Consider the following 280,403-nt stretch of genomic DNA (forward strand, 5'->3'; position numbering starts at 1 on the left):
ATAGTAATCAAAACTTTATTCACTTTAAAGCTAGATAACAGCCTGCTGTAGTGTCCTTGCTAATGTATATAGTTGTATTACAGGATGCATTCCTGGATTCATTCCTGAAACTACATTTATGAACAATTTTAGTTTTCAAATCCTAACCCATTATATACTCTGCCGTACAATGTTTAAATATGTGTCAGCAAAAAGTAAGTAGATGCCACCAGAAAGCAATAATTTCATGCAGTGCAAAAAAGCAACTTTTAAAGTACTGAGATGAGACTTATTTAACTTCATAGTTAGCTAACTTATTGGGGATGTCGGCTGCATGAATAGCAGGGTGCTGCACCTTCACATGCTGAATTCTTCCAGCCTGCTTGCAAATCTTGCAAGTAACATCTTATCGTGTCAGATAACATTCTGGTCCGGTCCCGTCTCGTTAACAGAAAAAAAGGCACAAAACTCATCATAGTTTTTATCATCACATATTGGTTTTAGCTTGTCAACGACTTGTGTTAGTATGGCTGTTGATGAATATCTTTTGTCATTGTCTTTGCTAATGAAATGAGCACTGACCCAGGCTTGGAGGCAAGATGAGAAGCTTAGTTAACTGGATGTGGCTTGGAAGTACAGCCACTGCTGTTTTGCATTGAGAGGAGCCAGTTGAAGTGGTTCGCTCCAAGCGTGCCTCCCATTGGGCCCAGAAGAGTTCATTGACAGTTAATTGACTTATACCCTGCACGCTGATGCCCAGTAATTTACTCACTGGGGTGAAAAATGATCCAGTCCTGTGTCTGGGGTTTGGATCCAGCTTTGGTCACTTTTAAAATGAAATCAAATGTCTCTTTGGAAAAATATCCTTGACCGAATTGTATATACATTTGTGATGGTATAATTGGCGTCTGCCAATAAGGTGGAATGAGTAAATGAGTGAAACGATATTTCAGTTCAGTGCGATGTAAAGTTGAAATTCTGCAGCTCCTCATGGGAGCAAAGTAGAAGCCTTCCAACAATCTCTTAGCTATATCCTGGAGGTCAGTAAGCACTTTAAGATGCAAACAGCTCAAAGACACACGGATGAAGCTCTAATTCTGGGGTCCCTCCGCTGTTATGAAGTCAAAGGCCGAGGTCGAGCAGATAAGCCTCCAGTCACCACCACATGAGCAGGGGAGACAACCCTGTGTAGATGTGTTTGATATAATCGTTGGCTGCATCTCCGAGAGCTTCCTGTCCTCAGGGTCAGGGCAAGGAGGATGGGCGCTTTAATCTGATTGGTGGCCATTCTGCTGAGTCGTTACGGCTGACAGAGGTCAGGGATTGGTTATGCAGTGACCTTGTTAAGTGGATTCTGCTGAGTATAGTCATTTTATGACTACCCAACCATGTAACCAATTTACAATGCTGAAAAGATGCTTTTAACACTATTAGAGGATAAGACAATACAAGAAATTGTAAATTGACTGAAAAATCTCTTCTGGACTAAATACCCTGGCAAACACCTAACTGTGCCTCAGAAAAACTGTAGTGGACATCTCACAAGTTAGTCCATTCATTATTAATCATTTGATATATTTATAAAATGAGAAATAAAGATTGTTCTTGACAACAATGATCTGTTTACTGTCTACACCATTCTTTCAGTTAGCTTCATGAAGCCGTCATCCTGGAATGGGTTTTCAGTGTCCCTTCAAGGAGTTCCCAAACGTGTTGAGTTGGGATAAGTTGGACCACAGAGTGAAGGCAGAGCAGCCAAGAAATGATCATGTCATGAGTGGTTTATACTTCTGTGTCAAACCAGACCTCAGGCAGACCTTAACATCGTAGCCTCACATGCACCTCCCCAGAAATGTAGCTATGCTTCATGGCGAGGCAGACTGCAAGAGCTGTGATTGGTCCAAACTGGTAGTGGTATATTTCTGATTTAGTATAGCAGGCTGCTTCTCCATCTCCACAGTTTTCGAAATGATTGTTTTATGTCAATAAAGATGGAACACATCGAAAGAAACGTGAACTGAAGGGGTTAGGAGATACAAACATTTGTATGACTCGTCTTCGGCGAAAATTTCGACAAAGGTTACAGTCGTCATTGTTGAATGTGAAGACACAAAAATGAACCCGACTGGGGAAAAAGAGTATACACAACACTACCAGCTAGTGTTTGTGTTTTTACAGAGCAAGTATAAATGGCTCATACCAACATAAGCTAGTCCTGCAAAAGAATAACCCGTGCTTCAGTTGGGTCTAGTTTCGGTGATTGTGGATGCCAGGCCATTTGATGCGGCACTCCATCTCTCCATTATTCTCCTTCTTGGTCTTATAGACTGGAGGTGTGTTTGGGGTCATTGCCTTGTTGAAAAAGTAATCATGGTCCCACTAAGCACAAACCAGATGGGTTGGCGTTTTGCTGAAGAATGCTATGGTCAGCCATGCCTTGAATTTTGAATACATCACCAGCGGTGTCACCACCAAAGTACCCCTACACCTTCACACCTCCTCCTCCTCCTCCTCCTCCTCTTCCTCCTCTTCCTCCTCCTCCATCCTTCATAATAGGAACCACACACGTAGAAACCATCCAGTCATCTTTTCCTCAAAATCTTAGACAAAAGCACAGATTTCCACTGTCCATTTCTTTTTGTTTCATGGTCCAAACAAGTCTCTTCTTCTGTAGTGGTGGCTTCCTCACAGCACATCTACCATGAAGGCCTGATTTACACGGTCTCCACTAAACAGCTGATGTTAAGATGTGTCTGCGGCTGGAACTCCATGAAGCATTTATGTGGGCCCTGATCTTAAGTGCTGTTAATTTGGGTCAGGGTTATCTGCGGGAATGGGAAGCGTGTGCCAAGTTGTCATGGAAGCAGAAGGTGGCTACCTTTTAAGAATCTGAAATATGAAACATATGCTGGTTTAAACAGAAAATGCATTACTTCATAGTTTTGATGAGTTCAGTATTTAACTTCAGTGTATGTGAAGGTTCTCAGTCATCCAGGTCATGATAATAAGAAAAGGCATTTAAAAATGGCATAATCTACAATGTAAAAAAACAGTAAAAATATAGAAAAATGTGTCGAAACTTTTGACTGGTGATATACACTGATCAGCCAGAACATTATGACTACAGACAGGAGAAATGAATAACAGTGACCATCTTGTGAGAATTCAAGATTTTGCGACCCCCTGCAGTACCTCCACAGGAAGACCTATGCTTTAAATGGACCACTTTGTATTTCAGACATATGTCTTACTGTGCTGTAATACCCAGTAAAGAGACGGACAGAAAAGTTTGTGAATACATTTTATTTTCTTTAAACTTGTGCATCAACTTCAAAGGGTAAACTGTGTGCACTGCATTTTGTTTTCACGACAAGTTCAAAATTAGTTAAGTGTTCTTTATTATTATTTTTTTTTATTTCATTTTATTATTTTTTTTACATACTCTTTTTCCTTTTTAAAACCATTTACACACAATTGCTCAGCACTGGATTCTAGCAGTCGGTCAGTTATCAGGGGTGTACAATGATAAGCATCATCAATAACCTTCCCTCCCTACCTGTGTGTACACTATATAGCATATTTGCTCTAACCAGTATTTATTGTTTCTCTTCTTCTGTGTGAAGTAAAAATATCTTTCTTTAAATATGATTCTTTTACATGATAAAAATAGTTAATTTTTCCCTCTTCCAAAACGTTATGATGCGTCTCCAGAATGCACTGTGTCTCTGTCGGAGAGCAGAATACTAAATGATGTGAATCTGCTCCATGGACGATGGGTGCATTGTGCACTCTCGGGTGTGTGTTGAGTGTTTTGTGTGTCCGTGTGTGTGTGTGTGTGTGTGTGTGTGTGCGCGTATTTGTGTCAGCTCTATCAGGTGTCTAGGAAAGCGTCCTGAACTACCAACCTAGAGTACCACCCCCTTTCCTCCAAGGATGACACTCCTCATTGTGTTTTTTCGTGTCGATAAAAATCATTACAAAATTTTTGATTATCTTCGTACAAAAACACTTTATCATAGAAATTGCATTTGCACAAGTAAATGTGGAGATTTGCTGCGAACGAAAGAAATGAAAAAAAGCCACAGAGAAGTACAAAGTGAGACTGAGACTTGACACTGAGCAAATGTAGAAAGGAAAAAAAAAACGCGTGTACCCTTACAGAGTTGAAGTGAGGTGCGTTCACTGCAGTAGTGAAAATCCAGTCCATCGAGTTATAAATAAAGAGTTCATAAATAAAACAATAAATACTTTGAATAAATAGTTTGTGTGTCGTGTGATTGCTGTGAATTTAGACTTGGAGAGTTGTGCCCCAGAGTTCCAAGAGTTCCGACTTCCGAGACGGTGAGCAGATGCCTCCATTGTTTTTCAATGTAAACATGGTGCCCGCCGTTCTCGTGGATGCACACCGCTCTGGGCTAATGCCATTGCTTAATGCTGTGTGGCCATGGCAACCACAGACACTACAGAGAAGGAAACAATACATTGGGGGTGGGGGGCTTTACAAGTACTGACTCGTCGTAATGACACCCATTCACCAGCAGAGAACAGACAGATCAAACTCAAAAGTCTGATAACGTGTTGGTAGGCTAATATTTATGAGACTAATTAGCAAAAATCTACTATAATATCATGACCGTCCTTTACTATTCCATTCCCCTGTTTTAAGCTACTGTCCGTTCTTGTTTAGCTCCGTTTCTGTGAAAGAGCTGACAGGGAGTCGCCCTCAGCTGCTGCGATAACTCAAAACAGAGAAGAGCGATGTCGCAGCCGCTGGATGTTTGAAAGCACCTGAATGGTGTGCACCTCCACAGAATCCTCGCTGACGACTGGATGACTGCTATCCGTGGATATCAGCTCGCGATATTGCCCCGGCTTCTGCATTCTGTGTTTGAATCCCGCCCCCCCGCCCCTACTGCAACCTCCCATCCATCCCCCACCCAACCCATATTAAAGGCTAAAAGTGTTAGTACTCTGAAACACAAACAGATAATGTCACTTATTGCCTGATGGATGATTTACAGTATATCCATTATTTTATTTCTTTACGTCAATCGGTATAATGTGACTAAGCAATTCCTCTCTTTACATAATCAGGACACCGAGCTCGACATTTTTTTTATTTCTTTTTCCGCATTTGGATACAATTTAGTCGAGAGCCCGTGGTCCTTCCGTTAACTCATGATCTCTTAGATGCTCGTTGCTGCTCGACCAGCCTCTTTTGAGCGTTGCGCTGAAAGGCTGAAGGAGCAGCAGCCAAAGATTAAGGGTCCAATTATTATTATTATTTTTTTTAATTTATTTACCGTCTAGGCTCTTCAGCTCCTGGGTTTCAAAAATCCTGGCACTTGTAGTTCGCTGCCTTGCCAAGGTGGTAAGAGTAATGAGGTAACTCGCTGAAATTTCACCCAGGTTCAAGTTATTTCCACAGGAAATATTGTTGAATCTCTTATCCCTAGCTAATTATAAAGAAACAAGAATGACACTTCATCAATATACTGCAAAGCAATTCTGCTCTATCTTCACAATAACCCAACTTCCAGCCATTACAACCCACTAACCGCCCCCCTCCCCTACCATTTTCCCGCACCGTTTTCCCCAGTGTCCTTGCACACTACCCCAGTACAGGAGAGAGGGTGAGAAAGTGTTTGGGATTTCCACTTTAGGCCATAGTCTCTTTCCCTGGCAGTCTTCGGTCGTTGAAGGTGTGCATGTTGATGACCTCCTCGGTTTTCACCATGACAGGGGGCTGGGGCTTGTGTTTGAGCCGGCGCTGGCACTTGAGGGAAACCCGCAGCTCCTCCACCATGGCACTGCAGAAGGACCTCTGCAGAGAAACAAGGGAAAAACAAGAATGGGTTTCAAGACACCGAGTCCAAACGTTACAGACAACAGAAGAAGATTGCTCTCGCTGTGGGCAGCTTCGTTTTGGTTGCATTCCTAGCCCACCTCTTCCCGTAGTTGACACAAGGGAAAATTATGAAAAGCGCTGTGCAACAAACGGAGGGATACAGGGAGGTGCACCTAAATACATAGGATTTCTTAACACACTCTCAGAATATATCTGCGGGGGACTTATGGCTGTAGCTGCTCATGCAAAGCATTATATGCATTCCCTTTGTGATGTATAGCAAGATTTTATCTGTTTCCAATGTGTACTCAGTTGTATGTTCTCAGTGTGATGCACAGAAACCACCGGATGGATGTATATGGTACATCCTCAATGCTCCAATAGTGCATCCTAAAATGTGTTTGGGATCGTCCTCCTCATCATCATTTGTCAGTCATGTTTTATTCACCCACTACATTGGTTTACGATACTACGTTCTAATGTCTGTGTCATAGTATATTCAAAAACTGTATCTGCAACTGGACTTGTACCTCTAGTAGGGCCTTGTTTTCATTTTTTTTTTTCTTTTGGACTAGATACCTACACAAAACCTACTTGTTCAGCATCAACATGCTAGCATTTGTCTTTGTAAGAGCTAGCTTCACTAGAGACCTGCACAATTTATTTTCAGCAAGTGGCAAATAACAATGACTGATACTCAAGGAGGCATAGAACTGCTACTCCTTACAAGTGCAGAAAGTTCCGATGTAAATTTGATTCCTAAGTAATGACAATGGTTGTTTTTACCATTACGTACAGGTACTGACAGCAGTGGTTATAGAGGTATTCGTATTGTAGCTTTGCAGGAATGCATTCTTCCATTGTATGGATTTGGATTATCCATTTAATAAATTGCAGCTAGCTCCGACTATTGGACAGAGAAGAGTGCAGATAGACAAAGAAGTGATGATGTCATTCACCTCCAGTTAGAGTGGGACAAGGACATTATACCAGCTGTGCCGTATATAGCTCTGATAATCAACGAATGGTAGAGAGCATCGTTCCTCTCTATTTTTCAGTGTGGGTCAGTTAGTGCTTTTCCTGTAAATACTCAGTCATCATTACGTCATGCTTAGGTAAAAATTACTTTCTGAGGGACTCTGTTTAGTGATGTTCTTGTGTATCAGTGGTTAGTTTGTATGTTTAAGATGCCTTCAGTGCTTATCAGTATGCTTTCCAGTGACACGAGGCTGAATGAGTTTCAGGAGGTTTGGCTCTGCTGCATGATTCTAAATGCTAAATGCTATTGCAACAACTTAGGTTTAAGTACACACATTATTTGATTTGTTAAACTGACTTATGATCCGAAAATGCAATGATTTTAACTCTTAAAAGTGATTACAATACTGAGGTTAGTGGTGGCTTGTTTTCATGGTTAATAGTGTGCCATGTAATACTGCAGTCAGCTGAGAATAAACCATGTGGTGAAGGTCAAGGAATGAGCGTGGACTTGATTTAAAAGTGAGGAGTGGTACGGCAGTGTTTTGTTGGCCCATCCCATCCCTCCACCCTGACCTCCTCTGTGTGTTAACTTGTTTTAGTTATGTTAGTGGTGATGTCACAAGTGAAAAAAAAACATGTTATTCTTCAGTGCTGATAACAGTGTCCTCCAGCCCAACTCTGTAACTCCATCAGAATATATATATTATATATTAAATATATCAATATTGACCTTTTATATGACATAGATCAGTACTGCCTAATGCAACTTTATACACACGATTACCAAACTCTGGCTGAATACCGGTGTATGATTAGAAATAGAGTTTTACTTGATATGAATTATATAAAAACATTATAAACGCAAAGATTCATGCACAACAAATAAATTCCACGAGCCCAAATATGTGGTTTATCAGAGGGTAACTCAGTCTCAGAATGTTTTTATGTGTGTGTGCAGGTACTGATGGTAGAAAGATGGAAATAGATACATGTTTCAGAAAAAAAAAATCATTACATGTATTTGAAAATGGTTAATTATTTCCTTTTAAGAAAATTATCTCTGGATTTTGCTTCATTTTTCTTATCCATGAAGTTCTCAGATCTCACAGAGGTTCTATGTGGTGGAGAAATACAAAAGCCAGCAGAGTTAATTTATTTTAGCTACGGTCACGAAAATGTTAACCACAATGTATTTGACATGAATATACGGGAATACATAAACACTACAGTGTACTGCAGCCCACTGACAGTGTATAAGTTATAATGTTGAGCTGAAACTTGTGGTAAGACTCATCTTCGCATCTTTGATCTAAACCCCAGTTTTGGGGTTTTGCCCTGTTCTCTGCCCAGACTCCTTTTGGGTCCAATAAAGCTCAATAAGGCTTGGAGAAGAAACTACACTGATTTACCATGTAAATACTGAAACCTGGCAAATCACATTACATGATGACTCTCAGACCACTAATACATCATGGGAAAATGAGAAAAACAGGCCTGAGATGCATCTGCACCCTGTCATTATTTTTAGAAAGGCCTTCCACAACAAGGCTAAAGCTTGAGTGTGCATGATAAGCCTACTATGTAATGGCACCACACAATCACAGAGATAAACAGTGTTTAGACAGGGACCTGCCCTGTGAGCGTACTGTTTAGTGAACAAACAGCTGTTGCATCCGCCTAATGTTATCTGGGCATTTCTTATAATGAAACACGCCGTGCATCGGGCAAAAAACGATCAGACGCCTCCTCCTCCTCACTGCAGTAAGGCAAAGAAAAAAGGCCCCCAGAGAGATAACCTTCAAACTAAAAGACATAGTCAGGCTCTTATGAATAAAATGATGGTCTAGCTGTAAGACAGAGAGACCAGCAGCATACATAAGTCACTAACTTTCTTTACTGAACTGAAGCTAGGCCTAAAGGGAGTTTTTAAAGATAACATCGAGATATTTATCAGGGTTCCAGTTTCTAAACACACACCAGCTGTGAGCCTAAAACCCATCTCTCCCTGACACCTTTATGACAAGAGAAGAAGAAAACATGTCATATCCGAGCCTCCCTTCCTGCACCATCACTTAAAAGCAACAGGTCATTGTTGAAGACGCCCTTTCTCCCTGAATAGCACTAACCACTGCTAGGGGCAGACCTAATCACTCCAGGCGTTCCAGAGCAGCTCCATACAGTAGCTGTGTTCATATTACCACGAGTTGAAGAATTGCACATCCAGCTGTGACAGTGTATCACTATATCATGGGAGTAGCCATGGTTTCCTTCCCTGCAAGTGCACCATAATTGGAAACTACGATGAGGGCTCTTGGACGACCAGAATGATTGGACTATGGAAGTATTCCAGGGAGACCACATGACACACAGGCATCATGTCCAGCAACCGCATCACACAACCAACCGAGACTTTAGTGTCTTCACCGTAGATGGAAACAGCTTTCTCTCAGTCCAATTGCACACCCAGATAAACCACTGTGGCCAATTTATGTTGCAGTTCAGACAAATGCGGAGAGCAGCTCTGTCCCAAAAGGGGGTCAAAATGATCAGATAAATGTCCAGTCCAAAAAAAAAAAAACACTCATGCCCCTCCTGTGTATTATTTCCATCGCTGTTCCCAGACACCTGGTGACACCGTATGATGTTGTGTCTTTGCCTGCCCAGCCTTTGTGGTCATTGTGACAGCTGAAGATAGCGGCAAGATGCTGTCCTCCTGCAGCCCGTCAGGAAACTCGAAGATGAACGGGTCCAGCTCCGTGCCCTGAGAGGGATCCCCCACAGCTCGCCCAGCTGCTGACATCTCCTTCATCAAAAGGGAGTTCCATGAAAGCGTCCGCTTATTGGCTCAATGCAGCAGCCCCTCCGCAGGCGGACGAGGCAGGTAGCCTGACGCAGATGCAGGCTTCGCAGCGGGGGGGTGGATGGATGGAGACAGTGGACAGATGCTGCTGCTGGATTTCTTCCTTCTTATTTTCTCAAGCCACTCTACATCACGAACAAGACACAGCCTAACCTCACACTTTTAACATGCCTTCTGTAATTATGTTGAGATTGGGAGTTCTTCAGCTTTGTTTTGAAATTAAACTTTGACCCTTTGTCCTTTTGTTTTTTTGCTTTGGTTCCTGCGTTCGTTTAGCATTTTTCAGTGGCTTCCATTTACTCATTTGGTCTCAGTTGTGATTACCTGCTCATCACTGCAGATATTATTACATTACATATATATATTTCATTTGTTATTAATTACATTTTGCTTCCCCGTCCTGCTTTATTATTATGTCCTGCATTTGGGAAATAGTTTTAAATGTGTGGGTCTGTTTTTTTTTACATAACGAATAAAATCGGTCCACCATTTTGGTGTGTGTGAAAAAATATTGCAATATATCGTCAATATATCGCATCGTATATTTCCTGATACAATATCAATTTTGAATTTCAATTTTAAAAGAAAAAGTCAGAGTTTTTGGGCCACACCTCCGCTGCACCTCCGCTCCACAAGGTGTCGCTGTAGCACCACCTCGCTGCATTGTGTTTCCTGCAGTGGTGAGCGAGGCAGTCGAAGAAGTGGACCAACAAGTAGCACAAACAGTGACTTGATCCACGTTTTCTGCACAAGTGCAATAAATTGGAAATTGGAATTAATATTCTTTTTGGACTCAATTTGTCCAATGAATTATCACTGTCATCTAATGTACCTATGCAACATGTATTTTAAGCTGCATTTATTTCTCAATGACTTATGTAGAATATGGCAATATGAAGGTGTGTTTAGGGTCATTGTCTTGTTGAAAAACTAATCATGGTCCCACTAGGCACAAACCAGGTGGGTTGGCGTATTGCTCTAGAATGTTGTGGTTGGCCATGACTTGAATTTTGAGTAAATTACAAACAGTGTCCCCGGCACCATCACACCTCCTCTTCCATGCTTCACAGTAGGAACCACACATGAAGAAAACATCTGCTCACCTTTTCTGTGTCTCAGAAAGACATGGTGAGTGGAACCAAAGATCTCAAATTTGGACTCATCAGACCATCCATTGTGTTTCTTGGCCCAAGGAATCCTCTTCTTCCTCAGTAGTGTCTTCTTTTGTGGCGGCATTTCTACCATGAAGACCTGATTCATGCAGTCCCTTGTGATGGATAGTTTTGAGATGTGTCTTAACGTATCCTCGCCAGCAGAGGTAACTTGTGGTCTTCCTTTCCTCATGAGAGGTTTATCACGGCATTGACAGTTTGAGGGACTCCACTTGTGGAAGTTCTGGAAGTTCTCCAGACTGACTGGCCTTCATGTCTTAAAGTAATCATGTACTGTTGTAATCTCTTTACTTGAGAAATCTTGGAAATACGGGACTATGCACTATGCACGAACATGAACCTAATAGGTTCTCCGCATGTGCATGACCGCTATCCCTGAGCACGGTGGGTTTTACAGGCCAGTGGAACATCATCACTTATTGATACACATTGTGTCTCATCAGACTGGAATTCTGTGCCACCACACGCCCAATTAAACTGCTGATCCTTCACATTCTGTCTTCCTTTCCTGTAAGTTGCTGTGGCACCAGGTCATAGCAGCTTGCTCCACGAGACGCTACCAAAGAAAGATGTAGGGGTGTGTTCTCCTAGGTGATTTTTATAAATTAAATGTTCAGTTGTAATCAGAAGCAATCATTATATTTACTATATTTAGCGAATGGGTGCGAGGACTTCTAGTGTGTTTTAATATCCATCAGAGGACAGCCTTAGCTTTGCTATTCATCCTCATCTTTGACCACCGACAGTGGCATTGAGGGATAAAGCTGGGAATCATTTTTTTGTACTTTATGTTCAGATAGTGCTTCAGAATTTCTGAGACATAATGCACTTTCAGTAAACAAATGGGAAAACATAATTGGCTGCTGTTCCCCAACATTTTAGGCTGGCATTTAACATTAAACTTACCCACAGAAAATTGACTGAATGCCACAGCTGCGTCTACAAAATTGCACCATGATGCAACTTGGAGTCAATCAACTGAAGAACTGAACTACTTTTCAGCTATTGATATATATGTATTTTTGTGGTTTCTACGTTAAACTGCAACCATGAACCAAACAAAAAATATGCATAAAAGCAAGAAACAAAAAAGAAAAAATATATTAATTTAAAAAAAAACACCATCTTTGATTAACTTTTTGATTTACTTTTTTGATAGGAGCGTTTAAGTGAATTAAAATGTAAGGGCTTATTCAAAAGGTCATAAAAAAAACAGCATTGCATTAGGCGTAGAGAAGTCTCTAATGTCCAAAGCTGAATTTGTGTTCTGGTTTATAGTATTTGAAGTGTTTAGTTTGAATATTTTGCACTTCATAACGGGTATAAAAAAGGTTAATTCAGAGCAGTTTTAGTGGCACTGACTGGGCAGTGAGGCTGATAACCTTGATTCATTTATGTTTGACTTGTATGTATTGAGTGATTCATTCACATTGGTCTCACTTTGGCAGTTTAGAATTAGTGGATATATATATATATATATATATATACCCCTGTGCCCAGTCTCATTGGATGTCTGTCCTGTGTGTGTGTCCCTCTGACAAAATGTCAGCTGGGACAAGCTCCCCCCTCCTCATCTAATTTAATGGATACACAAGTACAGTTAATGGATGGATGGACAGATGTTAAAAAGCAGTGTTTTGGTGCAGTTTGAGCAGAAGCTGAGTTAAGTTAGCATGAATTTTTGTATGTGAGCTTTGGCAATGTAAGCACAGTTATCACTGTTCATGTTCGGAGAGAGATCATTGTCAGGGGCCAAATGTTTCTCTGTGTTCAACATCTAGACTCAGGCTACTGTGTAGTGCACTCAGTTTATCAGAGCCTTCCCACTGAAAACAGCGAGGGGAGCTTAAACATTTTCTTTTCTCGCTTTCTGGCAGGTCACTGGGCACTGACAGGGCACAGTAGACAGGCTGGTTTTCTGCCCTGCCAGTGACTCAGAGCCATAAAAACAGACTCACATGTGTGTGTTGCGCTGTTTGGTCCCACCTACAGACGCCAGTGTAAAAACATAACGCACCTCGGCGTGTAATCCAGAAAGCAGAGTGTGGCAATGCAAACCAAGCAACCGACCAGCAAACAACATCCTCAACGGAAGGGGGTTTGAAATATTTTTAAATGAAACATAGTGCCATGCAAACCTTGTTTTCTTTCAGTGCCACTGCAGACTTAAAAACAGTTTCAAAAAAGTAGTTACACTTGAATAAAACTTCAAATCTGCTTCAGAATATCGTCTGCTGTGTTGCAAGCGCAGACCCTAAACCTGCTGTGCAAAGTTATTTACCTACTCTGCACCTGCCCTTCGCAGAGTTGTTGTGACACAGCAATGACCTGGAATAGTCCACACTTCTTGAAAAAAGAAGTTTGTGCTGCTGGAAGGAAGGTTGATACTTTATGGGTCTAATCTGTTCAGTCATCGATAACTAATGAAGGATTAGTTAGTACAAAGTAGGGGATAATGTGTGATTTGTATACAGATGTGTCAGGCTGCATCCTGCTGGGATGACTGCTGCTATCAAGGAGTGTCATTGCTTGGGGCGGGGGTGTCTGGTCTGGTTTAGGTGGTTGGTACATGTCTCCATCCACATCCACATGAATGAATGTCAGGTCCAAGTTCCAAGTTTCATAGGTCAAAGTCTCCCAGCAGAACATTGTACCCTAGGGGGTGCGGAGGTACTGCGAGGGGGTCGCAATATATTTGGTTGATTAGACATTTATATGTATTTTTAATTTTCCCCCACAAATTTAAATTTCTTAAAATGCACATTAACATGAATCCAACATATTTTAGTAAAGGGATAAATAGAGGCAAGAGACGTTATCGATACAGGAGCTGCCTCAATAACCACCGTTTCACACAGAGCTCCACACTAGCTGACACTAAGCCCCGCCCCTATCGCTGCTGAGCCAATCACAAACCAGTATATTACACACTGATTCTGTCACGTTCACCGTAATTGGCCGAGAGCCTATTCAAACCACGGATGAAATCCAGAAGTACTCTGAATACTAGCATGAGAGAAGCTAACAATGCTAATTAATTAGTCAATGCAAATGACCTGAATAAAATAATGATAATAATGTATGATTATAAATAGCACTAGGCTGAGTTTAATATAGAACACATACAGTAGGTAGGTTGTCTCTATTTGATCTCTCCAAACGTTGAAGACCCTTGTTCTACAGGCATCACATGAAGTTTGGTATATATATATATATATATATATATATATATATATATATATATATATATATATATATATATGATATTTTATCAAACCAAAATAGCTTTAGTTGTCACATGTAAACAGTATCTACACACATACAAATAGTTTGACTTGAAGTTGATGCAGCGCACGTAGGCAGCGGTTTAAAGGGGTTTACGTTGCCCGTTCAAGGCCTCCGCCTGCATGGACACAGTGGGAATCAAACTGAATCGGCTCCTCCAACCACTAATCCACAGCTCCCCCTCCGGCTATATTTAGCTTTAAGTTGACAGCGTTGTATATTTTGTATATTACAATCAATCGCCTTTTCTGCTGCATAATGCTAACACTGCTACACTTATACTACATGTGCTGCAAACACATGAGTGCCAACAAATGTGTGTGTTTTTTTTTTTTTGTATTCAGGTTTCACAGTGTAGAGGCTGCCTGTCTAAGCCTCTCTCAAACAGCCCTTTCATAGCTATTGATTTTTCTCCCCTGTAAAATTAAATGGCATGGCAGTGTTTTCAACAGTAACAGCCACATAGCTCCAGGCTTTGGGAAACAGTGGGCCTACTCTGCTCGCTCCCAGGGGACACATTGTGATCATGGCTGCCTGCTGGTGGCATGTTGAATTGATGGCGGCTGCTTAGGGTCATTGGATTACAGAGTTTTTATGACGCTTAACAATCAGCCACGGCTGTAACGCCACACAGCACAGTGGAAAAGCTCAGAGGAAGCCTGCCTGCTTTCAGAAGAATGGGTAGGTGGTAAATTCAATTCAATGCTGAGAGCAGACATCGAAAGCAAAAAGCTACATTCTGTCAGAGATCATTTAAGGAGTCCTGGTCATTCCAATGAATAATGGTCAATAAGGCTGTATATCAAGAACACATTTGAAGGGGGGATGTTATTGGTTTAATCTTGTTCTGTGTTGAATTTCTAGATGCACCTGTCTAAAAGTAATCAGAGGAGGGTTATTTATGTTCATCACGGTGAAGCAGCACAGTGGTTAGCACTGTCAATCTGTCTTTCCTGTTTTCTCTGGCTCCTCCCACATCCACAAAACATTCATATTAATATACATAATGTATTATTGAATGCTACCTGTATAGAATATATCCCTTTTTCCAAATGCCAGCTGCAGATGGGGGAAATCTCCACTGAAGGATAAAGCTGGTCTAACTAATGGTAAGCTATTAGAGACGTGCCGTTCACGGGTGAACCGGACCTTCTGACCAGCTCTTTCAGTTGTGAGCCGTACTTCTTTTTTGCTCGTTTTTGTTGTGATGCACATGCAAGCTCCTGCTTTTCTTTGAGATGGTGTTGGTGACAGAGATGGTAGAGTGGAGCAGCTAGCAGTGGCTGTAAGGTTTGTCTTCCTGGTCAGCTCAGTGGCATTTATTTAATTTCTCATGTGATAAATAAAGCATCAGTCGATCTTGAATCTATATTTTAGAAATAGACAGACTACCAAAACATATTCTCGTGGTGGGATGTCTGAGTCTAAGAATGATTCTAATCCAAATCGTACCCTATCACAGTACTTATTTCGAGGATAAAACGAGTTACCGCCAGACTGGCAACTTAAAAAAAGAAAAAGAAAAATGAGCCGGCCTCTTGATACATAACTCCCATCTCTATACTTAGCATGTTAATCATGAAATGCTTACATTTTTTTTTTAAATACATAAATAAAAAAGTAGTCTTTTCTTCAGTAACTCTTCTGTAAGCCCAACATGAAAAAGAACCTCACCTGTGACAGTGATCTAATGGACTTCATTTAGCTTGAATGGAGGAGGAACAGCTGTGAAGCCACGATGCAGATGGGATGGGGCACGGCTCTGCTGCGCTCGCTCGGTTTACTCAGCCTGACTGTCCTCCGTGGGCAGTAAATGATTAGCTGTTTTGAGTGTGGGCTCCTCTGAGTTGACATCCATATTGGGTACACTGCAGTCTGCACTGAGGAACTGTGTTCAGGTTGTCGTCCTTACGCTTTTCATTGAATGCTTAGTATGCATGTCCACATAGGCATATTTTGTTTTGCATGTTCAAGTGAACGATTCGACTGAGTGACTTAGGTAACGTTCACACTTCTGGCTCTTTCGAGAAGTGCTGATTTCGGCATCTGATATCTGTTTAAGCTTTAGACACATTTGTATTATTCAGCTCTGAATAATCTGATTCTTGTCATCAAAATTGTAAAATATGCGTGTGCAGAATTCTTTTGCAGAAGACTTTTTGTTGTGGTGAATTGCAAAATTTGTCACAGACATCAAATATAGAGATTTGTGCATATGCAGTGATAGTTGAATCAGTTATCTTAAGATGTGCTTTGTCACTTTTCAACTAACTAATAAAAATTGTGTTTAGTTTTCACATTACTTCTGTTTCTGCCTCAAAAGCAGCTCTGCTTCTGCTCTTCTCCTTTATGTGTCCGTGTGTGTGTGCATCCATATGCATGCAAGTGTGTATCAGTGCGTTGGGTTAATGAGATGGGTTTCTCACACAAAGTTGGTGGTCCCTGCACGCCAAGAGCCAGGTTAGTCTGCAGCAGCCTCAGCAGCAGGCAGGAAGAGAGGAAAAAGCAGCAGGAGGAGGAGCGGGAGGAGAAGGAGCGGGAGGAGGAAGTGGAGGAGAAGCTGAGGGAGGGGAGGGATAGGTCGGGGGGAAAAGGAGCAGGAGGCAGAGGAGGAGGAGGAGGAGGAGGAGGAGGAGGAGAGGAAGGAAGGGAACAACCATGGTAATTATGGAAATCTGACAGACTATCATGGAGATGACAAAGAAATGCTCCACTGAAAGCCTATGAGGCATGTGATTTAGTGCAAAATTATATGACCAAAATCAGTTTTCTGAAAGACTTAACCTCGGTGAAATTAGCAGACATACTTTTCTGAAGCCTATTTTTGGCAAAGTTTTATCTCCAGTGAGGCGAAAGTCCAACTGTTTCTCTACAGATAGCATAATGAAAACAGACTTACTGTCCACTAGACTATACGTGTAGTAGAAAAGGTCTTTGATTCTGCCAAATTGGCCACACTCAAGTTAATCCAGGCTGTGTCTATAGCAACTAGCTAACACGAAAGCTAGCGGGAGAAAACTGATACTGAAGTCCTTATTGCAGCAATTCGAAAGCTGCTTTTACAAATATTTAGTTAAAGTGTGACTAGCAGCTGAATAGACCCTTTTTAAATTGAGCATACCCTTTACATACATCGACCAGGCATAACATTACGACCACCTCCCTAATATTATGTAGGTCTCCCTTGTGCCACCAACACAGTTACAGACTTTTCAGAGAATGGACATTGGCTTTCTGGGGGTGTCCTGTGGTGTCTGGCAACAGGATGATGTTAGTGGGGATCTTTGACTCCTAAGGGTGGAGGGGAGGATCTAGGGACTCTGAAGGCCGGTTTTGTTCTGTTTTTCTGTGTGTGTCTGTGTCAGCTGCTCGCCGCTGGGGATGGCAGCTGACATCATTGCTATGGGGTGGGGGTGCCTGGTGCCTCATGTCTTAGTAGCATTCACATGAATACCAGGTCCAAAAGTTGAATTGTCACAAGATGGTGGTGTTATTTACCCCTCCTGTCGGTGGTCATAATGATGTGGCTGATTAGTGTATACTCACATACTAAAGTGTAATGTTCCACTTTAATTTGACTGAATGCCCTTTAGCCCAATTCTTAAAGTTAAGTCCAGTACATTCAATTGTTATGCACTTAACGTTCTTTTTTAGTCTGTTATTGTTTATCACCTACGTCCCAGTTCTTCAGGGAGGTGGCAAATATTTCATCCCGCACCTACAACAAATACTTCTTCAGGCAGATCTGAAGTTATTGAGTTTTTAGATTTCTTTCCCCCAGTTTTGACTTTCAGTTATAATGGAAACAAAATTAAAGTGTGTGGGATAAATCCAAACGAGTGGCCTACAGAGGTCTATCATTGCAAACTTAGCAAATGTTTATTAAGTATAGATATCTAACATTACCCTCATCTTGTGGGATTACAATCCCTTTAGCAAATGCAGGAATCTCAATAACACAAAGGTATATATATATATATATATATACAGTATATATGCACAGGTCTTTGACATGTCTATTTAACCTTTAAAAACACTATAAAAAGTCTGTTGTGTGAAAGGGCGTATGGATGATCCCATTATATCAGTGACTGTAGCTGCTATTCTTGCTCCTCTAATGTTTCAGAACACAAGTAATTATAAAATGCAAATTGCAGGGCGTGCACTGTCAAGCACGTGAAGCACAACAAAGAGAGATGCTTAGCACCACATTTTTCAAATTGACACTTTCAGCATCGTGGTGTGAGAACAGCCCCATGTTGTAAGAGCAGAAGGTGCTGTGAAAAGCTGGGAACAACGGAACTAAACACACTGTGCGGTGGGTTTTCACAGTGATGTGAAAAGAAGATGGTTCTCTCTCAAATTAAGCTGATAATAATTAACTCTGGAATGAGGGGTTCCACAAGCACTTTTTTTTAAAAAAAAAAAAATCAATATTTGGACTAAAAATAATCAAGCTAAGGTTAAAGTTAAACCCTCGTATTGGTTTTCAAGAGCTGAACATCTGATCTCACGAACTTCTATTACTATTTGAGTTTTTTTTCTGACCAAAATAAGAGAAAACCCTAAAATAAAATGTCAGAATTACTTACTTTTGTGTAAGGTTGGATTGGTGGAAACCAGCTCACTATAAATCCACCTGTTAATGATCTACATGGCAGGGGTCTTATCTGTATTAAAGTAATTTATGTCCACATATTGTCAGGAACAGATTCTCCGATGCTGCATGGTTGCATTGTAGGATTAGCTACACAATAAGCGTTTTAATTTCTGCGAGGCCAGATGGATTAGTAAAAATGTCCATACCTGCCAACATTCCCGTCTTTCCCGGCTCTCTTCCGTATATCAAGGCCATCTCCTTTGCATGGCTCTCCAGTTTTGTTGCTTCTTCTTTGATTGTAATTGTAAACTCAAACTTGCATGACCCTCAGAGATCACCATGCATGGATACGCACGACACTTACCAAACATGCCAGATCATCTATCTCAAGGATCTCATTTTAGTTCGGGGGCCACATACAGCCCAGTTTGAACTTGAGGGGGGATCAGTAACGTAGCAGCATAATAACCTATAGATATTGACAACTGTATTTGTTTCAGTTAGTTTTAGAGGAAAGACGAACATTATGAACAACCTCAACCTCAAATTTCAAACATTTGCTGTTTAGTTCTGGGCCTCGGTGTCATGTTTTGTCCATAACTCTGACTATATGACCCCTAGTGGACAAGATAGCAATAAATTTTATTGAAAAAAAAAAAGAAGGCTAATACATCCCGCTGGCCTGATTGGACCCTCTGCCGGACCAGTTTTGGCACCCCGGGCCATTTGTTTGACAACCCTGATTTATCTGTTAGATTCTGCTTTTCATTCTACTCATGCTTCAAACACTACAGACAATTTGAAACCCATCTGTCAGTGCCACCTGGTAGCCCCACAGTCTGATACAGTGGGTATGTCAGTTGAAGTAGCTGGCTAACGTAACTGTTGGCACGGTGGCGTTCAACCTATAGAGCCCAAACACATCTGCAAAATTTAGTCGGTCCATTCATATCTGCTGGTCACCAGGACAGAGCTCACATGCCTCTTGGAAACAAAAAAAGGGAGTCGACATATGGACTTTTCTTCAAAACTTTGCAGATAATGAAAATTTAAGTAAACAGGAGCTTCCAAAATGCAGATTTAACCAGTTACACCAATGCTACAGTGCTTTACCACTGAGGACGTCACTTGTAGACAAGTAGTTTTTGTTTGTTTTTTTTCAAGGTAGGTCTTGAGATTCTCAACATTGAGATCTGAGGCTACTTAAGGACCACCTTGGACACTTTTCCAGACAAAAATGTCTTAGAAGTACCGTATGCCGCTTCAAGGCCCAACTTTAAACACCAATATTTGTCCAATTATATTTTATTCTAGTTCACTAGTACTATATCGTCTAAATGGTAAATAAATAAAAGTGTTGTGTGCCATCTCATGCAAACCGTGTGCTCCACAGTGTCTAACACAGTGCATAATGTATGACAGTAGTGGCCTTCGTGCAGGAGTGCAGGCAGTTCATTGTCAATACGAAGCTTAAAGTGGGGTGGTATCCGTAATCTAAACTTGAACTTGAACCTGTGAAGACTTTGTTCTTTGCCTGTGAGATATGGAGGGATAGGTTTGCGTATGCATTAATGCCCTGGTGCAACAAGAGCACATACATCAAAATAATTTGGAAGAATACTCCAGGAGCACCATGTTATACATCCATGGACGACTAAGGGTATATTAAAGATCTGTATCAAGATCCCTGTAAGCCCACCAGCAAAAAACAACAAAACAAACAAAAAATAAAATGCTTTTTCGTGCAGATATCTGTATCTGTATATAGGAAGGAGGGAAAAAAGTGTAGCTGAACGATGACTGATCCACACAACATCACTCAGGCCAACTAGAGGCAGGACAAATCTATTGCTCTCCAGAGCCAGTGTTCCTGGCTCTGAGAAATTGCATTCGCTTTATTTGTCACGTCCACAAATTTGGAGGGGTTTGAGTTTCTCACAGAGCACCGGAGGGTGGGTATGTTTGTTTGTTTGTTTGACTGTCGAGTTCAAATAGCGGCCTTTCTCAGAAACTCCGCTTTTCGTTTTTGGCAATGAGGCCAAGGGGCACCTAACTGCCTCACCGTCAAGGGTACATTAAATCATGCAGGTCCTGCAGCAACATTCAGTGTATCCTGGTGGCAGTAGCGGCCGAGGCAAATACAATCCAATGGGATCAGTATCATTATTATCCACAATCAAAAGTGCTCACAAAGGTTATCGTGATCATATCATCCAAGCTGGAGCACCATCTAATGTTGTGTTTGACGAGGTGCATTATACCTGCTGATGCGGAGGAGCAGTAAAAACAGCCCTAGTGCCAAGGATGCATTACATTTATGCAACAACCTGCAACAACATAAAAGTAGATGGAACTCATGAGGATGTTAATTGATAATTATTGTTGTCTGTGGACAGTTTCGTAAAAATACTTTAATCGTGTTACACGCTTCATTAGCGCTTTGCCTTGGATGGTATCGCTGCAGCCTCTGCTTCGGGTTCATTCTTAATTTATTTTTTGTGCAGTCCATTACAATACCTTAGGCACATTTAAAAATGGGTTTCCTCGACGAGAGTAGAAAATAACTAGTACCTCCGGTGACTCTGGAGATCTTGCAAGTCTTCATTGTGTGAAACCAGTGACTCTAAGAAAACTATTTTGGACTTCTTAGCAAGAGGATATTTAGAGAAAATGAATATGACTTTTTCTTAAAGAAGAGCCATTCTGCAGTTTTGGTTATAGCACATCCACAAATTTTATAACCATCACCGACTCTATTCAGAACATCTTAACTGTTCTTGGGGGTTTTCAGGGGATTTTCTAATAATAAATGAATACCAGGACAATCAGTTCAACCAGAACTCTGAACTAAATCATACATGTTTTTGATCTTTTATGTAACAAACGTTATTGGCTGCTGTTGAATATTGCCTAAGTTTCTTTTGTAAATCACTGTTTTTCAGAACCAATATAGCAGAATTTTTTTTAACTCCTGCGAAGCAGCTTTCTCCACATGCTGATATTAAAACTGGTCATCCACTCACTACTGACTTGTTAATGAATTAGATTTTTGCTAGCTTCAGTGTGCACAGGCAAATGTTTGTACTTGTGGTAACAGCTAAATGGAAGCTGCTTTAGATTATATTTGTCTCTGGACAGATGTTCATGGTAATTTTTCATGCTGTCTGTTCACTGTTGATAGAGCCAGTAAACATTTAATTGATAAAGTAAGTGTTTTAAACATGGTTACCAGTATCTTTATATAGGTTTCAACCGATTTGGGCACAGGCTCAGCTTTTTATATGTATAATTGTGTGTATTTACGTGTGTGTGTGTGTGTGTTAATCTACTTGAGAGGACGCATGAAATTGCTCAACAAGTTAAAACACTGTACAATAAATACAATCAGTACCGGTGTTGCCAGATATGATGATTATTGTATTTATACAGTAGTTTCAGGGTCAATGCGATATAAAAGTGCAAATATACAATTTAAGTTTGCAGTAAGTTTTCAGTCAAAAGGTCAAGGCTCTGTATTTATTGTTATTGCAGTTCCATTCACTAGACTGGAGACCTGTCCAGGGTGCACCCCGCCTCTCGCCCAGTGACAGCTGGTATAGGCTCCAGCCTTCCCAGTAAAAGAATGAATGAGTATGATACTTCTTCCTTCAACATTTGTATTGATCAGTGTTGCCAGATGGGAAACAAAGTCTTTCAGGCCAAGTACCTACAGCTCAATACACTCCTTCAACAGCAATCATGAAAGCTCATTTAAAGGATTTGTGCAGCTTCTCTGGATTCCAAGTATTAAATCATTTTCATTTGCCTTCTGATTTTAAAACACATTATATCTGTATGTAACTAGAGATCCTACCTAACCAGAGATAATTCTGACTTAAAAGACAATAATCAAACTGCAAAATATGTGAAAAGTGAGAATAAGTGTCTCGGAGCGTGATATCTTTAGAATGTCTGACAGTTTCAGTTCAATTTCAGTATTGAAACACACTACAGAGCTTTTCTTCAAAACGCAAAATCTTTTTTTAACAAGATTTTGCCCCTTCCTGTAATTATTCTGTTATTCATTAGCTATTGATAACTACAATCTAAATGCAGTTTTAGTTTGTACGTTTTGTTGTCATATATAGATATGTGATATAATATACATTGTGATAATTGTTTTGCTGCATTTTGCCTTCATATGCATCTTCTTTTGATGGTAGTGGAAAGCAAATATGCAAAATTCCCATGTTGATGGTGGTTTCACCATTAATATTTCAACAAAATGAACCTGGGGTCATCTGATCTTCACATTTCTGTGCTTTTCTTATCAAAAATGTGTAAAACGGATAATAATCTCAATGTAACAAGGGGGTTATATATATATATAACCCCTTTTACAGATGCTCTGAGACTTTGAATTATACATTTATCAACATATTGTAGCGTACAATGTTGCTATACAGATTTATTTTTTTAAAAAAAAGCTATTTTGTCTGCAAATGCAAATATTTCTCTTCATTGTAATTACATTTCTAATATTACAAATATAATGTGTACTAAGTTATATACAGATTTATTATTTTCACAGTATACACAGATTTAAAATAATTTATTTAGAATAAAGCACTAGCAGTAAACCAGTTTAGATATGTTAGCTGGTCCGTTTCGTTATCTTGTGCCTTACAGTTTTTTGTCAGGTACCCTGACACCCCAGATGTTTATAATGAGTATTCGTATCATTGATGTTTTATGTACTTACTATATGTCAGCAGCTAATGGCATGATCTGATCTAGGATATAGGCTTTGAATGCATGTATGCACCAGATATGAAACGCAGAAAGGTGAGAGAAGCTATAAGCAGGTGGTGGTGGTGGTGGTGGAGGAGGAGGTTGTGGTGAGGTGTGTGTGAGTGATTGTGGCTGTTCACGATATGGGGTCATGCAGCAGAGCAAAACCTTGTGACTGTGTATCGTATTAATGCTAGCACTGCAAAACAAGTTTTATTACTCTGGTCTTAGTGTTCCCATTCTCTGTGGTTTTAGAAAAAAAATATATAAACAGTAGTTTTGGGAAGTTTTAGATCATGTCAGATTACAATTGGGGGGTGGGTGGGGGAGGGGGAGAAAATGTTTCTGGAGTTTGTTCTTGAGGTCATTTGAGATGGTGGTTAAAGTCTAGCTTGGATCCGTGGTGACAGCAGAATTCCTCACGTTTCTTATCTCGTTGACGCCATTGGGCCTAAGTGAATAAATGCAAAAAAACCAACCCTTATCTCACTGTATAGGATACAGCACTGTCATCATAGTGTGTGTTTGTGCAAACTGAAATGATTTACTAGAAACTATAAAATAAACTAATATAGTTAGCATATATTTTGTTTCATTTTTAGCATGACGTCTTTGCCACGACACTGACTTTCATGGCACTGGTGCCGCTATCGTTGTTGTTGAATGTCAGGGGGCGTGTCTTACCTTTTCAAGTTGTGCGTTCTGTTTGGACTTGTAGAGGAACTCGCCCACGGCCACGAACACGGACAGGACGAGTCCGGCAGCGAGGACGATGAAGATCCCGCCGATGTTCTGCACCCCGAGGGCGCTGGCCTCCTTGCTCTCCTCCTCGGGACAGCCGTTTCCCCGCCACCACTTCTCCTTCATCATGTGCAGCTTCCCTTCCTCCTGAAGCTGCAGGATGGCAATAGTGATCTTATCTCTGTATGGAGAGCCTGAAGGACCAAAAACACATGAGATCAGTATAAGGACGCACATCCTGCTTGTCCCATCCAGCTCTGCTGCATCTAGTGAAATCTTTCTCTCTTTCGGAGGCACTTCAATTCATTTCATTTATTTGGATCTGCATTAGCTTAGGCTAAGGCTATCATTTTTGTTCTTGGAGTCCACACTTCTCACTTTACTTTGAATGTAACTAAACTCTCTGTCCTTCCAGATGTCTTCCCTTCCCCCTTATCGTTTTGTTAACACCCGATTCGATAGGCGTAGCGTAAAAGTGAAGACTCATGACGGTAAGGATTTATTTCACAAGAAAGAAAACAAAAAGACAACAGGTGAGCCATGCTGAGCTGCTGCAGGGGAAAGGTCATTCCTCTCCTCAGGCCTCTTCAGTCTTCTCAGATGTGGCTGGTTAGGGTGATCAGGCACAGGCCAAACACACCTGTGCAGCCAGTGGAAATGCAGAGGTAGCCCTGCTGTTAGCCCCGCCCCTGATGTATTTCACCTGTGTCTAATTGCTCCACTTGTATTTAGCCTCTGTGTTTCCTTCCTCCTTTGCCAGTTTGCCTTTGTCCTCCATGAGAGAAACGTGCCAGCCTGTTTATTGGTTTTGATTTTGTCTTTTGGAAGTAAAGCCTTTCTAACCACCATCTGTGCCATGGGCTGTGCAACTGAGTCCTCCATTACCAGCTCCTTGTTTCAACTCTATATTTAGAACAAATAGTCAGTTTGGTGCAGAGGAAATCCTTTTTATTTTCATAGAGAATGTACAAAACCATTTTGGCTTCTTTAAGGCACAAGGTTGATTGGGGCTTTTGCTGACCTCAGAGCTTGGTTGTGGTGTCAGAAAATACTTGTTTGACTTTCCATTGCACTTTTGCAAACAACGTTTACATCAATACGTCTGAAAAACCACCTAATTAGAGCGTAAAAGTTTTTTAGCTTTAGGTATTTCAGAGGTTTTTAAAAAAGTGTTTCCATTACCTTGTTGTTGTTAGTGGGGTCCTATGGGTCCTATCCAGCAGAACATTGAACTGTCACAGGATGGTCACTGTTATTTACTTCTCCTTATATCAGTGGTCATAATGTTATGTCTGACTGGTGTATTTTAGGTAGACCAACACAAACCAGACATTAAGAATATGTTTTCACTTGCTTCTCTGTTCACAATAATGCAATGTAACATTTAAGCCATTTGGCTGATTCAGATTCTGAATTTTACCCACATTGATGATTTTGTGGTACTTGATATAAAATTGAAACTCTGACATGACCCTACAGATCCTTCGGTAGTACTTAAGGTTAACAACTTAACAATCTTTTGTTCATTTGTTCAATTAGTCTGTGGGCATTGCACACTTGTTCTATAATTCTTTTACTTTGAGTCATCCTTCCTGTAATGCAGCATGTAATTTTGAGATTTTGGTACGTTCCAGTATTAAATGCACATATTATTTTCTGTGAATTATTTATGCTCATGTATTACCCCCACGGGCACAACAACACTAAACTAATAGACCTAAAATACATCTGTGGGGCTCATATTCTCGCTCGGTCTACCTGCATAGCTGCCTAATTAAAAACCAGTTGCCATGGTTAATCCGTGCTAATATTTTCACTGAGAGCTGTTTGCCGTGCCATAAGGTAACATCCCCAAAGCGAGTCTTTAAAATGTTCGCTTCAAATCAGTTCCACCATCTCTTTTCAGTTTTCCCAGTGGGCCCTTGCACCTCTTCCTCAGCTTTACTTATTAAGAATGGCCCCACATTGAGATGTTTGGTTAAACCTAAAGGGTGAAACTTTGTAAAATCTAAAAAAAAAATAATAATGAAAAAAAAAAACCTTTTGCGGTGCAGCCTGTATGCAGCAATCAGCTTCTGAATACAGCTTGAGTTATTATGAATACACTAATAACACCTATTATCTTAAACACTCTCCCTGGAGCACAAAGGGGAAAGAAAACATATTTAGATTTGAAAACATTTTCACTAGCTTCACTGGAGGGAAAAAAACTGCTGTGATTTGTAGTTTGTATGCAGAGCTAGTTCAGTGAACTGCAACGGTGGAAAAAGCTCCCGTGGCAGCGCTGAGCCTTGAGGTGCAGCCCTCCATCTCGAGGTGGCGTGGCCGCAGTCAAAAGGCCACGTTCGCACCCTTGAACACCTCTTCTGTCCTTCATCATCTCCCCAAGGGCTTCTGGCATCTTTATCTTGAAGCAGGCGGCATGTTTCAAAAGCATCTATCTCCACGGTGACGGCAAAAGTGAATCAGATTCTGGCCCTTGTTGTTCACTGCTGTCCGGGGTAGATACCTTCCCCTCGGCTCTGGAGTGGAACAGCGAGCCGCCGCGTGTCAGATAAATCGCTTGCTACCACAATGATCCTTGAAAGCAGGCCAGACCCGCCTGATCAAAACAAATGGGACAACCTCGGCTGTGATATCGCGGGCAGGATGAACACGGGCACTGTGTCACACAGTCAAGTCCAGTGATGCGCTGTGCCAGCTTGTTTTTTGGCAAGTGGTGTAACCCAAATTCACATTCCCATGAAATGGGTGAAAAATCTGAAGCTTCCTGACCCACTGAGCTGAAAACAGAGCCACAGCTCCAAAGGGTTTCACAGTTTCACATTAGAGTTGTGAAATATACAGCACGTCATCGGATCCACCATTACCTGGATGAACAATTGTCCATTTCTCCAACCTGCCCATTGTTCCTCCTATACTCTTGAGCTGTCACATAAGCTATATGTTTTATTATTACAAGCCAGCCAGGCCGGTTTTGTAAAGCATCTTGAGACAGTTGGTATTGTTTTTTGCTGCAGTGTAAATGGAATTGAATTAAATGATTTTCAGAGAGCCAGATGGCGTTCTGAGTTTGGCCTTGGCAGTGAGGCTTCAAAACTCTATCGAGACCACAGACTCCGTTACAAGTGACAACTCAAGACCATCCAGTCACAATGCCCATGGATGACAGTGTCAAATGACGGTCATATGCTTTGTTCCGGAGCGAGAAATCTCCACAGCTGCTTGCCATATTGTGATTAAATGAGCTACACGAACATTCGTATGATTTATGGAAAAACTACTGATGTAGATACTTCTGCAGAAACCCTTGATGCATGCCCTCACCTCATCCCACCTGCTTCTTACATAACCAGAACTCGGCTGCTCCTGTAACCACATTACTCCTGTCCTACCTTTTGATAGTGTCGTAAAGAGAATCAATTTTCAGACTGCATTTAGTTTTAAATGCCAGAACCTTGATTGTTTACTCCTTGACATAGGACATTCTTAAACCTATAGAAATGGTAGTGAAAAAGTCTTGCAGTCTTGACTTGTGAAGTCAAAACAGTGTTTTCTGCAATAGAACCCAAGACAGTTATTATCGAATTTGGAGGCCAAGGGCCTTTTGCTGTCCTTCATGTTTTTTTTTTGTTTTTTGTTTTTTTTCTTGGTTGTTTTTCAATCGTTCCTAAAGCGTTATTGTGTGTGTGTGTGTGTGTCTGTCTGTGTCAGGCTGCATCCTGCTGGGGATGGCTGCTGCCATCAAGGAGTGTCATTTCTATAGGGTGGGGGTGTCTGGTCTGGTCTGGTCTGGTCTAGGTGGGTGCTACATGTCTAAATAACATCCACACCATTAAAGTTTCCCAGCAGAACACTGAATTGTCACAAGATGTTATTTACTTCCTCTATCAGTGGTCATAATGTTGTGGCTGAACGTCCATACATTATAAAAGTTAATTTCAGGATAATGGCTGCATAACTTCGAATCAATAGAACTATAATATAACTCCCAACTCAATACACATGAGAGCAAAACCTCATTGTGTCTGTTATGGGAAATATTCTCCCATTACACACACTCTGCTTCTAGATTTAGGACAATTGCCGCCGATTTCTTGAGTGACTAATAGTTTGATCGGTAAACAAGACAACTTGACCTTGAAAATATGCTGCCGTTTAAAACTCATGCATGTAAGTTCCTTTAGCTCTGAATTGGATTTTGTATATTTTTTTTAAATTGTTGATGGAAATTTAAATGAAAACGATTGTATTGTGCAAGTGTAAATATCAGGATTCTACATTCCTGTATTAATATACTGTTGGGATTTCTCCTGATTCTGGTTATCTGTATAGGTGGTGCAGCAGATGACCTCCGTTAATTCGTATAAGCTTAAAAACAGGGCCCTCTGTATGTGCCCATCAAAGGCGAGCCTAATCCTCCAATTCACTGAAGAGCGGAGAGCGAAATGACAGGCCAACGCTGAATGTGGAGTAAGACACATTGACGTTATCTGCCTGATCAAAGCGCTGTAATAGCTGACTGATCACTAATGCATTGTCTTTCAGCGAAAAGGACCAGAAATTCAAATGTAGCGTTAATGCCTAATCTGTACTTTTAGCCCGCTGAGTGCAATTCTGCTCTTTTTTTTTTTCATAATATTTGTTTTTGCATTACAAGTGTTCATAGAAATTTATATTCAAAAAATACTAATAAACTGCAGAAAAGGAATGATGTAGACATAGATTTGAGTTTCTTTTCACCTTAACATCATAATTCACGGAAAATATGTACGAAAAATCAATAGACAGGAGTAACAATTGCATACTCACTCATGCTTATTATAAACGCACAAGGAACATTGTGTAAGCATACATGTGCAGAAACACACCCCCACTCATGTACATGGTTCTGCACACATTAGTTTAATCTATTCCTTGTGGAGCGCTTCTGAGGCATTTTAATCTATTTTGGTTTCAAATGTTTAATTTGATTTAACAAGGGATTATGTCATACATTTACTTTGCTTGTCTAGTTTGTTCCATTTTTTCTTATATTTGAGGTTTCCCATTCTCTCCTGTTTCTTGTGATTATGGCTGGATACATTACACAACATAGATAAAGTAAATATTCCTCTCTTCTCTCCCTGTACATCTGTTCCCTATAAATATATACATAAATATAAGTAAAATACTTTCAAAAGTTTTGTATTTTTTTGTATATCAAAGTATTTACTTTACTAAATGCTTTATTTTCATTCACTGAGAGTTCTTTGTCTAATATCCTTTCTTTCTCTTTGACGCGTTGCAGAGAGTTCTCATGAGGAGCTGAAAGTATAGTTCATGGTGAGCTAGGGGCTGGGGCTGGGCAGGGCCAGGGGTAAGAGGCGGCGATCTTCTATCTCTACAAAAATATATTCAGGCTGCATTAAAACTAGGCTCTTTCCTGTTGATGAGATAAAACTAAAAAAAGGAAGGAAGGAAAGAAAGAAAGAAAAAATAGCCCTCTGGGCAATGTGAAGGACAGCAGCCTGCTGACAAGCTGCTCCAACATTTCCCTGCTTCCCCCGTTTGATTAATGCAGCCTAATGAAGCTAAATGACGATTGATAGTCATCAGGGGAAGAGACAAAGAGAAAAGGGAGGATGAGGAATAATGCACAGGCTCCTGAGACTACAGTTAGGACAGAGGGGGAGACGGTAGCTACACAAAACTGGCAGATTAAACGTGTAGTGTTAGTACACTTACAAGGAATTTGTCTGCATTTAACCCGTAGCCATGCAAAGTGCCCAGTGAACAGATTGTAGGGTTTCTTGAGGCACCTCAGACAGGGACGTAGCAGGGATCAAACTGGTGACCTAACTCCTCCAAAATGCTCCTATTACCGATTATCCGCAGTTTCCCCACACACAGCTGGAGAGCAAAAGCCTTTTTCAGATCTGATCGCAACTGGCCATCTTTAAGTCACACATGGGCTTAAAATGCGTCTCTGTGTGCAACCCAGCCCAGCTCTCCAGATCCAAACGCAATTTTTGCCGCCATATTGAGCAAATAGCTCTCTTATTTCAGCAAAACTCTGCTTACGCAAGACCACCCCTGTTGCATAGGCGACCTTTAATGGGACCCAGGAGGCGTCGTTTGTTCACACAGCTGAAAGAATGTGGTCATAAACAGCCCGGTCCGTCTTTAAATGGGGTCCGAGTGATTTTTAAACGTGTCCTTAAATGTGTCCCATTGGATTGATCAGGACGGATGTTAATAAAAAGTCTGTGCAGGACAATTAATAATTGTTGTAATCAACACAATTTTTCATGGATGGAATCTTGAACCCGGTATTGGTTCATAATCAATAATCCTTAGGTTAAATTCTCAGGGTTGTGTTGCGGGATTCTTTGTTTGGGCTGGTAAATGTCCTTATACCCGACCATAGCTCATCTCAAAAAGTATAATTCATAATAAGCATCATGAAGCAGCCACATTTTCTACTTTTAAGGTGAGCATTAAACTTTTGATAAATCTTAGTTATGGCTAACTCAGGACCAGCCTTTAACTTGGCTGCTGCTGCTTGGGGTCCCGACCCTACCAACGAAGAAAGTGTTCATGTATTACAGTGGCAAACTGCTCAGGGTCACTTCCCACCCTGCTTGTAATTCATCTAGCTGAACCATCTGTAATATAACCACTATCATCATTGACCATTTGTTGCTTTTTGCTCCGTGCTCTTGTTTATTTATTCAGTACCTTCAGGAACACACATTGTATACCCACTGAGCTTTATACCGGTTTTCTCCAGATGCTTTGACGAATTAAATTGATCGTGTGCGTGTTTGTCTACATGTGGTGGGCTGTTAACCTGCCCCAGGGTGTACCCACCTCTTGCACAGTGCCAGCTGGGACAGACTCCAGCCCCCCCCAGAGAGCCTCTCCCGGACAAGCAGTTATTGACAATGTATGGATGCTACAATGAGGTCCAAGTCTAAGAGTGGCAAAAGGCCCGAGCAATGAGTGCCGTGGCTCAGTCACTAATGCAGGCCGACACCCTTTCTAGGTTTAAGTCAATGAGATATATGCTAAATGACCTGGCTATATGGGAATATAGGCTACATGTCTTAAAGGGTAGGATTAGCAATTTAAATATCTTCACACTGCATGCGAATGTGTCACAAGGGAGTAATGATACTAACACTACTCCTTCCTCTAGTACTGGCAGGACACTGGCAATCTCTTTCTTTCCGTTCATTCTTCTCGCCTCAGTCTTTTAGTGACACCCGTAACATGAATACATTTATCTGCTGTTATATAAACATTCCCAGAAACCAAGTCATTTCATAACACGGCAAAGTATACTGTCTTATAGGCAAATGCACTCTCTCTCTCACACACACACACTGTTGCAAAACTTCAAATGCAGCACATCAGTCAGGAAATGCAATCACCCAAAGCAAATATAGCCTACCTCCACTGTTTTCACACACAGCTAAACAGTCACTCAAATTACTTTCTGTGGCTGACCAGCAGAGCATACACAAGCAGCAAACGACCTTGCCAACACTCACTGTCCCGGAGGACATTTTCCCCCCGACTCGTCTAGAGGATACAGCTGCTGTATATCACCTATCCTCGACGGAGGGAAGTGTTTGATGACAGATTCTGATAACTTTTGTCTTTAACAGAGACCATGTAGAATGGTTTTTTTTTTTTTTTTTTTTTTTAGACATAATGCTGCAAGGAAGAGCTGATACACAATATATATGGGCAAAGTGGCATGCTGACAATTTATTCCCTAGGGAAGTCCAACAAACCACTTTTGTTGTCAACAAATCCTATGAGGAGACCGAAACCAATAAGAGCTACAGAGAGGGCATAGAATTTAGAAAGTACTGAGAGTTGGACTTATTTATAGCTTATTTCTAATTTTGGTCTTTGGTGTTGGTCATTTTATTGTGTTTGTTCACCAAATGAGGGTTGGGGTCACTCAATCACTGAGCAGGACCAGATCTAATAACCAGATGATGGGATCCACAGACCTTCATTCATTTTTGTTCCAGACGTTATATTGTTTCAAAGCCCAGTTTATAGGAGGCAGATTCCCTGTAGGAACTATTTTACGACCCCCTCTTTGTGATGCAGTCTTTTGTCTGAGGTCATCATTCTAATTTGTCTCCCAGTTGAAATTTTTTGCAGGTACTTAACCAGAGGTTTTCGTCTCGCTGCGTTTGTAACGAGATTACGACAATCTACCGCTGAGCCTCGTAATCAAATGTTGCACCTCCGCACAATGTGTTACACGCCACAGCCTTTATTCATCGGCATGTTTGTGTAACACTATTCCTTCTGCCTGCTGGAGATAGCCCCAGGATTTCCCCCCTAAGTATTCCTCCACATGGAATACCCTCAGGGATGTGGTGTAGTGTAAATGTGCTGGTTTACGCAGGTTTTAATTTACAACAATACAGTTGAGTACAGTGTAATACATTTTCTTCATGGCCTATGTTCATGAGATCTCATAACATCAAGACAGGATCATATGTTTGTTTCATCCTGCTATTCTGGGGTTTCTGGATTTCTATGTTACGGCATAAGAACATATGTTTTACCTTGATAAAATGTGAGATATTTCTATCATACATACCCATCGGCGTGCCAACCCCATAGGCTTTGGAGTCAATGAGGCCCCCAATCTGTGTGAGGTTGCAGTTGCGCTGTGTGACGAACTCGATGGTGGTGGACTCCATGAGGAACGCGTAGTCCGACGTGAGCACCCGGTGAATGCCTTCCTCAACATTCTTCACCATCACCGAGTGCCGCCGACTGCTCATGAACTCCCACATCTTATCGTACGTGGAGATCTTGGTTTTCTGTGAGAAGACACAGAACAGAGTCGTGAGTTGAGCCCTGATTAGTATTACCTGGGGAAAGTTATAAATGAAGGTTATCAGCACAACTGGAAGCTCAAAGGTGCCGCGATCCCGTGGGACTTCCAGAAGCAGACCGACAAGTTGGTGATGGCTCACCAAGTGGACATCATATTAGTGGTGGACAAACAGCAGACGAGGGCTGTAGCGATGGATGTAGCAATCTCCAGTGAACGCAACATCATGAAGAAGGAACATGAGAAGCTCTAGAAAATACCAAGGGCTGAAAGAGGAACTCGATGAGAGCTTGGTGGTTATCCCCATATCCCTAGACTGGAAGAGTGGCTCAAACAGATTCCAGGCACAGCATATTAGATCTTTGTCCATAAGAGTACAGTACAAGGAACAGCTAAGATACTGCACAGGACCTTCAAGCCCCCAGGCCTATGGTAGAGGACCGGAGCTTGAAGAAGGAAAGAAAGACCACCTGTGAGGAGTGAGAGGGGTTTATTATTATTATTCATACTGCAAATATTGAAAAAAAAGCAAACAAAACAATATAAAGTGTCATCACTGTATTGGTCCCTGGTGACAATTCACAGGATATCAGTACATCATCTCCTCTTTATTGATGAGATGAGGACATGAATGCATCAATAAATAAACTCGAACACATCAAAATATGTTGCCGTGGACCTCATCCATCTCGTCATCCTTCAAGGTTTTGCTCCTCTGATGGTTTTAATGTTTTTTTTTTTCTCCAAGGCTATGTGTAGTGAGGTCTTCTTGAATTTGCAACTAAACTGCTGTCCAAACTTTCGTTTATAATCGTCAATATACCCTCGATAATTGATGAGCGAGAAATGGGAAGAAGAAGAAAGACGACAGCGGAAACTAAACCTCCACCTCAGAAAACCTCACTAAAAAATAATATAAAAAACACAAAGCACATGGGATGGCAATTCACACACGAACACTATCATCACAAGACTTCTGTGTTTAGAGGAAATATGGTAGTTTTCTGTGTAATTTCTCCTTGCCAGATTACAGACATGGCTGATTCACACAAGAGTGAGATCAGAGCCAAACTCCACAATTATTACAAGTTACATGAGATCCCCAGGGTATACTATTACTGTGCAAATAAAAAGGCTTAATTAAATAAATCTTTGGCACTTTTAGACACTGAACAATCTAAAATTGAATTATACACCAATCAGCTACAACATTATGACCATTGGTAAGAAAACAGAAAAACATTAATCATCTGGTGTCAAGGGAGGCCTACGCAACATTAGCAAGGTGGTCATAATGTTATGCCTGATCGGTGTAGCACATGTACTCACTGTGAAACCGATAATGAATCATTTTGAAGTTGTTGGCTGGAGATTAGTAGAAGATTTTTAATGTTCTTGGCGACAACAGGAAGACTGACTGAAATACTGACGAGGTACGCAGCTCTGTCAAGGCCCTCCGAACCATTTACTTTCAATGACTTCACAAATTTCACCATAGCGACACATAATGTGCTCCAGCAGAACATTTTGCAGCTCAAGCAGCACTTTATGCTCTCTGCCTGCCTCTGTCATTTTTTCCTCATGACAATATAACAAGCTGAAGCGGATGAGCAGGAGAGTTCTTTCACCATTCTTCAACAGTAATGCATATCCCTGATGTCCAAGTTTCTGCGATCACCACCTACAGGTAGAAGCAGCGGTGGCACTGTCAGTAGCTGTGCGCCTCACTTTCTACACCTGTAATTACTGAGAAAAATCTGAGAGCGCATTACTCTCCAGGGGAGCAGATTTGAAGGCATTTTTGAAGCCATTTGAAACCTAATTAAGTCACATCTTCAAGGTCCTGCCCGCCATTATTGTGTGTAATGACTTTTTGTGGCTGGTCGATATTTTAGATCAACTAGGTGATTTGCAGAGTGCCTATCAGAATCTTTTGGAGTCACCCTTGACAAATCAGGCGATTGAGCATGCAAGCTTCAGACTGCTGATAAGGTGAGAGCGGTGGCTGTGAATACACGGCGAGTCAGATAAGCGCCTACACTCTAAGACAGGCAGAACGCTGAGGTGGGCTACCCAGAGCCTGCACACGGGGATTCAGAGCTGATTTACACTTAAACCATCCAAGAGATCCTGGAGAGAGAAGAGAGAGAGAGAAAAAAAAACACAACTGGCATACAAAATAAACGGCTGCCAAACTGAAATGGCAAATAAGCGCAAAATAATCCATCTATAGCATTGCAGTATATGTCACTTTGCCAATTTTAGTTCAGGGAATCTCAGTCAGAAGATGGTAGAATGTTTTATAATGTCAGAAAAATGTTTGCAGATCTTTGCTGCAGACTTAACATAGTCACCGTTGAGGCAGATTTAAGTAACACAATTTCTACAAGACCTGAAAGGACCACCAGTTATGTCTCCTGAAACCCTCCAAACAAGCACTGCACAGTTTATATTCTGTGTTAGGGTTACGTGGCTACACAGACCCTAACGCCGTAGCCTGATACACAGCAAGAGCGGGTCTGCTCGGCAGTAGCATGTTTTGACTTAAGCATTTCTGGCTGTTTTTCCATCTACACTTGGGGTCCCCAAACGTTTTTCACTGTGGGTCATATCAACCTTCCATTCTGTGATGGGGGGCCGGGATCAGTCTATAACAGAAATTATATGGGCCAGGCTAGCATACATGAAACCCGCGGTGGGTCTCATAGTGTTGAGGAATGTTAAATTCTTTGAACACGGGCATTGTATCTTTGCAGGTGAAACACACTCAAGCCTCTAGAGACCACTAAATGAACTGCAGCTTTTTGCACTTCTGCATGGGCTCAACCAGTCAGACCCTGATCCTGGCAGTACACCTGCAGCTCGTTGAGAAGGCTAAGAAGGCTTTCACATCCAAGTCGCAAAAAGTTTCCAAGAGCAACAGAAAAAGTTGCTGGATGTCTCAATAGTCGCTTTTTTTGGAAGTATAAAAACAGTCACTAGAGGAGTCTGAATAGTTGCTAAATATAGCGACAAAGTCACTAAATTGGCTCCGTCACAAGCGTAGATATGTTAGTGTGAGGAAGATGAGGCGTGTTTATAAATAAAAATGTTAAAATATTAGATTTATAAGAATATGTATAATAATATTATATTATTGTATATTAAAATGCAATTAAAATGGCAACCTTTAAATATGGATATGTGAATTTTCTTAGAGGGATTGTTTGGGATCGTTAAGTGGGTCGCTCCATGGTTTGACCCGGGGCCGTAGTCTTGGGAACCCTGATCTACGCAATTTTTGAATTGATTGTTCTCACTGAAAGTTTCTACTTCCTGCTTCACTTTCAACAATGGCAACTGAAATAGAAATTACCCCTCTGGCAAAAAAGACACAGAGCCAACTTTAGGAAGCATTGTTTCCAGAGCGAGCCAGACTGACACAAATTTAAATGGCTCAGAAAGGCTTTGCACATAGGTTATGTGTGTTTCCTCTTTAATATTTCCGGCTGCTTCTCCATCTGCGCAATTTTCGAATTGATTGTTTTGGATCAATTTAGATGGAACACATTGAGGAAAGGTTAACTGAGGAGGTTTGGAGATACAAACATTTGTATGGCTCGTGATTGGGAAAACTTCAGCAAAAGTTTCAGTAGTTGAAAGTGAAGCAGGAAGTAGAGACAAAAATTAACCTGACTGGCAAAAAAAAAAAAAAAAAAAAAACCCACAGCACCAACTCCGTTTAGGTGACGTTGTTACAGAGCGAGCCAGACTGATGAGCAGACAAGTATAAATGGCTCATGGAGGGTAAGTGCGTAGGTTACACCATTTACCTCCCACAGAGGTATGAACCACTCTTAAAAGGCGACAGTGGCAAAGAAAAAAACTCCCTTTCAACAGAAAGAAACCTTGAGCAGCACCTAGTTCATATGGACGGGGGGGATCTGATTAAAGCCGGCCGGATAAAAGAGAGACTAGGCAGAGGAGGAGAAGGCAGCAGTTGAAGGAAAAAGACTTGGAAGTATATTTGACACATTAAATGTGAGATGATATGTATCTGGTAATTAGCTCTGGATGTAAATGAGTTTTAAATACAAGGTGCATCTATTAACTGTGGGTTTATTCACCAGATAGGCAGAAGACAATTTCCTCTTTGTTTTTAAGAATCATTTTATATCTGTTTCTAAAGCATGGAAAGGAATTTGTTTTGGTGACTGTCATCAAAGTAAAATCTGTATCCACTGATGTTGATCAGAAGGCCATTTTTTGAGTAGGAACAACATCTATTCTCTGAATAATATAACAACATTTAATAGTTGATGGCTTTCCTGCTTAAATCAAACGTATATTACATCAAGCCAAGTCGAAGCATATTTCTAAAGCACATTTAAAAACACCTCAGTTGAAAAACAGAGTTAAAATGGAGAAAAACAGTCAATAAAAACCGTTTGTGTGATAAAATCGAAGATATCCCGCTCAACTTGGACTGAAGGCCAGCGAGGAGGATGATCATTTAAAACGCCCCAAACTCTGGGCGGCTTTGATATTAAAAAAAGACTCTATTGTCCCTGTCTCTGAGCCTGCATCTACGGGATCACAGCGCTCTGTAGTAGTTCGGGCAGGTAAGATGGTGCCCTGCCATTAAGACTCTATAAAACTAGTAATAAAATCTGAAAATTGAAAATAGCAGTTTGCCGCTGGGTGTGGGTTATATTCCCGTGTCCGTTTTTTACCACTTATGTTTTAAACCATTTCATCATGAAATAGCCATCTCAATAAAGGCTTTTTTTGGATATATATTTTGTGCTAGAGTAGTGCCTTGGACTTTTCCTTTGAGTTTCACTATTCATGTCCCTTTTCTAACCTTCGTTATATGCATAAAAAAAACTTGAGCACCCTGGATCCTGTTTGTTTTTTTTTCTCCGAATCCTAAAATGGACTGGAAGCCAATGAAGGGATGTCAGTACCAGTGTCATGTGATGAAATGTGTTGAAAAGATGAGCTCCTGTACAGCCTGCAGGCAGCATATTGATGATTGGTCAAGCCTGATATACAGAGAGTTGAGGTAGTATAAATCAGAAGTAATAAAAGAGTGAATTGACCTTTCAAAATCATGTGGAGGGAGGTAGGACTTCACTTTACTCAGAAGTCTTAGTTTAACAAAAAGCATGTCTCGACGACTGAACTAATCTGCTTATCATTAGGCCGGAGCTGTTGGAGGCTCGAGGGCCGATGGCTGTGTCAAAACCATTGGGAGATTTATGCACATATAGGGGCATTGCTGTTTGTCTGCATTGGGAGATAAAATTGTAAGTCATCTACAAAACATGAATTTCAGTTGCTATCACTTTAATATGTCTTTGCAGTGATAGACATGAAATGCAATAAGAGAGATGTGGAGAATATGTGATTCACAGGTTATGTAACCGCAAGTGCCAAGACGTTTCTTTCATCTATTCTAAGTGAAGCACAATGCTGCGAAACTGGGAGTCGGACCTCGTGGTATTCTGGCCGTGCTACATGACTGACTGCGTGTGAAGCCTCAGACGTCTTGTCAGAGCCTCCGAAAGTTTGGCAAAACCTTTCACTTCCATCTGTCAGACAGTAGAAATGGGTTTTGTGTCAGAATGTCTATGGTTTGGGAATAAAAGATTCTATATATCATTGTTTTGTTTCTTAAGTTCTGAGAGGACACCACCAATATTATTTTAACTTGCCTCCAACCAGTACTGACGTATGTGACGCGTGCACTGAGGCGTTAGTTTCCAGTGCATGTTGTGTCTAGCTAGTCAAAGAAGACCCTGCAGCAACATGAAAAACAGACGACAAAGACGTTTTATTACTGAAATCACAATTATTACCTCATGTTTCATAAGGCCATGGGAGCGTATTAGTGATTGACGCAAAAACACGACAGCCCTGTAGCGCTTAATCTGTTAATAGAATTGAAGTAATAGTTCTTATTGTCTAAAACGACTGCTGCTACAAGAAGCAATGTGCACCGATCAGCCACAACATTATGACCACAGATCAAGAGACAGGTGACAAGGACAACTTTCTTCCGGGAAACTTTTGGGCCTGGCATTCATGGGGATGTTACTTAGACATGTAGCACCTAGACCAGACCAGGCACCCCCACCCCATAGCAATGACACTCCTTCGCAGGCACATATACCCATCAATGGTTTAGAAACAACTTAAAAAAATGTGAAGAACAGCACCGGGTGTTGACTTGGCCTGAAGTATCACAGAGGCCCCTCTCCTCAACCCACAGGACCCAAAGGGCCCCCACTAACATCAGGACCCCCTCAGAAGGCCCATGTCCATTCTCTGATGAGTAACAACTGTTTTGGAGGCACAAGGGAGACCTACACAGTATTGGTCATAGTTATGCCTGATTGGTGTATTTTTAGATTTTATGTTATTTTGATTTTCATATTCATAATAGTAAATGAACTACTATTAGGCGGTGTTTTGTAACTGTCTATATTCACAATGCAGATGTAACTGTGTCTTGATTTATGGATTTCTGAGTGTTTGTCTTCAGCATATGAAAGTGAATTCACACAACCTGGCTTAGATTTTATGCATACATACGTGTTTGGTGTGTGTGCGGGTGCGAGCGTGCGTATTGCACTGATTGCCATCAACAACGCACTCTCTGTTGGTCCTTGTCAAGAATCAGTACTCGCTGCTTGCCAAAGTGTTTTGCATATTTTTCAAAGGGCCCTAATCAAAAGAATCCCGAAAGCGGAGGGGACGGCGCACAGTTTTTGTCACTACAAACAGCCTGGTGTCTTTTTTTTTCTTTTTTTCTTTCTTTTTTTTTATGAAACGTTCTCTCACACCAGAATTTACTCGTACTGTTTATTGTACACTGTTGACACTAAACACAAGTGGCTGCGAAAGAAGGAGAAAACAAATTCAGCGCTCGCATTCATTTTTGTCGCATTGTCGGCTCAACCTGGAAGGGACTCGCGCTAACGGCAGCTGATCAACATTGCAGAGTGTAGCGCTGGAGGAGAAAGTGATTGTTTTGTTTGTCATTCTTTACCTACGACGGTGTCTATTGAATTTGAGACGGAATAAAACATTAAAAATCCTTGTGGGGACGTCAGGAAAAAAGACAGCTGGAGAAAACTGTTTTCAGACATGTTTCCCTTTTAATTCTAACTTTATGGGCAACTGTGGATATATGAGGACACATTCTATTAGACTAGAAAACAAAGTAGATATAATATGAATTATAATGTACACCGATCAGGCATAACATTATGACCACCTTCCTAATATTGTTTAGGTCTCCCTTGTGCCTCCAAAACAGTTGTGACTCATCACAGAATGGACATGGGTCTTCTGAGGGCGTCCTGTGGTGTCTGGTAACAGGATGTTGTTAGTGGTACATGACTGAATGTCAGGCCCGAAAGTTTTCCAGCAAAATATTGTCACACCCTGGTCAATGATACTAACGTCTCCTATCAGTAGTCATAATGTTATGCCTGATTGATGCATGATATGAATTATAATGTAATAATGTAATGAGAGTAGGTAAAAAATAACTGTGCATATACACTCAGATATATGCATCCACTGCACTACTACTGCACAGGATGACTGAATGTTGTGAAGGGGAGTTAAACAGAAACAATGAGTTGGTCGATATTTTTATGGTTTTGACAAGGACATAATAAGCTTTGTCCGGACAACACCCCTGACTTGTGTTTCCACTGAAGTATTGTTTACTGGAAATAATTAAATAAAAAGGAATAAATAAAAAAATCAAAAATAAAGGTTTAAATGACGGAAAGAACAGAAAATGTTGAAATGGGAATTTACAGTGGATTGTGACCACGCGCTAATGTTCTCTTCCTCCCCTCTCCTCCCCCATTCTCCTCTCTCCTCGAGCACATCATCTCAATAAGCTTTATCTGTTTGATTTAATCACCGCGCTGGAGGTGTTCCTCCCATCTGTCTTACGGCTAATGCAAAACAGTTCAGGCTTGTACAGCCTGGGGGACGTGGAGCTCTGTGCCATGCCGACGTAAAGGACTGCACAGACTCTGCCAGCCATCGACCCCGTTATGCACACAAGGTGAAAAACCGCTGCCTTTTATAAGATGTTATTTTATCAGCTAACAAGCAAGACGCATCAGCAGCAGCAGCAGTAACAGTGTATGTTTGCTCATTAAATTATTCAGTGTTATTGTTGCAACAGTCCATAGGGAATGTCCCAGCTTGGAAGACGAGTGAGACGCATCAGTGCTTCAGAGACTATCCCGCTCAGACATTAACATAATTAGGCCATTAGACATGTATTTTACAGCAGAAGACAATAATTGTCCAAACAGTAAGTATTTAGTCATTTTTCCATGAGCGATTTGGATGCATGCGCACGGCACCTGTGAGCACGCCGCACAGAGTCAAATGAAGCTGATGATAAGCCTGATCAAAACACATCCATCATCACAGCCATGTCTTTTAAGCACATTATACAGGGATGTGTGGACAGAATATATTTACCTTTGCAGAACTTTGGCTGCGGACGGAAAACCTTTACGTTAGCTGAGCAGGCAGCCGTCTGCAGCGGTATCCCAGACTGAGCGGGTCAAGGCTGAAATGTACTAATCTAAATGTTTTTGTTTGAAATCAGCATTAAAAAGTAATTAGTAAAGCCGGTCCAAATTTGGTCTGCCCGCTCCGACTCTTATTTTTACCAGCAACGTAAAATTAAAAACTGCCCTACCGGGCATGAAATATTCCAGTCTGGCAACGCCGCCCGGACAGGATGATGAATTGCATTTGATCTTAAATTGGATGCGTGTGCCAGGCACTGTGCAATTAGCATCAGGAAACACCCCAGTGAACCCATATACAGTACGTGCTGCAGACCTACAGTGTACCGGTGTACACCGATCAGGCATAACGTTATGACCACTGACCGAAGGAAAGCAAATTATAACATCGATCATCTCGTGATCATGCAATGTTCTGCTGGGAAAGTTTTAAACCCGGCATTCATGTGGATGTTACTTAGACATGTACCACCCATCTAGACATACCTACACCAGACCAGGCACCCCCACCCCATAGTAATGACATTCCTCCACGGACACACGCACACACAAACGCTTTAGGAACAACTCAAAAGAACATGAAGAACAGCACAAGGTGTTGACCTGGCCTCCAAACTGATCAAGTATCTGTGGGATGATGCACACACCTCAACCCCTCAGAAGGTCCATGTCCATTCTCTGATGTGTCACAACAGTTTTGGAGGCACAAAGGAGACTTACACAATATTAGGGAAGTGGTCATAATGTTATGTCTGATCAGTGTATGTGTGCAGAAACCACAAGCTGTTGCGATTGGACGGGTGTCGAGAAAATGGCACCTAAGGGAACCAAAAAGAAAACGTCCTTGCTTTCTGCAGAGGTAGAAACAAACAGCTAAACAAAAATGTGGTGCCACTGTCCAAAGGAGCACGAAGCATGACGCATTTTCATAGCAATTAGGAAAGAATGAAAAGCGTAACAATGTGCGGCAGGTAAACTATTACAGATACAGAAGGAGTCCGGAAGTCCATAGCAACAACATGGATCACCAGGCCTGACAACAGCGAGCCGCGTGTCTGGACATAAAAAGGCTGCACTTAAACACACCGCAAAAACTACAGCCTTGGCCAGCTGCAAAGCCATTTTGGATGTGAGAGAGCGGCTGACATGAAGAAATTCTGCCCGTGGCTAGAGAGGATAGCAGACAAAAGAGTTTCTGGTCATGACAGCAGTAGAACAAGCACCAGATCAATAGACACAGATGTCGTACCACAGCAGGACGGGACCTGAGGTGGAGGCTGAGTAAAGACACCCCCATGATCCCTCACCGAGCCGAAGACATAACAGAAGGGAGTAAGACGCAAGTTGAGACGATGGTGGCAGGTTAGATGTCCACCACGAACCACTGTCAAATATGATTAAATAAATCTGGTTCACCGTGCAAATTTACTCCCGTGAATCTCCTGTGAATCGGGTAATTCCATCACACAGAGAGCCCCTATCACTTTTTATTTATTTAACTATGTTGGAAAGTCACTCTTAATAATTTGCAATACTCTCCACTTCTGAGACTGACAGCATTAAGTACAAGTTACAAAAGGCATGGAGATTAAAAACAGAAAAGTTTGATTAAGATATAGGTAATAAGTTACAAACCCTTTAAGCTTAAACACAAGTGACACCTCTTTTGTTAGTTAACGATGTCATACATGGAGTAATTTGAGTATTTCAGAATTTAATAGCGTGTTAAACCTTAGACTTTATAAAAATTCCCTTACTGTGACATAGTTTGAGGTGTAGTTATTTGTTACATTTTATACATTTTATTTATTTTTTTCTATTTGCTCTATTTTTTCATTAGACATAATTTTTATTATATGGTATGTAACCCTGCTTGTCAAATAAAAATAATTAAAAAAACTGACACCTGTGCATCCAAACATGTGCGAAAAGCTGCGTCATTAATGTAAATGATAAACAGTCTCGTATGTATAAAGCACTTTTTCTACCTACGCAAAGCACCTTTGAGAGCCGGTATTGTCTTTTGCACGTACAGTATAACGAAGCAAGCAGCAAATGATGCGCTGCAGCAGTTGGACTAACACCGTCTGACCCGAGGCTGTAAATTATGGCTGCAGATGGAGCTCAGCATAGGTAGGATGATTAACAAGCACATATGCTGCTAATTTACACCAACTGTTGTTTTCATTGATTTGTATGGTGAAATTAGGGGGGGTGGAGGGGGGTGGAATCATCTCTCTAGCAGCTTTGTAATGAATTGGTGTGAGTACAAACTCACACATTTATTAGTCACTGTGGTATTAAACACGCACAAACTGTGGCCCTGTGTGCGTGAGCAGTACATGGGAACACATATGTGCATCTCGCACAGATTGATGAAAATAAGGTGTGGAGGAAAAAAAGGAAAAACTCAAATCTGTCCAAACAGAACTCCAACGCAGGGACTTTTTATTTTTTCTCCAAACTTGTCTGGATTAACACAACGTCCTTGATATGCAGCACATATTCTATATGATCCAACACTGAGAGGACTGCCAAGCAGAGACTCAGCACAGGCAGAACTCTTCTGAATGCTTCCAGGCAATTTCACTGGGAATAGTTACACCGGGATATGAGGCACTATCACCGTATTTCACAGCAAGAAGGTCCTGGGTTGGGACATGCTCTTGCTGTCCTGTACAGCTTTATGGGGAGTTGTAAATCTGAGTTCTTAATTACAACCCCCTGACATACACCTCCCTTGTAGGAGGGCCCCTTCTCAAAATCTACATTTAACACCTTCATTACATTTCATCGCTATTTTACAAATGCTTATGCATCTGGACTGTACGTCTGTACATGTACGCCTGCAGAGAGGGTGGTGAAGGCTGCTGACGAGATCACCGAGACTGCTATGTCTGCAGAGCATCTACCAGCGTAGAGTCCACAGGAGAGCTGCCTCCATCCCCAAGGATCCCACCTACCCACAAAACGGCCATTCACACTCCTACCCTCAGGTCGCTGTGGTCACCATGGATTGTTTTCACACTTAGAATAAACCCAAGGGATGCCAGCGGTTTGTCTGAGGATGCTGATTGGTCCAACCAGTGTGGTTCAGCTTCACTGGGGATTGCTTGAAGTTGGGGTTGTCACGCGATCGGGAAGTTTTCTGACGACCGAATGGTTTCTCGCCTGTAGTTGCCATGAAAAATTATAGTCGCCTTGTATAACCTGACTTGAATGAAAGACAAGACTGCCTGTCCCCCTGTGCAGTGTAACATTAAGCAGAAATACTGAAATCGTCCCTAAGATTAAATAACAATGAGTAAAAATAGTAAAACCACAGTGCCGTTCTGTTATGAGTCGTGCATTCACAATTTCTATTTAACCCATTAAGACCTATGTCACCTTCGGAAAAAGTATTGAAAAACCATATACATAAAACACATGTATATATTGCAGAGAAATTACACAATGTCATGTTAAAGGGTGATACAGTATACACATGTGTTGTGTAATTTGTTAAAAAAAGTAGTAAAGCATGAAAATGTATCAAGAAGTCCTGAAAATAGGAACAACCCGTTTCAGCTTTGTATTACGGTATTTCGAATTATTGACCTTTTAATGAGAAACAACACCACATCTTTTTTTCTCTATATTGTTTTTACACACCTAGAAGCTATTAAGCTCAGCCAAAGAGTGGTAATGTCAATTTTATCGGAAAGAAGGAAGAAGCATTTTAGATTTTCTCTTTTGAAAGCCTATTTCCAGGGGGGTATTATCTATTCCCCCTGGTGTTACTTCTCTATTAATGAGGTTTTAGAATTCTCCATTTTACTAGATGGTTTCATAGAGTTTTAAATGATGTTGTTTTTTTTATCCATGCATTTATGTGATGCATTTTATGTTTTTGTTTTTACAACTTATGATACTTTTTGTACCTTTTTTTATGCCTTTGTGTCTTTCAAGGGCCCTGTTTGTTCAGATTTTATTGTGTTGATATATATATGTATCACCAATGATCTGTCTCTTTTTGGCAGTCTGGTTGAACGATGTGGCTGGAAATCTCTTTACCCCACCCAACCCACAGTTACTGTATGTATGTGAATATATGTGATTGGTTGGCCGGATGTCACATGACCAAGCACACCTTGCAGGTACCCCACTTTCTCATATGTATATGTGAATTTACACCATTGGTTGTTTCAATTTATAATGACATTTTTCTTTTTCTTTTTTTAATTAAAATGATTTGCGTTGAGTTTCATTAGGGTGTGATGACCCTAATAAAGGCCACGAGCTGAAACAAGTCCGTCTAATGTCTAACGTTTCACACGTTTCTCCATGCACCGTGGTAGCATGAGGTGAAGTAGTGCCAACAATACAACTAATACAAATTATTTATGCATCACTTTAATGTTGAACAGACTGTAACAGTTGTTGATATTGCATATTAATAAGCTGAAACTGAGGTCACTTGTAACAGAGTAAAAAGTATGCCTGTGCTTATTAAACATGGCAACAACATTTAATGCCTGATATTATGTACATTTTTGCAGTGGTGGGCTGTGCATTTTCCACCTGAGACATCAATGCCCTCCAGCTTCATACAGCCAGCACCCCAGCAACAGTCTGATCAACACTTACTTTATACTGCAGGGTCTGCAGAACTGATTCTGAAGGCCTCCAGTCAGATTTCTTTGACCCTAGCAACAAATCATGGCTAAGAAGTGATTGGAAACAAGCTTTTATATGAAAATACATGTTTGGAGCCAGAGGGAAGAAGCTATGAACGGAAGTGAACAGACCTTTAGGAAATAAATGAGGAAATATAAGTTAACCATCTTGGAAGCCTTGACAAAGACGTATTGGTTTCCTGTAAATCCCTGGGTGATACAGAGCAGTGGAACTTGACATGTGAAAAAAAAAAAAGGACTGTAGTGAGTTTAATAATATCCAGCTGTAACTAACCTTGAAGAAGGTCATGGTGGAGCCGTCCTCTACCACTCCGTATTCTATCTTTGTCTGCTTGGCCAGATCGTCAGCGGAGTCGATGGGCGACTCCATCCTCTCCACGGTGAGGAAGGCCGCCAGGTTTGCCGTGTAGGAGGAGATGATGATGAGCGTGAAAAACCACCAGATACCTCCTACAATTCTGGTGGAGAGGGCTTTCGGCATAAGCTCAGATCCTGGACGAGAGGAGCAGAGGAGGGTGGTGAGGCCCGGTGCAGGATGGGCGCTGGAAAGGGGGCGGCACCCAGGCCTTGCTGACACGCTCAGACACAAAACGCACAGAGTGGACAGAGTGGGCAGCGTCGCAGTTTGACCTGGTGGTTGATATTCAGCCCTACACTTAGCCCTAATGTTTCCAATATATTTCCCCTATTTGTTCTTTTTAAACAGAAACAGGTCAGCCCAGTCAGAAGGTGGGGAACCATTGGTGTCAATTATTATAGTCAGTTTGATAAACAGGAGTTTAAAAAAATAAAATGGCAAACCTTTAACTGTTTTGTTTAGCTGGCTGCACTGAGCTACTTATCTCTGTATCTCTCTGTAAAAGTGTTTTAAAACTATTCACCAATGTCAAATTTTATAAGTTGATAAAAGCTAAACTCCATGTAAACTTCATCTACTTGATCTTGGAAGTAACTATTTAGCACATTATTATTATCTACATTCACATACGTTTTATTTTTTATTTGTTTGGTGTTAAGAGTTTTATGCAGAATCTATGCAGAGCATGAAGGTGCTAGATTGTAGTGGGCAGCGGTGGGAGGCAGGTTTGTTGTCTGGGTGAAAGAAGGTGGGCCCGGGTTATGTCAGGACTATTCTGCTCAAGAGGCTTAAGCATTTGAAAGCCGGGATTTTGCACATTCACTCAGAGGGAAAGCTGATAAAGAGTGTGAGAGATAGGAGGTTAAGAACTCTGTACTCCTCTCCCTTTGAGAGAGAGCCTCAATCTGCACTCTCACTTTTCATCAAACTTTCGTTCTTTCTCACGGTCCCTTGAGTGAGCTGTCGAGTAGAGAGGGAGCGTGCAGGGGAAGACATGACAGCCGACTGTTTCTTCCACGAGCCCACTGCTATTGATACAGCGAGAAGGGAGAAGGAACGGCAGGCTCGCCGTTTCATACGTAACTTATTTGAATGATTCTTTGGGGGCTTTCACGCCTACGTTTCCTTTCTGATTCAGGGATCAACTGATACAGTATTATTTAAAATGCTGCTTTTAACCCTGGTTTGGTTCATGTTCACAGGGCAGTCGAGACGTAGTTCTGACACGCCCTCATGCTTTCAAACTGTTTTGTGATTGGTCATAATTTTGCGGGACAGATTAGACATGGGGAAAAGGGGAAATGATCAAATCAAGAATCAAAAATGTGTCTGTAGTCAGGTGCTCTTTCAAGGACGCCTCAGGTGAATTACTGGTTATATCATTATAAAGTAGCTGTGTTCACACTGCAAAGAAACCTCTCCAGGAAGGGATCACCCTCTCTCTAACCAGGTTCAGCTCAGTCCACTAAGTGGAGTGTTTTCACACGGGCCCAAATCAGAAGACCTAAGGGATCAGTGTTGCCAGATATATGTTAATTATTGTATTTTTGCGATAGTTTCAGGGTCTAAACAATATCAAAGGTGGACTTACCATTAGTCAAATGCAGGCAATTGCCTGGTGCCCTGAGATTTACGCGGGCTCCCAAACGTCTCATGATCTACCATGCTCATTGTTCATCATTGTTTCAACTGCTTCCCCTTCCCTCCTCCTGCAATGGACTATTCCATGTTACTGAGCATGTGCAGACTTGATTCAGGAAGAACATAGCAAATCAAATGCTGGTGCAGTTTTGAGGGGTTTTGAGGAAAGTTAAATGGAGTTACCCCAATGGAGCGGAGAAGAGAAGAACGCAAAAGGGAAGGAAACAGTTTTAATCAAAACTACCAAAGTTGCAGTTTGAGAGTGGCTCAACTTAAGATGTTTTTTTTTTGTTTGTTTGTTTTTACTGTAGCTTTTTTTGCCCATGTTGTGTAAAAGATTGTGGCATCTTAGTGGACAATCTAAGGTCATTTTGCTTAGGGCCCCTGCAAAGCTAGAAATGCCCCTGTACAATATAAAGGGGCAAATATTTGGAAAACCTTTTTTTAAAACAACTGTTTATGGTCTAAGTGGCAAAAAAATCAGCACAGTAGAAGAAAATATGTGGTTTAATGAGGAAATGCAGAACCCACCCCCCTCCCCTTTGCATTGCAGTGGTATGAACCATCTCTCTCATTTACCCCTCCCTCCTCCATGAAGCACAAACACATTAGGTTTGGCTCTAACCATCTCCTGCAAGTTACTGATCAAAGATCTGTTTACTTTATTGCTGAACACATTGCAGTTATTAGCAACAACAACAGATAATTTTAAAGTGACAGTACAATATTTCTTGATTTCCCATCTGGCAACACTGAGAGGCCCAATACTCCCGGCTTCTGTGTGAAAGCACAAACCTGTTAAGTTCCCAAATGGTCCATTCTGGCCTACATGCTCCAACTAACTTATATGATAAATTATGACTATTTATGTAGAAATATAATGATATTTGAAAACTGGTGTTCTGCTCCAAGTGTTTTCTATCATGGTGTAAAATTCATATTCTTTCCCTGACACTTTTTTATTCATAGTTTTCAATATTATACTTGTTCGACAGTGTTAATTTCAAACCATTGATATTTACTCCTCTTTTGAAATCTTCATTCACTGGATGTTTGCCTCCACTCACAATGAAGCAAGAGAACAGCCAGGCTATTTATTTTTTTTTTGCCAAGCAGAGAGCAGGAGGCAATCCATGGTAGAGAAGCAAAGGCTGCAGCTGCATTGACTGCATTTGCCTTGCAAGATGATGCTGCTGGCGCATGTGTTTTAGTTGGTGAGTTATTTCAATTGCCAGGCTTTAAAGTGTCTCACAAGGTAATGTAATAATGCTGTGCGAACAGGGCAACTTAGGAAAGCTTTCTCTGTTTGAAAAGCTTACAGTGTCAGTATTGTGTGCACGGAGGAGTTTCCCTTTAAACACTAATCTTAGAAATGTCCTTCTAAAAGCTACTTGCAATTGAACTTTGTTCAGATTACTTTCTGTTATCTTTAAAAAAAAAAAAAAAAACAACTTTTAACTGTCTCCTACAAGCTTTCTATGTAGCCTCTCATTTGCTAGCAGTCCACTCAACCAAGGCATTGTTCAGCATAGCCATCAGCAACCCACTTTGCCCATTCATCAAACCACAAACAAGAAAAAAAAAAAAACAGCATAAAAAGAACCACATTTCAGTACTGTAATAAGGATTTACTCTGTTTGTTCTGTGTCGGCCCCACGGCCCCATTCCACCTCAGAAAACTGAACAGAAAACACCTGAACAACCCTCTCAGACAGGCGAGTCGAACCCAAACAGAGCCTGGTTGGGGCTGACTGTCATGTACCCAAGGTAACGTCATGACCAAACAGCACTTCCCACAGTTTTCTGGGGGACGGGCCAAGCCACCGGCAAGGGAGCCTCTCTGCAGTGTAAGACCAGCAGGGTACCATGCAGACACAGTGTGTTCATCCAGCCTCTTCCCAACAACCTTCTGGCCTTCAACCACATCTTCTCAACCGGTCTCCCCTTCAGATCTGTTAGGGTGGCTTTTCGAAGAACACCGCGCTGCACACTTGCAGCTAAAATGCATTACATTTTCATAAATTTCTACCCGCCTATCTCTATCCTCTGCATTTCTAAACATGTTTTATGCTTTACGCTTATGAAATATCTTGGGTGAGTTTTGTTGGGGCGAGGTTACAATCAAACCTGTTGTCATATTTTACTCTCAAATACTCTTAAATCATATTTGCATCTTATGAGTCAAATGAATGGGCATTAGTGGAAAATGATAGTAGCCAATGTGGGGGGATATTAGTAAGCATGCATTATAAGTTAGTCACAGCATGCAACCAGCCAACAAGAAATAAGTTATCAGCTCCTTAATCCTAGGTAAGGCCGACTTGTCCGTGGACTCACCTCTACTGGCGTCTAGTCGGGCAGATACCCTTGCTTTTAATTGTCCAGGTTTCAAAAATCTGTGCGTGCCTGTCAACCTCAAACCGCATAATAGAGGAGATTGAGGGGCATGCACAAAGATAAAGACATTAAAAACACAGGCCATACTGTAGGTAGGCAGTGCATTTACTGGGGAAGGTCATGGGATAAAAAAAAAAAAAAGCCTTTGAAAGTAAATGTTCACAAATGTTTTGTCTAAACACTTCAAACTAAAATTCTTTATCTTGAACGTTAGGGTTGGAATTTAAGCAATTGTTGGATGAGCCCTGCTCTAGAATCAGTATTCATTATTTTCATACTGGAATCTTTACGAATCCCAGTAGGTCTTGTAATTTTCAGTCAGAAAATGAATTTGCTTAATGATGTAAGTAAAAGTTCTATGCCGTCCAAGAATATGTGGTTAGCAATGAGACGCTTGCTAATTACACATTTCAAATGATTACACTTAACGACACTGTCAGCACAACAAATTCAATTCTTTTGTCTTCTATTTTACCGGTGTAGACCAACGGACCAAATTTAAAACCTGGACACATAAAACCAAATCATCTGCGTGGCTAGATAACATTAAAAGTAAAGGAGATCCCTCCACTCCTATTTTCTTCCATATTTTTTTTTCTTTCACCCTTCAAGCAGCTTTGACTGTACCTAGTTTCTTGTGTGCACCATTCCGTTGCTCAGATGCAAGACATACTTATTTGCATGCTTTCCAGGCCCTGCAATCGTGCCTGAATATTGTAAATATGCTGCATTGTCAATTGCTCTGAAAGAAAAAATGCTAATTCCAAAAATATGCAACATACCGTATTTCCCATTGTGCCATGCACCGAAAGTGACAACATTCCACTTTCTGTTAAATCTGCCTCTATTTTTTTTCCTTTTTCAGTGTAAGGATTCAACTAGTTGAGAAGATATGGCATCGGTTTGGCAGAAGGAAGCAAAACCAGTCAGGGATGTTAAGCTGCTGAGTTCACATTCTCATTCAATCTCACCCTATTGGATCCAACTCAGATATTCTGGGTGGGTACACTTACCTGTTCAGATGGCTTTGAATAGGTGGGGGGGAATGAGTCAGGAGGGGATGGATATGTATATAAGGGAGCATTTGGAAGGGAAGCATGCAAAAGCACCATCCTCATTCACCGATCAGTTCAGTCAAAATCCACTCAATCCATCCTGCTGGACTCTGTGAAGCGACTAGCTACATGCACAGAGGCCCCCATGCATGGTCACGGGCCTGGTTAAAGAGCAAGGTTGACCCCCAGCAAAAAAGTGGGACTTGTGCTTGAGAAAGAGGGGGGCAGGCAGAGGCGTCTACCTTGCTGCATGAGAGCTCCAACTCCGAACCAGAAACTATTTAGCAGGGTGAAATTGTTTTCCACTACATCCGAGTCAGGGTTGCAAGGGTGGGGGTTATACCACTCGTAGGGACTAAACCTGTGACAGTTAACAGAGAACACACACACACACACACACATATATATATATATGTTTACTGAAGTTGCATAAAGATACATGAGCATGCAATAAGAAAGACCAAGAGTGGTCATCCTACCTGGGGAGACAAGGGAGAGAAAACAAAGGTCAGTCATTCATGTTCAGAGACAGTTTCAATATCAGTATGCATTCCTACGCCTTCATGTACATACTTGCACGATTGTTAATTGGATTAGTAAATTAAAAGTTTATTACATTAATTACTTTAAGATTTTGATTGGTATGTCTTCACTGAATAGTCTATTAGTCAAAAATAGAGCTTAAAATGGCTGCTCATCTGAATTTCTCTTGTGTGTTTTTCAATTTTAATAACATACGGTGGTTGGGGATATGGTTTGAATTAACACCACTCATAATCCAAAAGTGGCTGCTCATGTGGGCGTGCTCATATCAAAGGCAATTCCCTCAGTAATTTAATCGATGGCTTCTGAAAATAACTCCATTGTCAGTCGAGAAAAGAACTAATAATCCTTATAATCTTGGAGGAGCATTAATATTCAGCAGATCAAACGGCTCATTCCCATCATGCCCACGCCGGCCCAGGCGCTCCCTCTCACTCAACGCGCTCCTCAAGCAGAGAGATTTCTCATTTATTCATGTTAAATAAAAGTGACATTACATTAGTAAAGGTTGATTGGTCTACAATTAAGCATCCTGACCTGATTTGATTTGTGCTGGAGTAGAGGGGAGAACCGGGGCCCTATCTTGACTCAAGCTGTTTAACACACACTAGGGTTTGACTAATCAAATTGCAGTGTATAATACGGACTTGTCTCAGTGTGGGCCTTTTCTACTGCGGCGGAAGTCAGAAGTAATAACTTCGAGTGGATGTAACATCTGCATGGAGGATGGTGCAGATGAAATTTGCACACCGCCACGTGTCAAGGTTTTAATCCATTGTCCTCTGGGTAAAAAACTCTAGTAGTGAACTTGGATACTGTAATGCAACACTCTATATGAAGACATATAGTTATATTGATAAAATGACAGGATCATAACTGTACCCTGTCATTGACTAATGGGCATTGCCATTATAATGTGGTTAGCGGTGGTGTCCCTTTTCACCCCTACAATAGTCGAAAGGATATTGTATAGTGTAGCTCAAGGACCTCTGAATGTCCTCCTGATTTCTGCTTCAGGAGAATCCTTGGACTTAAATCAATCTGTCCGCTCACTCAATTTGTCCCAGATTTGCTTGCTTGTCAATTTGCAATGCCAAATTGAGTTCAGCTGAACTGCGACCTTGCTGTGGTGTACGCAGCTATGCGTCCCAGTCTCTTGTGCAGAGGTCTCCGAGTGCGTTTCCTCCACAAGCTGTGTTACAAAAAGCCAATTACTGCCCAACGAGAACGCGGACGAGCGAAAGTTGTCACCAGTGCGGCGCCGTGTAGGTGGTGGCGGCTGCTACTGCTGCTCGACCACTGCTGGTTGGATCAGGGAACGCTAAACCAACGCTGTTTGCAGGAGACAACACGGCTTAACCCGTCTCTCACTACATCTCTGCTCGGCCTGTTTGCTGTCATTTTGATCCAATTACACTGCCCTTACATTATCTCAGGTCATCTGTGCTAGAGAGGGGGAAACTTCGAACAAGGTCAATGCAGAGATAAGCCGGACGAAAAAAAAAAAAAAAAGAATTTCCCAACAGCACAGAAACAATGAGGGGCTTTTATCTTTCTATAGGGGGGAAGGGTCATCCTGCAGAAAGCTCAAGTGATAATACGGCCGATAACGCCAATGTCAAGGGAGACAAATCAACAGTCAGCGCGGTTCCGTCACAGGATGATAGACTTTATGTGTCTGCGCCTGAGCTTTTGACCGATGTTGTTTTCGTGGCTCACAGTGTGTCATTAAAGATGGGTTTTAATTAAACTCAGAGCTTTCCAGTAACGTAACGCAGAGGAGAACTTGCTAGCTTGCTAACATGCTTAAAGATTGGCTTCTCACTGAAAGGCTGAGGACAGACATGATGTTTTGCACGCAAAGAAATTTTCTTACTTTGAGAACGAGAGCTAGAGAAGAGCTAGATTTCAGTACTTAAAAAGCAAGGCGGTGGATGTCTGCAAGCCGCAACATTTGCTTAAAGTGACAGATTTCACTCTCCTTCATGGTGCCAATGCGCGAGCTTTAGAGTTGTAATGTTCAGTCTGTTTTTATCAAATGCAGCAGAACCCAGCGGCGGCGCTGTTATTAGGAGAAACATACAAGCAATAACAACCGGTAACACTGACGTCTCTTAACTGGAGACATCAGGACAGCTGTGTACCCATGTGGAACAGGCCTACAGATGGAAAAGAAAAGCTGCTCTAACTCGAGCACCGCATACATCAGTCCTCACTCAGACAGTCAGTCACACAATACAGCACGAACGCAAGCATACATAGATAAAATGTGTAATGCGTACACACACACACACACACACACACACATATATATAGTATATACAGTATTTATATGCACAGTGAAAATAAGCTGTATCTCGACCTGGCCTTACAAAGTCTTAGTGAAATGAGTGGTGGTTTCCTATAGCGTAACTAACATACAAGTATAGGAGGTAAAATACATTTGCCCACCATAAAAGAATTAAGTAAAGGCTTTTTAAGGATGTGGGAGGAAACTTGTGTGGAACATTTGCAGGTTATGGGGTGAGCACCGTCACGGAATATAAAATGCCATAAAAACGGGTGAAGGTATCATTGAATGAACAGGGAATGTGATAATCGGTGCGCCAGCAGTAAAACCTAGATTAGTTCACTAGACTACTTGAAACAACAACATTTCTTCCAGAAATGTATTGATATCACAGAAGATTTTGTGAAGTGGAATGGATCGGTACGATGCTCAAGTCAATAAAAGATGCGGCAATTAAACTCCAAATATTGGATTATGCAAGAACTGCCAACGGCAAATGTTCAGTTTAATGTAATTTACTTTTTCTTAAAACCTGCCGTTTTCAGTGTGTACGCTGATGGTTTACTGGTTGTTCCTGTTGTTTCTTGTGGAAACTGAAAATTCTCATATAAGATCCATTGACCTATTGGCAGGCTCCATCTTAACTTCCACATTTGGTTTGTGTTGATGTCTGCCTAACATGAGTAATTCAAGTTAAGTAGTAATTCAACTTCATGATCGTCCTCGTTTTTTATCAAAGAAGTTGGTAGTTATTGTGTCGACAATAGCCCCAAGTCTATATCTGCCCTAGGAAATCCCTCCGTGTTAATTGCATTGTCCTATCCTGCCGGATTAGGACAATGCCTGGACCGATTTAAAAATGCTTTTTTTTCACTTATCCATCTCTGGGGAATACGATGAATGAGTAAATTTCACATCGGGGTGGCTTATCCCTTTAAATACCCTTTAGAGGCCAGCTATACACAATGGTTTGGAGCTCCTCCTCGAAAATAGCCGGGATTTATCCAAACCAAATATGCAAACTTAGGACTTGCGTACTTGTTAGAACAGTCTTGACAAATTCGATTAAAAAGTACAGCCTCTGGGTGATGGGAGAATGCAGGACGGTCATGCTGAAATTCAATGGGACACCACTGGACTGTTATTCTGGGGAAACCCGGTTGTACCAAGTCCACACAAGTTAGCTCCCGATGCACCCTTTTTCTTTAAACAGGCGAGGCAAGTACACATCCGGGTATCTGGACTATTCGGTCGAATGCATTCTTTCAGTTGAACCTGAGTAACGGGTGATGATGTTTCAGCATATGCTAGTTGGCCATAGTGCAAATTTTCAGCTCAAATGCAGGCGACATGAGGCAATGTCTCGGCAGGCCTTCAAGGCCAGTAGTTTTTTGATGTCGGTTTAAGACAAACAAGCTTTGAATGCTTTTCAGAACTCTGAGCTGAGAGAGAGCTGATGATGACCTAAAGATAATCTAACATAAAGATTTTTATGTGTGCTTTGATAATTGTTTTATGGTAGGAGGCTAAAGGCACAGATCTCAGAGTCAAATAACTCGGACCGTTAAAACTATCTGCATTGCTACTTAGCTGAAGCAGAGGAGAATGAGCATGTACACTACTATGATGGACTGACTTAACGCCTGACAATATAATATAAACACCTAATTCTTTCATGGTGGACGGAAATTATATCCACATGGTCTTGTCACAAATACATAATCTGCCTCATGTCCTTCATTTATGTCCTATAATCTACAGCAAAAAAAAAAAAAGACATGCAACTGTTGCTCAGCATGCGTTTGTGCATACAGGAGAAAAGAAGGAATAAAGTGAGGGGGAAATTTGTACACTTACCCAAACACTTACTTATCATGATATTAAATACAGATAGGTGCATATTCTGAGCCAACTTAGATGACAGTTGCTGCTTTTTATTCTCTTGTGTGATCATATTGCCAGTAACATCGGAAAAAAACACGCGTGCGTTAACGGTAAAACTCTCGGGTCACGGCCGCAACTGAGCCAACGTCTCCCAAAAGTTTTAGAGTTAACTTGAACTTTTGTGTCTCTTTTTACTTCACCCTGCTTCAAACGGCGCCACGAGCCCGAGCCACTGGATCAAGTGAGCGAGCCCTGAAATAACGCTGGCCTAGTTTCGCCACTGGAAGGATTTGTCTTCCAAACCAGTACAAAATGATGTGTTGTATCGTTTCACCCGAGCATTCCTGATGTGCCTCCAGACAAGCTGAGCAGATGAGCTAAGACAAGCCAGAGCTGCTCATATTCATTATGCAATGCATACACCGATCAGGCATAGCATTATGACCACCTTCCTTGTATTGTGTAGGTCTCCCTTGTCCCTTGCCTCCAAAAGAGTTGTGACTCAACTCTGTCATGTGGTTTCTGGCAACAGAAGGTTGTTAGGGGCCCTTGGGTCCTATGGGTTGAGTTGAGGGGCCTCTGTGGATCTTCCCACGGACACTTGATCAGTTTGGGATCTAGTGAATTTGGAGGCCAGGTCAGCACCATTTCACACTCCTGCTGGGGAGTGTAATTGCTATGTGGTGGGGGTGTCTGGTCCGGTCTAGCTGGCTGGCACTTATCTAAGTAACACACAAATGAATGCCAGGCCTAAAAGTTTCACAGCAGAACAGTGAATTGTCACAGGATGGTCGATGTTATTTCCTTCTCCTGAGAGTGGTCATAATGTTATGCCTGATCGGTGTATATGCATATTCAACACACTGCAGCAAGATTACCTTCCTGTAATGACAGTATCCCCTGCACTGCATCGTGGGCTACTATGCTGCAAATTAGTATGAAGCTCTTTTCTGTGCAGCCCTAAACTCCCCAAAACACGTGGGATTCAAGAAAAGATTCTCAGTCACCCAGGTGACTGGTCGGGGAATTTCTAAATCGAGGCTAAAACAAAGGCTCCTGCACTTATTTGAGATTTCTTGAAGACGTTTCACCACCAATCCAGTTTCCCTGTTTTTACTGATGATCATTAAGCCTTTCCAAGAAAAGAAGAAAATGGCAAAATTTCACCACGAGCACATTCCATTGAACCTGTACACAGTTCTCCATCCTCAGTTTGTGTGTCTTTGAACAAATGCACTGCCTTTTGGATTTGAATGACACTAATTACCTGCAGTGAGAGAACAGAAATTGTGGGTAAAAGCCCTTAAAATAGAAATTTGGTGCAGTCCTGCAGTTGAAACAAACATATTAGGTTTAATGGGCTATATAGATTCCTAGGTACGGTCACCTGAGAGATCTGTAAGGAGAAACATATACAAGCTTTATCCTTGGCAAACTAATGGATAGTAATTGCCAAACCACGAAGGTGGAGGGGGGGCCATACTCTGACTCTGACTTGTTTTTTTAAATTTGAAGCAAGGTGAAGGAAATAAGAGAAAAGACAACATGAACTCTGAGACATTGGGGACAGTGAGGGAAAGATGGGAGAGGGGCAGCAGCCGTTCACATCAAGCTTGACACAAACCACACTCACTTACGCACACATATCATTTGAGTGCCCAAGCTTTTTGCCACCGCTTTCCGTACACATACACACAACCCTGAAACGGCTGATCGGCCAACGTCTCTTTCTCTGCAGCTTCTGTTCCTGCGTACGTCTGCATTTCCTGCAGGGCTTTTCTAAGCTGGTACCCATGTGAGAGTAGAAGGAGCCCAGGACTAGCCAGTTTTTATCATTTTTTCACTGTGCTTTATGATAAAACTGCATTAAACACATTACATGGCAATGACACTGAGCTTGAGCATTGGTGTATTTTGGTCACCGAGTGGTACGCTTTCACTACATGCACAAGTACCAGTGCTCAGGTTCCTGTAATTACACAGTTTAGCCTGTTGTTAGTCAGATGGGTGAGGCTGAGTGATGACAGCTAAGCATTTGTCTGACTGTGTGTGGAGCTGTGATCACTTGAAGTGACATGTTACCTGGCTATGACAAACAGCACACAACTGACACCCAAGTAAGCCAGCAGAATATACATCCAGATATCGGGCGAGAGGGGGTTGAGGAAGGAGAAGACCCCAGGGTTGGTCCCGTTGGGCTTGCGGTACAGTATACTTATACCCAGCGTCATGAAGGGCTTGGAGAAGTCGATAACCTTCTCGCGGACGTACGTGATGGCGAGGGGAGCCACTGCAAGATCAGCTCTCTGTCAACAGCAAACATAAAAGGGAAGAGGGATAGGCTATAAGTTATGGGCGAAGGAAGCATTTAGAGGCAATCAAATTAAGAAAACAGGGTCTTTACACACTACAGAGTCTGTCCCAAGGCACTTAGCGAGAAATTTAATGCCCTCTTTCTCTTTCTGCCCATCAAGAATACTTTCACTATTAAATTTCCTTTTTTTTTTTTTTTTTTTTGTCTCTGGAGCCTGAATCAAAGCATTCATTTATTTTCTTTGCCTCCTTTCTCCTGCTGTTACAATGCCTGGCAAATGTAGACTAACACATTGTCACACTCCACATGATCAAATATGTGTCATAGACATTGCAAATAACTTCAAAATAGGCTTGATTTAAAAAATGATTATGACTGTGAATCAATGCATATTAATGATATTTATTGTGCGTATGCATGACATTTCTGCAAAAGGGTTCCACATAAAATGGCATAATCCACCGGCTGGTGAGTAAACAGCATATGCTGACATGAGAAACACATGCTTTAGAGATATGTGGAAGCAGGAAATTCACGTTGCCATATCTGAGGCAAAAAACATGTTGCGTTGTTGACAGTCAATAAATCTCAGGCTGCATTGTGACTATAAATGCTAAACATTCACAGCAAGGTCAAGTGGTTTGTTCCTCAAAGATGCATCCTTTTTTGTCTCATGAAGGTTGCCGTATATCACTTGAGGATGAATTGACTGAGCTCGCTGCTCGCCGTGGCGATACGTGAAAAATCCCGCTGATAACGGGCAACACTCGATCCATCCGAAACACGGCGCAGTGAAAAATACAAACATTGACCATTAGCCAAGGCCAGGCATAATTTTTTTTAAGTTCTTTTGACAAGATCTTTCTAACTTTTTCAGCTCGATTCAGCGTTTTACTCCTCAGCCAAACAGTCCTCTAGTCTTCTGAGGCCCCGTCTGCTGCAATCACCATCCGTCTGAGTCAGGCCCTGTGTAAGAACCCAGAGTGAACACCATCTCGCAGGGGATTGGGCCTTTCATTCGTGAAAAGCCCCGACTATCTGTCACAGTGTCCAATCACTGCACTGATCAAGAGCAGAAGCGCAGGACATGACGGAAACTTGACCCTTTGTCGGTGCCGCCTCTAATGAGGTCAGATATTGACTATTGGCCATGCAGTCAGTGGCTGCTATTCTTCTGTTCCACGCAGTTTATCCTAACTGGGACTTTGTTGGGTGTAATGATCGACACTGTGAGCTGATTGTGTGTGTGTTTTAATAAGCTCTTTGGGGAAACAACTCACCAAAGAATCTATGCTCTCCTCAGCTCACTCTCAAATTGTGCTTTCGTTTCTTTTCTTTGCTGTTTTATTTCTGTGTGCCTCTGAGTCATACCCTTTTCATCGTTACATCTCATTCGTGATCATTTACAACCCAACCAGCGGCTGCTAATAGAAGTTTATCCTAAAAAATATGTAATGTAAAACAATTATAAAGCTCTAGGAACATCTGACGATACTTCATACGAACACATTCGGTTCCGCTATGACGTATAAATAAAGCCATTAACTGAAGCTAAACTCCTAAAATCTCATATGAAAGAAGAATGGGAAAGTGGAATACATGCCCCTACCAGCAAATACAAAATCGTCTGCCATTAATTTATCCAAATTGAATTTAATTAAATATGTGGTTAGAATTAGAAAACCTTTATTTGTCCCACAATGGGGGGAAGTGTAGTTTGCAGCAGCGCACACAGATACAGAAAAATAACAAGAGTAAAGAGTGAACTGTATAAAAGATGAATAACAAAATCAAATGATTTGCAAATTATAGCACTTTCGTTTATTTTTATTTATCCGGGATACTGTGTATAAAATGTGAATAAAATCAGAGTAGGAAGAATGGGGAAAGAAACTCCCCCCAGCTGACTGAACAGGTTGCAAAGAACAACAGATCCTCTTACTTCAACCTCTGACTGACTGAACCAAGCCACATACATACCTAAAAGCCTGTGTGTTCCTCGGTTATTTAGTTTATTTGCTTTTCACCCTCATTTGTAAAAATCAATAAACAAATATGTGGCACCTGAGAGCGAATAAACCTCCACATTAAGCGGCCAGACTCAAAGATGAAGGTGCTTCAAATAAATATTTCCCCCTTCCTCTCCCGTCTGCAGTTCTCTCACCACCACATTTGATTTACTCATGAATGTTTCTCAGCTGTTTGGAGTTCCTCTAATTCCTCTACGCATTGTGGGGAAATGGTACAAATAAACAGCACACTAAAAAAAAAGGAATTTTTAGCTTCAGTGCTTTAAGTCTTAACACTTGATTTCTTCTCTGCATAGTGGTACTATAAGAATTATGCAAATGTACAACTAGAGTTTTTTTTTATCCGGCATGTATCGTTTGAGTTTACCCCCAATAAAGTGCTATGTTCTAGATCGCAGGTTCTCAATAGGGGGTTCGGGACCCCTAGGGGGTCTGCAGAGGTACTGCAGGGGGTCGCAAAATCTTTGGTTGATTAGACATTTTTTATTTTTACATTTTTCTTACTTTTCCCTGCCATTTTAAAGTGAACCCCCAAATGAAATCCCGTGCATGTATGTACGTTTACATCAGGTATGTTTATGTTTACGGCATTTGCACATGTTTGAAATAACAAAAAAAAATAATATTTGAACCTGTGCATTATTGAGATATCTTAATACTGAATGTAACCATGTCTATTATTAATAGCACTAGGCGGAGTTTAATAAAGAACACATACAGTATATACTTAATCTCTCCATCAGTTTTGGGGTCCTTGACCTGAAAGACGTTAAAGAGCCCTTAGGGACGTGTCTACTTTGTCTCAACTAAAAGAACATTTTTTTTTTTTTTATATTCCTTGTACAAATTATTGAACTTAAAGTGCTCCACGTGACACATATTATGATTTAATAATGCTGTAGAAACTCACGTGGTCCATTAGCTCCTTGATCATGCCGTTCCACTGGCCCGTGTTCTCATCCTGGCAGCCGTACTTTCCGTCTTCCACCAGGCGCACCTCGTAAGTGAAGCCCAGGATGTTAGCCAGCTCCCTCAGCAGGTCTATGCAGTAGCCCTCGAAGCGATCGTTCCCGTACAGCGGCTTGTCAGACTTCTTGAACATCACGTACGGCTCTTCCTGTCGGGGGTGAAAATAGCGGAAGAGGCATGAGTCTCGGGCGGCGCTTGGCGTCTTTTACCCGCCGATAAGGCCTATCTCAAAAGGTGTGTGATGTGTGAGATAGGCTTTTGAGCCATGCAAGACCAGACACACACGGGCTCAGCTACTAAGGCATGTGTAAAGCCGCTGTGTTTGTCTGCGCCGGCCAGTAGTCCTAGGGCCGTGATGGGATGTGAGGCACGGGCTGGTGGAAAGTGAGGCATGACAATAATAAGAGATAATCCTACATATAAATGACTCTATGCTCCTCTCAGGCGCAGCGGGCTGGCTTTGGGCCCGGGCCCAGCTTTCAGGACACCACACGCTTTGTCAATATGATAAGAGATGCTGATAGAGGGACACAAAAAGACAGCGTAAGAGCTGGCACATCCCCTCTGTTCACACGAGCAGCTGGGGAGATTACTAATGTCTTTTTTCATACAGTTTCCTTTCTGTCCCCCGCCTACTGAGCATCTCCTCCACCATGTCCTCCTCTCTTCCCTCCTCGCTCCACTCCCCGTTTCCTCCTCTGCCTGCTCCCCTCCCTCCCTCCCTCCCTCCCTCCGTCGCTATACCACCACTACATGCACCATCTGTCTTTGTTAGCCTTAGATGCTCATTCTCGCAGCGCGTCCCTCATTTCTATGACTCCCCTGTCTCTCCCAGACAAATAAATTCCAAAATATATCACCAAGCAGGTGTTGTTTATGATATAACTGTGCCACAAATGAAACAAAGAAATCATTAAAGCCGGCTAACGGCTTTGACACATTTTTGCTGGCTGGAGTTTTAACGGCCGCGGGTGCCGCGAGAAGTTTGCATGAAAGGAGGAATAAAACAGTGGTGGCAGGCCAAGCAAAAAAAGACGTCTTTGCACCATGTCACACATTTGCCTTGGTGCTAGTCGATAGGTGTTGAGTGTAATGATTTTGCTGCTTATAAAATAGTTTTAGTAATAAGAACCCGAATAGAAAATGACATGTTTTTGAGCCTGTAATATTTATATATCATGCATAAAGTGTTACATTCAGAGCGGTCTCAGCTTCAACCCTTCCTCTTCCCCTGTGATATTGATTGGTGTATAAAGGCTTCTAAGCCTCTTTGCCACTTCCGCGCTACTTATTCAAGTCTCACGTCTGTTGTTGTTAAGGTAAGAAAGTAACAAATAAAAAAAGTTAATCCTTTAAGTGTTTTCCCATTCAAGTAGCCATTTCTCTCTTATTGACATGTTAACTGCCACTGCTGCGAGGGAGCTGCCATTTTTGGCTCTATTCCCTTTCTTCCCTTTTTGTTTGATAAAGATAGCATCAAGATTGTCCTTTCTTTTTAGATCTAGTTTATTCCGTTGTTCTAGTTTCATGTTACAAGCTAGTGCAGCGCTCTGTGTGAAACAGTGGCTGTAGAGACAGCTCCTGCATGGCTGAATGAGCAAAGTGCTGAATTCAGTGTTTTTTAGTCCCTTTACCCAAATATGTTGGATTCATGTTAATGTGTATTTGAAGAAATTTAAATTTGTGGGTAAAAATAGGTCCAATCAACCAAAGATTTGGTTGCGGACCCCCTGTTGAAGACCTATGCCTTAGTTATTACAGTTGCATGTGCATAGAATAGCTTTGATTTTAAATGCACTGTCCTAGTGTGTGTAGTTGTTTAATACAATAGTTTGGATCAAAATACTCTAATTTTATGATATTTCTTCATGTCCCATCTGGCAACGCTGCATCCAAGTAGCTTTTTCAATTTTAAAGGACTGGTTTAAATGTAAACATGGGTGTTAACCATCAGAAACAGACAGTAGGTAAGATCTAGGTTGTGTCACACCCTCCAATTGTGCCTGAACTGAAAAATCACTTGGATGAAACATCTTGAAGAAGCTCTACAAGTTCAGTGGCTTTTTGTTTGTTTTTTGGACACTCATATACTTCTTTTATGCCTACATGACCATTAGTGTATCATCAAACCCTACAACTGGAACCAGAAATGTTCACAAAATAGTGCCCCTGCCTCTTGGTTTTAGTGCGATTGCTTGCACCTTCTAATCAAACGTAAAAAAACGATTTCAATAAAAAAGCACGGCCACACCTTGGCGCCACCTCAACCGTCAATTTTATCGGTGCTGACACCGCGCGTCACGTACCTTTTCATATCTACTACTACTACAGCGCACCTCGGCAGCTGCAGGACTGGAAGGATCCTGATGTAATCTTGATGAAAGTGTAGAAAGCACTGTCCACATTAAGATCAATACCAGAGGCCGTGCAATGTCAAGACTTACGAGCGCTTTCTTTGTACGGGCCTTGTTGTTGAAGGTGAGAAAAAAAAAATCAGGTGAATTGAACGGAGAGCTCCACAACCTTTTGCACGCCGGTGCTTTAAATAGGCACACACACCAGGCCCGGTCATCAATTACATGACATGAGAGGTTGATGAGACCGACACGAAAATAGGACAGCGTGAGTTTTCTTTGGGCCTCTGGAACGTCTTTGGTTGTTCATCACGCACCGCCTTAGATATTGTGTGTTCACAAGTTCCTAAAACAGTTTCATCACCAAAATACTGTCTACACGAGGTTTTCTTTGATTGTGAAATTGATTTTGTATTACAGGTGTAATCTTCTGAGCCCTAACACATCCAGTTAATCTTTTAGAGTTGAAAAGCAAACCTTTTTTTTTTTTTTTTTGGCCAGGAAAGCCTCATATTGGGCTCACCGAGACACAACACGGAGACCATGCGTACTGCCTGAGTTCTCTCTGACACGTATGAAGATTGCTGATAGCGAAGACATCATGAAGCGAGCTGACGAAACGCTCAGTAATCTCCGTAACACAAATAAATGGGCGACAACTGGCACTCATTGTGACTTCTGCTCCCCTGGCGTGGCAGCAGTCTCGCATTATGTCACGAGACAATGTTCCCTTTCGATTGAAATGTTGCGGATCGCCCATCACTCTGTTGTCACAATATAAATTAAACGAACACAGCCTGACAGAACTGGCTGGGTTCTGCCAGCTTCCAGCATGTGACAGCAGCGGTGTGACAGCTGTTCCCTCTGCCTGACCACTGAAACCGGCCGACCTGACATGCTTCTCATCTCAAAACCATGATGCTGCATGGGATTTTCTGCCTCACCAGTGTTTCTATTTCGACCTTATTGTTCGATGACCCTCGTATGCAAAACCAGTGACATAGTAATTGTACATTATTCTGTCTGAGGGGTACCACTGATGGGTAAAAAGGACAAAAGCATCACCCTCCCCTTACAGATATCTCTAGGTATCTTTCACTGGATGCTCTACTGTGCCAATACCTGCTGGATCCAGCCTTGCACTGTAAACAACCTGTATAAGTGACATGAAGGGCTTATATTTAAATGGGTAAATGCTTTTTAGATTGGTGTCATTCTTCTCTCTTTAGAAAATGTTTTATTCCGGCTCGGTCACTTTATAATTCACTCCCTCTCTTCTGTATTATTTTAATATTTGCTCCCAGTTTCTGTTTGCTGCCATGTTAATCAGTGCCATAACCGTTCTAGCATGTCAAGCACAGAGAAGCCTTTTGTGAGCCCATTAGCAACGTGCAACCTCTCACCTTCTGTCAACTGGGAAAGACTGTAATTATCATAAACATTTGCTGGGCAAAGAGACAAAGAGAACCTCTCAGTGGAATATTCTGATTCTTTCTGGACTTTAAAAAAAAGCTATTTACTTCAATTTGGGGAACTTGAAATGAATGTTCTTTTTATTTCTTCATTTTTTTTCCATTTACAAAATAATGATTATGATTTACATTGATCTGGCATAACATTATGACCGCCTTCCTAGTACTGTGTCTCTAAAACAGTTGTGACTCATCAGAGAATGGACATGGGTCTTCTGAGGGTGTCCTGTGGTGTCTGGCAACAGAACGTTGTTAGTGGGGGGCCTTTGGGTCCTATGGGTTGAGGGAAGGGGCCTCATCCCACAGACACTTGATCAATTTGGGATCTAGTGAATTTGGAGACCAGGTTAACACCTTCATTTAAGTTGTTCCTAAACTGTTTCTGTGTGTCTGTATCAGGCTTCATCCCGCTGGGGACGGTTGCTGCTACGAATGAGTGTAATTGCTATGGGGTGGGGGGGTCTTGTCTGATCTAGGTGGGTGCTACATGTCTAAGTAACATCCACATGAATGAATGCCAGGTAGAACACTGAATGGCCACAAGATGGTCAGTGTTATTTACTTTTCCTGTCAGTGGTCGTAATGTTGTGGCTGGTCCGAAACATATAAAATTTTCCCAGGAGTTCTAGGGACTGTAGAGAACTGAATTCTTTGAAGGTCTCTTTGCAAATGCAAACAGAAATATAACAGTTAGGAGCAGGAATGTTCAATAACTGGATGTAACATCTGGATGGTGGCTGCGGCATGCAACATACAACACCGTTGCATATAGGTTGGATAAAACTTGAACGTGTAGCACCAACAAAACAGAACGTCATACGCTTAGGTCACTAGAAGTTCCTCTTGTGCGTGGAAAGTACCTACCCCTTGTTCCTTCAGAACTATGGAAATATTCCTGCAGCCTAAGAGTGCTTAATGTTCAAAAGAAAATAAGGAAACCAAATCAATACCAAGCATTATTAAATAAAAATTAGTAACAATGAATTATTTGGTCATGGAAATTATACAACAACTCATCCACTCTGCTTATTCTGTTTAGAATCTGACGGACAGATTTGGCAATAACTTTTATTATTATTATTATTTTTTTTTTTTAGATTTTCTAAGATTTAAAGCTTCCAAAGCAACACTGTTCAGACAATTCTTTCATTGTGGTTCCCCAGCTACCATCCACACACTCTAGGCCTATTTCATCTCCTTAACACAGGCTCACCGAAGTACGTGATCTCACATAGACGTGCATTGCCCATTAAGACCGAATACACTGTGCGTTTTGCTGAGGCAGTGTGAGTGCAATCGGCACAGTTTCAGATAAATATTTGAGATTTTTCGCCTCTGGTTGCTTTGAAAGTCCATTTTTGTCTGCGTTGACCATCGGAGTGAATGACACAGAATGTTAAATAAAATATTATTATGACTGGAGTTGGTAAAAATCATGAAACTGGTTTTGCTTGTCACTGTATCTCAATTTCGATTATGTAACTCAATAAAAACAGTTTAATTTGATTGAACTTATTTGAGTTGGCCTTTCTATGTCTACCTCCTACAGCACTGTCACTATAACACAACTTTCCCTTTGTGCTAAATGAACATAACTATAGTACATTTTCCAGATGGCACACTTTTGTTTCCGTTGTCAACATAATGTCCTGAACAGTGGATGCTTTCCTACTGCAATTTTCTATGTGCTGACCTTTGAAAAGATGCATTGTGGGTAGTTAAGTAGATCCGGCATGTGGTGAGGAGATTCGGCACTTATCTCGAACCCATCACTTCATGGTGATGGAGGAAGATCACCGGTCTCGTAACTAAATGTACTTACTACTTATTTGCTAACCACAATTATTAGTGAGTAATGAGACTTTTGAAATTAACTGTCGGAGTTTTCCATGGAGTATTTTTAATGCAAAAAGAACAAATGAGAATACTGCAATGCATTATAAAGACTTATATGGAACTGGCAAATGTTGTGCTTGGGATACACATTTGTTTGTCCATCATGATGTTCCATCTGGACTTCTTGGGTTTGTCTGAGGTTTCATTGAGGTAAATCTGACTGTTCAATATAGAAAAATAACTGCTTGCAGTTAAAAAAACTGGTGACCGAAAAGCCAACATAAATACAGATGATCCACAAATAACTCACATTCCAATACTCTACTGAAGTTCTCGTTGTCTGAGGTGATTTCTGAAAAATATGGCAACAGGTGAAAGATGGATAACTGTGAGAAATGTAATGGCGTGCTCCTCTTTCATAATCCCTCTATCTGGTATCTCTTCTTCTTCTACTACTTCTTCTTCTTCTTCTTCTTCTTCAGGTGATTAAGATTGTACAATAAACTTGCTGCCATTTCAGTGGCATGGTGCACATCAGGTCGCCAAGACAGTCAAGAAAAGCTGTTTTAGAAGCAGCTGTTCACCACGTCATCCTAAACACACATATACTCCGTACGGACACACAGTCACATCCTCCCGCATGTCTCCTGCCGTGTGGCTGGCTGCAGACGGAGGATGGTGCATTTTTAATTAAAAAGAGGCTGAAGGAGAAGCCGAGTATCTCAGTAAAACAAACCTAATTAAAGACGTGCCGCGTCCCGTGACTCTCTGCAGACTCTCTTAAACACAAAAAGCAAACCCATTCTTCTCCTACAGATTAGAAACAATGGATTTAGTGCCTCGGCCAAAACAAATGATCCTGCGTTATTTGAGCCGTTTTAAAACATTTACTTCAGTATTATTGACTCCCTTCCATGCAGTGTGGCTGGAGCAGAGGAACAAAAAGGCAATCCTCCGGTTCACAGGATGCAGTGGCGCACTGGATGACTGGCTCATCAGAGAATGAACATGGGCCTTCTGAAGGTGTCCTGCAGTGTCTGAAATGGAAGCTGATAATACCGGCACTCTTGAGGTATTGTGTGAGATGTTAGCAAATGCATATAATATCTGCTTATCCTCCATGACATTTCTGTTATTAGAATTAATTTACACTGTAGTCAGTACCCCACAGATCAGCACCTTCTCTTGGACACATGTTAGAAAAATGAGATGTGTCACACTCTGAATAATCACAAGGATGTGCTACGCTAACAACATATGTTTGATAGCGCAGGCATTTGGCTTAATGGCCCATTACAACATTTATTTGTCACTATGTAATCCTAATAACTAATAACAGGTCCCATTTATTAATTACTTCTACACATCTGTCTCTTTCCTGCATGGGACATTTTTGGAGGTCTGCGAGCTCTGGCACCAGCTTATTTGCGTTTCCTCGTCCAAGAGCAGTTGCTCTGATTGCCGAAAGCCAAATGGAAATGAGACCTGATCTGACATCACAGGACAGGATGGTTCAATTTTCAGCCAGGGAATTTAAAATGACAAACAGGTTTAAGCCATCTTAGAAACGCAGATGTTTATATATATATGAAGTTCCACAGCGCAGGTGGCCAGAACATGTCCTCCTATCCTGCTCAAGGTTACACCAGGAGGATAATAAATACCTCTGCACGGTATGAACCAGGGAACAAATCCTACCTGTTGCTTGGAGAAAAGGCTGGAATGAAAGACAGCCAGAGTCACTAATCATGGCAGCACAGGTGCAAAATCAATAGAAGCCGAGGTTTTCCACGCCAGACAGAACTCCCGGTGCCGCCAGTGCAAAGATGCCCCCTGAGACAATCCAATCCAGTACACAGCAGTGGGGTGTTTAAGATACTAGCAGGCAAGGTGCACGAGGAACGCCAAAACCGAGTCACTGGCATAGTGTACAGAAACGTCTGGAGGTCGCAATATCAAAATAGGAGGGGGATCATGGTAGTCGTGGTGGACAAACAGCAGCAGAGGGTCATAGTTCTAGATGTGTAAATTTCATGTGATGGCAACATCAGAAGGAAGGAACAAGGAAACAGTGGAAATCATGGTAATCAGGACACTTGGGACTGGGAACCCTCCAAACTGGGAGAGTGGCCATGAACAACATCCAAGATTTTCTATCAGGGAAGGGAAGGGTGCACTCCTAGGAACACACCAGATGTAAAATGATCATTCTGCCATTTGTTGGTCTTTTCAGCAGATAAAAAATGTCAATTCAATACACAGTATAATATCATAAAAACAACAAGGTTTTGTAAATGATGTTATATATGAAAGCAGTCTGCAGGCCCTCCATTCTCCATTCCGCTATTGTGATTAATGAAGCCACGGAGGTGGAAGCCGGCCTGCTCCTTGCTCTCCATAAGACATTACACAGTATATTATCCGCAGCTCCAGCCATTAGCCTAAAGGTACTCAATTTCCACTGCAACATTACAGGAGTGATTTCCAAAGTAGATAAACTGTTGATAGGCCAAGATCTCAACAGTAATTACATCATGTTTTATCGTACATAATCCCTGAGAAAACGATGAGAAGCTGGATGAAAGTGTGCATCAATCAAATGTAACAAACCCAATTATTGTCAGCCCTCCCTCCATTTCCTCGCTGCTCACAGCCATCACACGTCTCCCCATGACTCAGTCCTGATACGGCAATTACAGCTGCGGAGAGTCTTCGCTAATAACTGCAATCCAATCACTTCACAGCGTGCGCGGAAGGAAAGAAGGCCCACGATAAATAATGACAACCCGCAATTTGCTTGATATTGTTATTTTTACGCTTGCCTCCTCAATAACAGAATCATAAGTGGCTTTAATGTGGCCCACTTCTACAAGTTTTCCCCATCCACTGTTGTCGCTTGCATGTAAGGTGCTTAGTATTTATAGGTTTGTGACGGCAGGTAGATGTAGAAAGTATGGAAAAACAAAACTGTACTGACGGGTGTATATTTGCATAGAATTTGCCATGGAACAATGAATCAGTTCTTCCTCCCGTCTCTATACAATTAACAAGGATCAGTATTTAAAATGACAAATGACACCTGTGGCAGTTCGTATCAGCTGTCAGTAATTAACAGCAGTTGTATGATTAGCTTGGTGACAGGCCAAAATTAAACCGATTCGCTGTCAGGTTTGTGTCTCCCTGCCATCTGAAACCATCCAAGGATATTTTAGGAGATAGGTCTTCAACCCGTGGGTGCCCATGGAGGTACTGCGGGGGGGTCCCAATATCTTTTATATATATATTTTTTAATTTCCTCCGCAAATTTAAATTTCTTTAAATACACAATAACAAGATTCCAACACAATTTAATAAAGGGATGAGGGATAGCTTAATATTGATTGCAAAATGATGATAATAATGTATATTTATAAACATATAGTAGGTGGGGGGGGTCCCCCCTATTTAATCTCGCCATCAGTGTGGGGGTCTTTGGCTTGAAAAACGTTGAAGACCCGTGGTTTAGGAAGTAGAAGAAGCAGATTTTAAACATTAAATCTAGAGATTGCACATTCTCAAGTTTTGTTTGAAATCCTTAGGTTCGATACCACTGGTAGACGACGTAGTGCGTCTGATAAATTGTGTAACGGGAGGTCCAAGGAGCCGCAAACCAAGAAAGCTTATTGGACAATCAATCAGTCAATTTTCCCTGCCTGAGCTTGCTCCCGCCAAATTGGCCTCCTCCACAGTGTTGAAGTCAACTGGCAATTTAGAGTGCAGTGCTTTGGGGTACTCTACTTCAATTGAGTCAGAGAGCAAGCATCCCCAGAAAGCGCTCGGAAAAAGAAAAGAGCAGCTCAAGCAAAGCACTGAAGGATTTTTTTCAAGAGGAAAAGCTTAAAAATAATGACATCTTTGGAGGGCGTGTGTTATGGCTGAGAGCCGTTCTAGCCTTCTGTAATTGGCCCCACGTAAAGCACCATTACAATTTGATTTGGCTATAAACAGACATTTAAAGCTGCACTGTTTAATGTGCACGTTGTCGGGCCAATATGGCAGCGAGAGGCGACTGTTTGAACTTTACAGACTTAATAATGTTACTGAACTGCACAGAGCAGATTTATGTCCAACAACTGGGTCAATAGCATACGTATATTATTTTATAATTCCATCTTGATCAAATATCCCTCTGAGTTAAGTGATAGATAGAAATATTATGAGAAAAAAACTACACAACATGTGACCTGTGATGCAGAGACTCCAGCAGCAAGAAAACACACATACACATTTATTAGGGAAAAGAAAGTACCAGTATGGTGGAGACGACCAGAGAGCGATTGGACAAGGAATCGGAGACATTGGTCGTCTTGCCCTTTTGGTTGTCTGTCATGTTCAGTCCACTTGGAGGGTCCCAGGTACCAATCTGTAAAACAAAATCCATTTTGTTACAGATTACATGTAAAATCCAGATACACAGACATACAGTCGGCCACAACAAATATTAAAATACAAGTCCATATAGAGAGTATGCATGTGACGTCACAGCATGCGATGTCTCCATGGTAACGGCCATTGAGTGGCAGAAAATGACAGTTGAGTATTGAGATTAGCTGCAGTAGTTTGAATCATAGGCTTTGATAGCACCTAAATGGTAAAATTAATGTAAAAAAAACATTGAAGAGTTGGTGCGCAATTGACTGAACCAACAGATTTGAAAAGCAGTCAGAGATATACGTATTTTTATATCTCTGACTGCCAAAGAAAAGAGAAGTAAATGGAGGCTGGAATCGCTGCATTAGAAAAAACAACTGGAATCCAGGCACAGAAACCTGGTGTTGTGGTTCAAATTTAGTGTCAGGTAATATTAATTTATTAATTTATGTATTTTTTGATGAAGTCATACTTTAAGTTACTTCTTAAGTTATATTCTGCAGGGCTGCTGTTTTGTTATGTTGCAGTTAAAGTCGACATTAACAGTTTCAGTTCCGACAATACATAACAATAAAATAATAAAAATCACTCCTTGTCATCCTTTTAATGTCCGGTCGGATGCTACAGTATTGTATGGCTAACGTTACTTTTCAGTAAAGCTGTTAGCGTTAGCATATTTTATTTAGCTACATTTATCATAACTGAAATGAACTAAAATTAACTTAAACTAATCCACTTTTCTTAATAAAGGGGTACTCTAGTACAAAGCCGTTGGAGCTGTGTTGTATAAAGTGCCAACAGGTCATACTTTAGTATAAGTATAGTTTTTTCCAGCGTTGCAATCAGGTCCATATAAATATCAGGAGAACTGATTTCTGGCCACGTGTCAATGTTCGCGGACTGTTTGTTATTTGGTAGTCCTTAATTTGATCTTGTGACCACCCCTGTCGTGGGCGTCTGAATCTTGGAAATGACGTATGGTGGGTGTGTTTCACTACCTGTGTTTCCCTGAGGTTGCCATGGAACCCGAGTGACTGATTGACACCTGATGTGGAGCACCTGGGCCAGGTGTTCTGCAGCTACTTAAGCCCTGCCTCCGATGGTCTCATTCTCTTCTCTTCTCACTGCTTCGACCCAACTCACAGCCAGCGTCTATGCGTTTGTTCTTCATTACAACACTCGCACACATTACATTTACCCAGGCATCCACATCCTCACTACTGATTCCACTGACTTTCACATCCCACCAATTTAACTTGTTATGTGTTGGGTATTTGATTATTTTCTGTTAAATAAAGTACCGGTAAATTCGCTCCCGCTCTTGTCCCTCCCATGTGCTTTGTTGCAACCACTGAGCCGGGTTGTAACAATCTGATAATCCACATTTTTCCTGGTCTCACTGTATTCACTGCTACGTTTCCCCATATTTTTGTCACTTGGGGGTGTGGCCCCGGGCAGCAGGGACATCAATGCATACCCTCTACAGACCTAACACAACTTGCACTAGGTTCATCTGAAATTTCTGGGGAACACTTCTACTCAAAACCAATCAGTCAATTTATTGTTTCCAATGACTGGCGGTGTAGAAAATTCACAAATCCACAGCAACCAGCGAAAATCCACAGCAACCAGTGTGCACCTCCATTGTTGGTGAGACCACTCTTCGTACTTCTACTTGAAAATCTCAGAACTTCTCAGAAAGGCCCATGTTGTTCCTTTCATAGGCTACTTCGGTGTCAGATATCCCCCTATTTCAATTCTGGTTGCGTATCGAGAATAATATGCAACACCCTGAGGGCACAGTTGACAGTCATGTGAACCCTCAGCACTATCAGCGCTTTCTTCTCGAGTCCCACAGGACGCAGTGTTAGAGATGATCTGGGCTCAAGATCGGCCCTGTGGCCTTTTTTGAGGGTTAGTGGAGGACAACGCGGAGGACGGCTTAAAGGAAGAGGGGCGCCATGCTGGAGAAGCAATGAGGAAGGAGAGGATGATGATGCTAACAGATTATGCCTCATGGCTCCTCTTGTCCTCTCTCAGCTCTCCCTCAAGTCTCCACACCCAAAGCCTCGGAAAGCCGCATCCCCCACACTCCAACCAACCTCTCCGCCCCTGAGCATTACTAGAAGGGACCACAAACACTCCAACCCACACCAGCCACGCACTCCTCAGGGCAACTCTGATGCCCGGCGCAAGAGCCAGAGATAGGCTTTGTAATTGCAAATCAACTCTTTAATTCAGGCTTCATGAGGCTGGAGGGCTTCTGAAGGGGTTTTATTAATGGAGTAAATTATTCATGGAGGTGCAGGCACACACAGCACACAGACCAGAGGTCAGGAGCTGCTGAGAGCCAAGCACCGGTGAGGATGCTGAAGTGTGAAGTGTTTTCACTTGCATTCAAGATTATTATTTGTATCGGCGGAGTTAGCGGCTTCTCTTCCCGCTGCTAATGTCATAAATCATGAATCAACACTGGAGAGATGCTATTCCACTAAAAGAGAGGTACCTGTTCATTTGAGCCAGAGTTGCCAGATTGAAAATTAAGAAAAATTGTACTGTCGCTTTAACATTATCGTACTTTGATCCTATTTGATTGTATGTAATAAAACAACTTGAAAAACATCATACGCTAGGACAGTGCATTTAAAATCAAAGCAATTCTATGTGCATGGACCTGCAAGCTATTGTACATTTGTCCTTTGATATGACATAAACCTGAAAATTTCATAAATATGATAATTATTGTATATCTGGCAACACTGATATGAGTACACACGCAACTAAAGTATACAGGCAACGACTTGGTGTTATAGGTATAGGTGGTGTAGGGCAATTTCTAAAGGGAGGTAGCTTTGTATTACACAAGTTGCAAGGCCACCTACAAACAATGATCTACACACACACTATATTCAGTTTCCCATCTGTCACTGCAACCTGGCAACCCACAATGCAATTCAAAGTGCACATGCTCAGCAGAAGGCCAGTTGAATGGTAACTTAACGGTTGCCAGACTTTTTGGGGCAGCACTAAAAGATCCAAATGAGCTCCCAAAAGCTTAGTGTCCCCGCCTTTTCTACGGAAGATAGGAAAGAAAATTATTTTTATTATTTTTATTATTTTTTTGCAGTATTTTACGCGTCCTCATTGGTTCACATCAAATCCATGCTGTCTTTTGAGGATTCTGAGTGAAATAACAGGGGGAAAAAAAGCTTTGTGTTGTAGTCTCTTTGTTGTTGGCTAGCTGGATCAAATGTCTTAGTCGTAGTGGACTTTATGTGTGGAATATAAATAACAGGTTCTCTCATGAAGCACTTTCAGTACGAGCACTTCTCTGAGTACCCCCTGCTACAGTCTGGATGGATGCACTGTCATAGTATTGAGCACAGCCTTATAAAAAATATGCATACCATCGATGTGATTCTACTTTAACTCTTAATTTTTCTCATTTATGTGCTTCAGCAATTGTAGCCATTAATAACTCTTCCAATGTACATACTGTATTACGACAGCCTTGGTCAGATATGTCTGAAACTTGCAGATTGTGACTTAAATTGAGTTTCATTTAAAAGTATATTCCTGTCGTCTTTGTAGAAATCACGATGAGGTACAATTTTAAATATATATATATATATATATTGTGTAAAAAGAAAAACTGATTTCAATTTGACATTTTAGCTGTCCCAGAGGCTCGGTGAACCGCGGTGTGCACCACCAAGATGAAGTCCTGTATTTCAATCGGGACCTTTCTCAGATGCCATCCCTCCCTCATCAAAACTTCTCTCTGGTTTGAACTTTATAATGCAGAGTTTTTATTTTTTTATTTTTTTTAATTGATCGTAAACGTCACTTCACTCAGTAAATTACTCTGTGCCATCAGAGGCCAGTTTGATCCCCCTGTACTCCTTGGATGGATGGATCCAATTTATTTTCATTTACACTATATAGCTCTTAACAAGTCTTTGCAGTTGCATCGCAATTCTCCTAGCAACCAGGCCAGAGAGGTCCTTTGGAGGAATAGCTGTGCACAAGGCAAGGACTAAATACTTAACAAACACTAAAAAGATGTTGTGGTGCACTATGACATTTGTTTGAAACCCTACTGTGAACTCCACTAAGTTTGAAAATATTGGGCTGGGAATTTGAGGCCACTGCTGTACATCTTATTGTGACGGTTATGGAGTGCTTTTCATAACCCAACTGCTGAGTTTTTGGCCATTATTTGTTGCTTTTTATTTTATTTATTTATTTTTACGGTTAATGTCTCCCGCTAACAAAGCACTACACAGTATGCACAGCACTCTTACCTAACCTAATATTGCGTCTCATTGTGACATGGGTCTTCTGGGAGTGTCCTGTGGTGTCTAGGTCAACACCTTCATGTTTTTTTTGAGTTGTTCATAAACTAATTGTGTGTGTGTCTGCGTCTGGCTGCATCCTCCATCAAGGAATGTCATTGCTATGGGGTGGGGATGCCTGGTCTGGTCTAGTTGGGTGGTACATGTCTAAGTAACATCTACACGAATGGCAGGTCCAAACATTTCCCAGCAGAACAATGGTCATAATGTTGTGGCTGATTAGTGTATACTGTGTGTGTGTGTGTTTTTTTTTTTAATGTAATCGCTATTGCAACTTGTAGCCTGGACTGACTGACTGAGTCTGTGACATTTTTCATCAGTTTTTGTGAAGATGTGTGTGCAAACCAAGAATATTTCCACATAGAACTTAGTAAAAGCCATGGTTCAAAACTGGAGTGACACAAGCGGAGGCACTTGCATAAAGATGAGAGAATACAGTCAAGTACATGCAGGTCCTGAACTCACGGACAAAGAAGATCAGTGTGGCTGAGAGGGACTACACTTAAAAAGCAGAAAAACATGCCCTGGTTGATGGTCTAAAAGTCTTGTACTGTAGGTTTGAGAGGGACTAACTCACACCTCTGGGACACCTCTGGCAAGCCCCCTCATCACACTCTGATACTCAAAGTGCACTCATATTTGAAGAGGATGTGAGCAGACTCTTCAAGAGTCAGAAAACTAAGAATACACTCAGTTCAGAAGTGCTTTCCCCCCTTCTATTGCATAGCCTGCAGTACAACCAACCAAAGAACTGGCTCCAGTGGTCGCTCTGATTTTCAACAAATCACCGTCGCTATGTGAGGTTCCCTCCTGCTTCATCTTACCAGTTGCCAAAACCCATCAGAAAACTGAATGGCTACACGCCTGATGCTCTGATGTCTCTCTCGAGATGAGAAACTAGTTAGTCCACTCAAAGATAATCACAAGCGAGCCAACCTATAATGTCCCTCATTTGACCTCCTGCTGTTTTCCTTCTGGGCATACATGCCAGTGACTGGTGAAGTAACTGTGTCACATCTAGCAACCCCGTGACCACCCAGGGACACGTATAAGAAACCTATTAGTGGACTTCATCTTTGCATTTAACCCCACCATTGCAGGACTTTTACACATCAAGTACCATGGAGATCTGTTTCTTTCCACACGCCATCACCATCATCGACACCGATCAGGCAGAAAATTATGACCCCTCCCACCCTTTAGCAGTGGCAGCAGGATGCAACCTGACACAGGCACACACAGAAAATGGTTTAGGACCAACTAAACTGATGCACAGATGATCAACAGAGGCCCCTCCCCTCAACCCATATGACCCCACTAACATTCATTCTGTTGCCAGACATCACAGGACAGAAGACCCATGTCCATTCTCTGATGAGTACAAACTGTTTTGGAAGCATAAATGAGACTTTATTGACAGTATTAGGAAAGTTATGTCTGATCAGTGTGTATATTGCATTATATTGTCTTGTCTTATATATAAACATGCACATTGCAAATTGTAATAATAATTGGCTTTTGGTCATTTTAATGCCAATTCAAAGTTATTTTACTATTAGAGAAGGCTCCTTAACTGTTGTACAATAGTATATGGACATAATGCTATGCTGACTATTTAAAATCTGACTACACAAGAGTTGATGCAATATCATTGATTCATACCACTTCCGTCCCATTTTCAGTATCATTCATACACATTTTCAGCATTTTAGAGCTCACAGGAAGATATGGTTTAGGGGTAAGGACAGGGTAGAAGATCCATCATCCAAACTATAATGCATAAAAGTGGCAATCCAACACCACAAAGTATGTTGTTCATGCACTGTTAGATGACACCGGCCTCTGAGAGTAAAATGCAACTGCAACAGTATTTACGACTTGTAGCTATTGGTCATTTTAAACCAACTATTACGTTATTCTGTCATATCTTAGTGTATCCTAGTGTCAGGATTCTAAACTTCGGTATTTATATGCTTTCCTTAAAACTTTTCTGACATTCTACACATGACGGGGGTCACTGGCTGTTCTTCCTTGAGCCACCTTGGGTAGGTCTTACCCACTAGATACTACCACCCTACAAGACACATTACGTCTACAAGTGACTGTTCAATTACTGCTTACAGTACTCCAATTCCTTGAGGTTCTAATATAACAAAATAATCTATGTCATTGACATCATCTGTCAGTGACTTTAATGCAAAGTGCAAGAAAGACATAAGAAGTAAAAACACAGAACCTTCTCGAGCCCTTCCTCCTTCAGACTGATCACGTCAAGGTCAAAGTCGGTTCTCAGGCCATTGGTCCGGTTAAAAGTGATTCTCCCAGTGAGGCCATCCCAGTGAGCCTGAAGAGAGACGAGCAGAGAGACAGAGAATATCAGTGGAGACATTCAACCAAGAGCGTGTTTGCTTTCAAATACCTTTTTGATGTTAGTTTTCCAGGCAAGGCCGTCAAAAAGTGAGAACACAGACTTTATGTTTCTTCCCTATTCACACAGTCGTTCTGTTTGTACAGCAGCCTTCCCAGGCATCAAGGTGCCTACACAGGCTCAGAGACTGCATTTGTAACAGTGGGGAGGCAATTACCCAATCTTTACAGATCTTTAGGGGTGTGATGGAATACAATGTAGCATGAAAGTGGCTCGTAGCAGCAGAGGCTTGTGCTCAGGCACAGCAAATCATCACAGCGCTATTCCAACTAGAAGCTTGGGACTTCAAGGTCTATCTTTATTCCAGTGAGTGGGAGTCAGATCTGGAAGTTACTCACTCAGCTACGCGAAAGCCTTTTTCTTACTACTTTGACTTCGACTACCTCTCCATTGATACAGTGCCTTAAGTCTTCAGATAAAGATCCATATGTTTTAGACCATTTATTGTCATTTATGGTATTTATTTTAAAAGGCACCATGCTGGCATAGTGGATATCCCTGACGGCTCACACCAAGAAGGTTCTGTGCCTGCGTGGGTTTTCTCTAGGGGGGCTCCAGCTTCCTCCCACAGTCCAAAGATGTGCATGTTAGGCTAATTGATAATTCTGAATTGGTTGTAGGTGTACATGTACATGTGAATATGAATATGAATGGTTGTTTGTCTTTTCTTTCTGTGTTCGCCCTGTGAAAGACTGGCAACCTGTCCAGGGTGTACCCCCAACCTCTTGCCCGGTGACAGCTGGGATAGGCTCCAGCCCCCCCACCAACCCTCAAGAGGACATTTTAATTGCATTCACATAATGAATGAAAAATAGAATTTTGAGAGGGGGCAGGGCATAGATTTTTATTATCAGGCAATCTGTGTACTCATGGAAAGTGTATGTTAGAAGGAGCCAAATCTAGCCTTACAAACAAAATCCTGGCAACTGTGGGCGTAAATTTGATGGCATAACTACGGCAAAGCACTGAAGCCTGACTTGCACCTCCCCAGAAATGTCACTACACATCACAGTGATGCAGATTGCAAGAGTTGTGATTGGTCCACTTGGTAGTAGCATCTTTCCATTTTAGTATTTCCATCTGCCTCTCCATCTCCACAATTTTCGAACTGATTGTTTTGGATCAATACAAATGGACTGCACCAAAGAAAGGCTAACTGAGGAGGTTCAAAGGTACAACTCATCTTCAAAATTGAAAGCTTCAGTTGACATGGTTGAAACTGACAGCACTTTTAAAGAGTGACCAGTGCACAAGTATAATAGGCTACGTGCAAAGGTTACGGAGTCTACACATTTTTCGTGTATGTAAGACATAGAAAACATAGCAAAATAACTCATATTAGACCATTAAAAACAGACAGTTAAAAATCCAGAGGAGAATCAGGTGTTACCAAAAGCGCAGGATGACCTTAAATTTTCGAGGGGCTGACTTGGCTCAAGAGAGAGAGCTACCAGTGGATTCTCGTTGCTGACTTTTTCTTTCCTGTGCCCCAGAGCATAACCTCAAAAACCAATTGTTCAATATAATCACAGCTCAGTGATTCTGTGGTTCAGCTGCAGAAAAATTGTGTGGCACGGGCTTCTGCAGAAATTTTGGTCAAACCAAATATTCTAAGAGGCCATAAAAGAAGAAAGAAAGAAGCCAAGAGCTGAATATTCCTTTACAGTATTCTCTATCTGAATTATTTGTTTCCACTAAAAAATTATCCTTTCACATTTATCAATCTTGCGTACAGCAACAATTCAGCAAATGAAATAATTCGTGCCAGGGAAATTTGATTAATAACCATACTTTATGTATTTATCTATTTTTTTTCTTGTTGATGTTTGTGAGAAATTCACAGATAGTGAAATTAAAGATATAAGAGTTTTTTTTTTTCAAGAAGCAGTGGTTGATGAACATTAACTAGGTAATTAGACGATTGCCCCAAGGGTTAGTCCTTTATTTTAATAAATGTACAGCATTTCATGGAAATCTGAAATAGCTTTAAAAATCAGGCTTATTGTTGTATAATTAATTTCTTTTGTAGGTAGAAAATACATGCATTTCTATTGTGTCTATTAGTTGCAATCTATTTGGAGCATCTGAAGGATATGTGTGTTCATTATCTATTTTTGATTTTAAATTTTTCTCAATCCCATTTCATCTTTTGGTTGTTGTTGTTGTTGTTTTCCTAAGAATGATTCTTTAGGCTTTGAGAGCAGAGCCCAAAACCGCCCCCAAGCAGCAGATGGAAAGAAAAAGAAATGGGGGAGGGCAGGAAAATTAGATTTCCATGGTGAAAAATGTGCACTCAATATAGGTACACATCCAAATCTGTTTGGTTCCCCTGCGCTTGTCAATGCTCTACCCATACAGATGGATTCTTAACATTCTCCCCATGATCTTTGAAAGCTAAAGGAGACTAGGGGTTAGAAAGCTCTAAATTTAGGTTCCCTAATCCGTGGCCTTTCCTCAAACAGTTTTGGATTAGAGACTACATCTTCACTAATGCCGCACATTGTGGGGAACCTACTAAAATGTTGATTATGTTGTGTTTTTGTTCCTGTGTGGGTGATTAACACTGGAACTCAGATGGCGGGCTCAAGATGGCTACCCTCCTCAGGGGAGTACGCAGGTACACATGCTGGAAAAAATCATTTCCATACAAATAAATACACAGATAAATCATTTCTACTTATTTGTATTCCCCTTCTTCTTGACGGCCACGGCCTCATTTTTATTCTGTCCCCGGCTGCTTCCTGAGAGCCTGTGTTTTGCCGTGTGTGGGTATGTTGAGAAGGAAGACAGAATGGGGAGGTAGACAAGCATCTACCTCTTTGATGAGGGCCATGAAGCGGTTCCCAAAGCGCCAGGGCTTGTGTCGGTTGCACTGTAATGAGCTGACAGTGATCTGCTGAGACTGCTGCACAGCCACGGCCACCACGTGCACGGCATCGTACATCAGCGCAGCGTCCGTCTAGAAATGAAGACAGAGGGAGAGGAACACCATTAACATGGAATACAGCACGCGGCAGATCAGCACAGCCTGACAGCAAGGATTTATTCACAATCAGAGAAACATCGATATCATGATGGTGCAATCAAAGCCCCACAGTGAAACTCAGATATATGGATCTTCACAATATGAACATGGTCTTGAATATTTGATGTGTTTACTGTCAATGTAATATACTCTGTTATAAGATTAAAGTAAAAATATGAATGGTAAGAAAATACATTTTGATTAAAACAGAATAAAGCAGTTGCAGCTTTATCTAAAAATGGCACTGGTCACACTTTAATAAGTAGCTTTCATTTTCAGTCTCAGACGGTGCTGCAAAACAGTTCCACTAAACATGGACAAATGTTACATCTACTGTGAGGCAGAAAGAATAAAGATTCCACTATTAAAAGAATTCTGAGCGATCCTTTACTTGGATCAAAATAAAGCTGTTAAAGGAAAATACCAACATACTGTACACAATCAACATTAAAACCACTGACAGGAGAAGTAAACTGTCTTGTTACCATGCAATGTTCTGTTGGGCAACATTTGGACCTGGCATTCATGTGGATGTTACTTAGACATGTACCACCTGCCTAGAACAGACCAGGCACCCCCACCTCATAGCAATGACACTCCTTGATCGCAGCCGCCATAACCAGGAGAATGCAAAACGGTTTAGGAACGACTGGAAAAAAAATAAAAATAAATGAAGAACAGCACAAGGTGTTGACCTGGCCTTAACCTGAAGTGACATCACAACAAGCAGACGTCTCCGTGGTTACAGCCACTTAGTGGTAAAACGTGACAGTTGAACATGAAGATTAGCAGAATTAGTTTGAATCATAGGCTTTAATAGGCATGTAAATTGTAAAATTAATTTAAAAAATGGGGAAGAGATGTTGTGCAATTGACTTTACCAACAGATCTGAAAAGCAGTCAGAGATATATTTTTATAGATATCTAAGGGTTGATTATGGTTAATTATGAAATGGAATGTCAGGTAATATTAATTTATGCTGTATTTTTTGATGAAGTCATGCATTAAGTTACTTATTAAGTTACGTTCTGGAGGGCTGTCAGATAAGCTTGTGAATGTTGTTGTAAGGCAGCTATGCGACAGTGACATCAGTGCATACCCTCTATTATTATTTTCAGGTTAATGACCATCACATATGCTTATGTGTCGATTTCGGATATAGTAGGGATTTAGAACATGCCTAGCAGCGTGACTACTTCTAAAAGCCTTTGAAGAACATATAATGCACGTTAAGTATATGCTCACAGTGCAGGAAAAAATATGTGTCAGTAAAATAGGTGCATTAGTGGTCACGCCATGCTTGATAGAATGTTGTCTGTAATCCTGAAGGCATAATTGTGTTTTCGACCAAAAAACGGGTTAAGGTGCTGTTGTGAGGATGGAAGTGCACATTTTTGATAACCTGCGGATCCATTAACTGAAAACAATTTGCTGAAATTTGCTGTCAGTTATATTCTTATTCAGTACAGTAACAAACTATTGCAAATTAGATACACACTCAAAAAAGGGCCCTCAGGCTTGAAACGTGCAGACACACATTCCCCCGAGATTAGTGTGTCTAATATCTGTGTGTTGCGAGACACTGCTGCCTCTGTCTATATATTTATACACTAAAGTCTTGACAGTAAACAGTGGGTCCAAACATAGGATTAATGCTGAATCTATCAGAGAAGTGTCAGTCATCCATGCTTCACAAAAGAAGCCTATAATTCTGCAGTTCCTCCAAAAGAAAAAAAAAGAAAAAAATCGAATTAGTGTTTGTCTCGCTTGATTGAAAAGCAATCAAAACAGCTCTCCACAGTTGTTGCATGGAAACCATGCCCTAGGGTGCTTGGGAAAGCATTGTCCTATTGAAAAAGAAACAATCCCAAACCTGTCATTTTTACCCCATTTGAGCCCCGATTGAGCATCAGAAGGTTGGGGATAAGAGACCAGTTTGGCTGTCTTAGTGTGTGCACATGTGTGCATGTGCTCCTGGTTTTTCACTTTGAGTCTCTATGTAAGTAGCAAAATATTGGACTCACAATGTACAGGACATTCATTTCTGATGGTAAAGGTTGATGTCCCCACAAAAACTGTTACAAAGAGGAGTCTGTATTTGTGTGTGTGTGAGAGTTCTTGTGCAACCATCTTTCTGAGGACCACTTCTATTCAATCCAAGTGAGGACGTTTGTGCAGTCTGGACATTTTGTCCAGTTCTCAGTTGCTTTTGTCTCAGTTTGATGGATAAGGCTTGATTTTAGTGTAAAGGTTACAGTTAGGTAGGTTAGCCCGGGAATGCATTATGCCATAAGTCTTTCGCAGCCCCTAGGGGCTCTGCAGCGGTACTACTGCTACCCAATATTTAAATAAGTTTAAATGCACATTAACACAAATACGATATATTTTAGCGAAGGGATAATCGAAGTTGGTTGGGTGGTTAGCACTGATGCCTTGCAGCAGATTATTTGGATATCTTAATATTGAATGCAAAAGGATAATAATCATGTATATTTAGAAATAGCACTAGGCCGAGTTTGATAGGTAGGGGGATCCAACATAATCTCGCCATCAGTTTGGGGGAGAAAAACGTTGAAGACCCCTTTATCATTCCAAGGAATGTCCTCACAAACATAGGCATACAAATATGTGTTTTGCGTGTGCAGCTGTATTCATATGCAAAGGAGATGTTCAGACACGTTTCAAAATCAATCATAATCATCGAGCATGCCTTCTAGAAATTCAAACTGGCTTGAGTGTGTGCCCGCAGGAGTGTGAGGTATTAAATAATCTGTGTTAGAAGAAGGTGTTGAAGCAGAGGGAGTGTGAATTTACTGCAGTGTGGGTGTCAAATGGAGGCTGTTTAGCTCATGTGCTGGGGGTTAGACCAATATACGCTATTGTTTTGCAGATGAGGATGTCAACCTCCAACCAGCAGCGACTGGATTTATATAATCTACTTTGACTGACCTAATTGTTTTATAACACTAACCAGTGGCGCGCTGGATGTAAAATTGGCCATGCTACATTTAAATCCCGCTATTGCTTATTTCATAACATGTGTAATGAATGTAGCTGATTCAAGGGGGTTATTAAAGAGGGAAGCCTGCACTTTGAAGTGTCCAGAATGAGGGGAATTCAACTTTTGGAATGGACTGACTCTGTTAAATCACCAGCAATGTAGTTACAAAGACAAATTTTATACTGAAGATGGGAGTCCTTTTTGAACCATGGAATTCCACATATAATCTTATTACACACATTGCATTGATCATCAGACTGATGCCAACTTTTAAAGGACAAGACATTCAACGTATAAATCAAAGCCTGCCAAAATGTTAGTTAAACTCAGAGTACTGCCTTACCTCCCTACCTAGTTTACTGTATTCTTCCCTGAGGCCATTCACTAAGATATAAATCTTTAGGATCTTTAGAATGTGCCACACATACAGTACAGAGTTTCATTTATAAAAGTGCCGAAGAATCCCTTCAAGTTTGGAGTGTGAATATTATACTTTTTGACCACAAAGGACATCAATATCACAAAACAACTCTTGTTAATGCATCGGTTCATTGTTGCTTTGGGTCTGAACGTGGGATTTGCCTCATCCCTCATTCAGGTGCAACAACAAATATTCAAACGAAAAGCACAAATTCATAGCTAACAGCATATCAATGTTTGCATAGCCATTGCCTCTAGCTCTTTTCTGAAGATAGGTATGGCCATGTTTGGAGAAAATGCAATTTCAAATAGGTTCAAATAGACAGAAACAGAAACATCTTGGTAAGTATCATCTTAGAAAACAAGATATTAGCTGTAAGGGGGTAGTTTCATTCACTGTATAGTAGTGTTCAAGACCGTTTCTTTGTCTGTTATTGTGTCTAGATTGCCCCAGCAGAATTGGTGCTGTCATTGTATTTTTCTCACAAAGGATAAGTAAAAATTTGTGTTAGTGTTCTGTTCTCCTTTGACAAATTTTCAGCATTTAACAATGTAGCCATTTTCATGATGCTGACTTTTGAGATGACAAATGACAATGATAAATTCAGAATTTGGGAATCTACCACAATAGCTTGGTTTTATTTGGCAAATATGTATGCAGTCTTAACTGGCCACTCTTACTCTTTAAGTACACTCAATATTATGAACCAAATCAATAGTTACAAACTCATGCATCTGTAGTTACACTACACAGAGTAATTACGTCTTATAATTAATTTCACTTTGAGCTTTTGAGGCAATGTTTCTATCACAATTACTACTACACTTACTACACACTGAGAAAGGATTTATGAATAAATCTATTTCCAAATAATCAAATAACATTTCATTAGATGGTACGTAAAAGACTGACATAGGCACAATAACACTACTGTTACGTGGCTTATTGAATTGAATCCTTGTCATCTTTGGTAGAGCCACCTAAAACTTGAGAAACTTGAAACTATAACCCAAAGATATGTTATATGAGAAATTATTATTGTTATATAAGTCAGTTGAATTCCTAACCTCCACCCAGAGAGGCCTGAGCTGGACTCGAACCCAGACCTCCTCGCTGGGAGACATCAGTGCTAACCTGCTTCTTGGAATTTCTTGGAATTTTGCATCCAGAATTTGAGTAGTACTTTCTGAGAGTGGAGCCACGTTATCCATGACCAACCCACCCACACCCTGAACTACAGGACTTTTTTTTTTTCTACTCTCGAGGTCCTATGCGACTGCTTCACGGAGCAGTTTTCAGTGGCGACTGTCAATCATCATGATGCCATATCCTGTTTTAATAGCATTAAAGAAAACATCCCAGAAAATGGACACTTGAACATGCATTAAGATTCTATTATCTAAAATTAAGTAACAATCTCTGGTGAAAACTAATTTGATGTGTACTGTAGTGTTTTAGACAAATCCTATCTACTATCCCATAATATAAAGAGGTCGAGGATTATGACCTATGCTGCAGCCAGCCACTGGGGGGAGCTCTACTGACTTTAGCCTCCTTCATGTTTGGGGAGCTGCCATTCATCTTTTTTTACAGTCTATGGCCATGACAAGAAGGTACACCTCCTCCAACCAACCTGCTTCAGTTGAACGCTACTTTATGTGTTTGAATGTGAATAAGTTTATTGTGATTGCCAGCTCCATGGCAGGCAGTCTTTCTTTCACCTCTGATGTTGACACCGCCCCCACCTCCCCACCCATATAAACCACACAGCCCCCAGGGGGGCCTCATAATAGCAATGTGACACCCTGTCAGTCAATCACAGCTGACTGACACGGTGAACAGGAGAAGTCAGTAGGATCAGGAGTGAACTTGATCATGATGTGTATTTATGGGAGGGATTAATAAAAGACTAAACCAACAAAGAGGTATTGAAATTGAAGCATTTCAATCCATACTATGTCAAAGTAATAAAAGGTATCTCACAAATTAAGTATGCTCTTAATTAAAATAAGCAGCCAAATATATTCAGCGTGCAGGAGTGAGTAAAAATGAGCAGAGACTTGCTGGAGGAGATCTGGCAGCAGAGGTTTGTGTGCCTTTCTGCTTCCCCCAGTGCGAGCCTCACAAGTACCCGTCAGGCAGACTCGCAAATGATTTAGCAACACCGGCACTTCACTCTATAAACATCTCATTAAAATCAATTATGTCACTCCTGAATGAAATTAAAGCTAAACGCTTTAAAAGCTGCTTTTCCCTTGTGTCAGCCAATATGAGCATTACCCCTGACGCTGTCTATTTTTCCAGCTCATTCTCTCCCTCTCACTCTCATGGAGAAAGTGGGAGAGATTTATTAAATCTCCTAAGCACAGATTGATTTCAGCACTTTTATGAATTGTTAAAATGCCCAGGCCTGACTTGGAAGCTGAAAATGTCCCCCTTCCATTCCCTTCCATTGCCTTCCTTTCCCTTCCCTTCCCTTCCTCACACCCCTCCCCATGCCAACAAGCTCATCAACATTGCCATGGAAACAAAATGGCAAGAAATATTCTGGGGCTGGGTGATCTTTTCCTGACGCTGGTTCTCAGCATGCTCTTTGCACGTACTCCCTCCACAGAGCGGAGCCTGGCAAATTGAGAATTACATGATAGAATTCACAAACAAGTTATGAAAGAATGATATAATACAAATGCGAACTGTGAATTTATTGGCAAACTCCATGCCAATAAGGATCTTAGATCGCCTTAGGTAGCTTGAACGGATGCCAACATTCTCCTGCAATGCCATGTTTAAAGAAATTATTTTATTTAGAGTTCAGATGCCCTACCGGAACATTAAAAGTCACAGGTGTGAAGCTTCTAACAAGTCACTACTTTAATTTGAATGCATGGATTAACAATAATCAATAGGACGTACCAGTAAGTCCAATCTCTATAAGAATAAGAATAATTATGTATTCACAATTACAATTTAGGTATTAAGCCGTTGCCGTCACCCAGAGAGAAGCCAATTACAAAAACAATAATTAAAGGCTTAATTCAAAACTGTGCACAAATAAACAAACTTGTTTTGGAGTTATTGGTATTACCGTCCGCTGACTCTCTTGAACAGCACTAGAGCTTAGCGATGAGATGCACTGCCGTCTGCGTTCTATCAAACTATGCGAGCGCTGGATGTGCAAACCAAAGGAACAAAGGTGGAGAGGTCGATCCTAGCCCTTCTTAACATTTCTCCATGGGGGGCAATGATGGATTTAGTTTGGAGTTCCTTTTCAGAAAATGAGAAAAGGGCCAGTAGCTGAGCTCCTGAGTCTAACCCATAGTCATAGCAGAAAAAAAAGTGGAGGAGAGGGGATTGGTGAAGTGGCGTTTTTATTGTTGATTCCTAAAGCAGTGAAGGATAGTGGCTGCAGCTGGAGCTCTGCTAGTCACGCAGAAAGCCATGGTCACGCTGCTCTGGCTCTTTTGATTGAAACATAAACACCTTGAGAGATGAGGGCACACTCGGGAGCTGGCCAGGAAAAGTAGGTATAGGAGGACTGTGTGTTTATGTGTGTGTATACTGGGGGGAGGAGGGAGGTTTAATGCTCGATCGGCTACCCAAAGCAGTATCCTCTTTCCCTCATGGCTCTGTGGCCAGCCAGGCCCCTCCTCCCAGCTACTTGAAGGGATTAAAAATTGAGCATGTTTTGTACTCCTTTGGAATCTCTCAAAGGCCTTAGTCATGACTAGGTCACTTACTGCCATCAGCTACTTCTGCTATTCTCAGCAGTGTACACACATGCTGTTCTGATTCGTCATAAATTATTTTATCCAGAGCATGCTTTCATATTCTCTGGTGTCAGGAGGAACTGAGGGGAGAAAGTCACTTATTCATATATCCATTTGAATTCGTAACCAACACTATGATCACCTTCCTAATATTGCGTGGGCCTCCCCTATGCACAGTTGTGACTCATCAGAGAACAATTGTAATTATCATAAACATTTTTTGGGCATTTTAACAAAGAGAATTTCTCAATGGAATCGTCTTTTTGCACATGAAAAAAGTAATTTTCTTCCATTTGGGGAACTTGAAGTTTTAATTTTGTATTTCTTTTTTTTTTTTTTTTTTTTTTTTACTGATTGTGACATACATCAGGCATAACATTATGACCACCTTCCTAATATTGTGGACGTCTCCCTTGTGCCTCCAAAACAGTTGTGTCTCATCAAAGAATGTCTGACATGGACCTTCTGAGGGTGTCCTGTGGTGTCTGGTGGTAACAGGACGTTGTTAGTTGGGGTGAAGGGTGCCTGGTGTTTTCTAGATGGGTGGCACATGTCTAAGTATCACACAAATGAATGCCAGGTATAAAAGTTTCCCCACAGAACAGTGAATTCTCACAAGATGGTCGATGTCATTTTGTGTATCCTGTCAGCGGTCATAATATTATGCCTGATCGGTATACACTAAGGAATTAGACTTAGACTTAGCTTTAATCATCCACAAGGGAAATTGCCTGAGCGCAGTAGCTTAGTTGCACATAAAAACCACACTAAGTCTGCAGACTGATGCTGGGACTCAGCAGCACAGACTATTGGACAGCTCCTGTAACTCAATAAACTTACCAGTGAAAACAAACTGTATTTTGATGCCAAAGCACAATGTTAAAACAAATGTGAGACAAGAATGTGTTTAATAGTAACAGAAACCAAAGACAATAGGTGTTAAACAGGCGGCACAACACAAGTTTCCTATTACTGTAAGATATCAAATGATTTTGTGGAGTTATATTACAACTGTTTTCTTTCTGTCTGGTGTGCATGCAGTGGTGAGTAAATCCAACCTATAAACCTCTCACCTGTGCTACTCTTATGTTAATGCATATTATTGCATTATTAATCCTTAATCCTTCCTATATAAAAAAAAAAACATATATTTACAAATGAGTCTATTTCTTGCACATTTGTTCGTATGCATTTTTTTTTTTTTTTTTTTGCGCAACTGAGCTACTGTGACCAAGCACTTTCAGTTGTGGATAAATGAAGTCTGTCTATCACTCCATGTACAGGAACATGACAACTTTTTCCTAAATTTAGAAAAAAGAAAGAAAGAAGAAGTAATAATAACAATGACTCTAAATACTAAATGCTGTTTGTTATGTATTTTGGAGCAGCGTGGATGTCGTGTGAAACTTCACAGCTCAGGTGTAAAGTTTCATAGTTAAAGTTTCACAAGAACCGAACTGTCTGTGCAATAGATGTAATAATAATAATAGTAGCGCAGAGAAAATATGATACGTGCTCCATATAATATGTCACAAAAAAATAATAGCAGGTGATAATTTAAATGCCAATGTAAAATAAAAGTTAGAATCACTTGGAAAGTGTTAATTGTGTTGGCTGCAAAAGAGGAATCACAGCGGTGGTTATTGGCAGACAGATGGAGACTGTTGGAAATAAATTTCAATGTGCATCTAATGTACACAGGCTCCAGCTAACCCTAGTCATTCTTCAGTTCAAAATCATTATAAACTATAGGTTTTTACTAACTTTACACTCTCCTTTGTGGAAATTTAGAAAATGCAGGGTCCAAATGCCTTTTTCTTGAGTCCAGTAAAGCGTAAATACTTACTCTGACGGATTAGTTATTGTTGCAACTTGCAGTAGGATCCTGTTCTGGGCTCTGACCAGGCCCAGACTGACTGAGGCTATGTTATGCTACAGATTAGACCATGCTGAAGCCTAAACCGAACAGCTATCAGATCCAAACATAGAGAAAAAGAATGTGTTCTTTTGGTGACAATACAAGAGGAGATTAGGTTTAACAAAGACTTTTTTTTTTAGTTTCTATCTACAGTATGTCTGTGTTATGATTTGCAACCCTTTGTTGGCGTTCTGAACTTAAACAGTTGATTTCAGTGTTGAATAAAATTCACCTGAAAGCTGATAAGGGAAACGCTGCAGCAGAGAAACGAGCCCCGTCACACCATTTCTCCTTGTCCTCTCTCATCTTGGAGTGCTTTTTAACTTTGAAAGGCAATGCAAATGTGCAGAGAGATGTGCGTCTTACTCTTAATCTTTTTTTTTTTTTTTTTTTTTAATAGTGTATTGATCAGTGGATTGGAGCTGTTTGAGTACCATCTCCACAATGAGCAGCTGCTTCACACGCAGCCTTATCAGCATCACTTCAACATATTTATGAACATGTCATTTATATATCTGTGTTCATGATAAAATAAATAAAAGACCTTTGTTCTCCTTATTTCAACTGCAAAGATTAGTCAGTGTGAGTGAGTACAATAGACTGAACTAAACTTGCTTAACTTACATGGAAATAACCATGTACAAAATGTAAATTTTCTTGGAGATGAGAAAATCAGTACCAATAAAATTATTCACAAAGTGCCTATTTAGAACATTGAGGTCATGTCCTGCTGTATTTATTCATTTGTATAGCACATGCTATAGCCATCAGAGCCTTAACAGAGTGGTTGGCATGGCAACTGGTAGTCACCACTGTGTCCTGTTTCTATAGTAATAAAAACAATAACTAACTAAAACAAAACTGACACATGAACATGCATCAACTTTGTATTAACTACCTAAAATGACAGCAAATATCCTTTAAAAAAAGACCTATATTGCAGCCAGTCACCAGGGGGAGCTCTACTTGCTTTGACTTTGTTTTTGAGCAGCAGTTCCGCATCCATATTTATTCTGTGTGTGGTATGGATGCTATTCTTTATTTTATTTTTTTGAGTGCAATTAGACTACAAAAAATAAAGAGTTCAGTATCTGGATTTGCTGCTTGGTCAGCCATGTGCTCGATAACTAAAGGGATGTGTTCATCCATTTATTTATTACTCTCAGTTTATTCAGAATGCATCGAAAATTTGTACTTGAGAGAGTTTCTTGCAGCAGATGACTGTAGATATCTGAAGTCTGAGGTTTAGCTTAGATCGGTTGTCAGTTTTTGTGCAGCCAGCCCCTGGAACAAGGAGCAACAAAGACTTGGCACAGAGGACAACGACCGCATCAGCAATTTGGAGTGATGAAAGTAATATTGTATTTTTTTTTTAAACAAAAAATGTCATGGAAAGCACCAATAAATGATATGGCCCTGCTGATAGAGGCATCCAATCACTATCTATTAGAAGAAAGGCATAATCTAAATCTTTATTTTGTAATGTATGTGCAACTGAGACATTTCTATGTATGTTCAAGCAATACCTGCATATCTTCTCATATTCATTTTGCACATTTGTCTTCTTTTTTTCATCTTCATACCCTAAAACATACGCAGGCTGGGAAAGGCAGATTCAGATGTGGCAACGTCATTAAAGAGATGACATTGACTATGAGGGAGAGAGATTGAGAGAGAGAGAGAAGAAAGAGCATGTCACTTATTCCCTCCATTAACTTCATTAGTGCAGGAGGATAAGGCAGATTAAGACCGCAGCGGGTTGGATGATGATGCGATTTGGCAGGGTTATCTGTTATTTCAGGCCCGGCCATTTTGGCGCCTCTGTTTGGGCTGGGTTATAATGTGATGTGATGCCCGGGCCCCTCAGGGGCTGCACTGCTGTTGCTACCAGCCTCTCTGATTAAAATCTGCTCCTACCAGCCAGCCTCAGTCTGGATGCCCTCACACTCCCCTCTCATTTCCATCCAACTCTCACTTCCCATCGCACATGATGCGTCAGTACAGTGCCACGGAGTATAAGAGACAAATACATGCTACAGACTTTGCGTGCCTACACCTGCACACTCTGTAGTATTAAAGGGGAAAGAATGCAGTAAAAAAGGTCAAAGTAAAGTAAAAATAGAAAAATAGTTTCCTCCAGGAAGATCAAATGTTAATATAAATCTATAAAACTACTACACTTTGGATAATTATATTTATTTTATTAAATGTATGATCCTTTATAGCCGTAGTCATGGTGATAGTGCAGAGCATATGCAAGACCTGTGATTGGTCCGCCTGTGTATGACTCGTCTTCAGTGAAGTTTCGGCAGAAGTTTCAGTCGCCATTGTTGAAAGTGAAGCCGTAAGCAGAAACAAAAAAGCGCACAAGTGTAAATGGCTCGCATCGCCATAGCCTACGTGTGTAGCTTAACAGTGCCTTGCAGTACCCTAAAAGACCCTTTAACCTGTGCAATAAGCAAACTCACTCTACAAATTTATGTTACAATTCAAACAAAATGAACGCCCCATATTGTTTTACACTGCAAGCCCAACCGCGGCCCCTTCAACTTAAAAAAATGGTCGAATACATTTGTGGCTGGCTCCGTGCAGCTACTTTTCCTGTCTCCATGTGTCGTACATGTTTGCCTCAACATGCAAGCGCACATTTGCATGGGAGACCTTCACAAACACGTGTGTGATGGCAGTGAATTGCCTGCTTTTCCTTATTCAGGAAACAATCTTTCATATTGTTAGCGTAATTGCTGAGTATTTTTTATTGATATTTTTAAGTAAATCAAAAAATGACTAGGGCAGTTATTAGGCAAATGATATACAAGTTTTAACTAATTAAAATTAACTGAATTAATCACACAATTCATATCTGGCGCAGGGCATCATTTTTCCTTTTCTTTGGCCTTAAGTCTGTATTTCAACAGATATATGCAAGTACAGTGTTTTGTAGTTTGCTGGCTTCCAAATCACATCTGAGCCCACAGCGGTACTCCATGCATCAAGCGATGACACTGATGGAGCTGTAAAGTTGCTGCTGCAGGACAATGTGCTGTCTTTGCTACAAAACCACTGCTGGCAAGGTGCTTACTTCATTTTACGCTTGCTTTTAAACAAGAAGTTCTGACATTTTGGGAAATGACCTCATTGGCTTTCTTTCTATCAGACGGACCCGGGCTAGTTGCTTTCTCCCAGCTTCTGCTCTAAGTCGCTGTCATGGATTAATAGATTCATTCTTGAGGTACAGACATGGGAGTGGCATTGATCTTGCTCTCTACAAGAAAGCTAATAGGCTATTTCCCAATATGTCTATACGTTTTCCTTTCACAGCGAAGCTGTGTGTGGGCGTGTGCATGGCGATCCTTCACGTCTTTTTGAAGTGTTGACTGTACGACTCCTCAGGCATGTGTGCTTTTAATTAATGCTGTTGATGCAATGAGCACACAAAGTGATGCGATGATATTAAGTAACACCATGGTAAGATCCAAGACACCACAACAACAAGTTTCCTGCCTTTGCTGCACCTCCTCATCTTTGACTCAGTGAAGGATCTATTTGTGGGAGCTTTCTGACACAAATGGACATGGGTGCTGATCCTCGCAAAATTCTTTCTGAGGAATCCAGATAATTAACGATTTCTGCTTAACTCAGACAGACATTCGGGAGAAATAGCTCACTTCTGCAGGTTTCCCTATAAACAAAGCAGGTGTGTTAAGGCTCGAGGGCAGGGATGAGGGGTTCACCAACAGTTCAGTTCCACTCTGGAATGGACCAAGCAGTGAGTTCAGAGACTAGGGTTTGTGCTACGATGCTCAGGCCTCGTGGGTTTTTGTCTGTTTGTCTGTTGGTACGATCCAGTCATCTTGACCGAGGTCAGAGCACAATAGAAAGACTGGTACAAGCTGACGCGCAGGATAACTCAGCCAAAAGCAGAAAACTGATGCATAACAGAACAATCCTGCAGTACTATTAGGACAAATGATCAAATGGAACAAAAGACAGTCAATGATACTTCTCTGGGAAGCAATGCACTCATGTGCTACTGCTGTATACCGTGTTATTAGCTGTGTGTCCTTCACCGCCACAACATTAAAACCACTAAAAGGGGAAGTAAATAAGGTTTTTCCAAAGGTTTTTCGACCTGGCATTTGTGTGGATGGTACTTAGACACCTACCACCCACCTAGACCAGACCAGGTACCCCCACCCCACAGCAATGACACTCCTTGCCCGACACAAGCACATACAAAAACAGTTTAGGAACAACAACAACAACAACAAAAAAAAAGAACAGCACAAGGTGTTGACCTGGCCTCCAAACCCTTCCAGATCCCAAACTGATCAAGTATGTGGGATTATCAACGGAGGCCCCTCCCCTCAACCCATGTTTTAGAGGCACAAGGGAGACCTTGAATATTAGGAAGGATGTCATAATGTATGGTGCCATATGTTTCCAACAATCTATTGAGCAGAGACTGTGACTGAGTGAAGGGAAACTCCAAGGACCAATGCGATACTGTATGGGTGGGTCATTGACATTTAACACATTTTAAATATGTTGCCAAATAGAGTTCCACATTCATGGAGTTCAAAGAACAAAATATATTCAGGGTGTAGTGAGTTGTGCCTGAAGTTGCAAACTCTAGAATGTTAGAACTGGAATGAACTGATTTGCTGCAGGATGTTGGTTCACGCATTTAAACCTACTGGTTGGGCAAGATCTTTCTGCTTAGAGTCGGCCGGTTCTATCTGTGCTTCCATGGGTTTTCTCTGTTTGTTCATTTTTCATGTGCATGGTTTTAGTCCTCTGATGGACTAGCAAGCTGTCTGTGGGTCAGAGAACCCCCCCACCTCTGGTCCAGGATAAATAAGTACACCTAATGGATTGATAGATGAAAGTGATCCAATCCAATAATTGTGGTTTTTGGCAGCTTTGTGCTAAAACATGACACAGATATTGCCTTTCGGGTCTTGCATCAGTCAAAGTCTTTCTAAAATTCACAGACTATAAACTTGCAAAGAAAACATAAAGCCTTTTAGAAATAAAGGAGCAGACTGAGAGATACGAGCAGCGATAACTGCCTCCAGGCTCTTGTTTATTTCTGCAACTTTGCCCGCGGCTAGGATTCCAGATGGGCCTTTCACTTCACAGAAATCTAATGTTTTTCCAAAATCTTTCCCATGGCAACCGCCTTTCCCTTCAACAGTGGCTCCGGTGACCACTCAATTCTTACATGAAAAAGCTCTGTTAAATTAAAAGTAATGTCGCATCGGGGAGATAAAATGTGAATCAAAAAAGGAGCAGGAACCTACAATGGGAGAAGGGGGAGAGTGGCACCATTTAGTACATAGAATTGTGTCGCAGTAATGTCTCTCAATAGGAGAGGAAATTGACTGTGCAAAAGCAAATCATTACTATGGCTGACTTTCCTTTGTAATGACAATATGTGTCTCTCCACATCCCATCAGTGTACATGCCCCTAAAATGATGCCAGGAAATGAGTCCTGAAGATGACTGCTGGCTGCCAATGAGAGTGATAGAGATGACAACGAGAGGATTGCTACAAGCCATTAACACACAGAGCAAGGCTGAGTGTGAGCATTGTGTCGGGATGCTTGACGGGACACAAAAGGCAAGGGCTTGTGGGATTTAAGACATGGCAGTGAAAATGGCAAACAACAAGATCATATCAGTTCATTGCCTGAGCAGATTACTATTGAACAAGTGGAAACATCGATAGTTTGAGACGGAGAATGGACTTCAGGTCTGTCTAACAGGCTGGAGTACAGTATATTCATCATGTTTCTAAGGAAGCAGACTTGTTTAGATCACACTACCGTCTGTCCCTGCCTCGGGTGCACCACACAGAATAGCGTGGGAGATCAGAATTGAACTATTCTAAGCACTATTCTATATGTACACGTTGTACAGTTTGTTAAATGTGTGGTGTGATGTGGGGTTGTAGTGTCGGCTCTGATTGGGAACCATGACATCTACAGTTCTAGTCTGGACAAAATGTGAATATTGCGGTTAGGATTAATAAAATTCTAAATTCAGCATTGGGAACAGTGGGCGAAATCAAATTTCTATGTATAATTACACCGATCAGGCATAATTTTCCAATCGTTGGTCAACACCTTGTGCTGTTCTTCATGTTTCCTGAGTTGTTCCTGAAGTGTCTCTGTGTGTGTCTGCATCCTTCTAGGGATTGTCTGCTGCAATCCATGAGTTTCATTGCTACGGGGTGGGGGTGTCTGGTCTGGTCTACGTGGGTGCTACATGTCTAAGTCACATCCACACGAATCAAGGCCAGGTCCAAAATTTTCCCAGCAGAACACTGAATTGTCACAAGACAGTCAATATTATTTACAATGTTGTGTTTTCTTGGTCAGCCTCTTCCCCTTCAGATCTCTCACAGCTTACATTTATTAGCAGTGCCTAATACATTTTCAACTCTGTTAGGCAGTTTTCAATGTTTGCTCAATCTCCAAAAGAAAAAAAAAGCGTGTGACATGTCCTTGTCCTCATTAATTAAATCCATATTCTGTTGCTTAACAAAACTACAGTGCAAATATCCCACTCCTCCCTCCTTCAGCATTTATTTTTATCATTATTATTATTATCAGTTTGAACAAGTGCCTGATAGCACTAAAACAATGCTGCAAGCTTCAGTACACAAATTGGAAGAAAAAAAATCCTTTGCTTAAGATTTCCTATGGGTGGGAAGATTGAAGACTCTGCCGAGGGAGTCTGTGCAAAAATTGGTCAAATTTTCTGCAGGCACATAGAGGCATGTGTTCCAGCGATCTAGGTCAGATCAGCTTCGGCGTGTGTGTGTGTGTCTGTCTGTGTTCAAAATAATAATATTTTTTTTCCTCACAAAAAAAAAAAAAAAAAAACGAAAATATGTGTGAGGAAAAGGGTAAATTAAGGAAGATGCTAGTGTGCGCCACTTGGAAGTGTGACTTCGCCCACTTGTGAAAATCTAACCAAGTCAATTTTTCATTTTCCATTTCCTTGAAATGGTGATTTATCGAGAAGGCGTATCTGTGGGTGACATTCAGGAAGGGCCTTTCTTTCAATGTCGGGGCAGCGTTTCATCAGGAAGAGTCTTTCTTCCAAAGTCAAAGCCGCATTTCATCACGCTAACCGATATCCACTTCCTCCGCATGTAATTAGAGAGCCTTTTAATTAGAGCCGAGCAGAATGATTGCTCGTTGTCCATCATGTCTGTAGCCAGCCACCTCCGCGCAGACGTACATGAACAGCACAGAACTCACTGAACTCGTGTAAAGACTCAGAGAGGAAATGGAGGAACCTGTACATATGAGAAGAATATGAAACCAGGAAATGGCTGTCTTGCATATAAAACGTGACGTGATATACACCAATCCGCCAAAACATTAAAACCACTGACAGGAGAAGTGGACCTGGCATTTGTGTGGATGTTATATTCTAGCAGGATGCAGCCTGACACAAGCACAGACATGTTGACCTGGCCTCCAAATTCACTAGATGACAAAGTGATCAATGATGTGGGATGATCCACAGAGGCCCCTGTCCTCAACCCATAGGACTCAAAGTGGACTGCATGTTAAAAGGAGAATTTTAAACTGATCCTTAAAAGCTCAGTCCGGCCCTCTGTCATTCACACTGACCTCTTCACAGCCCGTTGTTCTGAAATATAAAAAAAAAGACCCATTTACCTCCAGTCCCTACATGCATCAGTGATAATTGCGTCCTAACTGCTTAAACGGAGTCTATTAAAATATATTTAACTACCAAATAAACTGCCAAATGAACACTGCGTGTCCTCAACATCTAGTACAATTTTAAGCTAATATCACAAAGTGCCACGATGCCTCTTGGATGACTACGGCAGCAGACTCCAGAGCAGAGGGAGCTCACAGCTTCTCCCTGATGAAGTCATTTACCAGAGCCGATGGAGCAGCTTCTTTCTGTCACCGCAGACTAAGCAGAAGGCAGAAGGAGGGAGGTGAAGGCACAAGGAGAAACAATTAGCCAAAGGGGTTCCTTGGGATCATAAGTAATAATTTGAGTGAAATTAAGTGGCAGGTTTAACAAGCAGGGATAATTTCACTTTTCCCGCTCTTCCTAGGGGAAATGTGGCCTTTAATTGAGTTAACACTTTTTGTTTGGCAAACATTCCTGTAGCAGGCCAAGACTGCCACTGTGTCTCATTACCAGGACCCAGAATTGGTGTCAGTGGCCAACCATCTCCTACCATCTCTCCGTCTGGCCTGCTGCCTTCCGCCACATCCTTTAATTTCCTCATCCCACACACCCATGCCTGTGCTACTTTGGATGGTGGCACCGTCACAGCTTTAATGTTCTAAAAGCTGGTCTATAGGAAAAATGTTGCTATATATAATAGTTTGCCACCAAGGTAAAAAAATAAATAAATAATAATAATAACTAATAATCTATTTTGTCCAGTTTTGCCAAATTTTATGATAATCAGTCTGGTTGATTTTGAGATATTATTTACACAAGGAAATAGAGACCACCTCAAGGTTCTCCAGCCCCAAAACCATTGGCTGACTGGGACCTCTCTGTGTGGAGTTTACATGTGTCTGCGTGGGTTCTCTCCAGGTACACATCCAAACACATGCTTGTTAGGTTCATTCTAAATTGGCTGTAGGTGTGGTTGTACCACGCCTCTCACCCATTGCCAGCTGGTATGGGCTCCCGCACCCCCGCGACCCTCTGGAGGACAAGCGGTCACAGGAAATAAATGAAGGACTGGCCTGTTAAGACCTGGCCTGTGGTTCTTATCCCAGTTTACCTGCTGTGACGACCCCTGTTGTGGGCATCTAATTGTGAAAATGATGTATGGTGGGTGTGTCTCACTACCTGTGTTTCCCTGAGTGACTGATTGACACCTGATGTGGAGCACCTGGGCCCGGTATTCTTCAGCTACTTAAGCCCTGCCTCCGATGGTCTCATTCTCTTCTCTTCTCTTCTCTCTGCTCCGACCCAACTCACAGCCAGCGTCTATGCTTTTGCTTTTCATTACAACACTCGCACACATTACATTTATCCAGGCATCCACATCCTCACTACTGATTCCACTGATTTTCACATCCCACCGATTTAACTTGTTATGTTTTGGGTATTATTCGCTGTTAAATAAAGTACTGGTAAATTCGCTCCCGCTCTTGTCCCTCCCATGTGCTTTGTTGTAACCCCTGAGCCGGGTTGTAACACTGCAAACATATGCTCCTCCTCCACACTAGGTGGCGATATGTGTCTTTTCAGCTGGTTAATAAGGCCAACTTTCTGGTTGCTCTAATATATATCATATAATAACTTACGGTGCAGATAAGACAGTGCTATCTCTCAGGTGGTACTTCTACCAGCTCCGTTTACCTTCTTCTTCTGTGACTGACGTTTTTTGTTTTTTGTTGGGGTCACGGCAGCACAGCAGTTGTGGAGCATGCACACACGTGTTGTCTAGTTAAGTCTGATTAAGCGTATACAATTACATTATCTGAGTGTCTTAATCGGATAAGGAGAACTCCAACTTTAGTCAGAGTAGTGTGTTTTCATGTACTTAAGTTGTCCAGTTAAAGTCGGATTAAGGCAATAATTTTTTTTTTTTTTTTCACTTGCATGTAAGATTGTGATCGCATGTGAGAGATCTGATCTCTGACCACATCCGGAGGTGTTGGTTTTATTTGACGATAATAAATATAAAATGACACCAATGTTATCCTTGAAGAATAGATTAAATTCAAATTTTTGAACGAAAACCAGAATTAAATGAAGTGAATTACCATAGCATTTATATTTTACACGTACATTAATAACTGTTAAATTATCATAGTGATTTAAATGACTTAAGGAGGCACTGAAATTCAGACTAACTCATAAAAATCCCTTTTAAGGAAAGGAAATCAAATACTGAGAAAAGCGATCTTGGACTGTCCTCCAATGTCCTTTCAGTTAGAACTCAGTTAAGAATTCTTGCAGAGGGCTTGAAGCCGAAGAGACACAATTTCCTCCCACTTTCTCTGTCCCTGTGATCTTGTTTGTAATTCTCTCAGTAGAAGTGAGAACATCCTCACCACCCCGCTGCCTGATCATTTCCCCGACAAAAAAAAAAAAAGAAAGAAAAAAACATCTGTTGACAATGCCTCCTATTGAGTCCATTGTGGTCCATTACTCTACCTATAGCGAGAGGTGTGGGTGGTAGATTGTTGTTATTTGGACACCATCCACCCCCAGCGCCAAACCCCATTTCCACCCCCACGCCCCCACCACCACCCAGCCTCCTGCAGGCTGTCTAATATTGTCCTGGAAGCCTCTGCAGTGGGTATATTGAGCCGTACAGTAGGTGAACAATGGGTGGGGTGTGTAGAGGACGTGTCTGCGCGGGGAGTGTTGTTGTGAGGCTTGATGGTTTGAGGGGTTGTTATTGTGAAACAGAAGGAAAGCAGTGGCGCCGTCACAGCGCCAGGCAGGACCCGGGATAACGGCGAACCCAATGGAGTGTTAAATGGGAAATCATCTGTTTCAGCCACAGATTTAATGTCATTGCTGCTCCCACTCTGCTATGCTCGCTGCTCTCCCCCTCCTGAGTCTCTTTACTTCTTTTTTTTTTGTTATTGCCCCCCAACCCTTCCCGAACCTCTCAAACACTCCTCCCACAAAACTCTGCATGCCCAAATTTCACACGTCCTTCTCCTTGCAGTCTGTCTGCTTCAGTTCATTTTCTTGTCTCTCCTTTCCATCCCCTCATCTTGTCGTCTGTCTCATCACGGCCCATGCTGGCCCTCAGGTTATCTCACCTACCGGGGGCAGTTTTCCGCCTCATCTTCACAATGGGCCATTTGGGTTTTCGATGCCGGTCCGCGCGCCCTTGCATCGTCTTTTTTTTTCTTTTTCTTTTTTTTTGTGCGAAACACTCGGAGCGTCTCTCAGCAGGACACCTCCATTAGCAACTTGACAAGATGACTGGAGAGAACATTCAAACTTTGCAAAGGCCCCACAACCATTTCCATTACACCCCGCCCCGCCCCCCTCGCCCTCATACAGACCCACTCCGCCATCTCGCTGCCCAGATTAACTCATCCATTTACAGCCTCCGTTAATGGCTTAACTCATGAGGAAAGTCATCAAGTATTATGGCTTTAAAAGTGACTTTAAAAGAGGCCGAGCTGATTGAAAAACAATCCGATTCGTGATTGATTTCTCTTGTTTACTTGCTACACAAAGCACATTAATACGTCTTTTTTCAGCTGTTGCCGGCAACACCGTTTATCATTTCAGAGGAACTAAGTGATCACTGCTATACTCATCTTTAAGTGACAAAGAGGGAGTGTTACATGGAATGCTGAACTGTAATACTGAGGATTGACCTTGGCTTCAAGTGAAACAAACGCAGCTTTATGTTGTTGTAAACTGGCTTCATACACTGATAAAGCATAACATTATGACCACTTTCCTAATATTATGTATCTCTGCCTGTGGGGCCTTTGGGGTCCTATTAGGTGAGGGGAATGGTCTCTGTGGATCAGGCTTGTTCCAGTGCATTCCACAGAGTCTTGATCGGTTTCGGATCTAGTGAATTTGGACGCTAGGTCAACACCTTGTGCTGTTCTTCTGCTGAGGGTGGCTGCTGCCGTCTTGCTATGGGAGGGGGTAGCCTGGTTTGGTCTAGGTGGGTGGCACACATCTAAGTAACATCCACATGAAGATGTTGCTCCCCAGCAGAAGACTGAATTATCACAAGTTGGTGAATGTTACTTCTCCTGTCTGTGGTCATAATGTTATGCCTGATCGGAGTACGTGTCTTCTCAAGACAGCATAAGAAGCACCACAGAAAATAGCCTGCAACAAATGTGCTGCTCTAAAACTACTTGAGAAGATTACTTGTAAAAAAAAAAAAAACAAAAAAAAAAAAAAAAGAAAAGAAAAGAAAAAAAAAATATATAATTGTGAGTTATTGGAGTATTTAGAAAGGTCACAGCCCAGTGAGAGTTAAAAGGTTAGGGAGTTTTAACATGGACTCTCAGTCACTGAATCTGTTGGTAATATGAAATACATATATATATATGTGTGTGTGTATATATATATATATATATATATATGTGTGTGTGTATATATATATATATATATGTGTGTGTGTGTATATATATATATATGTTGTTATATATATATTATATATATGTGTATATATATATATATATATATATAATATATTGTGTATATATATATATGTATATATATGCATACATTTAAGTAGTGCATGATGCATGTAAATTATTATGCAAAGTGATTCATTTTAACATTAAATAACTAACCCCTGTTACATCATTTATTTTCAATATGGGCTCTAAATAGTTGGTAGCTGTGATATGATTAATGTGACCACATTCCTCTGCACAGGGGAATTTTATGAAATCAAAGCATGGGTAATTTGCACATAGATTAATCATCTTCTCTCTGCATGTACAACAAAGTAAGAATGTCCGTCTTCTTCTGCGTTCTGTACTCCTATTTGAACTCAGCGTAGCACAGAGCCGCGCAAATTCTCACCTGTTATCAGAGATGCCACGGTGAGCAATGGTCTGTGAGTGGTAATAAGCCTCCTGCACAGTGGAACTACACAAATTAAACTTGCAGTTTACTTGCAGTTAAATGACAAGTGCTGCGTGGACAAATAGACACATAAAACTGTAATTAAAACTAATTAAAAAACAAATAAGGTCATAAAAACAAGTTTTGTCGTTAAAAAAACAAAAAACAAAACTAATTGAGGCTATAATTACAAAATCAAACCAAAACATTGTTTATCACAGGGTAGTAATCAGAACTGTAAACATAGTTTTCATTTATTTATTTATTCAGGACAGTAAAAATATGCCCTGGTTAAGAAGTTGTGGACATATGAACTACAGCTGATGGATGAAATTCATCTTAATGACCGTAACCTTGGGACCAGCGAGAGGTGCAGGACAAATACACTGGAGTCCATTCACTTATAAACACTGTTTTCAATCCTAAACTGGACAAATAGCCAACATAAGAAAGCTATAAGAAAAAGGAGAAGCTGCAGCCTTAACATCAGTGCGTAGTTTATACCAACATGAAACCAAATATTGTAGTCCATCCAAGAAGTAATAAAAACATTTAAAAATGTTTGGTCACTGATGTAATCTGCAGGTCTAAAATTACAAAACAGTGTTTTACATGTTACTTCCAAATAGGTGGTGCAGACACAGACACAGAAGATACGATGAAAATAATCGACACTGGGAGAAAGCCAGAAAGACGACGCGCCCAGATCTCGGCTTTCTTTTCGTGGAGGCTGACAAAAACTGCCACTGTCAGAGCCATTTCTTAACAAACAGCAAACAAACAGTTAAAGCATCTGTCAGCGCTGACATAGAAGGATCTATCGGCCCGATAAGACGTAAACCAATTTACAGCAGGGACACGGATTCTCTCTCCAGAAGGGAGATCAAAGTCTCTCGTGCCACCGGATCTCATACAGCAGAGAGATTAAGGCAAATAAAACTACAATGAAGGAGTGAATCGAGACGGGCCGTCTGAGGGTGTCCTGTGGTGTCTGGCAGCACAATGTTTTTAGTGGGGGGCCCTTTGGGTCCTGTGGGTTGAAGGGAAGGTGCATCTGTGGATCAGGATCGCCTTGTGTTGTTCATGTTTTTTTTTGAGTGTTTTAGTGCGTGTGTCAGGCTGCATCCTGCTGGGAGTGGCTGCTACCAGCAAGGAGTGTCATTGCTATGGGGTGGGGGTGATCAGAGCATGTTGGTAGGGCATGTTTGCTACACACTATGCACACAACACGTCATCATCACCAAACCCACGTTCAACTTGACTTCACAACTAACTTAATCAGAGGTATTGGGACACAGACCCCAATGCCACCAGTAAACTCTGCTTAAAATTTCATTGTGGCCTTATTTATTGTGCACCCAGCAGATATAAGGCCCTTACGGTCCAGCTCCAATCCCAGAGGCCACTGACTGAAAGCAGCTATTTGTCTGTTCAAACAGCCTCTGTAAATCCTTTGATAAGATGCTCTCACAGTGAAAGAAGGTGAATAGCATAAAAAGAGGAACATGCCTGCAGAATACTTGGGTTGCGTTGAGATGTTTTCGATTTTAAGGTAAGAAAGCAGCAGCCCCAAGGCCACGAGTTTGAGTTTCTTTGTGTTAAAGTGTGTTTGAACATCTTCAGGCCAGAGTCAGACTCAACATAGTGTTTGATACGTCCCCTGGCAACGTACCACAACTCGGGTAATAAAGAGCATGGGCTTCGTGTGCGCAGTTATGTTATTAACAGCATTAGTGTGAGTAGAACTTCAGTTTGGTTTCTTTGATGAAGTCAGAGACTATCTTTTACACCGCATCGTCAGCTAGGAAAGAGCAAGACTTGTCGAGATGCAACCTGCCCCCCCTCTGTGGGCCTGGATGAGAGCTGCTCCAGGGCGCTACCCTGGGGCTGAGCTGCTAACTCACCTGCTCCACATCAACCAATCAAGCCGGGACCTCTTCTTCTCCCTGCTCTTCAGTTTACCTCTGCGGTATTTTCCTATGAACATTCGCTTCATCTTTTTGTCATCTCTGGATGTACTGTCTCTTTTCTCTTTGCTACAGGTGCAGCCCCGGCGCTAGTGCTCACCAGCCAGTGTCGGTACACTCCTTTATTTCTTTGAGGAACTTTGTAAACCTTTTGTTCATTAAACTCTTGTTTCTGTGCCTTAACACCTGAGTCCAGCGCCCGGGTCCTATTCCATTGTTTCGAATTGTCTTCAACGTAACAGGAGTACTGCACTGGACTGTACCTGAGGTCATAAAAAGAATAAGACTACGAGTGTTTTGATGGCTCTGAGGAAAATTCACTTTCTCCTCAGATGTGTTGTTTGCAGAATCAAGCAGGAAAGCAATGACAGGGTATACACACATGTGGAGTATTATACTGGAATATCAAACCATTAACACACGTCTGTACCCCACTTTATGTGTGTGTGTGTGAATAATACTGGTTTGTTTCTTTAGTCTACTCTGAGGTCTTGTGGCTCAGATCTGTACGGTTACACCTGGAAGTTACTCAAAATCCTCCCCGACCTTCTCTTCATAAACCGTATATTCACGGTCTAACTATAATTTTGCCAACTGGTTATTCATAGAGTAAATTATACTATGTTGCTGTAAACTGCTGCACTCCTTGTTTCTGTGTATAACTGTATGTCAGACCAGTATTTTCCAGTTTTTAATACAATGTAGGTGTTGCTAAGGGCAACACAGTGAAAAGTAAAACCAGATAAGTGGTTTGTGACTTTCAGTCGGTGCAGACCTACCTGACTCTGTGAGTTCACATAAACAAACATTAGACTTAATATAATAATGACTTTTAGCTCCTGGTTATTTTAACACACAGTTAAAAAGTGCTTCGCATAACGGACACCGGACAAACATTACAATACAAATCCAGGTATACGGCACAGTTACACACATATAAACCATGCACGCACATACATACTGGACACACAGAATCAGGAAGTTGGTTTAAAGCCGAAACTGGGAACACATAACTGCCTAAATAGGCTGAACGCTCGAATGAAGGCTCAATTATTTCTAATTTGATATGACTCACGAATTTGACAAATTAGATATTTTTGCTACTTTGCACAGCCATGTTCAGGTGTTACAATAAACAGTTTTATATTTCGTCACACATTGGCAACTTCTTTATAATGTAAATAATGCAATAATCCCAGTGTCCACATATGAGGACATTGTTTTTTGTTTTTTTAAAAACTACTACTTCCTGTTCAAAGATGGTGCTTAGTTTTTCATATGCCTTAGGTTGTACTAATCCCAAAAACCTTGGAGGAATTAAAAATGCAGAGCAAATACAACCTCGGGTCTCAGGAGGTTAAACCATAAGTGTAAAAACAACATTCTTGCCTAAATTGAGTCATATTATTCATGTGAGCTGCGATGTAGATTGCCATCAAAGCTATACAGATTGCGTTCTTTATCTCATCCTCAACATATCATACAGCTGAATCTCCCATTCTGTAATAATCTCCTTTATATTCTGATCATGGAGCGCAATCTTCAGATACTCCGTAACGTGTCAGCTGCAGCATTCCTGTAAGGTAATGCTAAGTGTGTGTGTGTGTCTGTGTGTTACACTGGTCTTCCTCCCCCCCCCCACCCCCCCATTTGATTACATTGTCAGCAGTGTCATGAATATCAATATCTTGGATGTGGGTTGTGAGTACCCTGCTGGAAGAGCTGAGAAACAGAGAAAAGCGACCATTGTTGTATTTGATCTCGCTCAAAGCAACACAAATGAGTTTTAAGTCTTTAAGCAGAGCTTTCCTAATTAAAAACTCCCACTCTCTCAGGAATACTAATGCCCGGGCCTTGAATGGACTGTAGACATGGCTATGAGCAGAGCTCTGCCATATTGCTTTAGTAGCAGAATCCACTGTCCCGTGACTAAGACACACTGTCAGGAGGACTAATAGTCTTAACACTCAAGTGAATCTGATGAGTTTTTTTCCCCAGCAAGCAGATAATGAGCAGAGAAAGGAATCTGCTGTAAGGCCCCTCGGAGCATTACTTTGTACTTCTGCAAACTTTCTCTGCTGGTTCTGGGGTGGGATCACGCCAGTTAATGTTTCATTGTGTGAGGGGAGACGTTTAGGATAACCTGTAGGCTTCTATGTGGAGAATATGTTGGAGTCTGAATGAGTAAAACGATATAAAGTAGTTTGTGGAGGTGAGCATTTGATGATCTCAAGCAAAGGTAAAACCTTGTGCTGCGGTCAGCGTCCAAACCTCTGAGGCTGTGACAAAGCAGGATGAAGGTAGGTGTATTTTGTAAAAGAAAAAAGTATTTCTCTTCCTTACAATCATGAGACATCCTCAGCGCTCCTCCGCCCGCGTGAGTCACTAACCCCTGATCCACTGCATGTCGCATCATGAGGCTGCTGCTACACACACATTGCACCGTGGGTAACAGATGTGATGATGGCTCATGGCAATGAACAAGCTGAAACTAGCTCATAATAGCATTATAATATGGCACTCACGTAGCATCCATTTAAAAGACCACTGGCTATTTCACGGGACAGATATCAAATACTCTATTAAAAGTATATTTAAAGAGACACAATCAATAGGGACAAAATGAAAATGTATTAATTTATCCGGAGGAACTGAGACACACAATATATGCACAGTGTTTGTGTAAAAATAGAAACTCTTTAACATAGAGGTCATAGTCTTTATTTCTGGTCCAACACTCAGACTGAAGAGATAATAATAAAGGCATAACACACTCCCTGACATTTCTTTATTAGCAGATGGAACATTTTAATCTCAGCTCACTCGTGATGCGCTGATATAAAAATCAAGGTCATTTAGATTTTTGTATCAACAGTAAGCTTAGGCTGTGACTAGAACTGGCGTATGTAGGTATATGTATATCTTAAAATGAATATCAGTTGTTTTGTTGCTGTTTCTAAAAGTCTTTCCCAAGTTTGACAATGATATTTTCCCAAAAATATGAATGAAGTAGCCTGTTGTCTGAGCCTGGTAACGTGGCATTTGAATTTCATAATGGAGTGTGTTTCTGCCGATACAGAGAACTGGATAGTCCTAAAATAATAATAATCATACCAATAATCACAGACACTGTCACAAACTGAACTCTGCAGTAGAGGTTGCACGACTTCAGATATTCAAAGCCGACTGTTATGTGATGAAAGTCAAGTCGGTATCGACTAGTCTCTGATGACGTCACTAATAAAACGCAGTAGAAAGTAATGGTTCGTAACAATGAAATCTATATTCTTGAGCTGAATACTTATACTGAAAACAGACAGCTCATGTGCTAATTAGGCTGCAGATAAGTACAGCCTGTATAAAAACAGGCTGCAACTCAGCACCAACAACAGCATTTAATAGGACTCCCCAGTGTGTTGTTAGATAGGATAATTTAGCCAGGTATTTGTCTGAAGTATTCTCCGTGTACTGCAGCTAAAGGTGTAATAACTCTGACAAATTGTTCATGTCCATCCTCCTTCTCTCTGTTACCACAGGGCGTTTGGTGGAATTGTTTATTGACTGCAGTCCAGAGGATTTTACTCCTCTACTAGTGTTAGCTAGCCTTTTCAGATGTATTGCAGTGCTTTTGTTGTATTTCAGGACTGACATGTCACAGTAGTGTGGGCTTGATCTTTAGTGAAATATTTCCACACATTTGATGAACCGCTGCTAGTTGGCTAGTAGTCTTAGTGGAGGCATCCATGTTGTTAATGTCACATGGTCAGTGACTAGTCGACATGATGCTTAAAGTGTGATGGGACAGCGGTGAGGTCAACAAACTGACTAGTCGGCACAGAGCTAAAACGATGTGGATACGTACGCACAAAGCCCAACAAATCTATTAGACTGCAAATTGCTCAGAATAAAGCAGCATGATATTTACTTTGTTGTCCATATTGAACAAATGTCAATACAATGCATAACTGTCTCGCTTGGTTGAGTGTAAAGAACAGATTTATTTCCTCGTTGCTTGTTTTTATTTGAAAAGTATCAGTGACTAAACTGTTCCGATGAACATGGATACAACCAGACAAGATTAAGATTAGGCCCGGCTCAAGACAAACAATGAGCAGCACTTTCATCTCATCTCATCTCATCTTCTACTACCGCTTAATCCTCACTAGGGTCGCAGGGGTTTGCTGGAGCCTATCCCAGCTGTCACTGTGCGAAAGGCGGGGTACATCCTGGACGGGTCGACAGTCCACCGCAGGGAGCAACACTTTCATTTGAAGAAATTATTAGAATTGGAAATTCTATAATAATATATATCCACTTCCTCAAGCCTCATTGTGAAGCTGTATACAACGTGTTTTTGTGCTTTGTTTTACGCACACGTGACTCAGACTGTAAAATATCGGGAGCACAGCTCTCTCTGGGGAGCCGAGATTTAGATGTGGCAGCGGCAAATGGAGGAGAAGGGGACACATTACGGCGGCAATTTTGGGGTGGTGTATTGCAAAGGGGGAGTGGGCTATGAGTCAGTGTCGCCTGATGTGTTTTACAAAATCTAGATTATGGCTGTATTTTTGCAGTAACCAATCTCTGGGGACGCCTGTCTAGGCAGGCACCCGATGGTGACACCGCGGGGCTGGGAGTCATTAATCCGGCTGTGGGCGCTGCTGCTGCTGCTGCTGCTGCTGCTGTTGCTGTTGCAGACGGCCGGTGACAGCGGCACTCAGCCTCACAGAGCCGCGACACATCAATAACATGAGAACACGCGCGCACATTTCACTCAGATAAAAACACATTACACACTGAAACAAAATGAGCAGAACATGGCTGCCGCGTAGAACACTTCCACAGTAGAATAAACAAACACACATAAATATTTCAGTTTACCTCTTTGAATATTACATTTTCCCAGCAAGTATTTTCCTTTAAGGTATAATTTAAATAGACATCAGTTCTCTATATTCATGGCTGTGCTTTTTGTTGTTTTCTTAATAGCTTTACGAAATATACATTTGTGAGTATGGAGTCAAGCTGTGTTGAGTTCATGATAACTGCAGCAGGACAGAACCATGAGATCCCACAGAGAATAGGATATTTTAATAATTATTGTTTTAAATTTAAGTGTGTAATTTTTCATTTATGACTGATCTGTCATCACTGAAAAGCACCTTGCTGTCTTCAGTCTGCCTCTTCCGCTCTCACTATCTTGCTCTTTCCTCATGCGCCCACATGCATGCGACCTTGCTTTTATTGTGCTGGAGAAACTTCAAACACCCCACGAACCGTATATGCTTTTGCTTGTTTGGTAATGTGTCTGTGCTTCTGCTGCAATATCTGCTTGACATGTTAGTTTCTAATGCAACAGCACATCTGACGTCCCGCGTTATGTCTCATGTCTTATTCACAGTACTACATGTAACATCAATAGCTCCCGTTACAAATGCGTTCTCTGTCACATGACGTCAGTTTCTTTGTTGCATGTTTCAGATTTCACCTGGAAAATGTATGAGATTCGACGGCAGGATCAGGGCTCCAGGAAAGTAAAGCGGATCTCAAAGGTGTCGCTCTCTCTTTGAACGTCATCCTCCGCAAACACAGACTTGACTGTTGTCAGTCACAAACTACATGATAATCAACACTGGGTTTGAGCATTTGACACCAAAATGGAACCCTAAACTGTCCTGAAGCTAAACAGAGTAGACACTGTTTAAATATTTCATGTTTCTTTCAGTGGAAATGCAGGAATGGGTGTTGATGAAAGTTTCTGTTGCTAGATAGAGTGACTTTGGTGTCAGATGACTCAGTTCAGCTAATGACGCCACATCGAGAGAGATTTCCATTAAATGTGGAAGTCAACTACTGCCTTTGAGCCAGAGACTTTATGAATATCTATGGTGAATTTGCTCCTCAAAAGTGAAGCCAAAGCAAGTAGAGCTCCCCCTGGTGGCTGGTTGCAGTACAGGTCAGAAGCTACCTCCATGTTGGTGGGTGAGATTTGGGCCATACTAAACACTAAAATACTCGTTCAAGGATGGTTTCTGCCTTTTTTGGTTATTCATATAATTTCATGCATGCTCAAGTGTCAAGTTGAACATGCAACTTGACAAGTTTCCTTATGTGACATAATGGCGACTACCAGTTACCATGACCAGTGTTCAGTAAAACGTTGACTCTGACTCCGGGCCGGGCGTATTCCCGGGAAAGTAGCATTAGTTTGGCCAATGCTAAGTGAGGACATGTTGTCCATATTTATATACAGTCTATGCTTTGGACACACAAAACAGAAATTGCTCATTATCTAGTCTACTTTTTACTCTGTGGTAGTTATATTAACTGCATTACTCTTTGGTAATATGCAACACAACAGCACAATTGCAAAATGAAATGTTTTTATGGTGCTACTCACACGGTTCTTGTTCAACATGACACCTCCCTTTGCTGCTGAAGAAACAGTTGCATATTTTGGTTTTCTTTATCACAGTGCTCGTTGTTAAATACTGACTAAATAATGAGGGGAAACTAAACCACCAGAGGGGGGGTTATTTGTTGCATTTTTAAAAGCTTGACAGATAAATCTAATGCCATCTGTTAATTTAAAGGATGGAAATAATTGCCTTGTTTGCTCACATGATATGACTCAGCACATACTAGATTTAAATTATTTAAATGAATGGCAAATCAGAGTAATCAATAAACAAGGCAAACTGGCTGATGACCTGAGCAGACACCAAAGATGCCCTCATGAAAATTCATTCTGATCATTTGAATGTCTGAGCTGACTAAACAATCATAGGCAGACAACTTCTGAAATGTGAACAGTAAACAGTCATGAATTATCCTATCAGCAATATAGCATGTAAACCCAAGAAAGTCTTTTTATTCTTTTCAAAACTGAGCACCAACAAAGGCTGATGGCCTGTCTGGAGTCTAATTTGTTGTTGGATTTCTCCTAGCTCCCTCAGGGTACACAAAATGGTATATTTACCTATTTTTTGTGCACTGATTCTCCAGAGAATCAAAAATCACCCTTTCTGCCTCATCCTCTGATATATTTTCTCCTAAACTGCATCTTCTTCAATAGATGCGAAAGCAACTAACACATCGTCGGGAGTGATGTAAAATAAAGATGGCGGAGAATACACCCCAAAACGGCCTCATCTACGCATTTAAAACACTGATTGATGATGTTTTATTCCAGCATTATGTTTAAAATATGTACACATGTACTATGGTTGGTGTCTGTTCCGTTTGTTTCATGTCCTCTTTGAGTCCTATAAAATATTCCCAGTTAATAAATATATATAGAAGAAGTGAACTGGATCTTATCGTGCTTTTATCACAACTGGTTTAGACTAACTGGTTTTACTGCAATGCTCTTCATACTGGGCTCAGCCAGATGTGACTTTCTCCATTACAGCTGCTTCAAAAAAAAGATGCCGCTGCTCAACTTTTAACTGGTGCCAAAACAACAAGAGGGCATCGCTACAATTTTGGCAGCAACTCTTTTGCTCCTGGTTCGTTTCCAGATTCACTTTAAAATTCTTTTATTTTATTTTATTTTTTTAATATGTTCACGGCCTTGCCCCACAGTATCTCTGTGAGGTGTTTGAGCCATACGCCCCCTCACGCCCTTTCACGCCCTATCACGTCGGCAAAGTCCGAATGAAAATGCTCCACATCAGGCCAAAACGGAATGACATTTCATCCAGTTTCACAGGGGTAGAATGTTCCTTTTCCCAAACTGATCGAAAGTCATGGAAATGGCTTTCGATGTTCAAGTGACGTTTCCTCAACTGGTCTGCAGTGAAAAGAGTTTGTTTTTAATGACAACTCTGAAAAAAACTAGACATCATCACACACTTAGACGGCAGGAAAAAAAAGGAAAACTGTTCAAAAAAGTACATGAAAAATTCCCTGAAACCGCGATAGACTGACGAGTAGAACTAATTTGGAACCGCTGGAAACCTTGAAGACCGGCTACTTTACGGCTAAACAACACAATAGCAAAACTTTGTACCCTAATTCCTTTATGTGTTTTATCTGTATCTACCATGTCTGTGTACAGCACTTTGGTCTATTGTGTTGTTATTAAAGTGTTTAATTCCGAAGAAAAACATCAACCTGGAGTTGGGTGAATCAGGGACCATGAAGTAGACGATAACGTAACAGTTATGTCAAAGCTTCAAACCCCTGCAGTAAGCGTTACAGAACAATACATGTCCCCCACAGTCTGGGTACACAAAAACCTCAGTAGGCTCTAAGTGGCCCTCTGGGTGAACCCTGTGGTACTGGAGTCACTCATCCTCGTCCTAACCGGTGGTGCCAAGCACCCCCTGCGTCTGCCCTCGTAATGCCAGCTGCCGTCCCAGTAACGCGTCACAGCCAAATTCTAACAATACCAGAGTCGGGTCCAAGTCTGTGAGCCAGAGAGAGAGAGAGAGAGACGGAGAGATGGTTTGATGCACACAGAGAAGCAGATGGAATAAACTAAGCTGAGAGAAGCCTCATCTGAGAAGCGGAGAAGGGTGCAGTCCAACGGTATCATCCAAGCACAGAGTGTGGGGCGACGGCCAAAATGCAGAATAACCAAATATTAGTCCCTCCTAATGAGAACTCATTCCAACAGCTCAGACTCTAGACGCGGTGGAAGCATTTCAAAGTGAATCAGACTACTGACTTTCTTAGGGCATGCTCCGCAATGTAGCTGAAAAACTGAGTGGAGCCTGATCTAGGTATCAAATAACGGGCACAGGCAGGTCGCTCCTCCACGCTAGCTGATATTCAACTGTGAGCTTCGACAGATAAAAAAAAAATAAAAAATCCCTGCTGCTCGTGACCTGAACTCTGTGCCGCGGTCAGCTCCCACAACCCCACCTATCCCCCCAAACAACCAGCACACGCTCAGACTCGCTCGGGCCTTTAAATCAGTCCAGAACATGCTTCCCAGCCCGCTCTGCCATTCAGGGAGGTCCCCGTCCAGACAGCTTGACAGACAGGTTGGAACAGAAACCGACAGGATAGAGACGAAAAACCCATCTCTCGATCCGTCCACCAGTCTTGTCCTATTCTAGCTCGCTCATCTGTTTTTCTGCCAAGCCAACAACCTCTCAAACACACACACAGACACACACACACACAGACAGCCAACGTTAGTGGAGATATAAATTGCTCTTTAACAATTTATCTCTTCATAAAGACTGCCAGAACAAAACACAGTGCGGTTCCACAGGAGACACTTACACGGGCAAACTCTCGCGGAGCAGGAATCTAATTGTCTTTAAAATAAGATGACTCGTTTTCATCCTTGCGAACGCAGAAGCATTAGTTTTGAATTAAGATGATGCACCGTTCAGATATTCCTGTATGAAAGGCAGCTTTCCATTATAATGATGAAACAGTCTCGTGAGGCAAGACTGATCTTTTTATTAGACTACAAAGGTCTTTGTGCACCGCAACCAGTGAAAACTAACTGAACTACGAATAAAAAAACATAAGCTGATTAAAAACACACACGTAGTTCACATAAACAGCATTGCTGTTGATTAAACTTATGATAAATACAAGTTCTACTGTTTGTGTAAATGCGCTCAGCGCACAGGTTTTACCATTTTTCAGTATTACTGCCTACACCTTGCTGCATTATGATTAGCTTAGATGTATCATATCGATACAATCTGAGTGTCTCTGTGGTATTTAGTTCATTTGTCTCACTGATTTTTTTTTTGCTTTTTCTTGATGAGAGTACTCTTTGCCCGTGTGTAACCATCAGGCATAACATTATGACCACGGACAGGAGAAGTAAATAACATTGAACCATCTAGTGACAATTCAGTGCTCTGCTGGGAAACGTTTGGACCTGGTCCAGAAGACTCATGTCAATGTCACGACTTTTTCGGGGCACAAGGGATATTAACACAGAATATTAAGAAGGTGGTCGTAATGTTATGCCTGATCGGTGTACTTTACGCACCACACCAGTCCAAAGACACTGTAGCTGATGTGTGACGTATGTGAAGTTCAGAGTGTTCCCTCCTCTACTGGATAATAAATTATTCTGGATGTTTTATTATTTCTGTTCTACATTTACATGAAATGAATTTTATGGAAATACATGGAAGGCACTTTTCTTTGCGATCTCATGACAGAGATTACAAACTTGTTTCATTTGTCAGCTGATATAATACCCCAAACTAACAATCCCCTAGAAACCCGAACACCTCATAAGTAAACACTGCGACATGATTATTTCGTACGTTATTGTTTCTTTTGAACTGTTAAAACTCTCGTGTGTATTCCCTTAAAGGAGGGAATTATATAATTACAGCAGGCAATATTTCAGCAATAAAACAGAACTGGAGACGAGGAGGCCGTGCGCAGCAGGAGAAATGCTCTTCAGTGTTGGGTTAATCTGAATTAATAACGGTCACATACATAAACATAAGTGGGTTTATTGGCAGCAGAAGCAGCAGCCAAGTGCTGACAAATCTTTGGCTGGCAAGTCTCCGGCATAGTTCCTTGGCATTTAATAACATATTTCTCATATGACTCATCCTCTCTTTTTCCTGGTCCACCATATGCATGTCTGAGTGATGCTGGGATAATATGAATCCTGGAATGCGTCTGATGCCTTTGCGACATTTTTATGACTCTGTCTGCATCCGACTTTAAATGATATCTGTCAAAGAGGAAATCGCTTTCCATCACTGCCCCCCATTTAAATGTACCCACAGGTATAGCATATTTATGCTAATACGGGAATAGAAGTGTTTCAGCAGCGACGCCGTGGCTCTGAATACCAACCGCGTTATTTTTTTTATTTTTTTTTGCTGCAACAAACAAAATGACGACCTTGATGAGTGAAGGGTCGGCCCCGTTTGCCCGGACGCGGGTCAACGTTTCAGCCTTCCGTCTTATTACAAAGAGATAAATGGTGAAATTAGACTGGTGCTCTCGTGTTTTTTTTTAACCTGTTTCAATTTTACAGGGTGCACAATGATTCAGACAGCAGCTAAGGCAATTAACAAGGACAGACATTATGGTAATGAGAGCGTGGAGCTTGTAAGGTCACTCTCGTTGCGCATGTTAAGCCACGACTCAGGGCAGGGATTCTCCACCACCCGATTAATTGAAGGCAGCATAAAGGAATGAGAAGCAGAATTAGTTTACCTGATTTGTCACACGCAGACATATGCCGCACGAAGAAAACAGCTTCACGGGTTTATTAATACGTGACACGGGGCGCGGCGCTGAAGAGAATATTCTGCTGTTCGGTCAGGTGTTCGAGGTGAGAACTAAGCAGTAAAAACAAGTGGATGAATGAAATTAGAGTTCTGGGAAGGTGTCATAAATCAGTATTTTAAAGTACAGAAATGGATGGATGGTGTTTGGCAAATTAAAAGTGTAGATAAGTGTCTTCTGTTTTGAGAATCTTTATTTCTTACATTCACCAGAAAAACGTTAGACTAAAACATAACCCATCATCTGTCAGTGTGCTGAGTGGTCACTGGATATTAAAAAATACTTTATTTACAGTTTAAAGAGAGAAGTGAGTCGAGAAGGAAACGGTTTCAGACACACCCCAAGTGCGTACTGTGAGTAGGTAACATTTAATCCAATGCAGTATTTGTTATGCAGCAGTTTGCGCTCCTGCTAAACGTGTGTTTCGTTACGACGAGGAGGTCATCAACAGTAACACAATTTGCAATCAGTCAACAGCTGATTGCAATGCTGCATAATATGTCGTAATTTGTATATATAGGTACTGTATGTGTGTAGTAGGTGCATATTTATGGGTATATATGGCTATATCTGAGAATATGTGGGAACACGGCAGGAAACTGTTTTTAAAGTCACATGTACAATATACAAAACATGGTCATGGATGGAGAGGAAGGGGGTTATAATCTCAGAGGGAATTTAAACTTTAACCATTGCTGTTTTCACACAACACACAAAAGCATGTGCATATGCATTTGTGGCGCAATTTTAAGGTTAGGGTTAGGGTTACAGTTAGGGGAAATCATGCACAGTGAAAATGTTACACAATTTGGGAAGAGGTATAGATATAGGTATAAGAGATTGTTTTTTGCATTATATAGGAATGAAGAAGAGGTATGTACGGCACTTTAAATATTATTTAATTATTTAGCAGAGGAGAAAGAAAACATTGAATAATGACATATTAATAGTGACATGGGGCTAGATAAGCATGTTGCTTTCTCCCACTCCTTTGCAAACATCACGAGTAATGAGTTACTGATTGGAAGTATTTTGTTTCTTTTTCAATTGTATATGCATTTGATTGCATTTGATGCATCTCTTTTCTTTTGAATGTTTGAACTAACTAAAATAAAATAAAAAAAATACGTATGTACGAATGGTTAGTTTTGTATTTAGAAGGTTAGAAGCCAAATTGATTTTTGTTGTGTATGTACCTGTACTATATGGCATGACACTAAAGCTGAATCTCGTTGGATCGAGAGACTTCAGCAACTTCAATTCCAAATGTACTACTGCTGGTCTGTAACGAGTCATGCCGTTCAAACTACAATTTCAACCACTAAACATGAAATTAGGCAGACAGAGAAGCAGCGAGGAAAAGTGAAGTCTCTTGACAGCTCACTTAGTGATGTTCGCGTCAGCAGTTCACTGCTTAAGTCAACTAAACCGTAAATACGGCGCACAAATGAAGCTGTTAATCAAACATTTACGGATCCTTTCACCATGTCAATATGCATTAGCTGCTGACTGATGGCCATTTGTCTAATTCATCAATCTCCACCTTCAGAGTCATATGCCATCAATTCGCTGATGAGAAGGGTCAGAGCACAGTCCTCCCGTACATAAATCTTCGCCTGTCGCTGATAAAAATAACTACCGGGCTGGCTCGCCTGATGACTCTCAGCAGCGCATTATAGAGTCAATAAAGACCACGATGGCGGAAGAGATTTCTTTTTCTTGCGTTGCACATTCTTCTTCATTTCGTGTACTTAAGACATCAAATCGAGTCGAGAACTCGTAGCACCAAAAGGCGCTCGGCTTCCTGTGTTTTGAAAACATCCAGTTATTACACACACACAGTCCATTGCAGTTCTCAAGTGGGAGACTATTGATTGAGCCACAAATCTAACAAAGGGGGCTTAAACTGACTAACACCCACTCTCCGATATCAATCCAGAAGCATGACTCGGCAAAATCTTGCTCTTTCAGAACAATAAATAAATAAACAAAAGTAAAGAGAGGACAAGAGGAAAGCCACTGATTTCAATCAGCAGCCAACATGTTACTGCTGCTGCCACTGCTTTACAACTGCAATCAAGTTGCCTAACATTTAACATCTCAGCAGTCGGTGGGAGAATGAACTAGAAGGACTTTGATTCCATTTTCATTCATCCCCCCTCGCCCTCTTATTTCTCTTCCCACCTCCAGTTCTCTGTTTACCTTCCCATTCCATGTCTCTAGTGGGTTGATGTTTTTTGGCAGAGTTCCCAGGTAAGACAGTGGTATGAAAGCAGTGTGTAGGAACAGTTATTAAAGGCAGTACGCTCTCATCAGAGCGGTTTCAGATCACAGCGACAGGGACTCTTCCTGTTGTACCTAGACTCATTTGGAACTCGGGTCGCAAAGGTTTTGCCTTTGACTTGTCCAGGGCAACTTGAAGCAACAGTAAGAGATACCACTACACATCCTACCTAGAACAAAAGTCTGCAAAAGTACAGAAACAGAGGAGAATCTCTGGAAGGTTCACATTTGGTGAAATTCCAGTTTGGTCAACTGTGGTAAGAAATACCCCATATCACTTACATTGTTGGGACTGAAGCAAAAACAGTTGGATGAACTGTATGTGTGCGTTTGAATTGCAATGTTATGGCATATGTTCAGTCAGACTAATGAAACATAAATTTTGGCCATTCAACAGTTCCTTGAATAACAACTGTTAAGTGTACAAGCTTGTGTAAAGAAAAATTCAAGTTGCATTTTGCCAGAAGCATCCTGTCACCACATTTAAAATGGGACTGCACGCTGCCAGTGAGAACTCTGTATTACAATGGTAAAGATATGAGGAATGCAGCTTTTTCAGATGCTTCACTCTCAATAGTATTCAAAAATTCTGTCGTCACATTTTGTGAAGAACTTGTGAAGAACTTCAACTACAAAGCATACAAGAATTCCCGATTGAATTTGATTCATGCCACAGAGATTTGTCCCTAGCAGCAGTGTCTGAGAAAAAATGAATAACCGACTGACTAAAGGGAGACCACATCTTGGACACATCAAAGCTGTGAGATACCTTCCAAAAAGTCATCTTTGACCAAAGAAAGGTTGTTTCTATGAGACTCACGGTCATGAAGCCGTCCAGTAGACCAGAGTCAGGTTTTGGTGGTGCCTGCAGTCGCTCCATGGACCATTTCTCGATGATGGAGGCCACTTGGCTGTTCTCAGTGTTGAGGATCCTGAAGCCCGTCATGTTCACACCACTGTATCGGTAAGGTTCCACATCCAGAGCAAACAGATCCTGGAAAAAAAGGCTTAAATTAAGAGGAACCCACCAACTGGTTTATGAAATTGAGATTTTGTGATTGGCCCAAACAACCTGCTGAACATAATGACGCTTTTTAGAACTGGACAGGGTTGGACAATAGGTGGTGTGTTGCTACTCTAGAGGTGGACATTTTGCACAGAATCAACTCCACCCTGACCAAGGACAAGTACCACTCCATTCTTCCAAAGACACGCCGCACTGTTTTTGAAGGATTCATGTAGCAGAAAGAGCCCAAACACACCTCAGAACTTGAAAACCAAAGGAGCCGAAGCTTTATTTTAATGGACTTTCCTTCACAGTCACCTGACCTCAACCCCACCGAACATTTATAGAGCCCAAGAAGGCTGAGAAAGAAAAGCACTCCAGGCATTACAAGATGCACTTTGAAAACACTGTCACATCATGAAAGGACTGGAGTATGGGTATCAAGTTTGAACTAGAAGTAGGCTGGTCTCACTGTTTAGAGGTGTTACTGTGTATCGCTGCATTTTTAAACTTTGGACAGAGACGGTCCTGTGTACGTGTACTTTGCCTTAAATTATCGGGCCTGGAAATCTATGACGTCCTGGTTCCTCCCCTGACCCACCTTCATCTCCAAGAGTTTTTTCAAGATCAGTTATTGTCTGCTTTGTATTAGATCTAGGCCCATGTTTAGGTTTTTGTTTTTCTGACCTAGAAACCTTGAAACACTAGGTCTAGGGTCTAGCTACTCCCGTCTGTTTTATTTTTGGTTGTGGGGAACTTTCTTCTCTTTTTGCTTAGACCAGCTATATTTCAACATCTGTAATGTTCTTGTGTTCCCATTTATGTTTTGTTTTGAGTAGCATCCACTACCCATTTCTGATCCTCCTTAATTATATTATTGTTTCATTTAAATCAACTCTGATTAAACAATCATCATCTAATTCTAACTTGATTCCACTCAGTCTTTCTATTGTGTGAGGTAGGTTGTAGCAGCTTGGAACCGATGCTAAATGTATTAATATATGAAACTAATAATTTTCTTTGATAATGCTGATCTAACCACACATACATCGATCAGCCACAACATTATGACCACTGGCCATAGAAGTAACAGTGACAAATTAATGTTCTGCTGGGAAATTTTTGGTCCTGGCACCAGAGGACCCAAAGATCCCTACAACATCCTGTTACCAGATAGCACAGAACACCCTCAGAAGGCCCATGTTTATTCCTTGATGAGTCACAACTGTTTTAGAGGCACATTATTAGTAAGGTGGTCATAATGTTATGCTTGAACGGTGTATAGTTTAGACAAAACTAACTCACAAAGTAAGTTAAGAGCAAAGAGAAATCTCTAAGCCCAAAGGATGCCATATGTGGCCTCAGTATGATTTGGATGTGAACTCTACTGGTAGAATGAGGCCGTCAGCAATGAACTGTCTTTCTGCCAGACACAACAGCGGGGAATGACAAGACACTCCTCCGACTATCCCTCCCTCATTGATGTTTGTATTTTATATTTCATCTCCCTGAAAACACCAGAGGGGCATTTAATTATCTTGTATAAGCGGTGCCTTGCTAAATGGATCCAGAGCGAAAGCGCGCGCGCGTGTAGATGCCTCATTTCAAAGTGAACGTGAACCCTTTTAGCTACTGTGATGAAAGGTTGAAAGGCAAAAGAATTCTGTTTTCAAAGGAGTTTGACAGGAAAAAAAAGCAAAGAGTGACAAGGGGGGAGGAAGAACAGATGGAGAGTGACAGCGTTTTGGGCTCAGGAAACACAAGCAGCGAGAGTTTTAACAACCGTTTGATTTGACCTGAAACATGGACAGGGAGTAATACTCGTTCCATGTACATATGAAGATGTGTGTATGTATTTTTGTACACATTAAAGTGGGCTTGATCTTGTTCTGTCAGCTATCAGTATGTGGAGGACTTTGTAAGAAAGAATCACTATTACTACTACTACTACTACTACTACTACACACCAGTAGGACATAGTCCCACCGGCAGGCAGCAGGAAAATGTGTTTTTTGTTTCCATTATTCCTCAGCAATGAAAGTGGACAACAACATCTATGGCAAATGGCAACAGGCCGTCTGCCAAGTGGGGCAGACGGCCCGTTGCCCCACTGCTATTTCAGTGGCCGTTTGCCAAGAACTACTGTCATCATTTGCTCATGGTTATCAGAAATGGATACTCCTTTTAAAGTGCAGTACTTTCTTCCAGAAGGAAAGAGCAATTGTTGACTCTAGAGCACCACTTTGACAAGGTTCTCTATGTAATTTGCCCATGTGTGGAGTGAGCCATATCGCATTACTGTCAGTGCAGAGGACTCCATGCTACTTTCAAAACAGAGAGATTATGTGTCCATCCCGTAAAGCTCATTAGCTGGTGGTTTAATTGGTTTCTCTTGTGCATATAAGGCACAGAATCGTTTAATGCAGTACCAGTGTTGACCACCTTTTGCAGAGAGGATGGCTCAAAGTGACATACCCAGCTCTTTCTAAATACCCACGAGAGAAGACAAAATAGTAATGGAGGCAAAATGCAGAGGAGGAGATGAACAAGAGCAAAGAGAGACAAGAGAAAAAGTCTGAGAAGAGAAGTTAAAACGAAAAAAGGCGAAACGAGTGACAGCTGAACAAGCAAGGAGTACTAGAAAACGCTGTGATGCCGGTTATATCAATGTCACAAAATACCGTGCTATTATTTTCTTTGGCTCTAGAGAGCACATTAAAAGGCAAACAAAGAGGAATGATCCACACAAATGAATGAAGAAAAGAATAGCAGAGAAAATGAAGACTGAAGAGCAGCGTCATCTTGTTTTTGGGGCATGCAACAGATCCTCGTGTGGACGTGGGACTATGAATCAGATATGATGACAAAGTGGCTGTGAAGCGCAGACCCTTTCTCTACTTACCAGTGTGGTGAAGATATAGTGATAATACTCTGTCATCATCCCCATGGCGAGAGCCTAAGAAAGAGAGTGACAGAAGGAGGCAGACAGAGAGAGGGAGAGATTTCCAAATGAAAAGGGAGGCGGATACAATATTTTGTCAGATTCTCCACAAATGCACACACACACAAGCATTTGTCTGTCTGTGTGGCTGCATCACCGGCTGTATTGCCATGTAATGTGAAGAGGCATATATTCTGCTACAGCGCTGCAGCCACGAGCTCAGAGATAAGAAACAGAAACCCAACAAAAAAAAACAATCAGGGACATAAAACAAGAGGCAGAGCTCAGTCTCATCATGCATCTGGCATATGCAGGGGAATATAGGACTGGAAATTGTGCACAGATTGTCCATAGATGTGGAACACTGTGCAGGATATCTCCCAGTAATTACGAGTGGTCCATGGTGGAGCTGTTGCAGGGTGTTGTTTGTAAGATGTAAAAGTGTGTCATGTGATGGACATGGACAAAATGGAAAAGGCAAAAGGACCAAACCAACATTTCTTAATAACAGATTAATATGTAGAGTATGTTTCATGTTAAAAGGCACAGCTGAAGTGGTGGGGCATATGATTTATTTATTTTTTTTCTTTATGCTCACTGGATGCATCCTCCCCCCTGTTGAGGTAATCCTGGCTCCCCAACTGTGTGTGGAGACCCTGGACAGACCCATAACATACTGGACAGCTTATGCCCTGTGTGTCTGGCCTGGGATTCCCCTAAAAGACGCCAGGTCATATGGCTTTTTTTTTTTCCTTTTTTTTGTTATATCTTTATTATATCTAAATATTAGTTCAACAGTTTAATATGACACACTGAGACACGGGTATTAGGCTCATTGCTGGTTAAAATTTCACAGCTTAGAGAAAACACCAGATTCACATGACAACCAGAACTAAGTCTGAGTACACAAGATACATCTTAATTAGTAGGAACATGGTTTCTTGCAACTGCATTTTCAGTTGTATGTTTATAAAAACATTTTTTTTTTTTCCAGTCCAGCATGACTCTCCTCTTCGGTTTAAAGGCCTAAAGGTTGGTCTAAACTAACTGCAGTATGTTCACCCCATTACCAGGATGGTCTGTGTCTAAAAGTGCACTTCTGAGAAGCAAAATCTCATTGCTTAGTATTATCCTATTATCATCCGGACTGTGCGTTTGTGTCTTGGCTCCGTGCCACCATGTTCTAGCTTCACTGTGCTCTATATTGCTGCCCTGCCTGCTGTGAGACTCACTAAACCAATATGAATCACAGATTAGGACTGTGTGGAGAGGATGATTAAACAGGCAGAAAGGGACAATGGCTGCCGATATCGGGTGAGAAACCTTGAGAGAGAAAAAAAAAAAGACTCTTTCATTCTGTCTGAGGACTGGCCCACTCAGTGTGGTGACTCACATGGTACAAATCTATGAACCGTGGCTCGTACACCGTGTCACATTCAAAAGCATCCTAAATGTTGGGGAATGTCTTTTTGTTATTTCACACACAGTGAGGGAACAAGTACAGTATAATACATTTAATGCTTTTACAGTTAGTCCAGTCAGCTTGTGACACTTGGCTATTTTTTTTCCAATTATTGAGCGTTCTTGGAGACTTGGACTGTGAGGGAAAGTTACTTTAATCCAGCTCCTCTATGTACATTAGAAAATGAATGGAGATAAAGACAAAACAGAAGCAAATCTGTGTGTACCTACATAACTTTAACCAGGTGTTGCAGGCCTGTCAAGCTTGATATTTATATACACATTTAAAAAAAATAAAAAAATAAAAATATGCAATGCACCTGTTAACAATGGTATTAGGCTATATGAAAAATAATGAACTATTTGGGGGGAACAGAGATGCTGCAGTGGCATCCTGATTTTAGCCAAACTCTAGCCATTTACTGACTGAAAATCCAGATAATTTATATCCAAATATCCCATAGACGGACCGCATGTCAATAAATTATATAAAAGATGTCGATAAAAGACATAAGTGTGTGAAATACTGCACTACAACTGCGACGCATGTTTTTGGTTTGAAAACCTGATGGCTCACAGGTTATGGGTCACGCATAAATGTAGCCAGAAATCAATACAATGCATGATTTTCTTCCTTCTTCTTTCTTTCTTTCTTTCTTTCTTTATCTCTGCATGCACAATCAGTTTGCATCAGTGTGGCGAAACTGGTCAATGGTGACAGTATAAATGTGACAACTAAAGACTCGGCAAGAACGGCAAAAACATACACGTGTTGTTTGTATTTGGGACTGCAGAAAGGAAGCTGGATGGAAGCTGGATTTATTGTCTGTGCAAGTTAAATGTTAAATGAAACATTAGAAAATTCCGAATACATTGTACCTGCAACAGACCGACAAATACTGTGTACTACTGTACCAGTAATGTGAGTTTTAGAAGTATATGTAGTGCAAAATCCCAGAAAACCACAGTATGAGGACTAAACGACTAAGTTATTGTGAAGGCAGTAAACCTAAGATGTTTTTTTTTTTTTTTATACAATTGTTATTCCCTATTGGCATGAGCTACTTCTGAGTTGTACTCGTAATCATTTTACTTTTATGTAATGTATGATCCCCTGGTATACAGCTTTTAAGACTCTAAAAGTAAAAGCCAAAGTCATTATTTTCACTGGAATCAAGGAGTGGCTAAATTAATATCAGTCTTGTTGTCCTTGTTGTTTCAATGGGGGTCTTTCTGATAGCTGATGAAGAGCACTCACAGTAGCTCTTAACTTAAAGTTGCGTAACATGATCACCACATCAGAGCAGGATGCTTAAGTCTTTCATTACTTCCCATTAGCAGGGTTTCTCTTTGTCATTATTAATGAAATATGTCCTTGACCTTCCCCAGCAATCTGCCTCTCAGGCATTGATTAAAACTGTAGGAGAGTGACAGGGTGTTTTGGCTGAATCACGGCGTCTTCCATTTTTCATAAATCCTATTAGCAGGAGAACTGTGAATGCTTGTTAGCGGAGTTACTTGAGGCCGGAGGTAAGAATTCCAGGATGCACAACTAAATAACAATGCTACATCCATTTTAATCAAAGCAGTGCCAGGTGGCCTGTTCACTGAACGTAGCCACACTTGACAGCCTTCAAAAAAAAAAAAAAAAAAAAAACGGTGGCATGTTGTGCTTCAATAAAAGATACAGCCTGATCCCAGAACATTGCAATCTGTACTCGGATCCTGCAAAATTCTTTGAAAAAATGCAAAAGTATTATTTTTTATTCATCCAAAATGTCTCAGACACCCTCATGGGAGATAAAACTAATTTATGACTCATACTAATGAAACCTGCCTTACATTGCCTCTAGGCAGTTTTTACTTAGCAATTCCTTAAATCTGTAGACTGAATAAGCGTGTAATTTGTGATATATATATAAATAAATAAATAAATAAGTTGTGACTAGTTTACTGTTAAATTGATTCATTTTGGATTAGAAACCAAGATGTCTGTGTTCATTTGTGAACTGCAGAGGAGAAAATTTGCCCAGCAAAAACTGTGTTCCATTCAGATAAAACACTTCTGATTTGAAATTATTAACTGTAAATAATGTCTATTTATTGTTTTACGTAGCGTATTATTTGAATAACTTAATATTGAATGCAAAATTATAATAATTACTTATATTTATAAATATCACTAGGCTGAGTATAATATAGAACACATATAGTAGGTGGGTGTTCCTTACTTAATCTCTCCATCAGTCTGGGAGTCCTTGGCCTGAAAAACGTTGAAGACCCTGCTACTTTAGCATAAGACACGGGAGGAAGCTTTTTCACATTCCCATGTTCACCAAATGTCCCTCTGCTTGAGGACTCAAATGATTTACATCTTCAAAGACGCGGGGAATGTAAATCGAATGCACACACACACACCTGCTTCAGGATCCCAGCAGCCATTTCGTGGCCACAGTCAAAGATGATGTGAAACTCCTTCCCCCGTTTCATCTCCTTTAACAGCGGCTTGGCATCCTTGGTCTCTGCAGGCAGCTGCCGGATCTTTAAACGGATGTTGTACCGCGATGGCGCCTTTATAAGTTCTTGCAGACGAATCAGACCTGAAGGAAAAACCACACACACACAAAAAAAGAAAACGATTTTAATGATTCCTTTCGCTGCTGTTTTAGACATTAGCCCGGTTGGAGCTGATGCAGTCCTGCTCCCATGAGGACAATCTATTTCCTGAAAGGAAATCTGAAATATATGTGTCTTTCCACTGTAATTGAGGTAACAGCCACTGATTCATATGGCAGTGGTGGTTATAATTAGAGCGAGGATAACAAAGCTGCAGAGAAATAGTTCTGTCATCAGTTCATTTCTAACAAAATCCATTTCTCCTCGACGCCCTCCCCTGCCCTCTCCTACTATTTTCAGTTCAAAAGTGTCTTTTCATTTTTTATTTTCCCATCTCTCTCGGTACTTTTTGTGCCTTGCTCCTCGCAATACAAATGCTACAGATAAGAGCACATACTGTATCAATACTGTATATCAGCGTCATTCATCATAGATGTGATGATCACTAGTGGTTCCTCTCATTATTGTGTGGAGTCAATCTTTCTGATGACACTGAGTGAGACTTTAGCAGAAGCATCAACATCTTTATATTGATAATGTCAATAAGTATTGATGATGCTAACTAACTGATCAACTAGTATTGTATTGCAGCAGAAAGCAATAGAGAGCAGTGGGCAGTGCTATACGCTCATTTAAAATTGAATGTATTGTGCTTAGGAATTTTCTTTTTTTTCCCTCGCTTCCTTTAATTGGAGCTATTTTTCAGTGAAGTTGAGAATACAGTGTACTTTCTTTCTGTGTGTTTGCTTGATCCCTTTTTTTTTATATTCCTGGTTGTGTCTAATTGGAGATAGTTTGTATTTTTGGCTTTCGCCATTTGTGACTGCCCATACCGCACCATCAGTTGTTGCTTGAGTGCCTTTATAAAGCTTGCATTGGTGAAACAATGGTGAGTGAATTATGATCGTTGTCCATCAGCAGTGTTACCCGTGATAACCAAACCACAAGTAAAAGATCAGAAAAGAGTGTGTTGTTTGCATTTTGGATGATACTGATGAAAAGTGATGTCGTGCTGATAGGGAACTAGATCAGAATTTATTCTCGAAAACATTGTTTCACAGATACTGGATAAAAATTTTAAAAAAGTGTTTCTTTGGTAAACTATATTACCTGGATGCTGTATGCTCAGTTCTGGCTACATCCTGAATCCATATCTAATATATTTTACATAAAGTTATGCTAACAATATTTCAGTGTTGTTAAGTATTGTGAATAGTTTGGTTCATTGCCCTTTTCTTTCATTTATTTCATTTTACAGTCCAACCCAACTCCCCTTTAAATATCCCTGTGTAAAGTCACCCCGTGGATTTTTAGTCACTCTGTAAAATATTTGAAAATTAGTGCAAGATAATGGGTCAAAGTTCAAGGATACGTTGTGTATCTCCTGTAAGAGAAGGGCACTTCTGCAGTGCAGTACAAAAAGAAACCGTTCAAAAAATACACACGAACCACATGTCATAGTTTGTCTGTCTTTTATTTTGTGAATCATGTTTCATGTTTAAGTTTACGGATTTCCTGCCTGTCGTGTCTCTTTGTGGATTGTCATGTCTGTCTGTGGCATGTGTTCTGTTTCCTGTTTTATTTTCTTAAGTTCTGGGTTTCCTGTCTGTTTCCTTGTTTGTCCCTTGATTGTTCATTGGTTTCACCTGCTGTGATTGGCCTGATCTGTTTCACCTGTGTCTTGTCAGCCCTGATCCCTCCTGTGTATATATAGCCCTGCCTTTCCCTTTGCTCCTTGTCGCCTCATAATGTCTCTGCGCCATGTTCCTTGTTCCCTTGGTTTTTCATGCTATGTTCTGTGCCATGTCATGATTCTTTTGATTTTTGTGTTTTGTATTTCCTGCCATGTTTGCAGCGCCTTTTGTTTGTTGTTAAATACTTTTTGTTTGAACTTGGTGCTTCATCAATAGTCCTGCACTTGGGTCCTCACCACAACCTTGACAAGTAATCCCTTAAACACGATCACCTCGACCTCCTTTGCCACTTCTGCTTCTGTTCCTCCTCTCCGAACTGCTCATTAATGAGATTAATTGATAAGGGAATAGGTGAATGTTTGAGGAGATTATGTTTGCAGAGAGGGACCCTATACCTTCTTCCTGAGTTTAATAAAATATACTCTGAACTGAGCAAGTGCAATGTGTCGGTCAGAATGTTGTTGGCCTGATAGCAGCCACTCAAACGGTTCTTGTGGAGAGGGCAGGGCAGGTGGCCCCATAATCTTAAAAGCAGTCTTCACCAGGGAGATTAGCACTTGACTGTCAGGTTCCCAAACCAGCAGGCGATGCCATACCAGATAATAGGTTCTACGTTAGCTCTGTAGAAAATATGCATGATATTCTTACAGACGCCAAACAGTCGGAGTCGTCTTAGAAAATAGGGGCAATTATGGACCCAGGCACAAACATTTGCCACCTGTGTGTGCCAACTAAGGTCGCTGTTAGTGTGCACGCCAAGATATTTGAGTGATGTGACCTGATCTGCGGTCCAACATCATCTCATTACATATTAACACATGCAAAACAGCTGAGGTGACGTTGGAGATGATGGTACATTTTCAGAGGATCATAGATAAAGGTCAATGGCTGACTGTGCATGCTTTATTTAATTCATAGCAGTATAAAAGTGTCCACTGTGATGGCTACAGCTTTGTTAAAAAGAAAACCACCACTGAACTAACTTACAATTTTAATTACTTTTTCTGTGCAGATGATTGTTTCCTGGTGCTTGAACTATGTCGCTCTTTTCATATGCAAAAATACAATGTCTCTCTCTTGGCTTTAAATACATAAATGTAGTCGTAATAACCAACACATTTTATTTGTGGGCACCTTTAGGAGCACTCAAGTTCTCCTCCAAAAAACAGCAATGCATAAAACATCATAAAATAAATATGCAATGCAATAACAAACGAAATAAAAGCAGATTTACAACTGAATGCAGGTCAAATGGAGTTGCATTTTGAATCTGAATTTTAGGGTTGTCATAGAGTCTATGGATGTCAGGTGGTTGCACCAAAGGCGTGGAGCTGAGTAATTGAATGCTCTGCACCCCATAATGGAAAAGTCAGACAATTGGAGGACGTGAGCGTCCGGGAGGGTTAATATAAATGGAGGAGTTTACATAGATTTGATGGAGCTTGGTTGTGAAGGGTCTTGAAGGTAAGGATCTTGTACTCAATACTGGATTTTATTGGAAGCCAGTGGAGCTGCTGAGGAGCTGGGGGTGATGTGGTCTATTGATGATGATATGAGCTGCAGCATTTTTTTTTTGGACTCGTTGAAGTTTAAAGACATTCGGAGGGTAGACGAGATTCAAATTCTACCCCTTCAAATGCAATCATTAGTATAATCTAATGGCTTTCATTAGATTCAAATTCAAAAACCATTTCAGGGAAAAAAAAAAAAAATCAATGTCAAGTTCCAGACAGTGACTGGACCCAATGCTGTTCTCAATGCAAAGCCAGCCATGGTTATTACATCTACAAATAGACACATCGGCCTGGGCAGGCACAGCAGCTTTCCTGCGTCTCAGCCCACAGTCCACCGTCCCCAGCTGTTTGGCCTGTGGCATTATTTGTTTACTTCCTGCTTCCAGATGAGTGCACTGCACTGTGGGAAACCAGCCTGCAGACGGCTGGAGCTTCAGCAGCCAGTCGCTGGTTTTTCATTAAATCAAACACTCTGTCGCACACTGATGATGATATCCCCAGAGTGTTGACCTGTGAGACACTGCCAGTGTTCCATTTAACCATCGCAGGACACAGTGAATCCTCAGCTGGCCGCTGAAACATTGCTGCATGAAATGTAAACAAACCAGAGCGTAGATGTTTGCTGTTGTGTCACACGATGCCCAGTAACCATGGACACATACAAGAACTGGATGTGAATAAATATGTGTGTGAAAACAGGAGTTTAAAAATAGTAATGTTTGTGCTGTTGCCGCCAAGACGAATGCTCAGATGAGGCGGACTTGTGCAGAGGGACTGAAACTGAGCATCGTTTCAATAGTTTTGTCATGTAAACGGCTCATTTAAAGACTATGGAGGCTGTAGGTACTATATATATAAAACAGTACAGTAGGTATGACCTGCTGGAGGAAAGTAACTCTTCTGACTACGTTAACTTATGCTTTTCCTATTTTATGCCAGATTCTAGTTATCCCTTATTTACACCGGTCAGCCACAACATTAAAACCACTTTCACAGGAGAAATAAATAACATTAACCATCTTGTGACCATTCAGTGTTCTACTTTCTGGATATATTTTAAACCTGGCGTATGTGTGGATGCCACAGACATGTACCACCCACCTACACCAGAGCAGACACCCCCACACCCCCATAGCAATGACACTCCTTGATGGCAGCAACCGGACAAGGACACACACAAAAACGGCTTCAACAAATCAAAAAACAAAAAGCAAAAGTTGTCTAAATTGGCCTCCAAATTCCCTAGACCCTAAACTGACCAAGTATTTGTGGGATGATCCACAGAGGACCCACCCCTCAACCCATAGGACCCAAAGACCCCCAATTAACGGGATTCTGGGCCCATGTAACATTCTCTGATGAGTCACAACTGTTTTGGAGGCACAAGGGAGACCTACGCAATATAACTAAGGTGGTCATAATGTTATGCCTGATTGGTGTATGTCTTATATGTCATTCCTGTCCTGCACAAGTACCTCTCACTCTCTCACTGAGCCAAGCCACGGGATTATATCAATAAATGTAATTTTGAGAATTTAGCTCATGTCTGTGGTTCAGACCTGCACATTTGTAAAATTCATGTAAAAGAATGTGAGAGAGAGAGACAGAGAATGTGTGTGTGTTTGTGTGTGTTTTTTTTATTTTTTATTTTTTTTTATTTCACTTGTGTCCAATCACACGTGAGCACTCGCTGTTGCATGAGCTGTCTGAGGAGAAAAAACCGCTTCCGCAGCTGGGCAGCAATCTCAGTTTTACGGTTAGTTAGTTAGCATCGATAAAAGCCGCCTGACACATCTGACTGCTGCACTTGCTCGTCATAAACACATGTCAGAGCACCTCTCTTGCTCCGCTCGCTGCTAAGATTCCCCTTCCATTCTGCATGGCTGAGCCTTCCTCCAAACCTTTCCGAAATCCGCGCGTACGGCCCCGCAGGAAATCTACTGGGGGAAAATTCTGGAGTGGGATAAAAGAGGGGTGTCAGCGCTGATCAGTATTGACTGTGTTTAATGCGTAGTAACCACTCCAGGATCCATATTTAACTCTGCATGAATATTTCATCCTCTCTAAGCATTTATTATGCTGCCGTCTGGGAGTCTCCTGAGCGTAAAACAGATCAGTCCGCCTGTGATAAATATCCTTGCGAGGGAGCGGCCGCTCAAGCGTTCCCTTCACAACTCCCCCTTGTGCGTTGCCACCGACAAGGAAGAAGAGTTCCTTTTACTGGGCCGCTCAATCATCATTGGCCGTGTAGACGTTAAAGCGATTCCCCCGGACGGCCAATCCGCGCCGCCGCATGATGGAAGTAATAGCTGATGAATCACTAAGCTGCAGACTCACAGGGTCAAGGTTAATGTGACCCCCGCTACATCGGCTGGCTTATTTATGTTCAATTAAACGCGCCGAACACGTTGGAGAAAGATTAAAGCAGGCCCGCGGTCAAGGGTTCTCGCAGTTGTTTGGGAACGCGGAGGCAGAACGCGCAGGTCGCTCTTCCCTCGCTATAAATAAAGTCAGCCTGTGAGTGTAAATATGGGCCGCTCTAAACAGTAAAAATTGTCTTTGTTATCGTACGCGCCATAGTTTAACAGGCTCTAAATCATTTGAGCTCAAAGGAGTCCAGCGCCGCGAACCGCCGCTCTATTTTTCACGATAAAAAATTCTGCCTTAGAATTAGTGCAAAGTAATTAATTTGAGAGCGGAAGAAAATTTCAAGTTACTATATGTGGTCCTAACACAAATCAAATGCACGTGAATAATGGTGCCCCATTAAAAATAACTGGGCTTACAGCACTCTCCTCTTATATACATATACACTTATATTGCCCTTGTCATTTAATAACTATACAACAAAGTCAACTATTTACCATCATTCTCATTCTCAAAAAGAATATATACAACATAGAAACTGGTTGAGGTTGGGGAACTGTGTGTTCCATGTCTGGAACTATCGTCAGCGGACTCTGTGGTAGCAACGGAGCTGAAGTCCCTGACACTGGTGGCACATGAACAAAATTTGGACCGATGTCCTCCACCCTCTACACGACACCATAGTCAGATTGAGGAGCTTGTTCAGTGACAGGCTTCTGTCTCAGCCCTGGTCCACAGACAGGTTAAGGAGGTTGTTGGGCCTTCCTATCTATCTTTAAGAATAAGAATAATAATGCATTGGTTCTATGTTGCGCTTTTCCATTTTTAGATGCTCAAAGTGGATTATTCATTCATTCACACAGTCACACCCTGGTGGTAGTAAACTACCTTGGTAGTCACAGCTGCCCTGGGGCAGACTGACGGAAACGTGACTGACAATTTGCACAATCTAGCTATCTTTCAGCATGTTTTCAAGTCTTTATTGTGCCCTGTGAATGAAACATACGGTGGGCGAAAGAGCTTAAAATCCCTTATTTAAAAGCATAAATGAGACATGAGCATGTGATGCAAGGGAGACTTTGGGGGCACGCTGCTCAGATACAAAGTAGCTGTTTTTCAGACCTTTCCAAAAGGCTCCTGGCTATTACCTTACACTACTCTGACTGGTTAGGACTTGCATCACTATCAAATTCTACATGGTTTATGGTTTATTTAGATGCATGCATGTATGCATGACACATATTTATTACGTTCCTACTTGGTCTCTTGTGTCAGATGGTCTCAACCTAACGGGTCCATCCGGCCACCGGGTAAGTGCTGGGTTTTGCTTGAGGTTTCTTCTTATTAAAAGGTTGTTTTTCCTTGCCACTGCCACTTTAGTGCTTGCTCTGGGGGTTTCAGGCTGGATTCTGTAAAGCATCTTGAGACAATTGTATTGTTATTAACGTGATACAAGATTGAATTGGTCTAAATAGTCATGGAATTGTGGAGGTGTGCGACAAACAGTCCGGGAGATGTGTCTTCTTATTTGATGGAGGAGATAAGACACTCAGAGTCATAATTCCCCAGGTTTAGTGAGCATGATGGAGACCGCACAGAATAGTAACACACGGTTGCTGAGCCGCTACTAGCTACTACCTGATGGATATATTGGTTTGAGCAGCAAGTGACATGAGCATAAATGCTGCTTAGGAAAGAGGAAGCAAAACAATGCTCTAGCACGAAATAGGAGGTAAAAACTGGGAAATGTCAGTTTCTGAAAACGTCTCCTTCACAGATATCCAGAACTCTGCAGTTTGTAGCAATTTGGTAAACTTATATTGATCATAATTACTTATTTATTTGGATTTGACACTTCAGGTCCAGGTGTGTGGGTGGGAAGCAGTTTAGCTAAAAAAAAATAATAATCTTGTTTTAAATACTAACTACAGTATCATCGTGAATGTGAGGAGTCGATTTTTAGCGTGGCATCTGGTACCATGTGGGTTGTCTTCACACCTTGACAGCGCTCCAGTCTGATCAGCTAAAAGGCAAAACGAAGGCACAATATGTTCTATTGTAACCTCTTCTAAGGGGATATGAACTGAATGAGAAAGGAGAAAAAAAAAGTTACGTGTTTTAAAGGGTTTTGTGAACTTGACTGCAATAAATTTTCCTCGACACGCAGAAACATATGCATTGCTCAGGCTCAACATTGCAAATGCTCTGCGCTAGTGCATAGTTAGGTGTTAGTAACTAAGTAGGAGACCCTTTGAGAAAAAGGCTTATTTGACAGTCGCGGTTTTGTGCGACGGTACTATTAGACAAAACCACAGAAAACATTGTACCTTCCATTATCATTCCACCAGGGCAGAATGAAATTAGCATGGTGAACTGTGAAGGGTCAGTGAGCCCTTCTTTACACCGTTGAGTGGTAGTGAAGCGTATGATGGGACTGGGACTGCTGGTGTAGCGACTTACGCGCACATAAAATTGAAACAGATTACTGTGGAGGTCCAGGGACTCACTTTGAAGTATAATGGAAAGACTCTCACTGGTGCAATATATACATACATATACAGACTCCCTGCTCTAACAAAAACAAGAACAGGTACACGCAAATGTCTTTGGATGCTGTAAAAGCAAGTTACAAACTGCCAAATTGAAATCAGTCTGCAGAGAAGACTACAGCTTTATTAAAACACATTTATCATAAAAAGAGGGTTTAATCTAAACAGTTCCCGTTCCTCAGTAGATTTAATTCTATCCACAGATTTTAGGATTTAAATTTTTGGTCACTGCACCAGTAAGCAACAACAGAGACAAGTCTATAAGGACACACAGCTGCTGTGGAGATTAATGCTAGCTAGCACATATATACAGGATATATTTTATTTTATTTTTTTATTTTATATTTTTATATAATCTCAACGTTTGCACATTTCTTGTTTACATTTTTTTTGTTTAGCTGCTGCATTGTAGGCCTTCGAGGATGATAATTTCAACCCTGTGTTGTGTTGCACATGTTAGAATTAACAATAAAGTTGACTTGACTTGACACCTGTATATATATTATTATTATTAGTTATTTCTAAAGGACCGACATCCATCGTTGGCTACATCTCTGATCCTCTCTTGTCTGACTTTCTGCTTTGTTTTCCGACCTGATCACCTGACCTGGTACAATAAATCCAGACGGTGTGAGTTATGCATTTGTAATTTGTTTATTAGTTAACTGAGAAGAATATTGCAAGCAACTGAATGCACCTCTCTCACTGCTCTTCTTTTCAAGCAACGTATGGTGGATGCACATTCAGTCTAAATTTGCATCCTCTCTGTTTATTTCTTTTCTGATCTGGGTCTGAAGAAAGAAAAGATAGGTTTATGCTAAGCTAATTAAAACATGATTCATAGTTGAATGTTGTTATGCACAGAAGTAAAAATTACTCTGAACAAGCTCATTCCATTTCTGCTCCAGAAAGCTTGAGTCTGGTGTCCTACCAACTTCAGAACTGTATTTCATCCATCAGCCCAATGTACTCGTGACATATTTTCCAGTCTGATGTGCTACAGGAACAAGACCGCACCGCATCATTCTATTTCCCACGCTTACCTATGAAGGTGTGTCTCTCTGTTAGTGTTAATTCTCGAACACTATCCTCCCCATACCTCCCTTTTCTTCGGTCCTTCTTCCCTAATTCATTAAAAAGAAAGTAAAAGAAGGACAAGGAGCCGAAACTTTTGTCATTCCGGTCTAACTCCCTGTGCATCCGAAAGGCCATCATCCATCTCTGCACCCCCCTTCTTATCCCTTTCCGTTGACCATTTGTTTCCCTCAGGTCCTGTCTACCAATAAACCTCCTTCGATCAGTTAAGCTGTGGTCATTGTGACTGAATAATTGTATGTGTAAATGTGACTATTCTGACTACTGTCTTGCTCAGTTCCAAGCTTCTGATGCTAATTAACAAATAGCGGGCATGTCCTTTCTCTAAACGCCAATTCAGCTTGTGAGCCTTTGTCCATAATCACTTCCATGAATCCCACAAAAGACCACGTTGGAATTACAACAAGCAGTCGTCCATATCACTTGCAGTGAACAGAAGAACAGGGATTCAGGACTCTGCAAATGATCATTTAATTGAACAAAACGTATGGCTACATTACTGTTTGGTGTTTTCTGCTTTTCACAAGATGTTCCAAAGGCTGCCAAAACAGAGAGGAGCAAAACACTGCAGGAAGAGAAATGAATCACACAAATGTAGATGTGATTTGAACAGTAATACAGCAACCCTGCTCTCTCCTCTCCCACCTCAAGGGCAGCCTCAGGATGCTGCTCAAATCACGCTATAAACAGAAAAGGGTTGACGAGGCTGATATTGAGCCTGATGTCTTTGCGATGCTGGCGGTGGGGCCAAAACATTCTGTCCTCCAAACATATGATCCAGAGTGAAATATTATAATGGTCCTGAAAAATACAATATTTTGTGGATATCCATGCTGCCTGGGAGATGGCTTCTAAATATTGGGTTCACCCCACTGGCACAACAAAACAGGACAAATCTGTACACAACAAAACATTATTGATGAATTCTAACTGAATTTAGTGGACACATTTATGCTCTTAAAACATTATCCATTTTAAAGTCTGTTAAAATGGTGCAACTTTATGCACCCAGTAGATTCCAAGAAACCAAGTAGGGTTTTTGTATCACAGAAAATGAATTATTGTGTTTATAATAAAAATGGCAGTATGACAGAACATTGTTGTCACCTGACAAGTAATTCCATGATCTTATATAAAAAAAAGGCACAACATTAGGGCAACTTCTCCTCTCAGTGGTCATAATGTTATGCCTGATCGCTGTACTCATGCCGTATAAAGTATGAAACATTCAAGTAGGTGGATTTGAACACAATTTATAATTGCAATAAGGGAATGACTGACTAGTATGGAAGAGCCAGGCCAAGTTACACATTTTTTTTTTTTTTTGTCAGAAAGTTGATCTGGAGAGCCGCCACTGGGAACTGATCTGCAGAGTCAATCAAACCACTTGGACAGGCTTCATGCGGAAATGGACAGAAGAGAAACGGCGAAGTTAACTTTCACTGTGGAGTTGAATTTGTTTGCGACAAAATGGCTCTGATTGCTTGTTGGATGATGTAATTGTGTACAGAGATTTTTTTTTTTTTTTCGGTGCATCGGTTCAAACATGCCCCAAAATGAAATCCAGATGGATGTTTACTAGAGACATATTTTTGATAAGAATTGAGTTTGGCCACACCAGGCTAAAAACAAGACACTGTGAAAATACGCAAGGGGTAAAACACAAACTCATGATGGAAAATAAATCAGGACCTAGGAGAGGGGGATTTTAATTTACTACCAATTCAGAATGAAGGACAGAATGGAGTCCATACTATATCTCTGGAAAAGAAATGCCTTCCTGCAGTTCAGTGTTTTATTGTATAGAAGCCTGTTCTCCCTCATGGCCTAATCAAACTTTGCAACAGCAATAGTAGTAGCAGCAGTGTTCCAGCCAGTGGTATGGATGTTATGGCTGGCTGGGAGAGCAATAACACATGCTGCTGCCATCCCAGTTTTGCTATTATAAAGTTGAGCCGTTAAAGGAGTCCCATTATGGTTATTGATTTGCTTGTTTGCTCTCTGTTTGGTGGAAAAATAGTACAAAGTGAGAGATTGTTTCCTACCCTCCTTTATATGCCTTTCCTGAAAATCAGACATGGTAGAGAGCAGCAGATTGGGGGTGGGGTGGGTGAGGGGGGTTCACAGACAAAGCCCGTGAGAATATGTTGAATAGAAATGTGCACAGGCTTTGATTTGGTGCATCAGGCAGGAGATGTGGTTTGCGATGCAGCGACGGAAAAGAAACTAAATCCCGTCTGAGTCACTTCCCGGACTCCGAGCCCATCCTTGGTGTGCACCACCACTGATGCTATCTGCCCTCACTATCAAGCCACCTGTGTAAATTGTGACACTGAGAAGGTAAAGCTTTTCGCAGGTTGGGCCAGGATCTCATTTCCGATCACTTAGACAGAAAATCAAGCCATTATTAACCACATGGTGAACTAGCTATGTCCATTTTACTACTTAATTAACAGAGGTGGTGGGATCAGCGACAATCAATTCCTCCCTGAAGGTTTCTACGTGACCCACAGCACCACCCCCGGAGCCCCTCCACACACACACACACACACACACACACACACACACACACACACACTGAGCATTGCTACAGTTTAAACCTCCTGTTGTTTTCAAATTTTAACCTCTAAAAAATGTATAACAACTAAAAATGTTTCTCACGTTTCTGTGTCCATGTGTTGTTTGTTCGTTGACTACCTACATAGCTGTTTAATTAAAACAAAGCCCCCCACCCAACCCCACAAATACATCCAGAACATAATAATAATCTATAATAATAGTTGTTATCAAGGATAATAACATACTTTACGTCCTTGTATCCCCATTAAATGACCAAAAATCATTAAATATGATTAACATTTTCCTTTTTCATTCATATTTAGACGTGTTAAATATTTAATGGGCTCAAACTGAGCCCAAAGATAATAGGAGGGTTAAATCTAACACACGTCATAGCCAGTTAAACCCTTTTTGTGTGTGTATTTGTGTTCACGTTTGCTTCTGGGTGTCATGTCCTGTATGTGACTGACTCAGAATCAAAATGTTTAAGTGCTGTGCTGTTTATTCAAGTATAGCGCTATAAAATGAAAATCTCCTGTTTGTCTACAATCTGTCGATTTGTTGGTTTACAAAATCTTTAGAGATGCTTCTGTAATCTTTTCCAGCCTGATGACCAACAACAACAACAACTCTCTAATTTCCCCTTGACATCCACTTATAATCCTAGACGTGAACTTACTTTTTCACCTAACAGATATGCAATATTGGCCAATTTTTGAGAATAAACAAACACCAAATTACAATGTCTCCGTTTAGTTTGTTTCATTGAGTTCTCTTTGTCTACGTTTAGGAATTGTGTGATAATCCGCTGAATGTTTTTTGGAGAAATGTGGAAAATTCTTAGAGGTGCAAATATTTTTAAGCGGCACTGTATGTGCATCAGAGAGAATGAATGAGTTTGGTGAATAAAACATTCAACATATGCTCTTTGCACATTTTCTTTAATCATTTGGTCAACTGACTGCCTCACCCGACACAGTGGTCCCGGTGTGTTGTTGGATGAAGCTCTGGGTGGCCTGGCAGCCTGTGTTCAGGCTGGCACACACCCTGACCTCTGGCATATGGTACTTGTACTCAGCCTGCTGGCTTATTTGTCAACCAGAATCCTGGACTGTAATAATGGAAAGGTCTGGAGAAGATCATCTTCTCTGATTAACTCTTTATGGGGCGAGGAGCCATGATCGGTAACTTCCGTGCACATTTTAAATTGGCTCTCAGTGAGGTTTACGTGTTTTTCACCTACAACACACTCAGGTTAAATCAGCATCAAATGTGGTCTGTAAGGTCCAAGTCTGCAAGAACCCTGAGCATTACTGCTTTATTGGGTACAATGAAGAAGAGGCTTAATGTTGTCTAATGTGATAAAGTTCCTGAATTAGCACTTACATTCTAATGTTTTAAATATATGTTTACATCTGTTTACTGCTTAAGGGCAAGTAACCATATATGGTAAATTCATTGATCTGGATCTTCTATATGGAAAAAAACTCAAATAATTAGTCTTGAATTGTATTTGCTATCACCTTTGCTATGGCTTTGGAACGGAAATGTTACTCTACTGGTTGGTTCACCTCTTTGGTTTGGAGCATGGCTGTCAGATAATTTTTGTTCAGGGCCCACATAGCTTCAACCTAATTTGATCTCAAGAGTGCCAGACTAGCAACATAATAACACAAGAGCCTATAAATAAAGACTTTTCCCTTTGTTTTGGTACCAAAAATTATAAACACGTCTCATCTTTATGTTTTATGAACTGTCCAAAACATTTTATGAACAACCCGAAACGTCTTGTGTTATGTCTGCAACTCTTTCTAAAACACAGCCTCCCTAGTGGACAAACAGGAATAGCAGTTTGTTGAATTGCAAAATTACAGTTAATGTCTTCTAAGATTTGCACTTCCCCCAATTCATCTAGCGGGCCAGATGGGACTCTCCATGGGTTATATGTTTGACACCCCTGATCTAAGGGGTCAGCAACCATCATGTGGTTTTGGAACAGCATTTAGTACTGAAATTCATGGTCAGGATAAGCCTTACTGATTGTGTTAAAAACTACACAGAGTGGGAACAATTTCCAGAATACACAGAGACAGAATGACCCTTGGGATAACCACTCTACTGCTGTGGAGAGGAGGTTAGAAGTTCAAGAAATAGTTTGTAGTACTCACCAGTGCTGTCATCATAAACCACTGTGACTGTTTTCCACTTGAAGAAGTGCACCAGGTCCAGGATGGCCCGGCTGAGGGAGGAGAAGTCTGGATAGAGGCTTACATAGAAGACATCTCTGTTGTCCGATACCTGGTGCTTCCATTTGGTCTGGATGTGTGGGACCCCCAGGGCATTGCAGATGGACTGGACCGCATTGGCAGAGGAACTGTGAGAGGGGCCGAAGATGGCTGCCACCCCAAGAGAAAGTTGGTCACAGGCTAGAGAGGGGAAACATTTGACAAGTTAGTTCCATCCATCCATTATCAACTACCACTTCTCCCCTAAGGGGGCTGCAAGGGAGCTGCAATATAAAACAGGGGGCACACGGCAGGGATTGGCGTATATCCTGGACAGGTCGCCAGACCAGGACACAGGACTAATACAATTTACAAGCACCAATTAACCTTCCATGTGTGTCACTGTAATGGAGGAAGGAGCCAGAGGAGAGTTCTCTCTGAAGTAGAGTCAAAACTTCAGGGGATTGGAGGAAACAAGTGGAGCAACTACTACAAGTGAGTCAAGGTCACCAGGGTTCACTTAAGACTTGCACCCTGTCTTTTTCTTGGCAACAAAGGCATTTAGAATATTTACTGGCAGAGCGAGATGATCTAGTAATTAAACCTGCTAGACCCGGACAGAATTTACAATGGAATCTCTAACAAATGTACATGTTTGAAGTTTGTTTTCAAACTAAAAACACACATATTGACAATTCTGACTAACTGTAGAACAATGCTCAAGTTTCGTCATCAAGATTGGCAGCCAGTGCATTCAAAGCTCAACGTGCAGTGGAAAATATTGTGTTGTCTTTCACTCAATCTTTAAAAATGTTTATGCCACTGTGTGCAAAGAATGACTAGCCTGCACAGAGCCCTGAACTCAACCCTCTTCACTTCCACTAGAATGGGAGAAAATAACTGAGCAATCTTACTTTGGAATAAAATCTCTTTATATCTTTTTTCATAACACATAAAGTGTATATTATATACTGTAAATACTTCTTACTGGTGTGCATTATACACAAATTGTTGTGTGTTCATTTAAGTAGAAAACACCCCAGGTTTAACTTGCTTTCTTGAAGTTCCTTTCTCATGTTAAACAAACAACTGCACAGCTTTGTATTAGCTCAACTGTGCACTCTAATTACCTTATTTGATATAAGGCAGTTGGGTAAATCACTGAGACAGGATATAATGGCCAGTAATTGATAAGAGACTTGAAATGTCAGCCTGATGCACACACAAAACTGATAGATTATAGCACTTTATTGGCTGTCTCTGGAGGCCAAACAGGTCTTTGAATTACTGCCGCTGAGTCATTACCTGGAACCAATCAATTCTCTCTGTTTGCATTTGAAGTGCTCAGCCATTTCTCCCTCGCCTGATTATAATTGTCACAATCTAAGCCACTGCAGCTCGCAGGCCTCGAACGAGGACTACATTTACAATGCAAAACAGTCGTGGCAGAGAGTATGTGCCCACACACATTCACTTGCGAAATTATATATGTATAGTATATACCACACCAGGCGCAGGTCGCCTAATCAAAAAGTCATAAATACCTTTCCTGGAGGCTTCGAAGCTGTCGTAGATGTTTATCCTTTGGATGTCGTAGGTGAGCGTGGTGTTTGGCAGTAAGGTTCTGTTCCTGTTGATTGTGTTTAAAGCAAATTTAAAGGCTAGTTCCTCAGCACCTGATGGGCCGCTCTCGATGGACTCAAATATCCCCCCTGCCAAAAAGAAGAGACATGTGATTAGTGGCGGAAATTTCCAACATTGTGAGCATGTTACCGAGCTCTGAAGTAAACCAGGCAATTGCTGAATGTTTGATTACCAATGGATAAAGCCAACAGTGGAGAAACAACATTATATTTTCTGCAATCTACCTTCCAATTCTAACTGATCTCTAAGAGCTTGGTAGTGGCAAATTTCCCCGTTTGGTAGAAGCTAGTAATTTCCTCTAACTCAAACACATACAAAGGTGATATCAACACCAAATTTAAAGTACACAAGGAAACCACCTGAAATGTCATCTGTTGTATCGGTATCTTTGCAGTGATACCAATCTCTTTCACTAAATTTATTAACACACAATAAATGAACTCCAAATCAAGGATTTGGCATGCATTAGGTCCTATCATTCTGTTTTTAGAATATCTGCCCTTCGTATGCTTTCCCTCTCTAGTTAACTCGAAGATGTTCCCCTAGGAAGACGTACTACTCTCTCATTGATCCATTGATTGCCATTCATGAGTGGTTTCCACCACTTTTCTGAGTGCCGCATCTTGTGAAGTAAGCGATGCTTACTGGTCTGGGAAAGATGCAAAGATCTCGCCTTCCGATCAATAATCCTACGGGCATTAAAATCTGATGAAACCATTGCTTCGGTAGTTAAGCCTTCAACATTGGGCCACGTCGTTTGTAGGACTGAGGGCAATGGACTGGTTGTACTATAGTCATCAGAACCAACAGTTAACCTAAATACCTTGGCGACAATTAATCGTCAGTAGGTTTGTGATGTGGAAGGAGGTGCTGGCTCTGTAATTATCTTTCCACATTTTTCTTTGTTTTCATTGATTCAAGACTGATTAAGCTGTAAAATGTCCAACCAGTATATTGTGAGCACGTGTTTCTGGTTATTTTCGTCAATTTTTGTTCCTTTCTTATGAAAGGTAGTTGACAAAACTGTATATAATAAGAAAGGCACAATAAGTCTAGGCCTCATCTTCTCATTGAATATCATGAGACAGTGTGCCCAAGCTTTTGATTTGTATGGTATCCTACATATATAAATATATACATATATTTGTTTTCTGGAAAAATGTTCATGATAAAATACTTGTACAGGACGGTGAGTTTTGGTTATGTTCGGTGTTTCAGTTCTTCCCCATCACACATATTAAAAGATAATATTCTGTACAGATGTGTACCCTCAAAGGACATTTGTATATGACCCACTAAGTTCTGTAGTATGGATGTGACATGTTAGAGCTCCTGTTTTGCGAGCTTAAAGTACAAGAATAAGTCCAAATTAATCAGTTGGGCTCAGAAGGTAAGCCCTCTGAGTGATTATTACCAACGTGATTAGGAATTGTAATTGACTGCTTTAATTGGGTTTCAAACATGAATTTCTAGTAAATAAATCAATATAAAACTCTATGTGAGCATCAGAAATCAGGCATTGAAGTCTCCAATAGGCAACACTGTCTATGGAGAAAACTGTTAAAACTTAAAAATTAACTCTTAAGCTTAATTCACTGATCATTTGGAATTAGATCCAGGCGAGATTCTAAAACTACAGGCCACTGTTAAGTTTTCAATATGAATCCCCGTAAACAATTTTCTCCAAAAAGCAAATGAAGTGTTTTTGTTTTCGTGTTTTTTTTTTTTTTTTTTAAAGTGTGAGTATTCACTGCCTTTCAAGTGAATAGGTTTGACAGGCAGCAGATGAATGGACTAAGAGGATGACTAGAGAGGTGGAGGTGGTGTGTGTGTGCGTGTTGGGGGGGATGGGGGTGATTCTGTGATCAATGCACTCTGATTGGCCAGTGAATCAATCAATCAAGCCCTTGGGGAGCAGTGGAAAGCAATGGTGGTAGATTGAAGTGTTTTGTTTGGGTTAGCCTTATGGCCTGGCCCTGCTGGCTCACTGTCAGTCAGAAGTAACCCAGACCCCGTTCTTTATTTACTCCATCTACAAGCGCTCTACAGCAGCTCAGATGTAATCTATACACACAACTGCATACGTACTGTGGATTCCTCCTATTGCGAGTGGTGAACCATACAGACCGACTCTGATCAATGCTTCCTCACAGTGATTTCACAAGTGAAATCTTTAGAAATACCGTCTATCCGGGGAGATTTATTTAGCCTGTGTGAGAGCTTAAAGCAAGCATCCAAACAGAAAGGCCTCTGACAGGAGCTGAACCATCGAGAAGTTTCTACTTTCATTAGTATTCATCTCACGGGAGAGCCCTATTTTGCATGCCATAATGAGTTTGAAGGAATTAATAAGCATCAGTTAAACGGGATGTACTATAATTGGAAAGCTGAGCATTTGGAATGGCGGCATTCACCAACGAATCATGGTGAATGCTGCCATTCCAAACGCTGAGCTTTCCTGCTAAGTATATGCACGGCACTGCTGAAAGGAGCCTTACTTGTAAATGTTGGGATGACTCACAGCCAGAAAGATGAATCTGTGTTCGAGTGGAAACTGTTTTAGGAGGTGAGTCTGAACGGGAATGCACACACAGTCTAATGAGAAAGTTGCTTGCTTCTCTGCTTGGACACAGACTTGGAAATGAAGCAGAATAAGTGAGATGAGGATGGAACAAAAAAGAAAGAAAATCCTCCAGTGAGGATGGTTTGCCTGCTCTCTTCCTAATGAGAGATAGTCTGGGTTTAGAATTTTGATTCGTTTTTTGTTTTTGTTTTTTTTGTTTTTTTTTAAATCCAAATTAGGGAGTTTCAGACTCTTTGCAGAAATGCTCTTCTCACCTTCTTCTTAGAAACAGACATTTGGAAATATGCCAGAGAGACAACCTTATAACCTCCTGGAGTAGGTTAAACTAGATATAGGTGGAATATAGGTATTGGGAGAGTTGTAGATACCAAGGACATGACATATAAACCACAGCAAAGTATATGATCAGCCATACCATTACATGTGGATGCTGCTCAGACGTGTATCATTTACCTAGACTGCCCCATAGCAATGACACTCTTTGATGGCAGCAGCCATGACGCCTGACGCAGGCACACAAAGACAGCATAAGGTGTTGACCTGGCCTCCAAATTCACACAACCCATAGGACCCAAAAGCCCCCACTAACAACATCCTGTTGCCACCAGACACCACAGGACAACCTCAGAAAGTCCATGTCCATTCTCTGATGAGTCACAACTGATTTGGAGCCACAAGGAGACCTACACAATATTAGTAAGGAAGGTGATCATAATGTTATGCCTGATCGGTGTAGATGGCCCTAATGTACAAGCATTTTTTTTTTTTTTTATTGAATCTCAAAACCTTGTCTGAAAGGGTTTTTTTCTGTTCCTTCAATTTGTCTCAGACAAGATCTGACTGAGTGGTTTGTGTGTGTTTGCGTGTGTTTGGTCGTCCCTCTCTGGTAATAGTCCATTAAAGAGAAGATATCCACAACTAGAGAGCAGTGACCAGTCAAAAGGGAAATCCATCAGCTCTACATCAACTTGATCAATGACAGCGACCACAGCACTCCTGACCACCACCACCACCTTCTTTGCTGATCCCCATGGATTTGCTAAGGCACATTAACAATCCCTGCAGGCAGAGTATATGGAGTATATGGTCAAAATATTGCCTCTGTGATTGATCAGAGTGAGTACTTAAGTAATAAACCACTTAGTGAGGAGTGTCTTAGTGATTTAAAAAATGCAAAGAGATGTTGTTAGGCCGAACGCCAAATGAAAGGAACATTCTTCGCTGCACAGGAATCGCTATAAATGACACCTCGAGTAACTAACTGCTGTTTTAAAACGGATGAGCACCACTAATGTGTACTCAGGAACTATGTTCAGAGCGTTCACTTATTTAGTTACCTAATTAAGTTTAGTTATTTGCAAATTTCTCAGGTATCTCTCTTAAATTACACTTTATTTGTTGCAATTGGTTTCCACTTTCAAGTACCCACAGTGGATGGGACATCAACTCAGTGTTCTACCTCGACGGGATCCATAGCAAGAACATTGGGATACTGTTCTGGACTGCATAAGTGTGGTCACATGGTAGCAAATAAAGGAAAGGTAACCAGGACTGAAAGGGTGCATTTACCAAAATGCAAGATAGCACCATGGATATTTAAAAGTCCATTGGGAGATGTGATAAGGAGGTCAGCCAAAGCCCAGTCCATTCCTCAGCACAATGGTCTCAAAGGGAAAGAGATGCCACTGATGTCAAGACGTGAACAAATCCTCACAAAGTCCGGCATTCTTACACTATGTAAGTAATGAACTGCAGGAGAACGAAGAGTCAAAAAAGGAACATCCCTGTGCACGTCAGGAGTATGTCCCCAAGGACGAATATAATGTGATAAGGATGTTAGAGACTCATGTCATGGGGTGCGAGGAGAAGTCAACTTATGCGAATATGCCCAACGTGAGACAGCTCAGCACATAAAAGTACGTTGTAAGGTTCCAGTTGGGGCAGCATACATGCGGTGTAGTTAACTACCTAGTGTTGAAAAGAATAGGTGTGGCAAAATATTCAGAAACAGGCACACTAAATGACAGAGGAAGACACACCACCTCACATCTCAGATGAAGTATAAAAGAATGTGTTCAATGAGTGGACAAAATGTCTTTTATAAATAAAGAAACCTCGAGCCAGCCAACAGGTTTGAACCCAGAGGTCACAGTACCACCATACCACCCTAATGGCAAATGAAACCTTGGTTTAAAAGCTCTGATGTGATAATCATTTGCAATAAAGATCAAAAACACAAAAGTGTGCGGACATATGATTTCATATGACTGGAAACATTGCATGTAATTATGACAGCATGTGGTATGCGTCTCTCGTTTTTGATCATTGTTTCACATGAACATACTGTACGCCGTCAACAGTACCGCTCATACTGTAATTATTATTCATTGTAGTATGCTGTTATGCCGCCTTGATGTAAAGCAGATGTGTTGCAAGACAGTCCCGTGAGTTTCTGTTGTCACTGATGGCTTCATGTTTGCTCGGTTGTTTCATCATATCTGTGTTTCACTTTGATCCAACTGTTGTTTGATGATTGCGGAATTTATAAGGACAGCAGCAAAAGTTGAGTTTAAATTGTTACTTGGTGGTGGAAGAGTTGTGGGGTTTGTATCAGAAACAATGGGCCATGCACATTGGAAACGGACATCCCGATCGCCATCTGTTACATAGCTGGGGTAACCGAAGAACTTAGCAGCTTTTTCCGTAAACATTACATCCCTGCGGGCTTTAAGGTCAGCAACACACTGAGGCAAAATCAGAGCAATTTATGCAGTTCAGTGCAGACTTGTACACTGGGGAAACAAACCCTTCACATGGCGAGTCAGCTTTTGAGATCATGATTCAGCTGTCCACCTATACCCAAAGGACATGGGACACTTCGTTTGAGTACAACAACGTATGCATTTCAACTAGAAAATTAGAAGTAGATGCTCAAAGAAGAATAAAGGAAGCCATCTGTGTAAAACTGAAAAAAAAAAAAAAACCTTCTGATTAGAAGAGATGGACATATCTTACAACAGGGGGAATTAACAGGATATAAACCAGGTTAATATGAACAAAATCCTTCAGTCCCAGGTCAAAATTGGGTTGTTAATAAACCCTAGTCAAACCCAAATTCCCCAGCAGTCAGTTAGAAGTAAAGAAGTGTCTCGGATAAGGGGTGAAATGTATTCAAGGTGTCCAGGGAGCACAGTAATTGACAAGTGTTCTGAGGCAAAGCAAACCATGAAGAGTCCCTAAATGCTCAAAGACACAGTAAGGCACTTCGAAGACTAATCCGTTAAGTCATTGTCCTGCCTGCTGTCCTGCCTGCATGGACATACATCCTATAAGCAGAGAGACATGTTTTAATCAGGCCCTGCATCAAAAGCTTTTCCCCACACCTCTCTAGATAAAGTAAATCGTTAAACATGACATTGGCAGTACTAGCCCTTAATTCAGTGTAATGGGATTAGCAGAAATCTGTACCTCCCTTTCAGAAGCATGTCAGGCATAATGGTGGTACAATACTGTGTGGTACAGTGGAGACATAATGAATGGTTAGGCTCTTGCAAACAATGCAAGGATCACATCTGGTGCAGAAGTCTCATTGTTTTACTTAAGAATTAAGTTAAGAGTTCTGGAGAAGGACTGCTGATACTGGAAGAGGACCACCAAACAAATACACCGCTCTCTTCAGTGTTTCTGCAGAAGCTCCCGCCCCTCAGATTCATGAATGCACATTGCCAAGGCAACAACACAAACAACCAGCAAATCTCTTTCTGTTAGCTTAACTCCGGTTTAAAGGCCAACTCTGGAGAAAACCTCAATAATATTATCATTAAAATGATCCTGATCATAGTCTTTCTTTTGTTTTTATCCCTCTGACCTTCTCATTTTTGCCTGTTTCTCAGTTGCTTCTCCTTACTGACAATGCAAATATGTGGAATTGTCACACATTAGCATGTGCCCACTGCTCCATCTGCCTGCCCCTCCCCTTCCCCTCCGTTCCCTGCATAAGCATGGACACCTCTCATTGGTCTCTGGCTAGTCTGACTCTCATTTACCGAGCCCTGGCTGTGTGCAAATGTGTAAGAATATATAAGATATTCACGCTTTGTCACTACGCTGTCAAAACATGTACTGGTAACTGCTATCTTCACCTTTAAATATGGGTTACATCCCCCTCTCTCTTTTTTTCTCTCTATCTCCCGGAAACTCATGCTTGGCAATAACAATGAGTAGATAATGCACAAAATTGCAGAATGGCCACAAAATGCCAACCTGCTGGTGGCACAAAAGAACCATAAATATCTCTGCAAAACACTGACTATATTCACCACATGTTGAGGTGTGGTATTACTTGGTATGTGCAGCATTCGATGAAAAGTCAGGTTGTCATAATTGTGATAACTATTCATGAAACTGTATTCAATCAGTCAAACCCCTGGGTAATATTAAAGCGGGGGACCAACGCTCCCTCACTAGAGAGTTATAATCCATGACCAGCTGTTCTCAGTCTTCAGAACTACAGGCCATAGTGGTTGTTGTGGACAAATCACCTTCCAGTTCCCTTCTGGCGTAATCGTTGCTTTTCTTTATACTTTTTTTTTTGCATATATGCAGGGCTGAAGTTCTCCAACTCTTAAAGAAACAGTCTTCTTTATTATAAATGACTCTGAGACAACCATCTTGCCAACCGGCTCTGCTTATTTGTCGCACTCCTGCTCCTCTAGCATGGAGCGGGGAAAAGGCCACGTTGAGCTAAGAGCCTGACAGACTCGGCGGCGAGTTCAAAGACAGATTTACAGCAAATGTGGATATAAATATCACAGTTCCCAATTAAAATTGATTTTATCACAGGAGCAATGGTGGATTTCCATAGCTTAGTAAAAAATCTGCCCAGAAAGATAAGAAACTTATCCCTGTGTGAACGACTCGGTTTCTCAAACTGAATCATGGCCGGCAACCCGATCAATACATAGGATGTCACAGCGAATTGCGAACAGACCTTCTGCAGAAATCGAAGAGACGGAAGGCGACAGATGGATACCTACGTGCACAGATTGGCATGCTGCCTTGACGGAGTCGAACGTAAAGAAGACTTCTGCACCACTCTGAGCTTTTTGAGCGAGTTCATGAGCAACATGTCATCCCAACTGCTCTCCACGAAATGAATGCAGCCCCTTTCTAAATTCTGCCTCACTGGGTTATAACTTAACTCAGGGCCCTGCAAAGCTATTGGACCTTCCCTTCGCTCTCTGTGACAGGCCACTGCGAACGCCACACAGCATCCATCTCAATATTCTCGCTCTCTTTCAATAAAAGAACACATGAATTAATACTAAACCCTTCTTCAGCTCATCATTTCCGTTGAATGAAAATTATTTATGAGGCAAACTAAGCTGGCTTTCTCCGAGCACCTCCAGCACCTCAGTCCCTGTGTGCTGTTGACAGGTTGATGGCGATTAGTGTCAGAATATCAGTGCTGCAGAACGAGAAGCGTAGCATGACGAGCTCCAAAAGCATGTCCCGTCTTTATCACAGCTGAGGCTCTGCTGCAGTATCCAGGGTTTGGGGGTCGGTTGCTCCGAGGGACAGAGAGGCCAGATGGAGTAGATAAGGAAAAGGCAGCATGGTATACTGTATGTGGACGTGAACAAAATACTGGAAATAATGTAGGGAATGGTGAGAAAACGTTGGCAAAAAACCCAATTCTGCACATGAATGAAAGAGTGATGGAGACATGTAGATTGGTAATAATGTGATTCATAACAATAAGGTATAATATCATGACCACCTTCCCAATATTTCGTTGGGTGCTACATGTCTACACAAATGTCAGGTCCAAACGTCCCACAGAAGATTGAATTGTCACCTCTCCTCTCAGTGGTTTTATTGTTGTGGCTGATCGCTGTATTCACCGGCTCTCCCTGTAATCCTGGCAGTCTAAGCATCTTTTTGAGGCTGTGCAAATCGTACAAGCGCTTGTGAATTTGTTTCCCAAAGTGTTGTCATTACTATTCAATGGTCTGTTTGTGCTGAACAGTTTGTACCTTTTTCATACAAGATCAACAGCAGAAGGCTGTCTATACTTCGGGGAGCTGTCTGCAGCAGTTCAGAGGAGTTTAGAAGCAAAAGACTGAAGACACTTTCACACAGTGAAATCACTTGAGGATTGCAACAAGGTTGGTGTATTTATTTTATCGTCTGTCCTTTATTCCTCTCTCTCCGTCTCTCTTCTCTTTCATTCTTCCTGTACTTTATTTTTTTCCCTCTTCCCCCAACACTCAACTATTTCTGTGTTATGTTCTTCTGACATCCTGTGAGCACAGATTACTGCAACAGCAACAGATATAAGTGCATAATGTGTAATTTATCCCCATTTCTCATAATAGCAAATCTTAGGAGTGCTCTACTCGGCACTTTCACAAATGTCAGTGCTTCCCAGCCATTGTCAAGGCACTCACAGAGACACCAAATGTCAGCCCCCCACCCCCCCTCCTCAGTCACAGTCTTTGTGAAGCGCTCACATCTGGAAATGTCAATGAGCAAACCACAACGTGAGGGAGGAGGTTCTTGAAAGGCAGGAAGCACTGCACACTCCAATCCACTGTAAAGATCTATTGAGGACTCTTTACCGTAAAAGATGAAACACATTTATGAGATTAATCCACATGTTTAAGAAACAATCGCACCAATCAGCTGCAATATTATGACCAATTATAAGAGAAGTAAATGACATTGACCATCTTGTGACGATTCAGTGTTCTGCTAGGAAACTTTTGGACGTGGCATTCATTCATGTGGATGTTATTTAGACATGTGCCATCCGCCTAAACCAGCTTAGACACCCAGACCTCATAGCAATGACACTCCTTGATGGCAGCAGGATGCAGCCTGACACAGACACAGACACACACACACACAAACACTTTGGCAACGACTAAAAAAACAGCAGAAGTTGTTGACCTGCCCCTTCAAATTCATTAGATTCTTGTGTATCATCCTAGGGCTGGTTCATACCGAATTCTGTTTTTTTTTCCTGTGAATTTTTAATATACCGGCGTGTATTTGATTACACAGTGTTAGGAACACTGCGCCGTTAGACACTATTTCAGGCCGGACCATTTTCAATGTAGCGCTTCTAAACACACGTGATGCAGCTGTGTCACTATGAGCCGTGGTGAAGACGATAAAGGTCCGAAAAATGCAGCGGCAGAACTAGAAGACTTGTGCCAAAAAATGGTGCCCGTCGGTAGTTTTTTTTGTTGTTGTTGTTGTTGTTTGTTTTTTTGAGGGATGCCCCCGAAAATGTCCCAAATTTAAAGTCCTTATGAATGGCAAAAAAAAAAAAGACAAGAAATTGAACACAGACTATAATTATTACGGTAGTCGGTTGCCTACAGACATAGCAGTTTAAATATGTTTAAATATGAATAAATATGGCAAAATAAATTAAACCATAATTGTCCATGTTTCATCTAGATAACATTTAGTTCTTATTTATTTATTTTATCTCTGAGCTGTAAATGTTTCTGGATTTCCACATCAGCAGGCAGTGCTAGCATGGGACCATGCAAACCTGTTTTTCTACTAGTGTGGAATTATTCACACTATTTACTCATCATCACAGTAAAATAGTCCATCCTTTGTCAATCCACTGCATTAATTCCTCCCTAAACCAGTAGAAAATGTTGTCAACATGTGATTATGAATAAGAAAAAAAAACAAAATAAAAAAAAAACGCGTTATCGTCAGAGTTTTGACTTTACCGTGAACATACCCTGATATACATTTTTGGTCATACCGCCCAGCCTTATATCATCCCACTGATTACACTCCAATAAAAAACATTGCTGCATACATTTAATAACTTTTACCACCTCAAAATAAGACATTTGTAGGATTTATTGTTGTGAAACTAATGTTGTCCTGGATTACTGAAATATAACCCAGGCTCTGTGGCATAAAGTTATTGTCAAACCCATTATCCCGCAGTCAGATTTATTTTCTGCTTCGCAATCCTCCCCCAATCCCTGTCTCTGTGTGCCAAAATGGACATCGAGTCATTCCAAGACGCCTTCGCCCCTATTAGTCTCCAGAAAATACAGTTTGCTAATCGTACAGGGAGTAAATCTTCTTATTTCCCTCCTTTCTATCTCTTTCTCTCTGTGGATCTATTTGCTTAACAATGATAACAATCCCTGCAGCTTAACTCGTCCTCATTTGACCAATACTCTGAGCAGCGTGTTTTCTCCCTCTCTCTTTTTAATGAGTGGCTTTGGTTTTGAACTGAGCTGAGGCTTATTGATTTTCCGCGCTCAGACGAGTGTGTGATATTATCTTGAGTAAAGGGGGAAAAATGAGGGAGATGAGGAGTCAGAGGAGGGAGGGGGGCACTTTCCTTTGGAGGGAGGTGGTGGTGGGGGGGTTTTCTCTCCCGGAGCACCAGCACGATGCCCCCTAACCCCTCCATTGTGATGTAATCCCAGTCCGTTTAAGGGATCAGGCACGGCTCTGATAAGATATGAAGTCTCAACCCACTCATCGATTTAGCGTGGGAGGAAACATCAGCTGGTGATTGCGCATGTACGCAAAGGCAACCTTCCTTCGCTGTCAATGCCTCCGATTAATTAAGGTGTACACTTCCCTGAGAGCCGCGATGCAGAGCTGTCTATAAAGTCTTCCAGCTGTAATGGGATCAATAGTGGATCTTTAATGCTCTGAATAGAGGTTCCTCGGGGTCGCAGGAGCGATGCTTCGTACATGCCCCGTCTTTCCTTCCCCATATGTCCGGGCCTCGTCCCTCTCAGCCGCGTTTAACCTCACATCTTCTTCGCCGTAGACGGTGTGAACAACAGATTTTGCATTTAACCTTTTCCACCCAGTAATGAGACCAGGCTGTACATCTTATTAGAATGTAACCCGCCAGGATTTTTTTTTTTTTTTTTTTTTTTTCCCCTGTGTGAAGAGGCACATTCGCTGAATAGGTCAGCTGGAGATATCATGGGTAATATTGTTTAAGTTCATTTCTGATTTGTATCGGTTTTGTCACCGGCCTGTTGCTATAAGGCTGTTATTTACCCTTTAGTTCCAATTAAATTAGGCATCTCTGAGATGGATGAGGACGAGGAGGGCTATTCAAAATACTCCCAAGTGCCTCTTATCCATAGAGTCTAGGGTTGTTTATTTTACTCGTGAGTAGCCAGTCGTTTGCTCCAGCAGACTGAGCTTGTGTTTGTTTCAGCTCATGATGTTACCTGTCAAATGTGGCCAGCGACATTATATTTGATTATGAATCCACAGTAATTCATACATAATCACCTAATGTTGAGTTAGATGTTTTTGCCAGATTCATCTCTTGTGAAAATTACAAATTTTTAGCTTCTATTTGCCAAGTAAGTCCTTCTAGGCCCAATTTACTTCAGCTCATACAACTCCCACTGGTCACTGTTTTAGAATATTTTCATTTTATTTTTAAATAGTTCCCAGTGAAAACTGACAGATATCACTTATTTAGTCAGACAAAGGTCTAAATCTTGAAAACTTGACCACATTACAACACCAATTGAAATATGAACACACTGTAACACAACATTAAATGATAATGTGTGGATTATTGTGGATTTATAATCAAATATAATGTCCCCAGTCACATTTGACAAGGAACAAAATGAACAGTCAACGCTTAGTTCACAGAATGAACTGTGAGCCCACAAAAACCCTTATATACCAGAGTCTGTGGGAAAGGATGTGTTTGTGTTTGAACTCTATACTATACACTAGTTGTAGTCTTACCCACTCATTTCTGATGACCGGTCATTTTTGACGAAGAACACCATGGGTGTATACAGGTTGAATAAAATGCACAAAATTTGTCAAGAAATTTCCAAATTCATTTTACGTGTTCTGTAGCCATGTGTGAACAAAGTCGTCGAATCTCATAACAAACAGATGAAATGAACTGAATTTTCTTGAGAGAAAAACCTGTAAATTGGTAAGATTTGACAAAACACAATAGGAGGGTTAACTGATTATGTCTTTGCATTTAATTTAGTTTTATTTCGATAACTTCTTTAAACCAGCTGATGGATATCTACACCAATCCGCCACAACATTATGACCAGTGACAGGAGAAGTAAATGACATCATTGACCATCTTGTGACAATTCATTGTGTTCTACTGGGAAACTTTAGGACCTGGCATTCATTCATGTGGATGTTACTTAGACATGTAGCACCACACCTAGACCAGACCAGGCACCCCCACCCCATAGCAATGACACTCCTTGACAGCAGCAGTCATCCCCAGCAGGATGCAGCCTGACACAGCAACGCACACAAAAACAGTTTAGGAACAACTAAAAAAAAAAAAGAAAAGAAAAGAAAACATGAACAGTACAAGGTGGTACTGTAATACGTACTATTAGGAAGGTTGTCACAATGTTACGGTTTATAGTCTTTTACTTTGCTTCTACTCAGTTCATCTGTTCACGTATCCAGGATGCTATGCTTACCTGCTGTTCCTCATACTTCTTTGCTCCCTTTTATGCTTTCTGTGGAATTTTTGCTTTTCTTTTGCTTTTTGTTTATTTTTTTCCCCGTATTTTTTTGATATTTCTGTTAGAATACCTTTTTTTGCGTAGTCTTTGGTTGAACTGTACTACACTTCCTCAACGCTGCAGCACCTTTTTCTTATATACAGTATACTTATGTCCCTCCCTCCTCCTGCGCCTGCATACCTCGCAAATACACACATATTGAAAGAAAAAAAAAAAGGAAACTCCTTCCCTTTCATATGCTGTAAATCTTAAAATCTCCCCACCAGCTCAGTGGCTGGGCGAGAGAAGAAGATTGTACGTGCAGAAAAAAAAAAACATATCGGGATGCGGCAGTTCCATGTACTGTACTAAAAAGGAAGTCCCCTCCTTTTACCATACATAGAATTATTCCAGGCACATTTATCATGTTGTGGATACTTTTCCAGTGCAATGCAGCCAAGACCCATTTATTATTACAGACATTTTTTTTTTTTTTTAAGTGAGAAGGAGGAAAATTGAACCTGGACACTTTCATGAAGATATGCCGTACGACTTTTCATTTTCTGCTCCCTCTCTGAAATCATAGAAGGTTTGAAATGGGTGGAGAGGTACACAACATGCTCCGCAGATAATGAGAAAACAAAAATGGGAGCAAATCAAATGCACAGAAATTCTATTTTCTGCAAAGGGGGAGACGGCACTATCAAGTGTGCGCTGAATTACAATGTCAAAAAGAAGATAATTCAGAGAGTGCGGGAGCTAGACGCGGCGCGCTGATAGCGCAAGGAATGGGATGCCTGGCTTTTTAAATAAATCTCTTCACAGCTGCATCCTTCATCTCGAGCTACTCTCAGGGTCACACTGCAAGTACATCCAGTCGGGATGTATTTGCGTAGACGCGGGAGTGGGATGCATGAGCGTGCACAACTAAAACTGAGATGTCTAGCTGGCACAACTAACCCCATCTCCCGGGCACATGCTTTATTATGTAAATGTTCCGGCAGTTTCACCTGTTCATCTCACGCTTGAAAGACTTTTACAACAAAGACACAGTGTAAATTTATTATGTCTGGCCTAGTAGCATTACCATCTCAACTTTATGCTGCCATACAACAAAACCTGCAACAGGAACACGATTCAACTCTTGAAGAGATATTCAGAGCACAGCTCATTGCAGGTTAAATGCATTTCTCTCTGTATGATATGGCGCAAAATGAAGTCACTTTAATTAACTTTCTGGAAATGAGCAAGTTGTTAAGCAGGGATGGATATTGTTAAGGTTTTATCCGATACGGATGCCTGAACCGATCCTTAAAGAATGGAAATCATACAAACTTTGTCTAAAAACTGTGTCCTTTGACTTGCACGTCACAAAATGCCTTACAAAATAAAACAGAATATAAATTTAAATAATGTAAATACAACTAAGAAATAAATGAACCAATATAAAATATGATTCGCAACAAACCGTCATAATTGTCATGCTGAAAACATGTCGTGGGGTCTGACAGGCTGTCAAAGACGATACATTTCTAAGCTTTTTTTAAAAAAAAAAATTTTAAATGCACGCGTTATCAGATGTTTAATGCAGAGTCTGCATCTTTTGAGGTGAAATTTAGCCAAACTTTTGATTGTTTTAGCCCAGATTTGCACCGGACGCGTCTACAGCGCTTACTTCAGTTGAGTGCATGCTGCGTTGGCACAGCAGTTGAGCTAAGGCGACGGTTATTAAAAATTAAGTGGCACCGAAGTCTGCGTTGCTTTTTGGTCTGGTTACTATCGTTTGCATCAGCACCGGTGCCATTATGGTACAGAGTATATATATGGTGGTCATCCCTGTTGTTAAGTTGGCAGGAGGATCAGTAGGTCAGTATGTGAAATCATGCTACTGTGCATATGCTGCCATAGGAATGTTTCCTTATTTTCCTCTTATATTTCTCACATTTGCTTTTTAGAAAATATGTAGCATTCGCAGAACGTGCATTGACACGATGTTGCACGTGAGTTTGCTGCTGCTTTTAAGTTGGCAGCACGTGTCAGGCCAGGCACTTTGAAATTAGCATGAGTTCTCATCTCAGTAAACCCATTTGCGTGGTAGACGTATATACTGCGTGCAGCCTGCAAACCACTGCAACAGGACAGGAGAGAAGTACAGAAGTAAAGAAAGCGAGACATGAAAGACAAATGCCTCCTAAAGAAAAGAATTCCTTCTGCAGGGGTGTAAACTTCACCTGATGAATGATTTTCAGGTGTCAGTGCAATTCATGATGTACATAAAGAAGGAATGTACAAAAAATATATAAATTAAAATGGAGAAGATCAGGAACCTATTAAAACTACGGACATGGGTGAACGCATGGAGGCCTGTCTGCGGTAGGGTCCTACCACAACCAGGAAACATACATTCAGCACCAAGCTTCTGTTCAAACGGAATACGATTAATTCAACTGCATAATCGATTCCACATTAAGCAAATTTAAAAAGCCTTTCCATTTTTAACAGACTTCCAAATGCTCATTTTTGTTCTATGTTATCCATTTTAAATCAAACATATATGAATGAATTAAACAAAATCCTACGTATCAGCGATCTTTCATGCTTCATATTAGACATCTGGCTCCAGTGCGTCATCCAGTAGAGTGCGTCTGTGAGATTAAAAACATCTCCACCTGAGATCATCTTTCCTAAAGCAACAATATATCAGAGACTCTTCACTGTGTATAATCCACTCTTGAACTTTGACAGTCTCAAAGAAATAAATGTGCATGAATATCAAATGTAATAAGTGTAATCAGTGAAAGATTGAATGTGTATGGGTTTTCCTCTGTGTCTTGGTTTCTTGGCATCACAATTAATGTTTCACAACACAAATTTCCTCTTTGCTTTTTGCTCCTCTTTCTAGTTCTGGAAAGATGTGGCCAAGAAGGAAATGCTGGAGACTGCCCGATCCTTTAAAAGCAGTGAGTTGTGCTGTAGGCTGTAATTTAAGTTCAACAAATGAGTTCATTAGAATTAATTGTGTGTGTGAGAACAACTATCACCGACTTAATTTGATACTAATGAAAACAAATAAAAAATTAGATGCACTTCGGTTTCTATTTAAATAAAGAAAGTAGTCCAACCTGGACAAAAACTTCCTGTCCTCCAGTATTAACCCCACTCTGCTTGTTGGGGAGATACAAAATATTGCAAGTTATGAAGAGATGAAGAGACACAGAACGCTAAAACATTCTGTCCTCTCTTCTTTTCATGAAGCTAACAGGGAACAGCCGATGCAGCTTTTACTTGAACGTGATGACTTAGCTGGAGATGTCTCCACGTCTGTCCGTCTCCCAAGAGGAAACTGACGCGACTGGTGTGTTTATGGCACGGGGGATCTTATCAGTTATCGGAAAGTCTTCCTTAGCCCTGACACCTCTTTATGTCTGCCATGTGAACATATTGTGTTTCCCTGTGATGTACACGCTTCTGCTAAGTGCCGGCACAATGAAATCATCATGTTTCAGCGCACTTCCCATTTAGCAAGGGAGCTCTCTGTGGTGCTCTGACGTCTCGCCTCTGTTGTGTCAACATGCTCCGTAATGAAATCCCAGTGAAGACTTAAGGTCACCACCTGGCTAGCTCCCTGGATTTCTCAGATTCTCCATCAAGGATGTAGGGCAGGCCGACTGCTTTGTCTCCGGGATCCCAGCAGTCTCTGTGGGAATCTGGGAAACAAAGCGGTTGATGGATGAGTGACGGGTGCAGTGGAGCAATCTGCCTCGATCTCTTTAATGAACTTGTTCCTTCTGATGCACCACGAGGAACCGCTCTGAGGGGGTGGGAGGCTTAACCCTTCCATCACTGCAATCTCTGTAGCTCGTGAGTTGATCTCGTGCATTAAAATCAATAAACTGAGAATCAGCCAAAACATTAAAGCCACTGACAGGAGAAGTAAACAACATTGACCATCCTGTGTTCCTTGTGGGAAGGTTTTAGACCATGTACCACCTGCCTACACCAGACCAAGAACCTCCCCCACCTCATAGTCCCCCCCCCCCCCCCCCCCCCCCACCCCCCACACACCACACACACACACACACACACACACACACACACACACACACAAACACATACACACTAACAACATCCTGTTGGAAGACACCCTCAGAGGGCCCAAGTCCATTCCCTGATACGTCACAAATGTTTTGGAGGCAAAAGGGAGACGGTCAGATGGTCATAATGTTATGCCAGATCGGTGATTGTGGCACTATTATACATTTTAATGTATAATACATGAACAGGTGTTACAGTTATACATTAAATTTACTGCCACTGTTGTACTGCCACTGCTAATTTCAAATATTATATTTTAATTTGATATATTTGATCTTAACTCAACTCCGTTAGTGGGAATATCAGCAACACACTTTACTTTCTCAATTCCACTAATTTGAACAAGATTGCGTTGTTATCTTTGTTAACAACCGACAATTAACATTTCAGGCATGTTGCAGTTATTCAAAAGCACACGGTGCTGCACGTATATCGTGATTATTTTCTCGATGGGACTCAAACCGCTGCAGAAATCCCAATCTGAATCGATGTCTACCCCCGCTATGGCAAACGTAATTAAATCCTCATTTCATCTCTTCTTTCCTGAGTGAACATCTTTCCGGGCAGGTTGCTGAGCTGCAGGCTGCGTGAACGGCTCCTCCGTGCCTGCGTATAATAGAATCATCTACAGGTGATTCGTTTCAGTCCTGCGGCTATGCCATTATTCCCCGTTAACACAATGATCACTGCCCCCTCTCATTGACTCTGTCGGGTTATTTTTTCCCCCATTCCCTCCTTGTCTTTTACCCCGTTTCCGTCCTTTGGGGCTTGGTGGGTGGCTGCAGTGTGTGTGTGTGTGTGTGTGTGTGTGGATATAAAAGGCGGCCATGTCTACAGGTATGAGCCATGGGATCCATTACAGCCAAATAATACATTAAGAGACATTTCAAACTGAATCATGACAGGTGGAGAACAGCTCTCCCTCTGGGCAGGTTGAGGCATCTGTTATGACAAGCAAACCAAATCTCAGCTTTCCCTGGATGAATTAGGAGTCACCTCCAGTCGCACACATGCACACTCCGCCGATGGCTCCTCCGTCTCTGACACTTTTACTCCCCGCTGGTTCCTCCCCCTCCCGTGACACCTCCCCTCCTTTTACCCCGGCTTTCTCCCTTCCCGCAATTCGCCATCTCTCTGCCGCTGTCACCTTCCATCTTTCATCTTCCCCTCACATCTCTAAAAATGATGCTCCGAAGAGGAGGGAAAAAGGGAAAAGTTCAGGGGAGCAGCGAGGATGTAGTGTGAAAATGTGCATGTGCAAAAGAAAGAAAGGGTAAAATAGTCAGAGAGTGAGAGTGCCTGGGGCAGAAATGTTGAGATAATGGTTTCATTTGGAGAGATTGTGATGAGGCCCTTGAAGGGAAAAATCCCCTCGGATGGCTGGATGAGTTACCTCTCTGTCTTTTCATCTCTCTGCTGCCGGATCACGCTGTCCTCAAAGCCATGGGAACATTGGACCCTCTGCCTTTAACTAACCCTGACAATCACAGCTACTGGGAGGGAAAAGCTGTCCGACACAGCCTCTTGCCTGCAGGCTGCTCCAAAACATAAAAGACACTCACACAGACGCGCAGTCGGGCTCAAATATAAAAACACACAAAAGGCATAAAAGCAGCTGAAACAAGGCCGCGAAAAACAACAACAACAACAAAAAAAAATTCAATACACAATCAAAGATAATGTTTTTTTATTCTTTTATGTAAACTTTAAAAGTGTTGATGTCGTGTTGAGACACCGCGGAGGAACATGGGCTTTTCCATTAGCCGGCCCTGATTGGTTATCCCACAAGGCGGGGGGGTGGGGGGGAGTGAGCAGAGATAGAAACACTTCATAAATATTCATAAAAGGCTTTTAAAAGCGGGTAATCATTTTCCTTTTTATGCATAATGTAGCTTATTTGTTTCAAACGTTACCATCCATTTGGAGGAAATTGTTCCCCATTTGAGGGAACTTGTGTCTCTGGCTGCAGTCGGGCTGGGACGCGGAGCCAGCTGCCAAGCAACGGAGGAATATGTGCGGCTTTAATGTGTGTTTTTTTTGTTGTAATGATCGCGATGGCTTCCAGGTGTATTTACTACTCACATTGCAGGTAATTGACCAGAGTCACACTGAGAGCTGTAACTGTGTGGAAATGTCCTGTAATGTTTACTTGATGTTCCCCCAGAATCACATTCAGGTTTGAAAACCAAACCTAAAGGAAGGAAAGGATACGAACGCTCTCTGTTGAAATCCACACTAATTCTGTTCTTTTAGTAATTTCATTAAGAGATGCAGGTTTGAAGTGTGAGGATTAAGACGAAATAACATTAAAATAAGTACATTATTAAAAATATATGCATACAGAACACTGTGAATACCTGTTTCCTTCCTTTTAAGCACCATTGCAATATTGAACTAACTTAATTACATAATAGCAATTCATACACAGATCAGCCGTAACATTATGACCACCTTCTTAACCTCCTGAAACCCGAACTCTTATTTGCTATTTTTATTTTATTTTTTTTTTTTTTTGGTATTTGGGATCAGTAGGACCTAAGACGTATAAAAATAAAGCATCTTTGAACAGGAAGTAGTAGTTTTTGAAAAAAAAACAAAAAAAAACAACAACAATGTCCTCATATGTGGACACTGGTATTCTTTCAATATTTATATTACAAAGAAGTCACCAAAGTGTGACTTCTTCAAAATATAAAACTGTTTATTTTAATACCTGAACATGACTGAGCAAAGACAGAACAACAAGTCCCAACATCCTCAAGCGAGTATTTGCTAATTAGTGACGCTGTAGCTCGTAGCTATTGGTAAAATTTGTTTGTGAGTCATGTCAAACTACAAATGTTAATAAGCGTAAATAAATAAATAAGTTTTAACCTTTGCTGCCACTAGATGGCAGACTAAATCGTCCACTAATGAGGACGATGGGTTTAAATGAGGCAGAATAAGCTGCAGTAAAACCTAAAACTTCATGTCCCCATATGAGGACGCAGGGTCTCAGGAGGTTAATACTGTGTAGGTCTCCCTTGTGCCTCCAGAAACAGTAGTGACCCATCAGTGAAAGGGACATGGACCTTCTGAGAGTGTCCTCTGGTGTCTGGGAACAGAATGTGGGGGGCCTTTGGGTTGGGGGAGGGGCCGCTGTGGATCATCCCACAGATACTTGATCAGTTTGAGATCTAGTGAATTTGGAGGCCAGGTCAACATCTTGTGTCGTTCTTCATGGTTTCCTTTAAGTTGTTCGATTTTGTGTGCGTGTCAGGCTGCATCCTGCTGGAGTGTCATTGCTATGGGATGGGGGGGTGCCTGGTCTGGTCTAGGTGAGCTCTATTCCTCAGGTAATTTTGGCACCACAAGCTGCCCACTGCAAAACTGTGCTCAAGTCAGCTACCATGGGAGTTGCACAAAAAGTAAAGGCATTGTGTCAAGCATAGAGGATGTTTTGTGTGAGCGATTCTTTAGAAACCTGCAAATGACCAGTTCCTAACATTTCTGTGTAATTTCTATGCCACACAATCATTTAGTGCTCTGGCAGTGATTTGCAAATACTATTAACAGAACCTACACCTGGCTAATGAGAAACTCTGCTCACCTCTCAAAGAAGTCTCACTGAAGCCGCCTCGATGACATAATGATTCTCCCGTACAGTGCAGTCCATCATTGAGTCTGAATGAGGCACAGGACCCAGGACCATCTCTTCCTCCCACGTGAGCCTCCGACAACAACAACAACAACAACAACAACAACAACACCTGCCTGCACCAACGCAGCGTTCCCACGCACACTCCACACTACTAACACTACCGCTGCTTTCCATTACACCGTCACACGCGAACCTGCCGCACCTCGTACTACTCAGCTTCCATTTACGCACACGCAGCGGGGTGTGTGCAAAAACAATGTCTTCCTTAAAAGCCAAATTAACACTCGCATCGTGCGCGCACACCCTCCTCAAACAGAACGCGCGCGGAGCTGCAGCCACGTTCGACAAGGTGCAAATGCTTTATTATCGCTAAAGATGAGAAAACGGCGGGACATTTCGCACTTTCTATGTGAGATGCAGACGCCTCACGTGGCCGAGTGTGAGAAGCATGTGTCGAGATTCTACAGGTCGCGCAATCAGAGTCGGCCGAGCCCTCCGGCGGGTAGTGGAGGAGCTCCTTGTGGGGGTAGTTATGGACAGGGAGGATTAGGGGATGTGGGTGGGGGGGGAGCAGTTCGACAATGGCGAGATACAGAGCGTAGGTAGAGGGCCATCGGCTGAATGGCCTCACACAAAGAAAGCAGACAAGAGCCAGCCACACTCCCCTATAATCCATTTTTCACTGCATGGCAGAGCTTTTAACACATGTCAGTCGCCTCAACGACCGAAACATATCCCTGCACCTCTGCTATGTGTGAACTAGTTAAACAGATCCTAACTATGGTCTGTGTTAACACAAATGGACCTTGTGTTTTTGGAATGAGAAACGAATCTTCACGACCCCTCCGAAGTACAGTCAGGCAAAATATTATGACCACCTTTCTTATGCTGTGTAGGTCTCCCTTGTGTGGTACAGTTGTGACTCACCGGTAAATGGAAATGGAAGGTGTTTTAGGCTTCTGCGTCAGTTTGACGCCGCAGTCATAATGACAGCCCAAACCGTACGCAGACCTCAATCCTGAAAGGTAACTTCATGTCACGGCAGCGCAGACCCTAAGAGCTGTGATCGATCTGCTTGGTAATATTGTGTTTCCTCTTCGGTATTACCGGCAGCTTCTCAATCTCCGCAATTTTCAAACTGATTGTCTTGGATCAACAAAGATGGCCACGTCACATCGAGGAATGGTTAACTGAGGGGGTTCGGACTCGTCTTCAGCGAGTTTGGCTGCTTTTCTGAGTTGTTCCTAAACCACTTTTGCTTTTTGAGCCTGTGCCCGGCTGCTGCCATCAAGGAGCATCATAGCTATGGGGGTGGAGGTGCCTGGTCTGGTCTAGGTGTGTGGTACATGTCTAAGTACAGCCATACTAATGCCAGACTGATCAAGATAGTTGTTTTGATGTAGCAAGGGCATTATCATGTTATTTCCAAGTGCCAATGTGCTCAAAAAGCAAAACATTTTTTTAAATAAAATTCTATATAATTATATGCAGATTTGATTTGAAAGATAGCCATGAACACATTTGGTGTGGATCGGTCACAATGTCGGTCTCTAATGTAACCTCTGCCGAGTTCCTTATGCATGTATCAAACAGTGTAAATTGATGTCCAAGTGAACTAATCAGAAAATGAAAATGTGTCAGAAATAATATCTGACACTGTCAGAAAAATTCTCCTGATCCTTGAGAAACCAAAATAATCAGGTATGTTAGTCACTCAGAACAAATAAGCTTTTGCTTGGGTGTTACATTTAAAACCAGTAAAAAGAATGAGAGTTTTTTTTTTTTTTTTTTTGTCCCTCTGGTGCTGTATTCTTTGACCTCATCACAAGGTGCAGACAGAAAGAGAGCAAGCAGGCATTTTGGTGACAAAGGCCTCCCAGGAGAGCTGTCTAAGACATATGTAGGACAGAGGAGAGATTATAAATAGATGAGGTAAAAATAATCGACACGAGTTGTGTGACACAATGCAGACAAGTATTGTGCTCTTTGTTCTTGTTGAGTTAAACAGTCCCTTTAGCAGAGGAGCAGGCATGTGCCTTCCTTTCTGGCAGAGCACAACAGAAGGAACTGGGAGGAAATCAAAGAGCATCTGGTGAGGGAGGAGGAGGAGGAGGAGGGGGAGGAGGAGGAAGAGGGGGAGGAGGAAGGGGGTAATGATGAAAGTAGACTGAAGAATGTAATCGTCTTCAATACTTAATATCCAAGAAAACATGCTTGTCTAAGTGATTTTCAGCGTTGGGGGTTAGTGGAACACTGATGGTTCAGTCTCTGCTTGCTAAATCACATATAGGTTATACACACACACACACACACACACACACAATCACACAAGGACACAGTAGAAGACGGTTGGACATGGTTTACTGATTAAATGTGTAAAAGAACAAAACAACAACACACGTATTATGAATTTGTTGATGCATTTTGGAGAAACTGGCTTATACATATGCAGGAGAAGCCCTGAGGGAAAAGATGACTAAGTAACTGTCTGTTCATGATATGATGCTTTTAATGGCACAACAGCAAACTGGTGTAACTCTTGATTCTAGAAACCTTGATATCTGCACCAGTCTACCACAACATTAAAACCACTGACAGGAGAAGTGAATAACAATGACCATCTTGTGATTATTCAATATCCCCCTCAACCATCATAGGACCCAAAGGCCCCCCACTAACAACACTGTGTTACCAGACACCACAGGACACCCTCAGAAGCCTCAGAAGAAATGTTTTGGAGGCACAAGAGAGACCTACACAATATTAGGACATTAGGTCATAATGTTATGGCTGATCAGTATATAATAAATAGGCAGTTTTTTCAGTCACCAATACATTGGTTAGTGGCAACACACTTTCATTTACTTCTTCTGTTTCACTATAACTCATGTGGAAATTGAAACATACACACTTCATTATAATATTGGTGTTGGACATTTCATTTTAAAATAATCACTCCTCAAAAATCTTTACGTTTGGACTTGTTTCAAGTGGCCCACAACTAATTAGCCCAGACCTGCTCCTCTAGCCCAAATACTACGGTAGTGTCTTCATTGAGGAGCTGAGAGTCACTTCAGAGGATGGTATCGATGAGCGCTATTAAAGGAAGTGGATGGGGTGTGACAATCTAGCAGCTGAGGCATAGAAGCAGATGTGTTAAGTTGAAAATGGCCAGTGGAGGTGTGCTGCAAAGGTTTTGTAGCCAGTTCCGCCATAAGGTTTGTGAAAGAGCCGGGGATCAGAGGCCAGGCCCAGTGGAAGGCAGTAATGGAACTTGTCACTGATAAAAGCAGTGACTGGCTGTGGCTGCAAAACGACAATTTGGAGACACACACACACACACACACACACACACACACCCGGGTCTGATCTGATGGACCTGCTTCAGTTGAGGGTGTCTTGTGATAAAAGGCTGGGGTACACAACTGATAAAGCATCGTCCTGGAGGTTTTCAGCGTGTCTCCTGGCATGAATGGCTGACGGATTTTCTCCAGGAGTGGAGTTGTGCAACTTTTGCCTCATTACTCAGCCTGCTAAATGTATTGTAAACCATAAAGCAAATGAATATTGCACTATAACTGCCTGTTAGCTCACGTATTGACAGTCAGAGCAGTCATTCACCAGTCGCCAGTGCCCTCAGACCACTTCATCTGCCAGTTCGTGAGGTTTAAGGTCTAAACGAGTGTCTGAACGCGGTCTCCAACGAACTACTTTCTCTTCAGCCTCCTCCTCACACCCTAATAGCTGCTCATTATACTCATTACATCCCCCTGTCACACACAGGCACGTCTTCCCTGTCAACTTTTCAAAAAATGCTTCACGAACTCATGCGATGCATTCTACCTTGTGACCCTGAGGTAGGACCACTTCTTGGTTTACCTAATGGTCACATTCTCAACACATCTGATACCTGTACTATATGTAACAATGGAGTAGCATATTTTATTGTTTGAAAAAATAAATGTACAACTGATAACAACATCTGAGAACCGTTGCTATCTCCACCTCTAAAAGCCAGTCTCATTACAGTAGCGGACTTTTACTTGAGCCCTTATTTATGAAACGTCAAATCTGCTACAATTTAGCTTTCCTCGTTTGTGGTTATTAAAAAGACAATGGATCGCTCCTGTGGGCGTTTTGTGCCCCGGCCTACCCCGGCGATGTCAGCTTTTTCTTTTAGATAGAGATTAATACAGTGATTAAAGACAGGTGAGCCTTTTTAGCATTCCACAGTTACTCACCGTGTCACCAAATCACAGCGGCCTGAGTCCCTTTTGTGCTTCTGCTGCCTAAAGGCTCTGCAACAAGCTTTCCTCTCAAGGAACGAGGCACAACATGGGGGCTGAATCTAGCCTCGACAGCAGCAGGCACGGAGACGGAGCGGTTTTTGAAAGGCTGGACCTGGAAGCAGCTCAGATGAGAGCTTAAAAATAAAGGTGTTTTTAGTTCAGTGCAACTGGGCCCAGGGCATCTGGAGTGTAGGCTAATGAGTCATATCATAGGTGCGCTGAGTAAATGTAGCTCAGGCAGATTTAATACTGCAAGAAACTGGGAGCACATCGTATGGAGATAGAAATGAAATTATTAAAAAAATAAAATAAAATGAAATAAATAAAAAGGCTTTTCAACTTTCTGTGATTTGTGATCGTAATTTGTTCAAAGAAGGAGAGACAGGAAACCACGAGAGGTGACGGCTCTAGGCTGAGACTTCATGCTAGGTAGAAATGGCAGATCTTATGTAAGGAAGTGCCTTATGAAAATGTAAATGTGTTTCTCTCATGGATATTTTAAACTTGATTTGCCAGAAGACTTATTCAAATGAATACTTGGAAGAATATGCATTAACTTTATTTAATGGGCACACACACGCAAACACCTTCCTCCTTATGCACATGCACACAAGCTAAAGGTTTTATTTTATTTTTATTTTTTTGTTTTTTTATGGGGGTTAAGGCCAGAGGTAATCTAAGTCAAAAACTGCCTGATAATATAAAGCGTGTTCGGCGAAGCCCAGATGTTTTACAGTCTGTGGGTGCCGGTGCTGTGAAAACAGGTGATTCAGCTGAGCGCTGCAATAATCTGAATAAGTGCCACTTAATGGTGAATGGTGGTGTTATATAAGGCTTCAAACATCCAGGGGCTTCCAGCCCACAGGGCCACAAACAGCACTTCAAAACAGAGAGTTCTGAAATCCTGGAAACCGTAATAGCACGGAACAAAACTCTGGGTGTACCCAGAGTTGAACAGGAAGAGTTGCTTTTGTGTCTCTTTGTACACTAAATAGTGTAATTTCAAAAACGGACAGATGGACATAAAAATGTTGTCACCTCTTTTTCTTTTACTGTTTTAAATTTTGAAATTTCACTTGAGCTTTTGTAGCTGGCGTTCGGCACGCACCTGGAAGCATTCATCAGCACAGTGATCCTACATTTAACGAGACCAGCCATTTAACAACATGAATTGCTGGTGAATATTTGAATGGTTGAGATAAAACATGGCTGTGGAAGGATCCAGTTTAATAAAACCCACGGAGACGTACCACGCTTTGCGTCACGGCGCCCTGTGAGAAAAGTTGTAGTCGTCTGCGGAGTCCTAACAACCTCTCCAGAACAAGGTCCTCAGGATCAGCTTAAAACTACCTACGCACATTTATGCCCCAAATAACTTTTGTAGCAATATGAGAGAAACACACAACCTTTTGGCTAAAGCCTGTCACTAAATGACGGCGGAGCTACCGGATCAAAGAGCGATATCGCCTGTCTAACTCACAAGTTTGCATCCATGGTAAAAATGAGCAAAATATATAAAAAATGCAAAATTATTTCATATTTGAAATGGTTATAAATGATACTCAGATGAAAACAAGGCAAAATGTACAGCTGCTTCTTGGTGGTTACTTGACGATTCCTGGGTTGCTGCAGCATGTACCACTGTAACAGAGCTGCTGAGTAAAGTGCAAGCACTTCCCCAGAGTTTCAGAGTTCCCCCCGTGTGCCCATAGCATAAGGCTGAGTGGTAGATGGTGCGGTTGCAAAGTGGCCAGTACAATTTTTTTTTGCGTCTGAGATAGAGGTGTGTATGATGAAGAGTGCGCCAGTTGTAGCTCATTACATGCGGTAACGCCAGCGCCCTGTCATGATTGAACTGTGCACCGCACAGAATAGACACAGTGTGTTCCTTCAACTCTTTTAATGGGCCTCCTCCAAACCTCTCATAATGTGCAGCCAGGCATAGACAGGATGCTCCATAAAGTCTGCTGGACAGGAAGAAAGCTCATTGGATAAAAGAAGACAAACCCTACAGGTCCTCAATCAATACTGCTGGCATCAATATTCACCACCTCACTGCCCAGATACCAACCTCCTGTTAACTAACAGTCTCAACTCCCAGCAGCTTGTGCATGTGTGTGTGTGTGTGTGTGTGTGTGTGTGGGTGTGTGCGTGCGTGCATGTTTCTGTGTGTGTGTTGGTGTGTGAGGGAGAGAGAAAGCAGCCATGTTTGAACAAGAAGACCAAAATAGAGCAGGGGAGAATTTACACACAGCCTGGTATTGATTTCATTGTTGCTCATTTCTCATGTCTGCAGCAAGTTTAATTGGATCTACCATAATGGCATGTCGAGGTTGAGGACAGTGCAAACAGACAGCAACACATCTTCAAACTAAAAAAAAATTTAAAAAATGACATGTTCAATATCCTCTGTTGTCTTTGGGGCTGTGCTGGTCTCAAATGACACATAAAATGTAGAAACAATGGCATCTTCATTTCATCCTCTCTTTATAGCCATGTAGCTTAACATGAAAGAAACTATTCTTTCATCTCACAATATTAGTCCAAGGTAGATTTGATGTCTGCTCTAAAACATAAAAACAATATAATACTGTCTAGACCGTAGGTTTTCAACAGGGGATTGGGGATTGGCTATCAGTCTGAAAAGTATCGATACCAAGGCCAGTATCGGTATCAGATTGATACTAGCATCATGAGATTGATACTTTTTTTTTTTTCTCTTCTATACGTCCAGAGTTTGTGCAGTTTTCCTCCAAGTCAGTGTGTGTCAGGAGCTTCTCCATCCTGACCTGTGGTAAAAGGATATGATATTCAAATCCTACCATCACAGCAGCATCGCATTTGTATTGGTATCGGCGATACTAGTCCCATATTTACTTCGTATTGGATCGATACCAAAATTCCTGTATCGCCCACCCGCAGATCATGCCCATCATGCAGAGTTATATATCACACTTAAGAGCCCTAGAGATTGACTCATGGTTCAAACATTTCATATTAAGTTTTCCTTCCAGAAATATTATCACAGTTAAAAAATCACCATTAGCACAATTCCTATAGTAGTGATTAAAAGAATTACTGCATTACTTTACATTTCCAAAGTGATTCTCTCGAAGCAAAACAAAATTTGATCCACAAGTACACAAGATGAGCTCTTTGTGTGCTGTATTACTGAACCAGTGAATAAATATCAGGGAAACAGATTGAGAAGAATACCCTGTTCAAGTCCGCGGTGCATTAGCAGGAGGCGGCAGTGGCAGAGACTAATCACCCTCTGCTCTTTCATCAACAAACATCTAAACAGGCAACAATGGAAATCAGTCTGAGGTGATCAGTGCCGTGTAGCCTTTGGGCAGATTGCGTCCGCCCCCTAAGACAACGAGCTCAAACAACTAGTTTAATTGACTCAAAAAATCTGCCTTACAGAGCAACAATACAAGTGTATAAATCTCCCAGTAACCAGCAATGAGCACACATTTCTTTTTCTTTCTTTTTCATCTGCTTTAAGGATAGAAATGTCAATGAAAGCCAAAAAAATGAATGATCATATTCCAAGGAATTCATTTCTTACCTTAAAACCAATCATATTGTTTTGGTACCACTGTCAAATATCTCCTAAACCAAGTACAGAATCGTTTAAATTCATTCCAGCTTATGTTATATCAAGTTGCTGTTTTCTCCACTTTGACCAACAGGCAAAAAAATGTCAAAGGCACTGCAGTGGTAGACAAACCGATCTGGCATAACATTACGACCATCTTCCTAATACTGTATAGGTCTCCCTTCAAAAAAGCCTTTGTGGATCATCCCACAGATACTTGATCAGTTTGGGATCTAGTGAATTTAGAAGCCAGATCAACACCTTGTGCTGTTCTCCGTGTTTTTTTTTTTTTTTTTTTTTTAGTTGTTCCTAAAGAGGTTTTTGTTTGTGTATCAGTCTGCATCCTACAGTCCTCCAGTTTTTCTCATTGCTATTGGGTGGGGGAGCCTGGTCTAGGTCAGCGGTCTTAATGTTGTGGCTGATCGGTGTACAATGACGACATATCTGCATGGTCATGCTAAAAGGAGCCTGACGTTGGGTTCGAAACCAAGAACCTTCTTGCTGTGCGGCATCACTGCTATTTTATTTCCTTGAACCTTTGTTGGTGGAAGAATACACTTCAGACCACACTCATCACCAGGAAGTACCAGACAGGGAGAGTAACTCGGGATACGTTTGTTTTGGTCCTTTCTAATTCAATTAAACTTTATTAGTCTGGGAATTAGTGTAATGTCCTTGTCTCCGTTACATACTAAACCCTGATATCTGTCTAGAAGTCACGTCCAGAAAGACCACAAACAACAAACGAGAGAGAGAAGAATAGGGCCCGGGTTGACGAGAAGGTCAAAACGTGAGAAATGAACAGTATGATACTTAAGAGCTATAACAGACGATTTGTAAAGCGGGTTCACATTTATAACGTAGAGCACGGCGAGGCAGCATGGTGTTTCCAGTTTTGTCCTCGTTGTGAGGGTGAGCGGTGTCAGCGAGTAACAGATGGCGGCCTGATCGCGCCGCACGTTTGCTCAGATGATTCTTCATTACCTCTATACAAGTGTGAAGCAAATGTCCTGCAGCCAGTCCTATGCTAATAAGGCTTCCTGCTGAATCCAGGAGCGCCGGCTCTAACATATGGACGCACAGACTCCCCGTGTCATTACGGCAAGATAAGGAAGTACTTTGTGCCCCATAGCCAGATCTCAGGGGATATATATTTTCTCTTTATGACCCTCTCACCATTACCGTTACCACACCCACATTATAATTCTCCTGTCAGTAAACTCACATTTTACTCAAGTGTAAATGTGCACAGTTCTACTAGTGGGAAGCAAAGTCAGCTCTACAAGTAGGACTGTTATGATATTAATTCCCAGAAACATTTTTCAATGAACCCATGACCTTTCCTCCAAGGCTGCCAGAAGTCTCTTATAAAGGGAAACATCTAAACGTAGTAATGAGTGTGAGAGTCACTAAGATGATTTATACTTGGCAATTTGATTTGAGCTGAATAAGATGTCGAGGACTACGTCTAAGCAAACGCATTATTATTATTATATATATAGTAAATAGTGAAGTAAACTTTTTTCAGGGACCTCATATGAGGATGGATAATGAGCAAACATTTCATTCAAATGTGCCACAGAAATGCATTAGACCAAAAAATCATATTCGCCTGGTATCAAATACTACAGTTAGACTCTGACTGGTAGCACTGACTTGCTGTTAGATAAACCTAATACAAAGGATATCTAATTTTTAACCACTGCAGCTGGGATCCTCTCAAGGTTTCTTCCTGTTAAAGGGGAATTTTTCCACTGTAGCCTCAGTGCTTGCTCTGGGGGCTTCGGGCTCTTGGTCCGATAAAGCGTTTTCAGACAAATTTTTTTATTGTATTTTACACTATATAAATAAAACTGAATTGAAATAGAATCGGAGCCGGTGGCATATTTCATAATGACTTTTGCTGAGATAAGGCTGTTCCCAGCGGAGCACAGTGAGCGCAGACTGCTGCCAGCCGGAGAGGCCTGGAGAGGCCTGGGTCCCGATAGAAGATCTCACATCCCTTAAAAAACTTAGGAGCAGATTCTCAAATTAGGCGTCGTCTTGGGTAAATCAATCCCAGCTTTCAAGTTAAAACAATTAGGCTCTAGCAATGAAAAACTAAATTTATACTTCAGTACAGTGCTCACAGAAATCTGAAAAACCTTATATCAAAATTAAGTTTGTCTCTGGGCCCGTTTCTTTTATTTCCCTGTCTCACTTTAACCTCCTGATACTAAAGTTTTTGTTTGGAATGAATCTTAATTTCTTTAAAATAAGATTAAGCTCTTTAGGTATTAGGGATTACCTAAGTAGAAAAAGTAAAAAATAAGCATCATCTTCGAACTGGAAGTAGTTTTTGAAAAAAAAAAGTATGTGAAAACAGGGATTATTTCACTGTATATTACAATTTAAGTTTCAAATGTGTACCAAACTATAAAACAGTTTAATTATATTGGAAATCGAAAATGCTTAAATCCCAACGTCCTCAAACGAGTACTTGCGAATTTGTTAAATTTGCATGATAAACTAGAAAAGTTAATAAATAGCACAAATAAACAAGTGTATTGACACTTCGCCACCAGTACATGGCAGACAAAAGTGTCTCCTTAGGACAATACGTCTAAATGATGAGAAAAAGAAGCTGCCACGAACCTAAAACAAAATGTCCCCATAACAGGATCTCAGGAGGTTAATAAACAAATAATGAAAAAAATGGTGATTTTGGGTTGTCAAGGGAATATGGTAAACAGGTACATTTCATTCTCAGGCACATCCGGATTCAGAGTCTTGCTCAAGGACTCATACACAGTCCTTAATGCCACAAGTAAAAAAAATAAATAAATAACTTCCCATGAGACTTAACTGTGACTCTGTGATGAAAATACTTCCTTTACAGAGCTTCAAATTCTGTGATGGAAAATATTATTTTTTAATATTTTCGCGTACAAAATAAACCAGATGTAAAATGAAAATGATCAAAAATGGAGCATTTCTGTTTCCAATATTAACACCAACCTTCCAAAGCGCATAGCATAAGCTGCCCATTAACTGTTTTCTAATTCATGACAGAAGAAACGCTCTCCTCCGAGTGCCTCCTCTCCATATGAAACAGACTCATTCCTGCTGCAGTAGTTATCCGAGCGGCAGAGCCTTGTTTTTTTTTAACTCTGTGAGGTAAAACGCAGATGCATTCTGCAGTAATGACGGTCGCAGGACTGGGTAAGAGAAAGGGAGGGTGGATGAGGACGGATTTGTTTCTTCTTCTCGCCTTCCCTCTTGATCCTTTCCCTTCTCAGTGTCTCTGCGTCGCCTTCCTCGCTCTGTCTGGATTAGAGACGCCAAGCTTTTTGACTTTATCTCCCTATTCCCACAGCGGTTAAAAGGCAAAGGAGGAGATCAGAGTCTGCCACCCCAAACCATCTTCCTCACCCGCACAACCCGCCTCCCACTCCCTGATATTATTATTTATTTTCTCCCTGTACTGTAAGCGAAAAGACATTATCTCAGTTAGGAGGCTTCAGGTCAAGCGGTAATTTCTGCTCTGGAGCTCTTAATGTTTCCTGGCATCCATTATGGAGAGGGAGAGAGAAAAGGAGATTGGTGATAATTAGGCTGGAGGAGGGAAGGCATTTTAACGGAACATGTAACGGTTATTATAGAAGAGGTGAGCGAGGGAGAAAGTATAGGTGCCAAAGACTGCAACTGCAATAGTTGTGCACGAATAAAGCCGGAGTGGTGCAGAAATAACACAATTAGCAGCGGGTTGCTCCACCCCCACGCTGACTTCACTCTGCAGGTTGGAAATAAACAGGAAATCTGAAAGTCCTTCTTTTTTTAAAAAAAAAAATCCGGTGTCATTCACTCTCTGCTTCACTGTCAAATAATACACAGATCAGGGATAACATTACGACCAACTTCCGAATATTGTGTAGCTCTCCCATTGACTCATCAGTCCAACCAAGGTCCAGGCAAAGTCGGTAATCCAACAGAAGCACCAGGAAAATTAAAATGAAAGAAAAAATACCACAGAAAACCTCGAAGGAATCAAAAACATGAAGAGCAAAGAAACATGAGCAGGTGCATCCAGGTTCTTCATGTTTTTTGAGTTCCTACTTTGTTGTTGTTGTTATTTTTGGAGTCAATGAGTGTCATTGCTATGGAGTGGGGGGTGTCTGGTCTGGTCTGGTCTGGATTAGGTGGGTGCTACATGTCTAAATAACATCCACATGAATGAATGCCTGGTCCAAAAGTTTCCAGGCAGAACATGGAATTGTCTCAAGATGGTCAAAGTTATTTATTTCACCTGTCGGTGGTCATAATGTTGTGGCTGATCGGTGTATGGTTTAGATAATATTGTGGGTTAATTTGACTAATGTGTTACCGTGTTTCCAGATCTCAGTATCTGATGACTAAGATGTGTGTGTGTGTTTTTATGTTTTACTGGTGTTTTTAATGACACGACACAGATGTGTATCTCAACTTTTTTGTGTGTTGATCAGATGACCCTTTCCACTCAACAGGATATTACCGACTCTGTCACAGACAAGATTTATAAGATGTTATAACTGCACTCTTTCTCTGGTTTGAAGACGCCATTAGTTAAAAACGTTCTTTTTTTGTTCTATCTACAAGTTGAATTGTGTTATTATTGAATATATTTCCCCACACAATTAATGAGAATACGGCAAATTCAAACCAAACTTTAGCCTTCCAAGAAGAACTAGCAGAGAAAATAAAGCAGTCATAGATCAAAAGGAGGAGGAAAGAGCTGGGGGGTGCTTGAAGGCTAAGGCCCGAGGCAACAATCAGGATGGAAACCCCTGCTCCGTCTGAGGACATGCGTAGACGAGCTCACCTCCAGATCTCCCCACAAATCGATCGGTCCCATGCATTTAAGGACCTTCTTTGTCAAACCCAGCTTTTCACCCCTGAAATGAGATCTGCCGGCAGAGAACAAACAGGCGGGAAGGAGAGAATGTCACACTAATGTCGCCAGCGGTGGCCGCCTCCTCCACCACAAACTGTTTAAGGGTCAACAGAGGCCAGCTGTAACTCCATTAGACGGAGAAATGGATAGCTTAGTGTCTGCAGCCTGACACCTGCATCGTGTATTGTCAAAGTGGCCCTGGAGACAGGGGTGAGGGGCGTAGACGGGAAGGAAAAGGACTGCAGTGGAAGGCAAACAGACAGAATATGGACTGGAATAATAATGATACGAAATAATATTAAGGACAGAGAAGAGTGCAGGCGAAGAGGTAAAACAGAAGAATCAAGAATTTGAGGAATGTTTAAAGGCCTAGAAGGGGGGGAAAGCCTTTTCTTTTTTCTTTTTGGTGTGTCCTCGATGTAAAGGAGTATAGCTCAGTACAGATAGTATGTAATTTATTTTACCGTTCAAGTATATTTAAGGTGATTTGTTATTTTATTTTGAAATCGTCGTATTTGCCATATCCTGTTGATCCAGATGTTCTGCACTAGTGTTGTGAACTTGAATGCAGAAAGGTGCAGAAAAGTGAGTGAAGACGCTGTGCAGAACTAACAGGAAAGAGTCCAAAGAACTATTAGCGCCAGTCAAGAAGGGGAATAAGGTAACTGATGTGAATCTGAAATGTTAATTAGCATGTTTGCACAGCATCCCGGTATTGAAATGTAGCCTCGTGTTTGTTTTTGTTTTGTCATTTATTCAGTTCTTACGTTGGCTAATCGTTTGGTTTCAGTCAAGGCTTCGTCCACGTTTATTGACTGTGACGCTACACACAAGTGCATGAAATATATTAAATTCCAGTTATTATCATAAACTAAACCTGGGATCTTTTCATTATGCTGGATTTTCCAAGTAATATTACGCGGTGCACATTCCCATTCGGCCAGTGTTAAGATCATAGACGGTAAAAGATGAATTGCTCTTTAAAGGTGAAGCCAAAGCCAGTAGAGCTCCCCCTGGTGACTCGCTGTACTATAGGTCATAAGCTCCACCCCCTCCATGTTAGTAGGTGGGACTTAGGCCGAACTAAAACACTAAAATACACATCAAATGCATTTGTTTAAAGGGTGGTTTCTGTCATTTTAGGTAGTTAATATAATGCTGATGCAACTCAAGTGTTAATTTTTGTTGTTCAAGTTTAGTTTTAGTTAGTTATTTGATTCCATAGAAACAGGATGTGACATAATGGCTCCGTAAAGCGGTCCAGTGGGACTTCGAGAGTTGTAAAGAAGAAAATATGAAAAATAAGTAAAGTATATAATCCATCATTTCCTGGAGGTAGAGCAGAGCGCAGTATTAATTAAACGGCTCCATTCTCGGACTGTTCTGGCTCTAAACTTGCTAGATGGTGGTGTCCATAACCCCAGGAAATTAGTCTCAGTTTGGCCAATGCAAGGAAGTGGAGACATGTTCCATATTTATATACAGTCTATGGTTCAAAGGCTTTTGCGACACACAAACCCTAATTTGCTAGCGCCGGCTATTATTTGAGAACCATTAAAAATCGTCTTCTGATGTGAGAAAATGTTTCGCAGTGCCTCCTCGCACTCGGTCTAGACTCCACTCCACTCCACTCTGTCGAAGTTTGACTCAGCAGTGTGTGTGTTCCTCCAGACAGAGAGAAGAAACCAGACAGCCCCTGACCCTGGAAATAACACTGTTTTATATTTTCTTCTTCTTTCCATTGTCCCCAGCCACAAATCGGGTAGAAGTAATTTGATTTAGCCATGGGCGTTTGCCATCGATTGTCTGGCCTGCTGGACGCTCCGGTCAAGTGTTTGTCCAAACAGCGAGACTGAATAACAGAGAGCGAGGGAACACAGAGAGAGAGGGAGAGAGAGAAAGAGAAAGAAGGACGTACTGTGACTTAATCTCAACACACACACGCACACATTCACGTGCACTCACAAACACACAAAATATACTCGGCGTGTTCTCCTCAGAAGGCCTTAAAGCAACGATCCATGACATGTGCTTTAAAAACATTTTTGACAGACTTTGACGTGCAGCAGGCAGCCGAGTTCAACACAGGGGAAATGAATACACAAAGCTCTGTGTGTGGTGTCATGCTAAAAAAGCAAATCTATTATAAAACCTCATGAGAGTAGGTTTAACTTGACCATACGTAACAATCAGAAGTAAAGATCTCATGAATTATATTTTTTATTTTTCTTTGATAGTTCGTACCTGGAGTCTAAAGCTAATTTAATTTCACTGGATCGTCATTGACTCAGAAGATGAATTATTAGACAAAGCACTCTTTAAAAACAACAGAATCATCTTTGTCAGGTTCATCAGTAGGAACTAATTATTTGCCTGATTATAAAGTTAACATCTGGAGTCATGATAAGATCCACTAGCTACTGCTGAAGTTCACACATGTCAGTCTAATAAAGGCTTCACGTAATTTGTAATAGTTTTTCGATTTCAATTGTCCAGGCTGAGTTCTAAGAGATGGAGGAATTATTTGCTGAACTGATTAAATCAATATATTCCCAGATATTTATTGAACAAAATGAAACAGAAATAAAGTGACATAATGTTGCATGTTGACACTCGATAGTTGCTGATATACACCGGTCTGTCACAACATTATGACCACTGACAAGAGACGTAAATAACATCGACCATCTTGAGACAATTCAGTGTTCTGCTGGGAAACTTCTGGACCTGGTATTCATTCATGTGGATGTTACTTTGACATGTGGCACTTAGACCAGACACCCCCCACCCCATAGCAATATCACTCCTTGATGTCAGCAGCCATCCTCGGCAGGATGCAGGCTGACACAGACACACACACAAAAACACTTTAGGAACAACTTGAGAAACATGAAAACCTGGCTCCAAATTCACTAGATCCCAAACTGATCTGTGAAGGCCCCTCCCTTCAATCCAAAGGCCCCTACTCCATTCTTCGATAAGTCAAAACTGTTGGAGGCACAAAGGAAACCTATGCAGTATTAGGTCATAATGTTTTGCCTGATCGATGTACCTGTAATGTGAAAAGGCCGCTTGTTATAATCAACCATATCGGTGCTTAACTTTTTTGTTAAATCCTCCCTGGCCGAGTGGCAGTGGCAGAGCGGGACGGAACTGGCAGCTGCTTTGAATCGAGCCGTTACGCCAGGGTTAAGTGTTCCTGCAATTATAGTAATAAACCGCGAACACAACTCTGAATTACAGATTGTCGTAGCGCAATACTAATAGTCCCTTTTACGAGGTAAAACTACCGATCCATAAAGTCCCTCTTCCAGTTTTGAGTGACAAGAATGAGAACTGAGTAGCTGGCAAGAGCACTGACAGTTGGAGCCTATGAGTGGTCATTGATCTCTGAAAGAAACACGGCAAAAACAGCGGCGTGCCAGGAGCACGACGCGATGCAAACAAACACACGGACAACAGACATTTAAGCGCATCTTAGTTATAAGCTGACAGCGCACGCAGAGTACAACATCAAATAAAATCACTCGCTCTGACCTCCACTTCACGTCAGATCAGGCAGATGAGAGAAGGGCAAAGAATTTGCTATAACCCTCCCCCCCTTCTCTCTCCCTCTCTCATATCCCCTATTCTTTTTCAACTGTGAGCCAGCGAGGGGAAAGCCAGCCGTGAGTCCTGAGCCTGCCACTGATATTTGACATCAAGGTGAACTCCTGCCTGCTCCACCAGGAATACCGGGCCTATTAAAAGAGAAAAGAGCCGAGGGCCAAACCGTCTGTTTCCATTTTTAGCCCGTCGCCCTCCAGAGGTTGGTGTTACAAAGCAGGAAGCAAGGGGAGGGAGACGGAGAAGGGAGGCTGTGAAAGAAGGTGGTGACAGACGGAACAAACACTGTTTTGATTTCTAAACTACCCTGTTCGTTGCCTTGATCCGACGCGTAATGTGAAAAGACTCAAAATTTGTTTGACATTTTCTTTGGGCAGTCGCTGACGGAGCTGGTACTGGGATCCTGTTGTTTGTGGAGGATTTAATTTCCTTGGCATGTTGTCTTCCTTTCTCCCCAGTGTAGTCTGTGTTCGCCAAAAGCAGAGCTGGTCGGAGAAAGGGACCTTTTAGATAACATGGTCAACAGCCTGCTGAAGGATTTCTTTGGGGAGCTTTCATTCCAGTTGATATGCTTGTTAAGAGACTTTTCGTTCAAATATTTGAAGGTGCACCCGATCACGCAAAAGGTGAAGTAAATAACATCGACCATCTTGTCTCAGTTCAGCGTTCTGCTGGGAAAGTTTTGGACCTGGCATTCATTCATGTGAATGTTACTTGACATGGAATCTCAACCAGGCCCCCAACCCCATAGCAATGAATGGAAGCAGTCAAACCCAGCAGGATGCGGCTTGATACAGGCGCACACACAAAAATGCTTGAGGATCTCGAAAAACATGAAAAACAGCACTTGGCCTCCAAATTCACTAGATCCCAAACTGATCAAGTATCTGTGTGACGATCCACTGAGGCCAGAAACCACAGGACACCCTCAGAAGGCTCATGTCCATACTCTGTGGGTCACAACTGTTTTGGAGACCTATACTATATCAGGAAGGTGGTCATAATGATATGGCGGATCGGTGTAAATACAAAAACAATAACTATTTACATGTGACTTTGAGTTGAGTCCCCGTTGCGTATTTGCCAGGTGATTTTTAGGACAAACACATTCAGTTCTGTCTCTTTATCGACGTTGGTTGAGGAAGACAAAGAAGCAGCTTCCAGTTTCTGCCTTCCTTCCTTCTTTTCTGTCTTTTGACAAGTCATTTAGAGACCACCGTTCCCCCCGTGACTGAGGTTGTTAGCATGGAAACAGACAGGACGGAGGCTGCATCAGTGTGATGCTTTGTCTAATCATGAACACGCTCGCTCAGCCGGCAGACTTGTCCTTCGTCTCCCCGTGTGCCGTGTACGGTGCTTGATGTGTTCCGCTTTGCCTCAGGACGAGCTGCTCGGAGGTATCACATCTTATTCCTTCAATCCATTTCAGTTTTTGAAATCCAAATCACACAACCATTCGGATATGCAGAACACAACCATTTCCTTTTTTTTTTGCCGGTGGGAACTAAGCTAAGGATTGAAGTCTGTTCTCAAGAAAAGATGTGATTGCAAAGTGTTAATCTACTGGGGTTTTTTTTCTCTCGGCTCTGGGACGAAGGCTAATGACTTCCCACCTGCTTCTCTGACCTCTATGTGTGATATTTTACCCCCTAAACCACACAGACGCTCATCCAACTCGTGTTTCTGTTAGTTCTTTAACTCCGCCATGCAGCATGGGGTTGTCTCGCACTCCTCGATATGGGACACCTGCCAACACTCCCGTCTCTCGGTGGATCCACAATGCCTATTTGCACCTCTGAATGAGGTAGAGAGCCCATGCACATCTCTCACACAGTATCCCCAAGGCTGTTTACAGACTGAACTTGCGAAAGCAGCACTGAGTCACTGTGTATTACTTCACGCCGGCGTTAATCGGCCGTTCTTAATAGGACTAGGTGGCTGGAGACCGGTGGAGGAGATCAAAAGGGCATGATACCATGACAACTTTGAATGAATAAGTTAGTGTCCAATTGCCGTCCGTGTTCCTAATGAATAAGACAAGATCCCATGTGTAGCGACCTGTGTTGTACCTCTCTGTCCGATTCATTGGAAGACATGGTAAAGAGGTTAGAGATCTAAGCGTTGGTGCTACAGTGGAGGTAGAGTTCAGTGATATATATATAGGGATTTTAAAACACCCCAGCTTTGAAAGTTTGGGGATATTTAACATATTATTTTGTGGGATTTCTTAATCCCTTCCTTCTCTCACTATGGCAACACAAAGGTCAGGTTTTCTTCTCAAAAACCTTGGTTGCCGCTACTGATGGATCAAGCAGTGGGCCCATTAATGGCATTTTCGCTCTGTACTTTAGCTGCGGTTTCAGTTGCCATGACCACGGCAAATTGCGTTCGCCAACCTCTACGGCGGAGCTGTTGGAATTGTTGAACAAATTAGCGATATGTCCATTAATTCAGGATTCTTGAAGCAGGATAATTATTCCATCCAGTTTCTTTGGAAGCACACAGCGAGTGTGTTGACTTCAGTGGTGAGCAGATGTATATAATAAAGTGTATGATAAAAGAACACATAATGAGAAAATGACATTAAAAATGTCACTGCTGCAAGAATTTCCTTTGTTGATGTTAAGTTGATTTCAAAGAAAACCTCTTAGGAATTGCTTCATCCTACCCAGAGGTGAGTAAATTACCAAAACCTGTACTATACTAAAAGAAATGTGGGAGCTATTTATTTTAAACAGATACCCATGTTGTTACCCGCTTACTAAAAGGGAAACAGCCCACCCCTGTAGCACAACCGCTATGCACAAACACATCAACAGACAAGCTCCACCGGCTTATCCAACACAAAACAACAAGACGGCAGCGTCGGTATTTGGGCTATCTGATAGTTTCATCCGGTTCTTGGTTGGCATTCAGCGCCTGGGAGTCGCAGTCGCATTCCTCATCTGTTGTTTTTTCATACAAGAACACAACAAAGACTCTCGAGCAGATGCTAATGGCAAGTACAGCAGCGCTGCTTTCCGGAGCATTCACAAGCAGCTTGTTTCCGCACATATGGAGATATAAAATGAGAGCGAGCAAGCTTCTTTTTTTTTTTTTCAGAAAAGTAATGCAGATTGGAGTGTGGAGTGTGTTGCATGTTTTCCTGTGTCTTCATCTTGCATTCCAAAGACATATATGTCAGTGGGTCCTAGTTTGAGGTATTTGTGAGTGTGAAAGGTGACCCTGTACAGGATAACACAGAAGGTTTTCAAAATATGATCACTTAATTTTATTAACTTAATTTTATACTTCTCTTTCTGTTTGTGTAATGATGCTACTGGAAATGGAATTTCCCACAAGGATAAATAAACTACCGGATTCAACAGCATATTTAGTAATTAAAGATTTCTAATTAACAACATGTTTCTCATTTGGCCAACACTGAATAAATAGATTTTTAGAAAGTTAAAGTTTGAAGTGGGTTCTTCATTCCTATTCTCCTAAGTATCATGTTAAAATATGTCATGATTGTGTTTGAATTGAAGTCTAATAGGAGAAGTTCTGTTTAATATTTAATAACACCTCAGCCTCTGTGGGTAAATAGATGCTGGTCGTGTTCTTCCCCACAAATCCCCAGTCTGCATCTCCAACAATACTCTGTTGAAGTGTTGTTGTAGCCACTGGGACAGAAGGACAGATTGACTTGTTGTTCTCGCTAGTAAGAACTTGCAGTTTGGCTGCTGTTAACATCCCCGGCTTTTCCCCAGGGACAGTGCAGTGAGTATTACAACCAGGACAGAGAGGGGAAAAAAAAAAAAACACAGCAGACAAGCAAAGTGAGGCAAAGAGCACTGCATCATACTGTACGGTGCCAATGAGCTTAGTCACAAACATATGTAAATGCTCACTCACCCTTGCTCACACGCTCACTGTTCGGCAGAATAACAGACGTATGTGCAAGACGTGTAAAGACTGAAAGAGATAAATGAGCTGTACAAACAGCATTGCTATGCTTAAATATGATGCATTTTATTCTTTCTATTATAGTAGCTGCAACTATGATCATAAACGGTAATATTCCAATCACTGTGTTAAATATTACGTCAACATGCATGTGCAGCAGTCGGCAAAGGAAAGAAGCAAAACAGAAATTATTATGAATGTGGCACCTGTTTCCACTCTGATCCCTTCGCTTCTTCTTCACTTTTTTTTTTTATCAGCCACTTCTTTTCTATATCACACTGGCATTTAAGGCATAATTTGATTCACTTTATACATTTCTATCACAATTTGGACCATTTTAAGCAATTTGTTTCAGCATTCATCAATAAAACCAAAAATCCAACAGCCACTTGGGTGGTAGCAATGGATGCTGCGAAAAAAAATTATGTTGCTTTCAAGGTAATAACAACTACCCGGCTAAAATGTACACCCATATCAATATAAATGAATAATAGTAGTTTGCTGCAAGTCAAACAGAATGATGAATGACGCAGCTAAAGTGAAGCATGAATGCTGCAACAGCTTTTGCCAATCAGCTAATACCTCAGAGAATTAATGTTCCGCTCCGAGTAACACTTCACCGAAGCTACAAGAACCTTGATTGAGAACCCTTTTTTTCCCAGTGTTTACGCTTCAATTGGTGTTAATTCTCAACAACATGGACTATTTAACCAAATAAGACTGCCCTCCTAAAGGCTATTTTGCAATCAGCTTGTAAGGTGACATAAGTAAAGTACATAGTGGAGGTTGATGGATGGGTCAACAAAACACATTTTTATTCCACGTCAAACCATTGACTGCATATACTGTGGACTAACCCATTGTGACGTCTCCCATTTGATTCTGAACCTCAAAAATGAGGCCTGGAGTGGGCGGGGCTTGTGGTCACCGTGTTGGATGCCACTCAAAGTGTGAACGAATAAACGACCTCTACAGTTGTCATGAATATTGAAATAAACTCCTGAGACCAAATCTTTTTTGTACCAGGCTGTAAACATGTTTAATGATGCTGTAAAGTTGGGCTTTTTAACATGGGCGTCTATGGAGATTTGCTCCCTTTTGGAGCATCAAGTGGCCACTTGATGAACTGCAATTTTTTGCACTTCTGCATGGGCTTCATCTCTCAGACCTGGAGGTTGCCGCCCGTGTCAAACCCATAATTGTTTATCTTCAACCGTGACATGTAACTGCACTGGCTCAAACGGCAGTCTTTCATTGAACCTACTCAAGTAGTTTATTTGCACAGAAAGTGGGCAAATAATCTATACGTTTAGTCAGGATGGAGGACTTGCTGACAAACAATGCGCACCGCCCCAAGGTGTAGTTCATATGACACCTCATAAACCACCGCAGATATCATGTAAGCGACAATGAATCACAAATTTGGTTTGCATTTGAAACAAACCTCAACAGATCAAATGCCAGGAAGGAAGTGAAACTGAAGCCCGATCTTATTCTAAGACTTCGGCTGAATCACAATCTTATACAGGGTATGTGTTCTGATCCCTGCCTAGAAATTACAATGAATTTGTCAATTATAACATTCCTTACCCTTCAGTCAAAAACATGTCCCTAATTTTCAGATTGAAGAAATATCTTATTATTAGTAACTATTCTTTAGCTCAGTACATACAAAGGTATAATAAACTAATCCTAATATATCTTTAAGTGTGTGTGCGTGTTTAACAAATACAAAAAACAAGGGAAATAGCAAATACATGCACAAATATACTACAAACTCAGCCATGTGTGTAAGTGTTGCAGTGAACAAGGGTTTCCATGGAAGCTTGTAAGAGTCCATTAATTAGACTGCCAGTTTCAATCCATGTCCGACTTTTTCAATTAAGGTAATTGTGACCCTCGCGGGGAAACTGCCTGTTAAATTAGACCTTTTCCTTAATACTTTACTGTTGAACAACCATTCCCGATTCAAATCATTGGATACATACTTAAAATTGCCAAGTCTAGTGTGAATATTATTTGTGCAGGTTAAGAAACACTCCCCGGCTTTTAGAGAATCAACAGAACGTTAACGTACGCCCAAACAACATCCGTCAGCAGAAAAAAAAAAAAAATAGCAAACTAGAGCCCGACTGAACGAGGAGCAGATCTGCTGCTCGGGACATTGTCGTGCACTTCCTGCAGCACTTCCTCTTTTGCTCCTTAAAAGTTGTGAGAAGAGATTTGGGAAGCCTTTGAAGTGATGCTGCTGTAGAAGTGGAGTAGTTTCCCTAAAGACCAACGCCGGAACAATGTACAGTGTAGCAGTCAACACGGGGAGCAGCATTCAGCCCAGGAGCTCAATGTTCATGTAAGTTAATCTAATAAGATGCAAATACAAAGACTAATAGAGCAATAAGAGCTCAAGCCAAAGGAGATATGTTTGGATTTTCTTAAAATTCTCTTGCTTAAATGTTGCACATCTTGTTATAAACACTATTTTTTCTGAGACTGAAATGTGAAACGTGCTTGACCCTTGATGTGTCCAACGTAACAGTGGTAACACCATAAGCTTCGTGGAATCAATATGTGTACGTTTGTGAGTGTAAGGCAGGGAAAGAAGGAAAGCGTCCACCTAATCTGGATGAAAAACGGTGTAAAAGCTGTGAAAGCTCTGTGTGATTGGCAGTTCCCTCATCCCTCACACACAAGTCGATGGAGGAATGTTATGTGTACTTTAGCTTGTTGAAGTGCTACACAGTCCAAACCTGACCTTAGAAACAGTGCATGCGATTTAAGACAGTTTTTCATTGAAGCCACTGCTCTGATGCCAAATCCACTGTGGTCTAAATCCAATAAAGATTAAAAAGATAGCTAACTTTTTTGGAAAGTGGCCATTATTTCTTCGCTCGAGGGACATTGTGCGTAGCAGTACAAGTTAAAGTTTATGTGCATTGCACATTTTCATGGATTTTCCAAGGCAACTGCATGAGTTACAGTTATCTGTGGTTTAGAAAGAGATTTAGCCATCAGCTCACCAATCTCAGGGAAAAGTATGAGCCAGTCTCCAGACACTGTTTTTGTGCATTACACCATATTAGTCCATGACCTTTCCTGGGTTTAACCAGTTACTAAACATACCCGTACAGACAATCAGTAACGCTGTATTTGTATTTATTGCGTGTAAATGTTTTACTAAAAAGCTGGATATTCTGGAAATGATTTAAACAACTATTTTTTCATTTTGACAAATTGTATAAACACATTGGACCTAAAACCATAAAATCTGAGTAGGAAAAACATGTTTAACAAACCATTTTTATAACTTGAAAAGTAAATCTAAAGTGTAAATTTCAAAAGCTTATGCACAAATTCAACTATTTACAACCATTTACAAAACTATAAGGTGTCACAATAAGTAATAATATCTAAAAGTCCCAAATCTCTGGCTTCTTTCTCTTTGGCTGAAGTCGCTCCATAGATTGAATATAGCCTCACTCCCACAACCCAACTGTCACGGTTTAGGTCGGTCTTTTATGTTGTGAATCATGTTTTATGTTTCCTGTCTTATTCTGTCAAGTTTCCAAGTTTCCTGTCTGTCGTGCTTCCTTGATTTTGTCATGTCTGTCCAGGTCATGTCTTGTGTTTCCTGTTTTATTTTCTTGAGTTGTGGATTTCCTGTCTTTTGCCTCTTTGTCTCTTGATTGTTGATTTGTTTCACCTGCTGTGATTGTCCTCATGTGTCTCACCTGTGTCTTGTCAGTCCTCATGTGTATATATAGCCCTGCCTTCCCTTTGTTCCTTGTCGCGTCATTTTAATGTCTTCGTGTCATGTTTCCATGTCTCTATGCCATGTTTCCATGTCTTGTTCCATGTTTCTTCCATGCCATGATTCTTTTTGATTTTTGGTTTTCCTGCCTTGTGCAGCGCCTTTTGTTAATTATTAAATACCCTTTTGTTTGAAACCCAGCCTCATCAATAGTCTTTGCACTTCGGTCCTCACCACTACCTCTACTGAACCTGAGACCAACCCTTTTCCTTACCAACCATTGACACATCATTCCCTGATTGATCGATGGGATGCATATTTCCACCAACGGGAGAGTGGGTGCCATGTTTGTTTTTGCTTTCGAGCATTTGCTTTTCACCGTTTCTCCCGTGCAGTAGACGCACACCAATATCACAGCAATATTCAGGAAAAAAATGTGGTGTAAATTATTTATATAATAATAAGTCTAGTTTTACTTGGCCTATCAATAAATTTTAAAAACTGGTTTATAGTTTGAAGTTCGCACTTTCTGCAAAGGTTGAAACAGAGATTCAGTGATGCTGAACCCCACTGCACATAAACACATTGTCTCTATTAACCTCTTGCCTCTTTGTAGTGGCTTCTGTCACTTTCACATCTCAACAGAGCTGGTATAGATGTGTGTCCCTAATGGGAAGCTGTCGGGACATTTATCTTCATATACAGTCAACGATCTCAGTAATTAACCTGATCAATACAATGTTATCATCACCAATAAGAACGGCAGGAGGAAAACCGCATGAAATAAGAGCCTTGTTCTCCAACTAAACAGCATTTTAATGGCCATAATGAGCAATCTGCGCTACAAACAGCAGGCATAATATAGTATGAAGCAGGAAGGCTTATATTAGAGAGGTGCGGGCCTCCCAAGCACTCTCGGTGTCCCAGCAGGCTTACGAGGCCTAGTGTTGAGTTGACCAGCTCAGATTGAAGAAGTGTGAGGTCCCTATCCCCACCGCCGTTTATATTGATGTTTAATTCAAAGAAAGCCTCCTTTATTTATCTTCCCCCCTCCCTAAAGTGTTTTCATATTTTTCTGGAAATTTCTCCCCATTGACCTTCATCCCGTCCAACCTGCCTCCCCCTTTCTCTCTGACACACGCACGCGCACGCACACACACACACACACACACACACACACACACACAAAGACGCAGAACTCTTTTCTCTGCACTTTCCCTCCTCTCAACATTTCTCCCTCCCCTTTAAGTAGAGATTGCTGTCTGAAAGCGATGAGGCCTGACCGAGACGCCTTGGGAAATCAAAGCAGCTCCCCACCCACTGTACCGTAGCAAAGCCCACACAAAAACACACGCGCGCGGGCACACAAACAACGCACTTTGAGAGAAAACTCCAACCAAATCAGGCAATCAGGAGTTACAGTGGGCTGATGGGGTTGCTTCAGATACACAGATTTCCCCTCAGAGCAACAAAGGACACATGAGGAGAATCGGAGTTCAAGAAGGGAAACATGACACAAAACATGGCAGACGAAAAAAAAAAAAAACTCATGCAAAGGTCCAAATATTGAAGATAACAAGGTAACAGCAGGGGACAGCATCTGCACACACACACACACACACACAACACAGAAGTGCAGATGAAATATCCACCCACGACCAGTGAACCCGTTGGTTGTGATGTCGCAGCAATTCCAAGAAATGCCTGAAGAGTTTCTTTAGTCTCCAGTCAGCAGAGTGCCAGACACTTCCTTCCAAGAGAGCAACTTTCTCTTCTGACCTGAATGCAACACTTAGGACACTCATTCACCGGGTGTAAAATCACTGAGGTAGGGTACGAAACTGAAATGGAAAAATCAGGTCAACGAATAAAGCGTTGGGAGACGGGAGACTTCGAGTAAGCCTAAAATAGAGTCAGGCAAAGCTCTCACTTGGTGAAAATGATCCAGCTTGATAAAAAAGGAAGAATTCTTTGATGTTATTGACGTCAGTGTTAACTTCACGCTGCCTCGATATCTGCTACTGACCACAGATCCAAAGCCAAACAACTGACAATGCTGGAAACAGCCACCTTTCACCATAGTTTTCAGTAAATACCACTCAAAAAGGAGAAAAGTATAAAAGGTGACTTCATTGTCGATTTGCTGGTAGTTACTAAGCCGATAGAAATTCAATGTCGTACCTACCACTAGTTGGCGCTTCATTAACAAGCAGCATACCCGCAGGAAGCAATGGAGCACGGATACTAACAAACTGAATTTTAGACTTGAAACTTGGCCAATGGCTTAATGCAGGGGTGTCAAACATATGGCCGGCAGCCCAAAACCGGGACTGCCAAAGGGTCCATTCTGGCCCATGGGATGAATTTCCAAAGAGCAGAAAATTACACCAAGTATGATTATTCCATAAAACTGGCACCTATTCCTGATTTGTCCACTAGGAGTTGCATGTTTTTAGTAATTGCTGGGGACATAACACAACACTGAGACCCAGAACATTGTTGATTTAACGTCCATTATAAAACTATAGAAATTAAACAAACTATAAAATATGCTTTTGCACTATAAAAGTTATTTACATGTCATTATGCTGTTTTGTTACCGGTCAGGCCCACTCGGGATCAAATTGTACTATATGTGGACCTAAAATGAGTATGACACCCCTGTTTTAAGGTATCATTAAAGTGAGGGATGTGAGATGTGCTTTAACGTGCGTGTGCGCACATGTGTGTATTTGAACACTAAAAACATTTCTCGGCGCGTTGAAGGTCATTCTGTGAAAGCTGTACAGCAGCCAAGTTCTGGTGGAGGAACAGATCATTCTCGAATGCACAAATTGAGAGTTTAAAGGTGAATAAATGTTCCCTGGGATGGATTTGATTTCTACAGCAAGTTTCTTTTCAGAGGGCTCGGGAGTAAAAAAAAAAAAAAAAAAAAAAAAAAAAAACTGAAACCAGCGTCTCACTTGAAGGTTGGAACTGTCTGAAACCTGCCGCTGGCTAAGCTTCAGAAAATGTTTGCCACATAGAACATACTTGGACTTTACAGATTTTTTTCCTTTTTTAACTAAATATCGCTTTTAATGCATCGGTCACAAAGGTTCTGTTCTACTGATGAAAGAAGTCTGATCCCCATTTTCCACCAGGTACAACCTGGTTGGGTGCAGGTGCTACAGCCAGTGCTTAACTGGTGCCTCCAAAGAACTGGTTTGCCAAGAGCCAGTTGGAGCCAAGTCATTATGTTAACAGAAAACGTGATGTCACAGGCCTACATTGCAATCCTGAGGCGAAAAACACAAATATTGCTGGCTACCCACTGTATATAAGGCAGGAGCGGTTCTTTGCAATGCGACCTGCTGGTTGTAGTTTTAAAAATGGCCGTTTGGTCTATAACCCCATCCCCCTGTTTAGCCCAGCTCGAAGTTGGTGCCTGGAACCAGTCTGGAACCGGTTTGGGACTGGTGCTGAGTGAGGCACTGGCTCCTGTACAAGCCCTGGCACCAGTTTGGTGGAAAATAAATGTCTGTGTTAACATTCCCTGGGAAATAAATTAAGAACTAAGGTGAATTAAGTACTATTAACCTAATCTGTAAAAACTAATTTCCGGATGTAATCACAGAATGATACCGGCCATCTTCACTCTGCCCTGGTGTTCACAGACTCATGATGTTTGCAACATAAAATCGGATCACGACATCTCACAATTATGTAAAAAATATATAAATATATATTTACAGCCTGACTTCTTCTGTCATATTTTATTTTGCTGATCCCACAGTTGCGAGGCCAGTTGTATTAATCTGCATTTGCTATTACCACCAATAAATACAGGTTTCCAGACTTTCCGTACTAAATGATTCACAGACAAAACACTCCCCGAACTTAGGGAATCTTTTCCTGCGTTTTGGGGTCGAGCAGCTTGAAGGCAAACCAAGCAGCTCGACAATTTCAAAGGCAGGAACAAAGACCTTTCCTTCCACCAGATTATGACGAAGTCACAAGAAACACTCGCAAGCTGCAATCCCATTCAGTTTCCAGCTGGCACGGCACAACAGCTACAGTGAAATAATGGTCTTATTAAAAGTTATTCAGGATATACTTGCTGAATGCTACAGTCTGCACTGTAACTGCAGTTTTGATACTCATTCATTTTCTGTAACTGCTTGTCCTCTGGTGGGTCGTGGGTGGTGTTAATGTTGTGGCTGATCGGTGTATAACCGGTGTGGATGTTGTTGCATCTGCTGGACTGTCATCAAATACACAAGGGATCTTCCAGCAGCATCGCGCTGCTGACGTATCTGACTGACGACTCTATTATAGCTGAGAGCTGAGAAAGAGCCAGACTGTTGTACAAACGGCACACACACACACACACACACACACACACACACCGCTGAAACACTTTGAGTGCAGCAGACTCTAATAATATGGATGATACTTCAATTTAAATACAAGCTAATGAAAGAACCTCCCCTTGCACTGAGGACATTATTGACGTATAATCCCCGCCCCTGGGAAAGAGAAGCCGTCATTCTCCTTCCACAAGCTGCTCTAAACGGCCTCAAATTTTAATATGACATTTTAGAGAATTGGATTTATGGCGAGTCAGCAGAAATTCAGCCGATTGACAGATAAGAGTTGTATGGAGGAGAAAGGGGGCCCGCGCTGGTATTTGTCCCCGTGGCGCTGCATTCCGCCATCGATTTTCCTGGAGGATTATTATTCCAGTTTCTTCACCGACTCCAGGCAGGATGTGGGCCGGAGTCTACCTTCCCCTCAGCAAGATCATTCTCATTCATAACCCCCTTCTAAATGAGTTATTGACTGCGAGAGGCCTCTGCCATTCTCAATCAGAGGCTTTTACTTACAATATATACAGCTCTGGTCCCCAAACACCTGTCTCCCGAGCAGTGGGAGGAAAGTAGAGACGTCTGGAAGGCTCAGAGGGAAAGTGATTGCTTTCAGGTGATGGAACGGCCCCTTCCCTCGTACTATAGATCCCGGGTCCTGTTTCATGCACGGCTGGTTGCGCGGGAGTCTGTAAGCATGACTACTCTGTCATTCACTGAGATCATGTTATCGGTTTAGTACAGGGTTGGGAGTTGCTGCAGCATTATGTAGCATAAAACCGGCTGTTTTATTTCGGTCTGTGGCTTAAAGCAGCAGATAAAAACAGAATAACTGATTAATGTAGAAGAAAACCGATTATGGTGCAAGTTTGGCGCAAATTACAAATGATTTCAAACTACCTTTTCTAACAATAGTCCAGAGAAGCAATGTGACAGTGGACTCACCCACCAGTGCAACAATACAAAAAATGGAAATCTAACCAAGGTGAAATATCTTAAATCAAGGCAGAATATGCTTGTTTTTTTTTTGTCTTCCAAGAAAATTTCTTCGTACTTGGAAGTTTCTGTTTTGGAACATTTTGTTCTGAAATTCTCTCGGTAAGCTGTTATAATTTGTCATTGAGATTTTCTTACTGGTGCTTAGTCAAATTAATACTTAAAATGGGAATTACCACACCTGTAAAGGTTGTAGATCAGGGGTCCAAAATATCATCCAAAATATGTTGGATTCATGTTAATGTGTATTTAAAGATGTTTAAATTTGCTGGGGAAATATCAACATAAAACATGTCTAATCAATCAAAGATTTTGCAAACCTGCAGTACCATAGTTGACCCACAGGGGGTTGCAGACCCCACTGCTGAACACCCATGTTTTAAATGAACAAACAAGTGCAAATCTACTTGTAAATTCAAAAAATGTAAACTAATTGTTTTATTGTCGGTCTTACAACACAGCACGACAATTACATGAAAGTACACAAAGTTATATTGTTATTGACAGATCATTTTGCTTTTTTTAAGTCATATATATCGCTCATTTTAGAACTTTTTTGTCTTGAGTTTTTGCACTAAACTTGCTTTTATTTCAATATGCATTCACAGAAATGTTCTTTACCTTGAAAGATTTCATATCCCTAAAAAACAACACCACCATGCAGTAGTTATTGAAAGAAAAAATATATTATTATTTTTTTTTTTTAGGTATGAGACCCTAACATTTTAAAACTAAAAGAGCTTATTTCCCAGTAAATATATTCCTTCCATTCATTAGACGCAAAACCAGCATGAGACATTCACAGTCACGTCAGGCTGGCTCTGTGTGACATTTTATTATGCATCTGAATGGCTTCTAATGTCAGGAAGGGATGCGACATTCCCCGCTGAATGAGAAAATAATTTATCGGAGAAGTGAAAACAAATAAAGGATATAACTCAGGGTAGGCAGGTTTTTTTTTTTTTTTTTCATTTTGATTTATTTAAAGACCATGTGTGAAAAGAAGCATCTTTTATTCCATTGCCTTGCGTCTCTGATATGCACGTGGATTAAATTGTAAATGAAATGTCCCATTTCTTCAGCGGGTGTCTGGTGCATGCTTCATATTCAACAAAATATTTCCTTTTCTGAGGATGATTCATATGATATATCCATTTGAAACTGAACTGAACTGTGGTAAACTCACACCAGCAAGGTCCATTACTTCCTTTAAAGTGAAGCTATCAATAAGACTTCCTTATCTTAAAAGCAACATCCTCAACTCTGTATTTAAAAGCTTAAAACAACCGGATTTTTCAGCTTTTCAGATCACGCAGTTCTTAAAGAGATGCCTAAACCTCACCAACATTTTGATCAAACAATTGTTTCTGTAAATGGCCAGAACGAAGCTTTTATTCCAGATATGACAATATCTGGAATATATAACAATATATATATAACAATGACCTGCCCACACATTATTTTACTACTGAACTCTACCTCTGTCAGTTACGAGGAACTGTTAATAATATATGATAATAATGATAATAATTACTTATTTCTTTATTTTTTACAACTCTCATAGTCCACAGGGAAGTTTTTCTTTTAGCAGAGCGGTCGGCAGGGCAGCTAGTTGCCACCATTATGTCACATCCTATTTGTATAGCGTCAAATAACTAACTAAAATGAAACTTATTCAAAAGACACTTGAACATGCATCAACATTGTATTAATTACATAAAATGACAGAAACCATCCTTAAAATCATGTATTTGACTTGTATTTTAGTGTTTTATTTCGGCCCAAGTCGCATTGCGCTAACACGGAGGGGGTGGAGCTTATGACATATACTGCAGCCAGCCACCAGGGGGAGCTCTACTTGCTTTGGCTTCACTATTAAAGAGCTGTTTCGCTTCCATCTTTATACTGCCTAAGGTTTATTTGGGAATCACTAACAACCAGCACGTTTTGACATTTGTTATATGCTTATTTGGGAAGGTACAATACCGGATGGGCTCAGAGGTCTGCAACAATTAGGATGAGAATTAACAAAAAAAGGCAGCCCTCAATTAGGCAAAAGAGAGCACTGGGAAAATATCATTTATTTCAGTCCTGGCCCTCAAGGGCACAAAGTCATCACGGCACCAGGAAGCAGATCTGAGCACACTGTGACTGAAGTGTAGGACAAACCGCAAGAATACAATAGGCAGAGGACATCGTGTCATCAAACCCCGACTCGTATTACCATCTCAATGATAGGGGCAAAAGATGTGGTCACTTTTGTCCTCAGCGCGTCCCGCTACAGCAGGGACAGGGTGTCTGTGTCAATGTCAGTCCACCGGTTAGGTCACCCCCAATTCAGCCCCCGTCAGCATCTAAGACTCGGCAAAATTACATCCACATACGTGATTCATTTGTCAGAACCGGCAGCAGGCAGGATTCTTTCGAGCCGAGGGGAGGACGCAGAGAAGCGGCTGTTAGAATAATCATTTCATGTGGTATGTTAACCATCTTCATGCGTGCCAGTATCATGAGCCTGAAAGAAACATGGCACGCGGCCTCCCGCCTCTCTCATCCGGGAGAGACGGCGCGTCTAAAGCCAACCATATCAGAGAAACACACACAGCGCACGGGGACTTAAGGCCTTGCCTCCGCTCACCAGATCCTTTGTTCCTCCAAAATGTGAAATGATATATATATATTTTATCCATGTAACTGATTTTGCGAGCTTGAGATAGTTTCAAATTTCTATAAAGTAGCTACGAGTGAAATATGAATATTTTAAGCAGCTTAGCACCGATTTAAATATATTTACCAGCCGTCTCTTGGCTGAGGGCCAAGACACAGCGCAGGGCCTCACAAAAGCCACCACCGCTAAACTCAATTTAAGGGAACTGATAATTCAGGCTGACGGTGGTAAGGCAAATAAAGTAATTTAAGTAAAATATTTCATTTCCTCGTGCTTTGCGGAAACACCAGGGAGAGTAATACAGATATGTGGAGACGCGGAGAGAATGCAGCAAAAGCAGATGACGGGGAAACAAAAATGATTAGTCCACAGCCATGAGTCATTTCCATTTGTGTTTTGTGTTATGACGACGTGAGCGCAACATTTGCAGGGCTCCATGCGAAGTCATGAAGCACAGACTAGTCTTTGTTGTAGGGCAGACACAAACAGGCTTATTTGGAACCTAAGGCAAATAACTCTGTGTTGGATTGTGTGTTTTAAGAGCTTTTGTGTAGGAGACACCACCACCGACAACCTGTCCAAAAACCTGTTCCATGATTAATATTAACTTGTTATTCCTTTTGAAGCTGTTCATTCTTTTAATCCATGATTAATGGATTCACGCTCTGCTGTTAAACACCCATCAGGCATAACATTATGACCACCTTCCTAACATTGTGTAGGTTTCCCTTGTGGTGACTCATCAGAGAATGGACGTGGACCTTCTTCCGTTACCCAGCAGAACATTGTACAAGATGGTCAATATCATTCACGTCTACAGTCAGTGGTCATAATGTTACGCCTGATCGGCGTATATTAAAGTGTGCAGAATCTGTAGGCAGTCGTCCTCAATAGTTTTACTCTTCGGAGGGTAGTAGAGTCGAACAAAACGGATAAAATTCACCAAAGTAGCAGAAGAAGAAAGCAGAAACAAAGCAGCTGGATACCAGCGGGTCTTTAAAGAGCTACGTTTAACTTCACAGCAGAGTCAGATGGTTCTCTTGACAAGAAGTTATGTGCATTTACTGTCAATGTGAACTTACGGAGCTGTGAAAGTGAGGAGCGTGCTGAGATGTTGCTTGAGAATACGAGAGTGGCAACTTTAATTGACAGATTGAATATAGTATTATTGAAATGACTCGCGTTGACCTCCACCACACTGGGCATAATGAGCAGTCTGAACGTCCACATTTATATGATGATGGTGCTATATTCCAAACGGATGATGACGATCATTATCAGTCAAAAGCTCAAAAGTACCCCGGCATTACTGTTCCGTCAGCTGTTATTTGACTGATGCCGATAGAAAGCGGTTGTCACAGGAACGTTGCCTTAAACGTCGGGTCTGTGCAGGCCTGTCACCTTATCATCCTTTTCTCCCATGAAATAGCAAACAAATAAATAAATAAATAAATGCCACAGGGTTTTGCAGATAAAAGTCATGTGGTAAAGAAACTTTCCTATGTGATACTATAGCACCACAACTAACTATATTTAAAAAAAAAAAAAAAAATTAGAAACATTTGTGCACTGATTGCTTTGTTATTGTCACACTCTGGTCTTCCTTGGTGTTTCTTGTTTTGTTTCCGACACTACGATTGTTTAATTGGTTTTTACTTGTGTGCTCCACCCTCATTAGTTTCACCTGTGTCCCATTCGCTCCTCTGTCCAGGCGTATACATATATATATATACACTCACCGGCCACTTTATTAGGTACACCTTGCAAATAAAAAGCGTGATCTTCTGCTGCTGTAACTCATCTTCTTCAAGGCTGAACGTGTTGTGAGTTCAGAGATGATATTCTACATTCCTTGGTTGGAACCAGTGGTTATTTGAGTTACTGTTGCCTTTCTATCATCTTCAACCAGTCCAACCATTCTCTTCTGACCTCTCACATCAACAAGGCATTTTCATCCACACAACTGCCGCTCACTGGATATTTCCTCTTTTTCAGACCATTCTCTGTAAACCCTGGAGATGATTGTGTGTGAAAATCCCAGTAGATCAGCAGATTCTGAAATATTCAGACCAACAACCATATCATGATCAAAGTCGCCTAAATCCCCTTTCTTCCTCATTCTGATGTTTGGTTTGAACTTCAGCAGGTTGTCTTAATCACCTCGACATGAATAAATGCATTGAATTGCAGCCATGTGATTAGCGGCTAATTAGCTATTTGTATCAACAAGCAATTGAACAGGTGTCCCTAATAAAATGGCAAGTGAGTGTATAAAACCCTGCGTTTCCCTTTAATCTTTGTCAAGTCATGTGCAACGCTGCTGCTGTTTGTTTGACTGTTCAGTCTTGGTTTTGGTCCTTACCTTCCTTTGCACACCCTTTCTTTCCTGCAGCACCTTTCGTTTTGTTCCCTTGCTACTAATATCTGTGACAGTTATTTTGTGTTGCCCATCCAAGTGCTCCCACGCCAGTCGAACAAGACCACAAACCACTTTACTTGCATTTTATGCCTTGCTGATTTCTGATGAGTGCCTTCTTCCATACCATCTGCTTATTCTTTTTCCCTGTTAACCATACTGCACAAACCGTAAGCGCATGCATCACATCCTGATGCGAGATCACGTGAAATTAGAGGTTTATTGAAAACGCGGGATAACCGCTCCAGTGACGAGCGAGTATTTATTTGACCTGTCACGAACGGCTTGCAGGAAACAAGCAATTAGGACGCTCGGCCTTATAAAACACGAGCGCCGCTCTTTACGTCTGTTTAAATAAGGCCAGTAAAAGTGCACTCCTCAGTAGGAAATCATAAACTGGAGAGAACAAGCGAAGGGGAAGTGCCGCCGCGGACGAACGTGTGCTCTGCTGGTAAGGGGCCGTAAAAAGAGTCACTGACACATGATACGCTCCAGTTACCCTCAATGAAGGATGATACAATAAGAGTTGGCAACTTTTTCCGTCTCAACAAACATGCCTACTGGCTGAAAGCGGGTTCCCGAGGACTGTGTGGTAACGGAATGCGCCCTCGCTCTGTCGTCTCTTTAAAGGCATTAAACATTCATGTATTTCACACGTAGAGTAGCGTCTGTTCCAGCTAGCTAACAAGCTAACCGCTGGTAAACGTATCGGCTTTATTGTGATCATGTTGGCGTCACAATCATGTCCGTACCTTGCGTTTCTGGCTTCCCCTTGTTTGTGAGAGTGTATCAACCAGTGTCACCTGTCCTGTCCTACTCTTTTGTTGGCGTTTTACCAGTTGAGTGTCATTCTTTGAATGCTCTTTTGCTTCTTTCACTTCTCTTCCTGCCTTTTTGTGTTTCCCCGGTCCTGTCTTTTGACTGCTCTTCCATTTTCGGTCTCCCCATTACTGTTGTCCTTTCCTCCCTAGGCTAGTATCTTTAGTCATTGTGTTTTTCCATCTGTTACTTGCTGAATTGTCTGTGTTTCCCTTTTCCATTTATCCCAACTTGTTCTTGCCTCTTTATTGCCTTTAACGTTTTTATTGGCCCCGGTCCCTGAGTTTTTTGTGCCTTATTTTAACTCACAGTTGAAGTTAGAAGGTTATTTATTTATTTTATTGGGATTTACCTCTTTGTTTCTTTACCCCGTCTGTGTGTACTGTGTTTGGTGTGTAGTCGGAGAACTTGCCCGTGGGTTATTAAGCCGAATTTTTAGAAGAAGTAAAGGCTGAGACAGTTTTTGCATACAAGCCACTTAGTCATTCAGTCTTGCAATCGCATGTCGTACGTGCTTCTAACGGGACAAAAGATGCATTTTCATGCATTGTACATCCAGTCCTGTAAAAAATAAATAAATAAATAAAAATGCAGGTACGCCTATAGGAAATATTTTTCTTGGTAGATGCACCTCCGTGCCTGGAATTATCGTTGAGCTGAACTACCCACTTCCTCTTCAACTTTCAAAGATGGTCCCACGTTATCTTCAATAACTCTCATTCATGAATGATACAGAACTCACTGTTAAATCATTGACTGCAGGTTTCCTATCCTCTCAGGCCGTGTAGCTCCTCCAAACCACAGCCTTTCCAGCACCTTCTTCACAGCTGGGACAAGGTTCCTCCCGCCATGAGCTGTCTTCACTAAGCGCCAAACATGTCCACCGCTACTGCACCCAAACAACTCCACGTCTAATTTACTTTTTGGACGGCGTAGCTTTTCCTGACACGCCTGTCATGCATATCAAATTCGTGAAATCCCTTTTTGCGATAGTAGACACATGCACTTTCATGTTCGTTCGTAGGGTTCCTTGCAAATCCTGTTAGGAAATCGGGGGTTTTTGGAAAGTGCATAAAAATTACCAGTTCTCGGCTGTTATTATTCACCAGGGGTCTGCAACGTTTTTAAGGCCAAGGACCCTCAAACTGAGACAGCTCCTGTATTGCTGAATGAGTGAAGTGCTGCCTCCATTTATCCCTTTACTAAAATATGTTGGATTCATGTTAATGTGCATTTAAAGAAATTTAAATTGGTTGGAGAAAATTGCGAAGGAAATTTTAAAAATATATATGTACCTCTGCTGTACCCCTGTTGAAGACCTATGTTCTACACTAGTTTAATGTTTTTTTTCTTCATCCAGGGTCGCACTTTCAGATTCATCCAAAGTACTAGAAGTTTCCCAGGTTCACTAAGCTTCATGTCAATAACTGTAAGATGTTGCTTCTCTTTCCTGGAGTACTTCTTGCCATGATATTAGATTAGAGCACCAGGGGAACGGAGATGGTTCAAGGAAGTTTGAATCATCAACATCTAATCCAGATGCCATGATGCAATTTGATTAAATAATAAAAAATCATAATTTTATGTGAAGATGTGATAAATATAGGGTTGTAATTGTATTTTCATATATGTGTGTATATATAGGAAACCTGCTATGGCTCTGATTTTCTCTAATATAGATACACACTCACATAATCTCACTGAACAGATAACGAGTCTTTTGTTGCTACTGAGAAACGATGCACAAACAGCAGCGCAGTCTTGCCCAAGGGCACTCTCGCAGCACTTCAAGAAGGACACAGTGTTAGCGATTCTCACAATCTGCCCACATCTTTCGGAAATGGAAAAGATTTAATCACATTAAATATTCGCTGCACATGTTTCTTGTCTTTGGTGAGGTCCGTCACCCTACCGTCGCCGCAGCGTGGCATCCGAAGATGTTTGCCGAATGTTTTGGCAGCACATAAAGGCTGGAAATGATGTCCTCATCTCAATGTCAGAAAAGACGCGGCCGCCTTTGTCCGGCGCCGCGTGCCGTTAATTGGGTTAGAGGGAAAAACGCGTGAAATAGTCGCGTTCCGTTTGAGAGCCAGAGACCTCTCCTGCAAAGCACTTACTGGTGGAAGAAGTGCTGATGGCGGAGGATATAAACTACATTTGCGCTGCAGAGATGTATAATGAACACAAAGACACTTGAAGGAGAGCGGCGATGAATTTCAGTCTAAATATACAAAAGCCCTGTGCTCAGCATTTATTGGCTCTGTATAGGTGTACATCTCCTCACACTGAGAGCTGAAGTGGGAGCAGATATTTGTCCAGCCTCGTATCTGTCACTTGATGGCTATTTGATATAGATCAGCTAAGTGGAAGAACAGTTCATTATTAGTTAATTATAGGATTCTGTAGAAAAAGAGAAAATAATAAAAGCTAAAATGTCTCCTGTCAAACTGCAATTGTTTGTTAATTTACTTTTCTTTATCATTTTTTTTATTTTATTTTATCTGAGTGATAACACACATCACATATCCCCCCACTGCCCATACAGAAAAGACAAGGGCAGATAATTGATTTCATCTTTTAAAGGTATCTTCCTCTTTCAAAAACTGTCCTCCTTAACACGGCTCCGTCAAATTGGATTAGTTTTCCTCTGATTGAGGTCAAACGTGGTTCAAGCAGGCGCGCTTCTAATTGAAATGATATCGCTCCAATGCTAGATCTGGATAACCTTGACTCGCCGACACTCCTAATTCAGCTTGCTAATTCAAGCAGGGAAAGATGTGGAGCCGGTAAACAAATTACCGGAAAATCTGCCATTTGAGCGCGGAGATCTGACTGTGTCTGCCGGATCAAGTGCGCGCTGAATGGAGCGTCAGCGTGCGGGGAAATTACTTTAGCAGCTCCAATGCGACTGGAGATTTTTAAGATCGTGAACAAAGACAATAAGTGGCTCTTTCAAAAGTGTGACAGCTCCCACTTTTACTGTACAGTCATCCATGTTGCTGCTGATATATATATATATATTTTTTTTTTCCATCCAGAGTTTCCATCTGCTCCTTGTCTGTGTTTAAGGCATGCGTTGCTGTGTGTATATATAGCTGCGAGCAGGGAGACGGCTAGCCCGCACGTCACCTCTGAACCTTTAGCTAATTGGTTCAACTGCTACATGAAGTCAAAACAGGGAATGAGCGTTGTGGGATATTTGCTGGCCACCAACCGTCGGGGCGCGGGAACAGTGTGCATCTTTAGGAGGCTTGTCACGCTCGAGGTTGCCAGGTTATTACCACATTGCCGGGACTGGGGCCAAAAGTAAAATCTGTGCTCACCGAGGGTTTCTGGCAACCGAAGCCGCAGCAGAGCAGAGGTCTTGAAGGGCTTACATATTTGTTACTACTAATAACTGATCGATACCTGTTGGGCTACAGTTCTGTGTCTGTTTCTTATCAGATCCTCGTGAAGGCCTTAAACTGGGCGGCCGCCTTCTAATTAATGTGCAGCTCACGCTAAACCAACCGTTTGCACAACGAGAACCTACGACCTACAGTCACATTGTGCGCGGCTCGATCGACATGTCGCTACAAGGCTGAGCGCTGAACGTACACAAAGAGCTCTCGGTGTGATTTATAAGGATTTATTCAAATAAAAGTGGTAAAAATAGAAATTCAGAAATTTACGCTCTAAGCCTTTACGCTAAGCCGGCTAACCACGTCTCCCCGCCGCTGCATACCGAGCGCCCAGGCACTTTATTCTTATTGACCTTCATTCCTCTATGCAAAAGAGAGCAAACGGGCACATTTTACCACATGTTTAACTGATTTCAAAGCGCACTGTCAATGGCATCCTCTGCCTTGTGAATTGTGCACAATTTCGCAGTCCTGTATGTGTCTGCTGGGTTATGTTTTGTAACCCCCAAGGGTTTTCATCACAGTCCCTGCTGAATCTTTAACACACTGCTTCGATTCATATTATAATCACACTCAAACCGCAGAGCCTAAAACGCTGTATATAAATGATCCAATCTTCTTTGATGCGAGCCTTCTTTCTAGCTGCAATTCATAATCTGTGAACTACTTCAATTTTTTTTTTTTTTTTTTACCAAGATTTTATCCCCCCTTTCATTGTGACTATTGATTGGGTTCGAGATTTGATTTCTTACTTCACTAGCGAGCATGCCGTAGCTTCGCTTGGCTTGCTTGCTCTTCAACTCACACCCACTGGGGAGACATTCGAGAATACAATTTAAACTAAGCACAATATCACAGGCATGCTGCAGTGGGACCTCCATGCTCGCATCTACCCGCCGTATATTTCCAGTATGAGGCGCGTACTGTGAGCTAGCTGGCTATACATGAGGTCTGCCGACTGGAAGCTCATTTCATCATCCTCCCAGACATGAAAGGAGCATACGTCGCAACGCTCCGGCCCGGGCGCTGCCGCCTCCCGCGCGGCGTCACAAATTCAGGAAGTGTGACAACGCGGGCGGTGAATGTAACAGGCGAGCCAGAGAGGCAGTCCAAAATATTAAACGTGAAAAAGATTATTGTCTCTTGTTCCCCTGTTCTCTCCCGGTGTGTGTGTGCAGTCGACCATACAGCAGCGCTACCGACTCACAGAAGTTACGGAGAGATTGTGCAGTTTTAAACTAAACTGCTAAACCCTTATAGAGCACTCATTGGCATACTAAATCTAAATTTCAATCCTTGTGTGTTCAAACATATGACGCGTGGGCCGAAAGAGGCCGCCAGAGGATCTAATCAGGCCCGCAGCAATTACATAGAAGACTGCAGTCTCTAATTTGTTTTAGTTAGAGAAATGGACAGAACACAACAGTGAGAGGGTTGCTAGCAATGTACCCAAATTACACTTATTTGTCTTAAGAAATTTGCTTTTTGAAGAAATTTGTTCTTTGAAGGTTAGTTTATTAAATGTAAACATTCTCCTGATTTGCTTTTTCTTCTTTGTGCTAAAACAAATTGAAAAAATCTGGAGATGTCATTATTTATGGGTCCCCCGAACTAGGGCATAAGAAGATTTTTGTTTTACTTTTGTGAATTTTTCATTTTACATGTAGAAAACCAAGTTCAGTTAAGTTACCATATATGGTTCCTTGCCTTTAAGTGGTAAACAAATGTAAACGTGTATTTTAAGACTGATTCAGGCTCTGATCAACATTCACATCATCAGGTTAGACTACATTCAGTCACTTCTTTGTGGTACCTAATGAATCAGTTTCGCTCAGCGTTCATGCAGAGGTGGACCTTGTCGACCGTGTGGTTTGATCTTCTCTGATTGGCTGGGTGAAAACCACATGCTTTCAAATGTCAATGAGAAGTTACCAAATATGTTTCTTCGCCCCATAACAGATTAATAAATTCAGTTATATTTGCAGCATTGAATTTGGAGTCTATGTAAGAGTATAGGAATAGATTATCTGAAAAAATTTCTTTAAGATACTGTAATCTCTACAGGCAAAGAGTTTTGTTGTTGCCCATGTTTGGAATTTTTACAAAATGGTGTTAAACACTAAGGATATTGCAGAGTCGCCAGGTTTGGTTTTTTTTTATTATGTTTTATGGTTGAAGGTTAAATGTGTAACATGAGGGATGTGTGATGCATTGACCTCCATGTTTTGCATCGTCTATAACATCCAAGTGACGAGTGAGTTTCTTCATAAAATAACATGAAATACAGGCTCGACTTGGTATCACTTTTTTTGTCTTCTTTAAACAAATTAATTTTCTTCGTCTTCACCACTGCTCATCTAACTCCACAAAGAGGATCAGATACCGATAAGATAACTATCCGCTATGTTTTCAATCCGCCGTATCTCGGCATTAGATCCTCGGCGAGAACAATGACGACGATATTCAACCCCCACCTCTCCTGCATGTCACTTCTCTCTCAGTGTGTGACGGGTTCTTTCTCAGACCCCTTTACTCTCTCTCGCCTTCCCGCTTTATTTGTCTCTACTGAAGTGGATAAACTAGTTGGAAGTGATTTTTCAATCAGACTTTCTCTCCTTCTACCATCTGTCACTGCCAGACTCTGACAGATTTAGCTTTATTCTTCTTTTTTTATTTTTTTTATTTATTGAAGCAAATAGCATCATTCAGCCATAAAGCAAACCAGCAGATTTCCCTCCAACTCTAATCTGGCAGTGGACGATTCTAAGCCAAGGGTACGACACTTTATAATTCTTTGTTATCCTATGCTCCTCACATACGTCTCTATAAATTATAACAAGCTACCTTCTTGTGATAATTCTTTTTGTTTTCCCCCTTTGACACCCGGCATCAGTCATGTACTATATCAGCGTTGGTGAATAAACAGGCATTAGTCAAACGGGAGGAAATAATCATGGAAAGGATTTTTCAGTGGAAAGTTTACTTCGCTAAACTCCTCCAGTAAACTAGAAAATCAGCAAAATTAGCGCGTCCGTCGAAGGATGCTGTGATTATCATCCAGTTTCACGTGGCCGGGCGTTGTTCCCGAGCGAGTCGAGCTCCTCGGCGAGTCTCCTTATTTACAAGTCATGAGTGAGGCGCGAGCAGGAGCCTGGAGGATAATGTCAACTTTTCGCTTCAGTTATTGACAGACAGCCTTCTCGGGGAAGCGAGTTCGTCTCTAAAGAGGGAGTTTTTCTGGCTTCGACCTGCAACATTTAGCTTGTCTGCCCCATTAGACGCTGACCTTCATACTAATGCCGAGTAAGGCGGACAGCACCAATGCATATAATTCAATTTCCATTCCACGGAGATCACAGAGACAAGGAGCGGCTGCATGCATTTGTAAATAAAATGCTTTGTTTTGGATGAAAGAGTCATTTAATCCACGTCTTTCTACACTTTAAATTTGACAACTTCTTGCTCTAAACTTTTATGTTGGTATTTTTCTAAATGAGAGAGCCCTTTGAATTCCACCATTAGCTCCAGAAGTGCCTGAACTGCATAAGTGCAACTGTATTCCTGTGAATTTACCCCAATTATGGCTTCCACTTTAGACGACTAATCCACTTTCCTGACCTCAGCTGTCTGCGGCGTAACCCCTCAAAAACTCCAGGACACTTAAAACACACACGGAGCAGGCTCCCAGAGCTGCTAGCTCACATGTCAGCGCGGTTCAGTCCCGCCGCCGCTTCCAGCCGATCCGTATCGGGGCTTTATCTCTGATGGGCCGCGGGAAAAATTCAGTTATGTGGCTCCCCATTATCGCCGGCTGTCAGCGTGTCGGCCTCTGTCTTCAACAGACGCAATCGCATCATCTGAACTCCTACCCTGCTTTAATATCCTTATTCCCTGCTCAGCTGGTTAAATAATAATCAGAACCGTATAAAGAATCAGCTCCTGAGGTTCCCGCACCGAGTTCTTAAAAAGAACGAAAAAAAAAGGTTTTTTGTTTCAGTGGGAGCTGGTTAGATTGATTATAATAACACCTGTGGCACGCTTATGTTGAATTGAATTTCTAAATGGAAATCCAGCACTTCTCCCTCCCACCCCTGCGCGCTTAGGTTCCTTCCTATCTCACTCTTGAGATGAAAGGTGGAGATTTGAAGGTAAAGTAGGGTTAGCTTTCAGTCCGCGAGCATACATTAGCATGCTGACCTGCAGCCACAAAGAACGCCGCAGAAACAAATGAATAAACAAAAATCTGCATAGCCGTGACATTTCAGCATATGCACATCAGAGTACTACTCAGCCCGTGTCCTCTGTGGCTCAACAGGAACGTTGTCATGTCTCCGAAAATAACCCTGTTGATGTCAGACTCTACATGCACGCTTTAGTCAGACTGAAAGATGTATGTTTACCTCCTTCCGCCTCTCTTCTCTCTCTTTCTCTGTCTCTACCCAGTCCGGCCTCAAGCAGACTGATGGGCTAACTGAAGGTGTGGAGTTGGGAGGACATTAACCAGGGCTGGATGGTCGAGTGAAAGTCCAGTCTGACCCACGCACACATTTAAAAGTGAGGTTATGTGTGCTTCTGCCGTTTCATTTTAAATGGTTGTCTAGCCTCTTTCTCAGTACTTTCCCCACCTGAACAGAAACGGAATTCTGAATTGATGGGGTGTCTCTTTTGATAGATTATTTATGTTTATTTATACCGATCGCAGTTATCTGAACAGCATTCCAAATTCACTCTGAGGTTTAACTCTGTCCTCCCAGACTTCCATATTGAAACGTTAAAGGCTGAAAGATATCCACCGAACTAATCTGTGAACGTGTTGAGTGGAACCACGACACACACACACACCGTGTCAGTCAGTCAGGCTGTAAGCGTTCAGTTCTGATTCTGCTGCTGCTGCTGTCGGAAACGAGCCTATTTAGGTAAAAGAGTTGTGATGATATAATGGGGGCACACACACACACACATACATGCACGCATGCGGACACACACAATGGACTGACTGACTCTCAGTTGCCATGATGCAAAGAGACAAGGGGTTTACAGGGCTTCACTCGTCGATCTGTCTACACTTCTTTTTTCAGACACGTTTAAATCCAATACGACTCCATCAGCAGAAACAATCCATCCATTGAAGCAATGCTTTGGCTTTTGTATATATATATATATATATATATATATATATATACACAAACACATATATTCTTTCCCAATACAAAAACAACTTAACTCTTTCAGCAAAAAGTACATTTGTCTATGTTAATATATTTGAGGGTGCTGTTTGCATTCGTCTCTCTTTTTTTATTTTTTATTTTATGTGTGTTTATGTGTAGGTTTCTTGATAACACACATGGCTGAGCTTTATTTTAGTGGTTTACTTTGCAGTGAAGTGTGTTTCCTTGTTGCGGTTGTTGTTTTTGATTCTTACCAACCACTGAACCCAGAATCATAAGGACGGGTCACTCAAACCCAGTGTTGTGTATACACACACACACACACACACACACACACATATATATTTATAGGTAATGAGCTAGATTTCTCCACTGTTGGATACATTAAAGGATTATCTTGTATTTAAGATTCATCTTTTCCTGAGATAAGGATGACTTCTGTACACGTGAAACAATAAGGTTCGTCCTCTCATTCTTTATGAAACACTCTGTCACCGCGACACAAAAATCCCTCAACAGCCTCTGTTTTTCTCAGGAATCTGCTCACACCACCACATGTAAATATGGTCCGCCGCCTCAACGCACACAACACAGCAACACCACGGCATCACACCTGAAATCACCACATCTCTACACAAGCAAGCGACCGGCAGACGTGCTCATTCGGGGTGTCGTGTGAGAGCATCTCTGAGTGCTCTGCGTTTGAATTTGAAAACTTTCCAAATAGCAACAAGTTACTGCTGCCTTCCCACTCTTGCCAAATGTGTGTTATTCTCTCTTTCTCCTCCAACTCTCTGGATACACAAACCTCATGTTATCACTCCTGAGAAGTCTTGTTGTCACTTCAAATTACACAGCAACTCCAGCTGTTTCCCACAAGTGGGGAAAGTGGGGAGAGAGGGGAGGGGGGGGGGAGTGACTCTCCAACACAACATGCAAACTTTTAGGTCTATGTGAGAGGACAGACGGAAAAAAATAATTGAAGTCGCTCACCAAATCTCAGGACGTGTGGCATCCCGTGAGAATATCCCACACAGTGTAATAGCAGCAGTAGAAGTCTGACGGTCCACCTGAATCTCGCCTTAAATATCAGCAGGGAGGTACTCTTCATGGTGCTTGTGTGGTACACAGGATTCTTTTATTCCCTGAATCGGTATATTCCCCGGAATATCTCTTTCGCTTTTCACGTGAATTTAAGCAGCTGCAAGATCACGGCATGATCTTCACTGGCGGACTGAGCAAAGGTTTTCTCACATCCATTTGGCCAACAAAAAAAAAGGAGAAAAAATGGGGTTAAAAAAAAAAGAAAAGAAAAATTCCAAAATAAATATCACTGCGTGTCCAGCTCACTGCGCCAAGGAGAAACAAGCCTCGGAGTCGGCTGAGGAAGATGATGGTGGAAGTAGTGGTGGTGGTGGCGGCGGCGGTGGGGCGTCCATGTTAGGCAGGGCAGGGCTTGAAGACATCCATTTACTGAAAGACAAAGGCAGAGGTTGAAGAGGGTGAGAGAGAGAAGTGCTGAGGGGAGATCGAGCGCGATCGCGAGAGGGGCGAGAGTGAGCTGAGCGGCGGTCTCGGCGAGCTTCTCCAGCCCGAGCTCCTCCTGCTGCAACTGCCGCACAGCATCTGACGTCGAGCCAAACGCTGAGGATGTGGGAGCGCACAGGACGAGCGGACGGAGCGCGTTTCGCGGCTACTGCAGGTCACACTTCGCCCTTTGATCCCTGAGCCCTCCCGAAACTGTCATGCCTCTTTCTCTCTCTCTCGCCACCTCCCTCCCTCCCTCCTTCCTTCCTTCCTTCCTTCCTTCCTTCCCTATCTCTGAAGTCGTGTCCCCGGCCAGCGAGGCGCCGCGCAGTAGTCTACTCTCCCACAGATTCCTCCCTCCGCTCGGTTCAATCGCCGACGCTGGCCGCGGAGCGCCTCCGTGCACAGCCGATCTATGAATTTGAAATGATCGCCAGGGTTTGATCGGAGTCACTCATGCTTGGACTCGTGTGAGGGCACCGTGAAGCAACCCTGTCACTGTACACTCAATATGATGAATAGCCAATGCTCACCCCTGTCTTTGGAATTATTACTTTTTTTTTCTTCCTCTACTTTTCGGTCGACTGAGGCTGCAAATCCCGTTAGATAAGAACCCTCTACATCAAATTTTAATGTCATGTGTGTCGACTGACGTGCCTTTTCGGCTCTCTTCGCATCATCGATGAATCACTGACGATGCTTACCTGGCTGAAAGGCGAGAGAATCTAAGCGTGATGTTCAAGGTTTTCCCACACGGAGAACTTTGGCCTCTAACCTATTTTCCGAATAAAATTTCCAAATAAAACCTACAACTATGTATTTTTTTCCCCCAGACATATGAGCAGTCTGTTTCCTTAGCTTGTAAGTGTTCTTGTAGAGTTTTTCCAATTCATCTTAATCGTATGCATAGGCTCTAAATCTATTAATTTCCTCCTCTAAACTTCGTCACCAGTCAGCATGTAGCAGTAGCATGTTGTAGAGAAGTAAAGTGGATGAACATGGGACAAATAAAAAAAAAAAGGAGCCATAAATAAAAATAACAATATCCAATGGAGACATTAAGTAATTCTAAAATAAAAGTGCTTATTGTGACATAACCTGTTGTGTGGTGTAAGATTCGACAGTGTGAATAAGTAACCTGCTTAACATTTAGGCCACGGCTGGTGGAATTTGCAGCCTTTGCTTCTTTGATGAGTTTTCAGCACCACGGACAGCGACCGCCTTGGACACGGAGTACGTTTCAGCACCACGGACAGAGTCTCCCAATAAGTCTTCGCACTGATGAGGTTTCAGGAGCAAATCTGTGTCTCTGCATCTGTTCCTTTTTATACACATATATTGGCAGCTTACTCTGCTCGTTTGCATCCTTAATAAGTAGTACATATTTAGAATTTATTTGACGACACAGTTTAAGTCTGAAGGTTGTATATTGTTCCCAGCAGACCATCTGTTTCCGTATTAGTGTCAGTTTATTTTGTGGCTAACACTTTACTAACTGCCAAGGCAGCATTTCTTTTTAAGCATTTTTTTTTCTTTTGAAATCTCAAATGATGATGTAAGTGTCAATAAAAAATAAATAATAAATACATAAAATAAAGTCAACCTCACAAACATATTCAAGTAGTTGTGCAGTCCATACTGCCAACAACACATTAAGGCAGTGACAAACTGATTTCTTGGGTTTTTAGAATTTGTTTTGGTTCGTTTTTTTTTAATATATTACAATTTTGGAGAATGCTGGGAGGTTTTCTGACACAAGGTGCCTAAGGTGGAGAAGCATCGGTTTGTCTGTGCGGTAAGAAAATGAGCAGGGCAGTTTAAGTCACGGTTTAAAATGAAGGGAGCAGCCCTGAACTAATATTGAGAACACGAAGCCACACTTTTTTTTTTTTTTACGCGTAATGGCCATGAACGGGGATTATTAAGTGACCAGGGCTGGCACCGGTGCATAAACTCGTCTGGATTTTTATGTATTTATTTATTTTTTAATATTCACCTCGTTTTCATACACACAGCTACATCTTAACACATCTTTGCTCATTTAAAAAAGTGGATTTAAATCGGCCGTGAGAAGCCCCTTTCACGGGGGAGCTGCTGCGCAACGATGAAGTTGATTTAAAACCAATGTGCTCATCAGCTGTAGGATTTAAACGCGCGACTCGTCTCCGCGAGTTTCCCCATCCAGTCCCGCGAGCTGGGGGATGTTATATGCGGATCACGGCGGGCATTTAAGGACCCTCCCGTAATATCTTTCAACTGCACATCAGTAAAGGGATCAGGCCGGGGAGAAGGAGCAGCTTTGAAGGAGGAGGACGCGGAGGAGGAACTCGAAAAGGTGACGAGCGTGTCCAAATAGAGGTCGGCCAAAGACACGGGAGGTCACCTCTCTCCGCGGCTATTTAAGCAAAAGTCGGAGCTTATTTCTGAAACATTTAAATTGTTCGCTGCGTTTCGCGTGCGCGCCTTGAAATTACCACAGACGAAGTTCAGCCCTGGCCGGTGAGGCGCTTAGCTGCGTTTTTTTGCGCGGTTTGCCGGTTGGAAATGATATGAAAAACCTTCTACTTGTCTGTTTCTCAGGGTGAGAGAACAACAACAACAAGAAAATAGAATATCCCAAGGACGGCAACTTAAACATGCAAATAAACGTAAAGTTTGAAGTAACGGACTTACCCTAGATAGTGATGGAGCAGTGGAGAGTCACCAGAGCAGCACAAAGAAGTTGATTTGCTTCTATGGAGGAGACGAGCCGCTTCCCCCGCACTTGCATCTGGAAGCTGCGCTCCGGCCGTAGGGGAGACACGCCTCCTGTTGGACGGCAGGACGCACTGCTTAAAGCAACAGGGGGGCACCCACCGGACCAAAGGGGGTGGGGGACGGGGCTCTCCGAAACCGAATCCGCACTTTAATCCGGCGGAGGCGACCGTGTGCGTCAGGTCGGCCTGAAGAACATCACGATCCTTTCGCCGCTGGAGGCTCGGCGCCGACACCCCCGTGAACGAAACTGCGCTGCGAGCAAACGTGGCGATTCCGACCGTCAAGATTTGGGAGAAAGATGCACCAGTTGGCTGTTAGAGTGCGGTCCTCATCTGGTTATTTCACATGAGTGACTTTACATAGGATGACGTCTAATTTGCGTTGGAATAAAAATGGATTTCCGGTCAAATACAGTTTAAGAAATGTGTCTGAAAGGAAATCCAGCTGAGGTAGTTTACTGACTGGAAAAGGAATGTCACAAGAACTGAAGCAAATAATAGGTCGCAGCTAAGCACATGTTTTAAAGTCTCGGTGGTTAAAGGCAGAGAAGACGAGATGGGTTAAGTGTAGAATCACAGCAAGTTTAATTTCCTCCCTCAGTACGTGCCAATGCTAAGGGATAAAAAAAATATATTTTACACAACTCAAACATATTGTAGAAATAAAATAATGCAAGAAATGTGTGTTTAAAATTATACATGTGGGCTGACATACTGCAGACAGGACATAGATTATTTGTGCATCTGTGACACAGGAAATTAACTTGACAAGGTCACTTGTTTAGCAGTTTATTCCTGGTCAAACTATCAGAATGAAAAAGAAGTACAAACTGTAAGAAGAAGTTAGAGGTTTGATACTAAATTACATGAAACATGGATACTCTATTACACTGATGGGAAACCTTTTTAAACCTTTCCTCATAACAATCACCATTAATGTGACTGTTTTAGTCTTATTATGAACAAACCTACAGAGAAATAAAGATTATGATCCAAAGTTTCCAAATGCAACGCTCCACAATCCCATTTCTCCATGTGACTGTGTCAGATTAACAAAAAGCACCATAGTTTGGAAAAGTGCTGGAGAAAAAAATAAATTGTATTTCTGGCACGACTTCACCTGCTGCCAAGGTGTGTGGAGGAGGAAAGGAGATTGTAGAAAGGTCAAGACTCCAGCAACACTTGCAGTGTATGGAACTTGTTATTAGACCATCAGGGCCATGAAGAAACACACGGAGAAGGACCATTTAAATAATGCATGAAGTAAAAAATAAATAAATAATGATAAAAAAACATGCATGTCTTGGTCATGTGGCGTCAGGTCAACCAGTTACATGCATCCACACATACCAGCCAGGGAACACCTAAAATAAAGATTAATGATCGACTTTTAGTTGTTTGGTTTTTTATGACCATTAGTGTTACACTTTTCCCTTTTTTTGAGACTGAGAAATAATAAATAAATCATTCATTTAGGATGTTGGAGAAAAACATCATTACGCCTCTGTTGCATCAGTTTGTGTCTCAAAACACAAGGCAAACTTCTCCCATGTGTCCGCAGCCGTTTAGTTTTCTGACTAATTTCACGTTGTTTTGCTGCAACGTTTCGTGCTGCATTTTTCGGCCAGGTCTCCTTCCTGTCAAATGAAATGTTAAGTAAACAGAAATTATGCTGAAAATGGCTTGGAAATGTGTATAATAAATTAAACCATGTGATTTTATTTCAGTGTGGTCAGGCAGCCAAATAATGTCCACTACAGAGAGATAACCTGCTCAATTGTCTTTCCTCAGAAAAGAAAATGTAATTAATCAAATCCATATGGTTAGACTACTTCACACAAATTAAGGGGACTGTCATTGCCAATGCATATTAAGCAACATATATTAAAAATCAAACAACAAAACTGTAGAAAAGTTTTTTTCTTTTTCATTGATACATCCTGTTTTGCACATGAAATGCTCTGTAATGCTCTGCAAAGTTGCATCTTCTTCAGATTCAATTCCTGAAACGAGGTCCTTATTTGCTTCGGTTCACTGCTTGACATCAACAGTCTTTCAGATGGGACCAATCAAAATGCAGGATCAAAAATACAGGGAACAAAGTGAGGCCATCACGGAGAAATAACTGGCGACGAGCTATACAATTTAGTGGCGGAGGAGCACATCCCTGCAGTGAAGGAGGCCTGATCTGAGGCCGCAGTCCTGAGTTGAAATGAAAGGGAGCTTTGAGTGCTCCCCTCCCCTAACCCCCCCACCCCGCCCCCCGCCCTCCACCGTCTGCAGCATGAACAGTTGAATTGTGAGGGCCACAAATAAATAGTCAATGATAGTCCTGTGATCCGACAGCCACGCACAGACGAGGCATAAAAGGCGACTGAAACACCCAAGATACGATACGATATGATACAATACGACAAGATAAGCAACAATAAGATAAGATAGGATTAGGATAAGATAAGATAAGATAAGATAAGATAAGATAAGATAAGATTAGGATAAGGTAAAATAAGATATGGAAAAGACAAGATAAGATACAATATGATAAAAATAGGAAAAGACAAGATAAGTTACGATATGATGAGATAACATAAGATACGATATGGTAAGATACATTAAATAAGATAATATTAGGATAAGACACAATACAATACAATGAGACACGATAAAATATGACAATATTAGGATATAAGGAAGATTAGAATGACAAAATCATATGATGTTGTGTTTCCAAAACATCGAGCACGTAGAGCACAGAGACTGTGACCTCCAAGTTAATCAGAGACATCACAAACTGAGTTTCCGGCAGAAATGTTTTTTAAGCCCAGAGCCTAACCACAGTGTGTGACAACATATTTGTATACATATCCTCAGAAACCCCCTCTCTAGTCCCCTGCATCTGTCACAGAAACACACCTCACGTGGGTGTCGGGAGCACGTAGAAGCTCAGCTGTTACATCACGACGTTTCCATTTCAACCGCGGCGTGACGCACACTTGGTAAATGGCCTTGGATCTATATGGCGCTTTTCTGCCTATTGGTGCTCAAAGAAAGAAATTCACTTCCATACAAGCACCTGCTCAAGGACACTTTGGCATGTGGTTGTGTGACACTGTGGTATCTGACCCTGCGTCTGACACCTACTTCTTTTATTCTCAAATCGACTGAAGGGTGGAGTTACACTGCATCGCCTTTTATGTACCACACGCTCAGAACAACAAAGAAATCGGATGTTTAAAAATCTAAACTGCTTTAATACACACCGTGAGACCACTTACGTAATGAACGGTATTGGAGTTCATTCCGAACATGTTGTTTTAAGACACTTTTAACACATAACATCCAGCTGTAATGGTAGTATTATGTGTACTCAAGCTAACAACTCTTTTTACCAGTAACATAGTACACTGCACATAACCTCCTGTACAAATAATGTGGAAAGTTTCTATTAAACATCGTATCGTACTGTAAATACTTTCAGTTTTAATTTAATTTAAACCTGTGTGTACACTGATCAGCCACAACATTAAGACCACTGACTAGGAGAAGTGACAACATCAACCAGCTTGTGACAATTCAATGTTCTGCTGAGAAACTTTGGACCTGAACATTCTCTCCATTTACGGTTAACTGCGTTTCATTACTGTATACTTAAAGAAATCCATTGACAATAAAGTGAAATCTTACCAATTCTTTTTGTTTCCTGCATGTGCTGCAGATTAAACCGCAACTTGAATTAAAACACAGAACTTCAGTGAGACCAGGTGCTCCTCGGGATTAGTGACATGGTGAAAGGAAAGCATTAAGATCTGAGTGAAGAGAGTGAGTTGATAATTAATTTAAAAGCCTTTCGTTTTTTGGTGGGCTGAGAGTCGTTCAGGTCATAACATAAAGTTTTCTCCAATGTGCAGTGACACTGTACTTGTTTTGGGTAACTCACATGTCAGTGGTCTGACAACTCTAACAGTCAGGAAAACTTTGCTGATACCGTATTATATTAAGAAATGGCAAGAAGAGCCTCCTCCAGACCCTGTATAATTATAATATAATTATATATGAAGCTACATGTGCTGTGAGATAAGTATGATATGCACACAGGTAGGTATAAATAACTTGCCTATTTGTGTCTTGCATCTCTACTTAATAACAAAGAAAATTAGCAAATTTAACATCATGGCATATTTTCTACTCCTGTGTATCGGTTTAGTCGGGATTAAAAGCACTTGTACTTTTAATACGTTATGCACATTTTCTCTGTTGACTATTCTTTTATTTTTTTTACATTCTGAACCATGGATGATTATTTTATTTTTAAACATATTTTTCTGACAGAGGGATAAATGCTTTGCACAGAGGCCAGGCTGCACTACAGCAATTTTGTCACGTCAGCCACGGTACGTAGCTTCTTTCACCACCACCTGCAATTTGATTTAATGTTTTTCAGCAGCGACTACCGCCTACCATTCCATGGCACTTTGCATTTTGGGAGAATTACATAGTGTACGTACACCGAACACCTCAAGAATTGAATAACGCATTGGTTTTATATAGCGCCTTATCACAGACACTAAAAGTGTTTCTAAGTCTGCATTGCGAATTGTACATATTATTATTTATATTTTATTGTGTACTAAATACCTGTAATGCAGCCTGATATTCTCCTTGGCAACCTGTCACTGGCTGCGTTTCCATAACACTTTTTTGCAAAATAAAAGCGATTTCTCTGAAATTTCGATAAAGTACAATAAAGCTTTGCACGTGTTTCCATTGAAAGGTGTTTGGCGAATGAGCTGTAACTGGTGAAGTCTCATCTTGCGATATTGAAGAGAATAACCTTACGTCACTAGTAAGGCCACGCCCCCTTACAAGTGAAAACAAAGGAGACGTTGCTGCGTTGTGTGTTGTTCTTAGAACAACTTAAAAGATAAAACTCTGAGATTTTCTCTGCTTCCCCGGAGAGAGGGACAAAAACAGAATAAATGATAAATGGTCGGTAGACAACAACATACGCCCCTATAGTTTTTCTATGCAACGTCACCGATCGTCACTCAGCAACCGACGTTATATATGTGCCTGATTGACTAATGTTACCATTTCACTTGCTTTCCGATCAACAAATGCTAGCAACACAAAATAAACACTGATTAGGGGGGGATTTGTATTTACCGCCAGTCGTTTGGTTTCAGCCAAATGGGGGCGTGGCCTAATTTGCTACTCTCTTCTATCCCATGCTTCTCTTAAATTTTTGTCACTTTGAGGAAATGTACTTCAAATGAACTGGTCACATGATCCTCTGCATCATCTCCAGTGAAATGCGGAAAAAGTGTTTCCATTACACTTTTGTGATAAACTTTTATATCGATACGTCTGAAAAACCTCCTCATGAGAGTGGAAAGTGTCTTAGTGATACTAAGGTTTTTCAAAATGTTTTTCAAAAGGTGTCTCCATTATCCGTTTTCTATTGCGCATTTCCAGAAGGAAACAGAGGACCCACATCTCTAAGGACCTGTCCAGGACCACCAAAACCTAAAGTCTGGTCAAGAAACCTCACCAGCGTCTTCTTGAGGACAATGAAAAAGAACCACCAGTCTTCAGCGGTCCTGGTGAACTTTTACCACTGTGTGATCAAGAGCATCCTGACAAACTCTGGTATGGGACCTGCTCTGTCGCGGAGTGAAAACTACCCGGTGCATCACAGGAACTCCCCCCCCCCATCCTCCCGCAGACCCCTACACACCAATTCACTCACAGCCCTCAACTCCTCATTCACTCACTGACCAAACACAGTTACACCATCATCACCACTGCACTACTGGACTGTTCTGCACACACACACACACTTTGAACAATCTGTTTGCACAGTACCATGTACCAAATATTGCACTAGGTGGCTACTGCTCATTATTTATTTAATGCTCACTACATCTGTGTTTTGTATCTCCTAATTTATCATCTGCCATTACCTTCATTGTAAATTATGTTATAGTTCCTGTTTATAGTCTGCTTACATGTAACGCACAATTCATCTGTATAATGTTACTTCAATCAGTCATTGTGTCATCATTTTGCTCACTCACCTGTATAAAGGTTTTCATCTGTAAAAATTGTCCATATGTAGATAAAAATATACATCATATTGTATCATCTCATCTTCGTGGGGGTTGCTGGAGCCTTTCCCCGCTGTCATCGGGTGAGAGGCGGAGTATACCCTGGACCTTGACACTGGCCGCCCCAGTGTATCATATCATACTAATCTAATCCAAGATGCAGACAACGACAGACACTTATAGGCGGTTTAGACTTTAGAGGTTTAGACGTTGTAGCTGATGTGCACCTCCCTTAGAAATGATCGGTTCGCTTGGTCGTAGAATGTTTCCACTTTAGTATTTCCGTCCGCTTCTCCATCTCCGCAATTTTCAAAGTGACTGTGTTGGATCAATACAGATGTAACACATTGAGAAAAGGTTAACTGAGGAGGCTCAGAGAAACAAACATGTACACCACCAGTCAAAAGTTTGAACACGCCTTCTCAGTCAGTTCAATGAGATGGTGTATATTTGTATGACTCATATTCAGCAAAACTTCAGATAAGGTTTCAATTGCCATAAATAAACGAGCTTAAATGTCAGTGATTGTGATTTCTTTGCCGTGAACTTTTCTGGGGATCTGCTCCCATCACCACCCATTTCAAGCAGAGTGCAGAGTGCGATTGCGCCTTGAAAAAGCATTGCTACACCCACACAATGTTGCTGGACATATCATTCCAAAGTCATGGGCATTAATGTAGCACAATGGTTCTTAGTTTCTGCCTCTTGACCTCCATGGAAAGGTGCTAAAATGTCAACAAGTTTCTCCCAGCTCAGCCATCACACGGGGCATCGAGGGGCTGGTGGTGTGGCAGCATGGGGCGCCGAACAGAGAAGGCAAGTGCTGCAGCCACGATAAACCTTTTGTCCGGGAAGGTGAAACCAGGATTGTTCTCGTGGAACAACCCCAAGTCACAGAACAAACGCAGGCGGCCCATAAGGTCGGATGCTCGATCCAACAGCTGTGGCTCGTACACAACACAGACTGCTAACATCTGCTGCAACCCAGTTCTAAGCAATGCAATTACACACAAAGCAGCAGCAGAGTGGATGGGACATTGCTGATGTTTTTTCTTTTTTTTTTACTCTAGCCGACAATTATTGCTCACCAACAAGGACGGCATGTGCATTTTGTCAACCAGAAGCGCAACACATAAACGCACCTATAACAACCATTCTCTGCACATTGCACTCCTCACTTCACAAGCTGACTGGAAAGATCTAACACTAATGATTAGGTCTCAGTACGAGACAGTTCACCAGAAAGGTGTCGTGTGCGGCTGAGATCTTGGGAAAAGCAATTCCTTGTGGTCCTTCGTGCCTTATGCAGAGACAGTTGTCATGTAACGGCAGGAAAGGGGCCCTTTTTTTAGAAGTGTTTTATGTTTCTGTGTCCGCTGGTAGCCCGCTCTAGTGGAAGAAGAAAATTACGCTGGTATGTGTTGCATTTACAGAGAGGAATTACCCAGACAAGTGCTCTTAATGCATGCATTTTCCACCCATCGCTGATCCAGCCATGTCACTGCTCTCAATACCAGCTGACACCCTGGCATGGAGAAAAAAAATCATCATGTGTCAGACTTAAAAGGGGTCATTTTTAATATATTCCGCCGCACACAGATTCGTTCCATGAGCCCGTCAAAGTACTCTTATAAGTGCTTTGGAAATTTCACATATGGAAAGGCCGTAGAATTGTTTAGTTTGAAGCCTGGTCAATTAGAGATCATTCTAGAAAATTGCTTGGTGTTGAGCGGTTTACTGTTTCCCAAAACCAAAAAGATAATGAAGTCAACAGACTACCAATAACAGACTACTAATTGGAGGTTGAATTTTTACACTCTTTTCCTCTTCTATAATTTTAACTTTCTCTAAGACATTAAAGCAGCTTAAAATTAATTTAGGATCCTGGGATGCACGGAGCATTTACACTGTGCAGGTCTCCCTTGTGCCTCTAAAACAGTTGTGACGCATCAGAAAATGGACATGGGCCTTCTGAGGGTGTCTTCTGGTGTCTGGTGGTAACAGGATGTTGTTAGTGGGGGTCCCTTGGGTGCTATGGGTCGAGGGGCCTCTGTGGATCACCCCACAGATACTTGATCTAGTGAATTTGGAAGCCAGGTCAACACCTTGTGCTGTATTTCATGTTTTTTGAGTGGTTCCTAAAATGTTTTTGTGTGTGTGTGTCAGACTGCCTTGTCCGGTCTAGGTGGGTGCTACATGTCTAAGTAACATCCACATGAATGAATAGTTTCCCAGCAGAACGTTGAACTGTCACAAGATGGCTGATGTAATTCACGTCCCCTGTCGGTGGTTTTAATGTTGTGGCTGATCGGTGTATAACACTATAGGTTCTATGCTTCAAATACAGGGGTTTGAAAATAACGTCTCAATGAAGAGTAAATGTTCAAAAGCAGCACAGTCCTGGGTAATGTTTAAAAGTGTAACAAAACGTGGAAAAGCTCACAGGGGATCTTCTGCTCTATAATAACAGTTGAACTGTTGTATATGACAATTAAATTAGAGACAGTCGTGCTTTCACTGTAACATCCTTCAGTACTCACACACATATAACAGTTTTTCACAATTCTGAAACTCTGATGCCGATTATAGTTCAAATTGAAATTTCAAACCTTAAGGAATATTTCAGCAACCTCTCCCTTTCCCGTTGTTCCTGTGAAGTGTCCACATCTGGTGCATCTGACGACAAAACAAACATTCACTCACGTCTTTGGACTCAGTCCCTTGGGACTATCCCAAGATAGTCGTAAAATCCTGATGACACTTGTGTTTGCTTGTCTCTGACAAAAGTCTTTTTTTTTTTAGCCACATAAGTAAGAAAATAAATATTCAATCCTGAGGTAAACAACTGTGTCTTTCTTCTCTCCAGGGACTCTAAGTGTCACTCCAAATTCGCTGCCAAATCATGTGTTCAGAGCCTCGGAAACAGGTTTGATAGTGTGAAAGTGTGTCAGTTGCCAGTGGAACTAAAATAAAATCCTGAACGTGTCCCATTGAAAGTACAGTATTTGTTACCTGCCACAATATCAAAGTTTAACTGAAGTAACGTGTTCTGTTTTTAGAGACTCACCAGTAGTGTGTGGGGGATTACTATGTTCGTCAAGATTAAAAATGTGCACATGTGGCTGGGTGGTGCAGTGGTGCAGCACTGTCGCGTCACAGCCAGACAATTCTGAGTTTGAACCATAGACTGTATAAAGATTGACAGCAGAACTGCCCATCAAAAGTGAAGCCAAAGTAAATAGAGCTCCCCCTGATGTCTGGCTGCAGTGTAGGTCATAAGCTCCACCTCCTCCATGTTAATGGATGGGGCTCCAAAATTACAAGATGGTGTTGCCTGTATGCCAAGGAAAATAGCTTCAGTTTGGCCAATGCTAGGAAGTGTCGACACGTCCATATTTATACAGTCTATGGTTTGACCACACCTCCTGACTAGGGCCTGGGTATGGTGGAATTTCTAGGTCCTTCCCACACTGCAAAGATATGAATTTTAGGTTAAAAACTGTTCACGTGTCATGGTTTTCAGTTTTAAATAGTTTTATCTAACCTTGTTTTTTCTTGCATTTCCTGCTTTATTTTCAAATCAGTTTTCTTGTTGAATTTAAGGCTATGTCCACGAGGGAATTGAGCTAACTCCGTTTTGGAAAAAGGTTTCTGTAAACATAGCGCTGTCTAAGGAAATGTTTCTGCTGAATTACTGTAGTGTATATATATAAACGACCTGTGGGTGGCGCTGTAATGTAACCACACCAATACAACAAAACAGAGAAGAAGAAATAGAGCATGCATATAAGTTTGGTGTAACAAGTTTGGTGGGTTTGGTGTCACAAACCCATTGTGACACCACCCATTGGATTCTGAACCTCAACAATGAAGCCAGAACTGAGCGGAGCATGCGGGCGCCATGTTGGATGAACTTTACTCCGCCCACACTCCAAATATGGACATGGGGGTTGGAGGCGGAGCTAAATCAGCCCGAATGTTAAGACCCGCTGACCCAACCCGTTAGCTCCGGCTACCAACTGTCACTCAAAGTGGGAACGCCCTTAATCATGCAGAATTTTAAACCTTAATAAAAATAAACAAATGAGTTAGAAAAAAATTCACTCTTTGTACAGTTGTCATGAATAGTGAATTAAACTATTGAGACCAAAAGTGTCCCTCTTTGTCCTTTGTCATGTTACTCGTGTTTTTCCTACCGTTCATTTCCTTCCACTTCCTTGTGTTGGTTTTAGTCTTTATCTGTGACTTTTGTTCTTAGGTCTCATTTTGTTTGCTGCTCCTGCCTCCCCTTTGTGTCCTACTTCACCAAAACCTGACAGCGGGTGGACATGACCCGTAGACTGGTGACCTGTCCACGGTGTACTCTGCCCCTTACACAGCAGCAACTGTTAAAGTTTTGATGAAAACAACTTCATCGTCTTCTTCATCATCTCAGCTTTGTGATTTTGAGGGAGTTGGTATCAAACCTGTAACTCCTTGTATTAGTCAGTTCCCTAAAAGCAGCTCCCAGTTTCAATAATGTGGGCGATCCATGCTCTGGAGGATAAATGCTGATACAAAACGAATGAATTGATTCTCGTTAGGTTAACTGGTGAATCTAAACTGGCCGTAGGTGTGAGTCTCTATGTGTGTTGAAAAAGAGAAAAGCTGAAAGGAGAAAAAGAAAAGCATAGTATAATGCAAAGTTTGAAGGTTGCAGCTATCTATATTATGCCATTATGAACATTTTAAATGCTTAATGCAGTCCTGTTGATGCATTCAACAAAGACATGAATGCAGGGTTCAGGGACCTAATGTAATCTCAGATGAATCTTCACATAAGGAACGACGCCAGCTCTGATTTGATTTGCTGACATATTGTGTGCTTATTGTTGATGAAGGCAACAGATCTCGGTCGCTTCGTGATCAATGTAGTAATAAAACTCAAAGCTCTTGTGTGTATATTTGTTAATTTTCTGTAACTGCTCTGGAGGGGCAGCACTGGGCGTCCATGTATGGAGGTACAAAAATAAAAAAATAAAAACTTTTCATGCATATATCCTGCTTTCATTAATGGCATGTGCTCGTGATACACAGTATGTTCTTTTTGTGCTAAATGTGGAGTTACCTTAATAAAATCAGCTGCAACACAATGACTTCAATGCTGATACTGTACAATCCATTTTCTCTTTCTTTAAATACTAAGTCACTTGTATGTGTGTGCGTCTGTGTGATTTTACAGCATTTCTTCAGCCTCAAGGGTTTTTTGTTCTCTCTTCAATGCACTCCCCCTCACCTCAGCCCTCCTTTTCTTTCTCTTGTTCTGTCTTTAAGCTTTGCTGCCTGTTTTGTCTCCACACTGTGACCAATTGCATATGATGTCAGGCAGGGATCGTTCCATCAGGTTAAATACAGGCGTGCCGGTGCGACTGCACATGCCCCGAGTTGTTTTTACTTTGATTTACCAGTTCGGTGTCGGTGAATTTCAGACATGGCCGTGGCTCTCTGGCCTATCAGCCGGCCAAGATAGGAGGATTTATGCAGTGCTCCCGGTGCAGAGTCTCAGCCTCATCAAAAGTTTCTGGGCGTCTTTGAACGTTTGTCTTTGTTGTACAAGATACAATTTTTTACTTGTTTTTTACTGTCCCTGAAAACTACACGCAGCTGACTATAGTCCTGAAGCGAGCACAAAAATAGTGCGCTGACAGAATACAGGAGGAAGTCGAAGACACAGTCTATGAGAAGGAGTCTGGTTGGACACAAGGGTCAACAAAACATCTCCCATTATCACAAAATACGGATCTTTGGGGGTGATAGTTTTTGGTTTTTTTTGGTGAGACAAACGATTTGTTTAGGTGCCACTATTTGATATTTAAAGGTCACATAACTCACATATCAGTGCACATGTCACACAGATGGTATACCTACAAATCCTGGTACCACGAAGGTTCAACTCTGTTAAGAGCTGCCGTCACCCTGGTTGTTATAAATGCACAAGGAGTTTTCCCAAACCAAGAAGTCGTCACAGTCACTCTCTCAGAAAATGTTAGTCTTTGGTTGTGTGGCCTTGGTGAGAGAACGAGAGAACGGGAAAGAGCAGGCACGACATCCAAACGCTGATGAATGCTCGAAAACTCTTTATTTAATTTTATCCAGAATCAGAACGGCTTCAGCTGACAGACATGCTGAAACATCATATCTGAATATATATCTTGTGAAAGGTTACAGCAGACAGTGTAAAAGAGACAGGACAAAACAAGACACACCACATGACAAGACAATGTAAATTTCTGTACCTGTCTACACTTCAAAAATGTCATGAGGTTTAAATGGGACGGTCCACTCCACTCCTGAACTACCTTGAATCTAATCTAAATTAGTTCTAGCTAACTAGTGGTTATTAGTGAAAAACAACTCATACAGATTTGATTTAAAAGAAACTAATTTAATTGGGAAATGTAAATAAAACGCTACGCTGATGTCCAATGATTTGTTGTCCCCTCCAGCCGCCCAGACATCCACCATATGTGGACTAATGAGTTTATGTCTTTTTGTTTGACGCAGCGTACGCATGTAGCCTACGCCGGTGCAAGCCATTTCTACTTGCTTATGTTTGCTTGTGTTTGCTATCCTGCTACCTCACTGATAAGGCCACGCCCCTTCACAGGTGAAAACAAGGAGAAGTTGCTGCGTCTGCGTCCCTCAACAGAGTGGGACAAACACAGAATAAAGTTATGGCTTCAGGTCATAAAAGGTGTGGACAAAGATGGAAAGCTGTGGGACCCTGACAGTCGATATGTGGACATCTGAGGAAAACACTTTATCAGTTTAAATTGTGACGCTAACGTTAGTTAATGTCAGTCATCAGAGTTGTTAGTTATGTTAAAAAAAATCAAAAATCATGTTAAAAACGCAGCGAATGCAACGCAAAGCAGTGAATGTTGATGCTGAACTGAAATGACAGTAGGTAACGATAGAGCACAGTTACGTTTTGTGAAGGATTTTTTTCATAAAAGGTTTTACGCTGGCTAAGCTTCTTGCTGTATTTGTGTCATGATTAATGAATTTGATGACAGATGTCATACATTATACGGAGATTCAATGAGGTAAAAGTAAAAGTCAGGTGTGAGTTTGTCCTTCACCCATTGGACATACGGCCCCTATTTTTTCAGGTTTTTCTATGCATCATCGGAATTCAGCACTTACGTCATTTATGTGTCTGTCTAACTAACATTGGCCAGATTAATGCTAGCAACACAAAATAAACACTTATTACATGGGGGGGATTTGTATTCCAGGTTGTTCTCACCCAAATGGGGGCGTGGCCTAATTTGCTTATGTCATCTATAGTCACAAGTGTGAAGGATACACTCAGAAACAGTCTTGACACATCTTTAGTTTTGTTCCATTCTTTAGATTTGTACCAGCATCTCAAAGTCATCACTGACCTCATGAAATACTTCAGTACCTTCAACATGAACTGGAACAAAATTCACAAATTACTGGACAACTCTCCAGATGCTGTTCACAGGCTTCGCCTTTCTTATGCGTTGGTTTTATAATACTTGAATCATTCTTGTCATATGGAATATAATCAACAGCCCGCTGTCAGTGGGTCTCGTCCCTCTCAGGATAGTTAGTAATGAGCCCCAGAAGCAGAACATTGGTGATTAAAAGACGAGGGCGTGAACGCAAAGACGAAAAAGATATGCTCGAGAGAAAAATATGCTGGAGACTTTTGAAAGATTTTCCCTGCCGCCCCCCCCCCCCCCCCCCCCCCCCCCCCCCGCCGCCCTCACAACACCAACACCTCGGCCCTGTTAGCCAAAATAATTACGTGAAATTGCAGGTTGTGGAAACACACATTTTTGTTGTTGATTGCAGACAAACATATATTTTCAGGGGGGATTGGTTCATGTCATTTCAGCCACGCAACACTCTCATTAAAGGCAAATCAGCGGGGACCGGCAAATAGACACCGCTTTGGGAGCTGGATTTCACCTGATGAGTCACCGCCACTGAGAATACAAATAGTTCTCTCCGCTGTGCCAGATCTTTTCTTATGTAAATACACTGAGATTTTTTAACAATCAGGACAGCGTGGACAAAATGTAATTATACAGAAACTGATAATGATATTTTGCGAAAATTAAAAATATATATATATGATGGTGATAGAGGCTATTTGTCAACGTTTGTTGTCTTCTTACCCTACAATCACATTTATATCTCCTCTACATCACAGCGCCTGACTCACTTGCCAGTGGATACACACCGATCAGCCAGAATATTATGACCACTGACAGGAGAAGTAAATACCATTTAGACCATCTAGTGACAGTTCATTGTTCTGCTTGGAAGCTTTCGGACCTGGCACTCATTCGTGTGGATGTTACTCAGACATGTAACACCCACCTAGAACAGACCAGACACCACCACCCCCATAGCAATGATACTTCTTGACAGCAGCAGCCACCCCCAGCAGGATGCAGCCTGGCACAGACAAAAACCACTTTGGGAACCGCTCAAAAAACACGAAGAACAGCACAAGGCCTCCGAATTCAGTGGATCCCAAACTGATCAAGTATCTGTGGGATGATCCACAGTCGCCCCTACCCTCAAATGCCCCCCACTAACTATTCTGTTACCCTCAGAAGACCTGTGTCCATTCTTATGGAGGCACAAGTTGAGACCTACACAATATTAGGAAGGTGGTCATAATGTTATGCCTGATCCGTGTATACAGAGTTTGGACTATAAAATATGAACATTTATACATGTTTGTATCACAAACACGGCTGCAGATTTTATCTTTCTCCTGTTTGTACTTTTAATTCACCGAACCTCAATGTTTTTCCTAATGAGAATAAAGAGCCTGAAAATGTGAGAGTTTATCTCAACAGTTCTTTATCCGTTTGGCTGTTTGTCAGACACATGTTAAGCACTTATAGCCCATATAGTAACTGCTATGAAAGGTATATGCAAAAGAGTTATGTTATTAGTTTTTTGTATTTTCTTTACTTTCAGTGTAGAGAGGCAGGCGGTGACGGGATGAGAGAGAATCAGAAAAACATCATCATGCCACATCTGCAGGTTTTTTATTTTTAAAAAAACAGCCAATAACTTCTATTGCCTTTCCCTGAAATGTAATAAAATGCACCTCCTCCGGGAATTATGTAGTCTATTAATTTTGTCAGTATCCAACAGCAGCTTGAGTTGCGCTGAGACAGCAAAACATTAAATTTAACTTCTGAAACAGACAATCTGTTGGATGGGTGGACTATACGTTTAACGGCGGATCATTGCATCAGGTGTGAAAACAGATGAGTTTTAAGCGATTTCTCCTCAACTCTGATGCATGATATTTATAGTCCATGCACAGCACATACTGGTGAAGCCTCGTCTAGACTGGAGCAGCTTCAGTTGCACAGCCTGACACTTGTCGGGAACGATGTTCATTCATGTTTCATAGCGAGGTGCGGCAGTCTACATACGTAGGCATCAAGGAGCAGGGGAGAAGTCACGCAGTCAGCAAGGGATGCCTTGCCCCATCCCTCTCTGATTACCAATTACTGCTCTGCTCTCCACTGGAGGTTCAAGGCGAACAGCCGGTTCCATCTTAATGAGACAGAGGGCCACTGCTGTGCATCTGACGTCAGCTTTCTAAATACCAGAGCAGATCAACCGCACAGTCTGCGCTTTGTCCACAAATGACAATACCACGTAGCAGTGCCATGTAATGCAAGAGAGAGCGAGACGGGAGGATAATAGAGGAGAGGTGGGAAAAGGTTGAATGGAGTGAATCAGAGGGAATAAAGAAACAGATGCTGTTACCAGTGTTACCTCCTCATTTGTCCCCTTCTCCTCCCTTTCATTTGCGGGAAATCAAAGGCTTTTTATTTATAATTAGCTGACCCCGACACTAATTAGTGAAGCTCTGTGTGTTGCCAATTCTGATGAGCGAGAACTAAATATTTTACTCAATGTGGTCGCCATGCCAATAAGTGATTTTATTAAAGAGCTGCTCTGCTTATTAAAATTCAGTCACGTGAACAGATCAGAAGAAGAATATACCTTCATAACGTTCCATGCTGGGTCTGTTTGTCCATGCGTCCTGTAACAATGTATTTACATTGAACAGGCGTAACATTATGACCACCTTCGTAACATTTTTTGTGTGCGTCAGGCTGCATCCTGCTGGGGATGACTACTGCCATCAAGGAGTGCCATTGCTGTAGGTTGGGGGGCGTCTGGTCTGGTCTAGGTGGGTGGTATATGTCTAAGAAACATCTAAATGAATCAATTAAAGGTAAGGTTCCCTGATCGGTGCTCATGCAGCATATAAACATGAGGCAAAAAGACCTGAACATCTACCTGCGCATAAAAAAAAGCTTGCGGTATTTGAATTACCGTAACTCACCAATGGACAAAATTCAAAGTGTGGCTGAACACGGGGAAGTTGCCATTACGATAATTCTGATGCACCGCTGCTGTTGGCTGAAGGTTGGGGAGCGACGCAAGATTGAGGAGACCCAGGAAGAAAGAGTTGTTGGAGGAATTTGTTGCTAAAAACGTTAGTTATACCCTTGGGATGTCACGAAGGTCTCCCAGACAACTTCCTTGTGTTCAGCCACACTTCCAATATTGTCAGACGAGCAAACCACTGTGAGTTGCGGTAATTCAAATACTGCGTATTTAATGTATCACCAGTGACACGTTCAGGTTTTAATAGTGTCTTAAAATAATTTTAAAAGAGATTTGAAAAGCAGTTGGAGATATATTTTTACAGATATCTCCAACTCGCAAACAAAACAGAAGTAAATGGATCGCTGCATTAGAAGAAACGCCTGCAACCCAGACACAGAAACCTGGTGTTGTGGTTCACATTTTGTGTCAGGTAGCCTAATATTAATACAACAATAATAATAATAATAATACATTAAGTTACTTATTAAGTTACATTCTGGGGGGCTGTTAGATAAGTTTGTGGATGTTGTTGTTTTGGTGTGGTTATGGCCGACCGTAACTATTTCAGTTCCAACAACAGAAAACAGTATTTGCGCCCACTCATCGTCATCCTTTTAATGTCCAGTTGGGCACTAACGCGAACGTTACTTCTCAGTAAAGCTCTAAGTGTTAGCATCATTCGTTTAGCTGCATTTATCATAATGAAATGACCTAAAATTAAACTTAAACAAACTGAATCTGAGGCTAATCCACTTTACCAAATCCATTTTTGTTCATATGGATCATTATGGAGTCCAGTTTTCCTTAATTTGATCTGATAATCCATATTTTTCCCGGTTCATTTCACTGTGTTTTTGCCACTCAGGGAGACGTGGCCCCAGGCAGCAGTGACATCAATGCATACACTCTATTTTAGTGATTTATCCGTGGTTAGCTTACCTGGGGGTCGAAAAGTCCAATAAAAAGCGGGCTGGGCCTGCCGGCGGGTGTCGCACGTCGGCAGTTGTGACGTATATTTTGAGCGACAAAAAAAAATTAAATACATTTTATTTTAATGTTAAAAGATCACCATTAATTCAAATTTAGAACTATATTTAAAAAACTAACGCACTAAAATAAAAATACATTTGAATTAAATACTCGATAGCAACTAGAAAAAGGTGCTGCAATGCACTGTGGGAGTTCAGTGTTTGTTTTGGTTGTTTGATGTTACAACCGTGAGTGTGGTGTGGCATTCAGTGTCATTCAGTGTCATTCAGTTGTTGTGTAGCTCTCGCTCGTTCACTAATGAGTGACTAGTTGCCGCTATTCTGAGGCAGTTAGTTAGCGTGAAAAAGTGAACGTCTTTGGTCAGTGTCCTTGCTCCAGAGAGCCGCAACAGAGGAACGAAAGAGTCGCAACCGAGGAACGAAAGAGTCGCAACCGAGGAACGAAAGAGCCGCAACAGAGGAACGAAAGAGCCGTCCGGACTCCGGAGCCGCGGGTTGCCGACCCCTGGTCTATGGTATATAAACTTAACAGTATCAGTAGTAGTTCCATTATAAGTGAGTCCTTTAGTATAACGCATGACTATAAGAGGTATATGCAAGTTTACGCGTTCAGCTAGCAGTGGTGAGCCATAGTACGCAGCTCTGCAGATCACAGACACACATTAGAAAGTACTCAATGCAAACCACTGGCCTTATTAGGAAACTGTCTCTGGTGAACCATCCAAACAAAAAGGGAAACACTGCATGGGCAGAACATTTCCTCTTCAAGTGAGAACACGTTTGCTGATTTCACACGACAGATTTTTGTATTTTTTCCCTGTAGGGGAAAAGCGACGGCATGAAATTCCGTGTACTAATCAGAGTTTAGCAGCATTTGAATCAAACAGCAATGACAACTGCGCAGAGGCTCGATTATGTTACCACCAACCCAAACAACCCACAGCAATGTAGTGCTGATGAAGCAAATTGTTTTCACCCCTTAAGAGTGAATGTTGTTTTTGTGTCAAAATAAAAGAAAAGGGAAAAATACTTAAAGAGTCTGTGTTTCAGAGAAAAAGTTGCTGTATCTTCGTGAAGTCATTGAGTACCATTTATCCGCGCTGGAATATGAGATCAAAATACACCCAGCAGGACAAAAGTCTAGACTCGCTTCGGCTTTAATGGCCTCCAGCAGTATATTCAAAGTGTTGTAAATATGCTTTTGGAGGACACTGTATGCGTTTCAAGCAGGTTGTCTGCGAGAAGCCGATGCAGGCTTTACGAGTGTACGAAAACAACCGCATCATGGAATATTTTCACGTCGTAAAAGGGTGGATAGAGACATTTTCAATGACCTACTTGTTAGAAGGAATTTATTAGCCTCTGCTACAACGGGAGTTTACAGACGCTGCTACAATCGTTTCCCAGCACTGGAGGAAAAAACAGATGTATTCATTCCAAGTTTAATATAAAAGGAAAGGTCGAAGGGAGTTTGCTTTGCTGAGGTAATAAGCCGGGAAGCGAACTGTGTGTGAGTAAACATGGTAGTTTGGGAATCCAACAAACTGCAGGTCAGGAGCAAGCACACCAACACCGTGTCTCGGGCTGAGGCTGGCTTTTATCTACGTGCGTCGCGGATCCGATAGCAAGCGCACAAAGGAAAATTAACAGTGACCACAGATCTGCCTCGGAAGAAGAGGAACAGAATGACACCTAGGAATGGCAAAGAGGGGGACTAAGTCCAGGGAGAATGAGGGAAAGAAAGAAAGAAAGAAAGTGTTTAGCCGGCCCAAGTGGTGAGCCGCTGAAAGGGAAGGCTTGAAGGACGCCGAGATGAAAGCCACAGTGTATTTAGCCGAAGACTAAAACTGTAGAATGGAGATGAGAGGACGGCAGGAAAGGGATTAAAAGCCTATCGACCAGGCGGTGCAATTGCCTCTTACATTATATGAAGCCATGTTTAATTCCAGCCTACGCTGTAGACAGGCTGAGATGAGATATAGCCGGGTGTGGGGGTGCAAGATAATGGGAGAATTGTCCTGGTCAGTCTGCGCATCTAGCGAATATGTGTGTGTGTGAGTGTGTATATATATATATATATATATGGCTGAAGGCTCAGTGTATAAGAATTTACTAATAGGCCTACAGAAATGCATCGCCACATATTTACACGCGTCGTGGCTCAGGGATGTAGAGAATGCCCCGTTTCCCTCAAGGAAGATGTCAGGTTGTAAAAAAAAAAAAGGTAAAGTTATATTGAGAAATAACAGATATAACACATTAAAATTTACCGTGTGGAAAATAGAATTTAAGGCAACTGACTATCTACCAGCATAAATAAGCTAATTACAGGAAATCTAGATGCTGAAAACATACCATAAAGGGGGTTTCTAGCCCAACACAAAAACATAAAAAGACACATAAGGACTGGATTTCAGAATAAACTGATGCAACATTTATTCTGATCATTTTCACTGTTATTTCAAATTGAATGAGTTGTTCTAATGTTCTAATGTTCGAAATAATTTCCAGGATGAATATGCCGTAAGCAAAGGCAAATGACTTTTTGTTTCAAGTCAAGTCAATCCCTCTTTTCTTTCTTTTCCTATTCAGTTTTCTCATGTTACTGTAAATAGAGTCTGATTTAGCCGCATACCGCCGTAGAAATCCCTCTGACAAGAGCGCAGCGTGTCACCCTGTGATTATCCTTTCACGATTATGGCCACCAGGGCTTAATGTATTTTTTTTTTCCTTCCTCTCCCTAGAAATAGCCACAATTTGAAATTTCCACAAATATCCTCAGCTCAGTGCGTCAGTAATAATAAGCCTAACCATGAACCCGCAAATGTTTACCAGCACAAAAGCAGTACAGTGTTCTGCTTCATTCCTTTTTCTTTCTCATTGTGCGATAGCATTCACCTCAAGGCGCACGAAAATGTTGCTTTGATGAAAGAGTGAGAACACACATCGGGGACTTCACAGATACCCTGGCACTGACGTAACAATGGACTCCAGACAGCGCCGAATACCAGTCAGCGACAATACCCTTTCACGAGGCCGTTGGCAGGCAGAAAATCCTCTCGTCAAATGAAGGTTAGACGCATTACAGCCTCCTCCTTGAGCGCCCCAGCTGCACTGCACGCAACCACAGTAAACTGCTGCTGTCACATAAACAAATGGGATAATAAAGCACACATGAGATCTGGACTATGGCGAGATAGACTGATGGTTAACACTCCAGCAACATTACCAGTAAATCACAAAGCCTGTGGAAGTACTCATGACAGAATTCTACTTCCGCTTGTCTGTTTCATGTTTCCAGTGTTTCTGCTCACATAGCTAATCAGAACTAGCCGGGGGGGAAAAAAACTAAAACACCAAACACAGTGTCATTCATTCATTTATTTATTTATTTTAAATGAGCTCAGGTTCAACTGGTGCTATTGTTGGTTGCCACAACAACAACGTTTATTGGACACCGTTTGTTTTGAGCACCAATAACTAAGACGAGGATTGAAAGTTAGCATGGCTTGTGGCTTTAAAGCTAAAATATCCTCTGAAGAGAGTGTATGTTTACTGCTACCACTTCATTGATAAACGATCTGAAAAATTCACCGTATTGACGTTAAACTTAAGTGTAAAATTCACATAAATGGATGGACATGAATATCATAAATCACAGTTATTCTACATTTACTATTTGTATTTTTTTTTTAAATACTTTCTGCTTCTATTCCACTACATCTCAGACGCAAATATTGTTCTGTAGTCAACAATGTCAGTGTAGCTAACGTCCGGCCACAGCTTCCAAGACGTCTAACCAGTCTGTGAGAAATGACAGATGAGGCACTGTCACAGAACTATCCCCACAACTTTTTAAAACATCCGTATCATGTATTTCTGTGCTATCCATAGCTAAAAGCCAACATTTACAGCTACTGAAACCATGGAAACGTAGCGCTACCGGAAGAGCAAAACCGGCAACCGCCATGACTCATGGGTGACATTCAGAATTAAGGAAAAAGGTGCAGAAAATCTAAAACTTTGATGTTTTCAGATGATCAAGGGACTCAACATTTATGTTGGAGTCAAATATGCCGTTCATGGTCACATTATTTAACCAGTAAGATCAAGAAGGTCTGTGACTGTATAATTTTTTGGGCTTGACGTGGTAAATGGTAAATGGTCTTACTTTTATATAGCTCTTTTCCACCTACTCAAAGGTACTCAAAGTGCTTTTACAGTCAGAGACACATCCACACATTCGCTCACACAAACGCACATTCACACACCAGTGCCAGTTGCCAACCAGCTCGACCCACCTACTGAGCCACAGCCGGCCCCCCAAGACGGTAAGAATATAGGATGGCACACACCTGAAGACCACTGACATAGCTTTCAACTGACTATTGAAACATGATTATACTCTCCAGAGAGTTGCATAACAACATAACATAATATTTTTTAAAGTCAGCTGTTATGTGATGAAAATCAAGTCGACGCTGACTAGTCTCTGATGGCATCGCTAATAAAAACACAGCAGAAAGTAGCCCTCGCTGTCAGGGATTTGGAGAAAGGAACATCAGTTTAATTGTCCCCAAATAAATTTGCAACCATTTCGTTAAAGACATAAACACCAACAAACAATAAATCTCCGCTTCACAAGAGCAGTCCAAGCCTCTGTGTCACTGTTCCCAGGTCTCTTCATCCTGAATATGTGAAAATAGTTGATTGCCAACTTGCGTTTGATCGAATGCAGGAAATCGTGAGGATGCAACAGACTCCACTCATTTACTCCGAGGCTCGTTATGCTTCACGTACCAGTGTCGAAGCTGAGGGCTGTGTGTGAGGATTAAAAAGAATAAGAAGTTAAATTATAGCGTTTGGGGGGTCTACGGGTAGCCAAGTATGAAATCTAAACAGCATCTTTTGAATGAAAGATTAAAACAAGTGTTTGTAACATCAACAATTGACCATTTGTGTCCATTAGCAGCCGTCTTTGCGCTGGCTGCAGCGTTTCATCTTATCTGGGGCCTGGTGCATGAGGAGACCCTGGGGACACGGATAAACTGGCTGCCTGCAGCCCACACAGTCTTCTATACACAGAGAGGCTACTCGTGCAGTTGTGAGTAGCTCGATGTCGTTACGTCACGCTGTAGTACCCTTGCTTTTCCCTTCCGTTGGCTGACTGGCACTGACTTTGGCATGGGTGGCTGTGGCCTTTCTCCCCGTTTCATCCCTCCACTGACTGCAGTCGGCGAAGCACGGCGCCATGCACTTTGAAGTAGCTGGAGAACCCTTCCCTCGTCACTATGGCGTGGCAGCACTCCTTCTCGTCCTTTTCACTGCAACACACACACAACATGGCTCCAATTACATAGCGTGGCATCTGGGTAACAACGGGCCATGTAGCCTTTATCACCGTACTAGCCTGTAGCTATTAATTAACTCATTTGTGTCAGCTTGCCAGCTTTGGTTAACTTAGAGGCCACTGCTAATGTGGCTGCACGAGGTGTCATAAACATGATTAGAATTCCTGTTACCTCCAGTCCAAAAGTTCCACTTAAAGTTGTGGCAATTATTGCAAAAATTATACACAACTAGAAACTGGACTGGATCACCTAGCAGCAAACGTAGGGAGAATCAACAGTAGCTGTTTAGACCATAGCATGTCGTATACTGTGTAATTTCCTGCTACATCTGATCCAGATTTAATATAATTTTATCACATGAACATACACTGTTCGTTCATACGTGGCCACCCACGCTTAAGGTGAATGGAAGTCAAGGAATAATCACAATATCTCACTAAATTATAAACCAATTAAACAGAAAACTGGACTCTGTCTGTTTTAGTGCAGCAGAATCTATTTTCAGTCTGAATTTCAGGGTGTTCGCTTTGATCTCAGGTTTGGTATTTTTCTTTTTCAGAGCCTAGTTTATTGTCACAACCGAAATTAATTGCAGGCTCTTCTGGTTCCATTAATTATTTTTGCTTAATTTTCTTGAGTAAATTTAACTTGCCTGCCACAACATTAAAACCAATCAACAACATTTTTGTACGTGGATGTTACTTATACATGTTTCATCCCATAGAGGCACAAGTGAGACCTATAAAATATTAGGAAGGTGTTATACCTGACCGGTGTAAGTACGTTAACACATGGTGCTGAATTAATCAATTAATAGTTAACTACATGTATTAGGACGATGCCTTTTGTGATACAAATCACAACCAATAGACCAACAAGAAAAATGTCTTATAAATGTTTTATACCAGGTCAATATTTAGCTCATTTGCTGCTCCCGGAGTTTTCTTGCTTGCCTGGCGGCGCTGACAGCAACGAGCAGCCCTATAGGAGCTAGTGTAGCACATTGCAGGTCACCCCCCCCCCCCCCCCCCCCCCCCCACCCCCATTCTTTACTTTCCCCATCCTCATCTTCTTCTCCTCACTTTCTCGCAATGACTGCCATCATTGCTTCATTATGACCATCTCCTGGCACCTCTTGATGAGGTCATTTGGACGAGTAGTCTGTTTTCGATCGTTCTGATATGTTCCAAAGCGGCGGAATTTCGCAGCAGTGTATTACACTGAACACATCTGGTGTGACCTTGCAGGTGATCTTAGAGCAGAAAGGGTTGCTATGGCAATCGGAGGCACTAGTGCAGAATGGAGAAACCAAGGTTGACTGACAGAAAACAGGCAGGATTTTGAAAGTCAAAGGCAGGTAATTTATTTATTTTCTGATGTTTCTGAATGGAGGCTATTGTCATTTTTATGGCGTTATAGCAGAGTGTGATGCATCAAGCTGCCGTGAACTAACACTAACTACGCTCATCCTGAGTGTCATCCATATTCAGACACCTTCAAAGGTCCACATCAATCTAGGTCTAATGAACACTTTTTAATGGATGTTAGTATCAGTCCTCAGTTTGTGCTAGGGTTTTTACAACCCTTGCGTGTGACCGTGCACACTTTGTATCCCCTTGTGTCGCTTAAAATTCCAACCACATCTGTTCTCTCCCTCTTTGCCACCTTGGTCAAACGCCTACCCACAAATATAAGCTCTGTACGGGCAACAGAACGATAAATTGGTTCATTTTCTACTCCCTTAAACATTTATGATGCCAGAATTGGTCATCAGGAGAACAGTATTGTTTTCAAAGCGAGTCATACTTTCTGCAAGTAAAAGCCAACAGCCCCATGGGTGTACATTTCAATCTTTAAACACTCTGGCTTGGACTTAAGGGCCCTAAATTGAGCCCTGTGTTCATCTTTATAGAAGTAAGAGAAAATAATAGTTCTTTAAATGTACTAATAATGACTCTCAAATGGAAAATGTACTGCCTGTAGATTTTACACTATATAATATAGAATATTTGTAAAGTAATGTTTTGATGTTTTCATTAATTCGTATTCTAAGTTGATAAGAATTTTGTAATTGCTTAGATGCAAGAAAAACAATATTCATATTGTGAAGAAATTCTAATATTGTCTGGTTTGGGGAGGGAGCGTGGTTTCATTGTGATAGCTGCAGGGAGAAATGCCAGTAGTCAATCTAATTGGCAGTGGTATTTTGTTTATGCAGATGGAGACTCGCTGCGACAACTGATGCATGACGGTTGCTACATGAAACATTATTAATCTAAAATAAATTCAGGCTTGTGTTCAACCACTCATGTTCCACAAATTGTCGCAGGACAAATGTACATATCTGAGGGACGAAAGAATATGTCGATATTGATATGTGCTATGATTGACACGAAACAGTCGCACAGTTCTATGAAATGTACAGAAAACCAGCCATGACTGTGTAAACCCACGGGTGCTCAGCATGCTAGCAGAGTTCTGCAGTAGAGTTACACAGTGGTAGCTGTGGTAAACGGAAGCTCTATTTCCTTTATTGCCAATGCAGTATAGTTTTATTAAAGATAGTTCCCCTTTTTGACATTGGAAATCATGCACTGAGACCGGAGACTGCAGTACTATAATGAAACATAATGCTGTATATGAGCCACAGTTGCTGTGGTTGTACTTGCTGCAACATCTTCAATTATTAAATCTTTAATGATTTAATCATTGTGTTTAATGATTCTATAAGCCAAAAAAAAGGTTAAGCCATTGAAATAAAATTTGATAAAAAACTGAATGCAACTTGTTTCAGTCATCAGGTGCAACAGCAAAAAAAAAAAAATATATATATATATATATATGTCTTTATCTGTCTTAACTGGAAATGATTTTGGGATTAGCTTTCTTTGGACTGTGTTGGAATGATACCACTTTACAATGGGCTCAAATAAAATTCTCAGAAAATGCCCAGTCATGTCCGTATTCAAAGGTTCATGATGTGTTAAAACATGGGAGGATGAGATCTGGGAGGCTACTGCACGGCCTTCCAGGTGGAGCTCCTCGTCAACTCCTTTATTTGGTAGGACAACTCTGGACAGCCATGAAAGACAGCGAACCCTGTAACAAAGCGTACAACTTATTCGTTGGGACAGCAGTATTGTTTTTGAAGCGAGTCATACTTTCACTACGCTACATGGGTGTATGTTTCAATATTTCAACACTATGGGCTGGAGTTAAGGGCATTAAATAGAGCCCTATGTCATCCATTTTGAAAGAAGGTAGAGCAAAGAAAATAGTTTGTTAAATGCAGTAAAACTAATGACTCTAATAATGAGTCTGAAAACAGAAAATGAACCTCACTACCACCTGTACTAGGACAGCCATGGACTAAGAGTTGAACGATTTCCGATTTTTAAAAGTCAACTATTATGTGGTGAAAACTGGGTCAATGTCAACAAGTCACAGATGACGTTACTAGTAAGGCCACAGTACAAAATAAAGCTACAATGACGTCAATTTTCTTGACCTGAATCCATATTGTAGCCTCTCAAAATATGGAAAAGCTCCTCAAAAGTGAAGCCAAAGCAAGTAGAGCTCCCCCTGGTGATTGGATGCAGTATAGGTCATAACCTCCACCCAATCCATGTTAGTTATATGATGCAGTCGCATGTTCAAGTATTTTTTTGATTATTCATGATTTAGGTTAATGCTGCAAAACTCATTATGATTTATATTTCTTCAAAGCCTTTTCCATGTTCCTCTTCTTGCCTTTTCAGATGAGTGCGCATTGCAATAGTACTTTTGTTGTGTTTCAGGATTGACTTACGTATTTTGCATGTCCTGGTTTTAGTTTAGTGAAGTATTTCCACCGGCTTGTTGAACCGCTGTTAGTTTGCTGCAGCCACCCGCTGTTATCCTCACCTGTCTTCCAGGTGGCGTCCATCTTGTTATTGTCATATGATCAGTGACTAGTCAAGATGATGCTTAAAAGTGTCGTGGTACAGCAGTAAAGTCAACAAACTGACTAGTCCACTCAGTGTTTGACTGACAATGAATAAAACAGTTGTTTATTCGCGTGGCTGAGCCCCCGTGTTTATTCTTTACGTTATTGCAGTTCCATGAACATAGAGTGGCTTTGATTTTAAATTCACTATTCTAGTGTGTGTAATTGTTTAGTGGTAGTTTGGGTCAAAATACGATCATTTTGAAACAACAGTATGATATTTCTCCGTCGACTACACTGAACAACCTCTACCGTGGACAGCCATGAAAGAAGAGGTAACAGCGAACCTAAATGTACAACTCGTAGATTCGCACTGCTACAGCAGTACCCTGCGTCTGTATCAGATTACATGGATAACCTCTTATCTCCACACAGCAAGGCAAGGACTAAGAAATGTATCCTGACTTTAAGGCTTTCAGGGGAAAATATACTCAGTTTATGGCCTCAAACTCTGGTTGTGGGTGGCTCTAATGTGTAACATGAACAGGAACACCACAAAACACATGACTTCTACTAGGTTATGGTCTCTGACTTGACAGAAAAACATCATGCTTTCTGCACATCTGACTGTGAAACATGGTGGTCAAATGGACCCTGTTGGCTTTGAGTTATTCAGCACCCTGTTAACCATTGACCATAGACGTGTTTATCAAGATCCCTCCAGAAAATGAGTTTTAGTATCCGGCAGATAGTTGCCACTGCATACGTGACCTTCGACTGCCTGTACTCTACATTCAGCTCATGGAGAATATTTGCTTATATTGTGACCATAGTCACCTTTTTTAAGGAACACTTTTATAATTGCTAATTAATTGGTTTAGCAATTTCAGTTCTTGTATTCCCAATATATTCCTTTTGCAAATAGCAGAGGTGATATCAAAGCAACAAAAAGGGCACTAGAAACCTTGCAAGGAACCTCACTTCCCAATGGAACATGAGGGATATTATCCATGTGAGGACTTCACCCAGAAACATGGACTCTGGTCACCTGCTTCCTCAGCCGCCCAACTTCAAGGAGAGCGCTTGTTTCTAACTATTTTACCACATTTGTCTGTTGCAATGCCCAGTCCTCACTCTCCACAGTCTCATCAGACAGCATGATGAAAGCACAGCATTTCTATTACATCTCTAGATGGATCGTGAATGAAACCCACACTGGTATCTGCTCGTTCCGCACTACAAGAACAATGACAGTCATGTCGGTTTCTAGGGACATCGTTTCTCTTTTTCACCATCTTGGTAATTGAAAAAAAAAAAAAAAACAATGGTTCACTCTAATCAAGCATCAAATCTGGCCAGTCTGCTAGGAAACTGGATAAAGTCAACCAATTATGCAAATATATCCAGTGTCATATAATTTACTTGTCAACCATCTTCAGCGCTGTTGCTTTGCTTTTAATGTAGCTTCGTTAAATGTCTGGTACTTGGCAGGCAAATCCTTTTAATCAATGATTTAATCATCAAACACGAGTTTGATTTTATGGTTAGACCAAGACAACAGTGCAACAGTTTCCACTGAGTGGAGGAGTACAAAAGAGAAGACAGAGAGTTGCTATTTCATTTAATGACTGCCTCTGATGCAAATGTATGTCCCACAGAAATTATCCTTTGAAGGTGTTGTTCTTCATCTCTCCCTGAGATATATTTTTTAAGATCTACAAGCCACTGCAGTTCAAACTTTGTATTATGGATGACTCCTCGTTCAATTAATCCAACTATACAGTCCAACTGAATCTCAATCAACTAATCCAAAACCGAGGAAGCAAAAACAGTCCTTCATGTGTTCGTGCTCCTGCTGACAAAATGAGTCAGTGTCTTCATATTAAGTACACCGTGTTGTGCCAGCGCCTTGTTGTAATTGATATGGTGCATTTTGACATTATTACTCTTAAAAATGTGAATCTGTATCAGGCTGTTCCACTGAAAGTTGTCATCTAGCGATCTTCTCAAGTTATTAAAAAACTTTAAAAACAACATTGTGACCAGCTTCCTAGTATTGTGTAGGTCTCCCTTGTGCAAACCAGTTGTGACTCATTAGAGGACATAGGTCCTGTGGTGTCTATTAATTTAATGTTGTTAGTGGGGGCCTTTGGGTGTATGGGTTGAAGCGAGGGTCCTCTGTGGATCATCCCACAGGTACTTGATCAGTTTGGGATCTACTGAATTTGGAGGTCAGTTCAACGCCTTGTCCTGTTATTCATGTTTTGTTTTTTTTACTTGTTCCTAAAGTTTTTTGTGTGTGTGTCTGTGTCAGACTGCATCCTGTTGGGGGTGGCTGCTGCCATTAAAGAGAGTCATTGCTATGGGGTGTCTGGTCTGGTCTAGGTGGGTGGTAACATCCACCAGAAATACCAGGTCCAAAAGTTTCCCAGCAGAACATTAAATTGTCACAAGTTGATCAATATTATTTACTTCTCTTCACTGAGCTGTGGTCTCTGTTAGTGAATATTACCCTAGAAGTTCTCTGCACATGACATGTGATGCTGAGTCCTGATTCAATCAACTGTTGGCTTTTGATTCTGAAGTTACCTTACAGTGTACTGCAATACCACCAGAAAACCTCAGGCATTAAACCAGAGAAGAACGAAACTGACAGTCTGTCTCTGCAGACAGCATCCCTGTTGTTGCAGGAGTGTAGAACAATACACTATCCTTATATGGACCACTAAAAGAGGATGAGGGATAGGACCGAATACCGCTGTGTAGATATCTGCCACTATCATTTATTCGAGAAGGGCTGCAGATGATTTACAAAGCTGCCGCTGTGGAGTCTGCACAGACCGCCTGCAGAGACTCCCACTGCACTTTAAACCTGTATAATGACTTCATACAGCCAGCGAGACAAATGCTGTTTAGACTGGGACTTGCCTTGTGAGCACCTTCTGCAGTGGACAAGCGACTGTTGCATCCAACTGACGTTTGCCATGCATAAAACATTCATGAGACAAAGTGCGAACAGGGCAGAGTCGCTGAGATGTCTCTTCTGTTTCATTGCTGTGAGGCAGTGGGAATAAAGAATTCTGTCGGATAATGTTTGACCTAAAAGAGCTAGCCATGCTCTTAGGAATAAAAAAGGGATTTAGTTGTAAGACAGCCGCGCTCCCATCTTTTCTGATAGCGAGTCACCAACTGGTCAAAGTAGCGCTTTTTTTAGACACATTTGTTTGAGGCACGGAGGTTTTCCTCTTAACCAGAACTTAACAAGTTATGGAGCTAATTCCTTATCTACCAGCGTCTTAAGATAAGTTAGCACAGAGACCAGAGAGACCGAAACTGAAAAGCCGACCACTATCCTGCCGGTCAGATCATTTTAGAATCACAGAATGCCCCTTGAATTCTGTGAGCTGCAGCAAGAGACATAACTAAATTCTTCAAGTGATCCCGTTCAGGGGTCAGGCACAAAGTCATTGACTTATTATTTTGAGGTGGAAGATTGCACGTTTAGCTGTGAAAATGCAATCAGTGGGGAGAGAGCTTAGGCTTCCTCATGAGATAGGTTTTAGTGAAGGGATCAGTGCTGAAGTGATTTAACCACCTATGAATTTTCGTCATGTGAAGGAATCCCAGGGAAATAACCACATTTCAATAGCGTGGTTGCACAGTGGTGTGGTGGTCAGCACTGTTACCGCACAGCGAGAAGTTTCCATCGAATCCATCAGCTGACTGGGGTCTTACTGTGTGGAGTAAAGATTCTAAATTGGCCGTAGGTGGGAGTGTGAATGGTTGTCTGTCTCCCTGTGTTTGCCCTGCGTCACACTGGCGACCTGTCCAGGGTGTATCCCGCTTTTCGCCCAATGACCCCATCCTCCAGAGGACAAGCGGTTACAGTAAATGAATGAATATTCCCTTGCAAATGCACAATAAAAAGTGTCCTCACCACCTTGCATGCATGGGAGCATAACATCTCCAATCTGGGTAAGAGCTGGAGTATGTGTCCGCACGTAGACTCATAATTAATATTGTGTCAAATCACGGTTACAAAAAAGAATGACAGGAGTTACAGAAGTGCCACTGCGTCGCACATGTACACCCATAATGATCAGGTCATACATTAGATTAAACGGCAGCACTGAAATTGTCCTGCTTGGAAGAAACTCTTAGGGATTTTGTGCCTGGAAATGATGGTTGCTTGAATATGCATCTGAAGTCAGCGGGTGTAAGCCCCTAAACGCACAGACCTCCAACACACATCTGATGGACAGCACGTAAAACAGCAGAATAAAGACGGTGGCGCTTCCAGCCGGCAGGGCTGACACGTCTGTCTGAGGTGACGAGGCCCCGCGAGCTAAAGCGTGTAACCCTTTGTGATTAATCTTGACATCTATGTGTTCGTGAATAAATGGCTTTGCCTCACTGAGCAGCGCCGTGAAAGCAGGTGAATGCATGTCTGTGGAACATCTGTTGGCATGGTTTCCAGCAAGTATAATTGCAATGTCTGTGGTGAGTTGTGCTCACAACTTGGGCCATGATGGGAGAAGCCCCACTAACTCGAACCTGTAGGTGGGTGATAAGTATGGAGCACCAACTCTGCCATAATTAAAAATAAATAAATGAAAAAACCTACACATGTATGCCAGAAATAACTAATCCTTTAAGCCGCACCGCTGCTGTTGGCTGTAGGTTGGGGAGTGACGCACGATGGGGAGCCCCAGGAAGAGAGAGTTGTTTAGAGGAATTTGTTGGTAAAAACAAAGTTAATCATACCCTTATGATATCATGAAGGTCTTCCAGACAAAAGCACGTAACTTGTGAGTTACGGTAATTCAAATACCGCATGCTTTAACGTGACACCGGTAAGCTGTTCCATTTTAAAGGGTTAAATAAATAAACCTTAATATATGCCATGAATACTATTTATTTATTTATTTATTTATTGATGCATGCATTTCAGTGTGCAAAACCAAATGTAATCCAGATGAGGGGGGCCGTACACACTGGTAGAACTTTTCTCCTATTGGTTGATTTGGCGAGTGCACGGATAGACTGCACATGCGGCATGTGCAGTCGATAAATAATAAATAAATAATGACATTTATGGCTTATATATTAAGGTATTAAGTGATTTTATTTATTCATTTATTTATTTATTTTCATTATGGCAGAGTTGGTCTTCCACAGGTAAGAGTTCATGATCAAGAATACACATTTGAGGAAGAAATATTGTCACTGATCGTGGAAATGTGAGCAGCTTTATGTGTCAGAATGGAGACACCTGTGAAATGTTCAGCAGCAACGGAAGCAGACGGAGACAAAAGGCCATTTTTGTGTTTGCTCGGTTTAGCAGGTGAAGACGTTGCTGCTGCCAGCTCAGTCGAGACAAGACAAAAAAAAATAAATAAATAAAAAAATGGCACCAGCCAGAAACTCTCGCTAGCTCATCTCTGAGCTTGTTGTGCCATACCTGCCGGAGGAGGGTGTCTCATGGAGGGAGGAGGAAGACAGGGCATTACAGTGTGTTCATGCAGACGTGCAGCAGCTTTTCCTGAACAACCTGCTGAAGGAGCTGCTAGAAAAACAAACAAATGCTCTCTAAAAGCAATGGCTGCTAAGTTTAGAAAAAGGGAAAAGATGACGAGGAAAAACATGCAAGAGATAAAGGTATGCTGCTGTCATCTATGTATGAGTAGGATTGCAGCATCAACGAAGTTAAAAACGATAAAATAAAAGTAAAACTAAATAAACTAGAATAAAATTAAATTAAAATGATGCAGTAAATAAAATAGTATAAGCAAAAAATTTTAAATATTTCCATATGTACGAATGCACAAAGAATAGAGACAGAAGTACTATATACACTATATACATAGGAATGATAAATAAGGTGCAATAATGTGGATTATAGTGAATTAAACAAGCCAGAACCATCTCTGGTAGCGAGAAGGATGCGATGCTGGTGGCGAAGGGCATGAAGCAGAGGATGGAGGAGGAGGAGAAAGTAGAACGGGTCCCCAACTGCAGTGTTACTATATACTACCATGAATTTCATATCTACTGCATTGCCCTGTTGGCAGAACAATCCATGTCTACACTGATGCAGTTGTTGCTGTTGTAGCTGTATTTTTCTTGTCCACTGTGCAGTGATTAAGTAAAAGAATAGTGCCCCTTCTACCGTTTCTACTGTTTTTATTGTATTCACATATCTCATCTTTATTCCTCTCTCTTTGCTGTCTGGTGCAATGATGTGATAATTTACCCAACCTACACTATGAGCCCATGCCTCATTTTTAGGTGTTCCCTGCCTGGTATACTGTATATGTACAGTATGTGCCTGTTGCTTTATATGTGTAGTGTCTAGTTAAAATGCCATTTTTTTTTGTCATTTGCAGTGTGTTTCTTGATGACCCTGATAGATAGTGAATACTGTGTAGAAATACACATAAGCATCAGCAATGACCGCAGTCCAGTTGTTTCTTCACAGGGAGACGTTAACGTCTTATGGCCTGAGGTACAAACGACCAGCAGCCTGTCACTGAATGAGCTTCTCTGGCTGAATATGGTGTCGTGTAGACGATGGTGGACTTTTTTTCATGATGGATATGATGGAGTTTGTTCCAAGTCCTTGCATCTGCCACTGATATCAGGGGTTCCAGCTCTGCTCCTACCACAGAACCCACCTGAAGTATCAGTTTCTGACCTTTTTTGTACACTGAGTCTATGTTAGCCGACCAGCCCAGTTTGTAAACCAGATGTAAACCCAGGAACTCATAGGCCTAAATCACCTCTACAAACTCCTCGTGTTCAGAGTCTGACAAAGTTCTTCCATGCAAATAATTTTCGATCAAAAATCCAATTGCAACTACCAGAATCTCCAAATGCGTTTAAACAAATGAGAAAACTGTAATGCATCTCTCCCCTGTGTCAAACTAAGGAAGAGCAACACCTTGTCCACCTGTATTTTAATCGTTGTAAATTCGGATATCATTTATTACATCTCAGGAATTTCTTTGATGAGACGCCCGATCCAAATCCCAGCCAGCGTGAATGAGATGTTGGCGTCTGCAGTACGAGGTGTGACGGCTCTCTCTGTGGAACGTGATGGAGTACTTTCTTACTTGCGACTTGCCAAAGAAAGCAATTGTGCTTGTTGATGGATGAAGTTTATCAGCGAGGTGGTGTCTAACTGCTCACTGGCTGAAATCAATCTGCTCATTTCATCTCTGTCAAACTGATCATCTGAAAATACAAACAGATTTCTCCTGAGAAGGGACTCGCTACCAAATCAAAAGCACGGCATCGTGGAAGTGCTGCTTCTTACTTCGGGGGCATTCTGGGTAAAGAAGGTGTTAGATGAACTGTCAAGGAGATAAGCGCAGACAAAACATCAGGTGTTTGCTTTTTGTCATAGTTGTAAATCAGTAACATATATGATGATTTAAAAGAAAAAGTTTTTTGTAGGGAAGTAAAATCTTACCTTTGGGCCTCGATCAATCAAAATAGTTTAAATAAAATGGCTTAGAAATGACGAGTTAGACTATTAAAAATGTAACAATTCAAATTATGTCTTCAAACTAATGTGACATTTGATTATTGTCATTAGATTTATGATAAATATTTAGATTGGATTCGACGTGGACAATATTTTCTCTGCTTGTGAACAAGACGTCCACCGTGCAGTAGTATTAGAGTCATTTTATGATATCAAAAAACAAGCAAAATAATAATGTGTCAAACGAGTCCAGTAGACTTGGCATGGTCCACTGGTCACAGGGATGACGGAGCCAATGGAAAACAATTCGCACCCATTTGATTAACAGACAAAGGGTGGTGTAAATGCATGTAAGCTGTCATGCCAGAAAAATAATTATCATGTCCCAGTACATAGTATATTAGATGCAGCGTACTGAAGGCACCAGGATGCACTGCTAAGATATCTGGTCATCTTGTACAGTATGTGAGGAGTCTGCTTCTCTGGCTCTTCTGTCCTGCACAGTGCAACAGTAACATCAAAGGTGACAGTGCAAATGGCCGTTTGTCGTATCCATAAATATTTTACAAATGTCCTTTGGAACATTACGTTTGAGCACATCCAGGCATTGAAAGTTCACGCAAGTTCAGTAATTTGCTGGAAGGGGAATTCCAGCAATTCCACTATAATTTTGTGAGCCTCTGGCCTTTCGTCTGCTGCCGCTATCAGGTGAAAGGTCTTTGGGTATTATTTGTGTGCAGCAGCCGTCGCCAGATACGATCACTGAGCAGAGGTTTTTGGTTTTTGAGTTTGGACTCTGCACATTGTGACGTGTAGATGGTCCAGACTCTAGATTCATCAGGTCAGATAAAATGTTGATATATTTTCAATTCTATTTAAATCACTAAATTAACACAGACATGAAAGTGGCATCAATACGATACACATCTCACAAATTTTCAATAATTTCTTTAATACCATTTCCTTATATTAATATTGCTTTATGACTAGTTTTCAATTAAAACATCTGATAAACTAAGTGTGCTATTTAATTGTTCAACACCAATCAGCACACAGACAAAGTTAGCAGTGAAACACTGAACATAGTCAAGCATTTTGCACCTAAGATGCCTTTTTTCTAAGGAATTGGTGGAGACCAAACAATAGATCATTTTGAATTCTGGATTAGGTCGTCAGAAAACAACTCTATGTGAATCCTAATGTGGCTTAGCGTCAACTGGATTTGTAAAACACAAATGATTTCCAAATTAATTCCCCTCAGTGCCAAACATTTTTGATATAGCCAATGAGCCATTTTATGTGTGGGAAAGCTTCACCACAGCAGACTTGACAAATGGATAGATTTCTTTTGTATGTGATGCATTTGCCTTACGTTGTCTTATTGTCTTTGTAAAACCGAGAGTGAATGCCAACAGGGCACCTGCACCATCAACCGAGTTCCAGAAGTCAGACTAAAGGGGTGTCGACATTCTCCAGGCCTCATCTGTCCTCAGTAAGACGCAGCTTATTGCAGACGGACCTTGCCAGCAGCAAAGTTAATGAAGCTGGCTGATGTGAAGTTGTGCTGCAGCTGTGATGGCATTGTGTAATCAGTAGCGGGACTTTTTTTGGGGATGTGGAGGATAGCCCAAAGCGCTGAACAAAAAGAACACTCCTAACTTCTAGGAAGTGACTTCTAGTATGTTCTGCTTTAGCAGCCACCAATGTTCTCGTTTGAGGATTTCCTTTTGATTTTCGCTTGAACTTGACTGCAGTGTTTTAAATTCCATGCAACCACAAGTGCTTTAGTGTTGCCCAAGACTGTAGAAGAGAGGTCTTCAATGTTCTTTTCAGGCCAAGGACTCCCAAACTGATAGAGAGATTACGTAGGGAGCCCCTATCTACTAATTGTTCTAAATTAAACTCGTCTAGTCCTATTTCTAAATATTGTTATCATCATTCAGCATTCAGTATTAAGCTATTAAAATAATACACAGGATCAACTATTCATTTTATAACAGGCCGTGCAACTGCTGTAAACCAAAATCTTGAGGAAAGCCTTCCAGGAAACGTGGAAAATGTCATAGCTACCTTTTATTTATCATTCAAAGGGTTAGGGTTAGGTATGTCTTACGGTCCCTGTTGGTGTAATTGTCAGGAGTGGCCACATGCTTTTGTCCATGTTTGTGTTTCACCACTACATTAGTTTTTTTGTGTCCTGATGTGATGATGTGGTGACTTCCATGTGGATACGCCTGGAGTGAAATGAAATGCAGAACTTTCCAGCAGCCTCAGACATATTCTTTGTCTCCAAAAGCAGAGGCTTTCAATCTGCACACTGTACTTACCCTGAAAGTCTGGATATATATATTTTTTTAATTGAAATGTCCATCATTTGAGCCTGAGCTAAATTAAGAATGCTTTTATCATCCTGCGTCTTTGATGAGGACTGAGCACCCAGAGACTGCTGTATTTCTGTCTCACGCAAGAAGCTCTGACACACTGCATTTCCTTCACTGTAATTGTGCAGAACTAAGCATCACATACATATATATATATATATATGAAGTGCACTGACAGACCTCTTTCTGATTTGGAAGCTGAAATCTGGGAGTGGTCAAAAGAAATATCGTCCCTCCTCAGAGAAAAAAGTGAATAATTCAGGGCCCATTATTTTGAACAAGCTGCCGACAAATTGCCAAAAGTCCAGAAATAAATGAGCCTACCTGCATTCACACACTCTCACTGGCCACACACACACATCATCAGACATGTCACTCACGCACACATATTTTTCATACATTACGACAAATGGTGTCATACATGTCCATGTGGACAGACTGTGCACTATTCACATTCTGCACATTGTCCTTTTAACATGGTAGTTCTTGCAGGATCTGCTCTGCAAAGAAGCAAAGGGACATGCTCACGCTTTTTGCTCCAATCTGAATTCCTGTTGTGAGGCCACTGTTACGTATCACACACCACATGACTGTATTTTTATAACTAGAACAGAGTCAAATTTATTGTGATCCGTCATTATACCCGAATCAGTTCACATTAGGCTCAACTTTCTGAACTTGTTCCTGCCTCACTGGAGAATGGCTGAGCATGCTGCTATCCTGAATACAAACGCAAAAGACTGTGTATGTTGCAAGATCAAATTTCCAGCAAATGCTGACAAATGTATTTAAGGGTACGTTTAATATGTTGAATATTTGGCATGTAGCACCAGACTGAAAACACATTAAATTAGCACGGCTATTAACTGAGCTGCCTCTGGTTCTACTTCAGCTGAATCGGCTGGTGCCCAATAAGTAGGAATGGGTGTTGAATATGGTTACCGATGAAGAAGTGTGAGTACGATTAGGAAGCAGCTGATTTGGGGTGTATAAGAGAAGGCTAATGTGAGGAACAAATTTCTAAATACACGAAAAATATGTGTTTAATTACCTTGTAAAGCCTTAAATATGTGCTAGAGACAGAAAATAGATATTTATCACGTCTGTGTACACAAGCTATGTAACGACAACAGTGATAAATCCCAATCTCCCTACATGTTAATACTTATGAATAACCAGTCTCATTCACTCCACATCAACCATATGAGGTAAACCGCACAAAAAATACTGGACTCGTGCCAGGTGGTGAATCACCAACTATTTAAATTTAGTTTCTTATAATCTCCTTGGAGATTTTGTGTACCCGCCATGACCCGGAAGAGTTGCCCAGAGGAGAGCTCAGTGGTGTGGCCTTTTGCAGCTGGCCTCTCCAAAATGGGAGAAAGTTGCCAGTACTCACCACAATAAGATCCCTGCAGTTCCTAAAAATGCTGTATTTGCATAATCTTTCATAGCGGTGTCTGCATCATCTTTTTCATGTCTGAGACCAGTTTGATGGGTGAAGTTACACCTTCTGGAGAATGGAAACCAATCAGGCTTGATGAGAGTTGGGGCGCTGAGCTGTTTCATTGCAGGTCGGGTTAAGGTTACGAGCTATTCGCTGGAAGCAGGCGATGTGAAACCGCAACGTCAGCCAATCGTTGTGCCATGTTACATACCGTATGCAGTACATTCACTAGGATTTCACTAGTACCACCACAATTATTTTCCAATTTCCAGTGTTGTAAATGTGTTCAGCTGGACGTCTCTCATACTAGACGCACATTCATCCTTGTTCCGACGAGTGAGGCACCAGAACAATCGCGCTGTTTTTACGAAACTGACAGGAAACATTGACAGGTGACTCGGCTTGATTTGTTAATTGCCTGTTGTGCCTGACGTGGTGCTGCTCAAGCCTGCAATAATAAAGCAACAGAATAATGTGGTCGGGCGGACCAGTTGCAGATTGCCGGGGAGTTTGCGGAGGGAGTTGAGTAGGTTGTAACATATCAGGATGAGATAATGGCTGGCTGGCAGAAGAAGTAGAACAAGAGGAGGCAGTGTACCTGAGGCATTATGATGCACAGGGGTAAGCTTTTGCTGGATGAACGGCTAAGAGAGGGTTTCAGACTGCAGAAGACGGTGAGGGGATGAGGGAGGTTACACTCTCCATAGAGTGCATCACCGGTAGATAAAGGATGTAGCTTACATGAAAGTATCCTACTATAGTTAAGGCTGGTCTGAAGGACAACGCAGAGGCAGGACAAGAACAACCACATCCATAACGGCAGGTGTCCACCACAGCAGACAGGACCCAGAGCAACAATGCATCTGAGGCAGAAGATGCAGCCTGGAACAGCAGAGGGTAGCTGTGATTAACATGGTGCTCCCTGCTGACTAAAGCAGGATTTATACCTCTGCGGGACATAGAAGACGTGACCTTTGCATGTAGCCTATGCTGGTGTGAGCCATTTAATAATAATAATTTATACTGTATTGATCCTGAGGGGGAAATGATGTTCCTGCTGCTGTTTGACCCATCTCTTACTTCAGAGTACACATTGTGTACAGTCAGAGCAGTGGGCTGCAGCCTCTAAGGGCCGGGGAACAATTTGGATTTAGGTGCTTGCTTAGCTTTTGTTTCTACTTCCTGCTCCAGTCTTAACAATGGCGACTGAAACTCTCACTATAATTTTGCCATAGACAAGTGATACAAATATCTCAGAACCTCCTCTCTTAACCTATTCTCGATTTGTTCCATCTTTATAGATCCAGAAAATTGTGAAGATGGAGATATAGTAAAGTGGCCACACCGTTGGAGTCTGCGTATGGTCGGGGCAAATTGTTAAAATTGGGAACAAACCGTACGTAGGAAAAGATCAGTGAAAAGATCAGAATGTGCCATGGCCTAAAGGCATAGCTGAAAATGAATGAAAGGTAAAATCCCAAGTGGTCCCTGTGGAAATAGGAACATCATGGGCCGTGACCCATGGAGCAACATCCCAGATCTCTGTCTAAAGGAAAACAATCACACGAATAGCTAAGACCGTCGGGTCTGACCAACGGGTTGAGAAGCGTCAATCTCCGACCTAGGCCTTGGGGAAAGGACCTGAGCTTGAGAAAGACACACATCATGTGATGGTTTTTACAGTTTCACATCAAAAATCATTTATGAGTGATGGATGACATAAACAAGTTGTTTTCTTTATGTCTAATTAACAATTAAGTTTTTATCTTTAAAGTATTCATTCAATGCAGAAAGCCCCAATCCTGATAAGTGTTTCTTACGAAGAATCTAAAGTCATGCAGAGGATCAGTACATTGAACTACAAAACTCCATTGAGCAAGTCGAGTCAAAAGAAAGTTTTCTAGTGGGGTCTCAAAGGGCAAGTAGCATCTATAAAGCGCATTGCAGGAGAAAAACAAGTTCAAACCTACTCTTTCATAGTGGATGAAAGTTACAGATTAATCAAAGTTTGAAACTTCTGGCATAGCGGTAGCATGTATGCGCACAGCAAAGAGAAATATAGCATGATATCACTGTGTATTAAACCCTGGATGGAAGGAACCAGCGTTCAGTGCACTAATTATAGAACAGCCTAACGGGCATACAGTGTGCCTGTAAGGTTAATATTATGAGAATAAACAACAGCATGGATTCTGTTTTAGTATTCATTTGTATTGCAGCGAGTCGGCTGAATATATTAATTATTATAAGCAGAACTATGCAACTCCACAGATCAGAATCATACGGCTCATAGTCGACGACACACACAGATAAATGTGGGGGGAGAGAAGGGGAGGGAAGTAGAGACAGAGAAGAGAGGGATGCAAGATTAATTACATGTCATCGTAACATATGAAATTATGGCGAGTGGGAGGGAAAGTGGGATGGGTGCTCAGCGCATAGTGGGAGGTCCCCCAGCAGCCGAGGCCCATAGAGCAGCGTAACGAAGGGATGGTCCGGGGTCACCTGAGCCAGCCCCAACTATAAGTTCTATCAAAAACGAACGAATTAAACCCAACCTTAAGTGTAGAGAGGTCGTCTGCCTCCTGAACCCAAACTTGGAGCTGAATCCACAAGAGATACGTTTGATAGCTCAGAGCTCTGCCTACCATGCTGCTTTTGGAATCTCCAGGAACGACAAGTAAGGCGGCAGTATGAGAGGGAAATTTTCCACGGGGGTAATGTGGTGCTATGGGGATTTGATTTATTACGCTTGGATGAGAGTCTGGAGCAGTTTTTTTTTTTTTTTTTGTCTTGTTACTGCACATCAGGTTTTACTTTTTCACCCATGCCTACTGCCATCTACCCATCACACATGACTTTATTCTCAGAATACCCCAATCAGCACCATCTCAGTAAAACATTAGTAAAACAACAACATTTCAAATTGGGTGATGAAATTAAGTGATAGTTTAAACACTATTTTTTTGAGGCCAGACACAATCATGTAGACACATGCATGTACACACGCGCCCTCAGTACACACATGCAGTGCTTTCTACACAAAGAGCTGCCGGTAGTCGTATGGCAGATTAGCTGCAGCTTTCAGGGAGGTGAGTTATTAAGATGAATGTGACGGCGGATGCACCATGGGAGAAGGTCTTCACCGTGGAGCTCACTTCAAAATGTGAATAATTGGGATGGATTTTCGCCTTGAGGGAAAAGCCAGTAGTAGCATCCTGGAAGCACATTAGCAGGGTGTTGAGAAGCCTTCTGACAAAAACAAATGGCCTCCGTATGCCACAGGAGATACCAGGGAGCTTTTTCATCGTTTCTGTGGGGAGCCTGAAGTGTTTCTCAGTTAGACTCTGTTGAATCCTCTAATGTGCCCACCTAGCTAACCTACAAAGCTTGTGTAGAGTACTTTCTGACAGCGCGATAGAGAGAAATACGAAGACTTTTTCATGTCCGCACTATCAAGCTGCATCCCCACCACATACCTGGCCTTCTTCACCTGTTTGCCTAGACCACAAAAACCAACACTTATAGCTAACTGATAGGATAATTAAATAATGTTGACCATTTTGTCACAATTCAGTCCTCTTCTGAGGAACTTTTGGATCTGGCATTTGTGTGGATGTTAATTAGGTCAGCAAGACCAGACCATGCACTCCCACCCCATAGCAATGACACTCCTTGTTGGTGGCAGCCATCCCCAGCAAGATGCAGCCTGACACTCAGTGCATTTAAATGCACAGCTTAATGGAGCTATGCTCGAAATGTGTCTCTCTGAATGCGGTCCTTGTCCCAGTTCACATGCAAAGAAAATCGAATAACTGACAGGAACATATACTCCTCCTCCACACTAGGGGGCGATGTGTGTCTTGTCATCAGGTTAAAACGGCCCTCTTGTTACGTCATATAATAAACAAGAGTTGTTCATGCGGCAGACTGGCAACAATGACAACCAGATGGATAATAGTTCAGCTTTTTTAATCTGAAACGTTAACGTAATGTGCGCACTGTTTACCTTCTTCTGCAAATGACTTTCTTGAATGTTTTTGTGCCATGGTCATATTCTAGCGCAGCAGTTGTGGCATGTGCGCACATGCATTGTCCAGATAAAAGTCCGATTGAAGGTATACATGCGAGAAAAACGATTTCCAGTCACATTATCTGGGTGTTTTAATTGGATAAAGAGTAATCAGAGTAACACGTTTACATGCGCTTGAGTTGTCCAGTTAAAGTCGGATTAAAGTAATTTTTTCACATGTATGTAAACATACTGACAGACACACACATAAAATGGTTTAGGAACAACTCAAATAAACATGATGAACATGAACAGCATAAGGTGTTGACCTGGCCTCCAAATTCACTGATCAAGTATCATGATTCACAGAGGCCCCTCCCCTCAACCCACTGGACCCAAAGACCCTCCTGTTAGTGGGACACCCTCAGAAAGCCCATGTCCATTCTCTGATGAGTCTCAACTGTTTCAGGTTAACCTACACAATATAAGGAAGGTGATGTTATGCCTGATCAGTGTACACTAACCACTACATACTTGTAGAACAGCAGCATAGTGTAAACATTAATGGCCTAAATGGCAATGACTTAAATGGTTACAGATCAGTTTCTAGAGGTGTTGAGAGTCACCACATCTGGCTGGGAGCCTTGCAGCCTGATATACTGCAGTCTGGCTTCTCCAAAGCACCTCGAGACAGTTTTGTTAGGGCCATATAAATAATACTGAACTGAATCCTCCACACCAGTGCCTGGAGGCAAACCGGGTCCAGACATCGACGTACATGAAAGGCTTCAGTGGCTATAAAACCATCTGTTGATGGCCCTGGTCTGGCCCAGTATTAACACACATCCTGAATGAGCTGATCTCAAGAATCCAACATTCAGTAAATGTGTTCACACCATGCATTAAAATGTGTCCACACTTGAGATCTGATAATACATAATTTTGTGTCTCGTATGCAAATAGACACCTACATAATTTAGGTTGCAGCAGAAAGCTGCAGTGACTTATTGATTCCCCTTTTTTGTGTGTGTTTGCCTTTGGCTGTGGCTACTTGGGGATGTGATACAAATTTTGGAACCAGCTGCATTGTGTCATCATTCATGTGGAAGAGGATCAGGGCCACTGGAAAAAAAAATGTAGTTAGAGTAAGTGGTCTGACTGACAAGGGTCGGACTTTCATCTGACTTTTTTCTCAGAATTCTGACGTTTTTCTCAAAATTCTGAGATTAAAATTCTGACTTTAATCACACATTTCTGACTTCAATCTCAGAGTTCTCACTTTTTTCTCAGAATTTTGAGATTAAAGTCAGAAATAAAAAACAAACAAACAAAAAAAAACATTCGCTCTGCGATTTTTTTTTTTTTTTTTTTTTTTATTTCAGTGGCTCTAATTCTCTTCCGTACATTTAAATACTGAAAGCATACACATTAAGGTATTATTCATATATTATTTTCCTCTGCTCTGATGTTAGTTTTAGAGGCTTTCACAAAGCTCAGATTGTACCTTGAGTCCTGGAAGCATCTATACCTGCTGTGCTGTTTGCAACACAGAAAAAAAAAAAAGATGAACACACACTGTCCTTTTGAGGAAATACTCAACTTACTCTGATTTTACTGATTGGATCTCAAATGCATCCTTAATGCATCTTGGTTGTGCTCACACCTGTAGTGTTAGCTGGTCACCAGGTCCATAACATGTGATATTAAGGTCTGGAGTTGTTGACAGCTCTGGGATGTACTGATGCTGCAGGAATAAAGAGAAGCAGAGTAAAGGGTCAGAGGAGGAGGAGGAAGAGGAGGAGGAGGAGGAGGAGGAGGACGAGGAGGAGGAGGAGGAGGACGAGGAGGAGGAGGAGGAGGAGGAGGAGGAGGAGGAGCGCTTGGTGGTGGCATTGTTTTACCCTGCGGTGTGGGAGGTACTGTGATGTTGTGCTTTAGGGACTGGAAAATGTAAATATATTCATAAAGCTCATTTAAAATCCACGATTTATGATGAAAGTGCTGAACAGAATGTTGAACGTGGAGGCGAGACAGGAGACCAGTGGTGGCTTCCACGAGTTAAATGAGCTGTGAATGAAAGTTTTGTTGTCATTTGTTTGTGTGTAACTTCTTATGTCTGCAATGATTATCAGTTGTTGGGGGCAGTGGACCTTCTTGCAGTGGCCAGCGCTCTCTTCACAGTACTTCATGTGGTTTGTTACACACAGAGTTAAACCATCGGTATCCTTAAAAAAAGAATCAAACTCAGTTAGACAGATCTTTTCATATCAGAATGAGTGTTAAAAATACATTAAAAAGAAGAGTTATGTAAAGTTTGCATTTTTAAAACAAACCAGAGACAGGAGAATTTAACCCCGAATATTAATCAATTAAAAATTCATTCACTATTACAAAATTATATGACATAACTTTTTTTGCCTTTAGCTTGTTGATTATTTTTATGATAAAACACAGGACAAATATTTTAGGTAAATGAAGCTGTTTATTTCAACTAATTACGATGTAAAATGATTTAATAGTAGAAAAATGAAACAATTCCCCTTTTACTACACACAACTCTCTCTTTAGGAAAAAAATAAAAATGAGATAAAGAGGAACAATGTAACAAAAATATAAATATCACAATGTAAACAAAAGCAATCGTGTAATAAAAAATAAAATGTTGGCTCATTCATTAATGAAGTGGGTAAATGTTCGCTTCCAAGTACCGACGCATTTCAATAACAGCATCAGTACCAGATGTGCGATGTTGTTGTGATTGTAAGATCTGAGTGTCAAACTCTGTCCACATCCACCTTTTACTACAGGTGAAGATAAGGAGAGAAGCTGCACCCGCATGAAACATTATGTATCTATAATATCTATATTTAGATCGATAGGCCCAGCTCTACTGACACAGGTGGAGGTTTAAACCACGCGTTAGCTGTTGTATTACTTTGCTCAATAAATCTATACACATGGAATCTGTGTGCCGCCCAGATCTGGTGGTTTTCTTTTTTTTGTTTGGTTTGTATTACTTTGACTTTGCCTCCGGTAATGTCATCTGCAGAATATTCACTAGCAATGCGGGATTTTGTTGGATACTGCAACATCAGGGATGACAAGTTAAACATGCGAAATTCACATGAATAACACTCAAACTGATGCATTGTGTTTTACAAGCAATGGCCTTCACTGTGCTCTCAGGAACAGGGCTGTGTGTCTGTGTGTGTCTGTGTGTGTCTGTGTGTGTCTGTGTGTGTCTGTGTGTGTCTGTGTGCGTCTGTGTGGGTCTGTGTGCGAGAGAGAGGGAGAAAATGGGAGTGAATCATGCTCTCACTCTCTCTATTCTCCGAGGCACAGCCAGATTTCAGTGGACTCCACTCATGCATACAGTTAAGTTGGGGAAGTGAGGGGTTGCCCTGGCCAGGAGGAGAAGCCACACAGAGGAGCAGGGCAAATGAAATGAGTGGATGAGACACCTGCTTTATAGGCTGAAGCTACAGTAGGTGAGTTCTGAATTACAGCTGAGCTTGTCTGATTGGATCCACATGGCAGGCTGATTTTAACACGGCTGTGTGGCAAAGACACGGCACCAGAGGTTATGTTGCGGGGAGTCACATCTGTTGTTGTACATGGAACATTTTCAGATGGCTGAAAATAAAGACGTGGAAACGAAACGAAACGAGACTGGAGCTCTGTTAATAGACTTTACTCATCCACGAGGGAAATTGCTTGGTCATGGTAGCTCAGTTGATGAAAAACAAAAAAACACATTAAAAAAGAAAAAAGACAAAAAAAAGCACAATAAAAAAAAATGAAAATAAAATAAGAAAAAAATCATCTAGTAAAATAAAAAAATATATATAAAATAAAATGAAATGAAAGTAAATAAAAATCTAATAAAATGTAATAAAATAGTGTAAGCAAAATTGTACAAAAAATAGAGGCAGATGTAAATATTTATTATATATCCCTACATATTCCTAATTAATCTACATACAAGTGTTGATTGTATCAACAACCACAGATATTTTCTACATTGAGATAAAGTAAGTAAAAATAATATACTGATTGGTTTAGTGTTCCTTGAGTGTAAAATAAATGTGGATAAAATGCACAGAGATGAAAGGTCATTGTGTTCAAAAGAATTCATAACTTTATGTTATTAAAAAAATAATCCACCTGTTAGACAAAGAGAGAAAGTGTCAAAGGTTTGAAAAGGTGAAAGTTGTATTTTTTTCTCTGGGCTGTTTGTGCATTAGCCATGATGCTAATTGTTGTTGCTATATGGGGGTTTCTTCACATTAACGATTGACCATCGTCAGACCCGTAGAGAAAAGCTGTCATGAAGAGCTGTAATGATCGTGTATTAGTATTCAGCCGTCGGTGTCGGCGCCCTCTCTGCTGTTCAGTCTGTACCTTTGCAGTTTAGAAAGTTAAATCAGCATAAAAACCCTCTAACATGTAGACTCCGAGAGATAGATGTTTGCACTGACCACCCGGTAGAGTAATAACCACAGGAAATACAGCGAAATTTACTGCTAATTATTAGGCATAGTCACACAAGCAATTTGTTCAGCAACAAGCTGAGAAAGAGCATCGTCTTAAATAATTAAACTTCAGCTTAAAACACCATTCTCATGAGTTATTGACTGCACAGTACACAATGGAAAACCAAGGGAACGGCCCTCTGTACATAACAGTTATTATCATGCAGGTCGATCCATTAGCATAATAGCATTTAATAACAACTTATACTTTTACAAACATTTTATAAACAATTTTATAAATTTTTCTTAAGAAAAGTAAGTGTACTTTTAGCACATTGTCATCATCTGCTGTTTAGTTCTGGGTCTCAGCGTTGCGTTATGTCCGCAACTTTTACGCAAACAATGCGCCTCCTAGTGGACAAATTAGCATTAGCAGTTACTTTTATAGCTAAAGCTAAAGAGCTGTCCTGTGCTAGACTGGTGACTTTTCCAAGGTCTAACTTAGGGAAGTTGTTGAAGATGAAACTGAAGTTAAAATCTACACATTCACTGATTGGTTTGGATGCTCCTAGTGGGCCGGTTTTGGCCCACGGGCCACATGTTTCCCACCCCTGCTCAAATCAAAGTCAAGTCGAATGCTCGCGACTGAGAAACTGAGCAGTGAATTAACAAAGTAATAACCATTTCAAGAACGTAAACGTCTCTTTGGACGGAGCATCTTTATTTGGAGAAGGAAAGGAGAGAAATTCAATAACTTGTCACACTTTTATAATGTTTATCCTCTAAATTATGCTGAGCCTTTGCACCACTTTGGAGCTTATTTAGGATTCAAACAGCTTAGCCCAAATCAGTTATAGGATATGTCAGAGGCCTCTTAAATGCAAAATATTTTTATAATTTTTATTTATTTATTAATTTATTTTTAAATGGGTTTAAAATAGTGTTTTTTTTGCCTCCTGTCTCATTGGGACACATGTTTTCGTCGTGTCCATCTTTTTGTTCATAACTCATGTCAAGGCTCCCTGCTTTTATTTATTAATCAATTTATTTTTCTTCCTTCTTCCTCTTTGAATGCGATCCTAGTTTTGTTAGCACACATATTCTCACTGTTGGAACGTCAACATCCAGGATTAATAAAGTTGTTAAAAAATACTGAAATAATAGGCTTTTTGTAATCACATGTAGGTCTCATGTTCAGATGTAACACAGTCTGTGCTGGGACAAAAGTGGAACGTCCTGTTTATCGTTAATTTTATTATTATCACTTGGTGTGTAACAGTTATTGTTGTCTGCAGGTCCAGGCTGGTCAGCACTGTGATAGTCGAACTTGAATAAAGTGACATTGCTCCGAGCCACAGTGCACAGTTTGTCGTGGCTCAGGGGCAGCTTGAGTCTAAGCAAACAAACAAACAAACAAACAAACAAACAAACAAAAAAACACAGCTAAAGATTTCTCTTACGCTGCAACCCCCGGGTGCACGAGCAGGTGAGGTGCTGAGCCCGAGGAAGCGTGTGACACTTCCTGTTGTCTCTGTCTCCGTCTGACTCCGGCAGCTGCAGGGCCTGTGTCACCGTCGCAAAGCGCCAATACCCCCTGTGCTTTCAAATATACGGATACTACCCAGTCACTTGGTAGACCCTCTAATAGTTAAGATATGAAGGGGATGGTTTGTAATATCGCCGGGTAGAGAAGGGAAGACAAACGGCTGTGAGAAGCTCCTCTGGACACCACTGTGGGAAGTGGAGCCCCTCAGACGTTCGACAAACCCCTAAAAGTGTTAATTCAAAGATGAAATGCAGCCTTTCTCTTTGTCCATCTCTTTCTCTCTCTTGGCATTCATCAGATTTGGACAATGATATTGATATTTATCTGTATTTCTTTCATTGAGAGGTATCATTTAGCCAAAGATGAGCACAAGAAATATAATAAACCATAAAATATAATGAGTTTGGTTATAATACTGTTTTATTCTCATGAAGCATGTGGCAGCACTAAAGTGATGGAAGAATGGGGAAAAAAAGAGAGCAAACCTTGAGCAGAACCCGTGTCAGACCCCAACCTCCTTGAAGAAAGAAGAGAAGATACTGAAAAAAATAAATCTACATGTGGCATATAAACATAAAACAGTTCAAGACAGAGTTGATGCATTTTGATAATAGGGTTGCCTTGGAGGACGGTAAGTGGAAGCAACAAGTGGTTGTGTCTGTCTGTTGGTACATCTTAGAAATTTTAACCTTTAAACCTTTAACGTGCTTTAACGATATTTGAATAACCATAACTCACAATGGTTTGCACTATTGACAAAAAGGTTGAGGGATTCTAATTAGCTGGAAAAAAAAGCTGCCATTACGGTAATAATGAAGCTTTTTTTTTTATGTGCATGCAGATGTTCAGATCTTAAAGGTTAAAATTAAGATTTTATCTTTTTTTGACTCGTTTAACTGCACAACTGGGTGGGTCAATTATTTTATTGCACTATTTTTCATTACTTTCATTTTCTTTCTTCGTTAGTTTTGTATTATTATTTTGTTACTTTCCTTGCTGTATTATCCTTTCTGTAAACGTGTAATTTTATTTTATTTTATGATACTTTCTTATCACAAAAACCTAAGAAATATAAGTCTATAAAACAAATAAGAGTGGTGTCGGAGCAGTATCAATGAATAAAATTCATGACATTCGACAAAACGTTATCTGAGCCGTGTCCCATGGTCCTGATATTCCAGACCCTGGCCTTGCTCATCAGTTGTGAAACCCGGCTCTCAGGATTGTTCCCTGCCTGCGTTCCCTCAGCAGATCTTCTGCTCTGCTTGGTCAAACGTCCAGCTTGCCTCAGCACCACTGGTCCGTCCTCTTGTTACAATAGCAGCATCCTAATTTGTGCTTCCATGTTTACAAACTCTTAAGTCCCAGGTAACACTATTATCTATACCATAGTACGGAAGTATGCTAATCATGAGCACATGGTGGAAAATAAACTAATTTGCACGTAAGATAAGATAAGACGAGATAAGATAATCCTTTATTTATCCCTCAGTGGGGAAATTTGCAGTGTCACAGCAGCAGACAGTGGAGATAAAAATGTAAACTTTAAATAAAACTAGAAAATGAATACAATAGAAGTTGTATGAATTTATATTGTATGTGCAAATACAGGCATATAAACATTTTATATCTGATTGTACAGATGTTACAGATGTTACAGTGTGCACATGGTCTACTGGGAGCAGGCTTACTTGTTCAGCCTCGCAGCAGCAGGTAGGATGTTATTACTGCTTCAGTCTTATTTTTCACATTGGAAGTTGTAACACTTGTGTCAACTAACACGACAGGTATTGGAGCAGTTCTAGCCTCGAAGGAGTGAGAAAGCAGTATAAACATAGACCAAACCATTCACTTTGAATACGAAAAAACGGGAACCTTGCTAATGTTAAACAATGTAATACATATTTTTTAGATTAATGTTACATTAGAAATAATTTATTTCAGATAATTTTTAGTTAGTTAGACTGTAGTTTTAAGCTAATTTAGAATGTATTGCTTTATTTTGAAAAATAGGTTGCCTATTTTTGTTTTTACTTTCTTTTTTCTTGAGTTAATTCCTGTTTCCCCTTTTTACACGTAAATAAAACACTTTCTCAAATTTCTGTTATACAGTATATAACAGAAAGTATATAAAGGAAAACTGAAAAAAAGAATAAAGAAAAAAATATACTGTACTGACGTTTATATAGACGTATAACAAACTGGTTTGTTCGTTTTTAATGCCTGGGTGTTGCGGTGTGTGGGCGGTGTTGAAGTGGACGGGGACGACGCAAACCAAAAATAATAATAATAATAAAATAAATTAAAATAAGTAGCACGAACACCTCCGCAAACACGTGAAATATGCAGTTCGCAAGTAATTTGAACAAAACTGAATAATACTAATGTATTGTATAAAAACTAAATGTAGACTCCGCCTGCAGAGGTGTACGCCGGTTTCAGTAAAAAGCGGACCTCGTATGTCATCCTCCGGTGTTGCTGGGTAATGTAGTCCTTTCTTACCACATCCCTATTCGGCATCTGTCGTTAAAAACTACAAACCCCATGGTTATTCATCGTGAACGAAACCTCTGTTGACGTTCGCCGGTGAGCTACACACACGTTCCTGACTGAAACGTCGCCTGGGTATGTATTGCAAGTTGAAATGCAAAATATATGTTACGAAAGCTGCTCAAAGACAGTTTTTATCTTACGAGTTTATTGTCCATTCAAAGCGCTTTACAGTGGCAAAGCTAACGTGGCTAGGGAAATGACAGCTTGGCTGGCGTGCTAAGGTTGGCTACACTGTCAAACGGCATTTGTTGGCATTTGTTGTGGTTAAAGTTGGCAAAAGTGGCGTGATGTAACATATCGTCTCCGTTTTTATAAAAGGTATATACGGAATAAAAGCTCTGACACGTCAAAATATTCTACTTGGACGCAATAATATTAGGTGGCTAGGTACAGTTGACAATTGAATCATCAGTAGCATCTTACGAGACTGTCTTTGATTTGTCCTGTTTTCTTTTTGGCTTGAACTTTATTCACCAAGTACTTGGTCCTGATTCCACCTCATTATTCATTATAACAGGGATTCAGTTCACCCTCCGACTAATAAAAAATATAGATGCAGAGCTGTCAGGTTCATAGTGACGTTGATTTAAACGGTCCTAGCCATATGCTAATGAGGTCCAAACTCATGTCACTCATTATACACTGTATGGTCGAAAGTATTCGCCCATCCAAATAACTGAATTCAGGTGATCCAGTCTCTTCTATGGCCACAGTGGCAGGTCAATAAAATACAGAGTGGAGTCGGCGGATACTGATGGGCGTAGTGCACAGAGGTCACCAACTTTGTGCAGAGTCAATCGCTACAGACCTCCAAACTTCATGTGGCCTTGACATTAGCTCAAGAACAGTCATGGGATGTGTTTCATTGGCTGAGCAGCTGCATCCCAGCAATGCAAAGCGTCGGATGCAGTGGTGCGGATGAATCTGGCTTTGGTGGTTGCCAGGAGGACGGTACTTGTCTGGCTGCTTTGTGCAAAGAGTGAAGTTTGGTGGAGGGGCTGATTATGGTTTGGGGTTGCTCTTAAGAAGCTGGGCTTGGTACCTTAGTGCCAATGAAAGGAACTCTGAATGCCACAGCATACCAAGAGATTTTGGACATGTCCATGCTCCCAACTTTATAGGAACAGTTTGGGGATGACCCCTTCCTGTTCCAACATGACAAAGGACATAAAGACAAGGATGAGCGAGTTTGGTGTGGAAGAACTTGACTGGCTTGCACAGGTTCCTGACCTCAACCCAACTGAACACCTTTGGGATGAATGTCAGTGTCTGACCTCACAAATGTGCTTCTGGAAGAATGGTCAAAAATTCCCAAAAACACAAACTCTTAAACCTTGTTGAAAGCCTTATCAGAAGAGTTGAAGCTGTTACAGTTGCGAGGGGTGGGCTGATGTCATATTAAACCCCGTGGATTAAGAATGAAATGTCATTTAAGTCACTTAAGACTTTAGATGAGGATGTGCTGTGCTACGTATGGATGTGCCTGTGGGATCTAGAGATGCATGTAGGTAAACACAGGACACAATAATCCAAATTTATTATCTGTGTTTCTCTTTCCGACGGTCGCAGAAAGCTGAAAATCCACAGAACGGGGCAGAACCAGCGTCGGGAGGAGAGGAAGTGAGGACGATGTCTCCCCCACGGCTCACGGGTGCACTCCGTTCCTTCTCCAACGTGAGCAAGAAGGAGGACTTCACTGAGCAGCTCTATGATCTGAAGGTGAGGCGGTTAGACACAGAAAGTATTTATCTTTTTATTGGCAAGTGCGACTGGAGGGCTCCTGCGTCGTGTTGGATAAATGACGATGTGACACGGCGCTAGCCCTCTCAGAGGTGATCCCCATTTATTGTGACAACTGGAACATTTAGATGACAACAAAAGAGAAACCATTATGCAACTCAGCTGCCTGCTCCTGGTCCGAGGTGAAAATACAAGAAATACAAGGAGACGAGAGGAAAGTTAGTGACTGTTAAACTCATAAAACACATTTTTTCTTTGTAATAATAGTAATGACTAAAACAAGATATAATAATATGCACGAAAAGCAATTATAAAAAGATTCATTGTGATTGAAAACGTGACACACAACACCCCCTCTGGAGAATTGTACAAAAGGGTTAGGGATGTACATGAGACAGTTTGTACGTTTAAACATAACCAGAGAATTTAAACAGCAAGAACAACAGCCAGGTAGTTCAGACGCCTGCTCCTGGTCCTATGTGAATAAAACACATATAAGGAGAGAGGAGGAAAGTTAGATTAACACACAGTGACTTTTAAGAAGCAACAAACATTACTCTAGCTCTAACCACTTCTCACAGTCTCTGCATGGTAAGGCAGAAACTATATTTAATAAACTATAGAAAAAAATAGGATTAACTGTAATTGCAAAAGTGAGAAATAGATTTCTGGCATTTCAGAACTGTGCAAACGAAGTGGCTCTGAACCTAAAATGATCCTGAAGTGACACTTATAACATTTTGACTGCCAGATATAGAAAATCAATGTTAGCACAACAGATGTTATATAGTTATAACAGGATGTTTATGTGTGACCCTGTTACACAAGCACATACATTTAGTGTAAAACGACTCCCTTTTTAAATTATGTTTTTGTGATGTAAAAAAAAACAATAACTCATGTTAGAATGTTCATATCTTTATTTATTTATTTTTTTTAATAAAAATACAACCCTTTCCTGTGACACTGGAAAGGCTTTGGATGTTATCAGCTTGGAACATCTTGAATTGGGGAAATTTTGTTCCTGCGCTTTCAAAACTGCCAAAATGTTCCAGAAGATCTGTCAAAACCTGAGTCCACATATTTTCTACAGGACCTAGGTCTGAGCGGTGACTGGGCCTTTTACAAACATTAATCATTTACTCACTAGAAGTCGTTCTTTTATTGATTTGGATGTGTGCTTTGGCTCTTTGTCGTGCTGAAAGGTGAAACCTCTTCACATTTTTTGTCTTTCCGGACACCAGGAGATTTTGTTTCTAAACTGACTGGTGCTCGGAGCTTTTAGTGATTCCCTCCACTTTCACTAAAGCCCCGGTTCTAACTGCAGAAATGAGATGCAGCTCCTTTAACGCTGTTGTCTGCCTCTGGACGGCCTTCCTCACCAGCCTCCTCTGTGTCATCTCATCAAGTTTGAATGTTCAGGATAATATTGCCTTTTTTTTTTTCCAGTAGTTGATGCCCATCCTCATTGACTCAATGCATTATCCATCTAATTCCTTGGGAAGGTTCGGTCGCCCTCACCTGACTGATACTTTTCACCAATGAGATATTGATCCTTTGTCTTTACAAGAGCAGTTGAGATGTATGTGGAGGTAATGAGAGTCACTTCAGGTGAAGGCAGATGGTGTTTCACATGGGATTCATGAGAATTTGATTCTGAACGCACCCACATACCCAGTTATAAAAGGGTTTGCACAGATATGCAGCTATATTTTTCTTAGTTTCACATTTTAAACATTTTTCCCAAAAATATTTCTCTAGATTTTCAGTGTCTTTGCATATAGGGTAATCTTTAAAAATGCACTTCTTTGTAGCTTTAAAAATTAAATTAAAGTTTCTGATATAATCATATTCTTCACAAAAACCTGGTATGTGGTGTATAGACTTACTGTATCCACTACTCTTATATACAATCTCAAATGTGCATATTCTGCATTTCTGTGCTAAATATTAGAGGTAGAACTTTCATAAAAAGAATCACTTTAAAATTTAGTGAAATGCTTTCACGATCCAACCGTTTCAGATAAGTGTATCAGGCACTTCTGCCTTCCTTTCAATTCACTTTCTTATCCAGTATTTAATGATCAGCGTTTCATTATTTGATCATTTCATCATTTAACAACCTTACCAATCACCCCCCCCCGTTATCAGGCCCCTCTTCCCGAGACTTAAAATGAAATTTAGAGCAGTATCCAGCTGTTCACTTTTACCTGGCTAAGCTCCAGAGAAATCCTCTAAGCAGAAGAAGTGCTTATCCAGGGAAACGATGGCAGGAGTCACCCTGAGATTATCTCCCGGCTTATGTTAAAATGCTTAGTTTCACTGTAGCAGATACGGAGATGCTGATTGTAATGGAGTCATTGTGTTAATGCTTCTCCCGACCTCGGACTATAAACTGTCAGACCTCCTGTGACTTGATACCTCACCGCTATAATGGAAGAGGCGTTTTTGAAAACCACAGTAAAGCACGTTAACCCTGACGCCTGCAAAACCGCTCGGGTTGGTTGTAGAACTACAGTGTGAAAAGCACCGTTAATGCATCACGGATAAGAAAGAAAGTAAAAGAAATCTGGCTTTGTGTTGGAATTAGCATCAAAATACCTGGTTTACATTATGATCGTTCGTTAAATCAATTGGTTACAGGCACCACTTAAAATAAACTCTTTGCTTTAACTAACTGTTATTACATAATGTGCTTGAAAAATAGTTATGCTGCAATAAGCCTTATCTAATTTCTTATCTAAATTCTTTACTAATCACACAATTCTTTGCTACTACTCTATATCATGTTAACCTCTCTTCCTCCTCCGTCATCTGGTGTGTGTTTCTGACCTGTGGAGCTCCACACTACATCCGTTGTCGTGAATCTCATCAACCTGCCCTGTCTTCACGGCCTCCCGCAGTCATCCACTCCTACCTGAAGGAACAATTCTCCAATTCTGCCCATGATTCCTCTCATAATCTCAAACTGTTATGTCTTTCTGTGACAGATAAATGTCCGTCTTGTTCCTCCTGCTGCTCCCTTCTCTCTCTTTTTCTGTCCCTGCCTGGCCAACTTTAGGCAGATACGTCTCTTTATATGAGCTCAATGTTTCTTCCTGTTAAAAGGGAGTTTTTTTTCTTGGCGCCGTCGTCGCCTTCAGGCTCGATCTGGAGGTTTCAGACCGGATTTTGTAAAGCGTCTCCAGACACTTTGTATTGTTATTGATTAGGGCTCGGTACTGTATACTAGTTCATACCGAATACAGGTATTTTTTCTTGTCATGATATAAATTTTTAATATACTGGCGTACCCAGGTATTTGATTACACAGTGTTAGGAATGTTGCGCAGTGAGACACTGTTTCAGACCGGACCATTTTCAATGTAGCGCTTCTAAACACACATGGTGCGACTGTGTCACTGCGAGATGTGATGAAGATGGAAATCGCTGAAACATTAAGTGGCAGAATGAGAAGACTGCCAAAAAAAAAAAAAGGTGCAGTTTCTTTTTTTAGGGGGACCATACATACCTGATTTCTGGGGACAGTCCACGTTTTAAATGACATGTCCCGATTTGAGCTTTTTATGAATGAGAAGAAAATGTTGCGCGCATACTACAATTATTATGGTAGCCGGATTTCCCCAGATTTCCATATCAGCAGGCAGCGCTAACGCTTGGCCATGCAAACCCGTTTTACGACTATTCAATTCAATTCAATTCAGTTTTATTTATATAGCGCCAATAACAATACAAATCGTCTCAAGACGCTTCACAAAAACCAGCCTGCAACCTCCAGAGCAAACCTGAGGGCGACGGTGGCAAGGAAAGACTCCCTTTTAACAGGAAGAAACCTTGAGCAGAACCCAGTTCATATGGAGGGACCCATCTGCCGAAGGCCAGCCGGTTAGAAACAGAGAAGATAGAGAGAAAAGAAGAGCAGGAGAAACAAGATAAACAAACTTCTGTCATAGATACATACATCAAGCGGAGGGAAACATGTAGGGTCTAGTAATATAACACATAGCTGATGATCTGTGACAGTTTGTGAGTATGACAGGAATCATGGGCAGGTTGGTGAATTGTTGTCTAGTGTAGGATTATTCTACAATATCTACTCATCGTGACAGCAAAATCGTCCATCCTTAGTCAAACTACTGCATTAAATCCTCTCTTAACCAGTAGAAAATGTGGTGAACATGTGATTATGCATGAAAAGAAATACTGTGATATACCATGATACCGTCAGAATTTTGAAAAGCCCTTTTATTGACGCTGTGTAAATAAAATTGAATTGAATCTATATTGGAAGGCTATGAATAGCATCGGTATATGCAGCCTTTAATGACACATAAGTAAACCCGCCAGTGTTCCAGCGGGCTATGAGAGGTGCCTGTGATTACTACAGTGGCGAGTGCTTCCTTGAAATGTAATTGCGTTGCTTTCTGTGACTCGCGTTAGGCCAAGCGTCTTAAGAGACAGGAGCTGTTTGCCAGAGAGGGCCTGACGTGGCAGAAGATTGTCCATTTCTGCACCGAGCATCAGGACAAAGCTCAGCAGCAAGCCGCCAGTCAGGAACTGAAGAGCCTCCTCCACGCAGCCAAACAGATCGGTAATTATCTCCTCAGATTCATCGTCATGTCATTGTGTACATGCATAATATATAGTTTGTGTTACACGGATGAAACGACTCTTAGAAATAACAGAATGCTTTCATGTGTTGCTTGTGTGAAAGTGAATATAATACAATGAGCTGTTGTTGAAATTAAGAGGTTTTTGTGAGTTTGACAGACCACAGTTTAAAGTCTTTAATAAATAGTAAAGGCTTGACTTCAATTACATAAATACAATACGGTGTTTCTTTTACTACTTCTGTCTTTTTCATGAGTCTTAGTCAGTGAGATAAAGGCAGAAAATCTTTTGTAGTGCTCACGTTTTTAAAAGACGAACATGGGAAACCACCCACCTCCCTCCCCCCCAAAAAAATAAATATATAAAACTTTGTACATGACCCTTTAATCCTAATAGTTACACCATTTAAAAATAAAACTCTGTGTTAAATCCTCAAGCTTTGTCTTTCATGGTCACACAATAAAGACACAGCTTAATATTGATATGATTTCAGTTGCAGAGTGGTGGGTTTTTCTACAATTATCAACCAACTACTGATTCGGTTTCTAGTAATAATAAAAATAGTGCTGTGACATTTGAGATATATTTCCTCTCACTCTTAAAGTCGTCTGTAAGAGAAGTAACAACAAAACGCAATACTAGCCGTAAAACCAGATTAAAGCACAAATGGCACACGCACAGCAGACAGCTGTCACTTTGACATTGTGCGAAGTATTTGATGCTCAAACATATAGAAGATGTGCAACTAGCAAGTGCCAAGAAATAACACAACTAAACAGCTTTTGTTGACAGTGAAGGAAACTTTCTGACTTACTGTGCACAGTTAACCAGTTCCATTTCTGAAAAATGGAGTAGCACATCTCTTTCATGCTTCAGAGCCGGGTTCCAGACCAGGTACGAGGTCTGGAGAACACTTCTAGACAGAAGATGTCCTACCTGCATAACACAATATTTAAATCGCTCGTGCATGAATTCTGTGTCTGTCTGGATTCCTTAAAGTGGGGATTTCAAACAAATTGTAGGTGAGAGGCCACATAGAGCCCAATCTTATCTCAAGGAGGCTGGAGCAGTAACACAACAGCATAATCTATCAATAACTCAAAATGTTTCACTTTGTTTTAGTCTAAAGAAGAGCGTACTGTGAAAGTGTTTACATTTAATGATAAATGGTCTTGTTTTCTATTTCTACTTATAAGTACTCAAAGTGCTAGATTTTTTTTTTTAAAGAAGAATAAAAAGTGAGACTTCATCTCATAGCAGCCGTCCACTGTTTAGTTCTGGTTCTCAGTGTTGTGTTATGTCGGCAACTCTTACTAATACAGTGGAACCCCACTGGAAGAATTTGGAATAGTAACAACTTTTATAGAAAAAAAAATAATTTTTATTTATGTCTTTTAAAATGTGCATGCACATATTCATGCTGCAGGACAGATTAGATCCTCTGGCAGGCCTGTTTTAGGCCTCGCCCCCAATGTTTGACTCCCCTGCCTTAAAGAAACCCTTCAAAAACCTTTTTCTCCGCTTAAAATCTGATTTACTACAGCAGGTAAAGTCTAAGTAAAACTAACCTTATGTTAATTGTTACTATTGTTAATTACAGTACACTACACTCCACTTGTTCTATGTCATTAGAAATTGTAGTTCACAGGTCTGATGGGTTATGGGAGTAGATGGGTATAGATTAGATGTCCATGCATTAAGCTTAACAGTTATCCTCTTAACAATTGAAACCAAGCTTACTGTACTCATACGATCAAAAACTGTAACTCAGTAAACACAACGCAAGTGTTTTACAGCATGACATACAATACTTACCCTATTTCTTCTTTCTACAACTTGTTTGTTAAACTTTACGAGTCAATTAGTGACATCTGTCATGAAAGGCTGGGACGACATTCATTGAGTTTTCTCTTTGTTCACGGCAGTTTCGCTTCTCATTCACCAGTCAAGACTAAGCATTTGCATTTGTTACAGTGTTGCTCTCTCCAGCTTTATTTGTTGAACCTGTGTGACCGGATCCAAATGAAAAGTTGCCGTTAAGCTCACTCTTGAGGATAAAAGCAGCCATTCTGTTTGGCTACGGGCAGCAGTGAAGCTGATGCTTTTAGACCATTTTAATTGGTTTAAATCCTTTTCATGTGTTTCACTTTCCTCTCCCTCTCCAGCCTCCTTCGCTCCATTCTCCCCCTGCCCCTCTGACATTTTTTCCTCTAATTGGACAATTACTCTGTATTCTTTTTTGTTAAGTGTGCTTCTGGTTAAGCATGAATTGTTTGGAATATTATTTAAATGAGGCGCAGGAACTTTAAGCAGTGAGCTCATTCTCTAGCCTCTGCTGCTCTGCGCCGCTGATTCTTTTCTGGATCCATGAATAGTGCAGGGAGCAGATTTAATGGCCATATAAAACACCACTTCCATCTAGGTACCACTAATGATAATAGAAAGGGTGAAGGTGATTGTTGCAGCAATCCTAATAATCATCATCATTAAAATGATGGCCAGTACATCAGTTTTAATTGTGCCTTCAGTTGGAATTTCTCATTTTTTGCTATAGTCGGGGCCAGACCGGGGCTGATTTTCTATAGTCGGTTGTGTTGCTAATTTCTCTATGGATTGTAGATACATTTAGTCACTAAATGTTCAGGACGGTGATGTGAATTGACAATGCACTTGTTAATTCTAATGCAGAATGTAGAACAACTAAATAAATCTCAAAACTAATAATTTGGGGGCAGTGAAGGATAACGTCTTTAAGCCAAGCTTTTATTCAATTGATGACGGAGCACGTTTCATGAAAGAGTTTACTTTTTATTTAGGTTAAATTTATATTCCTTATACTTGATTCCATATATTTGATTTGATAAAAAAAAATATATACAATGAGATAGGGAACACACAGGAAGGGTATTGCAGGACATTAGCAAGAGCTCATTGCTTCAGTAAATCTCTGTTTAAAGAGGCACAGCAGACATGTTCCAGTTTTGGTTTAAATGTGCTGTGTTTTATTTAACAGTGGGCGCAGAACACGGTCAGGATGCCATCGAGAGTGCAGCCGTCTTTCTCTTCGACACCTTCCACAACAAAGACCACGTGGGCACGGAGGAGACCAGGGCCATCAAACAGATGTTCGGCCCTTTTCCGTCGTCGGCAGCCGAAGCCTCGTGTGCCTGCGTGGCTCGGCTGGTGGCTCCGCTCGGCGACTCCAGGGTGGAGGACTTCATCCAGACCCAGCGCTCCCGCAGCAGCCCCCAACGAGGCTCCGCTTTCGGACGCAACATCGTCTTCTCGCACGACTGCTACGCGCTGGACCCGCTGGAGGACCTGCCCTGCGCTGGCGTCCCCGAGGACAGCGCCGGCTTGGACTTCATCAACTTCCTCAACAACCAGCAGAGTGGGAAGAAGGTCGCCGGTGAAGAAGATGGGGCGAGCTCCAGAAGGTCCGCGAGCTCCGGGAACGAATCTATCCTTCGAACGGAAGTGGAGAAGTACCTGAATGGAGGCAACATGATCTCGTCTAACCCAGAGGAGCTGTGCAGCTCCTTGTTCGAGATGCTCGCTTCACACAAGAGTGACGATGAGCTTCAAAACGAGGTACGGAAGAATGTGTGTGCGTGAGAAATTGTCTTTTAGAATCCTTTTATGCTGTTAAACTGACATGTTTTCAAACTTTAATCAAAGTCATATGATTTATGGATCTCGCACAACGGAGTGTCTGTCTTAAGTAAATACATTTTTTTTTCCTCCAATTAATTTCTTAGCCACTTTCAGAGTGATCTTTAACCACTAAATAATAAACAGAATTTGCCCTGTTAAACTTTTATTTGAACCTAATGATTACATATTTTAGCATGCTATCTATTAATGAGGAAGTTGTATTATTTATCTGCAAAATGCTGCTTACGCAAACCAGAAAATGTACATCTCTGCCACACTGGCCATTAGGATCTGCTCTGGAGAGTCTTCGTCTCATCTCTGAACAGACGGGAACACGTGGACCTATTAGGCACTCGCCTCCAACCAAGAATAACACTAAACTCGACAATAACGTTACACATATTCACACTGCTGACTGGTCGTCTGGAGGCTTGGAAGCCTGGTGATGTGAGCAACTATAATTGGGGATGGACGTAAACATTGCAACACTCGCTCCTCACAAATGTACGCAAATTATTCAAAGTTCATATAATAGATGCAAAGAAATGATTAGGTGCAGCCTGTTTTTCAGTCTTAAATGCCACATGCACAAAGGCAGCTGGGTTCGTTCCAGTTTTCTTGAAGACCTTTTCGACACTCACCCAAGTGGTCTGTTCAGATCTAGATGTCTACTGGGTAATTAAGGTTTTTATTAGGGACATCGGTTGATGGTGCACACTTTAAACTTGCATATCTAGTGTCTCTTAATGACCAGATACTCACCTGCAATCAGAGAGCACTCATCAGGAGCCATTTGGATGAGTGGTGAAAAACTCAACAAGTCCAGTTATATCCTGAGCGTATTAGGTCATTTACATCTTTTGAGTAACCAAATAGAAGATGTAAAAGTGTAAACCTTTTGTCTTTACTTAGTGCACCAACTTTACATGTACAACAGTCAACATCCAGTGTACTACACAACAGAAATATACCAAATAACGTGGTAAAGCATGTAAATGATTTATTTTTCCAGATATGGCTGGATGATATATCAGTATAATTTGATTAAATCGAATTTTTGAAGGATATGAAAAATGCCTAAAGTGCAAAGTCAATGTTATTTCAAACACAACAGACTGGAGCAACAGCAGCTGCTAAAGCCACTGAAATAAAAGGAAATAAAGTCGCCAGTATCACCGTCAGTGTTACACCTGTGATTTGAAAATGGTTTGAGTTTGCAATGTCCAAAACTGACCAGTGAATAGAAGCGCAGGTGTTTCACATCAGTATAAACGTAGCACTCACTCACTGAGACAATCAAACCCCCAAACAACAAAGTTGGTAAAGTTGTTACTAAAATGAAATTATGAGTATGAACCATTGAGTTGCAAATATTTCACAGGTTTTACTATTCCGCTTCTACAACAATTATAAGAAATTATTTTAACAAATAATCTACATTAACACATTCTTTTTGTTCGTTCTTGATATTGAATTGTCTTGAGTTGGAAAAACCTCATTACTAGTTTCAAAATACTGCGAGTGGCATAAATATACCTGGAATTCTGAAGGTAACAGGCCTTTGTTGGAAGCATGTTGGTATTAGAGGCAGTCTGTTTCTAATTCCCTCTTAATTGTACTGTACTATGTACATCGTAATTGCGTGTTCTTCACCTGGGTAGATGTTGTGAAGGGACCTTTCATTGCCTTGTATAGGATCCCGCGATAATCCGCCATCAGCTAAAATGTCATGATCATTAAAGCCCTACAGACTTAATGAGATATCACTAAAGGTCTTCCCAAGTTTGAAGCGTCGATACTTAGGGGTCATCTGTACTTCTGATCAAGACCTGACAGCTATCTGTAGGCAGTGCCAGACTAATTTCTACATGAACTACTCCACTCTAAGCTCTCATCGTGGTATTTCTATGACATAAAGCTTGACCTGGCCCAAAGGTACATTCCCAATCCTAGGGCTCCTATCGATTCTATAACCTCGACCTTCAGCGGCAGACCTTTTACATTTGATGCTGGATTTATCATGTCCCGGCTGTTACGCCAAGTCATCCTTGGCCTTTAGCTTAAGGCTTCTTTAGACATTTCAAACTAACTGCACGGGTTTGACCTTCATTGGAAATAAAGGCCCTTTGATGGTGTTGGCTGCTCAATGTGCATATGTAAAAAAAAAAAAGGTCAAATCCTAAAAAGTAGCATTGAAGGGGGTGGCAAGTTGAAATGGGATGGTAGCTATTTCCTGTCTAAAAAAAGGAAAAAGAAACAAACATATGTTATTGTCATTACACATAAGGTTTTTGCGAGAACATACCGTTGGTGTTAGTTTTGACAGTGGTCCACATTTTGGCAAACACACAAAAACAATTAGTCCAGTTAGTCTGCCGACGCTTTGTCTCTTTAATCTTTTAATCCGGTTTAAAATAAATAATACAGCTCTGGAAATATACCACCAAGTTGAAAAGAATTGTGTGTAAAATAAAACGCGGCTCCTTAAAACGCATAGTGTCCAAATAACTGGGGCTGAAAAATAATTGAACAGATACAACATCCTCATTAAATATTTAGTCGAAAATTCTTGGATACGTTTGGCTAAGCCGTAGCTCCCCTAAGGTTTTCTACTTCCATCCTCATTGAATCGATCAATAAACTGTAGGGCCATCTCCACCATGTTTAACAGATAAGGTTCATCTTTCCATCGTTCAGGTTTGTTTGTTTGGTTTTGATTCGTTAGTGCGTAGAACCGCTACCATTTTATCTCACAGTTTACATCTTGTTCCTCTTCAGCTGTGGTTCTGGACATAAGCAGGTTTCTCTTCACCACGAAAGCTATTCATCCACAAAACGTAACAAACCAACCTCCTCTAAAGTCTCCCCATTATTTTTTTTAACCTATACACATTGAGAATGCGAGTGTAAATGAAAAAAAATCCAGATTTTGTGGAGCTGATATAATGGCACGGGCGAGCGAAACTATCCAGAAGGCCACCTTCTGTTTTCATACGCCTCTACTTCCTCTACAGACAGAAAAGAAATAAAGGTCAGGGTCAGGATCAGGGTGTTCACTGTTAACCTTTGTCGAGTCTCCCCCTGTAGGGACCACCCACCGTTGTTTGTCATCCTTTACATGGGGCACATGAGGAATTAGGAAAGTGTTCCGTCGTTCTGTCTCGCTGTATTATTAGCCACTTTCCTTTTCTGTCTTGCCTATTATCTCACGCTTTTATCTTGTCCATATAGAGCCTCAGCAGTGTCTTTCTCGCTCTCTGTTTCTTTCACTCTCTCCCCCACCCCGTCTCCCTCTCATCCTCTGTCCTTTCTATCAGTGCACCGCAGAGGCAGAATTTTTACAACTTCAGCTGGTTACAGTTGGTTCCAATGTTCCTCACGTAGTTGACATTTGGAAGTGAACTCTCCCACTGACATCTTTAGATGTGGAAGGCTGTATGTGTGAGAGAGAGAGGGAGAGAAAGAGGGAGAGAAAAGGGTGAGAATACACCTGCGGGCTCTCTATGCATCTACCTCTGTGTGACTCCAAAGTCAACGCTAAAGTTTAAAGGCTCTGCACTCCATGCCATTAAAGCTAACAATAGACGGAACCTGCTTCTTATTATTTCTCACTGCTGACCCTGGATTGCTGACATTTTGTGGTAGTCGCTGAGTAGAGGAGAGAGAACGGAGTAGAAAAGCCATTCGGCCACATGCACTGGTTGATGCTGAAGACGGTTTTAGACTTAGGATTCAATTAGCGACAGCAGGATTTAATTAGCGACAGAATATACCATATATATTTATATTTTAATGTATTTATATGAAGTTAGTAATGCACATTTTCAGAACAAATTGTTGTCTGTTGTGTAACACACAGACAAAGGTTGTACACAATATAGTAAATGTGTGGAGCAGGCAATATAGTGCACTAGGTAATAATATGTGGTGGGGGTAGCTGTTAAGTAGAATAGGCTGGGAACAGAGTAGGAAGCTGTGTCTAGGTTTCTGTCTTGTTAAATCAATCAGACGATAAAAAAAAAAATGTAGTGCAAATGTCATTATTACCATCATCATTATTATGCAGTTATGCGGATGGGTTTTGGGTAGGTAGGTGGATATTGTTCGTGATGCACCAGATTTTGGAGTTCTTGACCTGAATTTAATTAAAACAGTAGCAAGAAAAGCCCTGCGTCAGAACGATCTATTTCTGAGCCTGGGTATCATACAGCATACAGACACACAACTACTGACGTGATTTTCTACATGAAAATGACAAATTTGAAAAATGTAAAAAAGTCTTTTTTATGCTACAATAACACCCTAGGACTTTGAATTTCCAAGTATTTCGATGAGTGTCCTTTGAAGGGCTAATGTACGATACAATAATTCACGTTCCTATCACTGTGTGTGCTCTATGTTCGGTTTTTCTTTACCTAATAATAATAATTATTTGTCTTTTTTGATTCTTTGGCCGTAAGTCTTGCTAAATTAGAAGCACAACTATACACAATGTAAAAACACACAGCTGTGATACCTAGACTGACAATGCCTGTCATTGTAAGAATATACATCAGCAAATTATATCTCAGTCCGCCACCCTTGTTCAGAGAGGGGTTGAAACCCGTCTGTGTAAAATACCTCCAAATAAGAAATTCCTTCTATTACAGGTAAGTACCTGGTCGGTAACATACTTTAATCATGTACTGTTCAGGTGAGCTCCACCCACATTTGTTCAAAACTTCCTACTGGTCATGTAAAACTAAATAAGCTTGTGAAACATCTCAAAAAAAACAAGAAGTCCATTTTTCTTGATTCTCATTCTGATATAATGACTAATGATCTTTTATATTGTCTTCAGAGTCCAACAAGGATGTCTTACATTAGATTCATGTATGTCATGAATGTGATTGCATTTCATTTTTGCTTTGAATTGAATCTGAAGTGAACATTTTCTGTAGAGTCGGTCTCAGGATGTTGCAGCACTGCCCAAAGCCTTTATACCAGCAGTGCTTCGTTTTTTTCTATTCACCGACTGAAAAACCTGGAAGGGAAGGCCGAGCAGAAAGAAGCAGAGGACACGAACGTTTCCGCTCCTGACCTGTAGCCTTGCAGATGTTGAGTTATTACACAGTTAATGCCGCTGAGCCGGGCTTTGCCTGTAGGACGGCGACGCCGCAGAATTCTTCTGAAAGAGACGGTCTGCCTCTTAGTCCCTGTGGAAACCACACCTAATCAGTCAGCTCCAAGGGCAGAATTCATGAGAGTTCATAAAAAAAAAAAAAAATCCCTTTGAGCAGGTGAAAACTCCCCACCCACACACCCACGCCTCCCACCTGCTCTCGACATGCAGCACACTCAACTCAAATAAAACAGGGGCATTCACAGGGACAGATAGAGGGTTTAGAACAGGTATAAAAGAGCTCGCCGAGGGAGACAAAGTTACACTCAACAAAGACCTAACATCAAAGTGCATCTGTTGTTTTAGCTCCCTGCCGCGCTGCCTATTGCTTTCCCAAGGGACGAGGAACTGAAAGAGCAAGTCATGTCTCCATCCTGAAACCGACTTTTAAATGAGAGGGGATGAGAGGCCGCTGCATTGTTTAACAGTTCCAAATTAACACTCCCGTCTCCTGTTTTCCAATTAGAAAGCGCAAACTTAATCGTCTCCTCCTCTTCAGTGTCACGGCGATATTGATGGCTGTCTGTGCGGGTTTTTTTTTTTTTTTTGTACCGGCCTGCTTTTAAGTGTGTGCTGCAGACGGATTTGTTGTTGTTTTTGTTGTTGTTGTTGTTGTTGGTTTCCTGTCACTCGCTAAGTGCCAGGTGGTTATGTTTGGGAGGCTAAGCGGTAGAGCATATTCTGTACTAGGCTGATGGTAATTACCAGGTGTTCAGCCTTGGCAATAGCACTCTATTTGGGGGTGTCGCTGATCCATAGGCTGTGTATACATGTTTGGACGCTTGTGTGGTGCCGTGTTTGCTTCTGTCTTTTTTCGCAGGATGTATTTTCTGATTTTTTTTACCCTCCCCTCTCTGTGCTTCCCTCCAGCTGTTCGAGCTGCTGGGCCCAGAGGGACTGGAGATGATCTCCACCCTGCTACAGCGGAGGGCGGCCGTCGTTGACTCCCTCCTCTCCGTCCCATCTGATAGGATCGGTTACCCACCAGGTGAGGCAGCCCCATGGCAACCAGGTTATCTCCATGGTAACGCAAACTCCGCTCGTATTCGCAGTTGGAAATAATTGTTTCCGTATACTCTGGTTCATGTTTTCTTTCTACTATCATCCGTGTCTTGATTAGGATTCAACCTAGAGTCAACTCCGTGTCAGGTCACAAACTGATCAGTTGCTGAATTGAAAGAAATCTAACGGCCATTTCCATATACTGATAAAAGGGTTTGCAACTGCTAGTGCTTCAAGTCTGCTGCAATGTTTCGGTTTTATTAGGAATTTGAAGGACAGAAATACTTCTTCCGCAGTAAATAATCATAAATAGGGATGGGTAGTGATACTCTGTACCATAATGGCTCGTCCTTACATGGCAGTAACCAGACTGAAACCAGACTGAAACTGTAGACACGTCCGGTGCAACTCGGGGGAAGGTAAAACGGTCAAAAGTTTGGCTTTACTTCACCTTAAAAGATGCAGACTTGGCAACCTGCAACAAGTTCTGGAAACAGATGTTGTGCAAGGGTACCTCCATTGGGTACCTGATATTTGATAAACATCTGACGATGCGTGACATTTTTTTTTAAAGAAATGTAGCATCTTTCATAGCCTGCGAGACGTCACGTCACTGTCTTTGTTATGATAATTAGGACAGTTTGTCATAATTGTGAATTTTATTTTATATTAGTCAATTTATTTTTTAGTTATATTATTTAATTTTATATTCTGATCAACTTGCACGTCACAAAATGCTTTAAAAGATAAAATGACAAAGTTTGTATGATTTCCATTTTTTAAGCACCAGCACCGTTTCAAAAGTCCTGTTTTGGCACCGGTTTCGGATAAAACCTTAACGATACCAATCCCTAATCATAAATATAAATATAAGAGATGTTGCACTTTACAGCCAGTATTGTGTAAATAACTAGCAGATATTAAAAAGTTACTACTTCCCATTTCCCTTTTAACAATGCCGGCGGAAACTTTTGCCGAAATTCCGCCAAAGACGAGTCGCACAAATGTTTGTATCTCCGAACCTCCTCAGTTAACCTTTCCTAGATGTGTTCCATCTTTATTGATCCAAAACAATCAATGTGAAAATTGAGTCAAATTGACGCAGGAGCCTAAACCTAGGGTTAACTAAAATAATTGGTCTGCATTTCAACTTCCCTCACCACCAGGGTTCAGCTCACTTAGTCATAGTTTTTGAGCCACTACAGAAAAACTGCATTTGCACGTGTCTTCATTCAGAGTTACAGTGGTGAGGGGACAGGAGCGCATTCGATTGGAAATAAGCTATGACTGTGGAGGAGACTGGGGACGGGCGTCATCCTTACCCCAGCTGGCGTCAACAGAATTAGACTGTTACTTCAAGGTGCTGTTGACCCAAGGAATGCACAGAAATAGATCTGTAAAGCATTTGTGAATGAAAAAGGAAATTAAAGATGAACTCCTCGAGCTGGCAGATGACGCTGGGCTAAAAAGTATATTTGGCATAATATGTCTGCCAAGCCTCCTGGATCAAAATTAGGGTTAAATATCCTAAAATATCCACAAAAATACTGAAAATGTTGCTTTCTTTTCTAATGTACCTCTGTGAAGAGAGGTTATTTGCAACGAGACCTTACAAACATGCTTCGGGTGTCACTGTCTCCCATAAAAGCTGTTATGGTATTGTCTCGTAAGAAAACTCACACTGATTCAGTGATATTGATGTGCTGCGGTGGTTTTAGATGTTTATGTGAGGAAATTGTGCGCTGCACCTCAATTATGGGTTGCTCCTGACTCACAGTGAGTGTTTTACTGTGGGATAAAAGCAGTAGATGATAATAAATCAGGGCTTATTAGAAGCTGGCTGTCAATTTAACCCTTCAAAATACCAGTCCATTTTAAGTTGTTGCAGTTGTTGTCAAAAACAAAACCATCAAGCATCTTTATGGTGCAGAGCGCACCAATTGTTTCATGCTGTA

At 41.3% G+C, this 280,403-nt stretch overlaps 2 protein-coding genes across 4 annotated transcripts in view; one reads left to right on the forward strand and one right to left on the reverse strand.

The window, feature by feature from the left end:
* Window positions 1-3,263: 3,263 nt before the first annotated feature.
* Window positions 3,264-212,313, reverse strand: grik2 (glutamate receptor, ionotropic, kainate 2). 2 transcript variants are annotated; one of them, XM_047598050.1, is made up of 18 exons: window positions 211,486-212,313; window positions 208,279-208,758; window positions 142,432-142,599; window positions 140,831-141,088; window positions 126,687-126,868; window positions 122,769-122,822; window positions 119,681-119,854; window positions 81,467-81,610; window positions 78,460-78,567; window positions 71,747-71,860; window positions 61,738-61,944; window positions 58,566-58,789; window positions 52,009-52,127; window positions 46,590-46,807; window positions 32,848-33,073; window positions 24,180-24,430; window positions 23,919-23,946; window positions 3,264-5,803 (listed from the first exon to the last, which is right to left on the reverse strand). In XM_047598050.1, the coding sequence occupies exons 2-18, from the start codon at window positions 208,394-208,396 to the stop codon at window positions 5,550-5,552; spliced, it is 2,847 nt and encodes a 948-aa protein (XP_047454006.1). In that variant the 5' UTR covers window positions 208,397-208,758; window positions 211,486-212,313; the 3' UTR covers window positions 3,264-5,549. The 2 variants fall into 2 exon arrangements, with proteins under 2 accessions (XP_047454006.1, XP_047454007.1); XM_047598051.1 differs by lacking the exon at window positions 23,919-23,946 and having other exon boundaries at window positions 211,486-212,308.
* Window positions 212,314-262,307: 49,994 nt separating this feature from the next.
* The window catches only part of ascc3 (activating signal cointegrator 1 complex subunit 3), a 136,574-nt gene continuing 118,478 nt past the window's right edge, over window positions 262,308-280,403 (forward strand). For both annotated transcript variants that reach the window (XM_047599248.1, XM_047599249.1), the window contains exons 1-5: window positions 262,308-262,352; window positions 263,850-263,999; window positions 268,461-268,611; window positions 271,645-272,222; window positions 278,317-278,434. In XM_047599248.1, the coding sequence (XP_047455204.1) occupies window positions 263,910-263,999; window positions 268,461-268,611; window positions 271,645-272,222; window positions 278,317-278,434 (937 nt within the window). In that variant the 5' untranslated portion in view covers window positions 262,308-262,352; window positions 263,850-263,909. The remainder of the gene's footprint in view (window positions 262,353-263,849; window positions 264,000-268,460; window positions 268,612-271,644; window positions 272,223-278,316; window positions 278,435-280,403) is intronic.

This window comes from Mugil cephalus, chromosome 11 (assembly GCF_022458985.1).
Source record: "Mugil cephalus isolate CIBA_MC_2020 chromosome 11, CIBA_Mcephalus_1.1, whole genome shotgun sequence".
Classification (NCBI taxonomy): domain Eukaryota; kingdom Metazoa; phylum Chordata; class Actinopteri; order Mugiliformes; family Mugilidae; genus Mugil; species Mugil cephalus.

Excerpts from the sequence above, each read along its gene's own strand:
- grik2 (XM_047598050.1), bottom strand. The coding sequence starts at position 208,396 with ATGAAGAGTACCTCCCTGCTGATATTTAAGGCGAGATTCAGGTGGACC. Across the intron at positions 71,861-78,459 it reads AGGAGGAAGGGCTCGAGAAG|ATTGGTACCTGGGACCCTCC; the intron begins GTTCTGTGTTTT and ends TTTGTTTTACAG. Across the intron at positions 61,945-71,746 it reads TGGTCGTCTCCACCATACTG|GAAGAGCCGTACGTGATGTT; the intron begins GTACTTTCTTTT and ends CACCCCCGACAG.